Here is a 259,244-nt window from a genome sequence, read left to right as displayed (position 1 = left end):
GATGAAAAGGGGCGCATTGTCCACTGCCTGTGCCCAGAAGCAAGCCCAGGAACACCAAAACCATTCTTGACAAATGCTTATGTAACTTTTTTTTACATTTCACAGTAAGAGATTTATCCACACAGTCCAGTCCCCCCCCCCCCGGTGGTTTTCCTAGTGCCTAATTATTATTGCACTAGTAGGAAAACCTTCCTTCTGTTTCTTGGGATGCTACAACAATCCAATTAAACAGACTGAGTCAGCCAGTGATCTGATTCCAGTGTTGCCCTTTCTCAATTCACATCTTTGGATCACTCCACCTTAATGACTGAGAGTGTGCCACAGTCTTGTTTTATCCAGTCACTATGCTCCTGAGTTGAAGGGACATTTTAGCCTGTGCTGTTCCTTGATAAAATAGGGAATTTTCCCCCTCATGTTCCTCCCACCTTCAGTCAGGTCTCACATGTCACTGGACTCTTGTATTGGTGCGATTGCAACAAACTAAGTGTTATGTACTGAGTTGAATAGGATCCAAAATGCAGCAGTCTGATTGGTCCTAGAACAATGCAGCAGTATGATTGGTCCGCAGGAGCCACCTAATCCAGCTCCAGGTGGAAGTGAATCCACAACCTGATTGGCCTACAGGAGAATCCCGGAATTAGCCAATCATGTGCAGCCCATTGTGTAGATAATGTATATAAAGCAGATATTTTGAGGAAACATTCATTCCTCCTCACCACTATGAGCTGAATAAAGAGCATGAAATCCACTCTATACTCCGAGTATATTTCACTAAGGCAACTAGGGGCAGAAGCATAGCTCAGTAGCAGAGCAGCTGGTTTACATGCAGAAGGTGCCAGGTTCAATCCCTGGCATTTCCAGGGTACAGCTGGGAGGGACATCTGCCTGAAATCCTGCTTTGCTTACTGCTGCCAGTAGGCAAACAGAATACTGGGCTAGATGGACCAATGGTCTGACTCGGTATACAGTCACTTTCCCTGTTCCTAATGACAAAAAATATGAAAGGGTGGACTCCACACTTTGAGTAGATAGCGAATGGTCCAAATGCAAGAAGGGATGGATGCTCCACTACCTCTCTCTCTCTCTCTCTCTCTCTCTCTCTCTCTCGCTGTTTATCATTTTGTTTTTATATTTTCTTTTTCCCAAAACTTATTTATACTTTTCAAGTTTATACATTTCACTAATTTTATACATTTCACTAATTTTATACATTTCACTAATTTTACAATCATTTTAATATTTCAAAACTTGAGTTCCTTCCCCCTCTTTCTGCGGTTCCTTAAATTGATCTGCATTAAAAACCCTCTGCATATCCAGATTAACTTAATTTGTTCATTTATTCATCTTCTTTCAATATATACTCTTATAAAACTGCAGGTTATTACAATAATCCTGTCAATGTTCTTATCTGTTTAAAATTTATCTGTAAATATTAAATAAACCATTTCCATTCTTTTATTAAAAAGTTTGTTATCTCGATTTCTTACTCTTCTGGCAAGTTTCGCCATTTCTGCGTATTCCATAGGTTTTTGTATCCATTCCACTACCTCTCATGGTGCAAAGAGAGGAGAATGAGGGGTCAACCCCCTTGCAGGCAGGATGAAAAGTACAACTGGGAACTGAAGGATCCAATATGCAGTGTAAAGTGGTTTTCTAATGGGGCAGAATTAGAGCTGAGTGGTGCACATGATTGGGCACTGAGCCGAGGGGGCACCATCTGAAAGCCCAATAAGCGAGGCCCTGGGCTTTTGGAAAGAGGCATGAGGCTATAACAGGGTCCTAGAGTCCTCCCACCTCCTTCCCAAAGCCTACTTGGTGCTTTCTGAGGGTTTGGGAAGGAGACAGAAGGGCTCTGGGCCCTTGCACTTCCTTCCCAAAACTTACCCACCTTCAGAAAGGTTGTGTGAGGACTGGGGCGGAGGGGAAGGGACACACCAAATTTTGGGCTCACACAGGGCACCATAGTACCCAAGTCCGCCACTGTTTCTATCAAGGATGGACAAGGCAACCATGGTTTAAAAACAGGTGACAACCACCATTTGCACCATGGGCTGTGCGTGGGTCAATAGCATATGGTGACAAAATAGATGATGACAAAAATGACCACCTGGAAGACCTCTAAGCATAAAAATGGGAAGAAAGCAGGCACATGAGAAAGGCAAACTGTTAGCTCCACTCGTCTGACATGTTGTTTTTAAGCATAAAATCAGCAAAGCCTGAAGCTTTAATGCTCTGAATTAGTTTTGTTATATTTTATTAACCTTTCCACAGCTGGCACACTTGAAAACCCTCTTTCATCACATGCTTAGCAGACGTTCAAGTGCAGCTGAGAGCCGAGCCAAACTTCTGTCTGCTGGACTCACTGTCAGTGCGCCATGGCTTCCCTGCTAACCTCCTGTCCTCTCAGATGCAGCCGGTGGAATACAGCAAAGTTGAGAGAAGGGAAATCCCTTTCAGGACACTCAGACCAGTTACTCCAGGGAAGCCTGCCACAAGCCACCAAAGGCAATATCTTCATTTTGCCAGTTAGGGTCAGTTTTATTTTCTGCCTCATCATATATCAATGATTATCTAGACGTCAGTTAGATTTTTGTCTTTACCCAAACCCATTGGCTTAGCCCACATTTACATGTGAGTTTTTGGGCATGAAGAGGTAGAAAGTTATTGTTTTTAAGTTTTGGACTATATGATACTTCATCAAATATTTGCTTTACTCCAAAACACAAGTGTACCACTTATTGATAATGTGGGGACAGCAGGTATTTAACCCATCTGATTCTCTCTTGCAGATGCTCTCCAGAAATTGATCTGACATGTGGGTCCCAGAGCTCAGTGGGGGGAAACTGTGGGGAGGATCAAAGTGTGTGTGTTGGAGGAAGGACAAAATGGCAGCAGGTGAAGCATTAAGTACTGATTCTCTACAGCAAATGCCTCCTTGTCACCTTACCTTTACCTATACATGTAACCAGACTGTATACTCATTGAACATTACATGTGCATAACTGTACAAATAGCTCGGCTATTTGCACAAACAGATACGCAGATTGCACACTCAATGAAAGTAATGTGCAAATAATATCCCTAACGTGGGGCAAGACACCCCATTTTTTGCTTTGTGTGCAATGCGTAGCTCTGGCCCATCTGCTCAGGAATCTATGTACTGGAGGCAAGATGAGATGGCCAGTGGGTTTTGGTCTAGAATAAAGTATGGGAGGGTTGCATATCGACAGCATGAAATCACCAGAACTCACTGACAGCTGCCAGTAAGGTGACAGCTGGCTGGCATAGCCATGGAAATGGGGAGCAAGGAAGGGAAAATTCATACAAGACCTTGTGGAAGTGCAACAGGTCACAGGCATTTTGGAAAAAGAAGAGCAGCTAGGAACAAATGCTTCAGGATCTGGTCTGGCAGACCTTTGAATTTTTTACTTTGACTCAAGGACAGTCTTGACAACCTAGAAGTTAGATTCCTGTACTGTATTACCCTTAGTGACTGTCTAGAAGTTGCAGCTAGTAGAGAATGTGGCGGCCCCATTTCTGATATGAGTGGGCCACCAAACTACTACTTTACTCCAGCATGCTTATCATTTTTGGGGTGTAAGTCATGTTTCAACCTGTAAAGTCATAAGTGCTGGGTAATAATAGCAAATGCTTATGAAATGAAAATTGTAATTGAGTGTTTTCTTCTGTTTGTCCTGCATTGGGTTCTGTTTTGTTTGTTACTGAAACAACACAAAACAGCTACAAGAGCATAGATTCAGTCCCAAATTTGAGCAGACGTATCAAGGCACTTTCTTAAACCAGCTTTCATTATTTAGTTATATACACTCAAGCATAAAACTACTGTTTGAGTTATGCTATTGGAGGGTAAAGTGAAATGTTCTATTTATTAAGGGTTCACAAGAGAAACTCACTAGCTCCTATCTATGAACCCCTGCCCTCCAAATCCTATCACCCCTCCTGACAGCATGGTTAGCTTCGGGCCTGTGTGTCAGCATGGTGGCAGCATTAACATGAGCAGGAGGGATGGCAGCAGATTTCACTGTTGGAATCCAACAGCTCAATGCATCTGATTGGAGTCTTACAAGAAAATGAATACACACAGGCCAACGTTGTATAAAAATGCTAGTCATGTAATGTCATTGACTCATGGAGAAAGAGAAATATTTGATTGCAACTAAGATCACTTCCAAACCATTGTTATTTTTGGATGGGAATCAGTCACATGCCAGTAAATTCAGGTTGTGCAATGAAAGTTGGTTTAGAGGCCTTGAGCAGAAATACTACAGTCATACCTTGGTTTTTTAAAAGCTTAGATCCCGAGTGGTTTGGCTCCTGAACGCCGCAAACCCAGAAGTGACTGTTCCAGTTTGTGAACTATTTTTGGAAGCCAGACGTCCGACGGGGCTTCCACAGCTTCTGATTGGCTGCAGCCAATCAGAAGCCACACTTTGGTTCCTGAATGTTTTGGAAGTCGAACGGACTTCTGGAAGGGATTCTGTTTGACTTCTAAGGTACAACTGTATTTCCTCACTCCCAAAATCAGACTTTTTCTGATATGGAACTTCACTGGGAAATTGCACTGGAAAGTATGGCATAGAACTTAGTTGATCTGACATCGTCGAACCTCCTTGCAAGCAAATCAAAGTGAATGTTCCATAAACAGCCATTGTCACCTAACTTCCCAGCAAACAAATCAAAATGAAGGCTCAGTAAACAGGTCACTGGGAAGTGACCTAAATAACTGAATTTCTAGTGGAAAGCGGCCGCTAGCATTGACCCGCAAATGATTGCCTGAGTGTGTGCTTCAGACTTCACACACTGCTCTATAATAGACAAGTTCTCATGTTTGTGAAAGAGCATCTCTCCCCCCACCCCCATGCAATGCTCTGTGAGCAGGAGATACCTTTGGATCTCACCCACTATCCTTTCGAAAATTTGCCTGTGTGCACTGGACCTCAGCTCCGTCTCCCTGAGAAACATACAGCTGCCAGTGCCCCAAGATCAGTTTTCAACATGTTACTTTATCCTCACTTGGAGAAAAAAACATGCAAGACAAAGTACGGGGGACAAATAGTTGCGATTTTGAAAAATTTCCAAGCTAGACTAAAGTATGCCTCATTGCATGCGTGTTCAGCATTAGGGAAAAAATAAATGTGCTGTTTTCAAATTTTTTGCTTCAGGGTCAGCCAATATCAGTCTACCATGTAACAGCTTTGGGGGGGGGGGGAGCTTCGCTTAATGATAGCACTGCCAGAGTAAACAGTGCCTCAAACCAGGGAAATCTAAAGCACATGCGTTATTGTCAGGTTTGGCTTTGCTAGTTTTGCTAATCAAAACAGCAGCTTTGCTTTTAAGAGCTATTTCTGTTAAGGCTGCTAGCAGTTTATCAGGACAGGAGTGGGCAGGAATGTGTATTAAGGTTTTGATCCATGCATTGTAGAGAAACTGAGAGGTCAGATTCAATTCTTTTAAAAGAAAAGGTGCCCCATGCCATTCTAAGCTACAGTACTGTGGATTATGCTTTCTGCACAAATTTATTTTTATTATTGAGCTGTCTACTAAGGTAGCTTAGCGCAGCAACAAATACTACTTGACGGGTTCAAAATTTCCTCATGAACAGTGAATATAAAGAGGTTACCAGGAAGTTAGCCTACAGTACAAGGGCAGAAGAAGAGAGGGGGGGGAATTGCTCCTGTCCTGGTTTGTTTTCCTGAGCAAATGCAGCTCAAACTTGAGAGCATGTGCCAATTACATTCTAAGAAACAAATGGCAGAACTTACAAAATGCTGATAGATTAACGGCCGTCTGAATCTGAGGCCCAGGCCAAATGCCTCCGCACCTTGGATCTGAACAGCCTTGATCAGAGTTGCCCTCCATTTGGGATGTTATGGTTGTACAGATTGCAGCAGCATTATTATTGCAGAAGGCTATGCATTAAGCTGGCAAGCTTCAGCCTCGCAGGAACTAGTTGCAAGTTACTGCATAGACTCTTGGGGCAGGGGATCTGCCCTGTTCCGTTCCCTCCTCCCCTCTCCCAATTAATCTCCATCTCCAGGGCTTGGTGGTATATGGGAGGCAGAGGAAGAATCACTAGGGGGTTCCCCCGTGACATCACCAGGGGCCACCTCTAGGTCTCAGGCTTGGGCCCTGATATCACAGGGTCTGGTATGCTCCTGACCTGGCAACCCTAATGGGGGACTATTCTTAAATGGGAACCAGAGCACATATTTATTGGAGTTTCTGTGATTCAGTCTCCCTTTCCCTGGCAACCGGAGTTCTCATTGCTGCCTGACAACCGATGAGGAGTTTCAAAGGAGGTTTCTTATGCAGTGAAAGATGTGCATAGAACAAAAAAGTGAGAAGCCCTGAGGCAGAAACACACACACACACACACACACACACACACACACACACTTGTGCATGCTGAACAGAACTCCCTGTCTCACGGCTTTTTTGCTTTATGCTGAAATCTGGCGTCTAAGGATTACATTTACAGGAAATGTTTTCATTTTACAATATTTGGCTTTCCCCCCCTCAGAAAATAAAATATGGTTCCTTTAATGTTGGGGGAGCTCTTGGCAGTTGAATAAATAGCTGTGTTTTAGTATCTTATCCAAATCCACTGCAAGCAAAGGAAAGATTCCTATGGTTGACATTAATAGGATCTGGATTAGGGTTCTCGTTTCATAACATTTTGCAAGGTATGATTCAGTCCCGTCACACAGTGCTATTTTGTATCCGTTCTGTGCGAGCTATTTAAATTAAGCCTTTTTAAAAGGACATTCCCATAGCCTCAAATATTTTAAACTGCAACATGTCAACACTATTCCTAACAGTGCTCTTAGAGTGAATCTTATTCGCTATATATCAGTGAGAACTGGAAAAACAATTGAAGGAAATTCAGGGGTTGAGATCCGAAGATCTACCTTAGACAAGTCCAAAATCTTGTTTTGAACAGCAGGCTCCAATGTCACATTGAAAGCTACTTTTGAAAGCCCCTCTACTTAAAAAGGGATGGGATCTGGAAGCCCCAAGCCCAATTTGGTGTGTGAAGCTCGTTCTATGGTTCTTTGCATCACAGCCACTGAAAGAAATTAGAATAAATCTGCACTTGACCACTAAAATGACACTGTAAGTGACTTGGCAGGGTTGTTGTGAGTATAAAGACGGTATAATTTTAAGACAAATTAAAAGCTAGTACAAAAAATAGAATGGAGCAGGGGGTGGTTCAGGTGAGAACTTGGGGTGCAGAGCCTATGTGAAGTATGGGAACATGAATTGCACCTTCCTGAACACCCCACCCAGCCAAGCCTGTCCCAGCTGACAGCCACACATTGGATCTGCCAAGGACCTATATGTAAAGGTCAGAGTTTGCAGGCCTGAACATCCCAACTGTGTCCCAGATTCTTTTTTTTTTTTTTTTAAGGCTGCTGCTGCTGCTGCTGCTGTTCATGCTTCCAATTCAAAATCAGGGGCAACAAGGCTTATCATTTTTTATTACTATTTGCTTATCAGTATTACACACACATTTCTCCAAGCAGCTCAAGGTGGTCCATGGAGGCACAGGTCAATTCTGTGTCCAGGGCTGCTGTCTACCAGCTGTCTCGCCTGAGTGGCACATGCTCTGGTTATCTCCCACTTGGACTACTGCAGTGTGTTCTATGTGGGGCTACCTTTGAAGGCAATTTAGAAACTTCAGTTAATCCAGATTGCAGACAGGTGACTGGGAGAGGCTGCTGGTGCCATATAGCACCAGCCCTAAAAGACCTACATTGGCTCCCGGTATGTTTCCGAGCACAATTCAAAGTGTTGGTGTTGACCTTTAAAGCTCTAAATGGCTTTGGCCCTGTATACTTCAAGGACTGTCTCCACCCTCATCATCCAGCCTAGACACTGAGGTCCAGCTCCGAGGGCCTTCTGGTGGTTCCCTCACTGTGAGAAGTGAAACTACAGGGAACCAGGCAGAGAACCCACCCTGTAGAATGCCCCCCGAATCAGATGGGTGGGGTATAAGGAATGAATTAATTGTGATGATGATGATGATGTAGAAGTGAATAAGCTGGAGGGGGCAGGATCTTTTCAATGGGCCTAGAAGTATATGGAGGCCCCTGTTAACAGTTCTATGTGGTGCTTTTAAGACTAAACAATTGAGGCTGCAATCCTATAAACACTTATCAGGGACAATCCCCCATTAATGCAGGTTTATTGTGGCATGAACCCACACCAGGCCGTACAAGGTTAAAGAGCCTTTGTTAAATTAGGTGCATAAATATTTGCACAACTGCAATGTGTCCATATTACCATTGCAAGGGAGGAGGATGGGGAGGAAACCAGAAAAACTTTGCCCTGCCTGTGGCCCCACCTTTGGTCCTCCTTGGTCACCAAGCCTCCCTACCAGTTTCAAAGACCTCTTGCCATCAAGGCCTGTTGAATACTACTACAAGTAGGATATAATAACCTTTCCATTTTTCTCACTTTGAATGTCACGTTCCCCAAATAAATAAATAATCCACATAAACATTTTCAACTAAACAGCGCAAATGTTGTGCAGCAAGATAGCCACAGATTTTCTGTCCATGCAACTGTCCTCCTCTCAACAAGATCCACTTCAAAAGTTCTCAACCACATCTGAAAGACCCCTTTTGTTTACAATATTTGCAGCTCAGCTGAATTCCACATGAGAATTAAACAACCTCTTCTAATCATGCATTTCTGGCTAAGATTAAAGATGTACTAGATACAGATGACTCAAATTGACTAGTATTCCAGGAATGAATTGTTACCCTCTCTAGTTTAACTATATAAATATAGCCGAGAACAATCCTGCACATAGGGGCCAGTGAGTTCCAAGAAGGCATTTGCTTAGCTGAGCCATATGTCATTTGTGGGCAAAGTAATTGAGTGGGTTGTAGTGGAGTTGCTCCAGGATTTACTGGGTTGCATTGATTATCTATGCAGGGTGGGAAATCTGCCAAGTCTTGAAGGGATCATAATGCTCCTAAAGGAATAAATGCACAGTATAAGGGTGTTCCAGATTGTATTATTTAGTATTTATTTGGGGAAAATAGACACCCCCACCTCCAAAATGTCAAGGCAGCTTACAAAAGAATGCTATAGCAGTAGTAAGGAACACCACACTCACTCTGCATGGTAAGCCTTATGTAGTTGTTCCGCCTTGATCCCAGTTTTGCGACCATCGTCCATGACATGGTAAGCTCCTTTCAGGACTTCTGTTATGTGATTCATGTGGGGCTGTAACTCAGGAGAATTCAGAAGCTGTAACTGAGGAGAATACAGTAGAATTCCACATGTCTTTTCTGGAGTAGGTCACAGACCCCCTGTCATATGTTAGGGATTGCTTCCTCCTAGATTTAATTATTCTCATCATTTATACTTGCTGATGTTTCCTTGGGCTGTGCCTCATCCAGTCCTTACTCTCACCCAGTCTGAGGAACCATAGGGCAGGACTTTCTTGGTGGTAGCATCTCCTTATGGAACTCCCTGCCTAGAGAGAGCCCTTTGGCCCCTTCCATTGCTCTGTTTTGCTATCTACCTAAGGCCTTTTATTTCACAAGGCATTTCCCTCCAGGCAATTGTTTGGGGAAGGTGCCTGGTAGTTGCTTTTAGCTATGCTTTCTTAAACAATATACTCATGGTTTTTTGCTGGGGTATTAGTTCTGGCTGCTGGGGTATTGGTGCTGGCTGCTTTTATTTGATTCTACTTGGGAGGTTTAATTGTTGAATTTCACTGTTGTTTTTATCAATCAATTCTATGCTCTGTACCTCTATAGAAAGCTAACCGACAAATGCTTATGTTCGTGAATGACTGGAGCTAGCAAGGAAAAGCCAGCAACCCCCAACCAACTAAAAGTTCATTGGAGTTCAAAGGTTCATTAAAAGTTCAAGGGAGACAGCAGATTTGCATACAGTAACTTGTATATATAGGTGCAAAGGTAAAAATAATTGATATAATATATAGAGAAATATTTCTTACTGACAGACAGTGTTGTGTAGTGGCTAGAGTGTCAGACTAGGACCTGGGAGACCAGGCTTCAAATCCCCACTCAGCCATAAAGCTCACTGGGTGACCTTGGGCCAATCAGTGCCTCTTAGCCTCACCTGCTCTCAGAGTTGTTGTAGAAATTAAATGAGGAAAGGGAGAAGGGGGCAAATACATGCAAATACACACACTTTATTCCATGGGCAAAAGCCCTGATATAGACAGATGGACCATTTTGTGTCCCTGTGTTTTATTCTTGGGAATTGGTTCCTGACTACGACATGTAAATGCACAGTGCAACCCCAGAGCCTTTGCTGTGCTGTTGGAAATGCTAAGTACAGACCAAAATAGAAAGATCTGGAAAGCCCACACACACAGAGCCCAAAACTGAATCCATTGTGGTATCTTTCCTTTCCCCTTCAGGAACATTCTGTTTACCCTGCAACTGAGTCAAGTCCTAAATTATAAACAGCTATGTCACTGAGCAAAACTCCCTCATGCGACATTTTCCCAAAAATACTGTATCACTGGATGCAACAATGTACTTTCTGCAGGGTCAAGAGCTTCCTCAGCCTTGTTTTAAAGGCTTCACACTGATCATTCACTACCAGTAAGAGTTACTCCAAGCCAGTTTTCCAAGATAAGGTTAGCATGTATTCATAGGGTATTCTGAAATCTCTTGATTGAGGAGAAGATGAGGGTTCAGCTTGGACCAGACAAGATCTGGTGCTTATTGCCATCTCTTCTGCTAGAAAGTCACCCCGTATTTTGCAAAGCTACATAAGCAAAGCTCTCGAGAAACAAGCCTGAACTAGCACATACCAGCCTCAAATGTCGTAATTAAATCAAATGCTTAATAAAGCAGCTGCACTTTTTGAAATTTTCTTCCAAGGCCGTTGTCATTATCGCCTGGGGCCACAGAAAAAGGCATGATAAGCATATGGTGGAGTGAAGAATCTCCAGGACGATCCCACAGGCCAAATGAAAGTGTACTTAAGGACAAACACTGCCTGCCACCAGCTGCTAACTATTTGCCAAGCCAATACTGCATTTCACCCAGTGCAGGGTAGGACAATTAAATTAATACTGTTCCTATTGCATGGTAAAGGGTTGGCCAACTAACAGCTTGTTTTTGTCCCTTTCATAGACCTTTGATTTGCAGATGCGTTTCATGGCATAGAGCAAAACATTATACCTACTAATTGCTGTTAAAGACCTACTGTTAAAGGGGACTGCTCAAAAACTAACTTTTGGCATACAATTTGTAATAAACAATATTTCTGACCATCAGATGAGGGAGGGTATCGGTCATCTCCTATCCATAGGAAAATGGCATTCCTTTCTTTCCAAATTTCTTTGCAAGATTCCCTTTGATAGTTTCAGTGAGATCAGACTACACGTCCTCATCCCAGCCTTATCTTCCCCTCCTTTCTTCACACACCATAACTGTGTCATGTCTTATAATAACACAAAACGCTGTAAGATGCAAACCCACAGAAGTTCCAAAAAGGCACAGAATGCTGAGTGCAGAATTCAGTTTCCTAAGAATCTCAGCTTCTTTATAAAAAAGAACAACAACAAAACTAAACTAAAAGGTTCTAGCCCTCATGGCATGTTTGAAACACTGGTGACATCTCAAAGCCAGACAAGCTGCTGTATAAGATTTGCCAGAGATCTGCAAAATCCCTTCTCTTCCTCTCAACAAGCAGGAGCATGGTAGTTTTTAAAAAAAACTGCAGAATAAATTACACGTCTTAAGTGGTGCAATTTTGCTTAAGTTTGCATATGTATTATATAAGTTGAGACATTCAGCATTTGTTGTAAAACAATTTACCATGGTGTGTTGTTGTTTAGTCGTTTAGTCGTGTCCGATTCTTCGTGACCCCATGGACCAGAGCACACCAGGCACTCCTGTCTTGGTGTAGCAACACTTTATTTTTTAGCACAGTTTGTTCTGGTCATAGTGAATTTGGCTCATGAAAGTAGCATCAGATTTCCCTGCTGTGCACAACTGTAGGTGCCCCTCATAATTTCACAGTGCCACAACCATGCTGACACCCAGTTCTGTACACACATTTGCTGATGTAGCAGATGCACACGTTGGGCCTGCAGAGCCCTTATCCACACTAAAGCAAGCTGGGTCTGCTTTGCTGCAAAAGGCTTGAAGAGCAGAGCCCGAGGGCTGTATTTTTCAAATAACAAGAGCTACAAAATGCACAACCACAAAACAGAGTTAACAACAGGTGCAAGTATTTAAGGTTTCAGCAGCAATCAAACTGCAGCTGTTAATCTGTGTCTGGAATACAGCTGTATTCTTCGGAGGGTGAGAGCTGTACCCTCAGAAAGAGATGGCACCCTTTTAAAAATGTGAGTGTTCATAATCAAATGGAGCCTATATATAAAATTGGTATTTGGAAAAGCTATCCAGAAATCTAACAGGAACAGATGCACTCCGGGGATTATTTTCATATCCCTCTGTCACTTCCTGGCACAAAGATTCTGTTTGACACATACTCAATGTCCATACAAGTCCTACTGTTGAATATAAGAGGTGCACAAATTGCTGTTTTCCTGGACCCGGGATTGTCTCCAGCAGCCAGAGTTAAAGCCCTTCTGCTCATTAGGCAATGCTGAGTGTGTTTATTTTGCTTTGGTTCCGGCATTCCAAGCAATTCTCTGTTACATACCAAAGTGGAGGAGAGACTTGTATTTTTCTGGGTCATGGCATTTTCTCATCACCGATGGCAAAGATCTAGTCGTCTCTTGGATAACGTTTTCCCCCTGCAGTTCCTTCATTAATGGCTGCTGTTTGTATTGAAAAATATGTGCTGTCTTTTTAATATATAAAATATTGGCTCTCTCAATCTAGAGAAGAATTTGGCTTCTTTGTAACCTGTGGGCCTTTTCCCACTATAATATCTTTTAAAAATATATACATATAGCAGTGCAAATAGTGTGATAAGTTTGGTGGGCAGGACTCCCCACCCCCAAATCTCTACATTAGGGTAAGAATTTAAACAAACTCAAATTCATGAATTTAGCAAGGGCTGGAAATAACACCATCTAGCTTCTTCATGAGGCCTGCCTAGTGTCCTTGAAGACACAAAAGGTATATAATGGCTTGGTTTGTTTTATAATGGGAGCCCTCAACCAAGCAGAAGACGATGCTGGCATGGAGGGGGAGGCTGCCATAGTAACAGAGGGAATGATGTCACCACAGGAAAAAGGTGTCCCTTTAAAACTGAGGTTTTTGATAAGGGCTTTTGTGAGGGAGAAAGGGTGGGCCAAGTAGAACTCCATGCATACTGGCTGGGAGAAGCTGCACTGAGAGGCTGGAAGCCATGACTTGGGACCCAAGCTTGCTGAAGCAATGAAAGGAGCAACAAGAGAAACTCTGGGGATGTACTGTTCTGAACTCCCTCCAACCAAACCCAGTTTGTAAAACAAACAATATTTCTTAAAGACACTAGGTCTGGGGTTGCAGTATGGTTGGAATCTCCCAGACATTGCTGGGGTTAGGCGTTCAGAAATAGTGTCCAGGTGGAAATTGTTCAAAGCTCCTGGAAAATCTGGATGTATGGCAACCCATGTCGGAAGTGTAGTTTCTTTTAAAATAGCTCAAAAACCTCTCCTTTTTTTGAGTGCTTTTGTGTTTGCATTTTCACTTTTTGAATATGGCAACCCTACACTAGTCTCTGTTGTGCCTCATTCCAAAGAAACACAAAACCTGGTTAAGTGCCAAGACCCCTGAAATTTTGCTACAGCTCGCCAGAGATTGGGGTGGCCTATAGCAGTAGTTTTCCCTAGCAGGGAAACATTGTCAACTATTGTTTGACCATTGTTACAAACTGGATACAGTGGTACCTTGGGTTACATACGCTTCAGGTTACATACGCTTCAGGTTACAGACTCCGCTAACCCAGAAATAGTGCTTCAGGTTAAGAACTTTGCTTCAGGATGAGAACAGAAATCGTGCTCCGGTGGCGCGGCGGCAGCAGGAGGCCCCATTAGCTAAAGTGGTGCTTCAGGTTAAGAACAGTTTCAGGTTAAGTACGGACTTCCGGAACAAATTAAGTACTTCACCCGAGGTACCACTGTATAACAAAGCAGGAAATAGTTTTCTTCTACCAATGACAACTTTCCGTATTGATGAATACAGGCCCACATAGAAGTCAGGGCCCATTGTTTCCCATGGAACAAAATTAATTGCCATTTTCTCCAAACAAAACAAGTTCTAACAAGATTTGTGGTACAAAGTAAGTTTCTGTTTAATGGAAACCTCAAATTTTAGTTTGTGGCAGGTAATGGTTTTGCCCAGCACAAACCAAGAACGGAATTCAACTTTCGGGCTTTCACAGAACTCACTTTGTGCAACAGTGGGTGTTGTTTGGTTACTGTACAGCAGGCCTCAGGTTATCAAACCAGTAGTTCTGCCATTCATTTTTCAGCTTGCCTCTTGCATGTATATTTTTGCGGTCAAATCCATTAGTAAGCTTTAGCGATAAACACCTGGACTCTATCAAAAACAAAGAGAGTCTTATTCCGTATGCGCAGCTAGCCGGGCGAACATACCAAGGAAAAAAGCAACTGCATAATACAGAACTTGAACAGGGATATGTTTTTTATGATGTGCCAGCATAAGGGAGATCAAAGACTAAAGCCAAATAAATAGCAACTGGGTACCAGCAAAGGAAATATGGTTAAATCTTAAAGTAATCAGAAACAAATCCCGAGACTGCCAGCCCTTCTGTATTCAAAACATGCCTTTTTGTCCCCTTCACTAATACCCCGCTATTAGCAAGAATTGGTAATGTGACTTTTAATAACTTGCAAACAGATTTAATAACTTGCAAGTATTATTATTATTTAGACATTAGGGCACACTAAAACAATGATCATCGCTTTGGTTTTAACACCCTTGCATCCAACACCGCTTTAGGCTGTTAAGACCACATGTGCCCCTTCGTTGATTTTTCCGCGAGTACCTGATGGAATTTGCCAGCTCAGGTTTAACCATTTATTTGGCTGACTCCTCCTTATCTGAAACATCTCGCAACAAACTGGAACAATCTGTCTGGCATCTGCTGATTGGCAGAGCAAATTTTTCCAGGTGGTACAACCAGACGCCCAGAATTACATGCCAACCCTATTTTGTCAGGAAATGTGATCAAAGGGGAAAGGCCCACATGACTAATGTTCAGTGTCATGTTTAGTACCTGCAATGTATCTACATAAACAGTTTTCAATGACTACTAGTAGTGAAAAATGTTCGGGAGAAAGATACAAGTGAGAGAAGTGAGCTGACAGGCCGAGGCCTGAGGGCAAAAGAGGTCCATCTGTACTTGATTTGCCAGGGATTTGCAATTGTGAAACTTTAACTCTGCAGATGATATATAAGATTACGCTGACTTCAACCAGTTTATGCAAATAATGTTCAGGCTACATAAGACAGTTTTGGTATGCTTGAGGAGCGGGTAAGTTCATAAACTAATTTTTACACAATTAGAACATCTGGCAAAGGACTGCTGTGGTTTATTGAAATATAAATTCTATTAATTGCAAGGCTGCAGGTGTGTAAAGCATTCCAGACATGGGGGCACAAATCCATGTGGAAAGTGCCTCTTCTGTATTCTCCTATACAAATCTATGCTCCACGAAAATGGCTTAGTTTTGAGCAGGGCAGCTCTGAACTTCAACAAACAAGGGAGCAGAAATATTCACTAGGAGATGCAGAGATATCCTATCACAGAACTGAAATGGCAAGTCTGTTTATGCAGTTGTGCTAGATAAATTTATAAGGGGCTGTGTGTCACAGACAATAGACAGTTTCAAACTGTTGCTCTTTCCCAGCAGTGTTCAAATCCACGTTGCACAATTAAAGTTGATACAAAGCTCTTGTGCAACAAATTCACTTTTTAAAAAATCAGATGATAAGGAAAGGTGACAGTTAAACAAACTGAAAAGCGTGAGATAACGCTTGATCCGATGTCATCTAACCTTCCCACAAACAAATCAGGGTGAATGCTCAGTAAGTAGCAGACGTTGTCTAACATCACCACAAAATTCATGCGAAACCAAGTGGGTCGTTGGGAAGCAACCATTTACACTCACTTCAAATGTAATTGTCATTATTATCACAACTCAGAGAAGTCACCGGCGTTGAAGTAAATGTGTGTTCATACATGTTCGTGCACATATTTGTCTCCAAGCTAAGAGAAACCAGAGTCCAGGGCTATGTGGACCAGTGAAGATCAGAAGATGGGAATAGCCTGCTATTCAGGCCAAAGATGCATCGAGTTCAGCATTTCTGTTCTCCTAATGGCTAACTGATACACATGTCAAGCTCTCAAGCAGCACTCTCCCCAAGCTGCAGTTTCCAGCCAGTGATGAATATTGTGCAACCAATGACATGCATGCCTTGTATTCTTTGTTTAAAGCAGGCATAGGCATACTCGGCCCTCCAGATGTTTTGGGACTACAACTCCCATGATTCCTAGCTAACAGGCCCAGTGGTCAGGGATGATGGGAATTGTTGTCCCAAAACATCTGGAGGGCCGAGTTTGCCTATGCCTGATTTAAAGTTTATTGTTTGGGGGGGGGGGAAAGGCTTCAATAAAAGTTATTTCTTTTTTTAAAAAATACATAGACCCAGATATGTAGGAATAGAGGGAAATGCATATGGCATGTTCCCCCCCCCCCCAAGGTTTGTTGCTGTTGTTTGATACTGATGATACTAGTGGCAACAGCACCAACTATGCAGATAGTTTTGCTACCATTGTGCATCCACAATGTCCCAGGGTATTATAGTATTCCAGGGCATTGTTGGGGGGGATAAGGCAGCCACCATAGATAAGATATAATAAAATAGAATAAAAATGTTGGAAGATAATCTGAGGAAATAATCTGAGGAAAATGGGCATCATGCCCATTTTTGTGGGGGGGGGGTGTTAGGAAGATGAAAAATCTTATGCATTTTCCTCAGAAAAAAATCTCCTCTGAGAAATTTTGTTTTAGCTCTGGTAGGAATAAGACCAATCTATTGAATAGGGGGGTGCATTCTGTCCATGTACAAAAACTCCCCCATCTATTTTAATTTTTCATGAACCAGGCTGAGCCCTACACTTTGAAAACACTTCTGGGGAGCCATGGCAAACCAGTTTAAGCCTTGCAAACCTGTAAGGCAGAACTTTCCAAACTTTTCAAGTTGGTGACACACTTTTTGGACATGCATCATTTCACGACACAGTAATTCAGTTTTCCTAGCAAACTGGAGGTTAAATAACCCTTTCCAGCCCCAGGAGGAGCAAGGGAGCATTCGTGCGACACACCTACACACTGCAGCCGACACACTAATGTGTCACGACACACAGTTTGGAAGGCATCTGCTGCAAGGGGAGATTTCAAAGAAGTCTATAAATGTCAATTTAAATCAGCAAGGAGAACAAATATTCCATTTGAAAAATCAGAACTATGATTTTCTGTTACAGTAACTAATAGTCATTAGTGGATTTGGGAATCTAATTTGCAGCTGTTTCTTATTCTACTTGCCTTTTTTAAAAAAATAAAAAATAGAGGGCTCCATAACATTTTCTTGCAAGCACTAAGCACTTGCAAGCTAATATCTTGGAGAGTTAGTTGGCCTGAGTATAATCACAAGTTACACAGGAGCAGAGACTGACATTTGTCAAATATGACTGAAAGTCTGTAATATTATCTTTCTGGTAGTTTGAAATACCTTAAGTACCTCATGATTAATTTATAACTTGATAAACCATTCTTAATTCCTCTCCATTATTTTATGAACTACGGCTAGCTGAAAGAATGTCCAAGTGCAGGCCAACAGCTAAGTGAGGAAAGTTTTCACCCAAATTAATCACTATTAAGGAGTTGAAATTATTCCACTCTGAGATTTTATCTAAGTAGGGGAGAAATGATTGCACCAAATTTGCAAAACGAAACAGGATCGGCAATGGAGCTAGGAATTTTGCTTTCTTTTCACGCTCCTTAATAACTTTATCAGCTATTAGTAACCTTTACAGCAAGTATATTTTGACTTGATTTCTAGGTGTACCTCAATCTATATTCATACAGACCTATTACTAATGCTGTGCAGCATTAAATTAGTGTCCACATAATGCAAGTATTTAAAAAAAGCTCACAGAAGAACCTGAGTGGGTAGATTCAACTAACCCAACATGCTAGCGGAAGCCTTAACAAGGAGTCCCACTAATGCCACAGGGCTCCCCCTGTCCCCTTGTGCACTCCGCAGGCTTCCCTCCATCAGGGGCAGAGCAAGGGGGTGTGGTAGGGGCAGGTCTCCCCAGGTGTCACCACTGAGGGGTATGCCAAGTGGTACTCACCGCGGGGCCTGCAGTGTGCCTGAGCCACGCATCTTTCCTGGGAGTGACACGGTGGCTTGGGCACCCGCAGGCTCTGCGCTGCCCCAAACGGTCCGCCCATCGCCTCCCCCTCAGCTGTAGGGCGGCTAAGTGGGAGGGAGCAGGCAGACTCCGGAGGCCCTGCAGAGCGTCCTGTCCCAGGGCAGCTGGCCCCGCCCCTAGAATCATAGAATCATAGAATCATAGAGTTGGAAGAGACCACAAGGGCCATCGAGTCCAACCCCCTGCCAAGCAGGAAACACCATCAGAGCACTCCTGACATATTGTCAAGCCTCTGCTTGAAGACCTCCAAAGAAGGAGACTCCACCACACTCCTTGGCAGCAAATTCCACTGTCGAACAGCTCTTACTGTCAGGAAGTTCTTCCTAATGTTTAGGTGGAATCTTCTTTCTTGTAGTTTGGATCCATTGCTCCGTGTCCGCTTCTCTGGAGCAGCAGAAAACAACCTTTCTCCCTCCTCTATGTGACATCCTTTTATATATTTGAACATGGCTATCATATCACTCCTTAACCTCCTCTTCTCCCTGGACGTGCACTTTCCCAGTCGCCCAATCGGCTTGCTCCGCCACTGCCCTCTGGAGGGTTAGGAGAATTCCCCAGGGCAGCACAGGGACAGGGGTGGAATTCTTGTGCTGATGGAACCATCAGAAGAGCACAGTATTGAACTCTTCCCTATATATGGACAAGACCAGGATGGGCACAGGGAGAAATAAGGAATGGCAAATGTATGGAGAGGAAAAGGTAGTGTGGCAGTGCAAGTACAATGAAGGTGCAGTAGTTCAGGAAATAACTGAGGAAATCTTAACTGAGCTTACTTATGATAAAGGAGTGTGTGTGACATCATAGGCATCTAGCACAATGCACATGCAATGTTGCATTGTCTGGAGGATGCCAAACACTTTGGAGAAGCCGGCCACTGGAGCTGTGACATCATGTGTGCATGATGCATGCTGGCCCCCCTCAACACTGAGGGGATCCAACTACCTTCCAACAAATATTGAGGGCGCCAAAGACACCTCAGCCCCCAGAGTTGATGCACCTGTATTAATAATAATAATAATAATAATAATAATAATAATAATACTTTATTATTTATACCCTGTCCATATTGCTGGGTTTCCCCAGCCATGCTGGGCAGCTTCCAACTAATATTAAAAATACAGTAAATCATCAAACATTAAAAAACTTCCCTAAATAGGGCTGCCTTCAGATGTCTTCTAAAGGCCAGGTGGTTGTTTATTTTCTTGACATCTGATGGGAGGCCATTCCACACGGTGGGTGCCACTACTGAGAAGGCCCTCTGCCTGGTTCCCTGTAACCTCATTTCTCGCAGTGAGGGAACCGCCAGAAGGCCCTCGGAGCTGGACCTCAGTGTCTGGGCTGAATGATGGGGGTGGAGACGCTCCTTCAGGTATACAGGACTGAGGCTGTTTAGGGCTTTAAAGGTCAGCACCAACACTTTGACTTGTGCTCAGAAACGTACTGGGAGCCAATGTAGGCCTTACAGGACCAGTGTTATATGGTGTTGGCAGCCAATCCCAGTCACCCGTCTAGCTGCTGCATTCTGGACTAGTTGAGGTTTCCGGGTCACCTTCAAAGGTAGCTCCACATAGAGCGCATTGCAGTAGCCCAAGCGGGAGATAACCAGAGCATGCACCACTCTAGCAAGACAGTCCGCTAGAGACAGTCCAGTATTGTATGCTACAATATAGCAATGAAGTGCTTAGAGACATGGTTGGCTGGCAGCCTGCCAGCCCTTGAGCACTACAGAAGACAAAGAAGGAAACTTGCAGGAAGGTCCTTAGACCTTCTGCTACTATAAGCCCTGAACAGCACTTCAGGACTCCTCCTATCCCAGGTTGGCTGGAGGCCTGACCAGAAGCTGCCCTACTAGAGGCTGGGAGGCAACATTATTGCTTTAGGTCCCCATTTATATTCTTATATTAAAGAGCTCTGAAAAATTCTTGTGTTTTTCAATGAGGATTGTTAGGGAACTGCAACTGCCCTGTGCTGATGATCTGCTCTCCTCTTTCCTGCAGCTCAGATTTACTATTGAAACTGGACCTTCCTCTGACAGCTAGACAGCCACCACAACTGCAGATGTCTTGCCATATTGATGGATTGGGTCTGGGAAGGTGAACAAGAATCTTTTTGGATGCCAGGCAACACCAGGCTAAAATCTGCAGACACTGCTAGACAGAAAGGTTTCAAAGCTCCAGAGTAACCAAGTCTTTTTAACAATGCTTGTTGCAAGAAATGTGTTAACAAGTCTATGTATGTCAGGACTAACGTAATGATTTTTAAGTTGACATTGCTAAAAAAACAACAACCCTATGCATCCAGTTCTAAAGTATGCTAGACTAAAACCATTCTTCTAAAAGTCAGAATGCTAAAGAATATTGATGCAAAGCAGGCACAGATACTATTCTGGGAGGACAACTGGTGTAGTCTATCACAGCTTCATCAGTCCAGCATTAATGACAGACATTTAAAAAATACTGAAAATTTGCCTGCAGCAAACTACAAATAGCAGTAAAGGGACTAAATGGCAGCACTCTAAAAAGTGCTTTGGAATTGTTTACCTACACTTGACAGTAGAATTGCACAAGCCATTTGGACTCAAAAGGCTCCACAGTTCCCTCTAGTAGGTACAACCACAGCCATTGTCTGCTATTGCCCAAAGACAGTATTGCCCTATTGTATACCTTCCAACATTTCTCCGATGAAAATAGGGATGTCCCATGTTGGGATTTCATTCCTTCCCACTGCTGATGTGTGAGTGTTTTCATCATATGTCTGTGTTGATGTTCCACAGGAACATGACTGTTGGAGTCATGAGAACGGAAGTTCAGTTACACTGAAATTTTGAGCATAAGCCTAATTCTCTCATCCCATTCCACTATTTATAAATTTACTATTTATATGTCATGTGATCAATTGTGCAGGGTGGGGTTTACCTGCACCCCCCAATATTTTACTCAAATTGGCACCCTGTATTGGATGATGCCCACAATATATCACCTGCCTATAACTGGAACACTTTTGGAACTGTTTATAAATGATTTATTTTTAGAACATGAAAAGATGGGTACATATCCACACATCTGTTCATAAAATATAAGGTGCAAATTTATCCCTAGGAAACTGGCCAGACCAAGGTGTTCATGTGGTGCAGTCAATTTCTCCATTGCCACGGGGAAGTGGTTGCAATTAGGGGACCAGAGCAAACAGAATTTTTCCCCTCTAGCAAGACTTGTCCCTTCCTTTGTATAGCCATGAAGCTGCCAATTCTGAAACAGAGCTGGTGCAACAGCAGCACTTAGAAGGAACTCACTGTCATTACTTAGAAGAAATAATAGTAATTCTATATGAAGGTCGGAGAGTCTAGTGGTCCTAAATTTGCTATGCCGATGGAAATACTCGACGGAGCACACCAACTGCCACGCCAGCATAACATTAAAAAATCTGGACAGATGGTATAAGCATCGGGTGCCAAAGTCCATAAAGTAAGAAACTTTTCTGGATTTATAGCCCAGTTGATGTAGTTTGGTGACATGCAGAGAGACTTTATTTCTATGTTTGATGGGATTTCTTAACCAGAACCACTGCAAGAAATGGAAGATGGTTTGGCCATCAGCTAATCTTGGCAAGTTCTTTGCCATGGTCAGACAGTAAGAGAAACATGAAAAAGTGACCAAAGGGAAAGACGGGAAGAATCTTTCCTTTTTGTATGTGAAAGGTAACAGTGGCCTACTTAGAGCATCCCTTTTCCTTTATGCCCGTCATTATACTTCAGAACAAAGAATCCTTCAGTGTCCATCTGGTCATGTCCTTGTCAAGTTAATGTGCTCTAAGAGCCCGAATTGAGAAATCCTTCAGTGTTATTCTGTGTTTATCCATATACAAATACCGACCGACTGACTGACAGACAGAACAATCTATGACATTAATGCTTGACAAGAGCTTCAAAATCAAATGCCACAGACAGGTCCTTACCTCCCAAGCAACTTACAATCTGAAGCCAAAAGTGAAGGAAGACAGCAGAGGAATGGGAAGGCAATAGAAAGGTAATTAGGGGGTTAATGCACCTTGATTCTAGCTAAGGATGATGGGTAAGGGGTTATTGCAAAGGCCTCATGAAAAAGCATGAGGAGACTACAAGTAGAAGTAGTTTCCTCACTTCAGTCACCCTTGAAGTCACAGAGGACTGTGGGGTGAGGCGGGGGTTGAGCTTGTAATTTCCAGTGTGCAATAACACCTGATCTGAATCATTCAGATGTCCCTAAAGAAGTGGTTCTCAGATTGAGCTCCAGGCATAGCATGCAGGAAAGAAAAACACTCGTTTTGTTTATAAGTTTTTAAAAAACTTTATAGGTACACTCAATCTAGTAAGAGAATGCCAATTCACACAAACAATTTAGGGAGCATATCAAAGCTGTCTTTATACGATATAATGACACTCCTATAAAAAAAAAATCCTTGCGTAACCGACTATGTTCTTAAACAGGGCATAAACAAACTCATATTATTTTATGTGCTGAAACAGACCTGGAGCCCAGTTACAATGGAGACATTTTGTCCATGCACAAATCTTTCTCAGGGATTTTAGTGGGCTCTTGGTGGGTGGGTGAGAGAGCCATATATACAAGTTGGGATAAGGTTCAATCCCGTATAAACAGCAACATTCTCCTTAAAGCAATTTCAGATTTGTCCAGGTCCTTTTGGCTGATAAGCCATGCAGAGTTTGGTAAAGCTGAAAAACAGATGAAGTTGTAAAACAAAATAAAGAAAGAGAAGATCCAATTAGTGATAGTAGCTCTTCGAAAAGAAAGAAAGAAATTTCAGTATTGTGCCAGATATGGGAACCACATTTAGAAAGAAGAATTAGGCAGCTCCCATATAGTCATGCCACAGTCTTGGTTGGATCAATCCTTGATAGCGCTGTGCTTTCATGGTGCAAGTCTACTTGCTAAAGGCCTGTGCAACTGACATTTGTGGCTGTTTTCTGTTTGATGCCTTACTTCCATCCAAAGGCAACAGCCAAAAGAAAAGTTTAATATGTCCAGATAAACCTGCACAAACAGATTGTTCAGCAAGCCAGAACCTTATTGCACAGGCGGGTGTCCTAGCCAATTTAGTTATATGCCTCTTGTTGATTTCTCTCCCTTCCAGCACCTACTGCCAGTAAAGGATTACTGCAATAGCAATTTGTTTCAGCTTTATTCTGTCAGATCAGCTGCTGAGAACTTCAGAGACCACCCTAATCTGGTGAAGAAAATGAAGCTGTCCGATGACAGAAGAGCTGTTTATTATTTTTCTAAAACATTTCATTGCTTGCTTGGAGGGGGGGCATATAGTTGATACGATTCCATTCCAACTCTTCGTAATTTAAAGTATTGTACACAAACTCTGGAGGTCTCATGCTGAAAATATTTCAGTCTGACCGACTAAGATAAAAGGCAATTATAAGTACTAATTGAATTTACTATGCCTGTAATGAAAGGCAATATTTGGTTTCTCTTTACTGAGCACCAAGGAACTGACTTAATGATGGAACTGGCTATGAAACGAAGAGGGGATTTATTCTTTTCTTTAAAAAAAGAGGGGAAGAACAGCTTGAGTTTAGATTTCCCGGTTATGGTGTTAACTCCTCTGTTGGTCTAGAGGGAGAGGACTTGGGAAGAAGCAGCTACAGAAGGTCAGCAGAGAAAAAAGGCTACTGTATCATGAAACCCAGAATGTATACAGAAGTGATATACATTTACAAGGAAGTAAAAGGCCTGAAAAATGCTTAAGGACTGCAGAAACAAACTGGATGATTGTGCCATAAGATGAGGGTTGGCAATGAGTGTCATAGCAACACTTTCCATCTGGCAGAAAAATGACATTGATATACGATGCAATGAGAAGTGATTTTCAAATGAATATCCAGCCCAAATTCTCTGAGACCTAACCGTGGAGGCTGCTACACTATGGCTACTCCTAAGGCTGATGTCAGGCATTTTATTTTATTTTTCGGGAGGGGAATGCCCCCCAATCTCAAAGCCACACATATTTTTATAGCTGTGTTTGAATTCAGAGATGCTCTGGAAACATTTTGGTCAACCTATTTTTCTCTAGCCAATCAGGTTCCTGTAATATTCAGCCAATCCTCTTCTGAAAGTATAGCTAGAGCAGAGAAGTCCCTTCCATGTGCCTCTGGGCAGAAAAACCATGTGCCTGACATTTGAAATGTAGGTGGACGGACTCTTCTGCAGCCCATGCTGGGAAGGCTCCTTCTCCATCTGTTGTTTGAACGGCCTCCTTCAGAAGGTTGTAGACTCTCCTTCGTTGGAGGTCTTTAAGCAGAGATTGGATGGCCATCTGTCATGGATGCTCTAGTTGAGATTCCTGCATTGCAAGGGGTTGGACTAGATGACTCTCAAGGTCCCTTCCAACTCTATGATTCTTATTTGACTTAAGCATGTTGGTTATATGAGGCTGGTTAACCTTCAGAATGCTTAAATCTCTCTTAAAAACTAATGTTTTCTCTGAGGCCTTTGGGTCTGATTAGCTAGTTTTATTATACCCAGTGTAATGGTTTATGAATTGTGCATTTTAAACTATTGATGGTGCTTTATAAATCAATATCAACATCATCATATATGGACAGAAAAAAGAGATTCAATGCAAGAGGACCCAATTATGATTTTCAGAGAAGATTGACTCCACATATCTTATTTAGAAATAAAGGCATACCACATGACACAAGTTTCTGAATTCATGGATTGTTTACACCTACGTAAAAAACTGGAGACAAACACAAAACTTTTAAAATGTGAGTAAAATTTGCTTCCAGTTGCATGCAGTTTTATCCCCCCCCCCAAAAAAAATTGTCTGTTGGTTGGAATACTTTATTCTTTTAACTGAAGAAAAAGTGTTCTGGATAATAAATAAAATGATTAATATTTATTATGAGACTGTAAAAGTGTGAGCATCTTTCTGTAATATCTATTTTTTACTGAATAATTTGCTATACATGTCCTATTGCAATTTAAACAGCAAGGTTAAAAGCTGAAGCCCTACAAAGTCAATCTGTTACCAGTGACTCCTAGTTTGCCTATTAAAACTGTATTTTCCCATTTCATTTAAAACAGGGAGCTATGGTTACCACCTTCAGTACTAACCAGGCTTTTAAACCAACTCCAAACGATGGTTTAAGATCCTGGTTTATCTGAAAACTAGTAAACATAAGTTTTCCAGTTTGGACAAAACAGGAAACTCTGGTTAATTGAAGACTTTCATATTGCTTTCAGGCATACCAAAATGAGAAGAGGGCAGTGACTGCAAGCAAAGGCACAAAGCTGATTCATATCTCAGATTATTAAGACAGTTATTAACATAGCAATTCCCACCACCACATGGTAGAGTCACATGATCACCAATGTGCATCTCTCAGATATAAAATGTGTTGTAGAATTCTGCAAACCTTTAAAGAGAGTAAGAAGAGGATGAAAGCAAGAGCAAAGCAAGAAAAAGAAAAGAAGAACATATTGTCATGATCATATCATTAAAAACTGAAACTTCTTCATATACATGTTTTCTTACAGGCTTTTTTCTTTTACTAATGCAAATGAATATGTTGGACAGTATAAATGAGAGTGCGAATACTATTAAGAAAGCAATGCATAACTTGAAGCTGAACAAAAAAATAAATTATATTTGTTGCACTTGGTTTGAAAGCCAAATTTTGGATTAAGCTTCCATTTATTGGTGATTCTGGGAAAAGGTTTCAGTATAATCCCCAGTTAATGAAACCTTTGCTAGTGAATTTCCTTTGTCAACACTGCATTTAATGTGAAAAGTACTTATACCTGCTAGATCATCAAAACCTGCAAAGTTAATAGACTCAACTGGAATGTAAAAAACAGGGAGGATTTTCATAAAACTTTAATAAAAGCTTTTGGCCCTGAATGCTGTGAGGCGATTCCTTTCAAAACAATTCTGTTCTTACCATTCTCTAGTTTCCAAATTCTTTCCTGCCCTGAAAAACTGACAGACAGCTATGCCGAACACACACACACGAAAAAGTATGTATTGAAAATACTCAAGCTGAAAAAAATAAAAGTAAATTCCCTACAAGCAGAGCAAAGCAAGCCATGAACTCTAGATCCCTGTAATATTTTGCAACAGTTCTTGCTAGATCACAGGCATCCATTCAACATTTTCTGCATAAAAAAACAATAACCTTGGACATCGTTGGCAAAATATGACCTTCTGATGATAACTTTGTTATTTAAATGTCAAAATTCTCACACAAGAATTTGTAGACGGAGGCTGATAAAATTAATTGAAAGAAAAAAAGGTCTAATCTTTTTTAAAATCCAGAAAATCCAGACCATTCTGCCATAGAGAAAGGCACAGGTGTGGACTGCACCCAATGGAGCGTGAATAAGGTATTTTAAGCAAATCCAACTTTAATGAATTGATAAGCAGATCGTGTTTTCCTTACACGTTTATTTTGCTTGCTGAAACTGAACGGTCTTAGAGGGTGAGGAAACTTGCTAGGGTACTCCCTTTGGGGACATAATGGGCAGCTATATATCCTTTCCTTGGCTCCAGGTTCCTTTGCATAATAACCGAGATACACACCCTCTTGCTGAACTTCAGGCACATGACTTAAGACTTTCTAGTTCCAGCAAACATTTTTAGGTAGTATTCAGTTTAATAATACATTTTAATTATTTTTTATTGCGTTTGATTTTTTTAATCCTTGTATTGCCCAGTTTTCTGTGGGTTGTTTTTATGTACAGTGGTACCTCGGGATGCGAACGGGATCCGTTCCGGAGCCCCGTTAGCATCCCGAATGGAATGCAAGACGCGGCGGTGTGTCTGTGCGTGCACGGGTCGTGTTTCGCAACTTCCGCGCATGCGCGTGACGTCATTTTGAGCGTCTGCGCATGTGTGGGTAACAAAACCCAGAAGTAACGTGCTCCATTACTTCAGGGTTGTCATGGAGCGCAACTCGAACATGCTCAACCTGAAGCACATTCAACTCGAGGTATGACTATATACCACTTAATGTATTAAACAGTATATAAATTTTTGAATGGTGAACTTGCTGCAAATTTCATGGAGGCAGCTAGCACACAGAGAGAAGCTTTCCTTGTACAATCAGCCTTATTTCTGTTTTTGCCAACTCTTCCCTCCACTTCTCCACACATTTTTTTTTTAGCTGAACCTGCAAGCATGTGTTTAATGAATGTGCAGTGCTATTTATCTAGAAAAAGAGCTGCTGGAACTCACCATGAACACCTCCCTTGTTCTCTTAGAATAGCAATGGTGCCCACCTGAGAGGAGGGAAAGCCCTAAATAGATGGGTACCAGGTTTGGCCTTAAGTACCATTGAACATCTGAGTAATCAAGCCCAGGATCAAGCAGCTGGTCTCATAGTGAATGAACTCTTGATTCACACATCCACTGTGAACTAGGAATGCATCTCCATTTGGTAAAACAAATATTTATAACATGTTCTAATATGTGACAGGTATAACAATCATCATATGGAAGCACATGCCAAAGAATGTTACCTTGGGACCAATCAGATGTTACTTCCTTAACCTGGTTTAAGGAAGTGATTCTTGGGCTTGCACACATCCATTTCCTGCCTGGCCTCCTCCTCCTCCTCCTCCTCCTCCTCCTCCTCACAAATAATGTAGAATCTGACCTGGTGAACTACTGCATACAACTTGTAGTTCAGGTCGCTCAGGTATGCTGGTTAATCGTAGCAAGAAGCTTCAGGTTTGGACATCCATTTCCATTGCCCAGAGTCCTTGCTACAGCCCAAACACACATCTGGAGAACCTCAAGCTGCACTGTCTCTATCTGGAGATTTAGTAGTTTGGCATCTCTGCTGCATGTGTGGATAAGGCCTATTAGCCATGCCTATCCATTAAATTGGCCCTGTCTCTCCTAACCTCAAAGGTGTGTCTATCCCTTCTGCCAACTGAAGAGATCTTCACATGCCATTTTCAGCCTTCTTGCTCTCTCTGTGTGTATCTGTCTGTGCTTGTTCCCAACACTGAAGCACATGGGAAACAGAACTAGAGAAGGAGTCTGTAATAAAAGGTAGGCTTACGCAGATAGGCTGAGTCACTTCTCATGGGCCCTAGCTAAAGCAAATGAACCAATACCATGGATGCAATAGAGAGGGAGTGGAAACCTGCCCCTCATCTCCAAAATTGCCAAGGGATCTGTTCCCAACCTACTGTATAAGGATGTACAAATCTGTCGATTTCAGTTTCACTCAGTTTCTCATTTCCCCTCCAGTCTTAAATTCATTTCTCCACATTTCCACATCAGTATGTGATTCTCTTTTTTTTTTTAAGCCTCCAGAAATTAATGAACAATTTGGTGCAAATTTCCCCAATATATACAATTTGTGTATGCAATTTTCCTTAATATGCATATTTTTGTAAGCAATTTCTCCTAACATAAACATTGCAAAATTCAGAGAAGTGCAATTTTCAAAGCATGATTGTGTTTTTGGTTGTGTGCTGCACTGTGTTGCTTTTTCAAAAATGCCAATGAGGCAGGCTTGCCTTTGAATATAAACTGAATTCAAGTTATCCCCCAACCCTGCTATCAAGCTCCTGCATGAATCTAGTCCAGGTTACAGCCACTTCATGAAAGGCACGTGCAAAACGATGGCCTAGTCTCAATGAGAATTTCACAGGTTGAATGTGGAGATAAATTCATCACTATGTCTGCTGGTTACTTCTAACCTCGCGACAGGGCAAAAAGGCATCAAGAATATCATGCTTACTTTTTAATCCCTTTGGGTAAGGTATTGTTCATCAACAAGCTTTGGTCTTAAAACATGACCAACACTGGGAGAGGCAAATGGATGCCTTTATTTAATTAGTCATTTTGCAACTTTTAAAGGACAAGTGCCAGTGATAAATATAACTTGCTGCAGTCGGGAGGTGTGTGTGATCTCAAGTACGATACCCAAGAAGGTTAGATGTGTTCACTAATAAGTGCTGAGGGAATAAGCTTTTCTAAAAGGAACCTAATTTGTCAAAGTGAGAAACTAGACCAACTTCCTTTCCATGAAAAGGAGAAAAAGACTCGCCAGAGCCCTTTTCTCCCAATATGTAACTAGTCTGTCATCACTTGACTTAAATCTTAGAAGTCAGAATGGTCTGTTACGTGTCAGAGGAGTTTATACAATCAGATTTTAGTCCTTGGTGCACCTAACTGAAATGCTGAAACAAATCATAATGATTTTTAAAACTACCTTCCTGTATTTTGAGGCCTTCTTTCTAACTTAATTAGAACCATAGACTCCCCCCCCCCATTTTTGTTTTTTATATTTCCCTCCTGTGATTTAATAAAGTCTTTAAATCATTGTTTAAATGATGCTGGTGTTTGGTACCTCAATACATTTTATCACACCATTAGGGCAGACGACTCCTCTCTGACCGAAGAAGGCACTTAGCTTGGACCTTGGAAAAACACACGAAGGAGGACTTCCCCACATGCAATATCTTCTGGGTGGGGTGGAGCCCTGCTTTACTTCTAGGAGAGAAATGGCTTATCTGGGAACCAACAATGGGTACATGTTTCTATCCTCATTTGCCAAACCAAAGTCATATTCCCTGGCTTCTGCTCAAACCCCAGACCACTACCAGCTCCCCATTCCCCATACTTCAAGTCCTCTAGAGAAAGGGAAAACTGTAACCATTCTTTGGTAGTTGGTCAGGGCACCATATACAGCAGAGGTGGGCAACCAGTGTGGCCAGTGCCAGATTTACATGTAAGCTAAACAAGCTACAGCTTAGGGCCCCACTCTTTTGGGGGGCCCCCCAAAAAATAAAGGGAAAAAACCCACCTGGGTGTACATTTCCAAAATATAAGATAAAAAACAAATAAAATAAAACCTACATACAGCAACAGTGTCTTGTGTTGTGTAGGCTCCTATGCGGTAAGTCATGGGCCCCCAATCATTTTACGTTAGAGCTTAATAATTATTTCACAATTGTATTTCAGTTCAACAAGTACTTTGATAAAAATACATATTTTGTTATGTGCAAATGGCTTTAGATACCTATTAGGTCCATAAATTACCACATAGCATATATTCAACAACAAAAAACAGCGACAATTTTTTGTTGACAAAGGACAGCTTGACATATAAAGGGCCCCATTACCTTCAGTAGCTTAGGGCCTCATCAAACCTTAATCTGGCCCTGAGTGCGGCTCTCTAGAGACTCCAACTCCTATCAGCCCCATCTGCAATGGCCAGAGTCAGGATTGTTGAGAATTGTAGTCCAGCAACATCTGGAGAACAACAGATTCTTCATCCCTGATATAGAGGCTTTAATCATTAACTAGTATGAGACACCTAGAGGTCTATGCATATGATACTGGGCACAGATGTATTTCCATCCTCATTTGCATGCAAACAGAAGCCTATGGGGAGCATTTCAAATGCAGTCTCCATTTCTTGTGAACTGGCTTTCAATCCTGCTCCTAGAATATCTTACTCCTATTGTCTTAGGGGGACTTGGGTGGCACTGTGGGTTAAACTACAGAGCCTAGGGCTTGCCGATCAGAAGGTCAGCGGTTCAAATCCCCGTGACGGAGTGAGCTCCCATTGCTCGGTCCCTGCTCCTGCCAACCTAGCAATTCAATAGCACATCAAAGTGCAAGTAGATAAATAGGTGCCGCTCCGGCGGGAAAGTAAACTGCGTTTCCATGTGCTGCTCTGGTTTGCCAGAAGCGGCTTAGTTATGCTGGCCACATGACCCAGAAGCTGTATGCCGGCTCCCTCAGCCTATAGAGCGAGATGAGCGCCGCAACCCCAGAGTCGTCCGTGACTGGACCTAATGGTCAGGGGTCCCTTTACCTTTACCTATTGTCTTAGGACAATGATTAAATAATAGGAAAGAGGAGAATGAATGCAAAATTTATATAAACTAGTGCCAGGGTGGGGGGGATGTGTGAATGCACCAAGAATCCCTTTGCCATTTATTACATAAAAGACATACCAGAATATGCAAGTGTTTTTCATTCCCTGTATTTTTATCAGGTGCCTGTCCTGCAGAAATTAAATGCAAAAGTTAAATCACAGCCTATTTAGGAGACCTCTACAAAATACCACCTCATGAATCTCGGCTCTCCTTGGTTCACACTGCAAGGCTGCCAAGGTCACAGGAATAAAAGAGCTTTGACATGTCACAAAATCCCATGCCTAGTTGGCAGCTATTTGCCAGAGGAAGGCCCAGATATGAAATAATGAAAACAATGGATGGAAAAGATTTACGAGGTTATTTTGTTCCTCGCCATGCCAGCTTATGATTGTTTCCCACTGTACTATATTCTGCATTATTAAGTGACTAGTTTTAAATGTTTCTACAGGGGCCATTCCACAGGCCAGGACGAAAGAAGCCTAAGAGCTTTCTGCAGAAAAACTTACATTCTCTGTGTGTGATCGGCATCACACAGTAGCATCATTTGCAGTAACATTTAAATTCATTCATATTGTAGCATTAAACAAGATCGTTCCCATCCTCACTACGCTTTTGTTTTGATGGAAGAGAGGCAACTACAGACCAAAAAGTACATATACACAGTAAAAAAGAAAAAAGAAAGAAAGAAAAAATTCAAAATTGTGCCTCTAAGCAGATATATTTGTGTCATGTGGAAGATATAAGGGTTTCATAAACAGAGGTTTTAGATTATGCTCTTACGGAGAAGGAAAGTTTTCTTTAGTTGTGACTGAATAGGTTTTAATTGCTAGGAGAACAAATAAATATGCACTCTTGCTTAGGAAATGCATGATTTACGTAGTAAATTTGCTTAAATAATTACTTAAGTCAGTCTTCTTTTCTGGATGAATTAAACCATCCCATTCTGGTGGCATCCTCAGATTTGGACATGTGGTGCTACCCTGTGTATCTTGGAGGCAGCTGGTGCTGTATGAATGGTGTGGGGGTTTTTGTATAAACAGACAGCTGCCCAGTGGGGAGGGCTATGCTTGTAAATGAAGTAGGCAGCTGATGGGGGGCTAAGAAAGGACTGCCTATATAAATTAACACAAACAAATACTTTGCAAACCAGGGTTCTCTCTTGTCCTTTTGGGGGTCGAGGTGATGAATCTCCTTTTGGGGGATAATAAGTGCAAGGCATCCCTAGGGTCCCCCATCCCCACCCCCACCATAATTTGAACACTGGCAAGGGTCATTTATTGGCATTTTTTAAAAACTCAGTGATGGGAGGGGCTCAGCACTCTCACACATAAAATCGGGTCCTATGCTCAAAATTGTTTTCCCCCTTCAGAAGTTGCTGCATTGTGTAGTTTTTCTTAATGGCTTTCAGGGGTTTGTTACATGCCTTGGGCATATGAAGGTCTTCAGGTCTACTTTCGCCATTCTGGTCTCATGGAAGTAGATTCCAGGGCCTCAGTGAAGCAAGAATCACAAATGTATACGCCAGTTCAATCCTCCGTCACATTTCCTACTCCACATTTCCACTCTTAATCTATAATGTCACTACCTTTTCTCCAGACAAAGGGCACTTTCAGATTGTTGCTATCTTAAGGTGGGATTGAACCACACTTTGGCAAATTCAGTGCTGCGCTATTATAGTAACAAACCCACTTCCCCCAAGGGACAGACTTTCTGTGATAATGAGAATATTGAGGAAAGTGTGGCATAACGCAAGGTTTGGTGCAACATCATCTAACCTCCCCCCAAACAATTAAGAGTGAAAGCTCCTTAACAGCCAACATCATCTAACCTCCCTGCAAACAAATTGGTACAAATGTTCGATAAACAGGTTGCCTGGAAATGCCCCAAAATTCTACAGCTTTAATGGTTTCAAGACTGGCAAGCATTCAGCAGGCGCAATATTTCCTAGCACGGGGATGTGGTGATGGAACGAGCTACACCTGTTGAATTTATGCCAGTCACACAGCTGTTAAAGGCCTAAACTGGAGTCTTTGGAAGAAGTGTAAATTCATTAGTCCACAATATTTTAAGCCCAGCAGCAAGTGGGCCAATCTGGCTGCTAAAAAAGAAAGGATGAGAAAGACCACACAATGCAGCACAAGGTGGGAAGGATCAGGAAAGAAAGGGAAGTGAGGAAGTGAAGGAAAAAACAGCGGCTGCCTGGTTCCCTTCTCAACATCAGCAGTGTGCCATGACAGACAGACAGTCAGTCAGTTCCTCCAGCTACACCCTGTGCAGAAAGCCAAGTACAGCAAGCGTGCCTTGGAACATGACAGGAATGTCCTTGACGAAATTCTGCTGAAGCTGAGAGAAATCTAAAATACCCTCGATAGATTGGCTCTATTCTGGGCTTCTGGGCGTGAGTTCATCAAGGTGCTGAGGGAGAGAGAACAATGTGCCCTAGAAGCTTCCATCTGACATGAATCCCCCTCAAAAATTCCCTGCAAACCGTTGAGTGCTATGCTTCTTTTATTAGTACAATGACCTGATTAGAGGACTTTTGCATCTACCAAGCCAACAGAGCGGGGCGGGGGAAGAGCGACAGCAAAAGTGCATTTAGGTTCCAATAATGGATAAATGAGCGCTGACGGTAACAGATCCTGGTGAAGATGACATTCAGGCTTTGGAAGCTAAAAGAGGGCAATAAGCACATCTGATGTTGAGTTGCCCAAACAACATCAGCCATGAAAGGTTGCCCTCAAAGTCCCTATAGGTCAAGTGAAGGGAGACTTCTTTATATTCTGCTCAGGTAAAAAGCTCTTTTTTTCTTTCTTTTTACTAATTTTGGTTACAAAGCATCTGTTTTCCAATTGCTACTTTTACCTTTTGCTCAGTGAATTTGCCAGCAGGTTTCCCTTTTTCTCTGATATTGAGGCTGGGGCCTGTGCAGCAGCAGAGAATAGACTGACCTAGCTGAGCTCCGCCTGGATCAAGTTGCCCACTCACACATCGTCAAAAAAAGGGCAGGTGGGTGGAAGGGCATTCTGTTAGCCGCTTTGAGACTCCTTCAGGTAGTGATAAAGCGAGATATCAAATCCAAACTCCTCTTCTTCTTCTTCTTCATGCGCGCACATGCACAAACAAAAGAGGAGAAACACATTCCTTCAAAATGTGCATATATGAATTTATAGCTATAGATGTGACTTGAGAAATCGTTCCTGTAATTTAAACAGAAGTAAAATACCTCACACCACAGTGGGGAAGACTGTAACCTGTGTGCATGCTCAGGCTGCTGCCCAGAAGCTAAGCGAAGATGGGAAATTTGCCACTGTGGTGCATGCTCCTGCAACCTTGCAGCTGGATTGTTGTAATGCATGCTGTATGGAGCTTCCCTTAAAGATGGTCCAGAAGTGATCAAACGCTGCTGCCAGAGTGCTGCCCGGTCCTTTAACATGCAGTCATATTACACCCATTGTGTGGGATCTCCACCAGCTGCCTGCCTATATGTTACCAGGCTGAATTTAAGACATTAGTGTTGATCTTTATGGCCATAAATGACCCAGGGCTCAGGTGCTTTTCAAAGTACTTCCTCCTATATCTTAAACCTATGGTCAGCGAAGAAGGTCATTCTCTTTTGTGGCATCCCTGACTGTGGAATTCTCCTCCCTCAGCCTTCTGCCCTGAGGCACAAATGGCAACATCTTTTCTGGCATTGCACTGCCAAGTTAAAACAGACCTATTTCCTCCAGGATTTTGGAGGAAATTGGTTGTGACTGTCCAAGGTTTCAAGTTTATTTTATGCTGCTCTTTTGAGTGATGACTGGTATTAATGACGACCATTTCTTTATGCTATATGGTGTTTTATATATAATGCTTCGAAACTGCCCTGTGGTCATTTTGTCTAATGAAGAGTTGCCTAGGAATCTTCTCAGATGCTCTCCCTTCTTATGGTTCTGTATATTTAAACTGGGCAGTCCAAAAAAGGGCACCTTTATGAACTGAGTACTGCTTTACAAATAGATAACAGTTGTCTTGGTAAAATAGGAGACCCCTCTGTACCAATTCATAAACATTTGGGTATGTTGGTTAATGGGTTACTTGCTATTTAATAAACTTTGTTGAAGTTTCTTTAACGTCCTAGCATGGAAATTGAAAAATGGCTCATCAAACCCTTTGGCTTATTTGAACGGGGTCTGCGCTAGATTCCATTCCATGTTTACAGCTGGCAAAAAAACTGAGTTACCCACACATTATTATTTTAGTTTAAATGAACAGGAAGGCTTGACCAAAATTGATGACCCAAAGTAGGTGTCACCGCTGTAACTGTACGGTATACAGTACTGTATTCTAAACTCCAATTTATTAGCTTGTCAGAGACTTCAGTTATATTCATCAAGTGGAGCTTTACATAAAGCATTCCTCCCCTTAATTGGAACCATGCAGACACAGTTTGGTCCACATCCATATTCCTGCTCAAGTAAAAAGGGCACTTTGTTACCAATTCAGCATACTTTATGGTTAAATTATATTTTGCTAGCAATTACAATTAAGTATTAAGTTCACAGTTAACAGAAAAACTTGTAATTGGACGGAAATAGTTTCTACTTCTAAGAACATCCTGCAGTGAGAACTAACAATTTCATCTTAATAATGAAATAAACTGTCCAGAAGCTGAACACTCCCCAAATTTTTAGTTGCAGCAGCGGAAGGGCAAAGATCAGGAAGCTTATTTAACCTTCTCACCTGCTACTTTGAGCACCGTTGAGAGCCGCACACTGAATTACAGCATCAGCAAAAAGTACAAGGCAGAAGAACTAGGGAGTTTAGTAAAGTGGCATGAATGATAAGGAGGTAATTCAAAATGGGCTCATCACACGACGTCTTCAGTAGGGAGCGAAGGTCAATCTGAAACAAACGCTGAGCTAAAAAACTGCAACGCAAAACCATTGGGGGGGGTATCCAATGGTGTGTTCATAGAGTTTCACTCATGCCCTGTTCTGGGGGAGGGTCCTCTTATCCTCTGGAACAGAGTCTGAGGTGTGTGGGGAGGAGCTGGATTAGAAATTTCCATTGTGCAGCCCAGTGAATTTTAAGCTTGAATTTGGAATTTCACATTACCAGGGTCATATTATTCAGTATTTTGCTTTGATTCAGCAAAGGCATTCTGTGCGCAGGAAATTTTGGGTGCAAACCGTGCACAGAATAAGGGTGCATGTAGTGTTCAAAACTTCACGCATCACCTAGAAGTGTGCACACATTTCTAAGCATACGCTTGGCATTATCGGCACTGAGGGTGGGAAGGTGTTTGAACACAGAGTCGCATATCATAATTCTGCTTCCACCTTTTGCCTCTTATCATAGTAAGTGTGCATTAAAGCTAACAGTTTCAGGTTGTGTTGAAGTTAAATATTCAGTGTTTTAAAAATTTTGGATTTAAACTTTTGCTAAAGTGGCATGTACACCAGCATACAAATTATGGTTCCAGAATTCAGTGTTTGTTAGCAATATTTTAATGTCCAAACAAAAAACATGGCTCTCTCTCTCAAAAAATAATAATAATAATCCAAACACTTAAATGAAGCAATTCTGAATTCGGAAAATCCATACGTTTTTAAATGCTGCTGAGTATCTTTCAACTGCATTGTGCTGAAGTTTTAAAGGAGCACATTATGGAAGTGTCAAAAGATTAGGTAATGCTGGTCAGTTATACTCTTGACAGATTTCATCCACCTTGTTGGTAAAAACTTGGTGGCTAAAGAGTAAAGATGTTTTTCTACTCCTTGAAAGAGTGTTTACAGCAGTGGTGCTTATTTTATAATCTATGGAGTTTAATCTTACCTGCCACAAGCAAAAAAGATTGGTGATGTTAATTCGCAATGATTGAAACAACATTCCGGGTTAATTATATCAATGGAACTTCTATTCAATCTGTTTTTATTTTGCTTTTTTACTCCTCACAGCTGATTTCTCCCTTCTATTCTCCCATCTTTCTTAGGGCTAAACTAGAAAACACATTCAATGTGTACATTTACTTTTAAAATAACAGCTGTGGAGGTCCCCTCCCCCAAATCCAGATCATGACTATGACACACAGGAGTTATACCATTCAACTCTGTGATGCAATCCTGGTGGAAGTGTCAGATGCTCTTAGCAGCTGGGAGCTTACTTTCATCAGGACTGTAGTGATGGAGAATCCCAAGTGCCATGATTCCAATCTGCACCTTGACATTTGGCCTACAACACATTTGCCACAAAGCATGCCCATCTGCCCTACACTGGCATCATGTGTGGGGCAGGTAGAAAAGTGACTCCCCAGAAGTGGCAAATCCTGCTTGTTGCCATTTTATGCAGAGGTTCCCAAGCTCCCAAAAGCCAGCTGGGGTGGGGCGGAGCCAAAAAGATTTCCTAGTTAATGTTAATTATAATTGTTTAATTCGCTCTGAAATGGAGAATGCCTGAATGTTCTCTCAAACCTTTATTGGCATATATACAAGATTCCAGTAGGGTTCAGTACAATAAAATTGCTTATTAAAATCCTGCATCTGACACTTAAGTTAACATTCACTAATCCTCATTGTGTGTTGCAGAAACCTGGCTACTAATTCCATCTTACCCTCGTCTAATGTAAACATAAAGAAGGCTATCTTACATTTGTCTGAATTCTACTCCCGACTAACAATCGATTAATAAACTTAGAAAGAATGGTCTAATATCATGGGCAGTGCAAAAGCACATGCACAACCAGGAGTGCCCACTTGAATAAAATATGGGGGGCGCAAGTAAACCTCACCCCACATAATCACAAGACATGGCACACACACACCATTTGAATGGCAATGCTCACCAACTTGGGGAGGGGCAGCCTCCTCAAATATTTTATTGGGGAAAGTTGGCTCCTATGTGCACGACTGATTCTATTTGATTCCTTCTACAGAGGCATAGTCATTCTATAAGTCTTATTTTCTGGACTCTCGCCTGTAGTATTTTGAAGGGAATTGCTTTTGGTCTTTTGTTTTCAGGCTGCATGGGAGAAGGATCTGAAAATGACTCACTCCAGGAGAACACATCCTCAGGCTGTAATGGAGGCTGGAACTGGGGAAAGACAGAGATTTGATCTCAGTCTTGTTTAAAGTTATTTTTAATATGCTGAGCCTGTGTTGGACATGCACATGAGCTTATGGAACTGTTTGGATGTACCATTTACTGTTTTTTGTTCTGTTTCGAAGAAAGTTCTGCAAACTAAGCTTTGACTAAAACTTATGGGTCTGCACAATGATTTATTGCAATAGGAGTCAGTTTGGGGTCATTCAGCTGCTTCATGCTGCACAATATTGATATGTGCAATACTTAAGCCCCCAGTTGTTTTGTCTACTGAGAGTGAATTTGCAAAAGAAAAGGGAAATCATTATGATTTTTTTTAATTGGTTAAGAAAGAAAGCCAAAACATTGACAGGATTTTTAAAAAATGCAAAGGGGGGGGGGTACATTCTGGGATTTGGTAGCATAGCCTCAGTGTGGACCATGACATAATTGAATCTTTTCTTTCAAAACTATTGAATGAATGGTAGAAGATTGTGGTACTGAGGGGTATTACAGTGGTACCTCGGGTTAAGAACTTAATTTGTTCTGGAAGTCTGTTCTTAACCTGAAACTGTTCTTAACCTGAAGCACCACTTTAGCTTATGGGGCCTCCTGCTGCCACCGCACCACTGGAGCACAATTTCTGTTCTCATCCTGAAGCAAAGTTCTTAACCTGGGGTAATATTTCTGGGTTAGCGGAGTCTGTAACCTGAAGCGTATGTAACCTGAAGCGTATGTAACCCGAGGTACCACTGTACAAGTTTGTATCAAAATGGCTCCTAGGCTCTGCCAGTGTGTGATGAATGCCTTGTAAAATGTGTGGAAATGTAGGATCAGTTCTCTTGACAAAATACTGTTTGTGCAAAAGCAACAACCTGCCTAAACAATCTGATCTGCCATCTTTTACTATTTTAAGAAATAATACAGTATGAAAGTACAATGGATCTTGAGTAAAACAAGGCCTTCATTCAATTAGACTCATTGTCATGATGAGCCAAATGCATGGTAAGACTATAGTCATTCTGCTAAACTGAAAAATACTATTTTCTTTACAACACCCGTATTCATTCAACCTTCATCTGTAAAACCAAATCTACATTTTACAATTCACTGTCAAATCCAATCTGCTCTTTAAACAATTCTGGTTAAGAAATGTTTTCTTCTGTATATTTTTAATAGAACATTATCTTTGTTGTGTATTATAGCAAATAAGGTATAACTAAACAGCACATTAAAAACTGTAACTCCAGCAGAGGTTTGTTGACATTGATAACTCACTCAGGTTTCTCTTGCGGGGCCAGGATCATTAGAGTAGCTCAGTAGAATTCTGCTATTCAAGTCTGGTTTTTCATGTGGTTGTGGGCACTGAGGTGAGTTTTAAACATAATTTGGAAATCCTAGCCACAGTTCTGAACACTGAAAACACAGCTTATATTTTCTCATTATGCATACAATTTTGATATACTTTTTTAGCTTATGTATTTTCTTAGGGCATGATCCAGCCAAAGTTAAACACTTTGAAGTGCTGCGAGTTGTATCCAGCTACTGTTCATAAACGGCCTAGAATTAGGGGTGAGCAATGGGTTGGCCAAGTTTGCTGAAGATACTAAATTGTTCACACTTGTTAAAACAAAAAATATAATAATAATAATAATAATAATAATAATAATAATAGATAAGATATTTTGAAGAGCTCCAAAAGGACCTCTCAATAAAAATAAGGTGCTCCATCAAACTAAATTAGGAATCCAGAGTCACTTTACTTTTTAAAAGAATCTATAAGATAGCAAACCAATATATTGTTCAAAGCAAGAGGGTACCATACAATTAACTTTATCTGCAATGCACCAAATGTCTATATTCCATTTTTTGACGCAACAAATATTTAAAAGCTAGCAGAACAACTGCTGAACCAATGTACAACACGTTGATCGCGATCTACTGGTTTATCCCTGCAAGGTTTTGGTAGATCACGGTCAATCGCTGGCCCCCTTCCGGCCCCACCCCCTGCGCCGGCCTCTACTTTTACAGAAGGGAAGCCGGAGTTTAGAAACAGAGGCTGTTATATGGCCAGCGATCGTAAGGTTAGTGCCAGATTTTAATTTTGAAAGTAGATTGCAGTCTCTTGGGAGTTAGCCACCCCTGGTTTAGACCACACATGTAGAAAGGTATAGAAAAAGGACCTTTCTATATACCATATTAACCCTGACTCATCCCCAGTTTTTTTTACTTAGCTATCTTTAGTCTAACACTGGAATCTCATCACAGTTTTCAAATGTCACCTATCTTCCAGCTGTTCTTGCCCATTTATTTACATCCATTCATGCAGACTAAGTGTCTACTTAAAAATATAAACTTTCCACTCAACTAGGCTATTGTTTTAAATTCTGGATTCTTGGCAGGGTATGATTAAACTATCCACCTGATGTAGCTATTTATTTTCTCTGAGTTGAATTATGGTTTGAAATATAATCGGGAAAAGGTGCTTAACTTTTCTTATTCAAGAGTTTCTGCAAGTAGCTGAGTGGGGCTAAATACAGTTAAGTTGTGCTTGGAGAGTTCCACATCCAATTATAAAGAGGGGGAGTGTACATTTTGAAATGGTTGTCTTCCTCTAAGAAGTTTCATGGTGTGCAGAACCCCACTGAAAACAAGACTTATACATGGACCGGCTGTTCATGCCAGGAAAACAGGGGAAAGAATAATGTCAACAGTACTTGGAATATGCAGAGAGTATAGTATCCAAAGTATTAAACTAGTTCCAGCGGACCTTAGAGCTGTTTTCCCTCTTCAAACCGTAGTCCCATCACTGTGCCACATGACACACTGCTTTTGAAACTATGCAGAATTTTAGGAACAGTTTGTGATTAGGCATGGGATTCAGTTGCCCAAAGGGTGATGGGAAATAAATCCCATTGGGCCATGGCAAGATCCCATGCAGCTCTTTGGATCTCACTCATCTTCATAACCACCCTGTGAGACAAGTCATTACTGCTCCTATTTTTTTTTCAGATGGAAAACTGTCTAAAAGACACACCCTTGCCATCCAAGAGGCCCAAAGCTGAGCTGAAATTTGCACCCATGTTTGCCAGATCCAAGTTCAAATACATGAAGTATTAGGACAAACTGGCTTCCAGTAAGGTAGCATGCCTTTATAGTCTTGGCCACTCAAGCTTTTGAGGATTAGTTACACTAAATAAGCAACCTTTTAAAAAGCCCAAGATCACTATTAAGGGTAGATCTGTATGAAAAAGGTTTTTCCCACAGTAATTTTAAACTTTTCTTGCAATTATCATGCAATGGGAATCAACTTCCATGTTTCAATGCAAAATGGACACCAAAGCCAACACTTGCTAGATTTCCACTCATCTCCCAGTGAACATTTTCTATACTGTCCATCAGTTATCTTAACATTCACACCCTTCCATTCAGACAGTTAAAAGCTCATTTTCCCCCAAACAACTCAGGTAAATTTGACTGTTAAAGTAGGACAACTGTAAAAATCAACACAGGGAAAACAGTAACTTGCCTGAATCCACATAAACTCAGGACCACTTTTCACATGTTGCATTTCCTCCAGATAAGATTTCCACTTACAAGACATTTATCTGGCAAATACATGTATGCTTACTTTGCTGTACACATGGCAAGATCTCTGAATTATGGAGGACTCCCATGACATATCTATGTATGTATCTTGAAAAATACATGATACTGCACATGCCTTTTTCTATACGAAAGCACTATCTGTGTAGAATCTGCAAAGATGGAGCTACAACAAAAGAGTCAGCACCTTTGACAATTTTAATGTTCCACATAATGCTGCTTAGACTTCCAGTCACTTTACTGACTAGACTCATTTTTTCTTACTTTTGGTAGCACTGGGTTTTATTCTGCTTCCCCATCATTAATAAATTGGTTAGCTAAGTGCTGTTGAAGGAATCTCATTTGCTTTTAGATGGAAACACACAGCTTTAGGTTGTTGTTTTTCATAGCCCTGGTAGAATTTCATTGCTGGCAATTAGAAAGAGAAAAGCAGTATTTAAAAGGAGACAATTTGGTCAGGGATCAATGAAAAATAATTTAGAATTTCACAGTGCTGTTTGAAAGCATCACACATGTAATTATGTTGGACTTTTGTGGAAGTTCCACCATAAACATGCAAAAACCCAGGACAAAGCTTTCGATGAGATTTAACTATTCTGCATTTTAAAATATGCACTACCATCCAACCACCCAACTTTAAGGTAGTTCTAACTTAAGGGTAGTAGTAATAATGAAAAAAGATATTTTGGTTAAAGGCAGTGGGATATGCAGTGTTCTTTTGGAGCAGCAAGTTGTACACATGGCAAATAACTCTCTTAGAATGTGTACTGCTGGCAGCAGCAAGACGACAGAAACTTACTGGCACTCCTAAAGCCCCCCACAGAAATGCTATGTCAAAAGTGGAAAGCAACAGAAAGGCAAAATAAACTTACTTTTCCAAAAAGAATAATATGTATTTATTTTCCTTTCCAGTGAAAGACTTCAGTTTTTATAGTAGAGTGAACCTGCCTGCTCATAAAATTGTGGCCAGCTCTGAGCATATCACACTAGAAGGCACCATTCAAAGTGCTGCTAGCATTGACCTATCAAGCCCTAAACTATTCAAGGCTTGGGCAACTGAAGAACTGCCAGACCAGTATGAACTTGCCATGCTACGAAGATCTTAATTGGAGGTCCAGATCAAGGTACCAACACATGGAATATACAGGTTACTTTTAACAAAGTGATCCTGCTAGTGCAAAGACCTCTGCCTGCACAATGGGACTTCTTCTCCCTGTGTGCCTCCTACATCTGCTCCAGAGGGGTGGAGGAGGAGGAGGGACAGGAAGTCTTTGTGTAGGTGGAAATCCTTGTACTAATGGGACAACTTCATTGTACAGCCCTACGTGTTCAAATTACAGCAACAAAAGACAGATCCTTCTTGCATGTAGCGCCTTTCACAATAGCCTTTAAGTGCCAGTAACACTGCTATTGGTTCAAGATATTTAAGGACTCTAGTGTGCTGTTTTTATTGCTGCTTTAGTTTTATTGGGTCTATTTCACTTATGGATTGCTTACATTTTGTTGCAAGCTATCCTGGAAACAACTGTTGAGAGTACATATGTATTTATTTTAAAATATTTATATGCCACTCTTTATCCGAGTAATACCACAGTGGTTCATAAAATGCAAACAAAATGACAAAAACACACACGAAGAGCCCTGCTGGACCAGGCCAAAGGCCCATCTAGTCCAAAACTACATTCTCACAGTGGCCAGTGGTGGACTTTGGGCTCAAATTTCAGTGGTGCCCTGTGCAACACTAAAATTTGTCCCCTCTCCTCTTGTGCTCCATTCTTCAGCATTGTTGTAGCCCCCTGCAGCACAGCACCCAGTAACACCGCACCGGTCACGCCATCCAAAAACAGGCTCTGGCAGCACTCTCCCCACTTATGATTCCCAGCAACTGGGATTCAGAAGAATACTGCCTCCCAAAGCGAATGCAGAAGCTAGCCATTATGACTAGTAGCCATTGATAGCCTTATCTTCCATAAATAGGCTTAATTCTCTTTCAAAGCCATCCATATTATAATACTAATGTCATTATATAAACCTGCCTACTTCAGCCAGCAATGAATTTTATTATTATTATTATTATTATTATTATTATTATTATACCTCCCTATACCCGGGAATCTCAGGGCGGTTCATAATGAAATCAAGATATAAAACCACAAAATACATAATAACAATAAAAACAACAATCTAATAGCCCCCCCCCAAAAAAAACATTTTAAAAGGGCATAGGATGTCAATAAGATCAACCAAAGGCCTGGTTAAAAAGGAACGGTTTTTTGCCTGGCACCTAAATGTGTATAATGAAGGTGCCAGGTAAACTTGCCTGGGGAGAGCATTCCACAGACAGGGAGCCACTGCAGAGAAGGCCCACCCACCTGTGCAACCATGCAGGTTCTCTTAAGGCTTTTAATGATACATATATACATACAGCCCTACCTTTTAAAGGCACAGGAGTTCTGTTCCACAACAACTATAATACCTGTACTTAGTGAGCAATTCTGAAATGGATGCTTGGGTCTCTCAAGTGTGCCCAAGCTATGCCTAAGTTTTTGGGCTAGCATTTACTTAAATTATAAATTTCATCTGTATCCAAACTGCATTTGCAATGGCATTTTCAAACCAACTGCAAAGAGTATGGCACTGACTAATAAAGCTTAGCTGCTGATACCTTCCTTCAGAAAAATACGCAATAGGTGCTTCAAAGGTTTTTCTTCTTATTGTTACTTTCTACAACATTAAAAGGAACCTGTCCCAGCTGTGAACAGAATTATAGGCTCGCTCAGTAAGGAAAGGAAGAACAATATTTAAATCTGCTGGGTCTTGCAGTCTCTTTGCATCCTTCCCCAATCCCCAACTCTCCACCCTTTCCCATGTGCCACTAGAAGCATGCAGAGAACTATTTATGAGCTCTTGTGCAAATTCTTCAACTGATAAATTTAATTTCACATTCCCCAGCTTAAGCAAAAAATAAAATATTGCATGCCCCTTACACATGTGGAGATAATATTACACACAGAAAAAATAAATCCAGCAAGCTGTACATTATGAATGTAACCACAAGCTTTTAAGGGGGAATGTTCTAAATACATTGCACTGTGTGTATTGCAATATTATTGAAGTGCCATAATGTATCAAGACAGTCGAGTGGAGAAAAGAACTTTTACATTGTTGACCTTACCTCAAAACACAGGCAGTGCTGTTTTTTCAAGAGGAGCTCTAAAAGCTCAAAATTTAGCTTTGACAGTCTTACACACACACACACACACACACACACACACACACCCCGATTTCCCTGGATATAAACTATAGTAAACATTTAATGTTTAAGCAAAGAGCTGTGCAACCCAGACTGAAAAATGCTTCTCACTTTAGTTACATAGTCAATGCATATTCCATCGCACATGTCTGTCCACACACATACACACAAATACGATTCTTGAATTCTGAAAGCTCATTTCTGACCCTCTTGCAGCAGTCTGCGCCTTCCATTTTCCGTAGTGTTTAACAATTAATTTTTGTATCTATAGGTTATGTAGCAACCAAGAAGCAACAAAGACTTCACTCCTGTATGCACTTTCCTGGAAGGAAACTCCACCGAACTCTCTGGTACTTACGTGTGAGTAGACACGTGTGCGGTTGCATGATAAATTGCATTATTGCCCAGAGTTATCACAACAATATTACTGGTGGAGTCTAGAACCCGTGAGACTCAAATACACTGAGATCACAAATATGTAAAGATCACATCATTTTTACTCCTAATTGCTCCATCCAGAATAAATAAGCGTCTCCTGGCTGTGTATTCAAGGGAAATTTAAAACCACTATTCTACACAGCAACACAAGTCAAGAAAGTAGCTCCCATAGTGCTGGTCTGCAGGCTGAATTAGTGGCTTCTTAGTGCTGGAGCTCAGCTCTCAATACAAAACTGAGCTGGGTCTACTTCTTTACAACTAATTCTTCTTCTTCTTCTTTTTGTAATACAGAGTTCAGCAAACCTCAGAATGGATCACTGTGGTCTGCAAAACTAATGCAGTGGAAAACTATATAAAAAATGTAGCAATATTTTAATACAGATGCCATGCGCTCTCAGAATACAATAGTCCCAATGTGCTCCAGAGAGCGAAAGGAGCGTATATTTTAACAACACCCAGGACAAAAGCTGACAGCTTACTGTTCCAGTTTCTCTAAAGACAGGTGTTTATTGGGGGATCAGGGGTCCGCACGAATACATTATAATTTTTGGCAGCAGCAGCCACTTGGATTAGTTGATATCAAAAGACCAACCTGTATTCCCCCCTCCGTTTACTTCAATAAGTTTAAAGCAAAAACAAAAAAATCAAAACACCTTGACAGTAACCTGTTTGCAAATTACGGATGGAAGCCCCCCTAGGCTTAGGGATGGATGGCTGTAAAGATCTTTCTTCCTCAGTCCTGATTCCACCACTGCCATCACCAGCCCCTCAGTGTTACAAAACATACAGTAGGTAGAAAGAAAGGAGACAGAAGCTGCTGCTTTAAAAGCACCTTTCTAAAGTTCTGTTTAAAAAACAAAACACATCTGAATATTTTTGCCAGGGAATGGGCCCCAACGTTGGAAAATGCACAGTCAAACTGCACCGTGTTCAGTGGCACTAAACAAAATCGTTTCACATTTGTTTCCTATGTACTCAACTTGAAGAAATCACAGCAACACCTGCTGCTAAAACTCCACCAGCAATCAGCACGGGCTCCCCGACTGCTTTTGGAATGCACTTGCTGCTTCTGATCTGCAGCAACACTGCCACCTTCTGTTTCAGCCAATTTTAGGAACTCACGATCCTTTCTCATATACTGGAGCGTTCCTGGTGGTAACACTGTCGTATTACTATTACAGAATATACTGTAGTATATTACAGAATATACTACAGAATATACTTTCTCATATACTGGAGCGTTCCTGGTGGTAACACTGTCGTATTATTATTACAGAATATACTACAGGGTGCGCCTTCCCATAGAAAGTAATGCAAAATGGATTCATCTGTTCCAGACTTTTAAAAACAACCCCTAAAATAGCAATTTAACATGAATTTTACTATCTGACGAGACCAGTGATCCTTAAAGTGAAAGCAATAATCAATGTACTGTACTATAAAATAAATAAGACAGTATTGTAGATGATAATGTTTTTTTTTCTCACAATGATAGTCATTGTTTGAATGGGTTTTTTTAATCCATTTCTGCAGTCACATAGTCAATCAATCAGTATCTAAAGTGGGTTCCACACAGTCACAAAAACAAATTAACCAGAAAAGCTTCAAAAACGCAAAATAAATAGCAAAAACAAAAGCGCCAAACTTAATCCATTCCAGAAGTCTGTTTGACTTCCGAAATGTTCGAAAACCAAAGAGCAGCTTCTGATTGGTGCAGGTGCCCTGGAAACAATAGTCGACAACCGCATCGGACGTTTGGCTTCCAAAAAACGTTCAAAAACCGGAACAGTTACTTTTGAGTTTTTGGCGTTTGAGAACCAAGGCATTTGAGAACCAAGGTCCCACTTGCAAAGGTTATGGAAAAGAAAGGATCAGATTGAAAATACTGGTCAGGCCTGAAAACTTCACGTTTTGCTCCCCTCTTAACAGAGCAAACCAATTCCTTTTCACGATGCCGGGGGTTGCTTCCACGTGACCTCTTAAATGACCATTCATGTGGATTTGTTTGTATGTGGGTTAGATGACCTCCCCGATAATGCCAAGTTTGCAGGTTTCTTTTTTTAAAAAAATAATTTTTATTCATTTTGCAAACAATTTTATACAGTCAACACATTATTTAACACTCATTCTTCAGTTTTCGACTTCCCTCAGTTTCTCTGTCAATCTTTTGTAAAATTTCTATTTGTTAACGCATTTCTAAACATAATATTGCCTTTTAGAACTCCTTTTCCTCTTACTCTCTTTTTTGCACTATTTCTTACTATCTCACAGAGTCTCTTCAAAACCAACAAGCGTTGTCTGTACATCACATATGTTTTTCAGATATTCTGTAAATCTCCCCCAGTCCTCGATAAACTTTTGGTCTTTCTGATATCGAATCTTCCCAGTCAATTTATCCAATTCTGCATATTCAGTCAATTTCCTTCTCCATTCTTCCACTGTTGGAATTTCTTCCTGCTTCCATCTTTGGGCCAGAAGTATCCTTGCAGCAGTCACTCCGTATTGAAAACAGTTTACAGTCTCTCTTATTAATTTCGTTTCCTACCATTCCTAATAGGAAGGCCTCTGGTTTTTCCACAAACGTATATTTTAACATCTTTTTCAATTCATTGTATATCATTTCCCAGAAGCCTTTCACCCTTTTACACTCCCACCACATATGATAGAAAGTACCTTCTTTTTCATTACATTTCCAACACTTATTGCATGTTTTGTACATTTTAGCCAGTTTAACTGGCGTTATATACCATCTGTAAACCGTTTTCATTACATTTTCTTTCAACTCAGTACATGCCGTAAATTTTAACCTTTCATTCCATAATTTCATCCAGTCGTCATATTGTATATTATAACCAAAATCTCTTGCCCAATGTATCATTACTGATTTTACCTCTTCATCTTTTGTATGCCACTCCAGCAACATTTTATACATTTTGGACAGATTTTTATACTCATTATTCAATACCTTCGCTTGAAATTTTGATTCTTTGCCTTCATACCCACACATTTTACAATCTTTTTTAAACATTTCATTAATCTGATAGTAATGTAACCAGTCATAAACAGATTCTTTCACCTCTTCATAAGTTTTCATTTTCCATTTCCCCCCCTCTCTTATTACCAATTCTCCATATGTTATCCACCTCCCCCTCATATTGATTTTTTTCACGCTCATCACTTCTAATGGTGAAATCCAGCGGGGGAGTCTAGGTTCCAACTAATTTTTGTACCTCTCCCACACCTCTATCAATGATCTTCGAAAGATATGGTTTTCAAAACCTTTGTGAATTTTTTTCTTTTCATACCATAGATATGCATGCCAACCAAATCTGTTATCAAATCCTTCTAAATCTAACAACTCTCCATTCTCTAATTTAATCCATTCCTTTATCCAATAAGTTTGCAGGTTTCATCCCCGTAGGAGACAGCTGCATTGCAGGGGGGTTGGACTAGATGATTATCAGGGTCCCTTCCAACTCTATGATTCTATGACCTTGCTTGCTATCTCACTTTCCTGTGTCTTTTCCCACCGCTGCCCTTATCGCAAAAAGCCCCCATCTTTGGGGAAAGTGGGCTTGTCGTGCAAAACCTCCCCAACTGAGTGTAATTGTGCAACCAATGGCTTCAAGTTACAAGAAATGAGATTCCAATGAAACATCAGGAAGAACTTTCAGATGGTAAAGGCAAAAAGAAAGATGGTCAGAGCTGTTTGACAGTGAAGCAGACTCCCTCAGGAGATGGACACTCTCCCATTGGAGGTTTTTAAGAGGTGGTTGAATGGCCATTTGTCATGAACCAGGGCGCCATCTTGAAGAAAATATTGGGTAGGAAGGTCAGACAAGGAGAGTGATATGGGAGAGAGGTTGGGGACAGGGAAGAAGGAAGAAGTACAGCTGAAAAGAATTTGGTAAAGCTCTAGACAATAAATCTCAGGGCATTCTGAGGGGTGCCATTCTTGGATCAGCAGAATCTCAAGCCATTGTCCCTCCTGACCCACCCATGTATTGGGCCTGAAACTATGCCAGTACTGGAGTTCCACTGTTTATTTCCCTCCCATTGTGATCAACCACTTTGGGAAGGGGGAAAACAGGAAGAGGAAGAACTAAAAATCACCCTCACCTTCCATCCTGGTCACAGTGAGCAAACAGGATTTTGAATGTAGCACAGCAATTGCCACAGATTCAAGCCCCCTGCTCCCCGCTGAGAGGATTGTGGCATTAGAAATTTAGGTTTTACCCCAAAATGTTTTCCACACACAAAAATGTCAACCTGAATGCATTTGTTTCCGTATGAATTCCCCACCCCCCACACTGAATAAATGTGCCCCTCACCCCTCAGCGGTCCTCCAGTATATTTATTAATCAACTGTGTAAATCTGCAGTCTAAAATTCCACAAGTCAGATCTGTTGCTACTGTAATGCCATTAACTTGAGCGTAACTACAGAATGGATTAATTGTTCCAGAATACTTACCAGCAGATACTGTGCTTGCTGACCCGGTGAACTCATACATATACACACATATAATTTTTAGAGACAGCACACATCAAAATCAGAACAAGGTTGTAATTTTGCATTAACGTTGATGTTAACATTTACTTTCTCCATTATGGAATACAGTATTTATTATTTTTATATCTCCCCTTCACACATAATAATCTCATATGTCAGCAAGATGAAATATCATAAAACCTTTTTAAAGAATGTTTGTATAATAAGCCAACCAGGTATAAGTAAGATTTTTATAACAGTTTATAAATTTTAAAGCATGCAGTGAGGTTAAGTAAAGGGGAAACTGGGATAGTTACAGAAGGGGGGGGGCGGGAGCTGTGTTATACAATCCCACATTGTTTGTGTGTCTCATGGCAAAACTATTTAAATACTTGCACTTTGTGTAAAAATAATGTCCTGATTTAGGTAACCTTTTGCTAGCCTCAAGGGTCCAAAATCAATTTTAAAATTATTTTTGTTACATCTTTTAAAATGTAGACTTGAAGTTTTATAACATAGCTTTTCTGGGAGTGGAAAAAAGCAGGTATGGTTCTTAATGCCTGAAAAGGAATCTGAAAAAGCAACAAAGACCCTACCTTCCAGAACGGCATAGATGTTCACTGAAAGTAGCAATAACCAACTTCCCACCACCCTAATGGTCTATATCTCAGTGTGGTTCTGTTTCTACACTATCGAGCAAGGAAACTAGCCATTGCACAACACAGGAGGCAAGCAGGAATACATGCCTGGCAATACCATTGTCTGGTCTTCAGTTCCACCAGCTTCAGTGTGTGTTGTTGCTACTACAAGAAATTGGCCATCTATGATCAGTAGAGGATTTCAACCTGCTTTCCATTATCTGAGCTGTGTGACTGCTACCACCTCTATTATAGTTGCTCTCAGGGTACTCTGGCAATGTGTAAAAACTCCACTATATGCATCTGGCAAGCAATTTGGTTGTGTGCCCACACAACTTGGAGGTCTAATCAAGGAACCCACTCTAATTGTGTGCAAGTTTTGCCTCTTAACAGAATGACAGCAACCTGTCATGACTAGTCTCACCAGATATACTGTAAAAATCTAGTCACCGCTAGACGAGTCCAAGATTTTTAATCGGAAACTTGCAGACAAGGTTGTTACTTGAAATGAATCAATGCTGGAAGAAATCAGAAATTCAACCACTGTTCCAGCTTCTCTATTTTTTATAAATATTTCAAGTAACAAAACATACCCATACAAGGAATACAGAGCTTACAAGTGGTCCAGAAAAGAAAGGAAAATATCAACTGATGGTTGTAATTTTAAACGTTCCAAGAGAGGCAATCAAATTTCAGTTTTATGCTAATGATGTTGGCATGTTTGAAACATATGGCAAATGAGACAGGTCGCAAACGTCTGAGCCAGAAGAATGAAGATGAAGCTAATTGGCTCTTCTCTGAAAGCACCAAGACATCATGAAATTTGGACAAGTCCTGAATTATATTTCTCCTTACAAAGCTTTAGTGCAATCTTAAGGTTTTGCTTTGGGGTAACCTACATTTTGATTTTGAATGAATGTGTGCATGACTTGCAAAAGTGTGCAAGTAAAACAAGCAAAATGTTTTCAAAATGTTTTGTAAGGTATGAGGGGTGCTAGAAAATGGTAATGTTCAATGTTTCCCCTTAACTTGCAAACAGGGGATCTTGAAGCAACATTTTAAAACTACTTCTAGTAAAAACATTAGTTCACATAAACTTCCATACCTGCTATTTGCGTTTTGTTTGTTGCTTTCTATTAAAATATATGGGCCATTCTGTTGCTCATCCATCCGTTTGGAGCTTCCTGCAGTCTGCTTGCGTTTTCACCACCCTGAATAACTGGGTGCCATTCACTAACTTGACCAATCCATTCTTCAATGAATTTAATCAAATACCAGCATGCGCATTTGAAAAACACCCAACAGGTGCAGATGGCCCGATAGATGCTCCATAGACCACTGACAACCATTTGGTAATTAGCAGCTAAAAGCAACCTACTGTGGTCTGAACCACAAGCTTGGCAGTTTGAACAGCTCCCTTTGCTGTTCCCAGTTCCTGCCAACCTAGCAGTTCGAAAGCATGCCAGTGCAAGTAAATAGGTACCGCTGCAACAGTAAGGCAAAGGGTGTTTTGTTGCGCTAAAAGTGGTTTCATCATGTTGGCCCCATGAAAGTTGTCTGTAGACAAACACCGGCTCCCTCAGCCTGAAATGAGATGAGCACCATACCCCTGTCATCTTTGACTTAACCGTCCAGGGGTCCTTTACCTTTACTGTGCAAAGCACTTGAGTGCACTTTTAGTACCAGATTGTGTATTCCTTCATTGGCAAGGATATAGTGTAGCTTAAAAGGAATCACTGGAACCAGCAACCAAGTGCTTACCCAGTCTACTGATTTCTTGCTGACAGTCCCTGATCCTTTGCCACTGGAGCAACTGCAAAATTTATCAGTGAATTATATTGGGAAATCCTAATGTGAAATGAAAAGATCTGTCTGCATGATAGATTTTGAAGTTATTCATGCAGACATTCAGCTCTCATGGAATACTGGCAACTTGAACTCCCGTTTCAGTACAATTTGCATAAGGGACAAAACGCAAACACTAGTCACCCAGTTTCAAAATGCCAAGCAAGAAGCCACGTCGAGAGAAATCTTGGCAAGAACTAAGCAGGAATATTAAAATCTTTCTGCTGACCAGTCGCATTACTGCAAAGTGATACTGAGTGTTCACAACACCTTGGTAACACCCTAATTTTGTGTGCTATGGGAAAACGTGAGATATGGATACCCAGGTAGTTGCTGACACCACAGTAGAAAAAGCTGGGAGCAGCTAAAATGGTGCCGTCATTTGGAGCAATGAGCACGGATCCTAGGCATGCTGTTTCTGCGTTTTTCTGAAATGACATCAGAGACCATTTTGTGCTTCAGCACAAACCCAAGTTTAATGTCTCTCTCAGCACATGTAAAAAAGCACCACACTGTGCTCTGTACTTGACATACCTGTTCTCTTGCATCACTTTTAAAAAATCCTTTATTTTCTGTACATTCATCTAGACTCTGGCCCATTAAACCTATAGCCTCAGTACATTTGTTCTTTCTTGCAAAGACTCTTATAAGAACCTTAACAGACTATGCTTGCAGTCCTATTCATAATTATCTGGGAATACCACCATTAAACCCAAACACTGTTGAACTCAGTGGAGCTTGTTTCTCAGCAAAGTGCATGGAAATGCAGTGTTGTGTGGCAGCCCCCTTAAAACAGGCTCCCAGCCCGACTCTGATTGGCTGAGCACACTGCCTGCCCCTACCAGAGGGTCCAATGTGACCAGAGGTGGGCGGTGCCAACCATCCCCTGAAAGATGGCAGCACCTGCACTTTTTCCATCTTAAATTGGTATCCCAGCTAAGACCCAAAGCCAATAACCTGGCTTTAGTCCAGAAAATTCCATTACTGAGCAATATGGCAGCGACCTTGTTGCACTGGTTTGCTCCTTGACTGGGTTTTCATTAGCACACGTTCTACCTATACACCCCAGCATTGCATGGGACTTCCATATCAAAAAGGAAAACAAGGCTCTCTAAAGTGCCTACTTAATGGAGGGTGGTTTCAAAGAGTGTTCAAACCAGCTGTCTCAAACATGTCTGAAAGTAGAGACTGCATTATGTATAATCTGATTCAAGTTGCTTCCTGTATGGTTTTCTCAATAAACTTATTGAGATTGACATGATTACATACATACAAAACTGTCCTGGAAGGAAATGGGAGTAATCTATCTGTAGCCCCTCTACATAATTAAAGTCCAGAATGAACAACTAGTTCCTTTTGAAAAAAAAAATGGTTATCTATCTCAAGACCAGCAAAACACAAACACTGTCAGGCGCAAATATATTTTATTGGTTCATTTCTTGCACTTGAAGTACTCTTCGATGACATCTTTGGCCTGAGATTCCTTGCCATAGTCCTACAATAAGACAATAAGCCAAATGTCAGAGCCCATTTTGGGGTACTAAAAACAGGGTATTCAGTAAAATAAAGTCAACCCATATTTAAAAACCAAAATGTAGCCATTTATTGGGACCTCAATGACGACCTAGTCTTCAAGGCTCGTACCCTGGCTTTATTATTGCCAGCAATAGTTTGCATTTCTGCAGAACACTTGAAAGTTAAGCAGATTTTATCCAGCTGGCAGTGCTGCCCATTAAACAAGAAAGGGAACAAATAATCAGTTTGTGCACCATTACAGAACAATCATTTAAAATGTTTTACTTATGAGAAATATGAGGTGCTCGGTTTAAATTTGGCAAGTATTTAGATTAAAAGAGCAACAAAATATCACTTAACTGTATGGGTAGGGAAATTGTATCTCTTTCAATATTCCCACATGCAGAAAGTCCCCTCTAACCCCAATTTCTCATTCACCCACCACAGGCGCCAACCAAAAATTTATTTCTCTTCAAATTTATTTCTCTGCAAAGCAGCAAGTGGTGTGCTTCTTTGCTGTTAACTGTTATGCTGATAATAGTTAAGACATTCAGGTCTGGATTAATCAAGCTCAAGAGCTGCAATCTGAGACCAAAATGTAGGCAACAGTATGTAAAGGCACAATAAAACACTTAGCAAATAAAACTACTCTAAAATATGTACCCATTTTTTTTAAAGAGCACTTTCATCAACTTACTTTGACAACGACACAACTGCAGCCCACAACTTTACGGGGTTTTCCTTCTCTGTCGATCTTGCAGAGACCTACCCATTCACCCAGCTTCTTGTTGTCATCAACCTGTCAAAGATTTTTATATTCCTTTGGTACTGCCTTCAAAATAAGATGGTAAGCACAGAAAGCAAGCAAGCAAGCAAGCAAGCAAGCTGTACACTCAGAAATAAAGGGTAACATTAGTGGTTGTTCTCCTCACAAGTCTCAGTAGAGGGAGCCAAGTTATCATCACTGTACAGCGTGAACAGTACTTAAAAAGTCAAGCATCTAGATCAGGCATAGGCAAACTTGGCCCTCCAGATGTTTTGGGACTACAACTCCCATCATCCCTAGCTAACAGGACCAGTGGTCAGGGATAGTGGGAGTTGTAGTCCCAAAACATCTGGAGGTCCGAGTTTGCCTATGCCTGATCTAGATGCTACATTCAGTAGAAAATATTTTACAGAACAAGCAAAACAGCTTTTGCATTCAATTATTAATCTAAAAGATGTACATAATCATTACCTTTATCAGGTTGATTTGATGTTCAGCACAAAGTGCTTCAACCAGTTTGACATACATGGGCTCATCACAATTGGATGCGAGAACACAAAGGTGGGCTTGGCGTCTAAAACAATAGACCATTATTAGTTACACAGTGGACTACAGCAAAGATCCAATTCCATGTTGCTCTTCTGTTCACCCAGAGAGGCCAAATTCCACTGACTCCCCACCTGCAGTTTCCCCAAACCATTCCCATTCGTCCACAAATCAATAGGACATTATCTGGGCAAGTATAACAGGAAATCTCTTTTTGTGTGTTCTTTTCAAGTCACATGAGGGAAACTGGGATCAATATCATGGATCATAAACAGTATTTTTGTTTTCTTTTTAGACTTTGAAGTTAGTACCAAAGAACGGCACAACCAGTATACTAGTGAATTTCATACCACTGCTGCAATTTAAATGTAGCTTAAAGTACCAGATGCCCCGTCAGTAACAATTTAGTCCAGGTTTTTAAATGTGTTTTATTTACCTAGTTACGAGTCATGTTAACACAACCAATTAGAATTTTTCAAACTACACTGGGTGCTTTTACCATATTACTCCCACCACCATGACCTTACTAGACTATTTGTAGCTCCTACTCTTAAGACCAATCTATATGTACAGGTTTGTCAGACTATTATTCTCACTCATAGTAAGAGTGAAGGGGTATCCGACTTTTTAAGAGAGTCATCATTCAAAACCTGTAGCTCTCATCTCAAACTGTTGAACACTTTTGTCCTGCAAGCCATAGAAGTTCTTTCTCTAGCAGTCTTTCACTAATTTGTGAAGATGTTTTTATTCTAGCAGGCTGTTACCTGCTAAATATATGCTGTTTTAATTAAGTTTTATTTGTGGTCTCTGCCATGGTTGTATTTTAATCATTTTTACAGGACAGAAGGAATTTTTACTATTGTAAGCTACCCTGAGCAACTTTCTTTTCACTCTTATAGGAAATGCCCGACCAAACTCCAACATGGAGGCACACATACTAGTTAACATCCAGCACTTACTTGTCTAAGGCTTTGGCAGCTTCACGAATTCCACGGGCTAAGCCATCGTGGATAAGTGCGGTCTTCAGCACTTCTTGAAGGGCGGTGTTGACATCCATTACACCTCCAGCAGCAATGCTAGCAAACGAAAAATCACAGAAGAACATGAACTTGCTTTATCTCACCAACATTCAACTAGGTCCCTTTTGCTGTTAACAGTGGCCAGCCAGATATTTTTGAACATTTAAATCAACATCTGGAATTGGACATACATTGTACCCAAACACTGATTCATTCAACTGCTACAGCAAAAAGATTTTTTTTGCACAAATCTGAACAAAAGGTCATGGCTTAATTTGTTAAATGCATGTATTTCTTAACAGAGCCTAGAGCAGCAAATGTCTAATAATTAAACAATACAATTAGAACTTCTAAAAACAACTTACTTATAACAGTGGCCTTTTTTGAATTCTAGTTCCTCCTGGCTACTCCAAAATATCATTTTCATTGACAATTTGGGTTTTAGGATGGCAGGCAATACCAGTGTCTTCTTATGTATATTAAAACTACTGAGAATTTCAAAAGACTACTTCTGGGTATCTTTTTAAAACAAAAAGCAACAGCAGCTTATACCTTTCCTTATAGGGGAGGTCTGCCCTTGTTGATCTTAATTGCACTTTCCTGAATATTTTTGAATTCTATGATCTCATGAGAAAGAGCTACCAGAACTGTATGAAATATTCTACATATGGCCACAATGTGTATTTTTGTTTCCCAGAAGCTACTAAAATTGAATTTCCTACATTACTGACAACTTTTAAATGAAGGTTTGGTAACACAGAATATTAAGTTTGCACACCACCTTGTTTAGTAAGCAACACTACCAGACTAATAAAATCTGTTTAAATTGTGTATGCACTATTTAAAATTAATGTGCCATGGAGTTTTTGTTACTTGCAAGCTTGCTAACCTCACTGATCAGCAGCTTATGAAGCACAATGCTGATTTTAAGCTGATCAAGGCCATAAAAAGAATGAGGTCTATATGAATGGAGATAATAAGTATTGTTTCGTAAGTTACAATTCCAACTCTTCCACTCTGCATGCTGCAACCCATGAAGCTGTTGACTACAGCAAAATCAGCACCCTGATCATTTAATATGTGGGAGAAAGAGCAGTAAGCCAAACACTGGAGATATATCACTAGTAGCAGTGGTTTGGGATGGGATTGTAAGGAGCTTATCAACACAGCCAATTACAACTCAGAACACTAATAAACATTCTGGGATAAACTTCTACAGACTTTAGTGCAGCTTTAGCCTTAAAACAAAGAGGCAATGAAAAAGACACGGAGTAACATCAAACCGTAACACTCCTAGGCTGCCATAGGGCTATGTTTTAAGGATAAAATAAGGAGGGTCACTTTGGAGGATCAATGCTGTAATAATGGCAATAGCAGTGAAGTCGACACGGGACAGGACGCTTTTTGAGTCTCTGCAGAGCAGGCTAAAAACCCCTCTGAAATTTGCCAGGACCATCTGCTGCTCCGCTGGGATCCCACGATAAATCAAATTAATGTTTACAGACGCCCAGTTTCCCATCATCCTCCCCACCGCACACTGGCGTCCAGGGGGGGGGGGGAAAACCCGCTCCCTTCACCGCATGGAGACTCCGGATTCGGGGGGGGGGGAGGAATAGGGTGCGGGCGGGCGGGCGCGCACAGGTGTCCGCAAGGAAGAGGAAAGAACTGTTAACTTTCTTCCTGCAAACTTTCAGGCCCTCCCGCAACACCGACCGAGTGGCCTATTTTGCACTGTAGCGCCATGTTCCGGTTATCTGAAAGCGGCCGGAGGGGGGCGGGAAGAGGAGAAAGGCTCTGCGGGGCCTTCGCTAAGCACGTGGTTCAAGCGGCCGCGAGGAGAGAAACTTGGGCCCAGCCACGTGCAGCCAGAAGGCGAAGTCCCCGCGCGGGGCCCGGAAATCGGGGAAGAGAAGCAAGGAAGCTTCCAGGGGGTCTCGCCCCGCCCCGGCCCCGTCTGCTCGCACTTACCCTTCCTCGGCCATGGTTGGTGGTGACTCTCCCGCCCGGGGGGTGGCTGAAAGAAAAGAAGGGAGCCTGTTAAACGGGGAGCGGCAGAAAACGAGAGGGAGCGAACAGCAAAGAGAGTCGTCTTTCTTCTCTCTCCCTAAAAACAAGGAGAAACAAGGGGGGGCGAGAGAGAGAGCGAGAGACCCGACACCCACCTCACAGCTTCCACGAACCGATGGTGAAAAGGAAGGGGCGGAGCAGCCCGCCCGCCTATTTAAGGCCGCGAGGACCCCCCTCTCCTTCCCCGCGCAGCCGCACGCGCGCCTGCAGTTTTAGGCGTCCTACCATTTCGCCTGCTCGGAGGCGAAAAACAAACGGAGGTTAAAGCCGGTAGTTGCCGGTAGTTCCTTAGGAAACCTTGCGGTTTGAGCTGAGCGAATCATCAGTTTGCCCTTATATAGAGGAGCGCCCTGGTCCTATAAATGCACACGGGGGTGCCCATTATATTGCCCGGCTGGCGGCAGCGGCTGCGCGCGCTGCCCCGAGGGACTGAGTCCTCCAGCTTCCCTGTTGTCCTGCGCAAACACGCAGCGCTCCTCACACTTGCAGGGCGAGACTTCTTGGCGGATACTGCGCGGAGAGGAGGAGGCTGCCTAATTCTCCACGCTGGATAGCCAAAAACACACACACACACAAAAAGCACCGAATCATTCAAAAGGCACCGGCGGGAAAGTCGGCGGGCGGCCCAGGCTGCAGCAAAGCACAACCCGAAAGAGCATAACTTCTCTCGAGCAGTCCCTCCGAGGCCTCCCTGTTGCCGGAGCCGGAGCCTTTCCTTATCGCCCCTCCGAGAGCGCTCCGGCTGCCGAAAGGCGAAAGCGCCTTCCTCGCAGCTGGCGACCCTCCACTTGCCATGTGGGGCGCTGAGGCGTGGGAATGCGGAGCAGGGCTGCTAAACCTGCCCGCCTTCGAGGCTCCTTCTTGCGGGTTGCTGCTCTTCTTTCTGCTCCGGAGGAGATTAGGGTCTCTGCGGAGACGCCCCTCCAGGGTCGCCCTCCTCCTCGCCAAGAGTCGCTTTTATTGTGGATCTTTCGGTGTCTCTTAGGCAGATGAAGCCGGTGTAGGAACGGATGAGTCCCGAGATAATGGCAAAAAATACGCCCCACTTTTCCTTGAAGCACCAGCTGGGGATTGGCCGGAAAGGGCAGGAGGGGCTCGGATTGTAAAGATGGACCTTTGCCAAATACCGTATTTTTATACCAGTGGTTTGCTGGGAGAAGTTTTTGAGGTTTTTTGTTTTTTAAAAAAGCGCAGACAAAACCTTAACTTGAATGGTGTAGTCATAAGTTGGCCACATCACTGCCACACATGGTAGCTTTGGCACTTCCTAAAGGCTGCTTGGGGCGTTTGTGGAATGCCCTTCTGCGCAGAATCCAGAACGAATGCATTTGCTGGACTAAGATTTAGATTATCTAAGTAGCAAAAGTAGACTGCATCATGTCCTCAAAAACGCTGTGCTCAGCAGAGATGGCAGGATCCGGTGCAACACACAAGAAACAATGTGTGTGTGCTGTACATTGTGCTAGAAAGACGGAAACATTTGAGTACACTCTGCATATGAATTAGGAAGGTTTTGGTTTTTTGTATTCTTAAAACCCTCTGAGTGACAAGTTCATTTGTTATCAAGAAGTATATCCTGCCTTTCTAAAAGATAGTCAAGACGACTTACAACATACCAGCAAGGAAAGTGTAGTCAATGGTAATTATGCAATAGGCAGTTATAATTCACAAAACAGTTGTTGGTAACACAGGCATCCCGGTACAGTATTGGTAAACCATTGAACACATATACCATGCAAATCATTCTTTGTATTGCTTTGTATTAAGTCATCTTGAGTAAGGAGGACAGAGGAGCATTAATTTCAATGGAATTTGCTTTAAGTTAGCGTGTTCAGGATTTCAGGCAGCTCATATCTCCTGATCCATCATGTAATGATTTGGGGGCAGATGTCCAGCCAGCAGAATGAGTAGGACTCTCCCCAAATGGGGCTGGCTTACCACACTCTGGAACACACATGGCCACCTAAAGGGGTGACCCTCTGGAAGGCATGGTTGTCAAACAATAGACATACTTAACTAACTGACCAATCACGTCAATTCTGCCCCACCCCCACAAAAATCCTGGCTACGCCCATGCTGGAAGGTCAATAAATGCAGAGTCTAAAATTACCAAATTGCTTCTGGTAACAAGTTATTAAAAAAAATGATGATTCTATCCTCATTCCAAAGATGCCCAAGCTGGCTAACAAACAGTAATACACACAGAATAAAAACAAACCTAATCCCTACAAACTCCCAATGCACACTGACCTTAACAAGTTATCAATAACTAACAATTCTGCCTTTGATTATAAAGTCAGTGATACAGAATAAGCAATTAACTATTTCTGATCTGACCTTGCAGTTTTGAATTTCTGCTTCTGCCATTATGTTAATGAGGCACAGCATTACTTGGAATACTATTGGCCATATTTTGCTTTAGAGAGAAAACTAAGAGAGAGTTAATACCCTTGATAACCTCTGAATCTCCACCAAGTGTCTTCATTGCTTTATTTCTTCTAACATCTTTGGCTTTTTTTCTTCTTGTTGTCTATCTGTGATGGAAAACGGACATACTTGGAATATTGCTGTTCTCTACTGAAAAGCTGAATCTTTTAATTTGTTTCATGTTTGAAGGAGGTGGGGTGGTGAAGTTATACCAGACACAATTACAACTGCTCAAAAAGAAATGAGATGCTTGAAAAGAAGTGGGAGAGTATCCCTCCCCATGAACCTGGTGCATCAGATATTAGTTTAAAGGCCTGCCACTCACTTTGAAGTAAGGAATTTTGATAACAGGGCTTTGGAATATAAACAGCCCAGTTACAGGGTTGGGAATTTTAAAACCAAGAAATTAATCCTACAAAGATACATTTAAAAGAAACCCACACACTTTATTCCACTGTGAGTAAATTGTACACATATATAACTGCAGAAGTAAGCCAATCATTCTAGGCCTGAAAATTTAAATACATTGTGTGTGTGTGTGTGTGTGTGTGAAGTCCTAGGTGCCACTCCTAAGCAGCAGTGTGGTGGAACAATACCACTTACATCACAGCAAAGGTCATTGATGTCAACTCTTGGTGCAATAGTCTGTGTGCCAAATAAATGAGTTTTTGTTAGAGAGACAGAAAAACACACACTAATGAGGCTGAAACATGCATAGCTAAGTCTTAAGCTAACACATTTATTCTGGAAAATCCCAGAATTATTTTAGTGGGACCAACCAAAATATCACAAAATAGTGAGCAAACTCTGAAGTGAGCAAACTTTTTATAAGGCTGGATGTTTTGTAAAGCGGGTGGGGAAGCTGCCTTGATTCCGAAGCCAAATTGGCCGCATTGATCAAAAGTTCATTTTGCCATATAGTCTTAGAGGTGTGTTGCCATCATGAAATGAAAAACACAGCACTTAGCTACAGCACCTAGCACTGCTCCTACATTTATGGAAGAGGAAACAAAATTCCTTGAGGAAGTGGGTTCAAGGCTGGACTCGGCACCATTTGGTTAGAATTACAATGGCAATCAGAGAGCATGTGCATTGCACTTTTGAGAATACAAATGTTTGAACTGCTCCTGGGCTGAAACCACAGAGAGGTGGGTTGCCCACATTTCCGTATGAGTGCTCCATCCTAGGAAGTTTTCCACAATACAGTTCAGACATTTGCTGGAGATGCTTCACATATAGAAGAAATGAGGTCTGTTTTAGCTTTCTTCTTATTCTGTGGCCCATCCCCTCACCCCCTGCCCAGAGACATGCAAAAATAGCCATTGAAATACATTGGCTCCTTCCAGAGGAGGGCATCACATTTCTGAATGGCCATTGAAACCAGAGATGAGCTGCTTACATCACTGTCGCGAACGGGTCAGTTGCACCTTGGGAGTTGTAGACACCCACGTACCTGGGAGTAAGATACATCGACTTCAATGGGTCTCACTTCGAAATCAGGCATGCTTGCAGTCGCAGCCAAGTTAGTCCCAGTGAAATAGCTCCACCAGATTTTCAGCAAGACTGCTTACGGATGTCTTAAGTCATAAAAAACGAAAAAAACCCTCTTTTCAGCCGCAGGGTCACTTCTAAAACTCCCAGCGGCCTCAGGATATAAGACTAACAGTACCAGAGGAGGAAGTTTTACGCCTTTAAAAAGCCCCCACCCCGAGGAAAGATTGCGGGATGAGGCAACTTCCGAGCGCAGCTTTCAACTAACCGAAGTGAAGCCTGCCGGGATCCGGAGCGGGATCAGAGTTCGGCGCCGGTTTGCTTCCGAAGCTGTTTCCCCGCTGCCGCCCGGCAAAACCGTTCTGCCGAGTGGATGCCCCGGGCTTGAACCTACTGGGTCGCAGCAGCTGAAGTCGTTGCCCCTCCTTGCTGGGAAGATCCGGTTGTTACTTGTGGAAACCCGGGGAGCCATCGCGCTTTTCTCGCGGGGGGAGAAAGTTGCCTGAAGCTACAGCATCCAGCCTTTTCTTCCCTTTTCCTTATTTTACAATGGGCAGCCCCGAAGCGACGGGCGAGCTTCCAGGTGGGTGTAAAAATGTTCGGAAATGCTGCTGTTCGATTAGCGTCGCTTCGAGAGGTCTCTTTCCCTCTCCCCGCGCTCTCTATCTCCAAATCCCCGGGCGGGATTGAATCCTAATAGCGAGTTGTCCTACTACACACTTACTCAGAAATGTATCCCACTGGTTTTAGAGTTTACTCACAAGTAAGGGTGATAGGGTCGCAGCTCACATGCAAATAGCTATGCTTTAGCAGCCTTTTGCTGTACTACACTCCAAACAAGGTAATCAAAACAAAAATAACAAGGTAAATTGGCTATAATCCCAACAATTAATCCGTGTTTTTTTAAATTGTGGAGTTATATACAATGACGGGGCAGTTTTATTCTGGTAAATATACGTTGCTAGAGAGCTAATTACTTTGTGCCAGGCTTCCTTTCAACATCTCATTAATTTGACTTTTTGCCTTTTTACCTAACTATATACAGTTACATAGGAGTAAGTCTCATTTGACTCATTGGGGTTTACTTCTGAGTAGACGTACATAGCACTAGGCTGTTACTTTCCCCCACCTGAGCCAACTCCTTCCAATTTTATTCCCCAAGAAGTGAATAAAAGGGGGTGGTCTTAAGTTTTCAGTGTGTAAAGATAGCTGAATAGTAGAAATGACATGAGTCTTCCTGAAAAAAAGATTGAATCACAGTAGGACACACCCACTGACACTGCAATTGCATGTGGGCTTATCTTACATTAGAACATGAAGGTAACAAGGTACAGCTATTTTAGACCCCTGTACTGCTAGCCTGCACATGTTGCTTATTTCATTGTACTATTAGACTTAGGTGTGGTCCTTTCTCAATGGAGCTCAGGGTGGTTCTTTCATACATTATCCACACAACCAAACCGGAAAAGTAGGTTATGGAATAAACCAGTGTGTGTGGCTAAACAAAGGTCAAACCCAGGTTTTGTCTCTTCATTTCTCCCCACTCTCAAATATTAATCTGCTTTCTGCAATAGCATTGTACTATAAATATTGCAAGAAATGGTCTTTTGAATGGAAGAGTTTACTAATTTGGACAAAATGCATGTATAGAAATGCATTCTCCTTTCCAATGTCAAACTTAAAGCTAATACCTCAAGGATAATCTCCAGCTCACCATGTTTGTTAAGAAATATCTCTATGACTTGAGTTTCAAAAGCTCTTAGCAAATTAAGCATGTGGATCTTGATTATACCAGAAGACTTTCTCAGGCTAGAACAAAAATGCAACCTAATATGTACTTTACAACTTAATAAGTTTCTTATTTCTACCCCTTTAGCGCAAGTTTTTTTAGAGTGTTGGCCCAGATTACTGGACTCTGCGGGGTGCAAGTGGATCAAAGGGAATTGCATTGGACTCTTGAAAAATCTGAACTTTCTATATTTCTAATTTAACCTGTGAAAACTGTACATGTATTTGTTTCTACTTTTAAAGTCGTATGCTATCTTGCTTTTTACGTTCTAAGAAATATATTGTTTTCCTTCTAAGACAATGACATACCACAGGTGGCAACTGAAGAATCCCGAAGGCTCTCTAAAGAACAGATATTTATACTGGTAGCTACAGCATCTATCAACTTCAGTTCAATGATTTGCTACTCAATCCTCGGACCGTTTTTCCCAGTAGAGGTAAATGGATATACAACTTGGCAATCCAATGCTTACATCATTACAACTTTTTAAATGAAGACTTTGATAGAATTGCCTGATGACACTTTGTCCAGCAACATGTCTAACAAAAGTCTCGTTTCCCACCGTCTTTTAAAAATCAGCATTTTCCTTGCAATTTTCCATTGAATTGCAAATAAGGAAAAGTGAGGGAGGAAACACTATATAATTAGAATCATAAAAAGCAAAGGTGGAATACAAGGAGGGTTGTGAGGAAGAGAAGGTTAGAGAGGAAAGTGCGCTGTGGTGTTTGATGTAAAGAAAACCCAACATATAAACTGCAAAATGTTGCTGGTGAATCCAATTTCTCTACCCATAATTTTTTTAAATCTTCTATTTGGGAAGTGTCTGAAGGCACTTTTTGCCATTTGTTCTCATGGATTATTATCCACCATGAAGGGTTGTGAACTCTCTAGACCAGGGTTGGGGATCTTGTGGCCCTCCAAATGTTGTCATCTGAGTTCCTGACCATTGGCCGTGCTCTCTGGGGCTGATGTGAGTTGGGAGTCCAAGAACTTCCAGAGGCCTGCAGATTTCCCATCCTTGCTCTGCTAGACCTTTTCCCAGAGACCTGTCCCACCAACAACTTTCTACCATGGTAGGAAATATTTAGATTTCTACTTTTCGTGTAGGTGCATTCGTACACCCCTGTGTATAAAATGCAGTGTGGGAAGCAGCTTTGAACCCATGCATAGCAAATGCCATATAAGCCGATATGGGGCATGTGGTGTGGTGTTTTATTTTCTTTCCATGACTAGGTTTCTCTTCTTCAGAAAATAAAACACCTTGGCTAAGTGCCTGGTAGATTGCAGGTCTGTTACAAAGTTCTGCTCATGTGAATTTTGCTTTCTCTCCCCTCTCCCCATTCATTTGGTGCAGAGATTCATAGATCCACAACCACAGGGTTGTTCAGCAGCAAGCCAGCTGTTCTGCTACAGTGTTTCTTTGGACTCCATGTCAATATTAAGGGAGACTTGAGAGACTTCTGAACTGGAATTCCAATGTCCACCAGCAATGTTTTGTAACAATTAAGCCATTTCATTGCTGGTATTTCTGGCTTGACGTAGATATTTTTTGTTCCAAGTCATTTAAAAAAAAAAGGTTTAAAAATACATTGAATTTTGCATAGCTCACTATTTGTATATTACACTTTACAACACATTTAAAGCATTTTATTTGCATCTGTGTAGCTGAGTCCTCCTTTTTTCTTGTTTAAGGCAGAAAAGAAAGGTGCTAGTAACACTGTAGTTGGACTCATTTTTGGATGCTTTGCATTATTCAACTTCTTGACTTCTTTGATCATGGGAAAGTATGTAAGTATGTTTGACAATTTCCATAATGTAAGCTTTGAATATCCTCAGAAGAGCAATATCATTTTCATTTGACTATCTTAAACTCCTGCCTGTGTACATCCTTACTAAGGTGTTCTAACACATCTAGAAAATCTCAAGCTTCCTAAATGAATTGCCATAAATTAAAGGGAAGGGTTTTCCATGCTTATGGAGTCATTACTTTGAATATCTTTCAGTATGTCCTGTACCCTTTGCAAACAGGTAGACTCATTTGAAAGGTCCTCTCAGCAGATCCCAGAATGTGATGAGACAGGAGGTCTGTAAAATTCATACCACCCAATGAATCCAGGTCACTATAGCCTAATACCCATTATCCTGAATTGTACAGACAATGAAGAGACATGTGGCTTGAAGCAATGTGCTCCCATTGAGCTTCATCCACCATCTGCTATACCAGTGCTTGGAGGTGGTGATGGGCTTAATGCAGGACAATAAATGGAAAGTGGATCCTAAGACGACACAGGTGTTATGTGTGGTGAGATCTTGAGTGCAGGAGGTATAATGGCAACTTGTTCTGGGCAGGGTTGTAGTTACCTGGACGGAATAGATCTATACCTTGGGAGGATCCAACATGGTCACTGGAGGCTCAGGTAGCCTTGGTGGCTAGGAGTGCCTTTTTCCATCTGTGGCAGGTTCACCCCCCTGTGACCCCCTCTTGGACAGATGACTTGACCTTTGTATTTGGACTACTGCAGTGGATTTATTAGCTAATGGTAGTGCTGTGGTGCAGCATGAAAAGTAGCAGCAGCAAAGAGTGTTGTAACAGTTAATTGCATCTGTTGCTGTTGTGAAAGTAGGTTAATTCACTTATCCATTTAGAATATTTTTAGGTGTGATAATGAGCTGGATGTAAATCTGTAGAGTGGGGAGACATTAAGCTCACAGATTTTTAATTTTATTTTCATAAAAAACTGAAGGAAGAACAGTAAATTTGAGTACTAAAACTTCTATAAAACTTGCAGAAGCACTATAACTTTATTGTTCTGTAATTTGCAGCTTGTACAGATTGGTGCAAAGTTTATGTTTGTTGCTGGAATGTTCATCTCGGGAGTTGCCACAATTCTCTTCGGGTGAGTGTGTGTTGGGATTATGATGCATTTAAAAAAATAAAAATAAATATTATTAAAAGTACTTTATACGAGACTTCAGCTCAGTAAGCTAGGGCCTAAGCCATTGCTGTTCTCCTGGACCTCATATATTTGGCAGGATATAGCCTCTGTTATTATTTTTTATATTTTTGGCCATTATTGGAACTCCATTTTTAAATTTTCCATGCTTTAAGAAATATAAATCTATACATCATTTGTATGATCCAAAAGATTACTTCAATGCTTTGCCCAAAGCTGCTCCTAACCCTTACATGCAAAAGGACACAGGCTGAAGATGTGGATATGGAATACTCTTGCCCCCAGAGTTCAGCTGAAACTGCAGGATGTTCCTAAGTCTCTGATGTCACAAGTCTGATCAGTAGGAAACTGGGATGGCTTTACTTTGTTATGTTTATGTACTGTACCATTGGCTTGTAAGTGTGCATAGTTAGGGTTTTCTAGAGTACAGCAGTATTGTTGAAGACAAATTGGTAAAAAACCTCCCTTGAAATAATTGTTCCAAGCTTGTAGATGGCCTGGACTGGAAGAGAGTTTCTATAACATGGATTTTCTTGTTTCAGGGGGATTCCCCTTGAAAAAAGGGTTCATTAATTATTATTTTTTAAAGAATCATTTATTTAAAAATGATATTTTTGGCCAAAGGTCAGTTGTGTGCCCCCCCCCTGCAAGCCTCAAAGTATATAATTAGGTGCGTTCTCACATGAGGTGTTTAAAGAGCCTGCCTTTAAGAAAGGAACCTGCAAAGAAGTGCTGTTAAAAGGGAACATGGTATAGACTAGAGATATGGAAGACCCAGAAAAAAATTGGAAAAATTGGGGGAACACATGCCCCCCCCCAATCCTGGCCTTCACATTGCTAGTGCAAGTGTTATGGTTGGCAATGTTCATTTGCACTTCAGTTAAAGGAATCCATGTTTAGATGAACTGTCACAGGTATGGGAAATGCAAATAGTGGGTCCCAGCAGAAGTCTTGAAATTTGTCTATCAAATTCAAAAGGCAGTAAAAGAAAAACAACAACAACCTCTTGGGCAATATAGCTGTCCACAGTGTTGCTATAGTCGAAAGGCCGGCCACCTACTTAATGGGCGAACTTTCTGTACATTTCCCCCAAAAGGAAACTAAGCTAAGGTTAGGCGTGGGATCGTGATGGAAATACTTACTTGGGAAACACACTGTGTCTGGATGGCATTGAGTTAATGTGGAATAGTACTTGGCCCCCTTCTCATTTAATTGTTCAAAACAAGAGGGCAGAGGGTTTTCTTATTCTTAGTACTGCTACTTCTGCAACACAGAGATAAACACTATCTGTAGCAATGCAGGTGTCTCTGGCTGTTCGAAAGCAGCAGTACCTTGAGTGAAGTAGTAGTTGAACAAAACGGATAAGGGGGGAAGTATAGGGCTTGTGATTTGAGTGCCAAGGAGTTGTCAATTTCAATTGCTTTTGGCCATTCTACACATTTTTTGCTGAGTAACTTCAGACTGCCTGAATGTTTCTTGACTGTGCTCTTCTGCCTATACATTGATCTGCCTGTAGAGCAAGGCACATACTTACTCTTAATGTAAAGACTACAAACTGCAGGATTGCTTCCTTTCACATGACTGTGTCTTGGGGGTGGGGGAGGAACAGAAAGAAGGATCATATTAAGTGGGGCTACAGCAACAAAGCAAAATTTAGATTCCCCCCCCTCAGCACTGAACTCAAAGTTGAAATGGACTATAATCTTAAGAGTAGCATTTCTTTACACTGGAAGAAACCTTTTCCACGCACGTCTGGTAAATATGTATTTCTTTAAATTGTAAACCTAATGTCACTTGCCAGATGAGCAGCTTTTCGGAGTGCTACCGATGCGTATCTTATTTTGGTTTCCTTAAGATGGTTATGGGTCTGTTTGTTGATGCCTGATGTCTTGTCCAAAGCAGCTCCTAACTTATGAACCTTTGCTTAATTGCAGTGCTTTTCTCAGATATCTTTTATGGATTCACTGCAGACGACAACTTTGCCAGGCAAATTTGACCTAATACTTGCCATAAGGTGCAGCCTGTGCTACTTACACAAGAGGGCCTTGGCGACATGTCTGTTATACAAGAGCACTGTACTAGATGTTTATGCATAAGAGACCGAGGAGCTGCATTAACTTTTCTTTTGATTTTAGGATGTTGGACAGAGCACCCGATGGGCCGACATTCATAGGGTTGTGTTTTGCAGTTCGAGCCATGGACGCGATTGGTTTTGCCGCAGCCATAACAGCCTCGTTTTCTATTCTAGCAAAGGCTTTCCCCAACAACATTGCTACCGTTATGGTATGTATGAAGCCAGTAGCTGATTTTGAGTAATCACAGTTAATATGTAATGTGGCATGATACTGCTTTAAATGTGTGGCAGCATTCTCTGCAGGGTTCTAGGCAGGAGTCTTTTCCATCCCTGTCTGAAGAGACAAAAGGGGGAGAAGGGTTGAACCTGTGACCTTTTGGCTGTAAAACAGAAGTTCTAACCCTTCAGATGCTCTTGGGACCTCTTGGGACTAGGAGACCTGCATCACACAAATAACATCTTGGGTGTCGTCTCAATACACTGAAATTAACTTGGGAAAGTTTCATTTGGTAAGGGATGTTAAGATCGTGATGTTTTAATTTTGCATGACAATCACAAGGAACTAAACTACAAAGGCAGGTCTGTGTTGTTGCTTTAAGAGCTGACCTTTTAGCTGAATGCTGATAGCACCAAACCAGAAAAAATCATGACTAGATGATAGTATATAATAGCTTTCACTACACCATGTAAGCTTAGCTTTAGTATCCTTGGACCAATATTGTTGTTCTCTCCACCCCTTTTTACTTTAAGAAAACAAGCTTGTGCTTTACCCTTGTGGCATTGGGGTAAAGATTTATTTTTTAAAAAAAAGAGATTAAAGGTTTATATTTACTCAAATGCTCCATAAGTCAAGGGAATAGTTAATGCATTCATAGAAGCAAAACTCAGCACTTCATTGATGCTAATGAAATTTATACTTCTCACTAATTCTGTCCTGCTGCACCAACTAGGCCACCTGATCTGATGCCATTGTTGTCCTTTCTTTCTTTTTTTAAGGGCAGCCTTGAAATTTTTACTGGACTGGGACTAGTGCTGGGCCCGCCTCTCGGTGGCTTTTTGTACCAGTCTTTTGGCTATGAAGTCCCTTTCATCGTACTTGGGTGCCTAGTGCTGATCCTGGTACCACTGAACATGTTCCTCTTACCAAAATATGGTAAGTGGTGTCTTTATTGCCTTTCGGTTCGAATTGGGTTGGAACTTCCCTATTCTCCACTGTGAAGATTGTCTCTTGGAGCCTGTTTTTCCACACATTAATGTAGGAAACTTTCCTCTCACCTGTGGTAATACTGGTGACGGTAATAGCTGTGCCCAGTCTATCTCGCCATGCAGACTGTCTCACCAGAGTGGTGCATGCTCTAGTTATCTCCCGCTTAGACTACTGCAATGAGCTCTATGTGGGGCTACCTTTGAAGGTGACCCGGAAACTGCAATTAATCCAGAATGCGACAGCTAGACTAGACTGGGAGCGGCCGCTGGTACCACATAACACCGGTTCTGAGAGATCTGCATTGGCTCCCAGTACGTTTCCAAGCACAATTCAAAGTGTTGGTACTGACCTTTAAAGCCCTAAATGGCCTCGTTCCTGTATACCTGAAGGAGCGTCTCCACCCCCATCATTCAGTCCGGACACTGAGATCCAGCGCCAAGGGCCTTCTGGCGGTTCCCTCATTGCGAGAAGTGAGGTTACAGGGAACCAGACAGAGGGCCTTCTCAGTAGTGGCGCCCACCCTGTGGAACACCCTCCCTTCAGATGTGAAGGAAATAAGCAGCTATCCTATCTTTAAAAGACATCTGAAGGCAGCCCTGTTTGGGGAAGTTTTTAATATTTAATGCTGTACTGTTTTTAACACTTGATTGGGAGCTGCCCAGAGTGGCTGGGGAAACTCAGCCAGATGGGCGGGGTATAAATAATAAATTATTATTATTATTATTATTATTATTTATTATACAGAGCCCTTGTATTATAATAATAAAATAAATAAAATAATAACAATAACAAGAATATACCATTCTTCATCAAAACATCACAGTATAAAAAACAAAATACATAACATAATAGCAGAGAAAAAAACCCCAAAACATGCATACTCAGGAGGGTTTTTCCAGTCTATCTTGAATGCTAGCTTTGCTTTATTTCCCCTACCAAAGGACAGGACTGGAAAGGAGGAGATGCAGCTGATTTGGGAAGCATAGTAAAAAGTCCCTTTGGGTGTTGCAGGTAGTGGCTTTCTGTGTGTTTCTCTGATACTTTTGAAGTGCCTTAAAGCTGGAGATGAAATTGATGCAGGTTTTTGTAGCATTTTGAAAGCCTGAGAAACCTGTTTGGCCCAAGTCAAGATATTGGCAATTTTGTTTTCAATTCTTTTCCCTAATGATCGCAATTGTGGAATTTGCCCTTTTCACTGCAGCCGTACATTAGCTCTGTTTTCATTGAACTAGCCATCATAACCCCAAGATTGCTTTCCTAGTAATCACTTCCACCTCAGAGATCCTTGATATATATGTATGAAGTTAGGATATTTTTTGCCCAAACGTGCCCCAGTATGCTCTTGTTTGCATTGAGCTAGCATTCTAATGTTCATTCCCCAAGTGCGAAGAGATCCTTTAGGAGCTCTTTGCTATTCCATTAAGTTGGTGTCGTCAATGAACTTGGCTGTCACAGTATTCACTTCCTTCCTCTAGTCTAGATCATTTATGAGCAATATAAAAAATAGTGGTGCCTATTGATCAGGTGGGGGTGGAGGGGTAGGACGCACTGTTCACTCTTTGTTGCAAGAACTTTCCACTCCATTTATTCCTACTTTCTGCTTCCTGGTCTCTTAATCAGTTAGGGATCAATAAGAGAATCTCTGTGCTTTTCCCATGACTGCTAACTTTGCTCAGGAGTCTTGTTTTCCTTTGTCTTCCTCTGTTTTCCCAGTGTCAACTTTAAAAATAATAATTATTTTATCATTTTTTCGATACAAACAACAACCACAAAAGACACATACAACAAAAACCATAATAACAATAGTAACACAATTTGACAATTCAGATTTGAATACACTGATATACCTATGACTACACCTTTTTAAACAATATTTTCCCACCTCTCTTTCCTCCCCCTACTTCCCACCACTATTCCCAGTGTCAACTTTAAAGATTGTATGCTGCTTTGGGGCAGGGCCCTATCCCAGTCTGTAACATGACATTCACACCGAGTGTGATTAAAATAAATAACCTGCCCAAAATGTCACTCTTTGTCTTGTTACAGATTCCACTCCTGGCAAAGATTCATTCTGGAAGCTTGTTGTTCTTCCAAAAGTTATTTTCCTCTGTTTAACTATGTTCACACTGAGTGGATGCTTGAGCTTTCTGGATCCTACCATGTCACTATTTGTCTTGAAAAAGGTAGGTGCAATGGGGGGAAAAGCCTTTCATACAAATGCTTCATCTAAAATTATCAAAATCAACTGAAATTATATAAGATTATCAATTTTGCGAGGGTCTTGGTGGGAATTTCATAAGGGTCAGTCGCAAGAGGTGTCCTAATGGCAGTTGCGGTCTTGTAGCTTTAAGGCCAGATGAAGTAGTGGGGTGGGAAATTCAGTGCTGCAGGTGGAGCTCAGCCAGGTGAGCAGATGACAAGCTCTTCCTCTCTATAACTGCAAAGTGGAGCCAAGTTAATTGAGTCAGTGGACATTCCTAGCATTCATAATGCTAAAGCCTAAGTGAAATAAACACGAATGCAATTTTCTGTTGCATCCTAGGCAGATAACAACCCTTAATAATTTTTGTTTGGTTTTATTTTTGTTTTTAAAGTACTAGGTTTAAAATAAATAAATCTGTTACTCATAACAAAGTTGTGCTTTGTGTTCCAGTATAATTTGTTTGATTTCAGACATAAGGAATATCTGAACGGTGTACAGAAATAAAATGTGAAACATCATGCTAATGATAAAAGAGTCTTAAAACTAAAGAACAAGATTCTTTAAATGCAGAGATTAAATAGGCTAATCTTGGAGTAAACTAAAAGTATTCAGCAAACACTGAAAATATTAAACTTTTGGGGCTTGTTTCACTTCTAAATAAGAGCCCATTTCTCGACCAGTGCATTTTTTCATTTTGTCCAATTTTGTTGAGGTTTTTTCCCATTTGGAAGAAAATGGGGGGGGGGAACCTGCCCCCCATTTTCCTGGTCTTTTCCCAGGCATTCCCATCTCTAGTTGAGTTTATTTTTTTAAAAAGTTGCAAGTTTTTCTTTTTAAAAAATGCAGAAATGTTGCCTTTTCATTTTTATGTTTGTTTGTGTGTGTGTATAAATTGCATAAGAATATATTGCTTGTAAATCTAACTTTGCCCTGCTGCAACAATGAGCTTTATTGAGGGTCAGATGCTATTTTTATGAAATACCAAAAAATCTGCTTTCTTTTTCTAGTTCAAATTGCCTGCTGGTTATGTGGGATTGGTCTTCTTGGGGCTAGCACTCTCTTATTCCTTATCTTCACCATTGCTTGGTTTTCTCAGTGATAAATTCCCGGTGAGTTCAAAATCCTGCTGTGATTCTACATTATAGAGTGATTAAAGTTCAGTAGGCTTCATAATTAGAAATTCCTGTTCTGAAGTCAAAACACAACCAATCCCACAGGCCTCACTGTGGGTAAAAACAGTGGTGCCTGGCACCCATTTCAGCCAAGCCATATCCCACTGCCCATTATGTAAGATTTTGGTGGTTGTTCTAGGTCCTGGAATCTCCGCAAAATGAAGGTGCCCCCTTTAGACAAATGAACAAGGAAAACTTTAAATTAATGTGTAAAAGCTGCAGTGACAATAGAAAGCTGGAAAACCAACGGTTTTGAAATGACTCCATCAATCCCAAAGACTGTCTCAAAGTATGAGGCTGGATGCTGGTTTTGTTTGTTTATCACAGCCTGTCCTGAATGTCACTGTTCTGCCTTAGAAAATATGAAGTGACACTTATAAAGTACATAATTTTTCCTCCTGTCAGTTGAATTAATTCAAATGTAGTTATTTTGACAAAATTCAAGTCTTTCACTTCTGTTTCTTGCAGTACTTAAGGAAGTGGCTAATGATTTTTGGAGGCATACTGACAGCATTATGCTACTTTATGTTAGGACCAGCTCCCATCTTGCACATCGAAAGGTAATGCACACTTGATGAATGTCTCTGGCACTGGCAGTCTGCCCGTGTTCTGAAGCTTTCACACTTATTCACAAATCAGTAAGCAGGGCAGTGTATGTTCTGCCCTCAAATATTCATATTTTGTACCCAAAAGTTGTTGAATTCTAACATCACATACAACCTTACAACCTTATTCAGCCTGTACACAGCCTGCTGTTTATTCCGCCAAGAAAAGGGTGTGTACTATTGAGCTTTTGATATTCCTTCCCCCTTACTTTTAACTTGAAATGTTTAGAAGCATGCACTCCCTTTTTGAAAGAAAAATGAAGACATTTACTTCCATCTCATTTGTGTCTAAGGAGCTTGGGAGATAGTGTAAATGGGGGTTATCCCAGCAGTTAATGCTACAGATTCAAGCTTGGCCTTCCCAATTCATGCCCAGAGTGCCCTGACAAACAATATTTTCTCATTCTGTGGGAGGTAAATTTGAGGTCCTTTCCTTGAGCTAGTTATGGAGGTGACATAACAGCATCTTGTATGCTCTTAGGCAAGTTGTCATGCCGCACATTGCCTCTCAACTCCTCATGGCAAACATAATCTCTGAACCACATTTGGGAAGCTGTTAGAATACAGTGGTGCCTCGCAAGACGAAAAGAATCCATTCTGGGAGTCTCTTCGTCTAGCGGTTTTTTCGTCTTGCGAAGCAAGCCCATTGACGGATTAGCGGATTAGCGCTTTTAGCGGCTTTTAGCGGCTTTTAGCGGCTTTTAGCGGCTTTTAGCGGCTTTTAGCGGCTTTTAGCGGCTTTTAGCAGCTTATCAGCTTATCGGATAAGCAGATAAGCGGCTTAGCGACTTAGAAAAAGAGGGGGGAAAGGAAAAAAACAACCCAGGAACTCGCAAGACATTTTCGTCTTGCGAAGCAAGCCCATAGCAGATTCGTTTTGCGAGGCACCTCCAAAACGGAAAACTCTTTCGTCTAGCGAGTTTTCCGTCTTGCGAGGCATTCGTCTTGCGGGGCACCACTGTATATTATTACTAATACTACTATGGGGGGGAGGGACTCCTATAAAAGAAATGTTGTTACGAATGCTAAAAAAAGTTAATATATGAATTAAAGGTATAATGAAGTGTGTGTTTGCTTATTGTTTTATTTATTAAATATGTATCCAGTACCTTCCTCCAAATGAGGAATGTTGCATCATTTCCTCAACTTATTTTAGGATTTTGATTTCCCTCCCCCAGCAAACTCTGGCTCTTTGTTCTAATGTTGGTCCTGATGGGTTTTTCCCTTGGAATGAGCGGTATCCCGATATTCCCTGAAATGCTCAATCATGCATAGTAAGTTATCGTCTCTCCATACACTTTGGAAAAAAAAATGTTATTTGACAGCTCATTGCAAGCGAATTGGAATAGGGTTCCCTTGTTCTGTAGTGAATTCCTTTGATGATTATAGATCTGTGCCAGGATACTTTATATTGAGAGGCAGAGAGTCTGTTCCTCCCAGATGTTGTTGGACTCCCAGCCAATATGACCCACAGTTCAGAGATGATAGGAGTTGCAGCCCAGTAACATCCAAATGACCACAGGTTCTTCACCCCATTTCATATGCAAAGCTAAGACAACATATGAATTAAGATGATGGCAGTGCTTTTATTTTTTAGAAGAATGGCCTCCCTCCCTGAGCTAATGAACCCTTTCCCCAGTGCGAGTACCACTGGAGTACCAGTGTGGTACCTTTCACTTGCCACAACCACGTCTCACTACAGAATGAGATGTTTCATGGACGTAGAGAAGATTTTGAAGAGACAGTACTTCATTCCTTTATTCTTCCTGCAGGAAAGATTGCATCTGTCTTTGAAAGACGAGGCAGGTCTGTTTTGGATGCTGCTACTTTGTGATTCTATGACTTGTCTTCCAAGCTGCAGAGCTCCAAAACTTGCATTTCAAAATAAAAAGTTGGTACCTTTGGAAATGATCTGTTTGTTTGCCTTTCGTCCTGCAGTGAGAACGGCTTTGAGGAAGGATTAAGCTTGTTAGGCCTGGTATCTGGACTCTTCAGCGCAGTATGGTCACTTGGGTATGTAGAAGGTCATGGATTGCCTATCATTTGCACGCCCATGTCCTCCTCTCTTCTCCGTGTGTTGATACTTACAGAGCCAAAGCAACCCTCCTCACTCACAGGAGGAGAGGTCTCAGTAGGTTTGGAGGTGGGGGGTGAGTACAAAACATGAGTTTACGTGGGTTACATAAATAAGAGTTCCATTGGAGAAAACCCCAAAAATATTCATTGTGTAAGAATGTGTGTGCTGTGTGCAGGGCCGGATTTAGGTTTGATAAGGCCCCAAGCTACTGAAGGTCCAGCTGTCCTTTGTCAACAACAAATTGTCGCCATTTTTTGTGTTGAATATATGCTATATATACCCATTACTTACACAAAACACTGTTGCTGTGTGTAGGTTTTATTTTATTTTATTTGTTTCTTATCTTCTATTTTGGAAATGTACATCCAATTTTCCTTCCCCCTGTTTAAATGTTTTGGGTGCCCCAGGAGAGTGGGGCCCTAAGCTATAGCTTGTTTAGCTTCTGCGTAAATCCAGCACTGGCTGTGTTATAGTGACAATGGGGAAGAAACTAGAGGGGAAATCATACAAGTAAAAAAAAAGGGCCCTTTCAGACTCCTAGCACACATTTCTAAGCCTCTGTTCGAATAATTCAAAAGACCTTTTTGTTTCTAGAAATAGATACTGGACTTGATCCAACTGACCACGAGCACAGCTCAGGACTCAGAACTGTTTTGACCAAGGGGAGGGGCAGAAGGGAGGCATGCCCAGGTCACCCATTCTTATAGTTGTTTGATTAGGGGCACGCCCTGTGATGCCCTTTGGGGGCTGGTTTGAACCCATGCATTTCTAGACTCTGTGGCGGCATTAGGTGTTCTAGGACACACCCACAACCTAAATTTAAAGCGCAAAGCTTTCCCACCCCAAAGAATCTTGGAAAGCGGTAGTTTGTTAAGGTTGTTGGGAATTATAGCTCTATAAGGGGGAAACAGCAGCTCTGAGGATTATTTGGGAGAAGCCATAGCTATTCGATTGGTAAAAATGTGCTTTAAATATACCAAAATTGTGGAAACCTTTTGGGAAAAGTGTATTACTGAGGTTTGATGGCTCATAATGCCACTTTTTTGGAGTAATACCGTAAAATTATTCAATGGAAAGATAATTTAATGAAGAATGCCGTGCAACAAAGTTTGTTCAATTTTCTGTATTCTATCAAAAGAAAAGGGAAGCACAACTTGCTTAGGTTGATATGCAGTAATTTCCCCTCATTTGAATGTAGCCAATGAGCATGAGTGTTTAGAGAGCCAATCGGGTGTTATGAGCCTTCGAACCTCGGAAATACACTTTTTCCAAAAGGTTTCCACAGTTTTGGCTACTAGTGTGTGGTGTGGATGTGAACCTAGGTAAAATAATTTATCTGGATCCAGAGGTGATTGGTGACATGGAGCAGAGAATAAGGGCGGGAAGGGTACCAGTTCAGAAGACTGGAAAAATTTATTGGAAATCTAGGTTTCAATCCATGATAAGTTAATTGCACTTTGTGAAAAGTTACTCTTGACTAAGTGAAGTCCCTTTGAGAACTAAGTGTGACTAATGTAATAATAGTTTATAAACTCAACACGTTTTGAGCTGTCAACATGTTTTTTTAGGGGCACTAACTATGCAAACCAGTCTTTTATAATATCTTGGGCTAGTCACACCTTTCTGGTCTCTTGTCTTGCAGAGCATAGTAAGCAGCTGCTGCTCTGGCAGGGGGCAGAATTACCCAGGATCCTTCCAGTGGCCCATACTGGGGGGGAGGAGGGATGTTTTCGTTTAGCTTTTCTTAAGAAGTGGTGCAAATTCTTCAAAGCACCTTGAATCATAACCCAGGATGCAAAGTCTGTGCAAGCTGCATTGGTCATTATTTCTCAGATTTACGTTAAATGTGTGTTTCGCTTCCTTCTCCTAGGTCTTTTGTAGGTCCAACATTAGGTGGATTTCTAAACGACAAGCTGGGTTTTGAATGGGCTGCAGCCATACAGGGTGGATTTGCGCTGATAAGTGTATGTAAACCAGTGTTTTCTTGATATGAGTTTTTATTACGTTTGTCTCTGAAAGTGTGGCACATTGCAAATATACTATTTGTTTTCTCTTCAGGGGTTAGCTCTTGCAATATATTATATCTACGAGGCCTTGCACAGAAGAAGGTACTGTGACTACTTTTTTTATTTTAAAAAATGAATTAAAGGGGGAAATGACTATTTTCATTTAAATGTACAAATAAGCATTTGAGCAAATTGTTAAGTTTTTCCTGCTTTACTTCTGGATTATTCAGCTCGATGCAAACTAAAAATTATTTATTTATACTTATAGCCCACCTTTCCCCCCCAAGAAGCTCAAGGTAGCATACAAAGCCCCTTCCCATTTTATCCTCACGACAACTCTGTGAGGTAGGTTGGGCTGAGAGAGAGCACTGCTGCCCCAGAGTTGCCCAGGGAGCTTCATGGCTGAGTGGGGACAATATTTTTAACAGGAAAAAGAGAACCAGCAGTAGAAAGACACAATAAGTCAGAAGCCAGACTACAAATGATTTCAAAGGCCTGGGTGAATTAAAAAAAGGCACCCTCTATGAAGAAGGAACCGAGCGAGCCTCTGTGAGGAGACTATTCCACAACTGGGATACTCCCCTCACTGCTATGTTTTCTATCAAAATACAGCTGCTGGGGGTGGGGGAAGCTGATCAGGATAGGGGTCGTGGCATAATCTTGATGAAATATTTCATCTAAAGCTGCTATTTCTCACAAGAGGGAAGTTCCCAACAGCAACTTCAAGGCAGCTTCAGGGAGAGAGATTTTTCCTGGGACTGAGGCATTGGCTGGTTTAGCTCTGGCACTTAGCCATATTAGCTGTGGCAACTTGTTTTGATTCCCCCCTCATTCAAGTCCAAATATTGCTGTGTTGTGGTGGTGAGTGAAACCGTGTGTGTCATCACAGCCACTAAGACTAAATCATGGTTTGCAAAAGAAAGAGGAAGGAAGATTGTGAAACCGCACCGAAGCAACACAAATCCATTTGCAGCTCTATAGCCTTCTTCCCTTTTAATAGGCAATTTTTTGTGGGCATTTTTAAAATTTATTTTGCCTTTCTGTTTTAATATTACTGTGGATGCTGAGAACATTCCAAACCTTGTCTTTCTTCTTTTGCACAGATCCCGTCCCCAAAATCTTCCAGGCACAGAGGAAGAAAGGGCTCATCTTCTGCCAAGTGCAACGTAACTGGAAGCCTTCCTTGCTGCCAGTTTAAAGCTACTTTTGTACGGATAATTTAGGAGCTTGATACACAGGCAAGAAGCAAGCAAGCAATTGAAGGTGGCCACCTTTGCCTCATGCCACATGGTGGGCTGTAGGTTCTTGACCGCTGTACTGTGGCATTCTGTTTCTAGAGGGAATGCCTGTGTTTTTGGACAGTCGTGTGATAGACCTCTTTGGGCTGGTTCTACATGAGAGCAGCAAGGTTGTCTGGCGGGCAAAAGTACTTTGCACAATGTGAAAATAATATATTCCACTATGTGAAATATGTTCCGTAATGCTCTACTTTTGTACTCTAATATCACCGATGGTCAGCACTCAATAAACTTAGTTTCTTCGAAAGTGTGTGAGATGTTCTAGGGCATTTTGCTAATATTTTTTTTAAAGATTAATATTCTTAGAAACTTTTAAAGGTATATTGTGACCTAAAACTTTTGTCTGCCTGCTAATTTAAAATAAAGAACACTAAAAGCTGTTTTATGTGTACTTTTTTCTGAATGTGGAAAATTACTGATTGTCTGAGAAATTGATTCGTGTCCAGCAAAATTGTCCTGTTGATGCAAAACCTTTTGCTTGTGCAACTGAACTTCCATTCCCTTTTCTCTTTCTCCACACACCCCAGTTCTCTACTGTTCTGGTGGCTCACTGTAGCCCCCCTGAGCAGATTGGTGGGGTGATTTAGAGAGAGGTGAATGGAAGGAGAAGTCATTCTACAAGTGGAAGCCCTTGTGCAAACAGGGCAGTGTCCTTAGATGCCCTCACCATGCCCCAGCTGCTTGTATTGCATGCACAGTCTAATCCCAGAGAATTGTTTTGCATTCCAGTGTGTGTGCTCAGCTCCAGTAAATGTGGACTTTCCCATTACCTTCAATAAAAGAGACAAGCACATTCCTTTTGCAAGGTGTAGAGCTGCCCTCTTCATTTGAAAAACATTGCTTCCTGTTTTGTTAATTATAATAATTTAATAATAATTTATTATTTATACCCTGCCCATCTGGCGGGGTTTCCCCAGCCACTCTGGGCGGCTTCCAATAAAAAGATTTAGAATACATTAAAACATTATTTATTCATTGCACTTATATCCCACCGTTTCCTCCAAGGAGCTCAAGGTATACGTGGTTCTCCACCTCCTCATTTAATCCCTTCAACAACCCTGTGAGGTAGGTTAGGTTGAGAGAACATGACTGGCCCAAGACCACCCAGTGAGCTTCATGGCTCACTGGGGATTTGAACCTGTCTCCAAGATTCTCGTCTGACACGGATCCAGCAGACATTATACAAGAAAGAGGTCTTGGAGGAAATATGCATGTGGGTACCTTGCAAATAAAAATCTAATTCAATGTAGCCATAAAGTTGTCTGGCTTCTGTTGAAGGTAGATCTATGACTCCTGTTAGCAGGCAGAATTGCCCTTCTACAAGTGGATGGTGGGGCTCTGCCAAGATGGCATTAAGCTTTGAGTTTCCCTAAATATATTAGTTCTCTATTTAATAAGATGTTGTTGAAGCTTATCGGAACATAAGACGATGCTTTCTGCTGAGACACACACCACTGGTCCCTTAAGGGATTGTGTACACACGGGATTTTCAGTAGCTCAGCAAGATGTTTCCAATTCCCAACTGTTAGCACTGGCAGCAACCAAACAGATGTTCCTACCTAAACGTAGCCTGCTGAAATGACAGCGAAGCAAGAGAGGATTTCTGTGCAAAAGGACAGGCTCTGCTCTTGTCTTGAAAAGTTCCTTGGCTCCAAACGTATTCAGAGGCACACTGGGTATTTGTTTAAAAGCACTTTTGAACTGTTTAAGAATGCATACAAAGCTATACAAAAAATGCCCCATAAAAACAAAGGGTGGGATTCAACTAAATGAGTCTCATCTACACAAGTCCTTCACAAGAACTGGCACAATGGGGCTTCTAACCTTTCCAGTGTGAGAGCCAGTGTGGTGTAGTGGTTAAGAGCGGTAGACTCGTAATCTGGTGAACTGGGTTCACGTCTCCGCTCCTCCACATGCAGCTGCTGGGTGACCTTGGGCTAGTCACACTTCTCTGAAGTCTCTCAGCCCCACTCACCTCACAGAGTGTTTGTTGTGGGGGAGGAAGGGAAAGGAGAATGTTAGCCGCTTTGAGACTCCTTCGGGTAGTGATAAAGCGGGATATCAAATCCAAACTCTTCTTCTTCTCTTCTTCCTCCCTCCTGCATGCCACCTTAAATTACCTTGGCGGAAGGGGTCAGGAAACAGCATTGGGGGTGTGTGTGTGTGGAAGGGGAGACTGTTCCATCTGGCAAGCCAAAATACAGTGGAAAGATTGCCTTAGAAGAAGATGGAATAAAATAATGATTTATCGATAGAAATTCAAACTGTGTGTGTTGGGCTGCTAGCTCTGGAAGGTAGATCTTCCTGGGCCTCTACTTCAAATAACAAAATACATAAAGTAGATTTGGCAAGCCTGCCCAGCCTCAGTCTACACTGGCTGTCAATGGCTCTGTTGCATTTCAGATACGATTCTCAAATCTGCCTCAATATGCCAGGGATCAATCTGGAGCCCCCAAAGCAAGTTCTCCATCACTAAGCTACGGTCCCATCCCCTAGGCACAGAGGAAGATCTCTGGTCACCTGCAGGTCGCATAGGAAGCCACCAGCACGTGATTTCAAAAGATGGCAACAGAGCTTTCCCCCCCATGAAGCATCATCATCATCATCATCATCACCTAGCAAATCATCCATCATGGTGATGACTGGGTGGGAGGGAAGGACCAGATGTTGCAGTTGTCCTTAAGGAGGACTGGCCACCAACTTTTGGGAGCTGTGAGCAAGTTTGAGGTACAGTACTTCAATAACTGAAGTATAACGATAACTGAAGTATAACACGGGACAAAGGAAGCAATGTTGCCACAGAAACTCTGCCCCATGTTCTTGTTGATCTCTGCATCTGGGATTCAAGACATTACCAGGATCCCACGAAAGTCTTACTGAGTGATTCTGCAGGAAAAACCTGCTGTGACTGCTCTGACTTTCAAAGTACAGTGGTACCTTGGGTTAAGTACTTAATTCGTTCCAGAGTTCCGTTCTTAACCTGAAACTGTTCTTAACCTGAAGCACCACTTTAGCTAATGGGGCCTCCTGCTGCTGCTGCATCGCCGGGGTACGATTTCTGTTCTTATCCTGAAACAAAGTCTGTAACCTGAAGCGTATGTAACCTGAAGCGTATGTAACCCGAGGTACCACTGTAGTCTATTCGCTTTTTTAGGATGAATCTTCGAAGCACGAATTTCAAGTTCTTTGCCTGTTCTGATGCACCTTCTCCAGCCCTCTGCATGAACTCACCAGCTTTAGATTGGCAGCGCTTGCTTTTAGGTCAACAAACACCATTGTTAGAAGAACCTGCTTTCCTGCCTTGCGCAAGACTTTAATCCAAGGTTAATTCAGTTTGCTGGGTTTGGCAATCCGCGTTTCACAATTTTACCTCTGCATAACTGGAGCTTCAGGGACTTCTTTAAAAACCAGGTGACCTCCTAGTCTTTCTCATTTTGAGCAGCAGACGGGCAGATTCCACCAGCATGGCGATCTTCCAGCTTCACATTTGTGCTCCGTTTCTGATGGGAATGATTCTCCCTTCTTCTGCCTTAGAGGATACCTTCATTGCCGCTGTCTATGAGCATGCTGTGATACTGACAGGAGACACTCCGAGAAACGTCTCAAGAGCAGAAGCCTTGGAGCTGATGAACAGAAATCTAGACATCTTAGAAGGAGCCATCAAAACAGCTGCCCAGCAGGTACTACTGCATACCAGTTAGAGCAGATCAGCAGCAGCAACATCAGGGACTAGTAAACCTTTGGTCCTCCAGATGTTTCTGGACTGCAACTCCCATCATCCCTGGCCACTGCCCATGATGCTGTCTGGGGCCAATGGGAGTTGGAGCCGAACAGTATCTGATGAGCCACAGATTCCCCCACTCTGAGTTGGATAGCAACCTTTTGATGGCAGTATTTGTCCTGGGGTTAATATGTCTGAACTGATGTCTTTTTGCAGGGCGCCCACATCATTGTGACACCTGAGGATGCCCTTTATGGCTGGGTCTTCACCCGAGAAACTCTATATCCTTATCTGGAGTATATACCAGATCCGCAAGTAGACTGGATTCCATGCAATGAGCCAAAAAGGTATTTTCTTGCCTATTTCATGTTATTCCTTAAGATAAAAACAGAAGCAGCTCCGGGGTGTAGCTTCAAAATCAGAAAATATGACTCAGAGTCTTCTTTACAAACACACCTTCATTTGTTGTGGTGAAGTAATAGTGGAGTTCCCTGGTGCTTTTCAGGATACGTGCAGAATGGCAATTCCAGTACAATGTGGCATTTGTTCCCTTTTTTGGTTGGTTAAGAAATCCTGCCTAACACTATTGACCTGTTTAACCTAGAGAAGAGGAACTTAAGGGAGACATGGGAACAGTCAGTCCTCAAATATCTGAAGGGCTCTCTGTTACTCCAGAGTAGGACTAGAACTAATGGTTGGAAATGGCAAGGGAATAGATTTCAGTTAAAGAAAACTTCCTTACAGTAAGCTGTTTGGCAGTAGCACAAAGGGCTTAAGGAGGTGATGAGGAAGTTAAGCAGAGGCTTACGCAGAGGCATGCTGTCATCAGGCAAGTCCCAGCAAAGGAAGAATGGATACAAAAACTTATGGAATATGAAGAAATGGTGAAACTTACTGGAAGAATAAGAAATCAAGATAAACTTTTTATAAGAGAATGGAAATGGTTTATTGAATATTTACAGATAAATTGTAAACAGATTAAAAAAAACTGGCAGGATTATTGTAATAACCTGCAGCTACATAAGAGTATATATATATAAAGAAAATAAATAAATGAGCAAGTTAAGTTAATTTGGATATGCAGAAGATATTAAAAATAAATTTAAGGAACCACAGAAAGAGGGGGAAGGAAATCAAGTTTTAAAATGACTATAAAATCAGTGAAATGTATATATCTGAAAAGTATAATTTTTTTTTTAAGGAATGCTGTTCTCAGGCAAGGGGGTGGGCTGGGTGGCTTCTTGGATCCCTTCCAACTCTATGATTCTATGTTTGCATGCTTTTATTTATTTAACAAAACTTATTTATACTGCTGGATTGTAAAAAGCCTCTAAACAGTTTACAAAGAGATAAGATGAAACATTGCAGATTATAGATTTTAAACAGTTTTTAACAGGTTTTTTCAAAATATATGAACAATGATTAGAATCAACAAAAGCTAAACACACACGTAACATTTACATTAAACAAAAGTATAGTAAACAGGTGCCAGAAAGAGTACAGGGACAGTGTCTGCCTGAAGTCAATTGGTATGGGATTCCAAATGAGAAGATAAAAACCAGTTTGAAAATTCATAGCATTCTGTATGCCTGGATAGGCTTTCTGAATTAAAATATATATTAAGCAGGCAGCAAAAAGTACAGTGATGACACCTGCCTAAAAGATTTATTGCTTATACATGACAAAATGAGTATAATGTACATGCAACAGTGCAAGTTCCGCAAGTAAAGCAGTTGTCTGGGCAGATACAAGGTAGGGTAATCCTGCAAATAAACTGATTCCAAGCTGTTATGGATTTTATATGCCAATAGTGACACTTTGAATTTGGCCTGGTGACAAATGGGCAACCGGGGCAGAGATGTTCTGTGCTGACATGGCTTCACTCTCGCCAGGAACCGTGCTGAGCCATTTTGCACTAGCTGCACTTTCCGAATCAAGCACAAGGGAAGCCCGACACGGAGTGGATTCCTATAATCCAGTCTTGAAGTCAGCAGTGTCTGAGCTTCCGTGACCACGCTCTCCAGTTCAGGAACAATTGCAGATGATGCAACAATCACAGCTGATAAAAGCTCTTTCTAGCCACTGAGGTTACCTGGGCCTCCAGCGACAGAGCTGGACCCAGAAACACCCTCACACTCATGCTCTTGTTGAGAGTACTAAAATAAAGGAACTCTCTTAGGATTGTTCTCTTGCATTTTATTTGAGCGGTGTTGCAATTCACAAATTTCGATAGTAACCTAATTGGGGCAGCCGCCACTTAAAAGGAATTCTCAGTGAAAGCTGGAGATGCATCCATCTACCTACAAGAATCCATGTCATTTGATTTAAAAAAATACTTACCAGATCCTGTTAAAGCTGGGATCTGGTTCCTAGGGATAGTGATCAAAAAGCAGACTACACCTAACCATGAACCTAGTAAATTTGCTTCTAAGTAAACACATTTAGGAGCAGATATCAGATTACCTACAACGGGCAAACAAAACAAAACCCAAAATTCTAGACTTCTTTAAGTATTGTACGTGATTCAATTTAGAAGTACTGTAATGAATCTGTTTGCTCAATTGTCTGCCACAAGGTGGCAGCAAAGGAGCGCCTTTTCCACATGTCCTGTGAGATTTTCCTTAGTCATTCCCTGCTTAGCGGATCTCGGTCCTCTATAAAAGAGAAATTCAGTCATGTGCTGATTCACTCCTAGTGAATTATTTAGCAATAATACTAAACAGAAAAACAAAACTGTCATTGTATAAATGGCCTGATTCATGTTTGCCAAATAAACTTTGCAGGAAGTATTTCTTTTAACAAATTTAGTTGGTTAAAAATAGCATGTTGAAACAGTTTTCCTTTTTAAAAAGAACAGTTTAGAATGCAGTCCTGTGCACCCTTACTTGGGAGTAAATGCTGCAAACTCAGTGAGACTTACCTCTGTGTAGGCAAGCATAGGACTGCATTACCTGAAACTTATAATTTAAACTAAGTTGCATTAGTGCAAAATTACATGTAAATGTTTAATCATTTGCTGATAAATGCCTCAAAAGTACTTGGCAGATGGCTTAAATTATATTGGTCAACTGGGTTTTAGCAGCCTGTTGGCAAGATTATAGACAGTGGTCTAGTAACAGGTAACAATGCTAGTAAGATGCAAAGGTTGCTCCTGATTTCAAAAAACTGTTCTTTGCTCAGGGTGCTACATTGGAAGACCCATACAGAAATAAATTAAAGAGGACAGATTATGCATGATCACAGAATTACCTTGAGGACAGGTGTAGAAAGGACACCATGGATCTTCTGAGCCAAACCTGAAGCATTTTAAGAGCATTATTAAAAAAATACCATTCAACTGCCTTAAAACAATAATATGCATTGTAAAAATTATTAGTGGAGAGACAAAGCTTCTCCTCGTAAAATAAGTTGCTATATTTCCCAGGTCTTCTCTGCTTACATCATTCATTCTCATAGTATAGTCCTTCTATAAATTAAGATAATGAATTAATTAGCATGATGAGCATGAAGGAAGCTGATAAGCCCAGACTTGCAAGTTGAACAGAAGAGAGTATTTGTACTGGATAATCCAGGCTGTTCTTGATAAGACTTCTGCTGGTGCCCAGTTACATCCATATGCTTAGCACCAGAGCTGTCGGTTCAATCACAGTCTGCACTGTACTCCGTGACTCATTTTACTCTCTCTGCACTTATATTACCAACGTGTCCTGCCTACACTGCCCACATGCTACAGAAGGTGGATAGATCATATGGGAAGGTTATACTTGCATATGAATACAGTCATACCTTGGATCTTGAATGCCTTGACTCCCGAACAAATCGGCTCCCAAACGATTGAAACCCGGAAGTGAGTGTTCTGGTTTTGGAATGATTTTTGGAAGCCAAACATCTGATGGGGCTTCCACGGCTTCCGATTGGCTGCAGGAGCTTCCTGCAGCCAATCAGAAGCCATGCTTTGGTTTTTGAACTTTTTGGAAGTCGAACAGACTTCTGGAACGGAGTCTGTTCAACTTCCAAGGTACAACTATATGGGCATAGGCATCACTTTACACCAAGGAGACTACATGCAGTGGAAGAACATGCACAGGCCTCAATCTTGGGCCTGTGCTGCATTCAAATTAGAGCCAGTGTGAACCAAGTCAGAGACAACTTGCTTGGTTTTTTAAAAATCTTATACCTGTCCTTGCCACTGTAATATAAACAGAAATGTGACACCGTTTTATTGCTGCTTTAAGATATCCTTGATCTTTTTTCTGGTCACTTCAAGATCTTTTCCCACTCACTCCATCACCATCCCTGGACAAGATCTTTCCAAAGCAACATTTCCCAATCTGGTGCCCTCCAGATGTTTTGGACTACAACTCCCATCAGCCACTGCTGGTATGGCTGGTCATTTCGAGGGCAGCAGGTTGGAGGAGGCTGATCTCAATCCATGAATATTTATTGGACCAACTTCTTTTTTTCTGTCCCCAGACCTGAAACCGTGTGTTCTTATTTTAATCTGCCACATTCTGAACTGATAGGGTTCACAAATGATCAGAATTAAATTGGTCTCTCCCCATTTTAATAGACTTTGTATCGATGATTGACTTCTTCTTTCAACATTAGGTTTGGGTCGAATCCAATACAGGGAAGACTCAGCTGCATAGCAAAGGAGAACTCCATCTATGTGGTTGCCAACATGGGGGACAAGAAGCCATGCAACCGCAGTGACCCCCAGTGCCCGAGTGACGGTCGCTATCAGTACAATACAAACGTTGTTTACGATACAGAAGGGAAATTTGTGGCACGTTACCACAAGGTAAGCGCTCTTCTCTGTTTTGGTTCAGATGTTGCTGGACTCCATCAGGCCCAGTCAGTTTGGCCAATGGTCAGAGACGATGGGACTTTGTGCTCCGGGGGGCCGCAGGTTCTCCATTTGCTATAGAAAGCACAGTAATGCACCCTAGAGTAGACACCAGGTATAGGCAAACTCGGCCCTCCAGATATTTTGGGACTACAACTCCCATCATCCCTGACCACTGGTCCTGTTAGCTAGCAATAATGGGAGCTGTAGTCCCAAAACATCTGGAGGGCCGAGTTTGCCTATGCCTGGTCTACACAAAACAGATAGTAATGCAAATTAATATACGTAGCTCAATTTGAATTAGAAGAAAAGGGAGCTCCCATTTCTCCCATCCAAATAAGAGATAGTTATGCACTCATATGGAGCAGGCAGAGAAGCTGCACCAGTATTCATGGATGTGTCTCATTGAAAGAGAAATCACAATATTTGAGATGTGTGCTGTAAGGACTTTACTTGTAGATGGTTTTCACAAGATAATCCAGGTCTTGTAACTGTGCTGAAAAACAGAGGCAACACCACCAACTTCTAGGAGAATAACTGTAGGTCAGTAGTAGACTATCCTCTTTGCACGCAGAAGGTCCCAGTTTCAGTCCTGGCATCTTCAGGTAGAGCTGGGAATGTCTTCTACCTGAAATCCTGGAAAGCCACTGCCAGTCAGTGAAGACAAGAGTAGGCAACACAGTGCCCTCCAGAAAGTAGCAGACAGCATCTTCTATCATCCTTGACATTGTCCTGGCTGGCTGGGGCTGGTGGCCTTTTGGAGGGCATTGTGTTTCCCTGGTCTAGACAATATTGAGCTAAATGGACCAATGGTCTGACTCAGTGTAAGACAGCTTCTTATGTTCCTAATACTATTTTTCCTGTCTCCAATAATATCTGTATATATTTTCTGTCTTATAAACAGTACAACCTTTTCGCTTCTGAAGTATACTTTAATTACGCCAAGGACCCACAGTTTGTCACCCTCAACACCTCCTTTGGGAAGCTTGGCCTTATGACTTGTGCCGACGTTCTTAATTATCGTGAACCTGCCGTCTCGCTGGTGGAGAAGTACAAGGTGGACACCATCCTCTTCCCAACTGCTTGGCAGAATGGCCTGCCGCTCTTGTCTGCTGTTGAGTTCTACTCAGCCTGGGCAATGGGGATGCGTGTCAACTTCCTTGCTGCTAATATAAACAAGCCCAGCTTGGACATTACTGGTAAAGTGCTACCTTGAATAATTTCTGTGTAGACATAGATCTGGCAATTTGAGTGTGGGAAAGAACACAGAGGAGGGAAAGGATTAACCTATTAATTGCTATTTTAAAAAATGTGATTTCCTTCAGAGATCAGCCTTATAAAATAATGATGGCAAACTGTGGCCCTCCAGATGTTGCTGGACTATAGCTCCCATTGGCCATGGTGCCTGGGGCTGATGGGAGTTGGAGTCCACTAGCGTCTGCTACCAGTGCTAAAGTCACAGTTATGAACTCTCTACCTGCCTCTTTCAAGACGGGCGATGAGCGCACAATGACATTCTGCAGGCAACACATTATCTGCGTTAATACATTATTTGTCTTCACATGCCCAGTGCTGACCCAATACTTTTTGCAGCTTGAGGCAAATGACAAAACGGTATGGACCAATTCCACATACAGAAGCAGTTGGACTTTACTTCAGCACTGGGAAAGGGACAGCATCCTCCGTTGTTTGTGTGTGTGTTTGCTTAATGCATTTATATCCCACCTTTCCCCGTATTTAGCTCAAGGTGGTGTGCATGATTCTCTCTCTCTCCTCATTTAAGCCCCTCAACAACCCCATGAAGTAGGTTCTTCTGAGAGGGAGTGACTGGCCCAAGGTCACCCAGTGAGCTTTATGGCTGAGTGGGGATTTGAACCCTGGTACCCCAGATCCTAGTCCGACACTCTCACCACGACACCCCACGGGCTTTGAGGGTAACATGCTAACTTAAGGGGTTGCGCACAGCTCTATTCTAAGTAGAAGAGAACATCTGGGGACTAAGGCCAGTTCCCAGGATCTGTTGCCTACCTTGCTTTGTCTAATAAGATGCATTCCCTGCTGAAGCTATTTGTGTGGGGGACCTTTGGCTTTCCAGATGTTGCAGAACTACACATCCCATCATCCCTGGCCATTGGCTGTGCTTGCTGGGACTCATGGGAACTGTAGTTCAGCAATTAGCTACACCTGCTCTGGTCACTTCCCACCATTTGCCCTATGCATTAGCTTCTAGCCCCAAATCAGTGAATTGAGATTCTGCTCTACTTCCCTTTAGTACTTACTTCCCGTTAGTACTCCATTCATTTGGGTAAAGGAATGGAATAGTAAAACTTATGCCTCACCCCAGTGTCTTTTGCCATCCACAGGGAGTGGTATCTTTACACCTGAAGGAGCCAAGGTGTATCGCTTTGATATGAAAACGCAGACTGGAAAACTCCTGGTTGCGGAAATCAATGCTCGCCCCCGTCTTTCCCCCACATACCCTCCTGCTGTCAACTGGAGCTTATATGCTTCAAATATCAAGCATTTCCCCACAAGCCCAGTATTTACTGCAAGCTTCTATTTTGATAATTTCACCTTCACTGAACTCTCTCGAGAAGCTGGAAACCATACCGTCTGCCAAAGGGGCCTCTGCTGCCACTTGAGCTACAAGATGGCAGAGAAGCAAGAGGATGAGGTTTACGCATTCGGCGCCTTTGATGGGCTTCATGTGATCGAAGGGGAATATTATTTGCAGGTAAAGGGTTTTGTGAGGTAGGATGAGCAGGCCATGTGGAAGGGAAAGGCCCTACCAGTGGGACCGGGGGAGAATGTGGCTCAGTCCTCATTTAAAGGCAAACCTACCCATCTCGGAGCAATATGTGAACCAAAACACAGCCATCATTTTAAATGGCACGTTCCTGAATTTTGCACTTCACTTCTCCAGCCAAGTAATATGTCCAGCCAAGAGGAATATATTCCGGTAATATGTGCATAAAATGCAAATATGAGTGAAAACAACATACAGAAACGCATTATATTAGAGGGGGGAAATCTATATATTGGGCCAAATAGCATGTTTAAAATTAGTGTATTAAAATGCTGGTGAATTTTCTTGTGAACTGAATTTAAGACTGGAAAAACGAGAAACCGAGAGAAAAAGAAACTGATAGCATTTCCCATCCCTACCTACCAACAATGTCTAGGATACATGTGTTTCAGAGCCTTTGAGGAAACCAGAAGCTGTACTCTCCAGAAGCTTTTCTAAAAGCCTGTAAGAATCATTAGAGGGATTACTACTGAAGAAAAGAACAATCCCTATAAGACACCTCCCTTCTTTAGAGCACAGCTACTGCTTAGAGCCGAGATGGCTGTAGTTGTTGGACTCTTGTTCCTATCATCTCTTATCATTGGCCTCACTGTCTGGGGCTGATAAGAGCTGAAATCCAACAAATCTGGAGGGCCACAGATTCCGCACCCCTGATATAGGGGGTGGGGATTGTATATTACATTCGTAGCATGATTTGAAAAATTTAGTAGGATTCTGGGAAAAATAAGTCTGCTGAAGTCATTGATGATGGTAGTCCCTTTACTTAACACAGTGCCACCATGTGGCTTCCTGCTTAACTTCATATTCTGTCTTGGGTTTGTTTGCTTTTTATTGCAAGTGTCATGTAAATGCTAAGGACTCACAGTATTGCATAGAGTTTTTTGAAGGATGCACACAAAAGCACAAAGCATTTTATTTTATTTTTTACAGAAAAGGCCTCAGAATTCTCTGTTGATTCAAAAGCAATCCTTGTTTGTTGGTCCTCATAAGGGAAACAGAAAGAAAGACACCCCCCCCCCAATCCAATAACCCCAATACTGTATTGCAAAAAGAATACTTGTTTATTTCTTCCAAATATTCTAGAGTTGTCTCAAAATAATCAGAGAAAGCAATCTACTTCTTCAGGCTTAGTATTGTGCGGTGTTAGCATTGGTTTGTGTACTGTTTTGAATCACAGAAGCATCCTGTGTAGCCCACTTACATGGGAAGTATCTTCCTCCATCCCATAAACACAAGGCTCTTTGAATGGCTTAGTTCCACAAAATAACCTTTCCCACAACCCTCTCTTTCCATAGATATGCACACTACTGAAATGTAAGAGCACAGACTTGAAATCATGCGGGGAGCCAGTTAATACAGCTCATACAAGATTTGACTCCTTCACCCTCAGCGGCACCTTTAACACAAGCTACGTGTTTCCAGAAGTCTTGCTCACTGAGACTCAGCTGACCACTGGAGAATTTCAGGTAAGGGCCAAAGTGGCTTCCAACTTCTGCAAAAGCAGCGACCCAAGCCATTTCTTAGATTAAAACAGCTCCTCCTCTCCATCTCTCAAGATAGTTGTGCTCCTAATCATTCAATAGTCGCAGCTTTGTTTCTACCTAGCACTGAACTTTTTGAACAGCTCTCCCTGCTATGTGTGTGTGAATTTGAAGAAGAAGAAGACGACTTTGGATTTGATATCTCAAAGCGGCTAACATTCTCCTTTCCCTTCCTCCCCCACAACAAACACTCTGTGAGGTGAGTGGGGCTGAGAGACTTCAGAGAAGTGTGACTGGCCCAAGGTCACCCAGCAGCTGCATGTGGAGGAGCGGAGACTCAAACCCGGTTCCCCAGATTACGAGACTACCGCTCTCAACCACTACACCACAATTTGGTCTCTCTCATCTTGCTTGTAGCAGAGTAGGGTAGTGAACTTGTGGCCCTCCAGATGGGAATGAAAGCCCGGCAGCATCTGAAGCACAGGGGTGGAGCTTGGTCACATGCCACCCTGTGCAAGGCCATTTGATGCCCTCCCTCCAGCTTACACCGGGCATTGGGAAAGAAGTGTGGGGTTCTGGAAGGGTCTTAGAGCCTCCCCACCTCTTTTCCAAAGCCTGGCAAGCACTTGCCCAGCTTTGGGAAGGAGGACTCTAGGACCCTGGCAGAGCCCTCACACCTGCTTCCCAAAGCTTAGCAAGTGCCCTAAATCTGCCTCTGTGAAGGGCCCCAGGTTCTCCAGCCCTGGCCTACAGTATTCAGCAAAGAAAGGCAGGCTGAGGCCTAGTCTACCCACTTTCCTTGCTTGCTCATTGACAAACAGTCCAACATGGAAGCTGCTGTTATGCATGTCAGTCAGTAATTCTAAATGTATTTTGGGTGCAGGCACATGACTCTCACGGAAAACTCTACAACTTAAAAAGAATTGCATTACTTTTCACCATAGTGGGGAAGACTGCGGCCAGGTGACTGGCTGGCTCAGTCTGCTGTCTAGGTGACAGGTGTTGGTGGACAGCTATAAGGGCCCTGCTCTCCCTTCTTTATTTTTAAACTGGACTTGGACTGGGCAAGGATGCCTTCAAACAGGAGGACGTCTTGTGTAAAGAAGGATGCAAGGCCACCCTGTTTCAGAGAACAAGAAAAAAACGGTTGATTGCAAGCACCTGTAACTCTCCAGTAATAAATGTTTGTCTGTATTTTCCTATGTATTCTAAGCCAAACATGTTTCCCAGTGTATAACTTTTTGCCTGCCCTTTCCATTCTCCCAGGTATTGACTGATGGACGTTTGACAAGCAATGGCCTATCAAAGCCAGTCCTGTCTGTGGCTCTTTTTGGAAGGTGGTATGAAAGGGACCCGCCACATCCAGAGGGTGCTCCTTCATAAGACTCATCCAATCACGATCATGTCTCTTTTCCTGAATTTTGTGGGTGCTTGTACAACAAAGGCGGATTGAACAGGATCAGTGTGTTCTGCTGCAAGCCAAACCAAATAGCTTGTTTTAGGAGCAGTTATCAGCCACAAAGAGGAGATGAACACACCATCTAGCTACATGGCAGTTTCCCATTGCTTTAAACAGGAGCATGGGGCATACAGTGAAGAAGGACTTTGGCTTTAGACTTTATTAATATTTGTGTTCCTCCTCTTGGTTGTACCCAAGAGAAATCTGCTACTAGGGCAAATACATACTATAATTCAGGGTGGGGAACCAGTGGCTCTCCAGAGGTTGTTGAACTCCAACTCCCATCATTCCTGACCTCAAGCCACACTGGCTGGGGAGGTTGATGGGAACTGGAATCCAGCAGCATTCAGTGGGCCACAGGTACCCTCCTCCCTGCTGTAAGAATTCAGACGACTAAATTGTCGTCTATCAGAAAGAAATAAACATTTCATTGCTTTTCCTGAAACCTGTACCCTGCTCAATAGGGCCAATATTTGATAAAAGGTTTGTTGTCTGGTTCATTCTGAGAAAGCACCCAAAATGAACCTTTATTGTTTGTGGGTGAGTGGTCAGTCTTGCCCACACTTCATGAAGATACTAGGCACCCAAGGCCCTCTGTAGGTCCAGGACTGAAATTTGTGAGTTTGTAATTGTAACTTCAATACATAACAGTAATCTTCCTGCTGCCCAAATCATATGTCAGATTCCAAAATGGAGTCAAACTCAAACTCAGTCCCCAAAAGGATTCTGGGAAAGATGTGCTGCATGTGTTCTGATCCAGTTTCTTGTTCCTTACCTGGGTCTCCAGCTGCATTGTTCAGAGACTTATGCATACACTTGGGGAGGAATTCAACTAACCAGTCCTCCTGCTAGCAGGAGCCCACAAAATGGCTTCTATTGTGCAATATGGCTTTCTTCCTTCTCCCCCATGTATGCCCCCATGCTTTCCAAATTGGCTCTGTGGGGTCAAGAGAAGCCCCCAAATAGTGCACAGAGGAAGGAGAGGGGAGATTGTTATATCAGCCAAGCAAGAATACTTGCACCGACTAAGTGCTGTGTTAAATTTCTCCCATGGTTTCTTAACTCATGGAAACTTGCAATTAAGTTGCTGAACCTTGTTTTTCATTTCAGGCTTAATCAGTTAGATGTGCAATTTACTTCTGGTTGTTAGATGTCTCTGTGAATACTCAGTTTGAGTGGAAAGGCGACTCACTTACTTTGTAATGAATAAAATGTTTTGAATTGTCGTTTTTATGTTTACATTGCTTTTGCCCTTAAAATAAATATCATGCTTTAGTAAAGTAATTCCCCTTGGTTTATTTTGACATATATGCACTCTGGTCCAAAACACCATTTTGTTATAAGTTGCTACACTGTACTGTGGTAAGTAAATCTTAAAAGAGAGAAGAATGGTGAGCCTGAAAAAAATAGCCTATAAATTAGACTGAGAGGTAGTGACTGGCCCAAGGTCACCCAGTGAGCTTCATGGTTGACAAGGGATTTGAACCCCAGTGTCGCAAGCTAACCCACCATACTGGTCCATTGATCTTTCTTTTATTTATTTAGTACTGTTTTCTTCAAGGAAGTTGGCAGTATTATATATTTACTTACTTGTTCGTTTGTTTTGTTAAATTGATGTGAGAAACTTTGGGACTGCTACCCGTAAAACAGGTGTTCTGAGTCTCTGACCTATGAATCATCCATTGGATACACGTTGGCTGTGTGAGGACATACTAAGCTAAGAAATGGGAGGTATTCAACTAAGTTTTACTAAAGGAGACTTGTTGAAATTTAATGGACCTAACTTAGCTATGTTCATTAATTTCTGTGGGTCTATTCTGAGTGAAACCCAATAGCTATAGAAATATGAATAATCACTCTAGATGTTACCATTTTAATTTTAAACAGCTTTAGATTTAGCTGAAAACCACAATCTTGGCAAGAGATTGAAAACTATTGGCTGACAGGACTGTGACATCATTGCTTAGATTCCACAGCCACTGCAGATCAGTTTGTAGACTATTCCATTTGGAGTTTCTCTTTATAGCCTCGGTCCAGTATACCTGAAGGAGCGTCTCCCCCCTCATCATTCTGCCTGGACACAGAGGTCCAGCGCTGAGGGCCTTCTGGTGGTTCCCTCACTGTGAGAAGAGAAGTTACAGGGAACCAGGCAGAGGGCCTTCTCAGAGGTAATGCCCTACCTGTGGAATGCCCTCCCATCAGATGTCAAGGAGTTTAAGAACTACACAACTTTTAGATGACATCTGAAGGCAGCCCTGTATCAAGAAGTTTTTAACGTTTGACGTTTTATTATGTTTTTATATTCTGCTAAAAGCCGCCCAGAGAGGCTGGGGAAACCTAGGCAGATGGGCAGGGTATAAATACTACTACTACGACTATTATTATTATTATTATTATTATTATTACTACTACTACTACTACTACTTTCATTGATATCTCTGCTGTCAGCTGTCAGGTCCCATAATCCTGTCACAGTCCATTATAAGGGAGGAAGTTGAGGCATCTACTTTTCCAGCTACAGTTACTGAGCTGAACTTTCACTTCTCTCCCCTTTCCTAATCAATCTGTTGCCACTTTTTATCAGATGCAAAAATCTCGCCTTGAGGCAGCAGACCATCTGGGGATGAGAGGCTCCACTGTTAGAGACATTACTCTTTTGAATAACTGTTGCTGGAAACAGCAGGATGGGAGAGTGTTGGCGTCCTTGCAGTCTTGCTACATGCATCTGGTTGACTACTCCAACAAGAAGCTGGCCTAAAGGAGCCAAATGCCCTGATCTAGCAGGCTCTGAAAGCATTCTGGGAAAGAGAATATGAAATCTGAGTGAAAGGATAGTCAATGGAAGGTGTATAGCATTTCATGTTGGGTGGGGGACCCCTGGGCTGGGTGGGGTGAAATGAGATGAGAGCAAAGAGGGAAGGACTGTCTAAATGGGGGGGGGGGGAGTAGGGAGAGGATTAAATCTCCTTCCACTATCTTGCTAAAAACTAGTGGGTGGGAGGGGAGAAATTCCTCTCTCAGGGCACTTCAGTTAGGGCTCCAAAACGGTACCAACTAGGCTTAGGACAGTGCTTTAATTTAGATGCTGATTTCCCATCCCAGCAAAAGAAAGGTGATGATGATTAACTTTCTATATGCCCCTTTATCCGAGGAGCACAGGGCAGTTTACCATTTAAAAATACAAAAATGAATAACATAGTAACAAACAATGTACCCTCCTCCAGTTTAAAAGGCCACAGATTGTTTAATTAGTCAAAGACCTTGGAGAAGATGAATGTTTTTCCTTGGTGCCTAGTGTCATCTACCCTGTAGGCTCTTCGGTCACAGAAAGGGGCTGTGGCAGAGCACAAACTTTTCACTCAGAAGGTCACAGGTTCAATTCTCAGCAATTTCAAGCAGGGCTGGGACTGACTCCTGCCGGAAACCCAGGAGAGCCACACCACTATGGTGTAGAGTAGACCAAGTGTTGTTGAACTACAACTCCCATCAGCCCCTGCAAGCATGGGCAATAGCCAGGAGTAATGGGACTTGTAATTCAGCAATATCTGGAGGCCCAAAAGTTCCCTCAGTAAACAATACAGAGAAGAGGAATGGAAGAAGCAAAAGTCCTTAATTATGTGTGCCATTTTGTCATATTTCCTTGCCATGTTTTTCTCCCTCCCCTCAATACTACCTATTGAGGCACTACCACTCCCCCACCCACCCATGTCTGTTGGATCCTTCCCCATCCAAACAAACACCTCAGAACCTGAACCCACTTCAGTTTCTTCGTTTTCATTCCAGAGACATACTACTACCAACAAGTCCATGTAGCCTACATTACATTCCCCACAGGGAAATTAGACTCCCCACTCTCAGTGGGAAGTCTAGTCAATTAGCTATTTTGTTCATTCACTCTCCCTGGGTGCCTAACAACTAACATCTCAGTTAAAATCAGGCAGAATCTTATGCCCACACCAAAGGGACAACCCATTATGACCACCCCTTCTTATTATTTATTTAATTTCCTTACTGCCCTATACCCAAAGGTCTCAGGGCGGTTCTAGCTAATTGTCCAAGCAGAATCTCAAGGCAGCCTTCAGACTTCTTCAAGGCCCTGCCAGAAACTAGAGCAGTGGGTGGCACACAAGCCCAGGAATCAGGGCAGGTGGGCAGCTTAGGTGGAAACGGCTTGCCTTGCTGCAGCTGGACAATCTTTGAGACCTCTTGAAATGCTTGGCTTGACCTTGCTCCTGTTCAAGATAATTGCCATTTAAGTCTCTCTGTTGTTGAATATCAGCTATTGAAGAAACACTTTCTATGGCTGCCAATGTGCATTTCTCATGTACTAATTATATGGTACAATGACATTTCTGAAATTCTTTTACAATTGTGACAGAAATAATGGGGGTGTAAGAGAGGCATATCATTAACTAGCCGGAAAGCTTGAATAGAGAACAACTTTTATGTTGTTGGTGCACAAATAAACAATTAAACAGCAGTTTCAAAATAAATAAATACACATTTGATGTGTGAAAAAGAATCCAACTCTGAATTTTGTTGTCATTTGCTGCAGTAACTGCTGAGTAACATTTAAAGCCTTCATTCTTAAGAGATAGGGTGTGTACTAAATTTGCTTATCTTTCTGGTAGATAAAGTGCGCAATCAGCATTTAACCATCTGAGGGTTGATTGCGTATTTCTAATCCATCTGATTGGAGCAGGAACCAGCAAGCCACTCCAGTATCCCTGCCAAGAAAACTCCATGGACAAAGACAACAGGCATATAGTGCCTGGCAATGCTCTGGTCCATTGAGTCATGAAGAGTCGGACACGACTAAACGACTGAACAACAACAACAATCCACCTGATGTCTGTATATTCTCTCACCTGCAGGTTTGGAGAGTTGCTGATTGATTGTGTGATTTGATCAGCACTTGAATGATCAATACTTTTAACCTCCGACAGCAGTGGCGTAGCGTGGGTTGTCAGCACCCGGGGCAAGGCAAGTAATTCGCGCCCCCTAACCTAAGGGGGCAGAGAGCTGCGAGTGCGAGCGCCCCCCCCAGACGTTGCGCCCGGTGCGGCTGGCCCCCCCTGCACCCCCCACGCTACGCCACTGTCCGACAGCCTGTAATATCTTCAGTAAAAAGAAAGAACCCAGATGGTGCTGGATAAATGGAAAGGGGGGGGGGGGGACTCCTGAAATTCATAGGTATTAACCCTATAAGTAAGGTAAAGGTATTTTTTCTATGGGGTTTTTCTGAGGTTGTTTTAATTAGACCTTTCTTGTAGCAATCTACAGGAGAGGAAAAACACAGGAAAGACTCTAAAAGGAAGTGAAAACGGTATTTTTTGCTATGGAATATTTCAAGGATCACTTTGTTAGAATAGCAGCTAGCAGCTAGAGGGTTAATCCCAGCTTCCTTATATAAGCAGCACCTTGGTTGCTGCTGTGTCAGGTTACATACATTTGCTCTGACAGCTTTCATATGGACTACTTAAACATTGGAAACTGTTTAAGCTGTTTCTTCATATAGCACATTCAGGTAAAGTTAATATTTTTAATGTCTTAGATTATTTTTCATAGAACCATAAAATAAGGAATGTAGGAAAGAGTATTTAAGATTATAACAGGAGGTTACCATTTTTAAGAAAACCTGTTTTTCAGAGTCTCTAGTTATTACAGAAGCATGTTTAGAGGAAAGTGTCGAATATACTTGTTGCTGTTCTTAAAGAGAAATGAGGCTAAAAGCACAACACTATGTAGAAGAAAGCCCCTGTGTACAGATTTTCCTTCCTTTAAAAAAGAACAAAATTTATAAACTGCTTGATTCATCTAAGCAGTTTTCAGAAAGTACCTCCTTCCATATTTCCATTTCGGACTAAAACAAAGGGGCGATTTATGGTGCATAAAAAGGTTTAAAAGTATAACTGTCAATTTCTTTAATGCTGATCTTGTGAAATAACTGTCCAGAGTCCAGAAAGAAGTAACTGGCCAGAGTCCAGAAAGGGATGAAATAATCCACATGATAGTCATGTGATACAAGTCAGCTGATACAAGTGTGGACTTTGCCATCCCTTTTCCTCTCTTTTCTTAGCCTTATTGGGACTTTTTTCCTCTTTGCAGCAGACGAGCCCAGCAATGATTTCTTTCCCATCCCCATGGCATGTTTTTGTTTATCTCCTCCTGGTGGACCCAGGGGCCTCGGCCATGGACAAATACATTGCAGCAGTATACGAGCACTCAGTCGTACTGGCAAAGCCCACCCCAAAGCCTGTTTCTTCTGAAGAGGCATTAAAACTGATGAACAAGAACATGGACGTCTTGGAAGAGGCCATCAAATTGGCCGCAAAGCAGGTACTATTTGATAAAGTGCCTTGGTTTATCCTGTGGTGGAGAGATCATCAGCATTGTTTCTTTTGACAGGGTGCACACATCATTGTGACTCCTGAAGATGCCATATATGGTTTCAGATTCACAAGAGAAACACTTTATCCCTACCTTGAAAATATTCCTGATCCGCAGGTCGACTGGATTCCATGTACGGACCCAAAAAGGTGTGTTCGGATTTTGTTGGTTTCATATGCAGTCTTAAAAAACAAAATGAAAAAACACCCTATAAAGGCACTTAAGTATGGTGGCTTCTTCCATCCTTGTGGTCAGTGTTATAATGTATGTACAGCTTCAAATAAAGGTGTTTTGGAGAAAGAGAGGTTTCTCCAAAGCACCTGGTAACTGCTGGGAAGTCACATTTATGGACTGCACAATCTAGATGGCTGATTATCGGCAGGCAGAGGATCAAAATCAGGACTCCAAAAACCCTGTACAGTAGATTAGACTGGGAAATGGTGACTGTTCCAAGCTTAGCCCATAAGCTATGTCACTAAACAAGTAAGTCCTGAAAGACCTACATTGGCTCCTGGTGAATTTCCAAGCACAATTCGAAGTGTTGGTGCTGACCTTTATTTTATTTATTTTAAATTTTTTTTTTAATTCAAAATTAAAACAAAACATATTATCCAAAAATATATCATCCTTCCCCCCCCCCATTTTTCCTCCCTCCCCCACCCCCCCACAACCCTCCCACCCCCCGACTTCCCTCAGTTCCAGTCTTTGGTTTCTCTGAGACTGCTGTTTTCTGCATGTTACAAAGTTGTATAGATCCTCAAAGTATTTAGCTGATCACTATCAATAAAAAGTTTGTGAATGTTTATTCAAAACCTGTCAAGGAGTTCAGTTCACTTTGTTGCGTCTTCAAATACTTTGTAAAGGGTTCCCATTCATCTTTAAAGTCACAGTTATCCTTGTCCCATAGCTTATATGTCAGTTTTGCCAGTTCTGCATAGTCCTATTACGTTTTCAAGCACAATTCAAAGTGTTGGTGCTGACCTTTAAAGCCCTAAACAGCCTCAGCCCCGTATACCTGAAGGAGCGTCTCCACCCCCATCATTCAGCCTGGACACTGAGGTCCAGTGCCGAAGGCCTTCTGGTGGTTCCCTGCCTGCGAGAAGTGAAACTACAGGGAACCAGGCAGAAGGCCTTCTCAGTAGTGGCGCCCGCCCTATGGAATGCCCTCCCATCAGATGTCAAGGAAATAAACAACTATCTGACTTTTAGAAAACATCTGAAGGAAGCCCTGTTTAGGGAAGTTTTTAATGTTTGATGTTTTATCATGTTTTTAATATTCTGTTGGGAGCCACCCAGAGTGGCTGGGGAAACCCTAACTCTCCCCTAACACCTCATACACCCAAACATACACGCTTTACAAATAATATAGCAACATTTACTTCTTGGCTGTGGAAAACCTACAGCTTCAATCCCAGCTTCCAACTGCACACTTCTCAGGGCCAGAAAACGCAAGTGACAGAACAAAAGAGAGGGCGCTTTCATTTAAAAAAACATTTTGTGATGGATATCATAAGCAGCTGAGCAGGAAATGAGTTGAAAAATAAATATTTTGTGTGGGAAGGCTTTTAGGGGAAGCTATGTTCACTTAGGCAGGAATGTACTAACTGGCATAAAAGATAGCGAGAAAGATTGCACTTGGAGGCTGTGAAGGAAACTAACTGGGAAGAGTACCACTTCCCTGCTTCCTGTGTATTTTTTTTATTAATAAATACTTTAGAAAAGTTAGTTGGTTGTGGAATGTAATTGTACAGTATTTGGCTTCATAATGTCAGAATGTTGGGTTTAAAAAATAAAATAAAATAAACTAGCTTCTGAAACCATCCACAGTGACATGTGATGCTTGAGATGAGCTATTTATTTATTTTTATATCACATAACCCTGAATGGGTGGTTATGCTACATAAATGCAGAACAGAATGGGAAACTTAACAGACAGATTTTGCTTATAATGCAAAGTGCTGGCAGGGTGATGGTGGAAGGAATTTGGAGTGGAGAAGGAGGTTAAGCTCCACCACCCCACTCCACCCCAGTTCTCAGCCACCCACTGCGGAATCAACTTTGTAAGAAGAGGGAAAAAGCTGGGGTGCTGCAGTTATATATGTTGATGTGCAACATGTTGTTTTGTCCCATTTGCTTGAACCTTTTTTTAAAAAATATTTTATTAAGGATTTTCTTGTTTTACAGAAGTGTAGTGCCTCGTATTTTTTTTTCCATGTAACATTTTTACAAATCCGTTTCATTTGTTGAGGCATTAGGGGGAGAAGAAAAAAGAAAGAAAAAAGAAAGGGGGGGGTGGAGAGAGGGAAGATGGATGGGGGTGGGGTCGGGTGGCGGTGTTTCTATTATGTTTAATGTATGTAGAGTTTGGTGTCAGCGTTGCTTGTGTTGTTCACTTGTGTTCCTTTGGTGGTGAGAGAGGTTGTTGCTTGAACCTTTTGAGGGTTATATTAAATGCTACATAGAAGGTAAGGATGCTGCGATGCCTTTAAGGAAGAACAGCAACAAGAAGTTGCCAGCTTGGATACAGGAGCAGTGTTGGGAGGGTCCACTTAATTCCCTACCTCCCCCAAGCTATTTTTCTAACCACAGGGTGAATGCTACTGGGACAGACAACTCCCCATTTGCACGTGTTCAAAGCACATGCATCAACTGATGCACATGGTATTTTTGACATGGGAAGGGGGCAGTGTGGGATAGGGCAGAAAGGGGTAAGCTGGTTTTATGCACGTCTCACCAATGCGTGTGGCACCTCAGAATGCAATCCCTGTGTAAATTGTTGCCTGTACACATATCTTTTACCCACAGATAGAAAAATAACAGCTCAGATAAGGTAATTTTGAATGGATAAATGGCTGGAGCGAAAGGGTCAAACATCCCCATTTCTCTGACGTCCTCCAGTGGCTGCGTTTCATTTTGAAAAAATTGGGCGACATTTATCTCTATGTAAGGTCTAGTGTGGCCCAGATTATGTTTTCTACCTTCTGTCTATTTAGGGCCCCTCCAGATGGGTATTCTGCAACATGTCACTGATGCAGTAATACTTCATTAGTGGTGGGTTAGGGGATGACCCTCACATTGTTTCGCTTTATTAGCTGTTCTGCAGTGCTTCCTTTAGAGCCAGGGCTTTTTCGGCTGTGGCTCTGATCTGGTGGAACACTCTGTCACAAGAGACTAGGGCCCTGCGGGACTTGACATCTTTCCGCAGGGCCTGCAAGACAGAGCTGTTCCACCAGGCCTTTGGCCAGGGCACAGCCTGACTCCCTCCTTCAGCAACCTTCACAGAATCTCTAGCCCGATTGGTTGCCATCAGTTTGATTTGAATTAATTTTATAATGAATGATTTTAGAGTGTTGTGTTGTGTTGTACTGTTGTACTGTTTTATTGTTCTTAGCCACCCTGAGCCCGGCTTCGGCTGGGGAGGGCGGGATATAAATAAAATGTATTATTATTATTATTATTATTATTATTATTATTATTATTCCTCGATGTCACTGCTTTAGTGCTGTTGGGGGGGGGCACCCTTGCACGATGATGCAACAAAAGTGGGACCAAAACAAAAACACAAAAACTGGAACATTTGTGTAGATGGATGTGGGATTTCAGTTAGAAGCTATGGGACGTCTAAACAGCCCTGAAACTTTTGCAGGTTTAAACAATATTGAAAGCAGGATGGCATATAACTGCCCTGATGTCATCCTTAGCACAAATCATCCTTGTGTAATAAAATGGAAATCTGAAGGGGCCCTTTATTTCCTACAATCTGGCGGAACATGGGGCTGCTCTGCTATGAATGTTAGCATGTTGCCTCTCTGTTCAGGAGATTCAACTAGGTGGTCTACCAACGGATCTCTCTTCCTCTGAGTCCTTCTTTTCTCTGCTTTTCTGTGCTTAGATTTGGACCTGCCCCAGTGCAAGAAAGGTTGAGTTGCCTGGCAAGGCACAACTCTATCTATCTGGTTGCCAACATGGGAGATAAGAAACCATGTAATCACACAGACGCCAAATGCCCTAATGATGGTCACTATCAGTACAACACCAATATTGTCATGGACTCGAATGGAAAACTCGTGGCACGTTACCACAAGGTACCGGTAATTCATTTTTACAAACTGGGTATCATTGGCCCCCACCCATCCCCCAGTTATAATATTGTATAGGATGGAATTGTTTTATGAAGTGGGAAGAAAAGGCAAGAGAATGTAGGATGCATGCCACATTTTGCTGTCTATTGAAGATGTCTTCTGCTGCTGTTTTATTCTGTTCATTTTATGGGCCATTGTATTCCTTTTACTGTACACAACCTATTATTCATTTTCCTGTTTTTCTGTTATGGGTTATTCTCCTGTGATTTTGCAAGTCATTTAGAGGCTCCCTTGTGGGAAGCAACTAATACATTGAATACATAATAATGATCCTATTTTTATTAACAATTTATGCACAGACTACACAATAGTATAAGAACACACTGATGGCATTGGCATAGAAAGAACAACCCCGAAAGGTGGTTCAATTGAAACAAAAATAAAACCTTTTAAAAAAAGTTTTAAAAAGAATGTTCTTTAGCTTTTTTAAAAATAAAATAAAATATGCTTTTCAGGTTTATACATTTCACTAATTTTAATTTCATTTTAACATTTCAAAATTTGACTTCCTTCCCTCTCTTTCTGCGGTTCCTTATATTGATTTTTTATGTCTTCTGCATATCCAAATTAACTTAATTTGCTCATTTATCCATCTACTTTAAATATATACTCTTATAAAACTGCAGGTTATTACAACAATCCTGCCAGTGTGTTTACCTGTTCACAATTTAGCTGTCAATTTTCAATATGCCATTTCCATTCTTTTATAAAAAGTTTATTATCTTGATTTCTTATTCTTCCGGTAAGTTTGCCATTTCTGCCTATTCCATAAGTTTTGGTATCCATTCTTCCTTATTTAGCTTTTCATTAATTTAAATGAAAATTAAATAACTTGCAGTACACTTTGTAGGTCACTTTTAAGTACAATAGTTTCTTTTTAATATACCCAAGTACCTTAATGGTGTGTGGGTGGTGGTTGTTTTTTTTTTTTTTAAAAAAAGGTGTTATCTTTCCACAGTTCAATCTCTTTATGTCGGAACGCCAGTTTGATTCCCCCCCAGAGCCTGAATTGGTGACCTTCAATACTGCCTTTGGGAAATTTGGTCTTTTCACCTGCTTTGATATTCTGTTCCATGACCCTGCGGTGACCCTGGTGAGCAAGCTGCAGGTGGACACCATCCTCTTCCCAACAGCTTGGATGAACGTTCTCCCACATCTGACTGCTGTTGAATTCCATTCAGCATGGGCTATGGGCATGCGTGTCAATGTCCTGGCATCTAATACCCATAGGCCTATCTTGAAAATGACAGGTAATATACAGTTTTCAATAAGATTATGTATAACTAGTTATGCACTAGTTGGCTGGCCTCTCCCTTCTTAGGACCCCTCCAGATGGATGTCTTTGTTTTTGTTTTTTTGAGGGTGCATTCTGCAAGGTCACACTGATGCAATAATAAAGCATTCATGGTGGAGTTTTACTGGGCTGTCCAGAAATCATTCTGCTTTATTAGATGGTGCTTCCCCAATGTTACTGCATCACTTGCACTGTAGCATAACAAAAGGGGGACAAAAAAATAAACTGGAACTTTTGTGGCATAAACAGTTGCAGGATTTCAGCAGGGCATGCACTGATTGGAAATGAAGTAGATGCCAAGAGTGCTTTTAATGTATTTTTAATCTTTTGTTGGAAGCCGCCCAGAGTGGCTGGGGAAACCCAGCCAGATGGGTGGGGTATAAATAATAAATTATTATTAATAATAATATTATTCCATTATCATGATACCACTGAGAACACAAATCATTATGAATACACAATAAAAAGAACAACTGGAGGTGCGCTTAGTATGCCCGTTCCAAAATTAGGTTTGGAAAAGTTCATAGGACTTCTGAGTTGTGATCATGGCAGACTGGCTGTATTTGGCTCTCTTTTAAACAAAGGCAGACAATTTTTGCCTCTGATTTGGCCTTTAGTTGCTATAAAGAGCCTCTGGGCCCGAGCTGTAGCAGAACTTCTGCTTGATCAGGTTGTCAGCGATGCCAACTGGAGGCTTTAATTTTTGTTTCTTCACTGGGCTGAGTCTGGACCAAGAAATCTGTTTCATCCTAAGTCTGGGAAGAAGGATATTCGTCTCAGTGTTCCCCCTGCCTGACAAAGTGATAATCATCACACCCAGATCGAAAGGAGTACAGCATGTGGGTTTTGGGTATGCGAGACTATGTGTTGGTCAACTTAAATGGGTGTTGTCTGTGGTTATGGCAGGACGGGCAATATGAAGCAGCTGCTTCTGTCTTTCTGTTTTGTGTCATTCTTAGGCAGCGGCATCTATGCACCGGATGGATCCCGAGCATATCATTATGATGCAGAATCAGAGAAGGGGCATCTTCTGGTTGCAGAGCTCGATTCCCATCCTTCTCTTTCTCCTACCCATCCTGCCCCAGTGAACTGGAGCTCGTATGCCACAACTATCAAACCGGTCCCCAAAGACGGTGATTTCACAGGATTGATTTTCTTTGATGAATACGCTTTCTCTGAACTCGCCAAAGAAGCTGGCAATCTTACCGTCTGCCAGGGAGCTCTCTGCTGCCATTTGAGCTACAAAATGACAGAAAAGCAAGAAAATGAAGTTTATGTGCTAGGTGCATTTGACGGCCTTCATGAGGTCGAAGGAAATTACTACTTACAGGTCTCTTTTTATCTTCTTCTTATGAGGGAAGATGGGATCTCATTTTTATTCATCATCGGAGAGAGGGGAGAGAGGAGGAAGTTCTAGATATATTGCCGTATATTGCCATAGAAACATAGGTCGTGATCTGGCTCAAGTTAAGCACTTTTAATATAATGTCCTACAAATTTCAGCTGGAGAGTTGAATTTAATTTTCCAGTTTAAATTACTGGAATTCCATTGCTTCCCAAGACGGAGGACAACAACAACACAACAAAAATATGTGCTTCCTTCTTGGCTGGCTCGTGCCCAAAATAAAGGAAAGAAGAAAACCTAATTCCAAAGTCTTAGTAACTTGGTTGTAGCTAGGTGAACTTGGAACAAAGTTCTGATGAGTTCAGTGAGGCTTACTCCAAAGTTAGTGTGCACAGGGCTGCAGTCTAAATATGGCCTTCTAGCCCCATGAAACGCTGTCACTGATAATTAAGACTGTGATTTTATATGGTATGTTTAGTTATTTAGTTTTGAAGTAAAGAGATATGCACCTGTTTCATAATTTTGGAGACCAATGTGCCTATAGTTGTGTGTGGAAGTACACTGGAAACTAGGTGAGGGCTGTCAAATGTAAGAAATCAATGTTGGCTTTTTGACTTCTTACATTTGACATTTGTAGGATGTTCTTGTTGCAGCTAATACCATCAAGGAAACTTCTTGAATCAACTGAGTGAGCAGTTGGGCGGGTTATTTATTTATTTATTTATTTATTTATTTATTTTTATTCAATTTATAGCCTGCCCTCCCTCCCAAAGGAGTCCAGGGCAGCAAACCACAATTGATTATAAAGCATATTTAAAAACAATTCCAACACAGATATGGACTGGGAAAGATCTCTACTTAAAATGCTTGTTGGAGGAAGGTAGTCTTCCATTGGTGCCAAAAAGACAACAGAGATGGAGCCTGTCTAATCTTGAAGGGGAGAGGATTCCAAATTATTAAGTGCAAGAATACTAAAGGCCTGAGTCCTACATGGTGCAGAATGGACTTCCTGATAAGATGGTATCTGCAGGAGCCCCCCCCCCAAAAAGTGCGGTGATCACCTGGGTATATAAAGGGTTTATAGCTCATATAATACTGTATTAGTACTGCAACAGTTCTTATTGTTCTTATACTGTAACCAACTTGGTTGTATTTTAAATCAGAGCCATGGTTGTGATGGTACAGCAGCAGTAAAATTTATATTTATTCTGAGTGCTCTCCCAATACATTGCTCTTCTTCCTTTTAGATATGTACATTGCTGAAGTGTGCAAGCACAGACCTACAGACCTGTGGCCAGCCTGTGACAACTGCTCATACCCGCTTTGATTTCTTTTCTCTCAGTGGCACATTTAGCACTAACTATGTCTTCCCAGAAGTCCTGCTCAGTGGAGTTCAGTTGGTGCCTGGAGAATTTCAGGTAGGGCGGTGTTTTCTGGCTGAGATGGAAAAAGCCTGTGGCTGTATGGTATCAGAATGGAAACAAATTCCTTTAAGGACGTTATCATAAACAAAGTTCAGGTGGCTCAGTAGCCTTTTCAGGACAAGAGTGGGCTTCTGAAAGAAATCATGCTACCTCTGTCGTGCCTTCAGCTGTACAGGGAAATCTATGGGGGCCGCACAGACTGTTGAATACGGCCTTGGTTATTAGGCCAGGAAAGTTACTAGCATGGATTATTATTTTTTACTGGCCTACTAAAAATTGTCTTCTACCAATTGGCTTGGTAGAGGAGAAACAGATCTCGCCATCCCTTCTATGATAATTCACTTTTCTGAATGGATTTCTACATATATTTGCCTATATAGTTCCAAAGGGAAGTGCAAAGGGAAGCATCAGAACAAACAGAATTTCCTTCTCTTCCCCTCCAGCAGACACCCTGCACCATCTCCAAATCCAGTGCTTCTTTCTGGGGGGGACGCAGGGGTATGCATACCCCTGAACAGTTTGTGAATCTTTGTACTTTTGTCCATTTACTGTATTTATTTTTCCCGATTTGAACTATGAAATGGTGATTTATTTATTTTTTGTGAAAATGAGAGTACCCCTACTAAACATTTTTTTTAAGAAAAAAAGCGCTGCCCAAATCTGATCTGGAGGGTTGGGAAAAACCTTCAGAACAGATTTAAGAGGGACACGTGTGCAGAAGGAGGGATGGGGGGAGAATGTTCCATTGTGCGAGGGAAATTATTGTTCTAACAGAATGTTCACTTTAGTGCTATGTTGCATAAAACCTATAATATTGATATTGTGTGCAACTATTACTTTGTAACTGTTCCCTCCTCTTTTTGTTCTCAACTAGGTTTTGAGTGATGGACAGCTGGTTACTCAGAATGGTACATCGAAGCCAGTCTTAACGGTGACACTTTGGGGCAGGTGGTATGAGAAGGATCCTCCACATCCCTACATACTCAGTGAGGTTCTTTGAGATGTTCTGAGCTGGACAGTTCACAACTGTGAAAGAACGCAAATTGCTTTTTGTTGACTCTGACATGACTGGGCTGCTACAGCTTGCTGTGATGGTCACATAGATTCTTTTGCTTAGTTGTTGACCGTCAAATCCCAAAGAACACAAATTCCTCGAAGATTGCATTAATAAAGGCCAAAGAATTAATTTTAGCTACTCATCTTTTATTCTTCTTCAAACAGGAACACTTTCTGAGTTTCCATTTTCTTATTTCTGAAATTCCCTGGGGTCCTCAGTTGTTCACTTCTATCACAGAACTAGGCTGCTGCATATTATGTGCATCATGAATATTCTGGGAGAAAAAATAGCTCCAGTGACAATCTTATTTTGATGACGTTAAGGTGATGCTGCACTTCACAGCTGCAACAGGGCATGGACTACTGCGAAAATGGCTTTATACACCATGTAGTTAAAGTTCATGATTTCCCTCCAAGAGGTCTGGGTGTTGTATACTTTAAGCGTGTTAAGGGTGCTGGGAAATATAGCTTTGTGGTGGGCAAACTACAGTTCCCAGAATTCTGTGAGAAAAGTCATGTGCTTTAAACATACAGTGTATACACAGGATTTGCTATATAACTGGCACTCTTGTTTTCCTCAAAATGGAGGATAGATTTTAAACTGAAAGTCAGAAGAGAAATGTCATGATAGGCAGCAGAACATGCTAAGAATCCTCCTGTGATCAGGATTCCTGTCTTATCAGAGTTCTCCAGTTGCAATGAGGATTTTACACTCTTAACATGGAAAGGAATGATATAGCTTGCACACAGAGGGACATTGCAAGTGTCCCACCCCAACCCCACACTTACCCTATAGGTGTTTGCCTCAAATGTTTCACGCGGGCTAGTATCTTGCTAGAAAACAGTGGGTGGCATCCAGTGTCACGTGATCAGGCTTCCTCTTCCTTTCGTCTCCCCTCCCCTCCTCTCAGATTTGCTCCAGAGGTTCTGGAGCAGATCTGAGATGTGTGTAAAGATTTGGGGGAAGTCTGAACCACTTGTGCATAGATACTGTGGGTCACAATCCGATGCCCTATGTGCCTTTCAAGTCAGCAGTGACATGATGATGAGGCTGCCTTCACACCACCCACTTCCGTCTATAAAATGGCTGCAAAAAATCTTCCAAAAAAGGAAGTATTGAAATATTATTGAATCATTTTATCTGGTCACCCTGATGCTGCAAAAAGGACTCAACACGTACACAGGAAGGAGAAAGCCTGACTTATTTTAAGAATATTTGCTCTCTGAATGGTTTGCGTATCAAATGAAAGTGTCAACATCAAATGCTATCTATATATCCCCTATCACTGCTCCAAAAGGAGTTCCATATGGTGTCACAATGAATTATGAATGCAAGGATAAGTTACTATAGCTCTTCCCCGGCTGGAACAAATTGCTTTCTTCTTGTCAATATCTTCCCTTAACAACCTTTTGGTGTTGCTGGGGTAAACAAGAAGCACCTGCTTCTGCTTCAGGGACGGCAGCGCTCTCAAAATCTTAATCCTTCGATGCTGAAATGAATGTCAAACTATATTAGCACTGCAAAGTGCAGCTCATCGTGTTAAGTGTCGTTTGGCCTGGAAAGGTTTGGGCATCAAAACACAACAACGATGAAATGCTTTTTAATTGCTTGCACAGCATTGCAAAACAAGTAACATTTTCAAGCTGGTAATATTTAAAGGCTAGTCTGCCCTGTGCTTGTAAAAGAGTTAATTAACTTTCTCGACAAGGGTGGTTCATGAGTCAGAGTAACTACTGCAGAAGGACTTAAAATGAGCAATGAGAAGCTGAGAGAGAAAGATTGAATTCCATGGGCTCTTACACGGTTTAAATGGGCTATACAGTGGTACCTCTGGTTACATAGGCTTCAGGTTACACACTCTGCTAACCCAGAAATAGTGCTTCAGGTTAAGAACTCTGCTTCAGGATGAGAACAGAAATCATGCTCCGGTGGCGCAGCAGCAGCAGGAGGCCCCATTAGCTTAAGTGGTGCTTCAGGTTAAGAACAGTTTCAGGTTAAGTACGGACCTCCAGAACGAATTAAGTACTTAACCTGAGGTACCACTGTACCCTTTTTGAGATCAAATCGGAAAGTTCACTGCTACTGATGGGTTCACCTGCAATGGTGGTGTCAGGGGCTGGACTGAGGAGGAATGGTGGGGGACGCCACCCCTTCTCCTGAATCTTCCTGACCACAGGAGGACAGTACAGTATAGATTTAGAACAGTGGTTTGCAGAGGGGCATAGTTCAGAGGCTGCAAAGGGCAGAAGCTGGGAAATATTGGAAGAGGAATAGCAGGAAGAAGAAGAAGCACCAGGGAAGAGACAGCTGACAGACTCGGTGTCCTTGAAAAGCATTCCTGACCCCCTCCCCCTCCCAGGACCAGGCGGGCATTGCAGGTAGTAGAACAAAGAGCTCAGAGGCAGAAAGCTCAGATTAGCCCATGCAGGGGTGATGCAGAATAGGGATGATGTAGGGGAGTGGGACTTGGAGCAATGCCATCATGGCATAGAGACTACATCCCTTTCTCTCTCTCTGTGAATACTGAACAAATTACATGGTAAGGCCTCTTCACATTATCTGCTTTCTTTTGGCTGCCCCCGGGGGAGGGATAGTATTCCCTGAGCCTTGACAGGTGGTGGGACTGTTGAGATGGCTCACCTTTGGTAAGTGATGAAATCAATTTATTTGCAGGATAGCCCTACCTCAAATGTGCCCACACAACTGCTTCAATCTGCAGATCTGGCACTGTTACAGGTGCCACATAATACTTGTTCCATGTCTGTAATAAATTGATATTTTAGTGCCATATCACCCACGCTTCGGAACACCCAGCCAATTGGCATCAATGAGGTGTCTTCACTTGCTAAAAACATTTAGGCAAGCCTTTCCAGGCATGCAGAATGTTAGCATTCAAAATTCATGCTTTTCCAAATGTTGTGATGCAGTTCTCCAAACAACGTTTACAAAAATGCATATGTTACAGGGAAGTGTGCATAAAAATGAAGTTATGGGTGAAAATAACATATGGAAGTTAATTCTCTGGGACAAATTGCTTGCAAAAAATGTGTGCATTAGTCAAAACCGCATCCAAAAATGTTTTAAGAATTTGCAAAGGCTGAACAATTTTCATGGCTTTTTAAAATAGAATAATTGCTGCAGGAATGTGAAGAACTGAATTTCAGATGGGAAAAATGAGAAACTGAGACACTGAAATTGACAGATCCATCTTTACTGTTAATCCCCCGGCAGATGAACAGTGTGGTTTTTGTGGAACCTCACCAGCTGAAGACTCCTAGCACTGGACTTAGCACAGCATACATCCCCCCCCCCCGAAAAAAAACCCTTTGTTTGTGAAATCATCACAGGGGCCTTATCTGCTGGTAGTCTTGGGCTTGCCACACGATGGGGTGGGCTCCTGCCAACCTAGAGTTTAAAAGCACACCAGTGCAAGTGGATAAATAGGTACTGCTGTGGTGGGAAGGTAAACAGCATTTCCGTGCACTCTGGCTTCTGTCATGGTGTTCCGTTGCATCAGAAGCGGTTTCGTCATGCTGGCCACATGACCCGGAAAGCTGTTTGTGGACAAACTCCAGCTCCCTTGGCCTGAAAAACAAGATGAGTGTCGCAACCCCATAGTTGCCTTTGACTGGACTTAACCGTCCAGGGGTCCTTTACCTTTTCACCTCAGGCCTAATTGCCCATTCAGAAGGGAAGACAGAAAGAAGACAGGAATAATTATTTTGGTGATGGGACATAAGTTAAAGTGCTACGTAGACATTTTGGGCATTTCTGTAATTTTACCCCTAATTTCCTGACTCTCTGAGACAGGGAGTAAGTCTGCAATCCTATAACCATTTATGTGAGAGTAAGTCCCATATAGACATGCATAGAGTTGCACTGTGACTTCCTTTTTTGCCATTGGGAAAAGTAGACTTGGAGGATGAGTGGGAGTCAGAATCAATTGGGACTTGGAGCATTGCAGAGGGATTGTGCTGGGCCTTCAGGAGAATGTGGAGCCGGAGTAACGATTTGAGGAAGGAAATTACATGTCTTAGCAATGAGAGAGTGAATGGCTTTGGCAGCAGGGAATGAGGTGGAAGCGAAAGGACAATGATGTGGTAATGAAGGTCCAAAGAGAAGGTGGCAGAAGAAAGCAAGGTGGAAAACAATCACAACATGAACTGGAGGATAGGTTGGAAGGGGCAGAATTTTGCAACAGGAGAAATGCCATGGCTGAGCTTTTTGTTTTTGTTTTAAAGAGGGGCAGGGAGTAATGAAGCATAAACAGGGGTGTGAAATTTTGGTTTGGGAGACCAATAGTCAGAAGTATTTTTAAAAAGATAATGGAGACTGAAAGGCAGACATTCTCCACCCTCATCCTTCTATCACGGAAGGAGTCTCCATCCCCATCGTTCAGCCCGGACACTGAGGTCCAGCTCTGAGGGCCTTCTGGCGGTTCCCTCACTGTGAGGAGTGAAGTTGCAGGGAACCAGGCAGAGGGCCTTCTCAGTAGTGGCGCCCATCCTGTGGAACACCCTCCTATCAGATGTCAAAGAAATAAACAACTAGCTGATTTTTAGAAGACATCTTAAGGCAATCCTGTTTAGGAAAGTTTTTAATGTTTGAGATGAGGAAGTGTTTTTAATATTCTGTTGGGAGCCGCCCAGTGTGGCTGGGGCAACCCAGCCAGATGGGTGGGATATAAATAAATTATTATTATTATTATTATAGCACAAAAGCAAAGGTAACCATGTCCAGTAATCTAAACTGGAGATGAGGAAGTGGCATCCAGGTTAGCTGACATTGGAGCTATGGATGCAGTCGGCATTTAGTTATAGGCTGAACAGAGCTTCCTCAAATGACCACTGGTATTTTCCAGAATTGGCACTTTCCACAACTGGTGCTTTCTGTGGTTTCACAGGTGGGTTGATAGTAATGCTGCTGTGCTTGAAACACACTCACATTTTGCTGTCCAGGAAAACTATAAAAAACACACACAACCAAACCAGTTCTGTAGGTTTTCCATGTGATTAATATTTAGCTAGGGAAAGGTAAACTGTGGGACAACTCGAAAAATAAAGGGTGTTAAAAAGTTTTACACTGAATTTTAATGTAATGAAAAAGTAGATTTCCAAGATGATGCTGACAACTTTTCTTGCTTTGTTATCAGCTGATATAATAACATGTGGAACACAGGTAAATTAAGTTGTTATAACTATTATCAATGTAATATGTGTCTATGTCATGTTCAGGTAGAAGAAATGTACATTAAGTTGTCATAACTGTTTAGCATGCTATATATATTCATTTCATAATATAAGCCCTTTGCCCTTCCCTGCACTGCAAATCCGTGGCAGGAAATATTTTTCATCTGCTTATCTTGTTTGAATATTTAATGTCTGCGTCATCATGTGGGTTGAGACTTTGCATTAGGCTGTGAACGAAAGTCAGACTTGAATGGACACAGCTTCATCAACTTGGATTTGCATGAACTGATAAGCCAAGAATAAGGCTTGCATCTGTGGCGATTTGGACCTTTGATGGTGGATTGATGCTAGAGATCCTTGCACCCTTGGAGTCTATTTTTCTTTGAGGTGAGTTTAACTTATTATTTGAGGATTCTGGTGGAGATTTTGTGAAGAGGTTGGGCTAAAGACAGTAAAGTGTTTCCTCCTCCTTCAAGTATTCTGCCCTGGTTAGCAGAAACTACAGGAGAGGAGGGGGAAATCTAAAAACCCTGTCCAGTACAGTAGCTGGACAAACTTTGAATTAAAGCACAGTGCTCTTCTCAAGAATGCTGAGAATATACACTGAACTCTTTGCCTTCTTTTGGGAAGATTTCCTATAGCCAGAAGACTCTGAATCCACACACAAGATTTTGGATGTTTTTAAAAAACAAAATAGGAACTAAATCTCTTTCTCTCATCATTTCAATGTTATGCATATTTATCGCAAATATAAGATGCTAGTTATAGTTGGCAACTCACTAAAGTGACATTTAGTCAATGGGCATCTTGTTTTTAATTGTTTTATTTTAGTTGGAATAAAAGTTATGTTTAAATTATGCCTGAAAATATTGCAGTAGAAGTGAGATACTCTGAACTGTCTGGGTTTCTTTGTTTGTTTAGCATATAAATCTTTGCATTAAATAAAGTATCTCCGTTTTGAAATCATTATGCTGCTTATATTTGAAGACACATAACAGTTTCCCTTGTGTAGGAAATGCTGAAAGACAATGTATTATTTGGAAAGCATGTGAAACATGGCTAGTCTGAAGGGATATACATAAATTGTTTCCTGCGATGACCTCAGAATTACAATATTTTCATCTGAGATAGCCCTGATTAAAAACAAGTTAACTAGACATTAAAAGAAAACCACCTTTTGCAGTGGGTGGATTGATCACATGAGATGAAGTGCATATCATAAAATGCCAGTTGCCCTAACACAGAGCGCTCCTTTACCAAGAAAATTGTTCCCTTGTGTATTGCATGTTTAAATATATTTTCATGCTAAATAAAAGATGCTTCAGTGCATACTTCTATTTTCACAAGCACTCCTGTTTCTGAGAACTCCTGAGATGAGGAAAAATTGCTTGTAGCCTGTGCTTTCCATGGGAATAAATGAGGAGCCAGTACTCATGTTTTGATCAACATGCTGTGGGTGCCAGCACACAGTGGTTGCCATAGGTAGCAAAAAAAAAAGAGGAAATGGTATTCTGTACTGGTGAGTATGGTAATAAAAAGCACTGCTTATAACTATGGTTGCAGTTCCAACCGTGTCTACTCAGTAAGTCCCATTGAATTCAGTGGGGCCTACCCCCAGGAAGGTGGGGTTACAATTCCAGCCTAAGAAACCTGACTGTGGGGGAAGTTCCAGTCATTTATCCCAATTCCACCTCCCCACACATTACTTCATCTGTGCCCCACTTTCCCATCTGCCCCTGAGCTGTTGCCACAGGCTAAAAGCATGAGATAGGGCCAGGCCTGCTTCTGCTCTTCCAAACTTTGAGGAGGAAAGAGGTACAGAATGTTTTCCTGTTCTAACCCAGGAACTGTGATTGGGTGGTGCTGTTTAGTTGTCTTCCCTTCCACCAACAGAACTGAATTCGTATTCAGAATTCGTATTCGTATCACAGAATAGGGTTTTCTCATGGGTCTCCTAAGAATGTGCTTCTGAAAACTGGGGGGCCCTTGGAAAAGGGTGCAGTGTGGAGGGCCGCAGGGGGGGGAGGGGGACCACAGAAGTTTCCCCATTGTATGAATGGGACAGAAATTACACGCTGAAATTATCCAATGATTTGCTAGTCCAGCATGCTTTTCTTCTTCTTGTGTCACAAGATGGATCAATAGATTCCACTTTTACAATGCTGATCTATTTCCTCACCTACTGGAGTTCCTTATTCCCCATAAGCACCGGGTACTTTCTTAGTGCATGTTTCAATCTACATTTATTAAAGTAATGTGAAATATTTTCATTAGCCATGCAAAATCTCACGCTGTGCTTCTAACATTCTGCCTTTCCAAATTCTTTACAGAACTAAGAGTCAGAAAAACTAAAGTTTTTGGGGGGTCTCTCTCTCTCCTTTAAAGAAACTCCATGGGAAATATAGGCACACTCAATTCCAAGCTGTTTACATTCCTAAACAGTAGCACTCACTTTTCTGGGACTAAAAACAGTAGCACTCACTTTTCTGGGACTATAAGCAGTAGCACTCACTTTTCTGGGATTATAAACAAAGCAAATGCAACATGTGAACAACTCGGGTGAAATCTAAGAATGAACATCCACTTTATGTTTGAAACCAAGGGAAGATGATGAGGAAAAAGCATTTTTTGGCTTGGCTCCTGCATCCTGTTATAGGCTTGCTTGCAGAGCTTAGGAAAGAGGCTTACACATTCCATTTACGCAACATCCGCAATGAAACTGTTAATGAGGGGCAACAGCAAACCCAGCCGATGAGTATTGAGGACTGTAGCCCAAGTGGGGCCACTGAGTAACAGGAGAGGTATCAACATGTTCAGGGGAGCCCTGAAGTTTGCAGAAGTAGGAGTAGTTCTTGGGACAGGGGACCTAAGGCATGGCACCTCTCTCTCGTGAGTGGGGGGGGGGGACGCAACCCATTGAAATCTGAGCACATTTAGAGGCCACAGAATCTTAAGTGTATATTGGGAGAAGGGCAGGAAATGGGGAAGTGGAATGCAGTATCCCCAAAGAGCTGGAATGGGGAGCATTTAGTTGGCTTTAAAAAAGGATTAGACAAATTCACGGAGTACAAAGCTATCAATGACTACAGGCTGTGATGACTATATTCTACCTTCACTATTGGAGACATTATGGCTCTGGATACCAGTTGCTTGGAATCACAGCTGGAGAAAGTGTCTGCTTTCTATAGGTATCTATCTATCTATCATCTATCTATCTATCTATCTATCTATCTATCTATCTATCTTCTATCTATCTATCTATCTATCTATCATCTATATATTTAAAATTGTATACCGCCCCTCATCCATAGATCTCAGGGCAGTTCACAACATTACAATATAAAAAACACAAAATACATAATAAAAATAAGAACAAAAACACACACTAATAATTCCCCCTCTGACTGATGTCAATCAGTGGTTAGCCAATGTGAGAAGGGGATGCTTCATCCTCTAGGGCACGTTCTATGTTCTTATGTTCATTCTGCACAGCAACATTTTGCTAGATATATAATATACAGTGGTACCTTGGTTTACAAACAGTCCTGTTTACTAACTATTCGGTTTATGAACTCCGCAGAACTGGAAGTAGTGTCCTGGTTTGCGAACTTTACCTCGGTCTAAGAATGGAAGCTGAACAGTGGAAGGGCATGGGCGGCGGGAGGCCTCATTAGGGAAAGCGTGCTTCGGTTTAAGAACAGACTTCCGGAACGGATTTAGTTTGTAAACAGAGGTATCACTGTATAGTTATATTGCTTTTTTGTAGAATCTGTTTTAAAAGAACAGGGATTATATCCAAGATGTTTATAGCAACGCACTGCTGGGGGGCAGGGGCGGGAAGCCTTGCCGTTTTCACTGTAGAGCAAGCAATTAGTATTGTTCACCCATAGCTCTTAATATGTCTTGTAATATGTGCTTACCGTACACAGCAATTGTGTATCTAGTAGTTCTGCTTTTTCAGACAAATATTAGCAGATAGATCTGCTGGATTACGCCTGTTTGCTCAACAAAGTAAGCAGAACTCAGCCAACGAGTGTTGGTTTCTGTACACAGTGACCCCTTTGAAAAAGAAGCACAAAACAGAGCTCCGTTTGTGCCTTTTCTTCCCTTTGTAGAGGCTTGCGCAAAAGGTTGACTGCATGCGCTGTGCTGCGTGGCTCCTTTTGTTCCTAATGTGCCTATAATGTTTAATTAAATAGTAGTAAGGATTTGCCTTTCCAGTGAGTGGAGTGGAAAAAGTTTATAGAACCATTTGCTTGGTCCTCTCTCTCTCTTAGCAGCTGCTTCCTGGACATACTGGCTTTTAATAATGTACTCCATTCTGACTTCTAGAGGGCTTAAGAACAAGCATTGTGATGGGGTTTGTAAACGGGACTTGTACCTTTTAGGAAGAGTTTACAAGCTGAGTGGCTTCTCATCTAAAGATGTCTTGCAAGATGAAGAAAGCCCACTTCAAAGAAATGGGAAACTGAGGCTATGGCAGAGACCCCACATTTTAACAGAGAAGGTAGAAATTGGAGATTGTTTAAAAGCCTACTTTTGCCATTCTACAGCATCTTCCTCTTACTGTATAATGAAAAGACTTCCAAGATGGACTATGTTAAAGGATTTATTTTTTTTGGGGGGGGGGGAGAAAGAGCAAAACATATTCTCTTCCAGAAAATATCTCTCTTATTCAAGACACAGAGAAAGAGGCAGTTTCAAAAGCTGACTTGGTGGATGATATCTAGCTAAGGCAGCCCTATATCAGGAAGTTGTCATTAAAGGCAGCAACTGTTTTAGGTGCATCTGATATGTGTGCGACCATGCACATGCGCATCTTGCTGAACCTGTAAGTGACCCAAATACACACAAAAAGGGGGAGAATGGGGCAGGCCAGGGGCAGAATGGGGTGTTTGCAGGCTTTTTCAATGGTGTTTCAAATATACGCGATTCCACCTAAATGTGTGGTATCTGGGAACGTAACCCCCATATAAATTAGAAGCTGCCATCATCATCATCATCATCATCATCATCGCTGCAATCCAGTTCTTGCCCCTTGCCTTGGCAGGGCTTTATGGAGTGGCTGGACCACCTCTTAGCGCATCCACAGTCCTACCACACACTGCAACTGGAGCGGAAGTTAGGACAGGAAGATAGCTGGCTGTGCAAGCCTAGAAAGGTATGATGGCAGTGAGATCTGAAGGGGACCCAGCCTAGAGATGGGGGAGAAATTTGATTCAGTTGGCATTTAAATGCAAGTCTATCAAATCCGCAGTTTTCAAAGCTGTATGAGAACCAAAACGCAGTCTTCCTTTGAAATTCGCACGTCTCTGAATTTTGCAATGCAATTCTCCAACCAAACAATGCTTACAAAAAATATTAGGGGAAAGTGTGAACATATTTGTGAAAACAACATACAAAAATGCATCGTAGGAGGGGAAATTGCTTGCAAATTAGTCAAGGCTGCATACAAAATGCTTTACTCGAAGAAATTCATTCTAAAACGCTGGTGGGTTTTGATGAGGATTTGAAAAATAAAGAAATCTCAGATTTGCTGCAGAAATGTGGAGAATGAAATTTAAGCATGGAAAATGAGAAACGGAAAGAACTGAAAAGGGCAGCTCCTTCTGTCCCCTGGTCCAAAAGTTCCTGGGCCAACTCATCCCCTACCCACCTTCGTCACATCCCATTGGGGACTTTCTGTTGGCTACTGGTAGCGAGGATCTTACGAGGGCTGCTCTACCACCTGCACATTTGACAGATGAAAGATGGAGTGCAGGGACATAGTGTCACTTGTCACAGCCATAGAGCTGGGCAAACAAGTAACACAAGCACAAGGGGTTTGGATTGCTCTGTTAGCCCTACTCAGAATAGACCCATTGAGTAGAGGCTTCTGAGTTGAATATCGGACTTCTGAGTAAACATGCTTAGAACTTGGCTGTAAGATATGTAGGGCCCAAAGCCATTTGGGGTTTATAGGTTAAATCCAGTAGCTTGAATTTGATTGGAAAGCAAGAGGACCTGGAGCCTATTGTTGCAACACAGATTTTATTCTCTGGGAAACTGGGTGCCAACCTCACTGCTCTCCCCATTGCTTTAGTTACAAGGCAAACCACTCTGTGCCGCACCACCTGTTAAGTTTCTGACAGCTCCTAGCATTAATATGGCATGTTCCCTTGCCATTTTTTTGTGGCACTTGTAAACTAGATGCAGATATAGCTTCTGTTTAACCTTTAATGTCTGCTACTTTTAAAAAAGGTTATTTAAAAAGAAAAAAAGTTTAAAGGATATTGTCAGGGAACTGCCATCGGAAGGAAGGGAGGTGGAAGGGCTCACACAGGTGGGGAGAGACTCAGCAGCTGAAGAGGGAACCAGTAGGGGGAGAGAGCTGAGCTGAGGGAAAGTGAGCAGGAGGGATGGCTCCGAGACACTTCCAGCGAGGGCAGTGGGGAGGTTTCAGGACCTCCCGTAGGGACACCCACTCCTCGCCGGAAACTGTCACGCAGAGAGTCCAGAAGACGTGTTTCCGTTAAGGAGCTTTTATGTTGGAAGCGATTCCGAAAGCAACCACTGTCGGAATCTGCCAGCGACTGAGGGAGCCATGTTTCAGGGGCTCCGTTACAGACAGAGGTTTGCAAACTTGATCAAACTCTGAGGGACTTGGATTTTACGCACAAGCAGCTCATCGTCCCATCACAGCATTCTGACAGTCTCTGTGAGCAGTTTGTGCAGGAGAAGGCATCATGAGCAACCCAGCCGGAACCGGAGAAGCAGGAGCTGGAGCGGGTCCAAGCCTGGAAGAAAGGTACCGGCCGTTGGAGATCCAGTTAGCGCTGCAGACGGCGAGGCTCGAGGAGAGGAGGGCTCAAGATGCAGAGAAGGGGAAAACCGCCCCGCTCGCCAGAAAGTTGCCAGGATTGGTGCAGAAGTTTGGGGGGGAGCCCAAGGACTATCATGCCTTTAGGACAGAGATGCAATATGCCCTTAACCTGCAGTTTGATGACTTTCCCGACGAGGAATCGCGGGTGGCTTTTGTGATTGGGCATCTCGAAAAGGGGGCGAAAGACTGGGTGAGGCCCCTGATGGCAACAAACAATGACATCCTGAAGGACACGAGGAAGTTTTTTCGTGCCATGGATTTGATGTATTCCAGCGATATTGAGCAGGGAGTGGTACACAGACAGTTAATGGCGTGCAAACAGGGGAGCCGATCTGTTCGTGAGTACTGGACTGAGTTTACCATGTTGATCCATAAATTGGGGTGGGATTTATCGGCGGAACCCATTCAAATGCTCTTTGAAGAAGGGCTTGCTTCGGCGGTAAAGGATGAACTTTCCCGGGCGCCCAGGGCGGAGTCTATGGACCAGCTGACCAAATCAGCGCTGACCATAGGAGCGCGCCAAGAGGCGAGAGCCTTGGAGAGGCGGGAAGGGAAGGGGGAACGTTGGAGGGAGCTTCGCATTCCAGAGATTCCAGAGCCACCGTTCCCGCCGGGAGAGCCGATGGAAATTGGAACAGCACACGCGCGCGCAATTTCAAAGCCCAGTGAAGAGCGGAAGAAGGAGGGGAAGGGCGCCAAGAAATGTTATCTCTGCCAACAGCCAGGTCATTTTGCCAGAGTCTGCCCCCAAAGAAAGGAATGGCAAGGAATGGCAGGAGCTGTTGGGGAGAGGGAGGAAAAGGTACCGGAGCAAGTAAAAGCCAACGCCTGGCTGCCACCGTCGGGGCACAGCAGCCAGGCCAAAGAGCAGTGAAAGTGCCCACGCCGGAACCTCCAAAACCCGCCCTAGTGATAGAGGTGTTCCTAGAGCTGCCTAACGGACACCCACTAAAGATAAAGGCGCTATTGGACTCAGGCAGCTCCTGCAATTTCATGAGTAAGGAGTTTGCTGCTGAGCACCAGATACAGACTATCCCTTTAAGTAACCCTTTGCAGGTGACCACGATCGATGGAAGGGAGCTGCTGGGAGGAGAAGTCAGCCAGCAGACCGTCCCAATGATAATGAGGGTAGCAAGACACACTGAGCTAATAGCGTTTAATGTGGCTACCTTGGGAGGAGCTCCCATTATTTTGGGGATGAGCTGGCTAGCGTTACATGATCCGCTAGTGGGCTGGCATCAGAGAGTGGTCTCCTTTGGGTCAGCGCATTGTTTAGAACACTGCAAGGAGCGGGAGGCTCAAGGAGGGGCCAGAGCCACTCTAGCAGGGACAGAAGTAACGGAGAAGGGGAAGGTTCCCCAACAGTACGCCGACCTGAGCAACGTTTTCAGCGAGAGGGAGGCAGACAAACTACCCCCACACAGACCCTTTGACTGTCAAATCAATTTCCTACCTGGGGCACAGCTCCCTGTAGGCAAGCTGTATGCCATGTCAGACAGAGAGATGCAGGAGCTAAGGGAGTTCATTGACAAGAACCTGAAGAGAGGGTTCATCAGAGAGTCCAGGGCGGTGGGGGGCAGCCCAGTGTTTTTTGTGGACAAAAAAAACACGGACAAACCCAGGCTTGTAGTGGACTTCAGGGCCTTGAATGCAGTGTCAGAACCAGTGACTTTCCCGATGCCCAGAATTGATGACATTTTGACAAGGGTCAGGCAGGGAAAGATTTTTACTAAACTGGACCTGAGGGGGGCGTACAACCTGATACGAATAAGGAAGGGGGATGAATGGAAAACCACCATGTTCACCCCTTTGGGGGCATTTGAATATTTAGTTATGCCCTTCGGCCTACAAGCGGGCTCCGCGTGCTTTCAATCGTTTATGAACCACGTCCTGGGGCCTTTGCTTTACAAGAATTGTGTGGCCTTCTTAGATGACGTGTTAGTATATTCAGAGACTGAGGAGCAGCATGTAAAAGACGTCAGGGAAGTGTTGGGCAGACTGCAAGCCAATCAGCTGTGGGTGAAACTAGAGAAGTGTCAGTTTCATGCCAAGGAGGTGGAATTCCTGGGGTACCGCTTGTCGGACAAGGGATTGGCTATGGATCCTGGCAAGGTCCAAGCGGTACTGGAATGGAAAACACCGAAAACAAGGAAGGATGTGCAAAGATTCCTTGGATTTGGAAACTTCTATCGGAAGTTCATCAGAAATTTTGCCCACTTGACGGCTCCCATTACGGACTGTCTCAGCAGTAAGAGGAAATTCGTTTGGACGGCGGAGGCGGAGCGAGCTTTTGAGGAACTGAAAAGGGCGTTTGCTTCGGAAGAACAGCTCTTGCATGTGGATTTACAAAAACCGATGCGAGTGGAGACGGACGCATCAGACCGGGCTGTGGGGGCGGTGCTTCTGCAGCCTGGGGGGAAGGAGAAGTCGGAGTGGAGACCGTGTGCCTTTTTTTCGCGAAAGCTGAACAAATCTGAGAGGAACTACACGGTGTATGACCGAGAGCTACTAGCTATTCATGAAGCGTTCAGGAGATGGAGGCATTTATTAATTGGGGCACAACATAAGGTGCAAGTGTGCACGGACCACAAGAACTTAGAGTATTGGAGAACGGCACGAGTGCTCAACCAACGGCAAGTGAGATGGGCCCAGGAGTTCTCCAAATTCCACTTTGAAATTTGTTATGTGCCAGGTCCAGAAAATGTTAGGGCGGACGCTCTCTCACGCAAACCTGAATATTTGGAAGGGGAGGGGGCACCAGAAGAGAGACATGTCATCCCAGAGGACCGCTGGGTGTGTGGGGCGGCATTGGTGGGGCAAAGAGAACTGGTAGAGGAAACAGAGAATGATGAATATGCCCAGAATAAGCTCAGAGGTCTTAGGGGTGAGGGAGAGGAACCAGGGGGTTTCGAGGAAAGAAATGGAGCGTTGTATTACAAAGGGGCACTGTATATCCCCGAAGGGGACTTAAGGGGGAGGGTACTCAAGCAGTTGCACGACAGCCCCACGGCGGGGCATTTTGGACAACACAAAACCATGTGGTTGGTCACCAGGGAATTTTGGTGGCCTAAGGTGAGGGAAGATGTACGGGAATATGTAAGAGGGTGTGAGCAATGCCAGCGAGCCAAAGGGGAGAGGCGGGCACCGGCAGGGCTATTAGAACCCTTACCAACCCCAGAACGACCTTGGGAGGCAGTGTCAATAGATTTTATGACTGATCTGCCAAAGTCCAAGGGGAAAACAGCCATCATGGTGGTGGTAGACCTACTAACAAAGATGTGCCATTTTGTAGCCTGCTCGCATGCAGTCACGGCGGAAGAGACAGCGAAGTTATTTGTAGAACACATTGTTAGGTTGCACGGGGTGCCATTGAGGGTGGTCTCAGACAGGGGAAAACAATTTACTTCCAGGTTCTGGAGGAAGCTCATGAGCTTACTGCAGGTGGAGGTCAACTTTTCGACTGCCCGGCACCCTGAAACCAACGGGCAGGCGGAAAGAGCAAATGGTGTCCTCCAGCAATACCTGAGGTGTTATGTCAATGACAGAGAGAATGACTGGGTAGAGAAGTTGGCGCTGGCGGAATTTGCCTACAACAATGCAGAGAATGTGTCCACAGGGATGAGCCCCTTCTTGGCTAATTATGGGTGTCATCCCAGGGCATTCCCAGGGGGAGGAGGGGAGAGATGGAGCGTCCCGGCAGCCGAGCATTTTGTAGAAGAAATGGAAGCAATCCATCGTCAGCTCCAACTCAACTTAGAAAGGGCGAAGGAAGAATACAAGAGGCAGGCAGACAAGAACCGAAGGGAAGGTGAAACCATAAGGGTGGGAGATCGGGTGTGGCTGTCAACCCAAGGGTTGCCGTTCAAAGGAGGTTGCAAGAAATTAAGACCCAGGAGGTTGGGTCCATTTGAGGTCATTCAACAAGTCAACCCAGTGGCTTTCAGGCTCCGGTTACCCAACCACATGAAACTGCATCCAGTATTTCACAGGTCGTTACTGTCACCGTATGAGGGGGGACGGGAAGGGATGTCCACTCGGGGACCGGTCATAGAAGAAAGGGAATGCAGCAGCCATGTGGCAGAAATCCTCGACGCCAGGTGGAAGGGGGATCAGGTGGAGTATTTGGTAGCGTGGGAAGGAGAACCGGAGTCAGAAAACACTTGGGTAATGGCAGAAGATATCAATGACGAGGTATTGATAGAAACGTTCCATCAAAGGTTCCCAAGGAAACCTCAGCCTGTGGAGAGGTTCCGGAGGGAATACTTTGGCACCACCGATGAAGAGGAGGAGTTGGAAGGATTTACGGATTCGGAAGGGGAAGGGGAGATGGACTCTGAGGAGGAGGAGTACTTCGAGACCCGGAACCGCAACAGGTGGAGAGAAGTGTTCGAGACATCGGAAGATGAAGGAAGTTCCTTCCGGGGTTTTGCCTCCTCACCGCCCATAGAGGAGGGGGCGGGAGGGGGTGAAGGGGGCCCTGGAGGGGAGGTGGATGTCAGGGAACTGCCATCGGAAGGAAGGGAGGTGGAAGGGCTCACACAGGTGGGGAGAGACTCAGCAGCTGAAGAGGGAACCAGTAGGGGGAGAGGAGCTGAGCTGAGGGAAAGTGAGCAGGAGGGATGGCTCCGAGACACTTCCAGCGAGGGCAGTGGGGAGGTTTCAGGACCTCCCGTAGGGACACCCACTCCTCGCCGGAAACTGTCACGCAGAGAGTCCAGAAGACGTGTTTCCGTTAAGGAGCTTTTATGTTGGAAGCGATTCCGAAAGCAACCACTGTCGGAATCTGCCAGCGACTGAGGGAGCCATGTTTCAGGGGCTCCGTTACAGACAGAGGTTTGCAAACTTGATCAAACTCTGAGGGACTTGGATTTTACGCACAAGCAGCTCATCGTCCCATCACAGATATGATTTACAGTTTCCTTTAATTGCCAACCCTAGTTTGTCAAACGCTGAGAAAATAGTTCACTAAAAAAGGAATTGTCCCAAATTAAACATTGTTGCATTTGAATGGCATGACGTTCCATGGAAAGTTCAAGACTAGCACAAAAATTATGATGGGATGCTCTAGGGCTAAAAATCTTTGCTAATGTTAGAGAAATACCTCGGCTAAATACATCAACTAATAGGTCTTACCTAAGCAAAGTGAGACATTTACAGGCAACCCCATTTTGCGTGTGTTCAAAGCATGCACAAACATGCAGAAGCGAGTCATTTTTGGACCTGGAAGAGGGTGGTACAGGGGTGGGGCAGAGGTGTAATGGGGCATAACAGGGCTGGGTGGGCATATGCGTGTTCCATCAACACATTTGATGGCCAGAAATGCACCAAAATGTTGCCATTATGGGTTCCTACTGAACGTATTCCCAGCCACTCCATTCTATCCTTGTGGGTCCCCCAGGTAGCATTTTTTGCCTACTGAGGATGCTCAATCCATTCTGGAATTTTTTTTGGGGGGGGGGTCTCATTCACAGAGGTTTTTTCATCCTCTGAAAATCATGCTTGAAACCTCTCTCTTGTGTGTGGATGATACTGTTTGGGCTACATAAGGATTGGCACTTTACCCTTGAACTACATAAATAAAAAGAAATATTGACTTGTTAATACAAGAAAAGCTGACATAATTTGCAACTTGTCTAGTAAAATGAAGTCTCTCTAAGGTATTTGTTTAAGCAACAACACATTGTTCCATATATGTATAATATATACCATAATAAATTGTCATAAACTTACACTTACCCTCTCACAATTCTGAAGGCAGTCCTGTTTAGTGAAGTTTTTAATTTTTGATGTTTTATCATGTTTTTAATATTCTGTTGGGAGCCACCCAGAGTAGCTGGGGAAACCCAGCCAGATGGGCAGGGTATAAATAAATAAACAACAACAATTATTATTAAGCATGGATTTGTGGAGAGATGAGAAACAAAGGTGTGGGTTTGCAATAGGTTTTTCCAGAGAGCTACATCCCAAGAAGTGTCAGGTGGTAGATTAGCACCACAAATTTCCACCTCCAAAAGTGGTCTACATATTCCTCTTCCACATATCCCTTACCTCTCAGCTTTCTGATACTACATCTCTTGCCTTCTCAGTAAAAATGTTCCAGAGGAGATGGTAGGCACAGAATGATGAAGTGGAATATTCTTATAAAGATTTCTTTGATTGATTGATTGATTGATTGAAGACCAAATGATGAATCAACTAACAGCCTCAGTACTCTGCAACCAGATGAATGTCACTGTTTTGTATTTCCAATCACTGTTATTGCGTTGCTTATTAGAAATTGCCTAATTGCACATTTTCTGCTGCAATGTCTTATGGTGATCTTTTTATTTCTAAAATGCCCTTGTACTGTATACCATATTTGTGTGAGTTGGTTTTGGGACTAATATTTGCTCAGTTGATAATGCTTTGATTCTGCATTTTCTCCCTTATAGGGACAATGCCACTGGCCCTGCATTGAGTAATCTCTGGGTCTGAGTAATCCTGGGTTAGGTAAAGGGATCCCTGACCATTAGGTCCAGTCGTGGCCGACTCTGGGGCTGTGGCGTTCATCTTGCTTTATTGGCGCATGCGTGTGATGTCATTTTGAGCGTCTACGCATGCGCGAGCAGTGAAACCTGGAAGTAACGTACTCCGTTACTTCCATGTTACCGCGGAGCGCAATTAAAATGCGCTCAACCCGAACCACATTCAACTCGAGGTATGACTGTACTTGCACTTTGACGTGCTTTTGAATTGCTAGGTTGGCAGGAGCAGGGACCGAACAACGGGAGCTCACCCCGTCGCGGGGATTCAAACCGCCAACCTTCTGATCGGCAAGTTTAACCCACAGCGTCACCTGCGTCCCTGGGTTAGATTGGACATTAGGCACTAAATAGGACCCCAGCCTAGATGATGTTGTGGATGAGATCACTGCTAATAAGTCTAATAAAGCTGGGAGCCTAAATCTGAGTTCCCCTGCCAGGAACTCTACAGAACAATATTTAGATCTGTGCTAGATATGCATTTATATAATCTACAGCCCATTTAAATGGAATGTCGCTTTCTCTTAGCTAAAGTGCTTTTCTTAATTTATTTGTTTGCATTATTTTATTATTCCCCTGCTCCATTCAACGAAACTGACAGATAGTGATGTGAATTATTATTTCTTAATGCAGTTATTTCTATAACTGATAAATGTTAAGAATTGTCCAATTAGCTCAGACTTGATTAGCTAGTTCTTAAAACAGAGCCATTTGTCATTATTAGGTGGAAAGGAGACTGGAGACAATTACTCACAAGGAAACTAAAATGAGGAAATGTAAAATATTAAATTAATCAGGATGGAGGATCTGCTAAATAGGAAACAAGCCGCCCTGCTCAGCTGCCTGCTGAACTGTGGTCTGATTCTTGAATAGCCACAAGTGTTACACTTTCCCATGTGCAGCACTTGGGAGGAGCTCCTCTGAGTAAAAGTAATGACATGAAAGCAGGCCTTCAGAAGACTATGGTCCAACTGAAGAGTATTCATTTGCTGTCAGGTGCTGGGCAGAGGAGAAATGGTGGAGACCGCCTCCCCAGCCTGACCCTTCCAGAGAAGAGGAAGGCAGTATAGATTTACAACAGGGGTTTGAGGGAGGTCACAGCTCAGAGGCAGATGAGGGGGAAAGTTGGGAAATAATGGGAGAGGAGGAGGAGGAGGAGGAGGAGGAGGAGGAAGCAGCAGGAGGGCAACAGCTGACAGACACGGTGTCTTTAGAAAACATTCCAGACCCTCCATCTCCCAGAATCCGGCGAGCCTTGAAAGTAGGAGAGCAAAGAGCTCAAAGACAGAGGACACGTAGCAGCACCCATGGAAGAGACGATGAAAATGACAAATGAGGAAGTGGGAGAAACAAGGGGTAGAGATTCACTCGGGACAATGCCAATATCAAGTAAATATCAAATAAAAATAGGATGATAAGAAACATCCCCTTGTCTTGTACGTTCCTGGGCAACCAGCCTGGAGTTGCTGGCAGCAGCCTGACATTTGCTCTGCATCATACCACTTGAGTGTGACATAGTAAATTGCAACAATATTGACCCAACAAATTAATTTAAGCTGCAATGGTGAATCTAGGCATCCTTAAAGATTTATCTCCCCTCCCTTCTTAAATATTTTGGCCTAAGGTAGACTTCTCTAACAAAGTGCTCTCCAAATGTTGTTAGAACTCTAATGCTCAGCCCCAGCCAGGAAGGTCAGGATGAAGAGAGTTGTGTTGTAAAACATCTAAAGGACATCAGGTTGGGGGTGGCTTAAAGAGAGACCAATGGCTTTGGCAAAAAATCAGATGGAGACCCTTCACTCCAAAACATTTCATGGCTTCTTGTGTTCTAGAATCCATCATTTAACATAATTTATCATGATCTCATTCACGATGAAGAGAACACAGAGGAGAATTTCTTAGAAATGAATCAGCAAAACAGCCCACAAAAAGTCAAGGAAACCAGACTGAAAGGGAGCAGATGAACCTTTGGATGAGTAGCACCTTCACGATACTAAATCTTCTGTCACATCAGTGGGAAAGTTTAAGTCCAGCTGTTTTCATCTAGGCTGGGTCCAGAATCATAGCTCATACATCATTCCATGCTGCACCGCAGTAAAGATGGAAACTAAGGATTTGGACCTGTCATGTAAAATATTCACTGTCTGGAAAAAGCATTTCAATCACTTGGGGGTTTGGGTGGGGAAACTCTCTTAAGAGTAACGTAGAAAATCTCATGGGCTAAATGCCCAGAAAGAGATTCTCAAGGGAACCATTTGCTAGGCTAGAAGAGTGTATTGGTGTGTTTCCAAAATGATGTATTTCTTTATCTATTTATCTATTTATTGATATCCTCATTTCAACTGAGTTTTTATCATGCCAGGAACAAGACATTTCCACATCCTGACAGTCTAATCCTTTTTTTGCTTTTTGCCACTATCCTCTGTAGAGCTGCAAGCAGAGTATTGTATGCAGCAGCTAAAGTGTCACCCTGTGCAAGGCAAGTGGAACAGACTTTCATCCCTCCCCTCCATAGCGAAACAACTCCATAGCAAACAACTGTGTTGGCACTAAGAAGAATGGGAAGCCTGGGAGAGGGGAGAATACCAAAGAGTTTTACGTGCTGAGTATGCAGTACTGTCTAGGCCAGCTCCTGCTGCATCACAGTCATTTCTTGGTAACTGCAGTGATGTAATCAGTACTATTGAATGATTAATTATTTGGCTGGAACGTGTCCTGCCCCCCCCCCTTTTAATCATGCTGCTCAACTCATTTGGGTAAATAGGCAAAGTCCATTTGTATTAAGGAACTGGTTTGTAGACTGGATTGCCAGTGTTCCATTTCTGATTGAAAAGCCGCATCCCCTTCCTCCTCCTCATGATTGTTTTATTTTTTACTGGAAAGCCCACTGGCAAATATTGTGATAACCTTAAAAGTCCATTATTGACAGTGTGAAGTCTTCCTGCATCATGATTTTCCTCTGTATGTTATTTACACTTTGGGTCTTTAAAAGCTGAATATGTCAGTCTAAAGATTGCTAACACCTTGAAAGGGCTCAAAGACTTATGTCACGATTGCACAACTGACATAAGGTGTGGAAACTTTTTCCCCTTGACGGCCATATTCTGATGGGGAAAGTTGCCGCAGTGTCGCTTACACATATGTGGTGAGAGGAGCCAACTCCCCACACCATTTGTGTGCCCAGACATACAAGCACACACCCACACACCAAAGTGCATTCACACAATCACACAACCTCAATGAAATCCACCCCCCCACACACACATAACATTCACACAATTGCAAACTCTTAACACAGAAGAAAATAAAACTCACACGTTTTGTCTCAGGCCTAAAATAAATATTCATGTTGTAATTTTCTCTCTTGGCAGGAAGCCCTCTTCTTCTGGATGGTAACAATAAATAGATCCTGTTTTGACCATAAAAGAAGAACTGCACACACCACAATCAGACTGGGCCTAATATGTGCTTTCAGGAATCTGAGTCTTTAGGAAGGATGCAGTTGTGTTGTGAACACATAAATGGCTCCTGCATAAAGAGCAGCTGGTCAATCAGCATTCGTATTTCCATGTATATCTTCATGGTGTGTGTGATCCTGGCTACCCTAGCTGGCAATTTGACTGTGATCATCTCAATATCGCACTTCAAGCAGCTCCACACCCCAACCAATTTCTTAATCCTCTCAATGGCCACAGTGGACCTTCTCCTTGGTTTCCTTGTCATGCCTTATAGCATGGTGAGGTCGGTTGAGAACTGCTGGTATTTCGGAGAATTCTTCTGCAAAATCCACACCAGCATCGATATCACTCTGAGTACAGCCTCCATCTTCCACCTCTCTTTTATCTCCATTGACCGCTACTACGCCGTGTGTGACCCACTGCGATACAAAGCAAAGATCAGCACAGGGGTCGTATTGATCATGATCTTTGTAAGTTGGGTCTTCCCTGCTACATTTGGCTTTGGGATGGTCTTTTTGAAGTTAAACATGATTGGAGCAGAAGAGACCTTCTATAAGCTGATCTATTGCGTGGGAGGCTGCTTTGTCTTCTTCAATGAAACGTCAGGAGTGGTGGCCTCCGTGGTTTCTTTTTACATCCCTGGATTTGTCATGTTATGTGTCTATGGGAAGATATACACTATAGCCAAAAGGCAAGCCAGGTCCATTAAGGCTGCTGCAAACCAAATACAGATCAGATTTGAGCATCACATTTCACACAGCAGAGAACGAAAAGCAGCCAAGACTTTAGGCACTGTGGTCGGGGTCTTCCTCATCTGCTGGTTCCCATTCTTTTTCTGCACGGCAACAGACCCCTTTATGAATTATGCAATACCTCCCATTCTCATTGATGCCCTGGTTTGGTTTGGTTACTTGAACTCCACCTTCAACCCAATTGTTTATGCGTATTTTTACCTGTGGTTTCGAAGGGCCTTGAAGATGATTGTACTGGGGAAGATTTTTCAGCAAGATTCATCCAGGACTCAGCTCTTTATGGAGTGAAGCACGTCGAGCTTTGAGAGCATATTCTTCAGTATTTTACCAGGCACTGTCCATTTTGAAGCAGAAGGTCAAAGTGAAAAAGCATGTGCGATGCTTCAGTGCAGTTGCTCCAGCAGCCCCATCATGGCCCAGAAACAGGGTGCAGACCAATAACCAACCAAGAGAGAAGTATGGGTGCCAATGGGCCATAACTTATTGGCAAACAGACATAGGCGGAGCAAGCATGCATTGGGTGACAATCTGTTGACATCAAAGACTTTCAACCTGTAAGCCAACCTTCATTGGCTGGGGCATCCATTTGGTGGGTTTTCCAGCTCTGAGAGACCAGTGTGGTACAAAACCAAGCATCTGAGACCACTGGTAGCTTGAGATGGCTGCTCAGCAGCCCAGCCCCCTGGACCTTGAGCTGGGAACTGCTCACCTTTCAGGTCCCCTAAAGGGAATCCCCTTTATCCACCCAGCCTACCCAATTCTGTTTCTGCCAAGTCGCAACAAAGAAGAAGGAACACATAACAGAACTCTTGCTACCCACCTAGAGAAAGACTAAGGACCAGTTGAGATTGAGTGTGAAATTTTGAAGTTTTGTCTACTCATGGAAAAGGAGGAAGGAGGCAGAGTGAGATGGTAGCTGGTCCTTTGAAAGGTTCATGCAACCCCACAACTCTAGAAGATCCCACTAGAAGATCCCTGATATTGCAAAAGCCCCCTCCTTCTTCCTTTGCCATGGCAGCCCTCCCAACCATCCTGGCAGCTCTCATGAGTTCACTGGGCCAAGGGTTGTAGCTGTCAAACTGATCAGCAAGCAGGTCACAACATTTTTATTGTTACTTTGGATTTGGGAAGGATTTGGAGTTTGTTACTGCTATGAGTTTGGGGAGGACAAAATAGGCTGTATGCAAGATCCTTCAAAACCCTGGTTTCAGTAAATGTTAAAATATAAGCCAGGCTAGCTTCCTGTGTTGAGGTGGTAGCCTGGGTGATGGGCTGTTAAGAGAACAAAGGGCTCTGTGCGAGACAGAGAATAGGTAGCCCCCCCTCCCCAGACAAAACCAAGTTTGGAGGAGAGAGTTAGCAGTGATATGGCCTAGAAGGAAAGTAGCAAGCTGGGGAGAAAGGGAGAGCAACGTTTGATTTCTGTTTGACTCCAAGGCTGTGGCTATGAGAGAAACAAGATGCTTTTGGGGTGTTAATGCTGTGAACATCTCCATCGGACGTTCAGGTTGTATATATGTTTAATATAAACCATATATCATAAAGACGCCCCAGTCTCTGCCATGCCTCATTTCCAAAAGGAAACACGAACCCTGGAACTGCTGGAATGTTGCACTGCTCAGAGACTGGGGTGACGTGCAACATTATTTTAAGAAACAGAAAGTGGGATTAATGGCTATGTACTTCTTTCCCGCTCTTTCTCTTTACATTATCACTAATGAAATGGCCCTTGTTTTGATGGGAAAGGGATTGTGAAGGAAAGAGCTGCATATTGCAGAGATGCTTGGGGTTGGGTCAGGCTATGAGGGCACTGGAACAGTGCCTTCAAATGCAGTGCTCCACTTAACATTTTCTATACACATGGGTTTTTTTTGTTGTTGTTTCTTAAACCTGTGCAGTTACCAGATTTGTCCAGTATGTGATGTTATACAAAAGATGACAATAAAGCACATTTGTAAACCTTGATTTAATTCTCCTTGATTAGGTTTCTAAATCACTTATCGTATGACTGAAAATTTTACTACTTATTTAAAGTTCATATCTTACTTTTCTTCATACAATGTCAGGGCAATTTACAGCAATGAACACATCAGACAACTGGTAACAGTAAAACATGATAACTCAGTAAAATGAGACAAAACACCTCGCATTTGTCAATATGTCACTGGCAGTTCAATATTTCTTTTACTACATTTTAAATTCCTTCCTAACAAATAGATCAAAGGTTGACCTTGTATCCATCAGCATGATTATTTAAGTATGTGACCTAACTCAGAAATAACTTCTTCCTCTTGTGTGTGATTAGGCAAAGTTTCCCCAAGAGTCTCCCTGCCTTTTGTTTTCAAAGTATAATGTCCCATCAGAGACAACCATGTTTTTGCAAAAGTCTTGCAGTATATGGCTTCATTAGCACCTAATCAGTGCTGTTGTGTAGCTGTCCTCACTAAAACTGAGAAATGCATCAGAGATGTGTTAATGAGGTCTCTTGGTTTCTGTTCAGATCCAGTCGTATAGCAAATGAGAAGCAAATGAGGGAAATGTGTTGCGCTTTTGTCTGATCCCATTTTGGATGGAAATTAACCTGTGAGCAGGTAAACAAATATGCCTTCAAAGCATCATTAGCCTTATTAGAATTTGAGACATGGGTGATCAGCACATCTAATTGCTCATCTAACTGAACAGGTCCCAGAGGCCAACTCCCTTTACCTTTTGTTTTAAATAGGTACTTTGTGGGTCATCTTTTTCTCTTTCATGAGAACTAAAAAGATCATGAAGACTGATAGTATGAAAGCATTTGCTTAGCGAATTACTACTGGTGAACCAGTTCAAGTAAATCAAGCAATTCGCTAGTGAATTAGAAATTCAAAGAGACAGTTGTGTCTAATCACAACTACCCCCTTTAATTTTTTTTCAATATAGCCACCGCCTCTTCTCATAATGGGGGACCACTTTCTCTTCTACTCTCCCTACTACACACCCATTGTTTTTCCTCCTCTCTGGCTTTTCCTTCTAGCCTTCTACTCTTCCCTATGGGCTGCTCTCTGAGAGTCAAAGTAGTCATGATGATGAATATTGGAAACTGCAATGAAAAAGCAAATGTAGGGACCCCCACTTTTTTATATGGGAAGAGAAGCCACAACCCTTTCCTTACCTGCCAAGGTCCTCAAAGAAAATTGTTTTCTCTGTTCAGGGTATTTCAGGTAATAATTCTGAAAATTCAATTTTCCACTGGCCTTTTCCTGCTCATCACTGTCATGCCCTGGCCAAGGATGATCTGGAGCCCCCAGAAAGCAGCTGAGTAGGAGCCAGGACCCTTGTGGGAGACTAGCAGGGACCACTCTCAGCAGAAAGCAAGATCAGTGTCTGAAGCAGAAGGCAGAACCACCATCAAGTCCCTGCAAATGACAGCACCTCTAGAGGCAGGCCAAGATAGTCACAGTTAGGAAGAGTGCTTGGTTGCAGAAGAGGATTCCTTGTGAGGAGGGTCCTTTTCATGAGGAGGACTCTATGGAAACCTCTAAAGGGCTTCAGCTGGGCCCATGGTGAGGTTCTGGTAGCTCTGGCCTAAAAGCCTCAATGTGAGGCTGAGAGAGCTACTGGAACAACATCTTGCTGCCAGCACTGTGTTCTGCTTGCCTGGACCTTGGTTTTCCCCTCAACTTGCATTTCCCCCGAGTCCCTACTTGACCTAAACCTCCCACAAACTGGCCCTCAACTTGCCTCTTGAACCCCTGTTAGAACCACTTGGGCCTTGGGTTGGCTTTGGACTTCGCTGCTCTCTGTGCCTATGATAGCCTTCGTTATATGGAAGGTTATCTGGGATCCTGCTAGGATAGGAAACTCGCTTCCAGGGAAGTTCCTTTCTCCATTCCTTCCCCCTGCCCTCACAGCTCTCGTGGAGATGTAGGCTATGGTTGGAATGTACATAGATGAACCTCAGACTTGTTCACCGACCCCCACCCACTCTGGTATGGTAGTGGGGAGGAGACGGGAAGCTTTTACTTCTAACTAGTTCAGCATCAATCCAGACAAGCAGTGGTTAATCTTAGATATAGTGTATTTGAAGCCAGCTTCAAATAATGGCTTATGAAGCTGTTGTATTTTTAATATGATATCAAGATTAACCACAGCTTACGCTTACGATGTTTCAATAAAATGTGGTTAATTAAAAATGGACTCAATTGCCACATCAGAGGAGGAGAGAAGGAATGGAAGCTCAGCTGACAAACTCAGACCTTGCTTAGGCTTGTTCACATAATTGCATCACCATAGCTCAGCCATGGACAGTAGAGGGGTCAATCTCTCTATGTGTCTGTCGCAGTAGAGCTTAAACCACCATGCTGCTGCTTCCTTCTTCCTGTCTGGCAACTGGATGTGTGTTCCACATTTAAAATGGAATGTATCACATTGGTACCAATGGGAGCTTTTGTCCCAGGGTTAATAGCATTTTGGGGGAGATGGGATTTTCCTTTGGACAGCTCCCTACACACCCATGTTGGTTTTAGAAAGTTTTTAAGCATGCATGTTCATTGCTAGAATGCAGTTTAGGTCACATGATCTCATCGGTCTTTGGAGGATCAATCTTTTTATAATGTATTTGGGCAGACCTATACATAGTATGGGATGTGGGTGGCGCTGTGGGTTAAACCACAGAGCCTACGACTTGCTGATCAGAAGATCTGAGGTTCGAATCCCTGCGACGGGGTGAGCTCCCGTTGCTCGGTCCCTGCTCCTGCCAACCTAGCAGTTCGAAAGCACGTCAAAGTGCAAGTATAAGATAAATAGGTACCGCTCTGGCGGTAGGGTAAATGGTGTTTCCGTGCGCTGCTCTGGTTCGCCAGAAGCGGCTTAGTCATGTTGGCCACATGACCCGGAAGCTGTACACCAGCTCCCTCGGCCAGTAAAGTGAGATGAGCGCCGCAACCCCAGAGTCGGCCATGACTGGACCTAATGGTCAGGGGTCCCCTTTACCTTTATACATAGTATATATTTCTATGCATGTGTATGTATTTATTTTTTAGGATATTTAGGGATCACCCTTCGTCCAAAGGAGCTTAGGGTGAAATACAACAAGCACAAAAGCAAAATACAGCAAACATTAATAAAAGAATGTAGAAACTAATTTTTAAAAAGAAAATCATGAAAACAAGGAGTTTCACATTAAGAATTAAACAGCTCATTTTATTATCATTTTCAAATCACATTCAAGTCACCTTTTATTTGATCATAAAGTCTGCTAGCTGCTGGAGAGTATGTGTGATCCTGAGAGGATCCAACCTTTCTGGAGATTTGACCTCACACTTGTAGTTAACCCCACCTCCTAACTAAACTTCATCTTTTCTTGTGCTTCATATTCTCTTGAGTTCTGGCTGCCGCGTCATAAAAGCACAGCAGCTTTATAATCCCAGTTTATTTTAAAACAGGATATCAGAAAGGACTGAGCCTTCCAGACGTCTCATTCAAATTTAATATTTAAATGGTGGTGTGTAAGCGGACTCAGGTAGGAGAAAAAAGAAGGATGTAAATGTATTAAATGCTATTTTGACTTTTTGTGTACCCATCTCAAGGGCTAGGAGAAAGAGGTCCACAGTTTTGGTTTTCATTTTTAAAGAGGTCCACTGTTGTGGGGGAAGATCAGACCTCCTCTTCCTCTTCCACGAGGCCAGTGTCTGTCTGATGTTGAGGCACGTTAGGGTTGTTCTGGGAGAGGTTGTAGAGCCACAGTCCTCCTGTTTGCTTGACATGTTCCCAGAACAGGAGGCAGATTATATGAGCCCCAGATCCCAGTGAAGCAGAACAGGAAAGAAGAAAAAGGGACCAAGCAGCCCTCCATCTTCTCTGGCTGCTGACATGAGCTCAATAGGGCATAGGAAAAGGTAGTTTGCCTGCCTTCGGTTCTCCCATTCCTCCCCCTTTTGATTTTGTCTGCCTCCACAAAGCCATCTTACAACATAGGGGAGTTATTCACATTTGCCAAATGGGGCAGATTAGTCACAGGATAGCCTGACAAACTGATCCACAAATTGGTTAACATGGCTTACTTAGGAGTACTAAGCCAATTACCGATAATAGGATTTAAGAGTCAATCCCATCAGTTACTGCACCAGTAAAGAGGAGTTCAAGATTGGCAAAAATCTTGGCCACTTTGCTTCATGACTTCTGGTTTTGTAACAGACTTTCCCATGGATTCAGGATGAATGAAACAATTAAGCTGTGGCATACACTGGCACACTGCCATGGCAAAGACACTGTTCTGTGGACCAAACTAGATGTGCTCTTACTAAGCAGCAGACGGCCATTTATCTTGTTTTTCCTTAACTAAATACAGGCGATGGGGAACCTGATTCTCACTATGAAGGCAACATGCAGAGGGCAGGGAAGCTTATCTGTTGACTCTCCCATTGCACAGAGAACAGAGATTGGCACCCCAGATGCACTAGATGCCCATTCTTAAGCAGCCTTTAAAAAAAACATGGGATGAGGTAGTGAAGAGTTGAGCCTCATCTCCTTGTGTGCTACCTCTGCAATAAGAAACAAGATCCTCCTTGTTTGTTCAGGAGAAACAAGATACGGAGAGGCCAGCGACATATCAAGTGTGGGGTAACTTGCATGTCATTCTCAGAGGCCATCAGTCAACACAATCAGCTACAATAGGTCAGACAGATTTATGGTATAGCCTCTGGACAGATTATAGGAGAGCTGCAAAACAGCATGTGTCCATTTCTGCATTAAATATTCCAGATTCCTATTTTCAGATGAAGAATGGTGGTTTTTCTTAACTCCTCTGTGGCTGCCATTGATTGCTCTGGCTTTGGAAATGGAAGCTGCCTTGAAAATCTCAGGTCAGCAAGTGTTCGAGGAGCCATGTACATATTCCTGAGTGGACTCATTGTTGTCACTATCTTTGGGAATTTGGCAATCATCGTTTCCATTTCGCATTTCAAGCAGCTGCACTCCCCAACTAATTTCCTCATCCTTTCCATGGCAGTCACTGACTTCCTGCTCGGCTTTCTCGTTATGCCCTACAGCATGATCCGATCCGTAGAGAACTGCTGGTACTTTGGGATCACCTTCTGCAAAATCCACTACAGCTTTGACCTGATGCTCTGCTTGGTTTCCATTTTCCACCTCTGCTCCATTGCTGTCGATCGCTTCTATGCCATCTGTTACCCTCTTCACTATTCATTGAAAATGACTATCCCTACAGTCAGGCAATTGATTGTTGTTTGTTGGTCAGTGCCAGCTTCTTTTGCCTTCGGGGTGGTTTTCTCTGAAGCATATGCCTCTGGTATCAAAGACTATGAGCTTTTAGTTGCATGTTCTAGTTCTTGCCCGGTGATGTTTAATAAACTGTGGGGTGTAGTTCTGTTCTCATTTGGCTTCTTCATCCCTGGCTCTGTGATGATAGGAATTTATGCAAAAATCTTCCAAGTGTCCAAAAAGCACCTGAGAGTCATGAAGAGCAGATCTGAAAATGTGGGTGAGGAAAAACACAACCAGGTTTCTAAGAGTAAGGACCGGAAAGCGGCTAAGACCTTGAGTATTGTGATGGGGGTTTTTCTCTTGTGTTGGCTTCCATGTTTCTTCACCATTTTAATCGACCCTTTTATAGGGTTTTCCACTCCTGAAGTATTATTTGATGCCTTAACTTGGTTTGCCTACATCAACTCCATCTGCAATCCATTAATATATGGTTTTTTTTATCCATGGTTTCAAAAAGCACTTAGGTACATCCTCATAGGAAATATCTTCCACTCACAGTCCTGCACTGCTAAGCTGTTCCTTGAAAATCAATAAATTTACATGTGTTCAAGTGAGGCATTCAGTGGTTTCTCTCACATAACATGTATGTTTAAATAAATTCAAAGTATGTACCAGAAGAACTGGAGGTGTGTTGTACCTTGGAACTGTGAATCTATCTCATAGATATTGGAATGTAGTTAAGCTTTGAATTTCACACTTACCTGAATTTTGTACTGTTTGCATGTGCTTTCTTTTGCACACACACATGGTCTGAAGTGCTTTAACTCATAGAAAGAAAAGAAATCTGTCCAGATCAGTGTTGATGTCATGCGTTTAATAATAGAATGAAGAATGAAACTATCCTTCTGGGGAAGGATATCTACGATAAAGATGAGCGTGCTGCCAAAGATGTTATTTTTATTTCAGACTATACCCATTATAAAGGGTATAGGAATTTTTAAAGAATGGCAAAGAGTGATTTCAAGGTATATCTGGCAGGGGAAGAAGCCAAGAATAAAATTTAAGTTATTGACAGATGTAAAAGAAAGAGGTGGCTTCGCCCTGCCAGATTTGAAATTATATCATGAAGCGGCTTGCCTATGTTGGTTAAAAGAATGGATAAAATTAGAAAATAAGGAATTATTAGATCTCGAAAGTTTTGATAACAGATTTGGTTGGCACGCGTATTTATGGTGTGATAAGAAAAAAGTTCATACGGGCTTTGGAAACCACATCTTCAAGAGTTCTTTAATAGAAGTATGGGATAGATACAAAAATATATTGGAGCCAAAAGTCCCACATTGGTTGTCTCCGCTGGAGGTAATAAATGTTAAGAAAATTAATATGAGAGGTAAATGGAGTACATATGGTGAATTGGTAATTAAAGAAGGAGTCAAATGGAAATTGAAACCATTTGAACAAGTTAAAGATCATGTATATGATTGGCTGCATTATTTTCAGGTAAATGAAATGTTTAAAAAAGATCTGAAAGAAAAGGGATATATAGAAAAAGAATCTAAATTCCAAACAGACATAATAAACAATGAATATAAAACTCTGTCAAAAATGTATAAGATATTGTTGGAATGGTATACGAAAGATGAAGAGGTTAAATCGGTAATGATACAGTGGGCAAAAGATTTTGGGTACAATATTCAATTTGATGAATGGGAAAAACTGTGGAAAGAGAATATAAAATTTACTGCATGTATGACACTGAAAGAGAATGTTATGAAAATGTTCTACAGATGGTACATCACACCTGTAAAGTTAGCAAAGATGTATAAAATGTGTAACAAATGTTGGAAATGTAAAGAAAAAGAAGGGACGTTTTTTCATGTGTGGTGGGAATGTAAGAAAGTGAAAAGCTTTTGGGAAATGATCTATAATGAAATGAAGAAAATGTTGAGATATACCTTTGTAAAAAAACCGGAAGCTTTTCTGTTAGGGATTGTAGGGAAGGATATAAGAAGAAAAGACAATAAACTCTTCCAATATGCAGTAACGGCAGCCAGAATCTTGTTGGCCCAGAAATGGAAACAAGAGGAAATACCGACGATAGAAGAATGGAGACTGAAATTGACAGACTATGCGGAATTGGATAAATTAACTGGGAAAATCAGATATACTAAAGACCAAAAGTTCATCGAAGACTGGGGAAAGTTTGTAGACTATCTGAAAAATACATGTGGCATGAACACAACGCTAGTGGGATTTCAAGAGGCACTGTAAAAATAGAGAAGTATTGCTTATATGGAATAGTGGAGAAGGGAAGTATAATGGCAATACGAAAGAAGGGAATGTGTAACAAAAGTTATAAATACGGATGATTGTCAGAGACGCTGAAGGAAGTTCAAAAAAGAGACAATTGGATGTATTTTGGATAAAAATGTATAATTATATGGAAAATTAATAAAATTTATTATAAAAAAATAAATAACAAAACCCAGGACATAGTGCTTACAGAATGCACACAAATGTATAGTGTATCTGCAGCCATGATACCAGTGGGGGGAAATCCTTTACACACAAGGAAAAGTCGTCAACTCTGGACTTCTTAGGAAAACTTTTAACACACTTTTAAATGTATTTTAAATACATTTAAATCATATTTATTTCTTTACAATTATATAGAGAGACTGAAATAAAATATCATGGTGTCAAACAAGGAAAATGTCAAGAAGCATATCCTATAAAAACAATGAAGATTGGCCCATTGTATATCAGTCTATGTATTTTAGCATATCCATTTCATTTGCAAGTATCTTTATTCATATTCCAGTGGTAGAAGCACTCCTTTTAGTCGGATGGTCATGGTCCCTCATAGGGAACCTTTGGGTGGGGGAACACACACTGGGGGGGGGGCAGAGGCAAAAAGAGGGTTGAGCAGCAGATGTAGCTGATGTTTCAGCCATGCAGAAACCAGAGGCGTCTATTTACACCCATAGGCTACATACATCCCCCCCCCCCCATCCAGGCAAGCAAGAACCATTCTCACCATTCAAGGACACATTCCAGCTAAGCTAAAGCCCTTGAAGAGAATGCAGAGCAGGCCTGGAGAGGACATGGCCTGGCACAGGGTGAAGTTCTGAGGGCCAGACAGAGAGGATTGAAGGGCCTCTTTCAGCCTCCAGGGCCTCACTCCTGCCATATATCCTTGAAGTCAACAAGGTTTTGCTGTAACTTAACTTGAGCTGAGACTCTCACTCTGTCTTGAACATACTAAGCTGGACCAATTATTCCTTAACTTTACATCATTGTACAATATGTCCAGGAAAACCTGGACATGTCCTCTTTGGGGGGGGGGGGCAACATGCCCATCTAGGTGGATTTTTTACATTTTAAAGGAAATGTCTGGGTTTGGGGGGCTTGGGGGGTTGGGCTGCTCTGCACGCTGTGGCTGCTACCAGCCTGAGTCAGCCCCAGATGCCTCTTTCCCTGGCTTGGGCTGGCAGCAGCTCAGGCTGTCATATTTTTTGCTCTTCAAGATATGGCAACCCTATTACAAATAACACATTACAAAGAACAAGAAGCAGAGATCATAAAAGAGCCCAAGGAATACGACTGAAATAATAGTTCAGGTTTGACACTTCCCAAGTGACACACACTTTTTTTGTCAGAAGCAAAGAGCTGAGAAGTAAGTGCCCCCAAGGGGAAGCCCAGTATATTAATGTCTCCCAAGCAGCTTTTGCATCCCCTATGAATATTCTTCAGAAAAGTCAAAAGCTATTTTAGGTATACCTGTAAACACCTGTATGAAACTTCTCTTCTGACACCATATCTTGGGCTATGCTCATACTTGCTTATTTGCGGGAATGTTGCTTTTATTAGGGTTGTCAGGTCAGCAGTACCCCAGATCCTGGGATTTTGAGGCCTAAACCTGAGGTCTAGAGGCATGCCACAGTGATGTCATGATGATGGGCCCTGGTGATGTCATTAAGCATGACACATTAAGTAATAACCATAGCGCAGAACCTGAAAAGGAAGATGGCCTTGCAACCTATGTTTGTTGTGAATTGCTCTTGTGAACAACTGGTGGTAATGATGCAAAGCCAGTCAGTACTGTATATATTTTTACTTTCCTTCTGACCTCCCTATTTACACACCCTGATCACCAACCCTTATACCATTATACACTTTTTTTACTTTTTAAGGTGACTCTTTAAGACACGCTTGCTTGTTCAGAAAACAACACCACCACATTTAGGAGTTCATAGGAGCACATTGTATTAACATCAGCATACAAAATCAGCTGTGGTGCAGGTCTTCCTGTCTGGCATATAAATCAGTCTCACAGAAGTGGGGAGCAATCTGGTGGGAGTGGGAGCACTAGCACAAAGCAGGTTAACTTCCCCAGCCTCTGATTGGAACAGAAACACACTGAAACAATATATTCCCAAAGCTCAGTGTTTAAGACACAGGATGTGCCAGGAGTTGTAGTCCACCAAAGCAAAAATGGCAAATGTCACAGCAAAAACAGACCTTCACAAACTTTAGACACAATTTATTCACCAACCTCTGTGTTTAAGACATGTGGGGGAGAGGAGCCCCCCCCCCAAAAAAGCACTGGGCTGTAGAAACACATTTTGTGAATTAAAATAGCTTCAGGCTCTGGGGAGGGTCTCCTCATGAGCCAGGAGGAGTCTCCAGGCAGCTCCCAATATATGTGATTTCAGTTACATGTGCGGAGGCCCAGAATGTAACCCAGGCATAAATTGGGAGTTGCCTGTACAAACGAATTAACAAAAAAACCCCTTAACATTCAAGAAAAATAATAAAGAATGGCCTATTGACTTTCAGTCTCTCTGTGTTTGCATATTCATTCTATCTGCAATTATCTCTCTCCATACTCCAGGAGTGGAAAACCCCTTTTCAGCCAGATGAGCAATTTCCCTCATGCAGAACCTTCTGGGGCCCACATATCACTGGACAAAAAGCAGATGGAGCAACAGGTGCCACTCTTGCCTTAGTACAGTAGGTAACAGTCCAGCCTTGCCAAAGCCAGGGGTTTCTACACCCACCCATATTCCACATATGCATTTCTCCAATGGGGCAAGTGAGAGGCATGATCATGATTCAAGGACACCTTCCAGCCAGGCAAAAACACTTGAGGAGGATGAAGAGCAGGGCTGGTGAGGGTGAGACCTGGGGACAGTTCTGAGGGCCAAGCAGAGAGGACTGGAAGACCTCCTTCATAAGCCAAGGTCTGATGTTCCCCACCTCTGCCAAACACCCTTGAAATCAACAAAGGTTTTGCTGTAACTTGATGGAAGCTGAGACTGTCATTCTCTCTTGAACACGCTAGGCTGCAGTAATTCTTTCTGAACTTTGTGTAATTGTAAAAGAAGCTCATGGGCTTTACTTACACGTACCTAGAATAACAAGGAGAGCTCACAAAAAAAGCCCAGGGGGTACAGCTGAAATAATTGTTCAGGTCTGACACTTCCAACACCTTTTGTCGGAAGTAAACAGCTCAGAAGAGACCACAAAAGTAAGTAAGTGCCCTCAGGGGAGATGCACAATACACTGATGTCTCACAAGCAAGTTCTACATCACCAGTGAATATTATTTAGAAACGTCTGTATGACTAAACTGGGAACTTTTCTTTTGACAGCAATTTTTGAACTGGGGCTATGCCCATAATTGTTTATTTATTGGAATTTCATTTTGCCATTTGCAGTCATCCATAGAAAGCACACCAGCCTTGTCTTCTGCCTCAGAGAATGGCTGTAGCTCAGTGGAAGAGGTTCTGCTTTGCATACATAAGGTCCCAGGTTCAATCCCCATAATATCCAGGTAGGGCTTGGAAAGGCTCCTGCCCAAAACGCAAGAGAGCTGCTGCCACTCCTTGCAGACAATATGGAAGTATATGCACCAATTCAATTCGATGTAGGATAAGATAGCTTCCTATGTTTGCATGTTCAGACCCAGAGACTTCCCCCCTAAATAAACACACATTTGACTCAAATTTTAGTTTTGGTTTTTGGCAGAATTTAGGCCACAACTTTATTGATTACAGAAAAGTGAGTGGTTGCATAGGCTCTGGTTCGACTAGCTCCCTACACCCTTCCAGGTAGCGCTGACCCAGAGCTCCATCATAGGTCAGCCAAGGGTAAACACCTGAGGTAGGTGAAAAGCCCAGGAACAGACTATGTTCACTCTCCAGATGCTCCCCTGGCCTCCCCTCTCGGGGGTTGACCAAACCAAGTTGAGTCCCTGGATTCCTTTAACAGAATACCCTTCAGATAGGGATGGTGAGACCGTTCTCCCATCCCTATCACCTGAACCAGTGCCTATCCGTAACCTTGCAAGTTATGACGATTTGCTACACGGCAGGCAAAACCCAAATGGCAACAGCCAATCAGCCAAGTGGGGAAAATTCCCATCGTGCCCCTGTCCCAATGACAGACGACGCATGATGGCATATCAAGGTCAATCTCAAAATGCCCTAAATATAGGGAGAGGTGGGCGGGTGTTCCGATGCACAAGCCGAAAGAGGAAGCTCTGGGTATATATGCCCTGGTGCATAGGTATATATAGGTCCCTCGATCCATTTAGACTGCACCCCATTGGCCAGATTCAACCCAGCAACGAGGGACCTACCAATCGGGTGTTGTAGCTGTCCAATATACCTACCCACAACCAGGAGGTCAGTCTCCAGGTCTCACCGCAACATGTGCCCTCTTTTAGGAAGGACACGCTTTATCCTGCATGACCAAAGACATTAGGGTAGTCCTTGACGTCAACAGGCCAGCCTATTCAACACTCAATGCAGTTTCTAGAGCATTCAGTCTTTTAGCACCAGCGGTCTGATTTACGAAGCCCCGGTCCCAATCCTGGAGAGGAGTCTTAGGTCTTAGGTGCTCTAACTCTATTCATCTCTACCTTAGATTTGTCTGTAGCAAATCACAGAAATCTGGTGGGTAGTTGAGCTGGCCACTGACAGAGACAGGATGTCCTGATCCTAGGCAGAAACATCAGGACTGTGTTGGGAATCAGGCAGTTGTTCCCATTCTCTTTCTGGCCCATAATAATCTTGTCATACCTATGATGTTTCCTTGAGCAGCACATTGGACAGGGGGTGATTGTGTGGTTGACCCTAAAGTGAGACTCTAAGCCTTCACAAAGTATATAGTAAAACAGTACTGTACAAAGAAAATGCTGTTTGGGTTGGCTCACTTGCTAACAAACAACTGTTGTTATACTGCTGCTTTTAAAACACTTTTTGCAAGCACCCAAAATATCATTATAGTCTTTTCTCATCATTCTACTGTCCTGTCAAGACCTGAGCAAGTTCTGTACCTCCCATATTTTTTCCCCTCTATCACTGCTGCATCCCACCCATCCACCAAAAAGCCCAAGCAGATTACATGGACTGCTCTCATTTCATCAACACAACAATACTTTGAGGTTAGGCTGAGAGACAATCAGTGCTTTCCAACTTTAGATATGCTCAGAGTTTAGTCATTAATTTCAATGGGTCTGCACTGAAGACAGTTGATACAACCCAACAACATGTCTAAAGAATAATAACATTGCCTGCCCTCATTGCATATTGTCACCCAAGCTTGCAATATTTGGTTGATAAGGTAAAACATATATACAAAGCTTCCAGTGAAGGAATGTGTAAGTAATATGGATGAGAATGAGAAATGTCTCACAAGAAAATGCAGCTCATGCTAAAGAAAGTAGAATTGCAGCTTAATTGAAGAGGTAGGAATGACGAGCGGGACCTTATCTGGGACTTAGATGAGAGGGAACAGGCCAAATCTGTGGGAAAAACAGTGGACAGTTAGAGGAACATTATTATGGGCAGGACATGTATAGGCAATCAGTGACCCTGCTGTTAAGATTAAACAGGCAAGTGAGTAATGAGCATGGAGGTCTGTACATCACATGGCATTTGACAGCCAGCAACATTGCTGTTGCTGAAGACACATGTGCCTTGCTGACCACACCTTCAGTTACACTGTTCATTAGAAAGAACTGGATTATATAAGGCATTGACTGACTTCAGACTTCCCAGCTGAAGAGAAACTCTGGAAGTTAAGGCGGTGGGCAACAGCAGGTAATCCTTACTGTACTTTGTTCTATTTCAACCCAGCTACAAGAAATTGAATTTTTATTTTCATGTATATGATCCAAGTCTTTATACTAAATACACGTACATTTCAGTTACTTTTTTAAAAAAAGTTTCAGATAAACTACTGAACTACTTTGTCTTAATTCCGGCTTTAAAGAATGTAACAAATTCAAATCATCCAGACTAATTGTTGGAGACTTCCAAAAACACAAAGACACACACACACACCCCTTAGAAATTTACTTCAGTACTGTCCTTTATCCTGGTTTATTTGCTTTGTAAAAGAGAAGCTTGATATTTAAACTGTGATACTAGACCATAAAAATCAATAAATGTTGACTATTTGTTTTTAATCTTTTGGTTGTGAGATTTTCAGTCCTGTAATTCTGTTTATATTTCTGCAGTAACTGGAAATGAAGAAACACCCTTTTTTAAAAACCTGAAACTTATTTTTTTGGAAATTGTGAGAAATAAAGTTCCCACCACCACCATTACATAAACATTTATTTTGTTCTCCTCTTCATCTACATAACCAATTTTTCATTTTTAAAAACAGATTTATAAAAATACAAAATAGAATCATAACCAAGCAAAGATTGAAGATTTTAAAAATACACTGTTGTGCACACAGTGCAATATTCCCATATGCACATACAGTATTCTAAACAAAAATGTAGATTTACTGAAGTTGCCCAAATCACCCTTTTCCAACACTGAGCCATGCTGTCACTTACTCGGGGGTAAGTCCCATTGAAAGTACGAGGACTTTCCTCTGAGTGAACAAACAGAAGATAAAACTGTAAATTATGTAACAAGTCAATTTTTAAGTTCACCCTAACAACCCTGTTTCCTGTATAGACTTATGACTTCTAGGAGAAGGTGGCCGGGTCAACCCTGCTAGATGGGCAGGGTTTAAACAATAAAATTATTATTATTATCAGAGGTGAGACAAAGGGAACATGCTCTTCTAATGTCTGTATCTATAGCTATCTGACTATCTACCTCTCTACTGGGAGGGGGGCATATTTAGGATACCCCAGAAATGCACTTTGTCCCTTTGGAGAGTTGTTGTTGCATTTTTTAAATTTACAATGTTTTATGCAACATTTTAAAGTCTTCTCAGTATTGAAATATTGCCCCACCACCACATTAGTCCTGTAAACCCTGAAGAATGCTGTGATCGCTGTTACAGAGCAAGCATGTGGTTGCACCTCTAGAATGGGTGCAGCCAAAAACAAAATCCTCCTACACCAGGCATCCTTATGATCATAATAATGTGTCATGGCATTCAGGCGAAACAAAAAACAAACAAAACAGAACTAGTGAGCACTCACAGTTGAAGTCCCCATCTAAAACCTCCTAATTTCACATTAATTTCCCTGTAACACTTCACTGTACTTAAATCAGGGTGATTTAAAAATGAGAAGGTGGATTTTGTCCATTCTTTGTCCACTTAAAAGTGGAAAGGGGATTTTAGTCTGCTTTCGTGATCATGAATACAGTATAGAACTAGAGGAGGAGGCTATTACAGATTAATGAATCAACAGGAAAAGGATGTGATTTTGTGTATGTATGAAACTAGTGGGGTTACACCAGTTTGACTGATCACCTAGTTTTGTAATAATATTCTTTGAGCTAGACAGACTGTCTCCTAAGGATTCTTTGCACAAATATTACACTGTGCTTCATAATTACCAGACAAAGTTCAAGGTTTTAGTATCAACAAATAATGCCCTATTAGAGACAAGGGAGAAATTTGATTCAGTTCACATTTAATGGTGAACCTACTAAATTCACCTTCCAAAATGATTTTTTAAAAAATACAGCCATCTTTCTACATTTGCACTTCTCCAAATTCTGTAGTACATTCTCCAGCCATGTAACATGAATAAAAGTAGGGCTATAAAAATGCAGATATTAGTGAAAATAGCATACAGAGGTGCACTTAGTTAGGGGAAATTGTTTTGCAAAAATGTATATATGGCACTCAAATGCTGTTGAATATTCATGAGAACATCACAAGAAAAAAATCACAAACCAATGTGGAAATATGGAAAACTGAACTTAAAGATCAGGAAAATGAAAGAAACTGAAATGGAGATAGCTCCTTTAGAGCTAGGCACCAGGTAACTTGAAAGACTGACTTTCCCCTTATATACCTAGTAGGTCACTGCTGCTGTCTTCAGGAGAGTATCTACTCCAAGTCCCTTAAATATTACTATTTATATTTTTCAGAGACAGTTGGAAGGCATTTTTGTTTCAACCAGCTTTTCCAGCTGGGTAAAAAGATGTTTATTCTGTATTTCAAAGTGTCATCTTTTGTGCCTTAAAAAAGGAGAGAGAGCCAATGTTAGTTGTTTGCTTGGTGTGTTTGTAAATCACCTTGAGACTCACGTGGGAGGTGATTCATAAATTAATGAACTCGGTCATATAATAAAATAAGTAGCTAAGTATTTATGCCCACCCTCCCCCGATACAGAAGAAAGATTGCCAGAGCCAAAACAGCTGAGAGGGGCAGAGAGAAGTGGTGGAGAAGAATGAGCTCTGCTGTGGAAGCTGCCCCAGCCCCGCTTTGCTTTAAGATCAATGGCTCCTGCTACCGAACCCTCCATCCCTTTGGGGTCCAGCTAACCATCTACGTGGTCTGTGCCCTGGGCATGCTACTTACAGTCCTGGGGAACCTGCTGGTGATTATTTCCATCTTCCACTTCAAAATCCTTCACACCCCCACCAATTTCTTGCTGCTCTCCCTGGCGCTGGCAGACCTCCTGCTAGGCTTAACAGTCCTTCCCTTCAGCACAATCCGCTCGGTGGAGAGCTGCTGGTACTTCGGGGATGCCTTCTGCCGTTTCCACACCTTCCTGGACACTGTCTTCTGCTTGGCCTCCATTTTCCACCTCTGCTTTATCTCCATCGACCGCCACTGTGCCATCTGCGACCCTCTGCGCTACACCACCAAGTTCACCGTGAGGGTCGCTGGCATCTACGTCATGGTCGGGTGGGGAGTCCCTGTGCTTTACACGTCCATCTTCCTCTATAGCAAAAGAGTTGAGGAAAGTTTAGGCCAGTTCTTGCAGGACATGCCTTGCGTTGGGAGCTGCCAGCTGCTGTTCAACAAACTCTGGGGCTGGATAAACTTCCCGCTCTTCTTCTTCCCCTGCCTCATCATGGTAGGGCTGTATGTCAAGATATTTATCGTGGCAACCAGGCAAGCCAAGCAGATAAACAGTGTCAATCAGAGAGCCGGGTCCATGCGTCGGTCAGGAGCGACAAGGCGAGAAATGAAGGCAGCGAAAACACTGGGAATCGCTGTTGGCATCTACCTCTTATGCTGGTTGCCATTTACAGTGGACACGATGGTAGACAGCCTTCTCGATTTCATTACCCCACCTGTTGTGTTTGATGTTCTCATTTGGTTTGCTTACTTTAATTCAGCCTGCAACCCTTTGATTTATGTGTTTTCCTACCACTGGTTCAGGAAAGCTGTAAAGCTTGTTTTATCCCGTCAGATCTTCTATACAAGAACGTCTACTGTGGACTTGTACCAGGAGGAATAACCCAAAGGCAACAGAGGTGCTAACTTACTACATGGCTGGATACCACCCAAAGATGGAGGGGTCAGGAGATCTGGGGCCTAGCACAAAAGGCTTGGGATTCAGATCTCCTGGACCATCCCATGGACCAATGCCCATGGCTGAAGTAATTTTGGTCACAACCACACCATACATTTAAACAACTCTTATGCTGCTTTAAACATCATGGCTTCCCCAAAAGGATTTTGCAAACATTAGTTTGTAAAGGTTGTTGACCCCACAGAACTACAATTCCCAGCACGCTTAACAAACTACAGCCCACAGGATTCTCCATGACTGCTAAATTGGTATAAGAGTGTTGTAAACGTATGGTGGCCATAGAGTGAGAAAAATGTGAAATTAAACGAAACCCTGTAAGCAAAAGATATGGCGAGGAAAGGGACTCATTTATTGCTTTATTAATACAGTATGTATGTATGTATGTATGTATGTATGTATGTATTACCATAAGAGTAATTCATTTTAGTAATGGATTGAAGTGCTACCAAATGAAGAGAAAGTTACCTGAACACAGTAGCAGTTAATAGTACAGAAGCCGAAATAGGACTGAAAGCCCAAATGGATTTAATCAGTACAGTAATCACCTTGATTTTTGGCTGATCATTCAGTAGAAGCCTACTTTCAGGGTACGTTTTATTCAGTTTGCTCTTTGAAACGATATTGGTGCATTATTGTAACAAAGAATGATGAATAAAATATAAAACTGATTTCAATTGTAAAAGTTTGCTTTCTTTTTAAGTCACCTCACACTTTTGTCAATATTTGTCAATATTTCTCAAGTTGTTGACAATATTTGGGAAATATGCAAATATATTTAATGGTCAATCGATCGATCAATCAAGATGATTAATGGACTAAAATTCTTTGCCTGGCTGAGAATATTTCTTGCAACAAGCGCTTTCTATCTTCTCTTTCCCTCCCCTCCTCTCTTTTGGAAGGTTTTGCTCCAGCAGGATGCATCAGCAGTTTCTTCTGTGAATGATGACATCTGTGATTTTTCCACAAAGCCTCTCAATAATTATCACAACTTATTTCATAAGAACGATTATTTCCATTTTTATTTGATTGCTCTTCTGTTTGCATATATTGAGCAAATGTGACTCTCTTTGTGGAAATAGATTGTCCTCTGGCCTTCTGATCTGAAGAAATATTTAAATAGCAGAAGCATATTTTCAGCTTCAGCTATAATTATAGCAGCAGCCAAATCTGCCCACCTATCTCCTGGCAGCCCTGCTCTCCTGGGCCCTTGCCTTGCCTTGACTGACCTTGGGGAGGGGAGAATGGAAACCAGCTGTGGACACTTTGAAACACGTGGCCCATAGACCGTAACGGGTGCGGGGTTGCACTCAAGTTTTCAGTAGTATGTTTCTGAGCACAATTCAAAGGGTTGGTGCTGACCTTTAAAGCCCTAAACGGCCTCGACCCAGTATACCTGAAGGAGCGTCTCCATCCCCATTGTTTGGCCCGGACACTGAGGTACAGCGCCGAGGGCCTTCTGGCGGTTCCCTCACTGCGAGAAACGAAGTTACAGGGAACCAGGCAGAGGGCCTTCTCGGTGGTGGTGCCTGCCCTGTGGAATGCCCTCCCATCAGATGACAAGGAAATAAACAACTATCTGACTTTTAGAAGACATCTGAAGGCAGCCCTGTTTAGGGAAGTTTTTAATGTTTGATGTTTTATCGTGTTTTTAATATTCTGTTGGGAGCTGCCCAGAGTGACTGGGGAAACCCAGCCAGATAGGTGGGGTATTAATAATAATGATGATGATGATGATGATGATGATGATAATAATAGGTTTGGAGTTTGAGGTTTGTTTGTTTGTTTGTTTATTAACTTTCCTTCCAACTCCCTTCTCTATCTTGGGTTGTTCTTTCCCCTGCTTCTGCTCCCTCATCTCTTTTTCTCCTCTACCTTCCCTGCTTTCCATGCTGCTTGTTTTTGAAGGCATGGAGGTTATAGTAGATGGTCTAATGGGTGGCTGGTTAGGATTTTTAAGTGATCAGTTAGGATTTTTTAAATGTTATATCCAGTGCTATTTTTCTAAAAAAAAAAAAAATGTTTAGGGGTACTCTCATTTTGACTCAACAAAATCACCATTTTATAGTTCAAATTGGGAAAAATACATACAATAAATGGACAAAAGTACAAAGAACATGCATTACCTCCACACATTCCACACTGCTTCACACACAGGCGATTCACCGTGCTATAGAAGAAATTATTTTTTTAAAAAATATTAGTTTCTTCTTCTGTTAGATTCACAAAATGTTTAGGGGTATGCATATACCTACATTCCCCCAGAAAAAAGCACTGATTATAGCTTCCCAATAGGTTAAAATGTTAGCAGATTTAAAAGTAAATTCAGCAGTATAAGTTATGTTGAGATGAAGTGAGATAGAGGGGATATGGATTGACTAGAATATGCAGTAGTAATAGAGTTTTGGAGGAAACCATGGAAGGCGGGAAGGGAAGTCAAGGTTTAATGCATTGTTAATGTGGAAGAAGAAGAAGAAGAAGAGTTTGGATTTGATATCCCGCCTTTCACTCCCTTTAAGGAGTCTCAAAGTGGCTAACAATCTCCTTTCCCTTCCTCCCCCACAACAAACACTTTGTGAGGTGAGTGGGGCTGAGAGACTTCAAAGAAGTGTGACTAGCCCAAGGTCACCCAGCAGCTGCATGTGGAGGAGCGGGGAATCGAACCCGGTTCCCCAGATTACGAGACTACCGCTCGTAACCACTACACCACACTGGCTGGAGAAATTGTAGTGATGAAAATTATAAATAAAATTTACCTTAAAAAAAGAAATAAGAATACATCTTTCCATGTTGGTTTATAACCTCTGATTTTAAACTTCTTTATGCGTTTTTATTATATATTTTTATTTTATAGTGGTATATAAATATTTTTATAAATAAATAAATAAATAAATAAATAAATAAATAAATAAGCAAGCTTGGCTCTTGGGAGTCCTCAGCCAGGGCCCTCAGAAGCCCTACAACGTGCCATTTTGTGTGGTTTTATTTTTGGTCCAACTAGACTGTATCCTTGAACTGTGGTTCCTCTTCCTTGCCAGGCTGAAGAGATGTGTGCGTGTGCGTCTGCATATAGAAATCTCTGATCTTTGTGTGGCTGGAGTGTAGCCTACTATACAAAAGAAAAAGTCCTATCTGTTGCTTCATCCCTGTGCAACTCACTTTGCAAATGTTTAACCTACCGGTAAAAGAATAAACCCACAAACTAAAAGACATACCGGTAATATGTGCATTGAAGTTGAAAACAAATAGAATATGTGACCAGATGCTTATATACCTAGCTATGAAAGGAGCCTTATACTATGTTTGGATCCATGATATTTGGCTCCCACATGTGGCTGATTCAGAAGTTGCACATGATATGTGCTTTTATACCACCTGCAATGTGGTGCCAACTGCCCCTGTATAGACTCACTTAGATCATCTGGGGAAATTCTATTCATGGTACTGCAACCTTCAGAATACCATACAGTGGTGACCTCAAAGCAGGCATTTCCTGCTTATGCCCCTGTGCTATGAAATGCACTTTCATCTGCCATATGAAGCAGAAACCATCAGTTGCTTCAGATGTCTTGTAAAGAGATACCTTTTTGTCCAGGCTTTCCCTGACCCATAAAATTGGGTCCTGTTTTTAATTCATTTGAATTCCCTGAATTCTTGTCTTTATTTGTTGTATATGCTTTCATACTACTGTTTTACTGATTGAACACTGGTTAGAGATGTTAAAATATTAAGGGCAGTTATTTATTTTTTTATTACTTAGTCAGCGTTTTATGGGCAATTGGTTTGAAAATTGAAGACAGGAGAGAAACCTACCAAGTTGCAGCAAAATAGGTCCAGAGGGTTTTGTGGTAGGTCAATTTAAAGTTGATTTTGGAGTGAGAAAAACAGTGAGCCCCTCCGGATTGGTGGTTTTTTTTTGCAGGTGTATCCTGAAACGTGTTCTTGATACAATAGTATATTAAAAAGTAAAGGGACCCCTGACCATTAGGTCCAGTCGTGGACAACTCTGGGGTTGCGGCGCTTATCTCGCTTTATTGGCCGAGGGAGCCAGCGTACAGCTTCCAGGTCATGTGGCCAGCATGACTAAGCCGCTTCTGGCGAAGCAGAGCAGCACACGGAAACACTGTTTACCTTCCCGCCAGAGCGGTACCTATTTATCTACTTGCACTTTGACGTGCTTTCGAACTGCTAGGTTGGCAGGAGCAGGGACCGAGCAACGGGAGCTCAAACCGTCGTGGGGATCTGAACCACCAACCTTCTGATTGGCAAGCCCTAGGCTCTGTGGTTTAACCCACAATGCCACCCGCATCCCTTACAATTGCATATTAGTGGTGGATTTATTTTTACTTTAGTTTATTCTGCAGTGCTCCCCCAAGGCTTCCACAATCTTCCTGCCCAGAAGGGCAGCAGAAGTGGGAGGCGATGGGAGGAGGACCCAATCATTTGTGGTATAAAAGAAATACTGCTTTAAGCAGGAAGTTATGGAATTTGCACTGATTGGAAATGAATCAGTGTGACTGCCCTAAAGCGTCTGCAGGTGCAAACAGTATTGAAAGTAGGATTACGTATGACTGTCCCGATAGCGTCATGAGCAGAAATAATCCCTAAAAAGGACATCTGGCGGGATCCTAAAAAGAATTTGCTTTCTGGGTAAAACTCATTTCCTCTCTTTACAAACTAGACTTGTGAAGGATCTTCTCCACCCTGGCATCTTCCTTAGAGGCATTCAGTTTTGCTCTTGCAATGCTAGTCCCTATCCCAAAGCACTGGGATTGGAGAACACTGCTTAAATCATCCTCTCTTGATTACAAGCTAGACCCATCAGTCATAAAGGACCACTTCATCTGTACCTGATCCCCACTCTGTTATTTGCTCCGCCTTCCTCCATCATCAAACTCTGGTATTATGTCATGATGGCAAACTTAGGTATTGTGAGAGCCAGTGTGGTGTAGTGGTTAAGAGCTGTGGACTCGTAATCTGGGGAACCAGGTTCGCGTCTCCGCTCCTCCACATGCAGCTGCTGGGTGACCTTGGGCCAGCCACACTTCTTTGAAGTCTCTCAGCCCCACTCACCTCACAGAGTGTTTGTTGTGGGGGAGGAAGGGAAAGGAGAATGTTAGCCGCTTTGAGACTCCTTCGGGTAGTGATAAAGCGGGATATCAAATCCAAACTCTTCTTCTTCTTCTTCTTGTGATGTCTGGATTCCCAATGTGCCACAGAGGGTTTCAGAGGTCCCTGCTTCCTCATGCCCATCTAGCAGAGGCCCTGTTTCGCCTGAGGCCATACCCTCCAACATGTTGAGTCCCAAAACTGGGATACACGTTTTCCCATCCGTGCTCTTGTATGAATCACATGGCCTATGCAAGATCACAGAGCCTAAAAGAAGCACTTTTGGGGTGCCATGCTCTCACAGTGCCCAAAAATGTGTGTTTGGGGGCACTGCACAAGATCATGCCCCCCAAAGGTGCTTTTAGAGGGCCGAGATTTTGACTGGAAATTGTGAGAGATAATGGCACCCAAAATGGCCGCCATGTTCTCACAGGAAAAAATGGGATGTCTCCTTTTTCCCCCCAGGACACTTGTGTGGTATGTGAGGCATCTCACTTTGGCTTGGGATGTGTCTAAATCTGTGGCCGGTGGCAGAAGTCAGTGAGGCTGTCGGTATTCGGCAAGAGAGTCTGGCAATGCTGGACATAGCTCCTGAAAACCACAAGCAGGTAGCTAATATTTATCACAAAGCAAGACAACTATTATATTATACCTTGGACACTTGTTGTTTTTTTTTTTTTTAGGATTGAGACTCCAACTACACCTCTCGTTCATCTTGGAGTGGGGCTCTACTTCTTCCAAGCCTTACTGTCAATCCCAGGATATGGTCTGAGTTCACATGATGCAACTTGCTGAAGACTAGGCTAAAACTAGGTCTGATCAGGGTTTGGATGGGGGAACACCAAGAACCCCATTTATACTGTGAGCTCTGTGATAAATTTAGTGACTAAATGAAATGCCAGGATCCTTACTAGACTCTCTTCCTTCAAATGGTCACCCCTATATTTCAAAATAATTGGTACAACCTTGTTTTCATGATTTCCTCATGCTTAGTAGGAAATGTTATTAAAATTGCCCTTCAAAACGAAGTACTGAAATATGGATTACATATGACTGTGGAATTAACTAGAAGGGTACAGTATTCATCTTGTCATTGAAATAATATAAAGCAAGTAGAAATAAGAATTGTGGTCTTCAGCAAATTGGTGAGAAATGTTATTAATATGCTGATTAGCATAGATGTATGATTATATGGTTGTAACCTGCCCAGGGCCACTGTGATGAACAGTGAGCAAAATAATAATAATAAATAAACATAAAATTTTATTTTTTTTAAAAAAGATGCAACAATTTATGTTAACCCCAATTTACACCATAATAAGGTGATTCAAAGGTACACTATACACCTGCCTACATCTCCCTTCTCTACTTCGATTCTTCTTATGGTTCAGTGCAGCAGCAATGGCAAAGCTGCTCTCAGAAGTCTGTTGTGATGCTGTCGCTTGCATCACCACATGTGGTGGTCAAGCAAACTGCAGCATGACAACACCCTTATCTTCTTATTATATGTATTACTTGGCACTGCCCTCGGTGTGCACCATCAGTTTTTTGTTGAATATTTATTATAGTATATATTCGGCTCCACAGTGTATGCATGGCACTCCACAGAGTACCAGAGAGCAGGCCCCTGCCCCAGGGAGCTTACAATACAAAATTCCACACAGAAAACTGCATACAGAAAATCAAATGTAGAATATCAATTATACACTAAAAATAATACAGTTAAAGTGGCAGTTTAATCATACAAGATGAGCAGTGAACAATAAATAATTAATTCTGAAAAGCTTTGGGTATTTTATTTTATTTTTTATTGTATGAGTGCATCTGAAAGAATGGGTATCAAGAGCATTCATCTTTTCTAATGGTAAAAAATTTACATTAAAGGGGCCACAGCACAAGAAGTCAAGGTGTATAGTAGAAACTCTGGGCACGCCCCCCCCCCCCGGCCTTTCTGCCAGGGAATTTAGTGACAGTTGCTGTTTTACATGCTTAGATGCAGGCTGATGCAAAAGCAAACAAGCAGACAGATCAGTTTACTTATTTAAAAGCATTTATAAACTTCCATTTTAAAAAATCTCTGTGTTGTGTGCAACACACAATCGAAACAAAAATGCAGCCCGAAACCGATCAGACAGCAGTATAAAAACATGTAAAAGCAAATAAAACAAAACCCCAGGGGATTCCAGCCCATCAAACAGAGTCCAATCTTACGGGGCCAGGGCAAAAAGAGAAGTCTTTTCCAAGACGTAAATTACAAGAAGACACGGAGCTAAACACCAGCATCTCCATATACTTGCTGGGTGTTAATTTAAAAACAACAACAACAACAAAAACCTAGATGTTCCACACAGAAAACTGAGGCTGCACATTTCATAAAGCGAAAAGGGGGCGGAGCCTGGCGGCCTCGCCCCGCCCCTTCCCGGGAGCCGCTCCGTCTGCTGCAGCAACGGGGCGGGGCTCCCGGGGCGGGGCCGCCTCCCGCGGGTCAGCTGAGCGGGCAGGGCGACCAAGTCCGGGAGCGGGGCAAGGCAGGCTGCCCTCTTCGCCCCGCGGGGACGCGCCGACAGGCCACACAAGAGGCGGGTAAGGAGCGCCGGGAGTCCCCGGGCTGGGGGGGCGCGCGTCGAAGGGCGTCTCTTGCTCGCTCGCTCGCTCGCTGCAGCCGCTCGGCTTGCGTGACGGGGCTCAGGTGGGCGCCGCCCTGTCGCAGAGCAGCTGCCCTCCCCTTAGCTCGGACGGGAAGGGGCGCCCCGTCGAACTCGGGCGGCCAGGCGGCTTCATAGTGGAGCGGGCGAGCGGAGGGCTGGCTGGCTGGGCTGGCTGGCTGGCAGTTCCGCATTCCTATAGCCCCTCGCCTTCCCCGCCCCGCGGCTCAGCCTTCCCCGCCTCGGAGGACGGCTCTCTCCGCACGACGGCCTTCCTTCTCCGGCCGTCTGCCTGCCTGCCTCCGCGGCTCCTCGGGAGTCTCCGCCAACCCGGTCGAGCCGCTCGCCTTGTTTTTCCGGAACTGATTTTCCCTGCTTTCGGGAAGTCATTATGTGGGCGGGGGAAGAGGAAGGGCTGCCCCCCCCCGAGATACGTGTGTGTGTGTGACACACGCGTGTGCGTGGGAATGAGCTCGCTCTGCGTGTGCGCGCGCTCCAGGCGCTGATGGGCAAGAGAAACCAGCGTTCTTTTCTGGCTCCCTGGAGCTGCTCCTCCTCCTCCCTCCTCTGGCTGGAGGAGCCCATCATGTGATAGCGATAAGGAATCACAGGGTTTCTTTCAATGGGGGCCTTCGGAGAGATAGTATTAGGCACGCACCGATGTGTGGATGGGCATGTTGCGGACACCCGAGGCCGCGTAATGCGTGGCAGTTCCTGCGGCGACACATTTCCTGGAGTAGACCTGCTAAGGAAGCCACATAGGCTTTAAACAGCAGCTCTTAATGCTTCTCTGGCAGCAATCTCTTGCGATTTGGAGGAATATAGTTCAGGGCTGTATACGCACAATACATTTAACGCCCATGGCTTCCCTTAAAGAATCCTTTGGAACTTTAGTTTTCCTCTATGGAGCTACAAGTCCCAGCAGCCTTAAACGGCAGTTCCCATGATTCTTTGGAAGAAGGCGTGTGCTTTAAATATATGTTGTGTACTCTGCCCAGGCAGTTGCTCCTGCTTTTTTCTGGCTTCCTGTCCCTGCCTTCTGCCTTATCCCTCGCCAGTGGGCAGCAGCGACTGCTGCATGTCACTGAAGATGCAGTACTGGGTGGAGAGATGAAAGGGATGAAGGGCTAAATGAAAATACCATTCTTGTGGTTAACCATGCCTATTGAATGCAATATCAGCTGTGCATCTCTCCCCCCCCCCCGCCCGCCCCTCTGCTGTAGGAGACAAGTGGCAGGGTGGGGAGGGTTTTAGTGAGTAAAGGATGGATGGCAGAAAGTTAGCCAGTCCCTTCTCCTCTTGTTCCTCTGTTCAAACTTGCAGCATCCTGAAGCTGCTTTTGTTTTAATAAGACAAAATACACTGGGGTGGAGAATTTCCTCTGGAGGCTTCCTCATTTTATGAAGATGTGGTGAGAAGTGTTTGAAGCTGTGGCGTGAGTTCTTGCAGTTTTTGAATGCTTGCAGAAGGGTAGTGACAAGTTGCTTGAAAAACTGGTATGCATCAAACTGCCACTGTCAATGCAGTCTCCCTTCCTAATAAATAATACAGGGTGGTTTTTAAATCGTTTATGGATTGAAACTAAATCTCATTTGGGAACTATGAAGCCAAATGTTGGAAGAGTCAGGACAGATAACTACTTATTCATTCTGTACATAGTCAAACTATGGAACTCTCTCCTATCACTGGTCAGTGATGGCCACCAACATAAAGGTAAAGGGACCCCTGACCATTAGGTCCAGTCGTGGCCGACTCTGGGGTTGCAGCACGCATCTCGCTTTATTGGCCGAGGGAGTTGGTGTACAGCTTCCGGGTCATGTGGCCAGCATGACTAAGCCGCTTCTGGAGAACCAGAGCAGCGCACGGAAACGCCGTTTACCTTCCTGCCAGAGCGGTACCTTTTTATCTACTTGCACTTTGACGTGCTTTCGAACTGCTAGGTTGGCAGGAGCAGGCACCAAGCAACGGGAGCTCACCCCGTTGTGGGGATTCGAACCGCCAACCTTCTGATCGGCAAATCCTAGGCTTTGTAGTTTAACCCACAGCGCCACCCTCATCCCCTTGGCCACCAACATAGATGGCTTTAAAAGAGGATTTGACAAATTCACGGGGGAGGGGGCTATCAATGGCTCTTAGCCATGATGGCTGTGTTCTGCCTCCACAGTTTGTGGCAGCAGTGTTTCTGAATACCAGTTGTTGGAAACCACAGGAAGGGAGAGTGTCATTGTGCTTGAATTCTGCTTGCGGGTTTCCCAGAGACATCTGGCCAGCCACTGTGAGAGCATGATGCTGGACTAGATGGGCCTTTGGCCTGATCCAGCAGGCTCTTCTTGTGTTCTTTAACTACTTAGCAAGTAACCTCACAGAATCAGTTGGAAGGGACCAGGAGGACCACTGAGTCCAGCCCCCTACAATGCAGGAATATTTCACCCAACGTAGGGGTCGACCCACAACCCTGAGATTAGGTCTCATGCTCTACTGACTGAGCTATCCTTGTTATCTCAAGAATGTAAAACAGATGAGGTATTGCTGACCGTGAGTCTATATCTTCAGTAGGGTCTGAAACAACAAATGTTATAATTCAGTTAAAGACACTTCTTTTTCTTAAAGAAGGACAAAAGAAGGATGAAAATTGCCTATGTAACACTCTTATGTCTTCCAAGGTATCTTGTGAATGATCTTAAAACTTGGATTGCATACATCTATAAAACATCCCAGGATCTGTCTAGTATGATGAACTGTTCTAAAATAAAACTGGGCTTGTTGTACTTTTGGATTGAACTGATGGTGTGAACATCTTTGAGAAAGCCTTTTAAGTGGCTGAGTTTACCAATCTATTATTTTTCTTAGACTGCAGTTATATGAAAGAAAGAGCCTAAATCTAGTACTGCAACTATTTAATTGCTTTTAAATTCTCTGGCTCCTTGGAAGTCATCTTTGAAAGTCCTATCAATTATGCTTTGAATCTAGTGGGGTGTGTATCTTACCATTGATGGTACCTTACGGGTGCAGAGAATCCTGGGATGTTGTGCTCTGACCATGGGGTTCCCAGTAAGAGAGGCATTAACCACTGTGACCTTGTAGAGCATGGGTCGGCAAACTAAGGCCCGCAGGTTGGATCAGGCCCAATTGCCCTCTGGATCCGGCCCGCGGACGGTCCTGGAATCGCTGCTTGGATCGGCGTGATCGTTCGGGCTGCGCCATATTTATTTATTTATTGCAATTTTTTGGGTGCGCCATCCCCCCCCCCAAACACACACATACACTGCAGTGGCGCTGCCTCCCTCCCACCTCCCTCCTCCTGGCTTCTCCCTGCCATGCAGAGGAAGGGAGCTGGGCTTTGAGCAGCCAGCCAATCCGAAGCCTTGCCGCCCATGCGCTGGCATCTCCATCCATGGCCGCTCTGTGATGGCAGCATTGCGGGGCTTCAGCTGGAGCTTGGCACGCCTGGCGTCCAGGAAAGCTGGCCCAGAAAGGAGAGGCACCGCCACCAGTGCCGGCTCCCAACCGCAGGCAGAGCGGCAGAGGAGGTAGGAAAGCAGTGGGAGGGGAGGGGCTGGGGGAGAGAGAAAAGCCCCCCTCCATCGTGTGTGTGCGCATGCGTGCACGCAGTCCAGCCGATGACAAGGTCTGAGGGGTGGTGAACCGGCCCCCTCCTAAAAAAGGTTGCTGTCCCCTGTTGTAGAGGAATAACTGTCCCTACCCTCTATTCCAAGTGTGTTTCTGTAGGATGCTCCACCCTACTGCTTAGGGTTGCTAATCGCTACTACTTTTGCAAAACAATCTCAAAAGTTGGGCAACAGAGTATCTTAATCTCCCACACCCGCGTAGATATACTCCAGCAAGTTTCTTTTCACAGGATAGTTAGGTGCACCACCCAGTCATGCTAGTAACCATAAATCTCAGTGCAAGACTGTGGGACACTTCAGGCACCTTAAAGTCAAATTGAAGAGGAAGTACCACCAGGTGTGTGAGAGAGGTGATGTTGCAGTAAAAGGAACTGAAAGAGGAGTTAAAAATAGAATTGAGCTCTACATCTTGAAAGTTGTCCCATTGGAAACCATTGGTATTGCCCTGAACATGGTCCTAAGCCTGGACTCCTGCTGGACTGGGCTGCCTTTCCACAGGGATGGATTTAGGGCAGTGCAACCAGTTCTGCTACACTGGACACCAAGCCTAGGGGGTGCCACAGGGCGCTGCAACTATGATGTAGTGAACTGAGAAGAATGGAAGATACTGAATTTTGGCCTCACACAGGGAGTCGCTGAAATTTGAAAGACCACAGCCCACTTCTGCTCTCTGTACCTGGCTTGATGATTCCAGACTATTCCTGTTTGTCTCCTGATCTTCTTGGAATTCTTCCCAAGCTTGCTCTTCATTATCGTTACGTATTTGTACCTGCTTTTCAGCAACAAGTCCTCAAAGTGGTTTACGAATTACTGGTGGAGACCATTTTAGGCATGTCCAGTGGATGCCTGATTGCTGATGTGTGGGTCCTTTTGGATCCGGAAGAAGGCGGAATGGGGGCAGGCTGGAACAGGGCAGGGTTGGGCACGCACAAGGAGTGGGAATGGAACCCCTGCGCAAAATGGTGGTGGCCTATACAAGGTGGCTGACAGACGTGTTCTCAGTAAAATTGTTTATGATCTCAGCCAGGGTGGGTTTTTATGTATAGATCTTCTACCCTAGAGCAGATGATCACACTTCCATGCCCTATAATTCAGTGGCCCCTTTACACATTACAAGCAGTGTGGAGAGGTACTGTAGCTATCCTGCTTGCCTCAGGATCATGTAGTACATTGCTCTCATGTTTGAGCACTGATTGAGCACTGAAGCTTATGTGCACAAACCTCTACAGGAGCTTAAACCCTGCACTCTCAGCTCTCGCAGAAGCTAAGGCCCATAGATATCTACAAATATAGACTTTCCTCCTCATTGCATGGGAGAGTGCATACCTTTCATGCAAAAGATCCCAAATTAAGTCCCTAGCATCTCCACATAAAATCCTAGTTTGAAACCCTGGAAGACGCTCAGTGTAGACTGAGTTAGATGAACTAACAGTTTGATTCTTCGTAAGGCAGATTCCTGTGTCTCTACAGAAATAGCACCATTTCTGATCTACTATAGTCGTATCTTGGTTCACAAACGCTTTCCGAGTCAAACATTTTGCCTCCCAAACGCCAGAAACCTGGAAGTGAGTGTTCTGGTTTGTGAACATTCTTTGGAACCCGAGCATCCAGTGCGGCTTCTGAGGCTTCCAATTGGCTGCAAGAGCTTCCTGCAACCAACCGGAAGCTGTGCCTTGGTTTCCGAACGTTTTGGAAGTCAAACAGACTTCCAGAATGGATTCCGCTCGACTTCTGATGTACCACTGTACTTCCATGTGTTTTAAAGAGATTTGTGATTTGATGTACTCTCACGCCCTTTACAGCTAACGGGGAGTACATGTTTTTTGTGCCTGTGTATCAGTACCAGAATGCAACACAGCAATTTTTGCATGACCGTGTGGGCCACTTCGCACCTCCAGTCCTCCTGCTGCTGCACCGCCATGAGCTAAGCAGTGGTTTGGCTGCGTGTGTTGTCCAAATCCTAGACGTTCATGGTTTGTCTGCAGGAGACAAACCATAAGTTCAGGTTCGGACATCGCACTAAGCCAAACCATGGTTTAACTCATACCATCAGGAGGACCAGTTCAGGAGTGCAGCATCCATGATCTTCTCTGTGAAAACCTTCACTTGTGCACATTCATGCTAAGCCATGGTTTGGCTTACCATTACGTGCAAACCAGTTTTGTGCATGAGAAGCTGGTTTGGCAGTTAACTGTGTCCTTATCGTGGAGCTGTTTATATGAGAAAGTAATTGCTATTTCATGCAACGTAGCAGAGAGTAGTTTCGAAGTAACTGTCTTTTATATACTTTCATACAACGTAGCAAAAAGCTATTTCAAAATAACAGTTTGTGTTAAAACACTGGGATATCTTTATGTTGAGAGAACATTTAAATGTTGGTCAGGACTCAGGAGGCTTTGTGAGAATTCCTGGTGTAACAGTGGGAAAACGTGAGCAGAGGAAGTTCAGTCTTATTGTTATGATCTGCATTTATTTGTATGCTGCCTATGCTCTCATGACACAAAATCATAGAATTGTGAAAAAGTTACATAATTCACTAAGTTACAAAATATAACAAGTAGTTAAACAACAAGTTAATGAAAACATCTCATAAAATGTACTATGAAATTAAATTCCCTTATAATATGTTATAAGATCTAGCAATATTCCAATAACATTAAAAAAATAATAGCTCACCTCCAAAACGAATGTCCTGCTGTTCCTCCAAGGGACCTGGAAAACCATCCAAATGATTCTATGAACATGGTCTACAATCCAAACAGCTTGCACTGTCATCTGCTTAGCTTCACATAAGTTTTAGCCCTGCAACATCTGGAGGGCCACAATTCCCCATCCCTGACCTGTGTCTTCAGGCTATTCTCTCTCAAACTGTTCCTGCATCTAGAGCTTGTGTGCATCTCTGCACAGCTCCTATTACAAGATGGAGGTGGTAGTGTAGTGAAATAGATGGTCCATGGGGCTCCTCTCGCTGCTTACGCTGGCTCTTTCTGTAATGTCTGAGGCTGCTCATAAAATGAAAGGCATTGTCACCTTCATTGCTGTGCTTTAACAAAAAGTAATCCATTGCTCTTCAGGGCTTTGAAGGCAACCTCACTCCTCGCAAAGCCCTTGGTCCTAGATACAGGTGCCAGAACTTTTTGAGCTTTTTAAAGGGGATATCTCCCCTGAAAAAGCTTCTATTCTTACGCCGCCACTACCCACAGCCTCTGTAATGCCATGCTGCCATGCCATCAGGCTGAAATGCTAAAGAGGTGCTAGCACTCACCAAAGAGGTGCCAGAACCCAGTTCCAGTAAGTTCCGGCTGAAAAAAGCCCTGCCTAGAATTATATGGGGGAAAGAACTATACTGCCATGTGATTTGGGGATGGAGGAGCTGGCTAATGGGTGAGTGTTTATTGAAATCACATTTCAACCCAGGAGTGTGAGAAGATGCCCATTATTCCTCCTCCACACAGAGCTGATTCACAGCCCCTATTTTTACTCCCTTTTTTTCTTCATGGAGTTTAAAGGACAGAATATGCTTCCCACTTTTATTATTTTCACAACAATCCCATGAGATCAGCGAAGGATGGTTACTGCTCATAATTATCCAGCAAACTTCATGGCCAAACTTCCCCAGCTCAAGTTGATAATTTTATCCACTCATAGGGAATTAACACAATAGTCTATAGAGTGTCTGTCTTGATTCGTATAAGCTGCAAGCAAGTTTGTCTGGATGTGGAAACTGGCATTCTCTGTGTTGACATCCTTCCAAAGTCGCCTCTTTTCTTCTCTACTTCCCCTTATGTATCACCATTACTGGCCTACAGTGTAGTTATAAACAGAGTTAGCCAGATGTCTTAATTGTGCTATAAACCTCTTCTTTACTGCACTTTTGGATTTCCTTCCTAGCCTTTCAAAATCTAACTCACTCTGCAGATCATTCAAAGGAAATAGGAGGTACCATAGGAAGGGTGATTAAAAAGGGTGATTAAAGTTTTACTTGAACATTTGAGTTTTTATGATGCATTTCCCTATTATGTGTAACGTCTTAAAAAAGATATTCTCCTTATATTTTCAGGTGGCATTATTGGTGAATCTTTTGTTTATGACCTAGTGTGCATCGTCCCAATCGGCCATGGCGTACAATGCAGGCATCGCTGGGGACCCTAACCAGTTAGCACAACGCATCACTTCCAATATCCAGAAAATCACACAATGCAGTAAGTTCCTTAAAGCTATTCCTATTTACAAATGTTCCTGTCCCTATATCTTTTATTTTTGTCATGACAGGTTTAGGAGCTTTGGGTGGAATCCAGTGTTTTCCAAGCAGACTTCTGTTTCTCCCTCTCTTCCTCCTAGCCTCTGCCCAGAGGACCACCCAATACTTCGGACCAGATTTTGGGTGGAGGGGCGGTAGCATGGAGGAGACAGAGAAAGTCTCATAGTACAAGCAGTCATCTGTTCCACTGGCAGATAGGCACAGTATATTGCCCTTTATTGACGAGATCCTTAACATCTCAAAGGTTTGTGCCAATATTAGTTTTATGTCAGTTTTTAAAATTCTGGACTTTGTTAGCAAAACCTTCAGCAGTTCTGCAACTATACTTCAATATCTGGTTTCAGGACCTAGTCATGAATTACACACCTTAACTATCTTATCTGAAGTCTGTTGTGCATGTTCTGGGTGGTGAAGGATTGAATTCAGAATGGCCCAGTACTAGGAAAAGGCAGCACAGAATTGAATGGTGTGGAAAGGTGTGTCTAAAAACAATGTACCCAAATGGTCTTCAAAAATCCTCTGTAAATATTGCCTGCTATGAGAGTACTTTGGTCATAAGGCTATGTTTTGAAGAAAAACTGTTATTGCTGGTTTGCATAAATATGTTGGTAAGATTCCCCCCTCTGCCATATTAAACTGTTGTAGAAAAGAAGAAATTGGAAGAGAGTACTGTGGCACCTTAAAATACATCTTAATGTCACATAGATTTTCATGGACTGAAGTCCACTGGGCCAGATGAATGTGGAGGAAAATTCATCCCTTGGAGAATGGTGGTAGAGATCATCAGTGACGCACCATTTGCATGTACATATTGTACTTCTGTTGTTGTTGTTGTTGTTGTTGTTGTTGTTGTTGTTGTTGTTTGCTAAACAAGTTTAGCTTTGGGATGATCTTATCAATGCATACCAACTGATTATTCTTCAGCTGTGAGCAGGTGTCTTGAATCCTCATTAAATTCCATACTGTAATTATTGTTGTGACCTTGTTAAATATATGTGCAGCAAGCTCCAATGAAGCATGATGAAGAGGGCACTTTCTGGTTGCCGTGCCCTTGCTTCTCCTTTAAACGATTAGGAGCTGTATCTGCTGACTTATCTCTTCCTTTCTCCTCCCTTACTTTCATCAGGCATCCTTTGTACTGGGCCACTTATATTTACTCATACCGCTGTAAAAGATTCACAACGTCATAATCCTTGTCTTTCACAACACACAGCCTTCTGTAGAACTGTGTGTCGAGCCACACCTTCAGAAACAGTAGCTAGTAAAAGCCCTTCTATATGCGTTCAGATGTTCTTCCATCTGAAAATCCTTTCGATAAAAAGCTAGCATGCTGGGAAAAATGGTAGGCCTGAGGCTTTCTCCCTCACGTGCTAATTTTGGATAGGCAGAGTGTTATTGATGTGGGAAGCATTCAGTCTTCGCCACCAAGTCATGGTAAGAAATCTAATTCCAAAGAACAGTTTCAGACTCTTTCTGAATGTGTGGGTTGCCTCCTTCCCTTTCTCATATGCCTTTTCCTCAGGGGTGGGGAACCATTATATTTATCAAGGGCTTAATTATTTATTTGATTGATTGATTGATTGATTTATATATTGCCCTTCATCATAAGATCTCAGGGCGGTTCACAGAATAAAATGCCAGATAAAAACATGAATGTAAGGAAAACAAAACAGCAAAACAATACCCCCCCCTTATACTTATACTACTACTACTACTACTACTAATAATAATAATAATAATAATTTATTATTTATTATTTATACCCCGCCCCTCTGGCTGGGTTTCCCCAGCCACTCTGGGCAGCTCCCAACAGAATATTAAAAATACAATAAAACATCAGTCATTAAAAACTTCCCCGAACAGGGCTGCCTTCAGATGTCTTCTAAAAGTCAGATAGTTGTTTATTTCCTTGACATCTGATGGGAGGGCGTTCCACAGGGTGGGTGCCACTACTGAGAAGGCCCTCTGCCCTTCTCACAGAGACATTTAAAAGGCTGTAGAATATTAATCAGCCCAAGGCCTGGTTCAAGGGCAACATTTTTGCCTCTTCTGTAATGAAGACGCCAGGCGAGTCTCTCAGGGGAAAGGCATTCCACAAACAGGGAGCCACTACAGAGAACATCCATTCTCAGGATCTCACATGGAGGAGGCACATGAAGAGAGGCCTCAGAGTTCAGGACGGTTTATATGGGGAGAGGCTATATTCTCTCGGGGGTAATGTGCTACTGGGGGGGGTTGTATTATGGTGGGTGGGACCACCCGCTTTTCTTTTCCTGGCTCTCATTCTGCCACGCCACCTTCTCAGTGCTGCTGGGGAAGAGACATGAAGACAGCTTGAGGGCAATAGGTTTCCCACTCAGGCTTTGCTTAAATGACTAGTGGCTGCTGCTACATTTGTGTTCTCTCTGGCACATACAAGCTTCTTCTACCAGTTTGACTCATCTTGCTTTATGTGGCAATGCCCAGCCCCTTGGGAGGTTCCCCACTTGTGTGTGATGAAATGCTGAAAGGGAAGGGAAACCACATGGGAAAGAAAGACTCTTGTGCACTTATGGTTGGGCTGGCAGGGCAGATGCTGTAGAACTGGTAAAGATGAAAAAGAGAATTGAGCACTAAAAGAGCTAGGGGTGGGAGCATGATGCTGCTTGGAGCTGCTTCAGAACGTTGGCAATTGATGAAATGTGCATATTACTTCATTATAAGAACTGAAACAGCCGGTTAGAGGGTGCCCCAAGTTTTAAACACTGAGATGCTTAATACTAAAATAAAATCTTGAAATGGGAGCAGGCTTCAGAGGGGAGATCCCTGAGTTGGAAATGAAAGGGAGTGAAGAGCTTGTCATCCATTTCTTTCTCTGCAAAATTGGTAGAAAGCATGGAAATTGCAAAGCTCGCAGTGGGAGTACTTCTCTCAATAATTTCTCTTTGGGGTTGTCTCAGTTCATAGGGTCCTGTGCTGATCTAGAGACAGAATTGCCAAATAGTGCTTCTTCCTGATTTCCTACCCCTTTTCCGCTTCAGGACTCTGGTATCGCCAAAGTCCTTGAATTGAAAGACGGTGAATGAATGACTGCTAGAAAGTGGGAGGCTCCTTAAACTCTGTCAACATCACAATCTATTTAACCTTGGTAGCCTAATCTGTTAACTTCTGAAGCATTTTGGTTGGAGCTAAATTCACATTGGAATGCTGTGTGGGTCAAGGGAGGAGAAAATAAATTACTAGTACTAGGAATTTGCTGTCAGAAAAATCAGCCCACATGGATGATGTAATCACTGCTCTAGCACCCAGACTAGATTATTACGAAGGTTTTACCTTAATGACTAAACAAGACAAACAAGTTATAATGGTGTAACTTGTTTCTCTTTAATTGGACAATTGCTTTGTGCAGGTGATACGTCAGGCCTATGCGATGTGTAAGGAGTTCATTATAATGCAAGTTTTATTTTCAGGTAGCGAATGCAAAGTTCTTGTGCTTTGGGTATATAATTCAGTTCTTATTTAATGCAGTTCTTATTGAATGCATTTTGTATCATTAACCAGAACTAGAACTGCTTAGCTTTTGCAAATAGGCTGCATGATGTGCTATGAGGCTAAACCCTGGAGTTTCTGGTTGTAATTTAGCATAATAAACGCTCCAAATTATGAGGTAAAGGCGGACACTTTTTCTTTGAACCTGCTATGTTGATTGCAAAACTGGGGTGGTTATCTTATTTAAGGTGACTTTTGTGCAGTGATTTGAAAGAATAATAAAGCACCTACATTTGACTGTAGTCAAAAACTTCCTGTATACCATTTTTCTCCTCCCATTCCACCTAATGTAGGTTGAATCGTACAATAGAGCAGTGTCCTTCAATCTCAGGTCCCCAGATGTTGTTGGATTGTGACTTCCATCATCCATAACTATTAGCTACTAAGGTGACTGGGGATGATGGGAGTTGTAGTCCAACAACAGTTGAATTTATTTATATACTGAATCTATTTATTGAATTTATGTCTTGCCCTTCCTGTAGAAGAAGCCCACTCCCAAAGAATGCTGCAATAAAGGGCAATTCCTTCTCTAGCTGATTCCCGTTCACTTCACTGAAGATTCTTCTCTGTGGAGCTCGATTAAATTGTAAAAATAAATCTGAATTGTAGGACCATTTTCAGCCAGAAAATAATACATAAATCTGGTAGAACAGGAAAACCCTCTATGCAAGGAAGGGTTTGATAACTATCTCCTATGTCCTAGGTGACTGACAGACATATATGTGGGCAGCTGGGCTAGAGGGGGAAAATGTGGGTTAGTAACTCAGATAACTGATGGATATCTGCTTGTCTAGAGGGCACTTTTGCCTCCACCCGCCCCAAGTTGGCTTCAGCACTCTGTGCTAAACTGGTAGGAGGAAATACAGAAGGAAAGAAAAGAGAGCAGTTGGAATGGAGGAGGAACATGCTGAGAGAGGCTGTTGACGACTGCTCTCCATGGCTGAGATCAACAGGGACATAGTTGGGCCCTGTCAGAGAAAAAACATGTGCTTGCTGTTTAGAAGAAGTCTATGGTTTCAAATTGAAACTAGAAGGCACAGCCCCACTTTTGCAAGCTGTTGACATTTAGCGGAGGAGAAAGAGAAGGTCCAGAACCTGTTTGTACTAACATATATATTTATTTTTAATGAAATGAGGTCAAGAGAAAGGAAAATGCAAAACAAGTGCATTGGTAAGCCCTGCCACATGTGTGTAGTCATAAAGGCCTGCTCTTTATAGAGCACCGCTGAAAAACTTTAGCAACTTGTTGCACAATGCATCCTGCAGAGGGCAGTATTGGGTAACTTTTCTAAGCTAAACTTTGCAAGAATCCTAGGTGCTAAAATTCAAGCATAAAGAAAACGATAAGATGTAAGAACATGATAGCTCATTGGCTTTAAAATGATCTTTCCAATTAAACTTCGGTTGTCTAAAGTCTTAATTAACTTGGTCTGCCCTAACTAATTTTTAAGTTATGTTGTTGCTGTTTGATCAATTTAGGACATGAACAAAGAGAGTATTGTAGCTATGAAAGTACTGTAGAATTGTAGAGTTGGAAGGGACCCTGAGGATCATCTAGTCCAACCCCCTGCAATGCAGGAATATGCAGCTGTCCAAACGGGGATGGAACCTGCAACCTTGGCGTTATCAGCACCATGCTCTAACCAACTGAGCTATCCAGGCTGATCAGATGGAATCTCTTCCTTTTGGATTTACCTAGTATTTGATTATGAAAATGACTTGGTATTCCGTTTCAGTCCGTGAACTTGGTGTTTTGCGTTAACATGGTAGCGACCCTCTAGCATAGATGTGCAAGGGGTTACATAGGCAAGAGTTGATAGGATCATCTGCTCTATGTGGCGTTCAGGGCACTCACTCTGCATCCTGTGTGCTAAATGCAAGGGGTTCCCTGTAAGCCTTTAGCACCTACAATATACAGTGGTACCTCTGGTTAAGTACTTAATTCATTCCACAGGTCCGTTCTTAACCTGAAACTGTTCTTAACCTGAAGCACCACTTTAACTAATGGGGCTCCTGCTGCTGCCGCGCCGCCGGAGCATGATTTCTGTTCTCATCCTGAAGCAAAGTTCTTAATCTGAAGCACTATTTCTGGGTTAGCGGAGTCTGTAACCTGAAGCGTATGTAACCTGAAGCATATGTAACCTGAGGTACCACTGTAGAAGATCCACAGCGACAAACACTTTCCTGTTAGTGAATTAGGATGCTTTATGTCAGTTCAAGATGGCCAGCAGGTGGCATTTATTCATAACATGTGCAGGTGAGCTGTATCCCTATTCTAACCACATTTCTTTGTAACTAGGATTCATTCTGCACATCTCAAAGGGCTTTGCACTTGTGCCTTGTGGAACAGTAAATGGCTCCTAAAAGTCAGCGACTTTATGAATGGATATCATGGCCACTGAGTGCGTGATTTCCTCAGCCTGACTTCCAACTTGCTGTACTAATAATGGCTGAGACATGGGAAACGTAGGTTCAAATCCTGCTCAACTGTTCATATGCTGTATGGTTGAATGAGGGTAGTGAGATAGTACTGTTCTCAACTTTGGCTCCACATACTGAATGAGTGTGTGGCTCACAACCCATGGGCTCCACCCCTGACACCTGTATGTCTGGAACATAGGGGGTTGCTTTGTTGAAAGTCAGACCATTTGTCCATCTAGTCATATTGTTGATATGACTAGCAATGACTCTCCAGGGTTTTAGGAAGAGGACTGGAAAGACTTGGGGGGTTTTTTTTGGGGGGGGGGAAATCCAAAGGGCACCCAGGATATTACAGGGCCCACTAGCTTATCTTCCCCTCTGAGTGAATTGATTTGACGCATTCTTTCAAAGATAACATTTATCAAGCATATAGGTGGACAAGAATTAACGTAGTATCTGCAGAGGCAACTTCTGTCTCAGTAGCCTCTAGGAGCTATTTGCCTCCACAAGCAAGTAGATGGGGATGATCAGGTAGTCACTAGTTAATATTGATAAGCTTAGAAATCGCAGGCTAAGAGGAGAAATAACCTTATGAATCAGTAACTAGCTAAAGAACAGCCAGCAGAGAGTAGGAATAAGCAAATGTAAGAAGTGGGCTGCCTCCAAGGATTTATATTGGTTGCCAGGGCTTTTAATTCATTGGTAAATAATCTGAAATTAGGGGTGAGCAGCGAGGTAACCAAGTTTACTGATGACACCAATTTATTTAAGATGGTAAAATAAAATAAAACAGTGATATTGAAGAGCTCCAAAGAAAGATCTCTCCAAATTGGGGCATCAACATTAAAATGGCAAATGCAGCAAGTATAAAGAGATGTGCATTGGGGCAAAAATAATAATAATCTCAACTTCAAATATATGCTGATGGAGTCTGAGCTGGTGGTTACTGACCAAGAAAGGGATCAGGAAAGGGATTGTGATTGTGGTGGATGGTTCAGTGAAGAAGGTGAATTCCTTTTGGGGAAATCATTAGGAAGGGAATTGAAAATGAAGCAGCCAATATAATATTGCTTTTTATGCACATGATGCAGCTACACTTGAAATAGTTTTGGTCACCACACCTAAAGGATATTGTAGAGCTGGAAAAGCTGCAGAAAAGGGCAAGCAAAATGACCAAGGGGTGTAGTTAAATTATAGAATTCACTGCTACAAGATGTGAAGATGATTCCCAACTTGAATGACTTTTAAAAAGGGATTAGACAAATTCACGTGGGATATTATCAATGCATGTAGTCATAGTGACAATATATTAACTCCAATGGGATGTGGGTGGTGCTGTGGTCTAAACCACTGAGCCTCTTGGGCTTGCTGATCAGAAGGTTGGTGATTTGCATCCCCACGACGGGGTGAGCTTCCGTTGCTCTGTCCCAGCTCCTGCCAACCTAGCTGTATGAAAGCATACCAGTGCAAGTAGATAAATAGGTACCACTGCGGCGGAAATGTGAATGGTGTTTCAGTGCGCTCTGGTTTCCATCATGGTGTTCCGTTCCGCCAGAAGTGGTTTAGCCATGCTGGCCACATGACCTGGTAAGCTGTCTGTGGACAAACACTGGCTCCCTCGGCCTGAAAGTAAGATGAGCACTGCAACCCCTTAGTCGCCTTTGACTGGACTTAACTGTCCAGGGGTCCTTTACCTTTACCTATATGACCTCCAGTATTGAAGGCAATATGCTTCTGAATACAAGTTGCTGGAAATCAAGTTCTCTTGCACATATATCCTGCTTTTAGGGTTCCCATAGGCATTTTGTTGTGGAAGAGCATGTTGGACTAGACAGGACGGACAAAAGGTGCGTTGGGGCTCTTGAAATGTTTTAAGTTTAAAAACATGATTTGAAAGGCTTTCGTTTTCAGCAGTTCAGCTGTAACATGATCTTTTTTGTGTACGTGTATGTATAGCTTTGCTTTTGAAAACTTCGCTGAATTTGACCTACCACAGCTCTGTCAACTGGTATATGTTTCTGAATTGTCAATTAGAGATGCATGAAATTGTGGTGGAAATGTATCATTTACAAAAACCCTCTTCCTCTTTTTGCAAACAGCTGCAGAAATACAAAGAGTACTGAATCAACTTGGAACGCCACAAGACACGCATGAATTGCGGCAACAGCTGTAAGCGCTTCATGAGATGACCTTCATTTAACTGCATTGTAGATAGCCTCTCAATATGTGTTCCTGTCTTACCCAAGTGCTCTGAGTCTTTGAAACATTTGAGAACAGAAAAGGAGTGTGGGGATAAACCAACATCTTATCTGTATGTTGACTTGTTAATCCTCCAAGTTGCATTGTTGGCACTATTAAGCACCCAGATGGTGTTGGAAGCAAGAATGTACAGAGCCAACAAAGCCCACTGAGGTTCTTTTAAAAGTTCAAACCACTTTCATGTTTGCTACTTCCGGCATTTTGGAAATGACTCTTAGGCTTTTGACAACAGTTTCAGCAAGTTAGGTTTTGTTAAGTGATGCAAAAGTACAGTATAGTATAGCATGAAATCAAAAGAAGGAATGTATTCCAAAATAACTGCGAAGGAGAGAGAGAGAGAGAGAGAGAAAGAAAGAAAGAAAGAAAGAAAGAAAGAAAGAAAGAAAGAAATTAGGAATGCATTGTTTCTACAGTGTGATGTTGGCAAGTGTCACTCATGCACCAGAAGGTTATGTAGATTATCAAATGTAATATTTAGATTAGCCTGAAGCCACATGATTATAGATGTATACAGTCCTGTGCCTACAGGTTTTTATTGGTGGTTTCTACAGATCTTAGTTGTTAGTATCGTTTGTGCCCCTGCTCATTAGTGAGAAAATTGCTGCAAATAATAATAGAATCTCCTGAAAGAGGGGTGTTGGGCATATACATGGACACTAAAAGAGCTAGCTTTGCAGTTAATATCACTGGGCACGCTAACTTACGCCTACCAACTTCCACTTGGGCCTGATTGCCAGTACTTTGTCCAGATTTAACTGGTAGATCAGGGTGCCTTGTGTTTTTTAAAACAAGAAGAGTTTACTGCAACTTGTTCTCTAGCTAGCCTTTTTCTTCAATAGACACAGGAGCTGTTGATTAAGGAATGCTTACAGTAATCAAGTACATCATGTTGCTACTCAAATCATGGTTCTACATTAGAATATGTTCTTTTCCTTAGAATTAACTTGTGACCATAATTCCGGGGGGGGGGGGGGAGAGAATTTTACTCTTATCCTTTTCCAAAAAAGAATATGTAAGCCTCCCCCTGAACATGATGTTAGTCATAATTTAAAATGTTTTCTCTCTTTCCCCTTCCCATATTAACTATTTACATTTTAAAATACCGAATCTACTTTTCATGGCCCATCTATCAACTTGTCAGACAATGCAATCTTTATCATTTAAGTATTCATTTAAAAAAAAGAAAAAAGATTTAAAGCAAAGTTTGGTCCACTACTTCTCAATTCTTCATTCTTGGTTTCTACAGAAGTGGAACCAGCAGTTATTTTGCAAATATTAAATAATATATGTGCCTTGCCTGAAGGTTTATTTCTAAAGATATTCAGCAATGGAGTAAAAACGTTGGTTAAGTAATCCAGTCACTCAGCTATAACTTTCTATTTTAGGCAGCAGAAGCAGCAGTATACAAACCAACTTGCCAAAGAGACAGACAAATACATTAAGGAGTTTGGATCTCTGCCTTCAATAAGCGAGCAGGTATAAAAATGTGTTTTTGTTTTTTTAAAAAAACCCTAAAACTGCCTTTTTCATTTCTGCCATGTGTGTTTGAAAACATTTTACTCCTGAGGCATATCAAGCAAAATACATTAATGGAACTTGGTTTGTAGTATAATTAAGAGGCCAAGTATTTTTTGAACTACTAGGATTATAGGATTTACTTTGGTACAGGCACTTGGATTATGATCATTTTAATCATTTTGACTGCAATCCTGTGCACAGTTAGGCTGCTTAAATCCTATTGACTTTAGTGGGGTTTAAGCAGTCTAAATATGTGCAGAACTTGGACATTTTTGTCTTAACTGTGAGTGTGCTTGTATGGTATTATATGGGGAAATGAAATTAACATTCATTTCAGGGCAATTGTCTTTCATTCTTATGAACAGCCATTCTGACAAATAGCTTATTATTTTCTCATTATTCCATCAAAAAGAGTACAGGTCTGCCTGTGTTTGGCTTTGAGGAAGGAATAAAAGCAGAGGAAATTCAGCACTACTTCATTGGTGGGGAACCTGTAGCCCTCCAGATATTGTTGGAATACCACGGACATTATCCCTGAATGTTGGCCATGCTGGCTGAGGCTGTTGGGAATTGGAGTCCAACAATATCCAGAGAGCTGCAGGTTCCCACTTGCTCAAAATATGTGCAATTATATAGCGTTCTCCTTCAGCTTCTTCTATATCGTGTTAAAAATTGAGGCGTCGTCATGTTAACTCCGGGGGAAATTATTTTGCCAGTCATCTCACCATTGTCATACTGGTGGCATTTTTATGTTACAGGACACACAGCACAAAATTTCTCTCATAGAGTAGTGCTTAGGTGGGGCACCACTGGTTTAAATGACTGCCTCTCTTGCCTCTTTGTCAGAAGCTAGAACCCAGCATGGACTAGGGGATAGCTATGGGGTGCCAATTTTGAACTGTTGCTTAGCGATGAAGCCCTTTACACTATCGTTAATGCATATTAATTGCAGATCTTTACTGTGGGTCCCATTCGGGGAAGGGGTGTACATGTGATCCTGCTATGGCATGGCGCTACTTACAATTGCTGTACTTGTCCACCTATCTGTGCAAGTGCTGGACTTTCACTGCGATCCATTCCAAAGCCTTGATGTGCAAGGCTTTGGTGTCATAAAAAGCACCATTCAGTGGCCAGAGGCTTTGCAATAATAAAATGCCCTTCCACAACTTAGATAAATGTGTGTTCATCACACTGTATAGTTGAAAAGAGAGCGGGGATGCATTGATGTGTAGAATACTTTTGTCCATATTGCCCCTGACCTTACTTGTCTGCCTTAATGAAATGTGCAGTCATATATGCTGCTTCTGTTCAGCAGCTTGTAGAAAACTCCTGCCCTGAATAATAAACAGATGACCAACTCTGGGCCAGTTAAATAACAACTGTACATTAAATTTATCTCATTTTATCACGTATGTAATATATATTACATTTTGCCCCTTAGCGTCAGAGAAAAATACAGAAGGACCGACTTGTGAATGAGTTCACTACAGCACTGACGAATTTCCAGAGGGTCCAAAGACAAGCTGCTGAGAAAGAGAGAGAATTTGTAGCCAGAGTGCGAGCCAGCTCTAGGGTATCAGTAAGTATATAGTGATGTATGTGTGATGTTTCCATTTACAGTTGTACCTTGGAAGCCGAACGCCTTGGCTCCTGAACAAATCGGCTCCTGAACGATCAAAACCCGGAAGTTAGTGTTCTGGTTTTTGAACAATTTTCAGAAGCCAAACGTCCGGTGCAGCTTCCGCAGCTTCTGATTGGCTGCAAGAAGCTCCTGCAGCCAATCAGAAGCCACACTTGGGTTTTTGAACGGTTCCGGGAATCGAACGGACTCCCGGAACACATTCTGTTCAAAAACCAAGGTACCTCTGTTTAAATCTGTTTCAGTGTTTTAACTTTTGCATGTTTTAAAGTAGGTTTGTAAATCTTTATTGGTTATACTGTTTTACCTTTTATAAACCGCTTTGAGGGTTTTCTTTACAATCACGTGGTACATAAATTTTAAAAAATACAAAATAAACAAATTACATAGAATAATGGAGGAATCAGGGTAGAATTCATCATTTATCTACTCTAATACTACTTTAGCAGTTATCTCCATATTAGGCTGCATGGTGAAATGTGTGTTTCACATGCAGTCAGTTGCTAAGCTCCATTTTTGAATGAATGACAAGCTCTTGAATTTCACCTGCAACAAAAAGTTGTGGCTTTTTAAATTGTTATTATTAAAGCACCAGATAATCTCCTAGGGCTGCAAGCAAGGGTGGAGCTTTTTGGTCGGGGTGGAATAGAACACGGGAAGCTTTCATGTGGTCAGAGTTGGGTTTGAATACAATAGCATGCAGGACCCAGAAGACCCTGTCAGCATGCCTGATTTTGTCAGCATGTGGCTTTGCGGGCAATTGCCTGGGGAACATGGTGTGGTTTCTCATGCTTGTTGATCTGAAGCTGAGTGATATTTACGTGAGTAGGAATTACCATGTGATACTCCACATAATTGCAAACAGGTCTCAGCTAGTAGCATCTACGGCAGTAGAAACTAGCATAAAGGTGAAATAAGCTTTTGCAAGAATTGACACCCAAGGCTGGATCTAGAAGCGTTTCAGTTTAAAGCATTGTAAGTTTAAACAGGGAAAACAGGTAGAGAAAAACGGGGCTTCACATCGCCATCTGGTGGCACAATGTTATATCACGCATACAACACATATAAATCACTTTTTCTTTACAGTGGTGCCTCGCAAGACGAAATTAATCCGTTCCACGAGTATCTTCGTCTAGCGGTTTTTTCGTCTTGCGAAGCAACCCTATTAGCAGCTTAGCGGATTAGCGCTATTAGCGGTTTAGCGGCTATTAAAGGCTTAGCGGCTTAGCTGCTAAAAGGCTATTAAAGGCTTAGCGTCTTAGAAAAAGGGGGGGGGGAGCGGAAAAAAATCTCAAGACTCACAAGACATTTTCGTCTTGTGAAGCAAGCCCATAGGGAAATTCGTCCTGCGAAGCGCATTGAAAAACGGAAAACCCTTTCGTCTAGCGGGTTTTCCGTCTTGCGAGGCATTCGTCTTGCGGGGCACCACTGTACCTGTCTAGCTGAGTCCTAAGATCAGTGCTTTTTTCGGGGGGGGCAGACGCAGGGGTGCGCATACCCCTAAACATTTTGTAAATCTAAGTTTGGCCTCATTGAGGGGCAGCATTTCAATATGAGTAGGAAAATGAGAGTACCCCTAAACATTATTTTTTTAAGAAAAAAAGCACTGCCTAAGAGAACATAAATTCATCCATCTTATTCTATCATGGCTGCTCTACTTTGTGCATTAAATATTCCATAACTGTTGGGTATGGTGGGTATGCAGATCTAGCAGGGCCCAGACTACCCTAATGTGAGCAAGAAGTTAAGGTGGTTGTAAGAAGTGTTATGACACTGAAGTGGTCTTGCTTCTTTTCTGTTTTTCCTTTTTTTTTTTTTTGTGGGGGGAGACGTTGACTTGGATCCTAAGATGAGTTAAGTTAAAGAAGTTCACAGAAGGAAGTCATTTTTTCCCCTAGTGTAGAAACTTACACCTGCAATTGCATTACTTTTCCCCCTTCAGGGAGTGCTAAGGATATAACACAAATTAAATTGGGCTGATCCAACTTTTCCTTTTTCCTTATACCTTCTTTTTTGTGGATGTGTCATATTGAAGCAGATGTAATTCCATGCCTCAGAATAAGTTGTTTTTCCATCTCTTAACTTTGCAGGGTGGTGCCCCAGAGGAAAGCTACAAAGAAGGAACACTTGTGTCCTGGGACAGGTAGGAAGTGCTGTAAAACCTGACATTGTTTCATTTATTGAATTAAGTAAACTAGGTAAAAAAACTTTGTGCACACATAATATTGCTATAAATTCTAAAATCACTTACAAGTAGGCAATAAAACCTGTTGAAGTTTTTTTTTATGAGGTGTCATAAATGTGGTGCTTTCATTGCCAAAGTGAGATGTGATCTTAATCCTGCATTGTTCTGTTAGAAAAACTTAACAGTTTTTATATGTATTTTCTCTTAAGAGCTTCCATTAATGACTTTCACTCGGTGGGTACTGTGTGTGGTATTCAAATAGGTCCCAAAATCTGGTTGCCAGTGGCAGCTAGCAATCAACGTTCCTGTGTAAAGTATATTAATAATCTGCTTGGATATCCTGTGTGCTTTAACTTATAGCCAGCCTCAGACCCAAGTACTAGAAGAAGAAATCACAGAAGATGACCTTCGTCTTATTGAGGAGAGAGAGTCTGCCATCAGGCAGCTTGAGGTGAGCAGAGGGCAAAGTTTAGAAATGCACTGAGATCAAGAGCGGAATTTTCTTTCCTTAATTTGACAGTCTATTTTAAAAAATTTCTCTTGTGGTATTGGTTCTCACTACCCCAGTATTTGTTGCCCTTAAGTCTTGTGCTTCCATGTCATTGATTATTGAATGTCAGTTTCTAAAACCAAAGAAAAGGTCTTATCCTGCACCACCTAGTGAACCATGCTCACCAAAGTACATCTATATTTCAGAATTTTAATTCCTAAACTATAAATGGAGTGAACAGTGTCTAAGTAAAGATAACGAATTTTTTTGCTAAATGGCACAGTCTAGGCCCACTTGATCCTATTGATTTCATTGGAGGAATTACACCTCTGATTTATCTAGCTAAAACAGGGAGACTAGATTGTACCTTTAAAAAGACATGGATTGCACAGAGTTGAACACTTTGGTGTCTCGTTAACACAAAGCTATCTGGACTGGAACTGATTGTGGTTATACCCTAATTAATTAGCTAAAACATTCCATATGCAAACACGTGACATCCAATTTGTTTTCCAGATATGTTAAAGGTAGCATGGTGAATTTGTGTGTGCTGCTTGCTGTTTTGTGGTTTTGTAGTCCAACCATCTCTTTCCCCCGACCATTTGTCCTGTCACTTTTTCCATTTTTTCCTACACGTTGCTGGGAGTGAATTTCTGCAGTTGTGCTAAGTGCTATTGGAGATGTATAAACATGAACATCTTCTGTGTTTACAGGCAGACATTTTGGATATTAATGAAATATTTAAAGATCTGGGGATGATGATTCATGAACAAGGAGATGTGATAGGTAAGCATAACATTTGGGCACAGTAGCTGGATTCAGTTAGCGTCTAGAAATCTCCCAGTAATTTGATAAAAGCTAGAGTTAGCTGTTTCCCAATCATCTGGTTAGGCAAAATTTGGCCTGTGAAGAATCTAAATATGCCCATGCGCCTTCTGGATTTCATTAACTGACATGTAGCTGCCTTATATTTCAGGCTAAAAGAGATACAATATGAAATGTGCTCAAGGGGCTGTTCTGTTTTGTTGTGGGGAAAGTGTACTTCAGCTTGGTTTCTTGTATTACAACTTACATGGTTCTTGACAGCTTTTCAGATTTCAAAGGAGCTGTGCCCTCCTAGGATTAAATTCAGAGCATGTTCAGAATGAAGAGTTGACAGAAAAAGCATTATGCATAAGAAAAATCTATGTTTTAAGTATACATTTTATAGACCTATACATTAAGCTCAGGAAGGAGCTGGACTTTTAAACAGATTTTGTTTAAAAAAAGAAAAACTGTGCCTGCATACAGAGTGGGTGAGCAATGCCACCACAGTGGCCTTAGTTGCAGTCATTTTTGTCCAGGATGCAGTCTGTTTCCACAAGTTGGTTATGATCATACCTTGGGGAAATAGCTTACGTTTTCCTTCTCTGCATGTGTAACCGAAGCCTATTAGTTGGGGTGAAAAATCCTAAGCACATTTAGTAGGAGTGGAATCACACCTTTTAAAAAAATAAGTGGGAGGACAGTGGAGGGCTGCCATTAAAAATGATGATCCTGTATTGAGTCCCACCCCCTGCCGCTACTTAAAGTTACCCACTGTATGTGTAGTTCAACTTGTCTCATGTCCCAGTATCAGTACAATATGTATGTCCCTGCCAATGGCTCATCTTTGACTACTGCCAGCAGGAGCAAATAATGCACATTGTAATGATCTCAGGTGGAGGCTCAGGCAATTCCGTACTCCCGTGTTGGAAGCAAGTGCAAGGCAGGTCAAAGGACTGCGGGGCCTGCCCCTTGCTGCCCACACATGTAGCAGCCTCCCGCCATAACTGCCTGTGGTATGTGAATCAGTCAGTTGGATCACCATAACCCTTCTCATGCTAGCCAGACACCCAAGTTGCAGGGGTGCGATGTCAATGGGTTGGTATTGTCGGGAGGGTGTATGTGTTAAGCTGAATGAGCCACCATCCGCCCCGTGTCCTTTGTTACCTGTAGTTTTTTCCTGGTTTGTTTCAGCTGAACGTTCTTGCAAATAAGTGTGCTTAGGATTGCCGCCTCTTTCCTGTGTCATAGTCAAGTAACAGGACTAAAGATGTAAGGTTCCAGAGCAATCTCTGTTACTGAGAATTTCACTCTGCCTTCAGATTAAAGTCTCTGTGTTTTATTTTTCTCCTCAAAGACAGCATAGAAGCCAATGTAGAAACAGCTGAAGTCCATGTCCAGCAAGCAAATCAGCAGTTGTCCAGAGCAGCAGACTACCAGGTAAATATGAGCAGAAGCAGCTAGATTATGTTGGGAATTTTCCATCCTTTGATTAAAAAATTGAAGCTTAATTCTCAGACTTACTAAGAGGCTAGCAATGTGAGGTACAGGTGACTCACTCTCCTCTAGGCCATATTTTTAATGATCGTTTTTAATGCTCTGCTTTTCCAACAAAAAATCAGAGCAGTTTACAATCGTATTAAAAAAAACACATACTAAACATTCCATTTGTAATAAGGGAGGCAGGATGAGTTAAAGCACAAATACACACCACTCAAAATCATGCATGGACAGGAATATCTTTGTACGGTTCCTGAATGCTGACCTAGAAGGCAACAAGCAGACCTCTTGGTTCCACAGGATGGGTTGCAGATGTGTGGTGCTGAAACAGAAAAGGACCCATCTTTCAACCTCCAAGGCACATTGCTCCATCGTCTTCAAAGACAGATGGGTGCCAGCAACAATTTAATCACCAGCTGCCTTATCTGAAAACAGTGGAGGGATCCAGAGAAGGACTTCCAGTGCAGATATGACAAGGGAATTATATGAGAAGGTGGTCCTTCAGATGCTTTGAGGCATGGCCATCTTGGGTTTTAAATCAAAACCATCACTTTGAATTACACTCACACACCAGAAGCCTTGCCAGCTCCTTTTGGACAGGCAGAAAGCCTTTGAAGGCAGCTCCATGTAGAGTGCACTACATTAAACCATGCCATGACCAGAAGATGGATAACTGTAGCAAGCAGTTTGTTGCAACTTTTCATGGATAGCTAAGTTGGGGAAATGCAGTTTGATCCACAGGTGCCACTTGGGCCTTCGAGGATAAGGCCCAATCTAAAAGCAGTCTCAAGCAGCAAGCCTGATAATGTAGTACAGTATTGGGGAACATTTCTCAGGCTGAGGACTGCATTCCATCATGGTCAAAGCTCAGGGGATGCAGCAAAAGCAAAAAGTGGGTGGGAACAGAGACCAAAGTGGCTAGAGCAACAAATGCGACTTTTACCTTTGTACAGTAAGAGTCGTGTGTTGCAATCGTAAGAAGGTCAAGAGATCTCTACACACACAAAACCATCCTCTCTCCAGGCAAGCAAGAACTATGATCCCAGTTCAAGGATACATTTCAGCCATGCAAAAGCCCTTAAGGAAGGGGAAGCCCAGGACTGCTGACAGCCCTGAGGCACAGATTGAAAACATTTGTTAACCGTAATGACCATGAACCTATTTAATACACTGCACTGAAATGGAAAGCAAGTGGCCTTGAAGAGGTGTGCTCTCATTTTTATTGGACAGACTGTCCCATCACATGTATAGTATTTATAAAAACTAACTTTAGCACAGTTGTGAATGTTACACTCATCAAACCTACTTAGTTCTGATTCCCCAGTAGTAAGATTATTCTTTTTATGAGCAGAATAAGTCATGTGTAATCTAAAAAGTTGTTGAGAGATTTAAGTACCACAAATTTTAATAAGTTTCCCTATGAGTTGGGGTATTTCAGGTTTTAAAAGCAAACTATTCAGTGCCTATAACTTAGTCTTTTCTGTAAATCTAAACAGTGACTAAGGCTGCAATTCTAACCCAATTTGCCTAACAGTAAATTGCATTGAATTCTGTAGGACTTATTTCTGAGTAGACACGGTTAGGATTGCATGGTTGCTATCTGGAAATCGCCAGAGACCTCTAACTTGCAAGTTCTCAACTTGCACTCTGTCTCTCAACGAAACATGTGAACTGTCTCAGTTTTGGGTTCTGTAGAGTTTTGCTAATGTTGAGTTTTCTATGTGGAGGGAATTTGCTTCAAATGGAAGAGCAATATTCAAACCATGGGTATCCCCACCTGAAGTCTGAAAGGTTTAAACACAATTTTCCATGCCACTGGTGAGAACTGGATCGTAGATCATCTGACGATGGAACACTTTGAACCGTTCAGTTCAGGATTTTCTATGCTGACAATCTCCTCTTTTGCTTCTCCACAGCGCAAGTCCCGCAAGAAATTGTGTATCCTCATTCTTGTGCTTGTTGCAGGAGCAACTATCCTTGGCCTCATCATCTGGGGAGCAACAAAATGATGTGCTAAATTACGTAGTAGAGTTTCCAGTCATGTCTCATTGTGAAGCTGTTCAGTAAATGATGTGCCCATCTTTATCACTTCTGCTTTGTCACAAGATGCATTTTTAATCCACGAGTGCTTCCCCCTCAGCTTGTGTAGTACGATTAATTTGAATTCATCGCGGCAATGTAACTTGCCAATACTCGATCAAGGTATAGGCAACTTCTTATATGGTGCTTACTACTCTTCTCTTTACCTCCAGGTGTGGATCTGTTCATCAAGTAGGCCAGGCTTTCTCTCTCTCTCTCTCTCTCTCTCTCTCTCTCTCACACACACACACACACACAGAGAGAGAGAGAGAGAGAGAGAGAGAGAGAGTTGTCTTGCAAGGTCATTCAGCTGAACCCTTTAGAGGCATCATAGAGGGGCTTGTGAGCAGGATGCAAATTGTCAAACACACTGTTTGATATGTCAGCTTAACCCCCAACTTTATAGGGCCAAGTTAATTTATTGCAACAATTAATTCATCAATCACTTTCAATGACTGTTACTATTAACCTGTATCTCTGGACTAAGTGAAACATTTCTCATTTCTGAGATCTCTCTCTCTCTCTCTCTCTCTCTCTCTCTCTCTCACACACACACACACACACACACACACACACACACACAAACAAACATGGTCCCAAGGATTTCTTTCCATAAACTAGTGGAAATCTCTGTCCACTGACTGACTCTCTGCACAGTTCAAATCTGGGTTACTGGAGGTTGGAGCCTTGCTTCTGTTGTTATCTTTCTGACTTAATCTTTCTGAAACTTTTTTGGATTAAATGTGCAGTTTCTGTTTTACAAAAGAACGGTATATTTCTCTTCATATTTTGATATTAAAAACCTGATACTGGGTATCAGCAAACTTGGCAAAGGCTAATCTAGCAAAAAGGGTTTGATAATGATAGGCTGTGTGTTTGTACTTATCTTTAAAAGATAAGTCTTTGGAATACATTTAAAAATTAGCTAAGATTTGCACCTTAATTTATGTACTTGTTAGGTATTTGAAGTTTAAACTATACGGGCGAAATTAATATGTATAGTGGCTTAGCTTCAAACTTGGCTCTCTGATTTGAATCTCCAATAATGTACACATTCCTAACTAGAAAACTGTTTTTAGTTGGTTTGTGACTCAAGGCAACACAGCTGGATTGGGGCAGTGGGGGATTCACAATCATGGATTTGTATACTTGTGAACATCTGGACAAGATCCCCCACAGGACCAAAGCAGCTGAGAAGAAGGAAGCCATTTGGATTGGGAATACAGCATGGGGACAGGATCAACCATGTCCCATTTCATGGCCCCAATCTGAAGGGAAAAGGGTTTGCCTCTGCATTTACCCTTTAAAAACAACATCAGGTGATCTGGTGATGGATAACCTCACTATCTTTACTACTTTGGTCTTCATATTCCTGTATATGATGGTGACTAGTGAAAATTCTGAGTTGTGTACTGCTTGAATTCAGGGCTCTCAGGCCAATATAAACATCAAACCTGGTGTTTCTGTTTTTAACAAAGTGATTGATCCCTCATTGTATTAGTAAGTACTAGGAGTCCAGAACAGAGTTTGGAAAGTTTTGACTTCCAGATGATTAAGCGGAATTTAATTCTCTCAAGTCCTGAGGTTTTTTTTATTAAAAAAACAACAACTTGATTATTATTATTTTTGGTTCCATTTTGTAGTAACATATATTGGAAAAGTTATTCATTGTTATCTGCGAACTAATCAGGTTATTTTTTAATATATTATTGAAGTAATTAAAATGTATTGCACAAATATTATCTCTAGCTTATACATCTTTTGTATGCAGTTTGATAGAGAAGCAATGTTTACATGAGAAGCTCTGAGACTTGTGATTTGGGGAAAACTGAAAGTATCTACAATCTAAATTTGGATTGCACCATCTAAATAAAGGCAATTTTGAAAGTGAATGCTTTGCAGGTAGTCCTTTGCCATTTAGGTAAAGGTAAAAGGTAAAGGACCCCTGGATGGTTAAGTCCAATCAGAGGCAACTATGGGGTGTGGTGCTTATCTCGCTTTCAGGCTGAGGGAGCTGGTGTTTGTCCCCAGACAGTTTTCTGGGTCATGTGTCCAGCATGATTAAACCACCTCTGGCGCACAGAGGACCATGACAAGTGCTAGAGCGCACGGAAATGCCATTTACCTTCCCGCCACAGCAGTACCTATTTATCTACTTGCACTGGTGTGCTTTCGAACTACTAGGTTGGCAGAAGCTGGGACAGCACAGGAGCCCACCCTGTTGTGTGGATTCAAACCTCCAACCTTCCGATCAGCAAGCCCAAGAGGTTCAGTGGTTTAGACCACAGCGACACCTGCATCCCTTCCTTTGCCAATTGCCTTCTGTTCATACAGATTACCAATGAGAAAAAAATCTCAGCATTTTGAAAGGAAGCAACATTAGGCTGGAACATAATCCAGGAAAAGCAATACACAGCACTAACATTTCCAGCTATATATAAATTAATAAGAGCGTTACAGTGCTAATTAGAAACATGTTTTAAAAATGCTGTAAGCTACAAGATGATTTGCAATTTCCTTAGTAGCTTGTAGGCAAAGAGCAATGTTTAGTAGCTAAAAAAACCTATTGTTTGGATGAATCCTTGTCCATCTCAGAAGTAATGGGAATCCAAAAGGCAGCTCAACTGTTCTGTCCATCAATTCAGCCTATCTGATTCAGAATAAGCACATTTTTAAAAAGATGCTAGTACAAGTAGCTTTTGATGAACTAAGCTAATGAACAACCTAATGGACATGAAAGTAAACACTCCTCCTGGTTGCTAGTCAGCCTGAACTGGATTTCTCCTAAACCCCATATCTGATCATTGGTATATTATTCAGGTGAGCAAAAGGTTGGCCATATAGTTTTCAATGGGAGAGATGCACCATTCTGCTCCTCAGATCCTATCACTTGTTGGGGCACTGTCTATGGCCAAAGGAAAGGGGTTCAGGAATGAAAAAAACTCAGTCCTAATGAGTAAGAAACCTTTCCATAAATGTCCTCTTAATATATGTGCAATGAGGTATTTTTGTTCCCACAACTGGAGAAATTGCTCTAGAATTTTGCAGTTCAGCCTTTCTTATTTACAAGAATAACGTATAAATGCCCACTAGTTTTTTTATGCCAAAGTGGCTGAACTAAACATGTTCCCTTTCAGCCATTTTTGAGGGTTATAGCATGGGGTGAGAGGTGGGGTGCCAAATGCTCTTGTTGCCTGGATTCTTCAGCGTTCAATTTGCCAACAACACACTTGGAAAGCTGTAAGCTTTTTTGGAACTTCGTAATATGTGGGTTTGCTCTGATGGTATCCCATTCCTTGCGATAAATACTCCCTTCTCCACATATGGAAAAGTGGCCTAACCTTGAGGAAGCATGCATTTCACACAGCTCTTTCAGTGACCTGTGCAGTTGAAGGAGAAACGTCAGAATGATGCATTGCAACGTGAACCGGAGGGTTGTTACAACCTGGTTTTGCCATCATTGGGGCTTCCCTTGGGGAAGTGATGTTTGCACACCTTTCATTAATTTATTACCCCAAAAGTAATGTGTGCATATGTTTATGTAGATCTTCCTCCACAGTACAGAAGGGATAAAGGAATGCATGCTGCACAAGAGAATGTGGCTCTTTATACCTGCATCGTATTTATGAAGCTATTTAAACCCTAGCCACCTAATCATATGTTGTGGTATCATTTAAATGTACCTTCCAAAAGGCTCCTGTTTTCTTGTTGTTACTTCTAAACCATTTCTCAGTATCTCCCTTTCCTTTGCACGCACATGAAAAGTGGATATCAAAATTGCCTCTTATCCCCAGACTTGTTTTGGCTTCTGTTTCATTGCCAGCTTCATTAGTAGGCAAGACTTGTTTTGACTAGTTTAAGAGAGTTTGTGTTGTACATATTTTGGGTTTAAGGGATTTCTTTTTTAAAGCACCATTTTAATTCCAGGACAGCAACAGCAAAACCTCAGACATTGCAATTTAATTCCTTAAGAGGAATTTGTACCAATTTGCTTTAGATATTTAAACCCAATATCAAACACCTGGGATTTAATGTCAGAAGGTGGGGTTGGACATGTCACTTAGCCACAAGTACCTATTTAGAATGAAATAAAAGACTTGGCTGAAAAATGTCTACATTCTATTTTAGACTCTGAAAAGTACTAGCCTTGTAAATATTCCCTGGGTAACCTGTAGCCGCAAGAAACCTCCAATGGTAAATACTTTCATGTTTGCTAGGAGATGAAGCTATAATGTATAAACTAGTTTAAAGAGACATAGTGGCATCTATTGCACCTGATGACCTATTACAGAGATGGGAAACCTGCAGCCCTCCAGATGACGATGGACCACAGCTCCCATCATCCCTGACCATTGGCCATGTCAGCTAAGTTTGATGAGAGTTAGGAGTCCAACTGTCTGGAGGACCACAAGTTCCCCATCCTTGTCCTAAAGACCTGAGTTGCTATCAAAGAGTGAACCACACATGCAGCTGGCAGCTCAGAGGGAGGGAGAAGTGGAACACACCAAGACTTTCTTACAAGAGTAAAGGCTGAAGCAGAAATGTTTCAAGCAAATCTGCAAATGCAGGGCTCACTCATGCGCTCACAAAAATGTCATTTTATGGTGTATTATTATTGTCCATCAAATCACAAGTATAGGAAGTGATCCCAAAGCTGTACACTTCAAAGTGAAATTAAGCAATATACCAGTTGACAAAAGAGACAGAAGTATTCCAACATTTGGCTTCAGTTCACAGTCCTTTAGAGGCAGAGATTAGGACTGAAGATTTGAAGCATATCAGCAACACACCCCTATAACATATCAGACAGGTGCTACCCCTATTATCTTTTTGGCACCTGTTGAAGATTTTCCTTTCCCAACTAGCCTTTTAAGTGGAAGATTTTATCCTAGCCTGGGCCTGTACTGGACTTGGAAATTGTCTTTTAGATATGTTGGGACGTGGTCTAAACCACTGAACCTCTTGGGCTTGCAGATTACAAGGTCAGCAGTTTGAATCCACATGACGGGGTGAGCTCCTGTTGCTTTGTCCCAGATCCTGCCAACCTAGGAGTTTGAAAGCTTTCCAGCATGAGTAGATAAATAGGTAATGCTGTGGCAGGAAGGTAAACAGCATTTTTGTGCGCTCGGGCACTCGTCACGCTGTTCCATGCACCAGAAACAGTTTAGACATGTTGGCCACATGTTTCCCTGTCTGTGGACAAATGCTGGCTCCCTTGGTCTGAAAGTGGAGATGAGCGCTGCACCCCATAGTTGAATTCGACTGCACTTAACTGTCTAGGGGTCCTTTACCTTTTACCGTACTGTTGATTTTTTTATTGTTAAATAGCTTCAGGATGTTTCACAGGGAGCAATTAAATAAATGAATAAAATTAGCTGGATAGCTAAATTCTGGATACTCTTCCTAGGAGATTCCTAGCTGCTAAGTCAAAAAGACATCAATTATGGAAATGTCTGTAAAACCAGGAGTCACAGGACCCTGGCAAGCATGTCACTAGTGCAGCATGCATCTTCTCTGTGTTTATGGACCTCATACAGGATTACAAACTCCTCATGCTTGCTTTTAACAAGTGAAGAACTTCTGCTGGACATCTATGTGTTGTCAATGTTCTGTTAAAAAGCTTTAACAGAACTTCTCTAAACTAATCTGGACATTACACAGCAGATGCCATAACATTTTCTAGTAGTAATAGTAGTAGTAGTAGTAGTAGTAGTAGTAGTATGCAGTCATGGGATACTCCAAATGTGACTAAAGAAATAGTGGTGAGAGGGACCACTAAGATGCCCTCAGCAACTGATTACAATCCCATGATCTTTTTTTCAAATGAAAAAAAAACACAACAGAAGGCTGTTCCATACACCTACAGTATCATTTAACTGTAGCCCTCAAAATACTAAAAAAATATGTGCAATTATGTTTTGGCTGCAGGTCTTCAAAAGAGCTCACTTAACCTAAAGAGAATATCGCAGAAGCTGCCTTAGGGCATAATAAACATATATTTTAAAACACCACCGTTAATAGGCATGATAAATTGCTGTTGAAAAACAGGAGGCCCTCCTTTTCCCCAGGCTGTGAAGAGCTTTACTGTTTTTCTCATCAGTTCTATGAATGAGGGCCAAACTGGATGTTGTACCACCAAGTCCATGGTCCTGAGATTTGCTGAGATAGTGGAGAATGGTATGAGCAAGGGGTGAATGCTTACAGTATCAGAGAGGGTCAGTGGATAGGAAAGAAGAGTGCTAAAAACATGTTTTTAGAATTCCCCGCCCTCAACACATATAGTTTTATTGCTTCCAATATATAATAACACTTACAAAAAAGAGAAAAAGATATGAAAACAAAACCCCAATTTACCCCCTCCAGGCCATATCAATCTAGTTGCCAGTGTGGTGTAGTGGTTAAGAGTGGTAGTCTCGTAATCTGGGGAACCGGGTTCGCGTCTCTGCTCCTCCACATGCAGCTGCTGGGTGACCTTGGGCCAGTCACACTTCTTTGAAGTCTCTCAGCCCCACTCACCTCACAGAGTGTTTGTTGTGGGGGAGGAAGGGAAAGGAGGATGTTAGCCGCTTTGAGACTCCTTAAAGGGAGTGAAAGGCGGGATATAAAATCCAAACTCTTCTTCTTCTTCTCTAGTTAAGTTTGCCAAAGGCTAGTCAGTGTTTTGGGGTCTTTAGAATTCGGTGTGAGAGAAAAAATATTGCTGGGGTGATTTGGAGCTAAGAAATGGCAGCCAGAGGAGATACTGGGTTTTGCCTCTGATGTGTAGCATCATCACCTAACCATAGTTTCCAAGTCTACTGGTGAATTGCATATCCCCATCATAACTCCTCACTTTTTCCAGAACCTACTCCCTTCCAGGACTAGAATTCATACATTAAATTCAGTGAGAAGCTCCTCCCTAATGCAAGAAAGCTTCCCTCACCCCCCTTCCTTTACGTCTTCTGACATCCTGACAGTGCGATTCAATACATGTTCATTTACAAATACCGGTAAACTCCGCTGAGTTAAATGGGATTTATTTATGCCATAAGTTTGTATTGCATTTGGCTTGAATACAGCTTCATTTCTTCTGCCTACTACCTATGCTGTGTGTCTCTCCTATGTGTGAACTCCCTAGAGAAGCTAAGAAAGGATCTCTTTAAAACACAACTTTCCACAATCGTATCAAAGCGAGAACATTTTGCTTCAAAACGCCCCATATTTGAAGCTGATTGCAGTTTTTAGATTAAAGCAGTCCAGTGCCGGGATGCTTTAAAGCAAATGCTGTTTTGGAAAGATGAGGTTCTTTCCCAGCACTTGAAAGGGATCTTGACATAAGGGAACATCTGTACATATCTCTCTGTGTGTGTACGCTTTACTGTTATGACGGATATACATACCAAAAGAAGGGGCAAAAGGCACAATTGTGACAGGAACAGACGGCACAGTCAGTTACCTCTCCCTGACCTTTTCTTTTTTCCCACAATTTAAGTTGGGGTGGTGGTGGGGGTAAAGGGAATATCTCTGAAGGGCTCAAATCTAATTGCCTCTCCAAGGAAAGAGTGGATCTTGTTTCAGCCTTGGAACTCCCTCTCACTGCATCCATCCACTCCCACACGGTCTCCAGTATAGATGCTGCCTTTACCTGCAAAGCATTTATTTGTAGCTTTAAAAGATATTTTGCAGGATTTATTAAAATTTATTATTATTATTATTTGGCCTCAATGGAGATATGGAATGGAGACAGCCATTCATCAAAGGAAACTAAATCCCATGTGCGCATTCTTCAGTTGAAAGTTCATAATACAATCCAATGCTTTCTTTAATTTTCTTCTGAAAACGGGGGGGGGGGGGGGCCTTCTCTCCCTCTCCCCCTCCCATTAGAATTTATCCTCATTTCCCTATTTTCTCTCTCTTCCTGTTCATTCTCAAAAGATATTCAGGATTTGACTGTATTTTCATTCTTTTACATTTTTAATACCTCCCACAAAGCACCTTGCCTTATTATGATAAATGTCTTTTTCAGTAATGTTCTTCTAGCCTCACTAAATAAGCACAGCTTGCCATAAATTCGTTTTATTGGTTTTGTGAAAGATTTTGAAATGGGAGCATATTTAAACACACATTTTTTTACCTGCATTCTGAAGTTGTATAATGCCATGGTGCTACTCTATGTGTCCTGCTGATAATTTTTAAATGCCACTTAGACCTGTTCCCCCCTGCTATGGATTTCAGCAGCAGGCAGAGGTCTTGGTTCAAGTGTTAATGTGAACTTATCTAATTTGCACTTGCTGAAACAATAGATGAGCAAGAACACAGCTATTTTTTTGAAACCTGCTCTTCTCCAAATTCTGTTTCTTCAACAAACTATATTAGTGAAAAATATTATACTAGGAAAATTGCTAAGATATGGTGAGCCACTGTCCCTGTAGTAGGATAAAACCATCACATTTATATTGCACACAGATGTGGGTTCAGCCTGTATAGAAATCCTGCTATTAATTAAGATTTCATCTCATATATATATATATATATATATATATATAAGTTTCAAGGTCTCATAACTGTGAAACACTGAATTGGGACTGTAAGGAGCTTTCAGCTGCTGATATGTGCACTTTTGGTATTTTGTTTCCTTCTTCATGGCACAGTTTTGATCATCTGTGAATTCCCTTCCTTTTAAATTTCACTGTTTTCCCATTGGGACACAGTACCTAAGGTGGTAGTGGTGACACTGAGTTAAATACATTATCACTTCTATATCTTCTGAATAGTGAACATTTCTGCTATGCCTGCTACAGTTACTTCCCCACTTCACACACACACACACACACACACACACACACACACACATGAGCTATCACAGAGCTGGTGATTAGTGCTTTGAATTAGAACGCCAGTCATCTACAACTCACATATTCAGGAGTAATATGAATGTAGCCAATGTGGTGGCCTCCAGATGTTATCTAGCTCCCACCAGACCAGCCAGCACAGCCAGTGATCAGGCATTATGGGATCTGGTGTTCCACAATATCAATGGAACATTAAACTGCGCACCCCTCTTCTAGCAGAACTACGGTAGATACCAAGCACTATTGTACCAAAACAAGAGGCAGTAAGGCTTCCATCCTATGCACACTTTTAATCTTATTTTATAAGAGTATTTTTGACCCACCAACCCCATTCAAATAAATAAGATGAAGAATCCCATGGTGACATACAATCAAATCACTCAAATATCATAAGATGCAGAGTACTTTAAAGGCAGTCAGCCTCACTGGAACACTGCTTGCATAGAATGGTGGCTAGATGTTCCCTTGGTGGCAAAACTCTATGCTTTGCACCAAAATCTTAAGATGAGATTTCAGCCTCTCGTTGACAAATTCAGTTCCTAACTTTAAAAGGCATCTGTCTCCCTGTTGTCTCCATTTTCAGTGAATTCCTAGTTCCAGAATTCCTGAGCATGTCACCCTTTACACTTCATGATGAGGACAAAAAGAGCATTATCTGTAACAGCGGCAGTCAAGGTTTATAGATGCTGAGTTCATCACATTGCTGTTCAACATATGTTAAAGTGGATGTGCCTCCTGAATTGCAAAGGGATGGGTCAGTTAGATTCATCTTCATCCACTATAACTCTGCTAATCACCCATACTTCCTCCCTCCTTCCTTCCCATTGCAGTTAAGTTAGCACCAAAATGTTTTTTTTCCCCAACCAGGGCAAGAAAACATGCCATAGGCTTTCTTCTGGCAGCTTTGAAAGGACATGCCATTGTCTTCAACTGAAGCAGACTAGCGATAAACCTAATGTTGAAATATCTTGGAAAATTTTATGACAGAATAATTACATGTTTGTCTTCACAATCTGTCAGCAAGATGGCATCTGTCAGTGCTGTCTCTGGGCTGCAGTATTTATGCAGCTGTCTTCTATACATTACATATTTTTATTAACCATTTTAGCATTTAAAAAACCAACAGGATTCTCACAGTGTACCTAAATGATATAAATTCCATAGGATGTATAAGATCCTTTGATTTTGTGACATGATTTACGCACACCACTTCTCCACAGTTATGCTACTTAACCTACAAAATCCAGCATCCCTGAAAGCTTTGGGGTTTGAGGCTTTTATTAGTTCCTTTTCCTGGGGTGGTGGGAATTATATCTGTCTCTGGGTGTTAAAGATTGGATGCTGTTGCATTTTTTGTGAGTCATGCCCATCTGGAATGCGAACAGGGCTTTTTCCAACCGGAACTCAGTTCCAGCATCTCTCAGGTGGACACCATTGCCATTATAAGAGAACAAGGAAGTGTTCATGGTGAGTTCTGGCATCCCTTTTCCAAACCTATCCATTCTTAAGGAAATCAGCCCTGAGTGCTCACTGGAAGGACAGATCGTGAAGCTGAGGCTCCAATACTTTGGCCACCTCATGAGAAGAGAAGACTCCCTGGAAAAGCCCCTGATGTTGGGAAAGATGGAGGGCACAAGGAGAAGGGGACGACAGAGGACGAGATGGTTGGACAGTGTTTTCGAAGCTACCAGCATGAGTTTGACCAAACTGCAGGAGGCAGTGGAAGACAGGAGTGCCTGGCGTGCTCTGGTCCATGGGGTCACGAAGAGTCGGACACGACTAAACAACTAAACAACAACAAGAGTTGGAAGGGACCCTGAGGCTTATGTAGTCCAACCCCCCTGCAATACAGGAATATCCAGCTGCCCCATGCGAGGATTGAACCTGCAACCTCGGTGTTATCAGCAGCAGCACACTCTATCCAAGAAGAAACTTTACATTCGCATGCACTACATTTCATTTATTTTATTTCCACATATGTTACAGTTAGTTACTTTGGATGCATGATGCATGTAGAATTACTTTTACAGAATTAAGACTTTTTATGTCCCCTGCCTTTCTGGAAGGCCATGATAAAAAAAAAAGTTACCCTTAGAACAGAGTTTCTGTGTGTTTTGTAAAATGGTTATAGAGGATGTTGTTCACTCCATTATGCAGTGCCCTCCATATAAACATCCTTATGAAAAATATCTGAGTATAGCTGGGGGGGGGATGCTAAATCAAGTGAGTTTGTGTGCTTTTTGCTGTTGGACAAGAAACATTATGTTACTTTGCATGTTTCTCTATTTGCGCTAGCTGCCAGAAAATTAAGAGCCCAATTTGTGGCTCGACTCTGAATGTCTTTTATCTTTGTAATGGCTCATAGCTAAACAAATAAAATTGTTACTACTACTGCAGTTTAACACTTTTATGGTAGTAGAGCAGCTCAAAATCTCCAGCTTTTTGTTATCCCCAGAGAGCATTTTAATGCTTTTTGAGAGCAGTGTGCAACCCTGGGCTTTAGTCCAATAAAGTTTTGAAGCAGATGTGTAGGTGTTCTTCTGCATGAGACCCTGGCTACTGATTTCCCCACCCTGCTCCAGCATTTGCAGTTTTCTCTGGCTCCGGCCAAAGCTTTTATTTATTATTATTATTAGTTTACCACCATGAGTTTAAACCTTCATGATCTTGAATATGATCTTCACTTGTATATGTGACAGCTACAGCCTAACCCACAATGCAAGGCTGCTTCAAAACAGCTAGTAGACTTTTGACAGCTGCTAGGAACCTGTTTGAAATTGCTGACTCCTTGCTTACCATGACCTGTGTTGGTTTTTGGTTTTGGTTAAAGAAAATATATATAGATATAAAAGGAGAATTCCCTGGATGTTTGGAGCAAGTTCTCTTGGGTGAGAGCACCCCAGTAGAAGGGTGAAGGGTGGAAATATAGGTTGTTAAGCTTTTAAAATATCTAAACCACTGAGCCTAGGGCTTGCCAATCAGAAGGTCAGGGGTTCAAATCCCCACGACAGGGTGAGCTCCCATTGCTTGGTCCCTGCTCCTGCCAACCTAGCAGTTCAAAAGCACGTCAAAATGCAAGTAGATAAATAGGTACCACTCTGGTGGGAAGGTAAACAGCGTTTACATGCACTGCTCTGGTTTTGCCAGAAGCAGCTTAGTCATGCTGGCCACATGACCCGGAAAAACTGTCTGCAGACAAACGTCGGCTCCCTGGGCCAGTAAAGTGAGATGAGTGCCGCAACCCCAGAATCGTTCGCAACTGGACTTAATTGTCAGGGGTCCTTTAACTTTACCTTTTTTTATGTTGCTTCCCAAGTTCACCTCTTATCTTAACATAGAAAGAGACCACACGTTTGGTAAGTTAAAAATGATTCACTTACAAAGTCTTCAAACGTCAGATTCTTGTGCTTTTCAACATGGTAGTCAGGACACATAGACAGTATAACTTAGGTTCCAAAGTGGTGAGAGTTTCTAAATTATTGGTTAGAAACAAAGACAGCTCACTGAAGACACACAGTCTAAGCTTGGAGAATCTAGTTTAGACATGCTTACTGGTAGGGTTCACATGGCAGAATGGGAAGAACAAAGGCTTGATAACCCTCCCTCCCAAGATAAGGGGGAGTGATCTAGCTAAGCCTGGCAGGACAGCTTGTTCTGTGGTGTTAACCCCTTCATGCATTAATTTGTCTTAAGCATGTTTGTTATATGAGGCTATTAATCCACAAGCTGGTCACTCACACATGTTTCAGTGCTCAAGATCAGACTTATTGAATGCATTTCCAGGCCATTCCAGTTCACATGTCATGTTAAGGCTCTTTCTCTCATCCTCACTGGTATGGAAACAATTCCCTGACTTAATGTTATTTCTGTACCAGAAATTGTGGTATTTCTTGCTCCAACAAATCATGGTCAGTAAACCAATAAACCTTGGCTACAGACTGTGGGGTTTTGGGGAATGAAATAAATTGTGATCCTTGGTTCAGATGTAACACTAAGCCAGGGACGGGGACTAGTTTCTTCCAACGCAAGTGGGGACAAGCAAAGTGGTCAGGATTGAAACATTTGTGATGCTCAAATGAGACCACTGTAGGCTAGTACCAGTGAGCTAAAACTACAACTGTATTCATGGTGGCACTTGAATGTCTCTTCACAAGCCAATGCAGGCAGCAGTTTCAAGTGGGGAGTTAAAAACCTGGTGGAGCCAGCTTGTGCAAACAACTTCTGATTTATACAAGCAATTTCATAAATCATAGTGTCATAGAACTGTAGAGTTAGGAGGGACTCAAGGTTCATTTAGTCCAACTCCTGGCAATTCAGGAATCACAGCCAACTGAATATTAACATTCCTTTCTTCCACTGCAGGCAAAGGGCACATCCCAGGTCTTCCTTGAGGGTGCTTGTGGCATTTGCCCTCCTAGGTGTGTGACATCATTCTGGGTTCATAGGGAAAGGGTTAACTAATTGTAAAATGACTAAGCAATGTGAACCCAGGGGGCAGCGTTAACTGTGTATAAGGTTTAAGCACAGAGGTTTTTTGGAGGGGAGAGAGTTAGAGTTAGGGTGGTTGAGAAGACAGTCTGGAGTTAGAAGAGAGAGATAAGATAAGTCTGTGGGTTGGGGTGGGGTGAGAGAGTGAGAGAATTTGTTAAGAGGAGTCAAATGATTCAGCAGAGGAAACACAGCCCAGAATAACTAAGGCTAGTTTAGATGTATTCAAGTCTCCAGGACCAGATGAACTGCATCCAAGAGTATTAAAAGAACTGGCAGATGTGATCTCAGAACCACTGGCAGTCATCTTTGAGAATTCCTGGAGAACAGGCGAAGTCCCGGCAGACTGGAGGAGGGCAAATGTTGTCCCTATTTTCAAAAAGGGGAAAAGAGAGGACCCAAACAATTACTGCCCAGTCAGTCTGACATCAATACCAGGGAAGATTCTGGAGCAGATCATTAAGCAAACAGTCTGTGAGCACCTAGAAAGGAATGCTGTGATCACCAATAGTCAGCATGGATTTCTGAAAAATAAGTCATGTCAGACTAACCTGATATTCTTGTAAAGAAGCTGGTAAAATGCGGTCTTGACTATGCTACCACTCAGTGGATTTGTAACTGGCTGACTGACCGAACCCAAAGGGTGCTCATCAATGGTTCCTCTTCATCCTGGAGAAGAGTGACTAGTGGGGTGCCACAGGGTTCTGTCTTGGGCCCGGTCTTATTCAACATCTTTATCAACGACTTGGATGATGGACTCAAGGGCATCCTGATCAAATTTGCAGATGACACCAAACTGGGAGGGGTGGCTAACACCCCAGAGGACAGGATCACACTTCAAAACGACCTTGACAGATTAGAGAACTGGGCAAAAACAAACAAGATGAATTTTAACAGGGAGAAATGTAAAGTATTACACTTGGGCAAAAAAAATGAGAGGCACAAATACAAGATGGGTGACACCTGGCTTTGAGAGCAGTACATGTGAAAAGGATCTAGGAGTCTTGGTTGACCACAAACTTGACATGAGCCAACAGTGTGACACGGCAGCTAAAAAAGCCAATGCAATTCTGGGCTGCATCAATAGGAGTATAGCATCTAGATCAAGGGAAGTAATAGTGCCACTGTATTCTGCTCTGGTCAGACCTCACCTGGAGTACTGTGTCCAGTTCTGGGCACCACAGTTCAAGAAGGACACTGACAAACTGGAACGTGTCCAGAGGAGGGCAACCAAAATGGTCAAAGGCCTGGAAACGATGCCTTATGAGGAACGGCTAAGGGAGCTGGGCATGTTTAGCCTGGAGAAGAGGAGGTTAAGGGGTGATATGATAGCCATGTTCAAATATATAAAAGGATGTCACATAGAGGAGGGAGAAAGGTTGTTTTCTGCTGCTCCAGAGAAGCGGACACGGAGCAATGGATCCAAACTACAAGAAAGAAGATTCCACCTAAACATTAGGAAGAACTTCCTGACAGTAAGAGCTGTTCGACAGTGGAATTTGCTGCCAAGGAGTGTGGTGGAGTCTCCTTCTTTGGAGGTCTTTAAGCAGAGGCTTGACAACCATATGTCAGGAGTGCTCTGATGGTGTTTCCTGCTTGGCAGGGGGTTGGACTCGATGGCCCTTGTGGTCTCTTCCAACTCTATGATTCTATTCTATGATTCTATGAGTCAGTCAAACAGTTGAGATAATCAGTCAGAAGGTATTAGGAAGGTATAGGCCAGTAAAGAAACTAAAGTGAAGGTACTGACAGGAATATTATCGGAGAAACCATAAACTTGTTAATGTTTGTAAAATAAACTTTTTTTTTTGGTTCACTTTTAACAACTGTCTGGACTCAGTGTTTCACCAGAGAGTAACTGGTTGGTGGCAGCGGGGAAGCGAGCACAGTGGTGGCACAGAGATCAATAGACCGTTAAACGTCCTAGGACCCTGTGTGATCACCACAGTGCTTCATCCCTCAGGAGAGAATTTTAGATAGCAGAGAGGGCTTCAGTGAGGAGAAAGAAGCATGAAAACCTGCTGCCATGATGGATTCAACACAACAGTTCTCTACAATTGTTAATTAAATAAAAACAGTTACTTAAATTAACTAAATGAATGAAGTTTGTTGTTATGCATTTATTCATCAGTGATTCTATTTTTGACATATGAAGACCACTGAGCTCTCTCTGCAAATGCATGGGCAGCCTCTGTGCTAATAGCTTATTGCCATGATCAAAGTACCATGGCTTACCCTAATTATGTACTTAACATTTTCTTCAATTTTCATGTTTTGTTTTTAAATCTCATATTAGAAATCCTTTACCTACCTATCACGAAAATAGTTTTCTTTTACTCAAGCTTATACAGCATAACACATTTGCAACTGCTGTATGAGAACTAAATTTGGCAGTGTTTTTTTTAATCACTTGGCTGTGGAAAACTTCCAGGAACATTTTAATTTAGATTTAATTGTTGATATCAAGATGGGGGAAAATTAGGCTTCCCATTCAGATTCTAGCTTTGGGCTTTGCTAAAAGGCAGGGCTTGACTTCCTCTGCTTTCCATTAGGAGGATTTGAGCAGGACAAAAATAGGAATCACAATTAATGCAAAGAAGATTAAGTTCCTGGGCTCATATCTTGTAAAGAATATCCCACAAAGGCTATTGGGGGTTATTATGGTCCCATGTGCTGAGAATTCCCAAGACTACCATTTGACTCAGGTCAAATGAGATGTTTCAAGGCAGATGAAGTATACATCTCCTGACATTTTTTAAACTTAATGTGTGGCCTAAGGATGCTGCAAGTTTGAGCAGAGGAACAGTGAAAAGAGGAGATACTTAACCCTTTCCCCTCCAGTCTTGCCATTTAAAATTCTGTGCAATGTGGTTAAAAATGTTCCTCCTGATGATGCAAACAAATTCCTCTGAATTTGTGTCTCCTTTTTAGCAGAAGGATGGCCAGAGGAGAAAGGGCTAAGCAGCCAATTCCTCTGCTCAGACTTGCAGACTCCCATAGCTTTCCTTCATCAAAAAGTTGTAGAATTGTGTGTACATGTATTGTCTAGTCCAGGTTTCCCAAACTTGTATCTCCAGCTGGTTTTGGACTACACTTCCCATCATCCCTGACCACTGGTCCTGTTAGCTAAGGATGATGGGAGTTGTAGTCAAACAACAGCTGAATACAAGTTTTGGAAACTCTAGTCTACACCAGTCTTTCCCCAAATTGGTGTCCTCCAGATGCTGTTGGAGTCTTAAAACCCACTAGCCTTTTTTAACGGGTTCCCCACCTCTGCCAACTCACAGACCACATCTGTTTCCATTGAATGAACATAAAAACCATGGATCTGGTAACTGCCAGTGCTGCAAAAACATGGATCTGAGGTATAGATCCTTATTTATCTTTTTTACCAAGAAATCCCCTCAAAACCACCATCTAATCATTGGTGACTCTTGTATCCCCCAAAAAGTTGGCAGCATCTGCTTTAACCTTTTAAGCTTCTATTGAGTTTGATGAGTAATTGTTATTTTGTGTCAACTGATTTGCTCAAATTTTATTTTTATTTTAAAATAGAGCTTGTACTAAAAACTATTGCTGACCTTTTGTGATGCCCACACAGTTGAAACCTCTAAGTTTTGATTATTGATTATTTAATTTCTATACTGATTAATACATTAAAAAACTGTAAGTACTGTACAAAAAACTAAAGCAGCAACTTAAGCAAAATATTACAAAAATGCAGTTACATAAAAAGTTACATTAATGCAAAGTTACACACACACACACACACACACACACACACACACATCTCAGCTCACCCACAAAAGCCTCACAATTAGAAGAGTTCCTTCAAACAGCGGGCATCACTCTAGTCTCTCACTCTAGACTTGCTTTTTATGGGCAGGCCCAAGGTGGATGCTACTTCCTCAGGTTGTCCACAGTTGTGCTGCCCACTCAGCTGAACTCTCCACACCTAGTTCCAGGTACAGTAGGTTTGCTGAGTTTCCCGGTGGGTCCAGATAAAAATCCCCTATCCGCTCCCAGTGCTTTCTTCACCCTCTGTCCTCTACTCCCCCCCCCTCCCCGCTTTTGGCATATATAAGATGTTCAAAATATTTATCCCAGGAAGAAACAAATGCAGAGCTGGGTATTTTCTGTCACATCCACACCCTAATCCCTTTTTATTTTCTATAATCACTGTTATTAAAGGGGTGAGTACAGCTGACTCATAGATTTGAACCAAGAGCTATACTGAACATTTACAAAGTCTTTGTGTCATAAAGACATTTGAAGATATTCTTCACCTTGTAGGATCAAGACTGTACTAATATTTTACAATTCCCCTTTAATGCTTTACATCTCAGTTCTATACCCACTCTAAGGCTGCATTCAGATGGCACTTTGTTTCTTCTTCCCAACATTTCTTTCCTTGCTAATTTTTGCATTTTATGTGCTCTTTCACACAGAAATTGTGATTTTAGTTGCAGCTAATATTTGCTGGGTTATGGTCCATTATTTGCTGTTGCTGATTTCAGCGTGCACAGTATTTATTATTGAATTATTAAAAGCATTGATACCCCACTTTCTGTTTTTCTTTTTAAATATATACTCAAGTTGGTTTAGCACACTGGAAATAAAATTGATCAACCAGAAATAAATGTGCTAAAACTAAACCATTAAAATATACAGGGACAGCAAACGAAAATTTAAAAAATGTCCAGGGAGTACAAAAACAATCCATACTCTATAGTCAAAATGCCTTTCAAAATCAAAAAGGTCCTCCTTAGATGGCAAAAAACTATAATTTACAAAATTAGTTGCATAATTGACATGACTTACATTCCTAAAACCATTTAACATTGATCAATCATCACGGCTCCACAGATCCTCTTGAACTGTGGTCCATTCTCTTTTCTTAACAGACTTTCCTATTTCTCAATCAGCAAATCAAAACTTTTTTTAAAATTCTGGAGGTTGAGTGCCAATGGTAGTGTAATATTTTTCCTTTGTGGAAGAGAGCTTGGCTTATTAATGGATCATTGAGAATGTAAAGGCAGTGCTTTGCAAATTTGCTAAATGTATGGGTTTCATTCCTTCTTCTAAAACTAATGCAAAGTTGAATTTAACTAGCAGTGAGCCAGCTCAGATGAACCTTAATTCAGATACACAGGACTTTAATTCATTTCTGTTTCTTAAAAATTAAGCCCTATGGGATTGCTTGGATCTCTACTAGCCTAATCCATAGCACACTTACATCAAAGCACTTGGATTAAAAACTGATTTTCAGCCATTTCACATGACCATATATATGGTTTGCTAGGAACATGGTTTGATCTGTGCAGAGTTCTTTGTATGGTTGATGAAGCTAGCAGATTGATTCCCTGCATGTCCAGCTTACCAGCTTACATGTTTTGCCATTTGGCAAGACTGCTGAAGAGATCCTGAAATTTTGCAGTAGACAGGCAGGTGGGCAATGTTAAGTCTTACACTAGAAACCTGGTACATAATAATTCCTATCCCCTTTGAAAACTAAATTTCCTTCCAGAATTATGTTATGGTGAACTTTCGAAAATGTTTCATGTTTTGCACACACAACTGAAAAATCATAGTGTGGAAGAGCCCCACAAAGGTGCTCAGAGGAAGGTGAGAAAGAACCTATGTGCACATACAAACTATGTGCATAGGCTTTGTCTGAGCAACTGCAGACCCTATTTGAGCATCCGTAATCACATGGACTACAGTTTGACAAGTTGAATGTGCATAGGCTCCTTCAGACCTTCACTAGAACATACATATGGGGCAGCAGGAGGGGCAACAACCACAGTCATGTTTCCTGCTCAACAAGCACTATCATTTGAATAGGTGGAAGGATCTATGAATGGATGGGGAACCTGTGGTCATCCAATGTTGTTAGACTCCAACTCCTATCAGATTTAGCCAACATGGCCAATGGTCAACCGAGCAGTGGTCCAACAACACCCCGAGAGTCACAAGTTCCATATCCCTGTGCTAGAATGAAAGGAAACATAATGCCTCATGAATGAAGAGCAGCCTTTAGCATGCTTTTTGAACCCATTATATAAACATAGGAATAAGCTCTTTTGAAGCTGGCAACACCAGGCTGATCCTTGCTTGTGGTTTCTTGATAAATGTTGTTTTTTTAAAAATAAATGGTCTTACTGTCTGAGTCAACATGGGTGTGTTAGATGATTGGCTGCAACAGTGCTTCACAAGATCATTGGAAAACAGGCTCTTTAGAAAACAGCTACTGCCAAGAAGGTGCTGCAATGTTCTGGGTAATCTCTAAAAGAATGTGACCCCCAGCAATATGCTCTGACTGGAAAGAAGGATCCCTGCAGGGAGTTCCAGGTTTTGTGTGCTGAAGCTCAGATGATTAGAAAAGGTACCACCAAAGCCAAGAAGGTGCCAACATGGTTCACAAGCAGAGTCAAGGAGACTGTTAGAAGCAAGAAGGCTTCTTTCAGAAAACAAGTCTTGTCCAAACAAAGAGAACAAAAAGGAACACAAACTTTGGCAAAGAAATGCAAGCTGGCAATAGCGAGCAAAAGGAAAAGAAAAGAAAGAATATGAGGAGCAAATTGCTAAAAAATATTTAAACCAACAATCATTTTTAAAAAATGCATTAGAAACAGGAAGCTGACTAAGGAAGCAATTGGACCTTTGGATGACATGGGAGTGAAAAGTGTGCTAAAGCAGTAAAAGGAAGCTGAATGAATTCTTTGTCCTCACTGCAGAAGATGTGCTTCAACTAACTTTCTCAGGAAGGGAATGCAAGGAAGTGAGGCAAATAGTTTGGAGAAGAGATAAAATTCTCCACCAGGGGTTGGGAACCTTTCCTGCCCAGTAGGCCAGATCTTTATCTCCGCGCTCCTGGCATGACAAATCTCACAGGAGGACAGGGCTACTCACCTGTGGGTCACATGATGTCATAGGGACATCATGTGATACTGTGCTTTGAAGCCCCAGTTGACAGCACTTCAAATCACAGTACAGGGACGTCTGTGGGCAGAATTCCTACACTGCAGAGGATTGGACTAGATGACCCTTAGGGTTTCTGCCAACTCTACAGTTCTATGATTCTTGCACTATCCATGCTCTAGCTGTTGTCCAGTCTGCTTCTTTGTCTGGAGCTACCTAGAATACCAAATGGCAACATCAGCTCCACAGTGATGAAAAGGCGCCCATGAGAAATCATGTTGATAGCCCAAATAATTTTACCATTTCATTGTGAAAGTAGGGTGAATCGCCAAAGCATTCAGAAATTCATTGGTTTCCATATTCTCACATTTTACATTTGTATAACAATACGTTGACCATTATAAGCATTCATAATATCTCAAGAATCCATAGCAATGTACTGTTGCCCTAGTAGATCCCAACAGCAATTGTTATGATAGAAATTAAGATAAAAATTGGTAATTTACAGAAGATACTTGGTGGCTCTTGAAATGTACCAGTGAACTGCATAAATGAATGAGTCACATTTCAACATTTACCCCAGCTCCAATGAAAATATTGCCATCTACCCTAAGGTGGTAGCTCTTTGTTAGGGCAAATTGCTTGGCATTGAGATTCACTGTTAAATAATCAGAGATATTTATGTCACAAGGTTTGTTTTGGGAAAGTACAAACTAGCTATGGTGAATCTTGTCCTTTAATACTAAATGATGGAAATGAGGACAGAACTTCGTAATTTACTGGCAATGCTCAGTTGACCTTGAGATTTTCTGTAAATGTCAGAGTTTTCTAACATTTCCCACTGGCCTCCTAAAAGCTTATTGATAAAGGTCAGCACTAAACAAGTTCTATTTACCATCACATTTACATTGCCTTCATTAAGACAGTTATTAAATTTGCAATTCTGTCACTCAAGCTTAAATTTATCAACCAAAACTGGTCATCTTCTCCTACTCCTAAGTTTCACCCGACAAGCACTCAGAGCTGTGGTGAAAGACAGAAGGTAGGAAATGTAATTAATTTGGTGACTAGAACTCACGGCCCAGCTTTGGATGCTATGTGGATGACACTTAGCAAGAGATTCAGTCCCAGTTTTATTTCCCTACATTTAAGCAAGAGGGATAATAACGATAAGCTATTTTCAGATGATCAGTGTGAGCTAAATGAACGCATCTGGCAGCAGGGAGCAGGGCTGTGGTGGCAGGTCCCACACCCCACTCTATGTGCATTCATCAGACTGTGAAAACAGACACAAGGCATGTGGAAACTTAAAAGCACAGGCTCTGTATTTGCAACCCGGACCTACAAAAAGCCCTGAAAGAGTACCCTAGATTGATTATCTGAAAAAGATATAATCTTGGAGAAATCAGAACAACAGTTATAGGAACTGTGATTACTGAGAATTAATGCACTCAGTAGATCCTTCTATAATCCAGGCTTCATTTTAAAACCCTCGGATATCCATTCAGTATATCCTCTTACAGCCTCAAGTCAGTTTAACCTTGTAACTCAGTGTAAAGTGCACTCCCAAAGTTATGTACTGCTGATACTAGCAGCAATCCAATTTGGACTTTTGTGTGTGTGTAGTTTACCCCTCTTCACTAGCTTGAAATGGCCCTTCTCCACTTTTATCCAAAGGTCTTTTACCTCTTCTCTGGATATAGTCCTGTACGGCTTGCTAAACTTCCAAACAAATTAGCACACAGGCCACTGATGGATATATGAGTTTTAAACTAGGGACATAAGTGTGTGGAAAAGCCTGATAGCTTGGAGGCAATGCTCTTTGAAGGCTCAGGGGACATTCAAGCTTTGGAGACATTTTCAGAATATCTGCCCCATTGAACCATGCGCCATGGAGGAAGGTGTTTGAGATGAAGATGTGAACGTCTAAAGCAGGAACTATTTCAGCTGGAAATTTCTACATGGCACAGCTTTAAAGGAAGGTTTCAAAAAGTGAGCTTAAAAGACTAAGTGGAAACATGTGATCTCATCCCTTAATTTAGCAGTGTGGTGTAAGAAGCTCTGTTTGTGTACCACACACTTGGCATGAACCCCCACCTACCACCAGCCACTTCTAAAAGCTGGCCTCTTTCCTTCGTTATAGTACTTTTTTAAATAACGGTTTCCATCTCCTTAATTCTATGATGACATCATTTTATCTACAAACTAAAGTGTGAAAAGTGTACATTGTGGTTGAAATAAATGGTAATTCTCCCTTTTACTTTCATACAGGGTGGCATCCTTTTGCTACCCCCTTTCTTGTGGATTAGATCCCATTCTCTACATGCTATCCTAAAGCCTACATACACAAACAGAAAGAAAATATATAAAAATGTGCTTCACAATGGGACATAATTCCAGAAGACATTGGCTATGTACACATTAGCAGCTTAAAATGCAGTGAGGTCATTCTCCTCTCTGCCCCATTCCATTTTTAAATTGCTGTTCATACTAGACAGACGCTGGAGAGGTCTTCATCCAATGAGCTTTAGCTGTTTGGTTTCCCCATGCCTGCGACCCGACTAAACTCCTCTTCTATGAAGCGGTCATCTGAGCATGCACAAAGGTTTTCTGAAATGTTCACACCTCAGCTCAACTCTCACACCTCAGCTTAAGCTCACAAGTCAGACAGAAGCTGATTTGCAGGCAATCACATCAAACCTCTGTATTTCTTGAGAAATTTCAGGATATATATGGGTTGTGGCCAATGTCATGTGTACTCTGTTTCAAACACCAGCAGTGGGAGTGCACTGGAGCTGGAGTAAATGGCAATGTACACACAGCCATTGCAGGGATCAGCCAAAGTGTGAGCTTTTTGGAAAGTCTGGCATTCTTCTGCTTTCTCTAAACGATGTGTGGTTTGTTTTTGTTTATTGATATTTTTAAAAAGTGACCGTAATATATCAAGCCTTTCAGAATGCTTTCCATTTACCATAAGTAGTCCTCTTTGCTGTGTGTGGAAAGTTAGGTTCGTACAGACACCAGCTTCTTCCACAACTGAGTTTGCACTAAAATGCTGTTAACTGTATCTGGATGAATATCCCATCTGTTCACAGTTGTTAACAATTAGAATCCCAAATTAGTCCATAACCATGCACAGAAAAGGTGATTAAAAACCTACCCTTCCCCAGCCTTACTCCAAACATGACAAGGTCGTTATCAAACAACAACAACAACAACAATTTATTTATATCCCACCCATCTGACGGGGTTGCCTCAGCCATTCTGGTTATTAATGGTTATTAAACAGGAGCTAAGCTGGTTATGTTTTTGATGTGTTTTTTTATTTAAAACTTTTGGAATGTAGTTTTCACTATGTGATTGTTGATAATCCCAATCCTACTGACTACATTATACACTAGGTCTTGTCCAGGCTGCAGCTTGGATTATTTTTTTCATATCACTTTTCTTCCACCACAGAACCCAAGGCAACAAGCATATGGTTCCCAGGTCTGTTTCGCTTCAGCAAGGGTCTCATTTCCCTTCATTCCATACCTATGTCTGGGTTCAATGCTGTGGTGCCAAGCTGCCTGAATGCCACTGTGGGGATGGGACAACTGACTGAAAAAGATGTAAATCACTGCGGAGGTTTTGTTTTAAAGACACTCTTTCAGACCACCAGTCACAGGGCCTGCTAAGAAAGGATCAGCCGGGATAGCTCAGTTGGTTAGAGCATAGTGCTGAAAATGCCAAGGTTGCAGGTTCAATGCCCGTATGGGACAGCTGCATATTCCTGCATTGCAGGGGGTTGGTCTAGATCAGGGCTTCCCAAACTTGGGTCCCCAGCTGTTTTTTGGACTATAATTCCCATCATCTCTGACTGCTGGTCCTGCTAGCTAGCGATGTTGGGAGTTGCAGTCCAAAAACAGCTGGAGACCCAAGTTTGGGAAACCCTGCTCTAGTCTCGATGATCCTCAGGGTCCCTTCCAGCTCTACAGTTCTATGATTCAGTTCAGGGCAGCGGGGCCAAAGTGCAGTGCAGCCAAAGCAGCACATCTGACACCTGAAAGGCGCCACCTGTGGAAACCACTTAGAGGTCGCGCAGCAGCAGCACCTCTGGTGGAGCAAACGCACTGCAACACAACATGTTGTCTCTGCCACCTGGACTAGAGGGGTGCAGAACCAGGCTGTGTCCTGGCACTGCCATGCTGAGGCTTACAGGCTCCAGAAGTCAGGATTCCAAGGCGCACGAGCAAGGCAAGAGGTCCATAAGCAAATGGAAGCTGCGAAGATGTCCCAACAAGTGACATTCCCTTCCTCCCAAGTTTTCAAAGATAAGGCAGGGCAAACTCTGCCATAAGACTGTCTTGTCCTGTGCGTCTGCCACAGGTACACATGTCTGCTCTGTCTGCTCTTATTGTGCCTGGTGGGGATGGAGAGAACTGGCAAATCTACTTCCCTCTCTCTGGCATCTAGAGCCAAAAGTGGAGGACCAACAGGTTGACTCCATTACCTTTTGCAGGACCAGGCTGTGTCCTGGCCCCACCCTGCTGAGGCTTACAGGTGTTGGATGTACTGCCTGTTATCTACCTGGTACCTGAGAAACCCTCCGCCTGGCAGGGCGCGCGTCGCTCCCCTCCTTCCCTCCCGCGTCCACGAGGCACGTGCCACCTCTCTTCCCCGCTCCGCCTCTCAGCGCCAGGACTCTGAAGAGGAGCACGTGTCAAAGGCTTCTCCTGTTGAACTTCTGCCTGTCTGACGAGAGAGGAGGGGGCTCCTCGTTGCCCAGCCGCGAGCTTCTGCCCCCTCAGGACCTTCGCTTCGCCGCCCCCCGGCTCTCCTCAGGGCTCCTCACGCAGGTCGCGCTCTCCTCCTCCTTCTCCCGCGCTTTCCTCAGCCCTCGAGGCCCGCTGACTCCGCGGGGGCGGGGTGACGCCGGGCGCCCGCCCCGTCCAATGAGCAGGCGCGGCGCCTGGCGGAGGCGCCAGGAGGCTGCCTCGGCCAGCTCAGTCCCCACAGCTTAGCGGTCGGCTGAGGTGCGCGCCTGGCGCGGGTTCAGCGGGCGACGAGGATGCGCCGCTGGCCGCTGCTGCTGCTGCTCTTGTGGGGGCTGCCCGCCGTGCCCGGGCGCCACTACCCGCACAGCGCCGTGCTGGACGGGCCGTCCCGCTACCGGCTCTCGTGGGCTGCGCAGGGCAGCTCCATCGCTTTCCGCCTGGAGGTGCGCGCGGCGGGCTACGTGGGCTTCGGCTTCTCGCCCACGGGAGGCATGGCTTCGGCGGACATCGTGCTGGGCGGGTTGGACGCGGGGAAGCCCTACCTGCAGGTGAGGCGGACGGGCGCCTTGGACAGCGCTGGGGGGGGGGGCGGGCAGAGTACGATCTGATCAGGGGCGGGGGTCTGGCTCACAAGTGCATTGGGGGGAGGGAAGGAGAAGAAGGGCTGGCTCCCCCTTCCAGGACCACGGATCCAAGCTCCTTAGGGGTCCAGGCTCCAGCTGCTCAGTGGAATGGGCAGCCGTGCACTCTGTGCATGCTCAGAGCACGAGGGTCCATTATAAAGCGGCTGGTGCAGTGAAGGGCAACAATGGGACAGCCACCAAATCGCGACCGTTTGGGGCAAGGGGCAAAATGGGATCTCATGCTTGCTTCTCCTGAATAGTCATTTAGTATGCCGTTACTACTATTATCATTTTCGATTTATATACCGTTCTTCATCAAAAGAACTCGGGGCGGTTCACAAAAAACAAACCTGGTGTCAAGGGATAGGTTTCGAGAAACCTCCTTAAGCGTTTTCCGTGAACTTGCTGGGTTGTAAAAAGAATTAATATGAGGAAACATTCAAACATGTATTGGAGTTATTCTGGCATGTGTGGGGCGTGTGTTTTTATGGGGAGGGTGTGTGCCAGCAATCCTATGCGAGACAGAGAGTAGAAGAAGACTTTAAAAGAGTTTTTTTAAAATTTGACCTATTTTATGAATAGCCTTATCTCCCAAGGTTAGAAGCCTAGTGCTGAAGCTGGTTCTGAATTTGACAGGTTTGAGAGTTAATCCCTGGGCAAGACTTGGGTCCATCTAAGACCCTTCTAAGGTGAGCAGATGAGTGACCAGATGGGTAGCATGCTCATTGGAGGAAAAGGCAATGACATACAAGTAATTTTCTGCCTTTCATCTGTCTGTTTCTCATCTGGCATTGACAGAGCATTCATAGTATGTAAATCTGTGTTCAGGTGAGTTTAAGGTGAGTGTGCTTAGGATTGCAGCCCTAATTTTTAGCATTGTTAATGATGACAAGCCCCAATGTTCATGTGACTGTGTTCACACTTCATGTGCACAGATTCAGGAATTAATATTATTAGTAATAGAACGTTGAATATTTGTCCCCTTGTAGGGATGGGAGAATCTGGAGATTTTTGTTTCTCCTCGGTTTCTCATTTTTTCATTCTCTTCAGTTCAGCAGATTTCTACATCAGTTTGCAGTTACATAAAAGAACAAACCTTGACAAGCAGGACTTCTGCAAAGGGAGGTTTTGTGTCACACACCTTTTGGAATTCTTTTAGTGTGTCCACATGTATTCAGTTGAGGGAGATCTGGTTGACATTATATACTTAGACTTCCAAAATGCTTTTGATAAAGTTCCTCACAAAAGGCTCATGAGTAAACTTAGCAGCCAGCCACATTGTAGGAACACAGGAAACTGCTTTATATCATCTAGCACAGATTAGTGACAATATAAAGGTTCGATTACCACAAAGTAGGCATTTATCTTTTTTCTTTAGTATTTACTTATGTTTATATAAGTAAACATAAGTGGATTATTATGTTTGCAGCATATTGGTGCACACAATATGGTGCTTTACATGGCTTTATTTTTTTATTTTTTTAAAAAGGCCCTACTCCCAAGAAACTTGCAATTCATGTGCTCCATTAGATAAAACTGCTTTGCTTCCATCAAGGAAAATATAGATCAACATCTAGCTGATCGATCTGTGAAAGTTCATAGTGGAAGATCTGAACAGTGGAACTGAAGTGTTTTTACATAGTATTTATAAGAAAAACACACATATATACACAAACAAGCCAGAGCTTTCTTTTTTCCCAGACTTTTAAAAATTTAAAATGCCCCACCAGGAATTGATTTCCCATATCCCCACCCAAAAAAAAAAGAAAAATTTGCCAAGTACTAGAGATCAGGAAAACTTTTAAATAAAAAACATAAATAATTTTCTCTCTCTGTGCCTTTTGATGTTACCTGGGGCTTTTGCTTCAGTATCTGGTATGATGAAACAGAACTTGAAAGATGCTTCTACTAACTCCTTGTAAATAGATCAATCAGGTTGAAGGGTGCAATTATGTTATGGAGACAAAAAGGAACTTTACAAAGGGTCCACACATTCTTTCAAAAACTGTGGTTGAGTGGAGAGGGAGCCTGGAATGATGCATTAGTGGCCGAGCATTCCAGGAGCTCAGAGATTAGAGTGGGAACCCAGCTCTAACTATTTGGAAAGTGCAAGACTTGTGTCTAAATAAGAGTGGTCTCTCAAGCATGCTTAATAGCTGTTCTATGAGGGGTGGGAAAAGAGTGAGAGTTGAGCTAAGGTGGCGGGGGAGGGGGGAGAGAAAGAGAAAGAGAAAGAGAGAGAGCACTCACTACAGACACATTTGTAGGCCAATGGTAGCAAAGTAGCTGCAGAGGGGTGGAGCTATTATTATGAATACATTTAAGCATGGAAAAAGCACATGTACCTCAGTGCAGTGAAGCGAAGATACTTGATTGGTGCTGCCTCAGAGAAATTGCTCAGTCTGTCTGCACTTGTAGTTATATTGCCACTGCAATAGTGCCAAAGTGGGTTTCTTGGCGGATTACTTGCCATGAGAGTGCCCAAGGCAGCTCTAATATTTGCATCTAGCTTTTTGAAAGACCCTCTCTTTTTTGCTCATGAATTGACACAGCTTGCATTTTCTTGCCTCCTCCGTGGTCTCCGCCCCTATCTGGAATTGTGCGTCCCCACCCGCAGCCTGCAGTAGCTGTGACATCCATTTTTGCAGAGGGTAATCCTTCTTTATGAATGCTTGTTTTGTGCAAGTTCTACAGAACGTTGCATTGCAAACCCTTCTGTTGAATTCTTGCACAAAAATAGCCCTTACTTGAGGCATAAATCCTTTTGTGAATAGCTCTTCATTAATACTTGATAGCACTGTGTTCATTATAACCCTTGCTTGTTAGCTGAAACCCATAACGAAGAATATTTGTTTTATCAAATACAATCAGTTTTGAGATGTTACAGAGGAACAATCAGAATAGATTTTGAAAAGCGAGAAAACGGTGAACGGAACCATATTCTTCTTTTAAATGCACTCATGCCAACATAAACAAAGAAATGCTAAGAAAACAAACAGAAAAGCAGTAAGGGGAGATATGTCAGTGTGACACACACTTTATATGTCAGCTGGTGTTTGGCTGGAGGCATTTCAGTACGAAGCCTCCCTGTATTGACTTAACTATGGGGTGAGTTTGTAGTGTAAGAGCATTCACACTTGAGAAACCAGAACAAAACAAAGTAGTTGGCATCTTGCTCCATATTTACTGGCCTTCCACACAGCAGACCTGCTTCTTCTCAACATGTGTTTAAATCGGCATTAATTCAACAACCATTTTGAAGAAGTGTGAGTACAGATAGAGGTTTTCCACACGGCTGAAACAAATTGTGAAGAAAGGACACAATTTCTGAAGTTGTATTCTTTTACCATGAGGTGTAGAAACAAGTGTTATTTTTAAGATAAAATCCCTCACAGACACCCCCCTCTTCTCAGCTTTTCCACAGATATACAAAATACCTATAGCCCTGGTTGGGACCCTCTGCTATAATTAATCAAGCCCGGCAGGGGAAACCCAGCCAGAGGGGCAGGGTGTGGTCTCTGTTGTGTTAGGTTGTAAACCTGCATAATTCCCCAAAGCCAGGTTAAATGATAATAAAGGACTTGTCAGCCTGCCAATTCTAAATGGTTCCCCACCTAAAAATGCTTGAAGCAATTCTTTTTTTGGTTCTTTATTACATTTGAATCCTTCCAGTGAATCTCAGACTGACATTTTACCCTCACAACAAGTTAAGCTGAGAGCTTAACTTGTGCCAAATGTGAATGTGGACCTGGCACACTAGTCACTGTACTAGTCTGACTTGAGTGGTACAGAATGAAAACTCTCATCCATAATTTGCATTCACGTGGAACAAAATTTACATCTCACAAGCATAATGGCCCATATGCCCTGGTAGAATTGCATAATCAGGCTATCAAATAATCTTGTGACCCTTTGTGTCGGAGTGCCCCAGTGTAGTTGAACATATTATTCTCACTTCCTTTACTAATGGAAGGAGGCAACATATATTGCAGGTTGTCAAGTAGTTGGAGGGTATCTTCTCCATAAAAACACCTGTTCAAGGATAGAATGACAGCTGTGATTCCTCCCCCCGCCCAAGGTTCCTTGTGCAGCTCTGCTTACATTCTTCAAGGATAAAACAGGGCTTATTTACATATTTTTACTACATCCATAAGAAAGTACTCTCCTTGCCATTTTGTATAGCACTAATCAGAAACCATATCAACTGCAAATCCCTTTTGAGAGAGCGAGAGCAGGGTCAACAGCATGTGAGGAGCAATTCATCATCAATGCCTTCATCTGTAGGAAATTATATACCTCATCTTTTATGATCCGTAAAATCAACTTACCATGTGTTGCTTCAATTTCTAAATTACTTCCAGTGCATGAAAGACATCTAATTGTTTGACTACACCCACAAGCCAATAATTGCTTACGGTAGTTTTCTTAAAAAAAAAAAAAAGTGCTGATTTTAGGCAGTATCGTTACTTCAAAACATGCTAAACTTTGTCATTATGTAGTCTACATCCAGGATGAACAGCACATCACATGTGGTCAGTGGGGATCTAAAGCTCTCTTTACACAATGTTTTGAGCTGACATGGTTCTTGCCATTGACAGGGTAGCATCTATTACTTCAGAATAAGGAAGATGTCTCTGTTCATGCTCATAGTGGTACAAGCTCAGCGGCAAGCACAAGTCCCAGAAGTCAGGATTCTAAGGTTCATGAGCAAGGCAAGAGGTCCATAAGCAAATAGAAGCTACGAAGATGTCCCAACAATTGACATTCCCCTCCTGCGAAGTTTTCAAAGATAAGGCAGGGCAAACTCTGTCATAAGACTGTCTTGTCCTCGACTTCCGGGGTGGCGCCATCGGTAATGGCGGATTCCCTCTGACTCGGAGAGGACTGGCTCTGCGGAAATCGGGTCTGTACCGCTACGGCGAAGTGGGGACCCTCTAAAAATCACAGGCGGGTGAAGCCTGTGACCGTGGGACTCGGCGGGCACCCTTTGCGCGCCCCCAATTTGCAAAGGAGCCCGATTACGGGTTCTGGAGTGAAGCGGGGAAGCGGCGCGGTGCTGTGAGTCAACTGCTTCTTCCGTGGAGCGAAGCCGCACAGCCGTTACTGGAGAGCGTTACCTTTTTCCTGTGACAATTTGGCTACAAAACAACGATCCGTGAGTAGGTTAATTTGGGAATTAAAGGAGAACAAAGAATAAAGAAGTAATTTGATACCGAAGCGGAGAGGCACAAACAGGAAGTCTGCCTTCCGTTCTTTGTAAATAGAGTAAAGCAATGAACTGGCAAGCTAAAACCTTGAAAGACGTTTGAAAAGGACTATAATTCTATCATCAAAACAAGCGATTTCCCCCCTTGTTTGCAGGAAAGGAGGGGGGAAAGGTGTGAACTGTATTTCCCTGCAAAAAGAGAGAAAAGGAAGCTAAAATTCACCGCTTAAACCCTAGGAACGGGCTGCCAATGAACAATAAGAATGCCGTACTGTGAAATGCGCTATTGGTGAAAGTACTTTTTGACAGCTAACTCTGCAAGTGAGATACAAGTGGGATACAATATCTTTGGCTGGCTTCTCCTGGTTTCAAAGTAACTGGAAAATAACTGAAAATTGAAACTGTCGTCTATTTTGTGAACTGAGGCGATTAAAAGAAAAAAGGTTATTTATTTTAAGGTAACAACTTTGGACTGCTACTGTGTCCCCCTAGAGGAAGTTTGAAACTGTTACAACAATAACTGGGCCAGGGGAATTTTCCACTTCAAAACAAATTCTGGTCGTGGGATTGACCTTGGGCCTTATCTAGAGTGTTATGGCAAATGGAAAAGAGAAAATAGATTTGCTTCAGGAAAAAACAACGAGGTCTGGTAGATCATTTCGCCCAGACATTGGGCTGCAGCGAAGAGCATCAACATCTGGCCCTTCTGGCTTACCTACAGGGGCTGCATTGGTACAATCTAAACCCAAAGGAATGGCATCCGAAGATGCTTTAGCTCAGGCACTAGGTAAAATTAATGAATCTCTGGAAAAAATAAGTAAACAAGTAGCTGAAGCATCAGTTAAAATTGATCAAAATACCACAAGTATTAACAATTTGGGACAGAAGGTAAATACTAACACAGAAACCATTGAGAAATTGCTACAGGAATCTACTTCGACCCGAAAGACAGCTGAAGAAGCAAAGGAAATAGCAGTTGCTGTAGAAGAGAAGATACCGCCGATACACAAGCAACTTGAAGACCACAGGTTAATACTGTCCATGATTGAATTGAAGGAGAAACAAACGAATTTGAGGATCAGGGCCGTACCTGAACTTGAGAAAGACAATTTGACTGACTTCCTTACCCAGGAATTTGCAGACTTTTTGAAGCCAGACTCGGAGAAGGACAACTTTAAGATAGTGAGCGCTTTCAGGCTTGGAAGAGGAGGGAAGAAGAACAGGGTGAGAGACTGTTTGATCACCCTCCGAACAAAAGAGGAGAGAGACAAAATCTTGAGTCTGCACTTCAAGAAGACTTTGGAAATACATCAGTCAAAGGTGGAGATATTTAAGGACATTCCGAAATATCTTTTGGACATTAGATCCAATTATAGAGATTTGGTTGCCCTGCTGAGAAGCAACAAAATTATCTTTAGGTGGGAATTCCCCCAAGGCCTTTCCTTTAGTTTCAAAGGAAGAAAGATAAAAATAAGATCAGAGGACGACAAAGAAAGATTTCTGAGAGACCACGGAGAAGACCTGCAGAAAGAAGCTGGAGAAGAGTCAAGAATACTAGAAAGAGGAACTTTAGACATATCAAGACTACCTTTTGAATTAAAAGACCACCTGGAGAAGGAGATACCACCGACAGAACAGGAACAGGCACTTGGTGCAGTTGGAGGAGAAGTAAAGTAACTACATCATGGCTCTGCAACTATTAAGTTGGAATTGTAATGGTCTCAACTCCCCTCAGAAAAGGAAATCTGTGTTTCATTTATTAATGAACATGTACCAAGGTTACATAGGAAAGTATTGATTAACAAAAGACTGGGCCAGGAATTTATTTCTTCGGATAAAGTTAAAAAAAGAGGAGTAGTGATTTATGCAAAGGAGAGACTATTACCGAAATTTATCTTTAAAGATGATCAAGGAAGATTTGTGGCAATTGAAATTCAAATACAAGGAGGGGAATTCTTAATAGTAGGAGTTTATGCACCAAATGAGGGGAAATCTGAATTCTTTAAAAAGTTGCATGAGACCTTGATGGACTATTTGGACTATTTGGACTATAATGTAATTTTGATGGGAGATATGAATGGAGTGGTATCTACACATATGGACAAGGCACAAAGACAGGTAGTCACTAAGGTTGGTAGACAGACAACTTGGACTTAGTTGATATCTGGAGAACAAAGAATCCCCTGGCCAGAGAGGGAACCTTCTTTTCTGAAGCCAAACTGACATGGACAAGAATTGACCAAATATGGTTAACTAGAGGAATGGCACCAAAGACAAGAAAAGCGGAAATCTGCCCAAAAATCTGCTCCGACCATAATGCTGTTAAGATGGAGATGAAACTAACACCAACTGGCTCCTTCAGATGGAGGATGAATGACACCTTATTTAGAGATGAAGAAGTCATTAAGAAGGCCAAAAAAACCTTGAGAGACTATTTTGAGATAAATATGAGCACCAATGTGGAAAAAAGAGTAATCTGGGACGCAAGCAAAGCTGTTATGAGAGGGTTCTTGATACAACAGAATGCATTAAAGAAGAGAATCCAAAATGAGAAGAAGGATAAAATATTGGAGAAAATAAAGGAAAGAGAAAAGAAATTGAGAGCAAAACCAAAGTCGCAAGAGATTTTGAGAGAAATAAAGTTATATCAAGTACAATACATGAAAATGATGAATCAGGAGATAGAATGGAAAATTAAACAAATGAGACAAAAGACATTTGAGTCGGCTAATAAATGTGGGAAATTGTTGGCTTGGCAAATGAAAAAACGACAAAAACTAAATACTGTCACAAATTTAGAAGTGGAAGGAAGGAATATACAGAACCCAGTTGAGATTAGAAATTGTTTCCAGAGGTATTTTAAACAACTATATACACAAGGGCCACAGAAAGAAATTGATGTTGACCGATTTTTGAAAACAAATGGATTACAAAAAATCTCTCAAGAAAATAAATTAATGCTGAACTATAAAATAACTGAACAGGAGGTAGAAGGTGCCATTCAGAATATGCAACTAGGTAAATCTCCAGGACCGGATGGACTGACTTCTAGATACTACAGATCCTTGAAGGAATGGTTAGTACAACCTTTAAAGGAAGTCTGTAATGAAATAATGGGTGGGAAAAGGGCACCAGAGTCATGGAAAGAAGCGTATATTACACTTGTACCGAAAATAGAGACTGAAAAGACCCAACTTAAGAACTACCGCCCCATATCACTGCTCAATGTGGATTACAAAATCTTTGCAGACATTTTGGCTAAAAGACTAAAAAGAGTCCTAATGGAAGAGATACATAAAGATCAAGCAGGCTTTCTCCCAGGTAGACATTTGTCTGACAATGTGAGAAACATAATCAATATTTTAGAAAAACTACAAGTGAATATAAATACCAAGGCAGTTTTGATATTTGTGGACGCGGAGAAAGCCTTTGACAATGTTTCTTGGAGTTTCATGAAGAAGAACCTACAGGGGATGGGGGTAGGCCAAGGTTTTGAAAACGGTATAAGTGCAATTTACTCAGAACAAAAGGCTAAATTAATTGTAAATAACGTGGTGACGGAGGAATTTAAGAAAGAAAAAGGGACACGACAAGGTTGCCCAGTCTCCCCATTGCTATTTATATCGGTCCTGGAGGTCCTGCTGAATATGATTAAGAAGGGACCAGTTGGTTAAAGGTATACAAGTCGGAGCTAAACAGTACAAACTGAGAGCATTTGCAGATGACTTAGTATTGACATTGCAGGAGCCAGAATCTAGTACTAAAAGGGTTTTGGAACTGATTCAAGAATTTGGTCAGGTTGCAGGATTTAAATTGAATAAGTTAAAAACAAAGGTCTTAGAGAAAAACTTAACTGTGATTGAGAAAGAGAGGTTTCAGAATGAGACAGGTTTAACAGTGGTTAAGAAAGTGAAATACCTGGGGATTAACATGACAGCAAAAAATGGGAATCTATTTAAAGACAATTATGAGAAATGCTGGGCTGAAGTGAAAAAAGACTTAGAAATTTGGTCAAATTTGAAGCTTTCACTGCTAGGCTGTATTGCTGCGATAAAAATGAATGCATTGCCTAGAATGTTGTTTTTGTTTTGGACAAAATGGATTGCTTCAAGAAGTGGCAGAGAGATATTTCTAGATTTGTCTGGCAGGGCAAGAAGCCTAGAATAAAATTTAAAATACTAATGGATGCAAAGGAAAGAGGTGGATTTGCCCTGCCAGACCTTAAACTTTATTATGAATCAGCAGCTTTTTGCTGGCTGAAAGAATGGCTGCTTCTTGAAAACAGACATTTTGGACTTAGAAGGTTTTGACAATGTATTTGGATGGCATGCATATTTGTGGTATGATAAGGTCAAAGCACATAAAGCATTTAAAAATCATATTGTCAGGAAAGCATTGTTTAATGTCTGGATAAGATATAAAGACCTACTGGAAAATAAAACCCCAAGGTGGCTGTCACCGATGGAAGCGAAAGCTCTGAAAAAGCTCAATATGGAGGCCAAATGGCCGAAATATTGGGAAATTCTGGAACAAGAGGGAGACAGATTGAAACTGCAGAGTTTTGAAAAACTAAAAAATAAAGTGCGAGATTGGCTTCATTATTATCAGATAATGGAGGCATATAATTTGGACAAGAAAATTGGCTTCCAGGTGGAAAAATCAAAATTAGAAACAGAACTGTTAGAACCCAAAACTAAGATTTTGTCAAAGATGTATAACTTGCTGTTGAAATGGAATACTCAGGATGAAACGGTGAAATCTGCTATGATTAAATGGGCACAGGATGTTGGACATAACATAATGATGGCTGACTGGGAACAGTTATGGACCACAGGTATGAAGTTTACGGCATGCAATGCCTTAAGAGAGAATATTATGAAAATGATATACAGGTGGTACATGACCCCAGTCAAGCTTGCAGAAATCTACCATTTGCCCGATAATAAATGTTGGAAATGTAAGGAAACTGAAGGTACATTCTTTCACCTTTGGTGGACGTGCCTAAGGATTAAGGCTTTCTGGGAGATGATATATAATGAATTGAAAAAGGTATTTAAATATACCTTCTTGAAGAAACCAGAGGCCTTTCTCCTGGGCCTAGTTGGCCAATCGGTGTTAAAGAAGGACAGAACTTTTTTTTATGTATGCCACAACAGCAGCAAGAATACTCATTGCAAAGTATTGGAAGACACAAGATCTACCCACTCTGGAAGAATGGCAGATGAAGGTGATGGACTATATGGAACTGGCGGAAATGACTGGCAGAATCCGAGACCAGGGACAAGAGTCGGTGGAAGAAGATTGGAAGAAATTTAAAGACTATTTACAGAAATATTGCAAAATTAACGAATGCTAGAATGATGTTGGATTGAAGTTAAGTGGTTTCTAGCTGTAATGGTATAAAATAATATGAAAGAATTGGATTTTTAACAGGTAAAAATTTAATGCTATAATATATTAAGATTAAGGATCAGGATAAAATAAGGAGGGAAAGGAATTGCTGAACTAATAAATTGAACTGGAATACAAGAAAGGGAGGTATGAGGAGGTCCGGGAAACAAGTAAATGAAAGATAAGTGACAAAAAGATGTAATTGTTTTTAACTGTTTTTTATTTTTTATTTTTCCTTTTTTCTTTTTCATTATGTAATATTGTGAAAACTTTAATAAATATTTATATAAAAAAAAGAAGATTGGAAGAAATTTAAAGACTATTTATAGAAATATTGCAAAATTAATGAATGTTAGAATGATGTCAGAATGAAATTAAGTGGTCTTAGCAGCAATGTTACAGAGGTGTATGCACAAATGGATTGTTAACAGATGAGAATCTAAAGTTATAATATGTTAAGTTAAAGGATTAAGATAAAAACAAAGAGGGAAAGGAATTGCTGAATTAACTAATAGAACTGGAATACAAAAAAGGGAGGTGTGAGGAAGTCAGGGAAGTAAGGAAATGAAATGTAAGTTATGGAAAGATCGATGTGTTTTTTTATTAAGTGTTTTTTGTATTTTGTAATTTTTTCTTTTTTATTTCTTTTCTTTTTTCTTTTCTGTTTATCTATGTAATCTTTTCTTTGAAACTTTAATAAATATCATTTAAAAAAAATAAAAAATAAAAAGTTCTTAACAGAAAAAAAAGACTGTCTTGTCCTGTGTGTCTGCCACAGGTACTCATGTCTGCTCTGTCTGGGGGGTGCATCTGATCTTACCTACAAAGGTGGTGCCTGGTCCACAATTGGGGGGATGGAAAGAACTAGCAAATCTACTTCCCCCTCTCTGGCCTCTAGAGCCAAAAGTGGAGGACCTCCTTCCTCCATCTCTGGGTGCCAACCTTCCAGCCCCCACCCCCACCCCACCCATCTTCCTATCCTTCCTGGGGTTGCCAAGCCACATCCTGATGGAGTCAAGGAGTCATTATCATAGTTCTTCTCATATATCTTTGCCAATGTGGTTAGGGCAGACTACATTTATATACAGTGTTGACGGTTGCCACTGTGATGCAGAGCCACACAGTGCCACATCATAGGCGGAGAATAACTCCTTACACAAAGCTGCTATGATGATCATGATAATAGAGTAATTCAAGGTAGCATGTAAACTCAGAATATTTTGCCTCATAGGAGGTACGGGAGGCAGGCGAGTGAACTGACTGAATGTCAATATCTTTGTTGATCTGTTACATGAGTTATCTTTTGTGGACTGGAAATGTTTGTCCACTAATATATACTGGTTTTCTTGGAGATGCATACCTTGGCTTATCCACCCAAATTGTTTGTGTTTAGTTTCTGTTCATTTATTTGGTCTGTTGTCTGCCCCACCCCTTTTCTTTTACATGTATCTCTAATAAAATTCTTTTTTAAGAAGAAAGAACTGCTGGAAAAATGCGTCCGAAAGCATAGTAGCTACAGCTTACTCAACACCTCATTTTGGAGTGTGGTCCTGGCCAACTCACTCTGAGAAAAATAGAAAACAAATGCACAAATGCCCCCACAAGCTAAGAAGAGAAAATTAGATGACATTACTGTCCTGGTCTCTAAGTCTATGGAAGTTTTTTGTGAATTAGCATCAGAGAATTTTAAGTCAGTCACAGGACTTATGGTGACCTAGAGAGGAGTCAGAAAGCCAGCTGCACATTATGACAAAGAATTCAGAGGTGAAGAGGTTAATGACACTATAATGCAGCTTATGCATTATATCATATGTCTGCTAACATTGAGAAGTAGGATAATCTTCCCTCAGAAAAACATTAAAATATTCCTGTGGGTTGGCACATACAAAGTGTACAGCAATATCATATTCCTATTTAATATTTCTCTGTCTGTCTGTCTGTCTGTCTGTCTGTCTGTCTCTCTCTCTCTCTCTCTCTCTCTCTCACACACACACAATAACTTGGTTATGAATAACTTCCTTCCATATGTAGACTAGGAAGTAGGTTCCAAGGAAATAGAAAGAACTAAGAACATAGGTTTAGGATTGGGGTATTAGATTGTTCATTAATGCAGACACTTTATTCCTAGATTTTAAAACATGAAACAAAAGAGGGCTTTGAAATAGATACACTTTAACAACAAACTTTTAAAAGTTAGTTTATACATTCTATGAATGTAAAGCAAAACCATAATGGATACACTTCTAACCCACAAGTGCAATGCAAAGAAGTATCATCTGTACAATATGTTTCACATGGATCTTTTAATGTAACTATTTTGATTACAGTGTATTTCATGTTTTCATGGCAGCGGCGTAGCGTGGGTTGTCAGCACCCGGGGCAAGGCAAGTAATTTGCGCCCCCTAACCTGGGGCAAGGCAAGTAATTTGCGCCCCCTAACCCCTAACCTGCCGCCGCTGCCAGCTTCTTCTTGCTGCTGCCTGGTCTGGTCTGGTGTGGTTCTCTCCCGCGCTCAGCGCTGCGCTGGGCGGCCGCTGCACTGTCCCTCCCCCAGATAGTCCCTCGCTCTCTCTCCGCACCGCACGCCTGGCACCCACCCCCTCCACAGTGGGCGGCGACCCAGTGGCTTGGATCAGATTCGCACAGCCAGCACTGCAGTGAGAGAGAGTGAGTGAGCCAGGTAGGGGCAGAGAGCTGCGAGTGCGAGCGCCCCCCCCAGATGTTGCGCCCGGTGCGGCCGGCCCCCCCTGCACCCCCCACGCTACGCCACTGTTTCATGGTGACAATGTTGGGAAATTTGCTTTGTTTTCTTTTTCTGCTCTTTCCTTCCCTCTTTTGTAAGGTGCGCAGATGAAAATATATGCATACAGTTATAAAATATATTCTGGTGGCTAAATTCTGATGTTTTCCTGTTTGCTAATATAACATACTTTCTTAGAAAATTACAACTTATCCTTTTACACTTCTTTCCCAGAAAACTCAGAAGGTTGTTGAGTTCAGATTATTTAAAGCAAAACAAAAAAAGTAACAGCAGGATAATGTTCTGGTTTCTTTCTTCAACAGGATTATTTTACAAATGCAGACAGAACATTGAAAAAGGACTCTCAGCAGGACTACCATCTGGAGTATGCCATGGAAAATAGTACCCATACGATACTAGCTTTCAGCCGGCAACTTCACACGTGTGACCCCAATGACAAGAGTATAACAGTAAGTAGTTGATAATCAATCTGACTCAGAGAGAGGGGAGTAAGACTTAAATCATGAATGAAGAGATAAAACAGTCTGCCAAAAAAAATCAAGCCATTTGTGAGCTTCACATTCTTGGATCAATTAGCTATTATGCTGTGCTAGGGTTGCCATATTTCAAAATGTGAAAATCCGGACAGAAAAGTTGTTGAGCTTTTTTTTTCTCACTGAAAAGCTCTATGCCTAATAGAAGTTTGTTTAATTACAGATTCTGGTGGCAGCACCTGAATAATTAACTCATCAGAATACAGTGGTACCTCGGGTTACAAACACCTCAGGTTACAAACACTTTGGGTTACAGATTCCGCTAACCCAGAAGTAGTACCTCGGGTAAAGAACTTTACCTCAGGATGAGAACAGAAATCGTGCACCGGCAGCGCGGACGCAGCGGGAGACCCCATTAGCTAAAGTGGTACCTCAGGTTAAGAATGGTTTCAGCTTAAAAACGGACCTTCGGAACGGTTTAAGTACGTAACCAGAGGTACCACTGTATCTCAATTCCACAAGGAGGCATTGCCTGAAGTACAGAACAGTTTAGGATAGGTGAAATGAGTGTTCTTGGATTTTTAAAATTTAAAATATTTATAGACTGCTTTTTTGATCATATATAGGCTGTATAAAAAGCAGACAAAACTATTTTAAACAGCAAATTTAAACAAAAAATGAAGTGCAGAGTGATAGAACTACAAAAAAGACTAAAATGCAGCTATCAATCCCTTACTTAAGAATCTTTCTGGGCTATCTCTCACCAACCCTAGCCAGGTGGCAGGGACTGACGAGAGTTGTAGTCTAAAATATATGAAGGGTATCATTAGGAAAGGCTGTTATAGGTGGGCAGATTCATCTGGTAAGCCGCCATGATCAGCTGAGACATCTTCTTGCATACTTAATCAGTAAAGTTTTTCTTTTTCCTTTCTAGGAAAGCACAGTGAGGGTGATATGGGCATACCATGACAAAGACTTTAGAGAAGGAGTTCAAAATTACCATGGTTCAAATCGAGGGACAAAGAGTCTTCGTTTATTGAACCCAGAGAAGACTGCTATTATCGCTCCCTCCTTGCCGTATTTTGACTTGACAAACCAAGGCGTAAGTTTCTTTGGGTTTTGCTTTTATTAAGGATCAGGGTAAGATGGGTGGAACTGTTAGCTACCTGTACAGGGAGCAGAAATCAGATACTTTTATATTATATTTGCCTTTCCTTTTCCTTTTATTAAGATAGGTGCCTATACCAGACAAAGATACAACATATTGGTGCCAAATGTTCAAGATACCTACACTACATGAAAAGCATCATGTGATACAGGTATGCCATCAAGATACATATATGTATGTATTTACAAGATAGCACTTTTTGCTAAGGCTTTCTTTTTTGTACACACATTTTAAAAACAGTGAAGATCCTTGAAATGTAGGATCATATTTTCAGCATCTAAAAATCTGAACTGCTGCATTAACTTTAGTTCTGTTTTATGTCCTGCCATGGTTATGTTGATTTACTGTAGAGAAGTTTAAGAAAAAAGGGGCTTTGGTTGGTCATCCATGCATGGGGGGGGGGGGGAGAATTACTATCAACCCCTAAATGGTTTCCCCTAATTTGGATAGAAACATGATTATTTGAAAGTTCCCTTGAAATGGGATTTGATTTAGAGTACTGAAATGTATTTTAAATGTATTTTAAATCTTTGTTGGAAGCTATCCGGAGTGGCTGGAAAAACCCAGCCAGATGGGCGGGGTATAAATAATAAATGATGATGATGATACAGCTCCCGCTGCCACCCCCCAAATAAAAGCCATTTTGGTTAAGTTTAAGAAATACTGTTTTTGAACATCAGCTGTTTTATTGCTGCTGGATATACTTGTGCTTCTTCAGTCGATACGATGGAATTCCAAGACTTGCTGTGCTGGTTCATTAATGTTCAGGATCTCATGTGCCAACATTTATGACTGTTTAGCATGATACAAACATGCTGCAGCAAATGTACAGGATCTAGACAGGTAGTTTGGTGTACAGTAAGTCTGCAATGTACACATATTTTATTTGGGTGCATTCAGGTTTATGTGCTTAGCATAACAATTTTACATAATTAAAAAGAGTATTGAAAGGAGGCAGGCATCCAGGGGAAAAGACTTTGGCAATCCCACCTGCCATGGAACCCAATGTGTTTTGACTATATGCGATTTTGGCTTTAGGCATGATTCCCAGAACATAACCCCCATGTAAATTGCGGGCTTACTGTAATCTCTGAATCACATTGTGCAAAGATGGCTTTATGTAACTCTACAGTTTTTGTGAGGAGTGGTGGGTTTACCAAAGAAGTTATAAGATTACAGAAAGACTTGCTTCTTATTCTGAACTTCTTAATCTGCTACTTTTATCTTGAAAGTAAATGCCTATCCAGCTAAATATGTTACATAAATCAAAAAGTTCACATGAGTTACGAAATTTTACAAATCTTGAGACCCAAAATATATGCAGTTTTCTTAAGGAAGCTAACAACACTTATTTATGCCTGCAAACATGTCTTGTGGCTAGATGTGCACTTGCATCATGCTTTAGTTTGCTTAAGTTGCAGGACTCCATAGATGCCAGAGGCACAATTCCATGCATTTGATGTTTGCCTATATATAGTACTAATGTCCTGAGTGTTCTAAAATAAAATAAAAAACCCAGCCTATGCATTATGTATACCACTCAAGGCTTTCTTAAATACTAGCTCCCATGTAATGAAAATTAAGATTCTCAAGTCCTTCACTAAAACTATTAAATAGCTACTATCGAAAATATTGTGTGTGCCTCTCTTATTGTTTTCTTGGGTATCTGTTTTATTTAAATGAATATATGTAGATTACAAATTGTATACTTTTTATAGATATTGAAGAAGGGAGTATCCTCTGTTAGACAGAAGTCTAAGGGGGGACGACTATTGTTTTGTCCTTCATATGCCAACTGAAGATGGTATAAGGGGCTCTTATATGGCAGGCACAAATAGCTTTTGTGATGGAGGAAGATTTTTTATTTCTCCGTTCTTAGATACAGACTTCATTTTGATCCTGGTACCTAGATAATAAACAGATACCAGGAGTATATGTTAACAAGGACACACATTTTTAATATGTAACCACAAATTATGAAGTACCACAGTTTCACATTTAGTTCACATGATGAAAGTATTAAGACGCAGCTGAATGAGTTGGAAACTGTTTCTCCTGTATATTTCAACACCTGTTCAGTCTCAAGTTAGCGGGTGGGGGGAAGAATGGGTAGAACTAGCCCACCTTCCAATCTGCCATGCTGCTGGTGGGGGAATTCTGGCACCAGCACATGAGCCCTGGCAGCAAGAAGTGTGCCCTATACACTTTCCCCAATGGCACGTGGATTGGAAGCTACCACTAGTGGTATCCCTGTGGGCAGAAGTCCATGGAAAAAGCCTGAAACAGGGTGTTTTGGGAATTGATTGGCACAGTATGATTCCAGTGATGGGGCTGTGGATACAGCTGTGACCTACTGTGTTTCATCAATGCCAGACACTTCCAGACAGAGGTTCTGATTGCTATGTAAGATCACTGTAGTTGATAATTTAGGTAGATTCCACTTCATCCAAGTTGCAAACCTCTCCAGAACCTGGCTAGGTAGAAGGGGTAGGGGAGATAATTTGAGATGCTGCTCAGAAACACAATTCAGTTTTATGGCCAGTAACTACAACCAGCTGTCATGGCTAAAAAAGTTGACCTCCTAAGTTCAAAAAAAAAAAATTCAAAAAAGTTCAAAAAACTACAACCGGTCTTTCACCAAGTTTACATCATTTACTGTAATCTGTACCCACCTAGTTTTGGCAACTTTCTTAAATCAACAGATGTCATAAGTGGCCTTTGACTTGTGTGCTTGACCTTTTAACCATCCTAACTGCAACTTCTAGATGAGGGTCTGGACATAGTAGGTGTTCTTCATAATTTCCAAAGGAATCATTTCTTTATTTCAACCTTCCATTTTGCACCCCTTCTAACCCGATTTAACCCCATCAACATTATCCTGCAGCAGGAGGCTATGTATGTAAGGACATAGATGACTATCACAAGCACATGTGATACTACTGGCAACCTATTGGGCCAGTCACTTGGGCTAGTCACTGTCTCTCAGTCCAGTCTGCCCTACAGGACTGTTGTGAAAATAAAATGGGAAGAGGAAAAACCATGTATACCACCTTGAGCTCCAGGAAGGAAACATGGGGTATAAATGTAATAAATAAATCCCAGTTAGGACTGGGGGAAATCCCTGTTTGAAGCTCTGAGAAGCCACATTCATTTAGTATTGAGAAGTGGTCTGACATGGTATATGACAGCTTTGTATGCTGGTAGGCTATCCAACTGTTCAAAGAAGCCGTGTTCGTGAATGACACCAAATTATTTGGGGGTTTGTGCTAAAAGCTCCAAAAGGATCTCCTTAAACTGGCTGAAAGGCAACAGAATGGCAAAAGAGAGTCAGTGTAAATTCTTTTGTTCCAGATTAGCAGTAAAGCATATAAAAACAGTGTGAAAATGAGTAGCAAATGTATTGATGGGTGGCAAGAGAAGCAGATAGACCTGTTCTGTTGCATTTTTATTTGTTTTTGTATTTACTCTTGACCTGTTCTATTGTATTTTTTATCTGTTTTTATGTTTGTTGTAAACTGCTCCCAAAACCTCCTCATTGGGCTGCATATAAATACTTTTAAATAGAGACAGGCAGGCAGGCAGTGCAAAATTCTGTGCCTCTGACAGGGGCCAAGAACAAGTTGCCAAAATATTTTATCTGCCCTGGAACAGGCTAGCAGATGCTACTTAAACATAATTTTTAGATTCATAGTAGAGTCTCATTAAAAAGAGACTCTCAAAAATCTTGTTACCATGGGTAACTAGGCTTTTTGACACAGGAACGTATTAGTAATGCCAAATCCAACAGCGTGCAAAACACAAAGGGGCTCCAGTTTGAGAGCATGATTGATCGGAAGCCAAAGGGGCAGCCACAGCATTTGATACTTAATGGGAGCACTGTTTCTTATCTTGAATGATAGACAGTACCTACTTATTATTCTATGGCCTGCCTTGCATCTTGCTTGATGCAAATGGCATCACTTTTTTTTCCTGAAAAGGACCCCCCCCCCAAAAAAAAAGTGATGTGAAGTTTTGCATTCTAAGCATTTGCTACCTGTTCAAAGCTCTCACGGCTCCATAAAATCAAGTTGTCTGTAAAATGTTCAGCTGAATATCACAAATCTTTCTTATTTGTTTATGGGTCCTTTGATCTGATGGATTTTCTCTTTGTTGCAAGCTTGGCTATGCCTTTTAAACTTCCAAGATTATTTATTTATTTTGACTTACAACCCACTTTATCCTCAAAGGCTCAAAGTAACTAAGAACACTGAAGATGATCAACAGCTGAAGGTTCTAAAAACATTTAAAAAGATTATGCTCAAGGTGGATTCTGATTCTTTCACAATAAATTTATAGGGTGATATCTAAGTCAGGCTAGACCCACTGAAATAAATTAATTCCAGTAACTTAAGTCCATTGAGTTGAATGAGCATTGTGACCCTATGACAGATGTGAGGTGTAGGGGTCTGAGAAGTGGCCCAGAACCCAGGCAGCTGATATGATGGCCTCCAGTCCAGGGGCAGGGATGACAATCAATCAACCAATCTATCATTTTATTTGTATGTCACCATTCCAAAGTTAAAACCATGCTCAAGGTGGCTTACAACGTACTTTTAAGATTACTTACCTACAAGCATAGAAAAAGTAGTCATAAACAATCAACAAAGCATCAAAAAAGTGCACAACCAAATTGAACAATTTCCACATAAATAATAAAATCATAATAAAGATGCAAAAATAGCATTAACAGCAGCAACAGAACCTCACAACAGCACCCTCCCAGACCAGATGGGAAAAGGCGTGCAAGGCAGGGAGCAGGTCTTGCAGGTTGCAGAGCCAAGATGGTGTCTGGCCTTTTCAGCAGCCTCAGCAGTCCAGACCCAACATCTCCTAGGATCACTGGCAGTGTGAAGATCTGCTAGAGGATCCTGCTGCAGGACCCTCTAGAAGACCTCAGGATCTAGTGGGCAAGGCAGAACACTTTCATATGACTTAATTACATTCCTACTTTCAGTTGACCAAATCTTCCAAATCATTTTTGAGAGATGAGATTAGTGTTGAGTGAGTATCATTGTATCACTTGCCCAAATTTTGGACGAATAGTTGTTAAAAGTACATACGCATGCACACAGCTTACAGCTGCAACTTCAAAAGAAGAAAAGCAAACAAAAGGGGGGGGGGAGAGAGAGATGGGAAATTATAATAAGCAAAGTTCCATGTCTTTCTGATGTCACCCTGGAAAAGGGTCTGGCTTCCATGTGTACGTTCAGCCATCTGAAGTTTTCTTTTTTGTCGTTTAATGACAAATTCCTGATTTTATCTTTGTTTGCATCCTGCGCTTGTAATCCTTTCTAAATCTGATACCCATCCCAGCTGACATTTTAAATGCTACATTAAATGTTTTTAAATCCTATTCAGTATGCCCTATTAGTATTTAGTAACACAGAATATATGGAACGCTGTGACATTCACCCTGTTTCTGCCATTATTTTGTATGTATGCTTCACAGAAGGTACAACAAAGTACTTCCAAAGCTATTATAAAGCATAGATGGAATGTTTATTTTGCTTAGACAGAAGCAGTTGTTAAATAGCTAGAGGCTTGTCCACACTTCTGCTTTGCCCTGGGAAATCCCAATCTTTGCTGCCGAATTGGAGAAAACATTAATCAGGTTTTCTGCAGATTGACATTTGCTCCAATTCAGCACTAAAGAGCCAGTGTGGTGTAGTGGTTAAGAGCGGTAGTCTCGTATTCTGGGGAACCGGGTTCGCGTCTCCGCTCCTCCACATGCAGCTGCTGGGTGACCTTGGACCAGTCACACTTCTCTGAAGTCTCTCAGCCCCACTCACCTCACAGAGTGTTTGTTGTGGGGGAGGAAGAGAAAGGAGAATGTTAGCCACTTTGAGACTCATTTAAGGGAGTGAAAGGCGGGATATCAAATCCAAACTCCTCCTCTTCTTCTTCTAAAGAGCAGGTTTTCTCAGGAAAAACTCTTGTACTCATGCTTTCTTGGCATGGGACAACTGGGACGAGCCCTGGGTGAGTGACGGCAGAAGGAAGCAACCAGGCTTCTTTTTTTCTAATGTGGTAATCACAAAACAATCTGGAAGTTAAAAATTGCATTTGATTTAGATTCCTACTACACATACTTAAGTCCAGCACTGATTTATTTTGAAATATATCCTATATATCCTTTGTGCCTGCTCCTTTTCAGCCCTACCTATGTTGGAAGCGTGACATCAGTTGGGCCAGGGCCAAGGAGGTTTCCTCAGAGTGGCGGAGGCATCCAATGTCTGATCTTCCTCTCTGATTAGACCTCTTTCTCCATTCTTGTACAGGGAAATTTCATGCTTCCTGTGAGCCCTGGGAAATCCCACCAAGGACCATTGGATTGTAAGGTTAATTAGTTAAATATAATATGACAATAGGATATATAGAAAGAGGAAGAGGGAGAGAGAGATTAAACCAGTTTTGGAATCTGTCTAATGCTGAATAACAGTTCAAACCAATCTCTCCCTAGAAAGCTTGTCATGCAAAACAAATAACTAGACATCTGGCTGTTTTCTTGTATCTCATTTTGCAGTTATGTAAAGGACTGTAATTTTGATGAACTGGCCAGCCACAAAGAACATTGTTTCTCTTTACTGCCAGTAAGCAGTGTTTATTTCAACCCAAAAGGAACAATTTCTGGTAAAATGTTGCATAAATGTGCCTTTGGGAAAGTCTCTGACATGTTATTTCACAATCTCTTTGAAGATGGAAAGACAAAATAGTTGTGGCACATACATTATTTTGTTCTGAGAATTGTATTGATTTATAACAGTGTGCGGCATAGAGCCCTACTAATACTTATGCTTTATATTGGTTTTAAATATGGGGGGGGCATCAAAAGACAAATTTTACCAATGGGGAGCACATAAGCATAATGATGAAAATGTGCACCTGAAGCCCCACTGGCTACACACACACACACACACACACACACACACACACACGGGTATCTTAAAAGATGGCCCCTGGTCCCCAATGAAATATATTTTGTTCTTTTCATATGGATGCTCCTATAGTTTTGCCCCCCCCCCCAGTGCCTTAAGCATCCACCCAGATGCTCTCCCATTGATACACAATGCCTTAAGCATCCACCCAGATGCTCTCCCATTGATACAGATATGACTGTGTGGCTGCAGTATGCATAAAAGAACCTAATCAGAACTAGTATCACACATAATTTTGAGATGTCTTATAGGGAAGAATATTTTTTAAAATGTGTTTTTCATTCTTTGACTCCTTTAAATTCATACTAATTGCATTTTGATAGTAACTGTTTGAGGGTCTCAGCATCAAGTCTCTAGCATCAGGGAATGTCAGGGAGACAAACAACATTGCCTGTGATCAGAGTTATAGGTGACATTACAGTATTTCTTGCCAACGTGTTCATGGAACTTGAACTTGACAGCTGCTTTTTTATTTTGCAATTTTAGCAACGTATAGAATTCAAAAAGTATTTTGGGGGAAGCAAGGGAGTAAGTGTAATCTTGCAGGTAATTGCAGAGGAAAAAATATTCGTTCTAAATACAAACACAAATATTTCATGATATATAAAATCAATCAACACATAGGAAATACGTTGCAGCTTAGAAATACTGTATATTTACTCTCAAAAGGGGCACAGCCCTCTGCAGCTGGCTATATTGCTTAGCCATTTAGTTTATCACCCAAGCCTCCTCTTGTGAAATATAATTAACAATAAGACTAACTACATATCCATGATGTCATTATTCCTTCCCAATCTCAAAACAGCATACATTAAGCTTGCAAATTACATGGGGGTTAGGTTCCAGGGATTGCCAAAATCTCATATAGTCAAAAACCATTGGATTCAGTGGCAGGTGAGATTGCAAAAGGCATTTTCCCCAGAAGCCACCTTCTTTGCAGCCCTTTAAAAATAAAAATAAAAAAATTGCCACATGCATACAGCTGAATGTGGCCAAGTTAAATGTGTGTAAGATGTGAGCTTACTGTACTGTATAATTATTGGAACAGAACTGTTAGGAATAATTTTGTAAATAGAAGAACAAACTAGGGAGTTTCATCACAATTTCTTCTCCTTGAAATCCTAGATTAGTTTTCATCATATGTTTTGTCAATTATGGAGAACCTAAGGAGTCTGTCTGTCTTACTTTCCTTCCAACTTAAAAGACATTTTCTTGTAGTTTGCGGTTGTTATAATTTGTTACTGTTATTACCAAAGCCACTTCATATACCAGGCTGTCTGGAAATCTAGTACTCACAGTGGAGTACTAGATTTATAAAAGCTTCTAAACCTCTTCCTTCTTCCAGTTATTGATTTTCTTGTCAACTTGTCTACACCACATATGCAAAGGTACTGTAAGTACAAGGAATTTAGGTGGTTTCTCCCAGAAAAAACAAGTTAATACACCCAATGTCTTAACTACTTCTGGTTAAAATGAAAACATCAAGAAGGCAAACACATACTCCAAAGCATTTCAGAGAGTGCAGAATCCTAGCATTACTCCAACTCTTACAGATGTCAGCAGCAAGGTGTATAATATTTGACCAGCTTGTTTAAAGTTAAGAAAAAATGCAAGAGAATATTTTTAAACTACGCACTAGTAGGTAAAATGCACATGCCCCTGGCTGTGCACTCATAATATAAATAACCCAAGATGTGCCTAGGAAGATGAAGAGACAGAAAGGAGCTGACTCCTCTGTTCTCAGTGATGGGGGTCACGATGTTAGGGTTGTCAAATGGCAACTTTCGATTTCAAATATTCCTCTGGCTGGGGGGACCTTGGGATGTGTAGAGGAAAAAGCCCAGTGGACTCTGCAAAGGCAAAGAATAGAGTTAATGGCAAAATAGATTTGTTCCTGAGGCTTTGTGGGCAGAATTGTGGACTAAGCCTGTATCTGAGTTTTAGTAGGGCATATAAGAGTCGTGGAAGGTAGTAGCTGTGTAAGCAATCTCCACAGCTGCCCCTGTACCATCTCTTACTTTTACTTTGGTAGCTAAGGAAAGTATGGCATTGCACCTGAGGATACTGGGGTGGAAAGGGAAGAATTTGTTTGGCTTCTATGAGAACAGGATGCTGGACTAGATAGGCCATTGGCCTGATCCAGCAAGCTCTTATTATGTTCTTACCCAGTGCCGGATTTACATATAAGCTAAACAAGCTACAGCTTTGGGCCCCACTCTCTTGGGGGCCCCCAAAAAAATTAAAGGGAAAAAAACCCCTGGATGTACATTTCCAAAATATAAGATAAAAAACAAATAAAATGAAACCTCCATACAGCAACAGTGGCAAATGGCTTTAGATACCTATTAGGTCCAGAAATTACCATATAGCATATATTTAACACAAAAAACCAGTTACAATTTGTTGTTGACAAAGGACAGCTGGACATATAAAGGGCCCCATTACCTTCAGTAGCTTAGGGCCTCATCAAACCTAAATCCGACCCTGTTCTTCCCTATCTTTAGCTCTGTCTAGCTCTTTCACTCCTCAATACAGACTGAGTTGCCCTGTCCTTGGAATAGGTACAAATGCCTCTCTTGTTATATTCAAGCCTTCCCTATAGACACATCCACAAGCGTGTACACTCAAACCACTTGTCATTGCCACATTTAATTGCTGCTGATATTTTTCTGGCCCAGGGCTCATTATGCCTCTTTCTTTCCATGGGAGAAGTGCAGTAACAGCAATTGGTCTTTGACACATTCTTATTCTGCAGCAGGTGTTGACATGTACTGGAAGTGCTCAAGTGCTCAACATGGCAATGGGTCTGTGTGCAAAGAGCATCAGTGAGATACTCTTGATACCACAGCTGTGGAGTAAGCATTGGGAGGAAGCTGTTCCCCAGCATACTAGCTCTGTGATAGCAATAGCCACGCAGATAACAGAAATGTAGAAGGGCTGCTTGCATCCTGTCTCCTCACCCACTTCAGTGCTGCTCTTGAGTGTACTTTGAATATATAAAGACAAAAGTGCTGTATCAGTCAGAATTGGATACTTCTCGTGGATGATAGCCCTGTAAAGCTCTTACAGTACATTTCATAAAACACAACATATAACCATCAGATATTTAAAAGGTTCTGTAGAAGAAAATGTATGCATGTCTCCGTACCCTAAGATAAAGGTCTCATTTTATTATGTCCTGAAATTCTCACCCTTGTCATCTTAAGCTTGAAAGGATTTTATTTTTTGGGTAACTGCCATATCTTTTAATGGGTAATGAAAAATATATTTACAATATATATTTGCATGCATTTTTACACAAGTCAGATAAATAAGGGGTTATTTCCAACCTCTTGTCCAGCTGTAAAGACAGTGATTTGTCACCTTATATAATTATTATCAAATTAATGTGCTGATGCTTCTCATGAATGTTCTCTCTCTCTCTCTCTCTCTCTCTGTGTGTGTGTGTGTGTGTGTGAGAGAGAGAGAGAGAGAGAGAGAGAGAGAGAGAGAGACAGAGACAGAGACAGAGACTACAAAGCCTCCTGCAAAATGTCTGGCAAAGGTAGAAGGGCGTTATACATAAACTGTTTACCTTTTGGAAGATTCTCTTTTTCAATAGAAAGGGAACTGAACAAAAGAATGCTTGTTTGAATTGATGTTTCGGAAACTGACAGTGAAAGGATTGCCAACTTTGGTGATGACCCATTGCTTTGAAGGAGAGGTTGTTGTTGTTGCTTTAAGTTCTGAGTAGAAGAACAGCAGGTGTCGGTGGCCTTTGGAGGTAGGTGGGTGTATCACACGTTTGGGCAAGTACTCCGTTATTTCAAGCAGAGATCAATAGAACATCCTCCTAGCCTTTTTGCTGGTTCCCGTCTTATTTTATTTGTATCAAAAGTAGGTGGATTTTGTCCTCATTGTTACGCTGTAGCATTCAGTTTAAAAAAACAGTCATTGGTTTTAGGGCAATGTGACTGCGGCTTTCATTTATGCTTCTACTCTTCCCTTTTCTGATAGCTCAGAAACTAGTTGTAGTGTGAGCACCTGCCCTTTTTACATGGGGGCATGTAAGATGGTGGAAACTACATCAATATGAGATACAACCCTGCATCTTTACTGTACTTACTTTGAAATGATCAGTGTGTGAAAACTAGTTGTAGTTTTATTTCGCTTCTGTGGTACCATGATAGCTCCTACAGGGCAGAATAAAGCAGCGAGGAGGCCTTACTCAAAGTCCTCCCCAGTTTAACTATGAATCAAGGTCCTGCTCTTGTTCACCACTATGTTGTTGCTGTTATGTTGTATTATAACATAATTATATTATTGAGAAGTATATGCTTTGCTGTGCCATATCACACTCCCCAGCCATCCATTTTACATGTATCCACAGACTCTCTTCATTTTTTGCAGGGGGTTGGACTAGATGATCCTCAGGGTCCCTTCCAACTCTACAATTCTATGATTCTATTATTCTTTTCCCATGCTTGCAGAATGGAAGCATGCATATCTAGGATGTCTTCAGGATTGGAGAAGAGAACATTCTGGTTAGATGGGTTGGCCTTAGCTAACAAACAGGGATGGAACCTGAAAAGTAATTCATGCAAACTGTGTAATCTACCATTGAGTTATGATCCCTCCCAATGTGTCAGGCACATTAATAATCTGCAAACCAAACACCAAGTCAGGGCACAAAACCACCCATGTGTTTTCCAGGGACATTTACATGTCTGCCATAATCCTTCCAGCTATAATCTGTACCATAGTATCTCATAGTAGCTCCACCAACATAAGTTCAGTGCATCCTTTTAATGAATAACACCATTAAAAGATGTGTAATTTTTCACAAAATGATTTAAACATTTTCATTATATCAGTAATATATAATTGTAATTGTAGCTATTTAGACTGGGGCCTGCTTCTTCAAATGCTGTTAACATTTGCTAAGATAAAACAGTATTAAATTCATTGACTTTTATTACATTAACAGGTTGAACCATTGATACAGAAGGGCCATGAAAATTTGGTTCATCACATTCTACTCTATCAATGTAGCAGCAGTCTGAATGATAGTGTACTGGACTATGGTCATGAGTGCTATCACCCAAACATGCCGGATTCATTCCTCACCTGTGAAACAGTCATTTTTGCCTGGGCCATTGGAGGAGAGGTAAGATATATGGTTTTTGTAACTTATTTTACTAATAGACACTATGGGAAGAATTCACCTAATGAACTCTGGCAGCAGAAGTCCATTGAAATCAGTAGGACTTAAATTAGCCATGATTGATATACATTCTCTAACTTGTTGCCTGTATTGAACATGATGAAATCTAAAGCCCAGCTGCCGGAGTCTTATTGAGCCAAAAATTGTTACATGGAACAAATTGAACTTGGTCTCAATATGGTTAAATACCATCAACATTAAATCTAGCTGTTGAGCACATTTCTGTATTCTGAGAATTTTTCCAAGGTAAACAAGAGACAACAATGAATAATTTTAAAATTATATGTCATTACTCAGAATAATATGATTCCTGTGGTATAAACCTGTATAAACTCAGCCTAGATTATGAAAAAAATGATCCAATATTGGGAAATTCCAGTTGGAAAATCTGAGGGTATAGGGCAGTATGCAAATTTTACTACTACTACTACTACTAATAATAATAATAATAACAGTTTGGGGTGGGATGAGATCAAGCAATTTAATCCAGATGAGGGAAGAACTATGGCCTGAGAAATCTGCTGATTTGGATGGAGAATTGCATCTGAGTGTAGATGGGGTTGTGCTTCCACAAAAGCGCAAGGTATGCACAGGTAACATCTGTGTGGGCCGAGGGGCATTTTGCCATCTTACGCTGGTTCAGCAGCTGCACCCCTATCTAGAGAAAGCTCACTTATTCTCAACAACAAATATTTTGGTTATGCTCAGGCTAGATTACTGTATTATGCTGTACATGAACTGTCCTTGAAGATAGTTCAGAAACTGCATATGGTGCAGAAGCTTATAGGCTTGGGGCAGCTAGCTGTTCAGATCATATCCAACTTATGTTTTGGTTACATTGGCTGCCTAGTCTTTTCTAGGCAGCTCAATTCAAGGTGCCTGAACATTTGGATCAGGCTCTGAGGTCCTCCTTTCTAGTCTACCAGTAAGTAGTTAGATTAGCAGAGAGCAAGGACAGGGCCTTCTCAATTGGAGCTCTCTCCTTAGTGGAATATATGTGACTTGATCATTGCTGGTGTTTTTATGAAAACTGAGAAGTGTTTTTACCATAGTCTGCATTTTTTAATTGATTAATGTGATGTGCTTGAAGAATTTTAGCTGTTGGTTTTTTAAAAAAAATTAAAATTACATTGTTCTTTAAAATGCATTGAAATCTTTGTATGCATTGAGAGGCAGGCTATAAATCTATGAATTTGGAATACAATACACTGATCCTAGGCTTGTTCCTATAGTGTATAATAGTGATATACGGTGGTACCTCAGGTTAAGTACTTAATTCGTTCTGGAGGTCCGTACTTAACCTGAAACTGTTCTTAACCTGAAGCACCACTTTAGCTAATGGGGCCTCCTGCTGCTGCCGTGCCACCAAAGCACAATTTCCGTTCTCATCCTGAAGCAAAGTTCTTAACCTGAAGCACTGTTTGTGGGTTAGCAGAGTCTGTAACCTGAAGCATATGTAACCCGAAGCGCATGTAACATGAGGTACCACTGTACCTTCATTACACTTTGTCCAACAACAGATAAGGAAAGGAGGTAAACAAGGTCCAAGTATCAGTGCCAGTTTTCCCCTTTGGTAGAATGATGGGAGCAAATGTATGTATAGTAAAGAAATACGAAATATACACAAAATGTACACAAAACCCCCAAATTATTGCATGTTTACATGCAGACATAGATAGATTTAGTAACAGCAATTTCTGGTAAGTGTCAGTCCTAAGGGATCTGCCATTTTCTCTAATTGACATATGAGGTTGAAATACATTCCAAACTAAATTATTAGAACTTTTGGTAGAACCTGGTTAATTGCGTTTGCATGTTTCAAATTCTAGGGCTTTACATATCCTCCTCATGTTGGCTTATCTATCGGGACAGCATCAGATCCTCAGTATGTGCTTATGGAAGTCCATTACGACAACCCATCATATATGGAGGGTATGTTTCTTAACTACTTTTTAACTTTCTAAATTAGTAAAATATGCCAAATGCATAGGCTTCCTAGCCTGCTCATCCCAGTAAATGAAACAGCTGACAGGGAATGAAATCCCACTTTTTCTTAAAGTGTCAGTGCTGATGATAATCTTCTTTGTGAACATCCTGGGCTTGCCCTAGCACTTGCTCATATTCATGTGGAGAATGTTTGAAATACTGTACATGGAAGCACAGGTTGACATATGCTTTAGTACAAAGTATATGCTGTACTTCCAAGTACAGTATTTATGTGAAATTGCAGCTCTTCTTTTTGGAGCTATTACGTATGGTCAATAGAGCTATTGTGGTCAATTCTGCAATACAGCGTAGTCAGGTATACATATATATCTGATTCACATGGTGCTTCATCTGTGCACAGATGTTGATAAGTTCAAGCCTGAAGGTATCTACACATAGGGCACTTGACGGTATTTAAACTAGCTAGTGTAACAATTTTTGCACTGCACAACTTAATCTGAATTTCCAAAGGATAAACTTTTTCACACAAAAATTGGGGAAACATGCACATCTTTTAGTTCTCAATCTCTTAAAGATGTGATGGGTGGTAATATTTTTGCATGGCATCAAAGTCATTTTGACTTTTTACAGATCAACGTTTGAATGAGATTTTGAAGCTGTACTGTTTTAGTTATCAACATATTGTGGGGGGGAAATAATACAATTGTTTATTTATTGCATCAGTCACCCAAACAAGGCAGCCTCTAGGTGACTTATAGCCAAATTTGGAAGCTTTTCAAGTTCCATCAATTTTTGTAAATGTTGATTTACAGAAATTCTGGCACATAGGCTGACTGCCTCTGACCATGTGCTGAGTAGTTTTCCTTTCCAAAACAAATGCTTCCTCACATGTCTGGGTGTGTTGTGCAACTAGGTTTTCCACACTTCCAACTTGACCCGCCTATCTAGGGTAACAAGGACCTTGCAGATACTATCTTGATACTACGAGGAGCTACTTGACTGAGGAGGCAGGGACTTGGGATTCACTCCTAGACTGGCTGTCTGGCTGACTCTCTTGCACAGTGGCTGTGAGAGATTAGCTCCACTCAAAACAGCTCGTAGCATGTTAAAAGACAAGAAGAATCCAAACAACAATTAGCCACTTAAAAACTTTAAAGTCTTAGATTTTAAAAGATTCATATTAATGTGAAAGGGCTGTCTGGACCAGTAAAGATAAGATATTTCATAAGAGAATCTGTGATAAGACATGCAGTGATGCTGATAGCCAACTACACTTTACTGTCTGTCCTGTCATATTACGAAAGTGGAAAAACACTGCAGAGATTTGTTGAAATCAGCTCACCATAGACAAAATGATTGCTTCTGTCTCCTAGCGTTGCTGATTTGTTAATTTTGTTATTCCTTTAAAATCACAATTGTATTGGACAGTCCCCCCCTTTTTTTATATAGATATAGTTAATCAAAGGCTGCTAATATTGAAAGAAGTGGGACCTGGGTTCCAGCCCTAACTTTTACTGAGTACAGCAAATTAAACAATAGCTTAACAGAAAACAAACCCCCTCACCTATGGTCCTGTGTATCAGGGAAAAGGTAAACTTCACTCATGATGGATCTACGTTTATTTAAGCATAATTATAAGATTCCCAAACTAGACTCAGATCAAAATGATGGCACAGGCAAACTTCTGTACGCTTAGAATTTAGGACCAGGATGCCTTAACTGGCACATTATTATCATTAAATTAAACATGTTCAGCCAAATAATTTCTTTTTAGGACCAGAACTGTTCTTACAATCCTTTTACATACCAATCAAGTCCTGATTCCTCCACTCAGGAAAGAAAATATTTGTTTTGGCAAGCTATCTTTTTTTTAAAAAAAAGTACGTTAGTGTTGCTATTTTTAAACAATTGGGATTCAAAAGGTTTTGTTGATCTGCCAGAAATCACCCCAAGATCCTGACTTACCTTTGTCCACCACTGTTATATGTGCTGTTATATATATGTTGTATATAAGAAGGAATAAATAAAATTTAAAAAACATCACAAAATGGAGAGAACATGGGACAGAAAAGAATTGCTCATGATCAGTCTTACCAAATACTATCAGATAAATATCCCTGACAGCACTCCAGATCATTACAGAAGGATCCATTCCTCCACCCCCTTGATGTATACTGCATCTTAAGTGCTTGTCAGTTCAGATGTGCTTCCTTGGTGCGGGTGGTGGAGAGAGACACTTAGATGATACCCCACAACAACGGAGTGATAACTATGTGTTTATTGTGCTAGAGTGGCTATTTGGAAAGGCCTTACAAGGAACACAGATGCGCACATTTTTTTTTGTACAGGTCAGAAAAGTACAGAAGTCAGCCTGCTCTAATTAGCCACTTTCTTGTGACAATACCTTATTTACAGCTTTCCCACTTTTTGTGACCCCCCTTGACCGGTCTTAAGCACAACTTCTCCCTTGTGTTACTTTCTTGCATAAACTTGACAAGTGGGTCCCAAAGCGACTTAAACCCCGCCCCCCCATAGGATACTTTATGTTGATTTATGGCTGCTTCTGACAATTGCTCTTTTGTTCTCAGGAATGATAGATAACTCTGGGCTGAGGCTGTTTTATACCCCAGATTTAAGGAGCTACGATGCTGGAGTTATTGAAGCAGGTCTCTGGGTCAGCCTCTTCCACAACATCCCACCGGGCATGCCAGAATTCACATCAGAGGGTCACTGCACTTTGGAATGCCTAGAGGAAGTATGTCTCCTGCCTTGCTCATTTCATTGTGATTCTTCGCATTATCTGAAAATAGCACATTTGAATTGCTTTCTTCTGAAGGAACTAGTGGATCTGATACAGTCATTACTATACAGACATTTGCAGTACAGTAGGTCCAGGATCAAAAGATGGTTTGTGTGCACCTGAGACAGAACTGCACGTGTAGCTCAGCCTTTTAACTTCATTTTTCTCTGCTGAAAAACCCTTTTCACTGTAATTAAAATTGACCTGTCTCTTCAACAGTTGTAATGAGGAAGCAAAAAGTCAAACACTCCTGAATCCAATTTAACTCCTGGGCACATATACCATTCCTTTGGATCCCTGACAGCAGCATGCAAGTTGTTAAATGAAATCAAATGAAAATAGAACAGGAAATAGTGAAAGAAATACTTGATCTTTATTTTTCTTTTCCTGCTGATCTTTACAGAATGTGCTTTAAAACTGACCTACAGTTAATAACTCTGACTTTCATTCTGTAGTGCTTTGTTACCAGTTTTCTGGCAGCTGGGCAAATATATTCTGTTCAAAATATTGACAGTGCTTTGCTGTTTTCTTGGGGAATGAACAATGCTGTTTAAAATACTGAATAATATTGTGTTTGGAAACTCATGGAGGGAGGGAATAGATTGGTCTGGAAGGGCTGTTAAGGAGATGGGATGTGAGAACTTACAAAACAGGAATAGTTGAGGTGATTAAAGACTGAGTTTGCTTAATTTTCTAGCTCCCAAAACTCCCCCTCCCCACCTTGCAAACGTCTGAGTGTTTTAAGGAAAGCAAAAGCAGCTTGAAAGTCTATTCTGCTGGTCAGCCATCATAGGACAGTGACTAAGTTGACAACTTGAATTACTGCTCTATAAATCTACACATGCTTCCATGGTTTTTGCTGTTAGGTTTTTTAAAGGATTCTTTCTGTTTCCCTTTTGTAAGCCTGTCTATGCCTTAAAACTATTATTTTGAAGAGGAATAAATTCTTATGTGTGCAGGAATTATTTTAACATTCTGTCTACAGTGTGTGTGTGTGTGTGTGTGTGTGTGTGTGTGGTGAGGGAGGGGATAATGGCTTTTGTAAGCATATTACAATGCAGTCTATATGCTCTTCTAATACTGAATGTCCTCTCACCCTCTGTGGTAATCTGATAAGTTTCACTGGTCCTTTTCAGGCCCTGGATGCTGAGAGGCCAAGTGGAATTAATGTGTTTGCAGTGCTCCTCCATGCACACCTTGCTGGTAGAGGTATAAGGATGCGTCATTTCCGCAAGGGTGACGAGCAAGAACTTCTGGCCTATGATGATGAGTTTGACTTCAACTTCCAGGAGTTTCAGTATCTGAAAGAAGAAAGGACCATCTTGCCAGTAGGAATCAATGCTTCTTTCATTTAATAATACTTTTGCCATTTTGCCATTTCTCCAAGCTGAACTGTCCCTCATTTTCCCCCCTCAACAGCATGGGCCAAAAGTTCATATTTGACATTGCAAAACACACATTTTGTTCCATGCAGGGATGGGGCAAGGGAAAGAGAAGCTTCCATTTGGAGTAGAAAAATGACAGATTAAGCGCCCCTCCTCCTCACTTCTCTCCCCAGTCATGGCCCCACCCCAAATCAGCATGTCTTGTTAAAGAAGGGTAATTAGGCTACAATTACATACATTTGCACGTCTTGTGCTGTGGCTTATCAGTAAAAGTTATTACTTCATATTCCAATGAACCTAATGTTTACTTGCATGAATCATTTTCGAGCTCTTTTTTTCCCCAATTCCTAATTCTCTGTTCACAGCCTTTCATTCTAAACTGATGTTCTGTTTAAGATAAGCTTTTCCTTTGGGCTGTTGCTGTTTTTGTTACTGATAAGAACTTTGGGTTGCCATAAGAGTTAAATATTAGTTGCAGAAACTTGAGACTGAAAGGCTCCTCACCATATAAATCTGTCAGCATTTGTCAGTTGCAGCCTGTCTGATAGACCTCAGGGCTCTGAGGATGGCTAGTCATGACAAATACTGTTATGCATTTGCAAACATGGAAAATTTGCTGCCTGTAGCAACTTTATTATTGTGGGGAGATCAAATATTACTTCAAATAGTCAACTTGCTTCTAAGCTCCCAAATAGACTACTAAATAACAAAAGAGATATCAAGAGAGAGAGAGATGCATGCAGTGGCATATAGATGACCCTAGTGTCATTGATTGAGATGTGTTGTCATTATTGTCCCCAATAATAACAGTATTAAGATTCATAAACATGACCACTGGGCATGTGCTGGCCACTTTATAATCCTCCAAAAGTTATCTGCCTGCTTTGGGCAGGTGTTTTGTTCTGCTACTACAGTATTAAGCTTTCCCCACACTATTGCAAATGAATATTTAGAAGTATCTGCAGTGACCTACAAAATGTTTAATCCTTTGTGTGGTGGTGACTGGACTGGCTGTACGCAAGTACATTCGAATGAGCTCTCAGCCACATATGCCTCACAGGCCCACTTAACATATGCATTTGATGTCCCAGTTTCTATCTTTCTCAGGCCATGGTGTGCTTCCACAGTAATGTATAAGAGGGGGCCTATCATTCATTGGATGCCACTGAGAACAGAATACATCCATATGAGAGGCGCACCTCATCCCTATCCCTAACCCAGTTGTGCCTCATTTGCCCCCAGTCAGATTGCAGGAACGTAGCAGACTTACTGGTTCCAAGGCGCAGCCTGCTGTGTTCCCAACACAATCCCTTGCATGTATATTTAGATATAACTTCCATTGAGTTTTTTGACTGTTACTCCCAAGAAAGTGTGCAGCTGAGCAGGCCAATCCTTTCCATGTTTACACAGAAGTAAGTTATGTTGGGTCCCATGGGACCAAAACCCAAGGAAGTATACCTGAAGCTCGCTTGCTGACACTGGGTCAGTCACTATCTCTCAGGATTATTGTGAAGACCTTGGTGTGGGTGTGCAGGGAAGAGTTGAACTTGGCTGTTCAGGAACGCTTTTCCAAAGATGCCACTTTGCTACATTGCTTGTAAGCAAGGTGCATGCAGTGACTTGCCCTTGATCAGAGAAAAAAATATTTTATTCTTACCTATGAATGTCCTTTCTGAAAATAGTATCACAGGTCTTGCTTTTCTGGCTGACTAAAGTGGCCCTGAACAATTAAATTTAGCAGGGCAGAGTATTTTGCCTTTTCTGTCTTCATTAGGGGCAACTACTTTCTAGAGTTTTACATGAACCTGCTGGTGAAGTTACAAACTAAAAGTGTTGCTTCCTCCTGGCCTAAATAATTCATTTCTGCCCATGATCCAGTGAGAGAGATTTGCCACTCCACTCTGCTTCTCATTGGCTGGGATGGCTCTATGGGTCTACTATCTTCCTAACCAAATCCCAAATATTCGTAGCAACAAAACCTTTCTTTCTATGGTCTTTGCTGCTTCTGTTTTGGTAATGAAGAAAAGAAACTATGCTATAAGAGAGAATGCTGTAATTCGGCAGTGAAATGCATTGCTGCTATTTGACCACAAATCCAGAAAAAGGTGTGATTTTTGTGATTGTGTTGCTTGTAGATTTTGGTTCTAAGAAACAGTGAAAACTGGAATCTGTGTTACAATGTATTTTACAGTTCCTTTTAACAAATTAATTGTTACATACACTTTTACTGATAAATATAAATGCCACGTGGCACAAAGTAAAATTTCAGCCTACCCTCTACATTTTCAAAAAACAAAATATTAAAACTCAAATTCTCAAAACTGTTAAGATATTTTAAAACAGTCACCAAAAAAATGTCTTAAACATTATCATTTGTAACAGTGTTTGCCTTAAATGTTGTGTTTCAGGGAGATAATCTGGTCACCGAATGTCATTACAGTACCCTAAATCGATCACATATGACTTGGGTAAGAAACTTTATGACATGGCAGAATGAAAATGTCTTCAGATAAAAATGTTGCAGGAAGTGTTGTTTTGAGGCATTTAGGTACTCTTGGCAGATAGCTGCAAGGCTGCTAGAGCTTTGCTGTAGATGATCTATTAAACTTATAAAGCAGATTTACTTCTGATGCCAGAGAAATTGCATCTGGCCCTCTTTGCTGCCTATAATTTTAGTGTACCATAATAGACCCAATCTAATATTCAAGAACGATGCTTTATATATTACAATGACCTCATTGCCATTGGTGATTCTTTACATATTTTGGACATAAGACTCACCTGCGTGGGTCATTTTTAATGGCAGTTACACAGCAAATAAGATATTAACCTCCCTTTAGCATACTTTTTGGTTAGCTTGTATGTACCATATTAAGGCTCTGTTATTTACTTGTGGGTTTGGGGCCACAAAATCCAACTTTTACTTTGACGGTACAGAGAACAAGGTTATTTGGGCAGTGGGCTTTGCCACTGCCCTGTGTCCTATATCCTTAACTGCTACTCCTTTTTCTTGCCATCCTTTTAGTGTTTTACGTACATAGTGGCAGCAGCAGCAACCATGATGGATATACAGAGGTAACACCAGAGGGCAGTAGTAGTCAGGTTTGGGAACAAGCAGAGAAGCTTAGATTCTAGGACTGAATTGTCTGTCAACACTACCTTTCTGAAATTTGCACGCACAGTCCTAGTTCAGAAAAAAACGACACAGCAGGAAGGCTTCTAGAAGAAAGATTTTCTTTATTTTTTTAAACCTTTTGCAGTTGTCTGGCAGCACCTGTTATGAATAATCCATCTACTGTTTTACTTCAGCTGCAGTAAGAAAAGAATAAAAGTTTTGCAGTCAGCAAGCAAATTAACAATGGCTTGGATGCCATTCATACAGTTTATAGCTTTATTTGTTGCTCTTGCTTTGGACATGATCTGCATTTTCTTATGATTATTGATAATGTTTAGGAAACATTCTTCATAAAGCCTCAACAAAGGTATCAAGTGATCTGAAAAAAATCCTGGAAAAAAGTGTGTATTGTTGATTTGTTCACATTTTTAGGGTGGTCTTAGCACCAGAAATGAAATGTGCCTATCCTACCTTCTGTATTATCCAAGAATAAATCTTACCCGATGTGCAAGTATCCCAGACATAATGGAACAACTTCAGTTTATTGGAGTTAAAGAAATATACAGACCAGTGAGGTAAGCAAGGTGGTTTCATAGGCTGAGGTGGTGCAAAACTATATATCGCATTTGATATATCACTCATTGGAGAGAAGGCAGTCCTTAAGATATGCAATACTTAACATAATCAATGTATTAAAATTTGGAGGTGTGGGCAAGATGCACCATGCTTCACATGCTCTAGAGCAGTGGTTTTCAACCAGTATGCCATGGCACCTTGAGGTGCCTTGAAGGATAGCCAGGGGTGCCGTGAGCAACAGTGGCCTCTGTCCCTCTTTCCTTCGCTCCCTCTTCTGATGTTCTCTCATGTCTCTGCCTCCCAAAGGCTTGTGCAGCTGTTTGTTGCATCAGCCCTGGTGCCTCTGAGGCTAGCCAGAGATGCTGGTTGTCAGGAGCTGAGGCGGCCTCAGAGTAAGCGTGCAAGCAGGCAAGGGAGCCCAGCCAGCTAGACCACCAGCTGTTGGGAATGGACAGGCAAGTGGGAGGCCGGGCAGACAGGTGGTGCACTAGCTTTTCTTGTGCTTGCTGTGTGCAAGGACCGCCTGGGAGCTGAGTGCCCAGTGCTAAAAGGTAGCCTTTTCACCATGCAGGCCCAGCAGCGCCTGCTGCCTCCCAAGGTTAGGTGGTAGCCTCACATTCACCTTTGGCCAGTCTCCATTGGGCCACCAAGGCTCGGGACATCCTCTTCCCAGGCCCCTGTGGGGCAGGGGGACAGCTCAGAGACCAGGAGTGGCAACAGCGACTGCCCAGAGGACTCCCAAGTAGAGGGGAGAGGAGAGAAAGTTGAAGGAACATTCTACAAGGGAGGGTGTTCAAAAAAGAGTGAGAGGCTGCTAGTTCTGTAGGTAAGGGGTGATATAACCGGGCTCCTGAGCCCCACAGGGGTGATGCAGAAAGAATGTAGTTGGTCAAGGGAGCCATGGACTCAAAAAGGTTGAAAACCTCTGATCTATAGGGTTCCCTCTTCCATAGGTTGGACAGGGACTCATGTGCAGGCTTCCTGGTTAAGGGATGCATTTCCTGCATAAAAGTTGGCTCATTGGAACTTTTCATTATAAATATTGACAAGAATGGATGCATTAGTCATTCTGTTGTTGCTGGTATTAATACAGTAATACCACAGCAGATAAAAATATATTTTTCTTTCAGAGAGGCAGCATTCTAAATATTTGATACTATTATTGTAGTAATGGTGGGTTTTGTTTCATTTTGCTTTTAATTCAGGACTTGGCCATTCATTATCAAGAGTCCAAAACAATACAAAAACCTGTCTTTCATGGATGCAATGAACAAGTTTAAATGGTCCAAAGAACAGGGCCTTTCCTACAATGACTTTGTTCTTAGGTTACCAGTGAATGTAAGATGTACCAAGACTGACAATGCAGAGTGGACAGTAAGTGCAATCCTTAAAAAAACAAACCAAAAACTGCTTGAACTACTGGTAATCTGTATATTTTATTAATCTGTCGTGGTTGTAAGTTGGAAAGGGTGATTGGATTGCATCAGATATTTTAATTATTATTTATTTCATTTATGAATCATTTATTATGAGGAATGCCAAAGTGATTTACAATAAAATGGCATATATATATATATATATATATATATAACAGTTCTCTATATCAGGGATGTCCAACTTCCAAGAGACGGCGATCTACTCACACGATTAAAACCTGGCAGTGATCTACCCCTTTTCCTTGGGGTTCAGGTCAAAGTTCTTGAGATTTTTTTAGGGAAAATCCTCCCATTTGGGGGGGGGGGTTCAGGTCAAATTTGTTGAACTTTTTTTAGAGAAGATCCTCCCTTTTTTTAGGGGTTCAGGTCAATGTTGTTGAGCCTTTTTTAAGGGAGGTAATATTTGTTAATTTAGGGGCTTAGGTCAAATAGCTAAAAAAAAGGTGCTCACCAAGAGTTTGCTACTGAGACACTCAGCCTCGCAGTGAAAACTTCTCGCAAAGGTCTTCTGCTTCAGCGAGGGGGCAGGGACGGATGAAGGAGCCAGCAGTCTGCTGCTATCTATCAAAACATCCCAGGGATTGACCAGTCTATCCCGAACAACCTGTTGGACATCCCTGCTCTATATAAAATCTATTCATGCCCAGAACAGATACCAACCAGGATAAAGGCACCTGTCTGATATGCAGTGGGAGGGAGTTCCAAAGGGCAGATGCCACCATGCTAAATCACACCACAAATCATCATGAAGGAGGGGTTGTAACTCAGTAGTCAAAATGCATCCTTTAACAATGTAAGAATTGACTTGCCTGATCAAACCATCTAGTTCAGTTTTCTGTGGAACATATTGGACAATCATATCTGAGATTAATAAGGCAATATATGAATGAGCCATTTGAGTTTGCACCCAGCTCCATCACTCCTCTCTTTGCATGAGTGAGTGAACAAACCAGGAAGTCTTCCATTAACTATTCTTTCCCATTTCCTTCCAACTGGTTAATGGCATTAGAACAAGCCAGGATAGGAAGCTGTGGTTGAAGTCTGATTAATATCCTGATTTGTTTGAAAGCCGTTTACTATCATTTCCCAGTTCAGACAAAACAGGAAAGTATCATTAATGAAAGGCTTGCTTGCTTTCCTGTCAGATGGTGTGAAGACTGAAGCAAAAGGTGCTTTAAAAGGGCTCACTTATATCTTGGCTGAATATACTGATTCGGTGTATGAATGGTCTTGGGGATTTGCAAAGTACTTTAGTAACCACAAATTCTATAAAGGAGGGATAATGCAAAGTCTTATCAAGACACCTAATACTCTCAGCAGCTAGAAGGTAGCAAGAATTTAGATAATAGATATTAAGGGCATTAAGAAAGTAACTAGCTGTTGATTACGGCCATCGGGTTTAGTTGGGATGAATAAATCTGTGTAAATAAGTGTAAATGCTTAATAATAATAAAAAATTGCCAGAGTATTCTCTGTTGTTGGTACTGGTGCTTACTTAGATCAGGATTTCCCAAACTTGGCCCTCCAGCTGTTTTTGGACTACAATGCCCATCATCCCTAGCAGGACCAGTGGTTAGGGATGATGGGAACTGTACTCCAAAAACAGCTGAAGTTTGGATCTGCACCCTGACTTAAACTATAATACATAAATAATATAGATAAGGCACAGATGTCAGCTAAATTCTTTATAGAGCCCAGTAGTATATGCAGCTTATAATTTTATTTCATTTTAAATTTCAGATACAAGGAATGATAACTTCACCACCTCAAATAGAAAGACCATACAGGACAGAACCAATTGTCTGTAGTTCAACTTCCTGCTTAAACTGCAATCTGTTTTTAACTCTATTGATTGTTCTGTACACTGCTGCAAGAAAGAGTGGGCCTTTTGTATAATAACTCTGATTGTACTCACTTTCATTTTTTTGTGCCATGCAAGTCCTGAAATGTTTGCACTGTTGCTCTTGTAGATTTATTTTTTTACATATTAATAAACTAAATTCATTTCAAAATAGTGTTCACCTCATTTGAAAGGGGGGGGGGATATTTCTTTTTTGCAATCTAAATTGATTGGTATTGTTTCATTTTATTCATCCTGGCACATCACACCATGAGAAAAGCTGCTCTGTATTTGGATACCATTGTAATAAACTAAACTTTATCTATGTAACCTTAATAATCATGAAGTTTGTTGAATTATTTCACCTCTACTCTTGATAAATGTAAGTTAAAAAGGTGATTGGCTGTAGAGCTGGATCTTGCCAGTGCCATATTAGTTCTGCAAACTTTTTTACTCCTTCAACAAAAGCCATAAAAGTGTTGTAAATCACAAACATGAATGAAGCAGAATCACAGAAGTCTGTTTCTGTGATACTGGCTGGTTATTATCCATAGAAGAGGTCCTGTGTCTGTGTGTGCGGAAAAACCTTCACTCAGATTAGCAATTTACCCTGATATTCTGGTCTGCCATTCAAGTGTACGGTCATAATGTGTGACTTTATGCATTAAAAATTGCCAGCTTACTTGACATGATAAATACTATTTGCTTCATTTGGCCATAAATGGAAATGCTATTTTAGACAACTTTTATAAATGTTTACGTGGAAGGAATCCCATTGATCTGAGGTAAATGTACTTCCCAGTAAACATGCTTAGCAGATTGCAGCCATTCAAACAAATGTTCTCACTTCACTTTTCCAATGGTTTTGGAGAAATTTACAGTTTAGATACCTTACCTTTGATTTCCTGTTTACTTTTCACTGCTAGCCATATGAGAAAAAGCTTCTACGCTTTCTGAACAGCTATGCAAATGGTTACAAAGTAGGTACAAGTAGGTGTGTTTTACCAAATATGGCCTTTCATTGCTTGGTAAATGTGTGTTTATGGCAGAAGGCCTTTGTTGACTTGGTTTGGAATAAATATAACAAAGCCCTATTCCTTTTTCATGAGCAGTCAACCTAACAGAATATGAACAAATGCAACTTTGTTGTTACCAACCATTCTGTTTTGGTTCTGAGATAATGGAAAGCCATTCAGGCAAAAGGCATTTAGAAGATAAAACTCCTCACGTTGATAGCAAGCAGCACTGGATCGTTTATGCTTTGACGGCATCAGGCTTTTTTAAGATCACACCTGGCAAAGAAATAGAAGTCTGATTCAGCAATATATGCAAACATGCGCAAAAGGACATTTCTAACAAAACAAAATGGAAGCAAATGTGTAAATACTAAATTCCCAGCAATGGAAGGAAAGAGCTGGAAATCAGGATACAGACTGCCAAAAATCGAAACCCAGGTGGAAACGGAATATGTTGGACCTAAATGCAACAGTGAGAACAAAAAGGTAAGAACTCGTCGCCTGACATCCTTTGACCTTGCACACTTGTACAAAAACAGGCAGTAAAGTATAACGTCTGTCAATTGCTTGTTCAGTTGTCTATTGGCTTGTACAGTTTTGGCTCCTGCCAACCTAGCAGTTCGAAAGCAGGTCAAAGTGCAAGTAGATAAATAGGTACCGCTCCGGCGGGAAGGTAAATGGCGTTTCCGTGCGCTGCTCTGGTTTGTCAGAAGCGGCTTAGTCATGCTGGCCACATGACCCGGAAGCTGTACGCCGGCTCCCTCGGCCAATAAAGCGAGATGAGCACCGCAACCCCAGTCGGCCACGACTGGACCTAATGGTCAGGGGTCCCTTTACCTTTACCCTACAGTTTTGGCATACTAAATCTACATCCCTTTACAATAGCTGTGAGTAATAAACATTGGTAAGTACAGTTCAGAAACAGTGCCTATGGGAAAGGAGCATAATGGAACATGTTTGTGTATGATTATCATAGATGGACTTTTGTTTCTCCACACACACACCGGCACTGAACTCTCCTATAGAAACAGCACAGAGGATGAGGCACTAGAGACCTCACCTGAATGTTAATGTCACACCCATATTGGAGTAACTGTTAGGCCACGGTAGCAGCCCCAGAGCAGTGCACAGCAGAGGAGAGAGAGGAGATCCTTCCATCAGACAAACAGAAATGCTTTCAGTGACAGAGCAATCTTATTACGGTTATGTTGAATTCCTCCCAGAGCTCTGTCCCACTTAATTCAAGCACAGATTTGAAGCAGATAAGAGTTGTGTACAGTCATACCTTGGTTTTTGAACAGCTTAGTTCTCAAACGTTTCAGCTCCTGAACGCTGCAAACCCAGAAGTGACTGCTCTGGTTATTTTGGGAAGCTGAACATCTGACAGGGCTTCCAATTGGCTGCAGAAGTTTCCAAACATTTTGGAAGTCGAACGGACTTCCGGAACGGATTCCGTTCGACTTCCAAGGTACGACTGCGTTTTACAGTTAACTTTAGTGTGCACTTTCATTCCTCACTTTTCTCAATCCAGAAAACAAAACTGGCACAAGGGTTTCGATCAGAGGAAATATTAATGCAAAAGAAATGCAAAGATGTAATCTTGCATCATGGGACGGGGAATGCCACCTTCAATTTCCTTAAAACTTGTTTATCCCTGGCCCATGCTGGGTCAGCTAGTATGATACCACAGAAACAAACAAATCGGTCCTTGGAGAGAGGCTGAGATATCTGATGAATACAGTCATGATATGGGGCTGATGTTGTCTGCTTTTTTAGAGCCTTTCAGCATGTCCTTAAATCTTGTCAGAATCTCAGCAGATGTGAACTTAAAATAATTCATTCTTTTCTTTCTTTAGGTTCATGGTTGCTTTTCCTACTTGTGGGGAGATATTTCAAGGTATGGCTGTGATGTGATAATACAACATTAGATGCTTGTTGGGATGAAAAAAAGGGGCTTCCTTTTCATCATGTTTATATACTAGAACTCCTTACCTGGGAGGTTTTTTTTTAATCCCCAGTCTCCTTGCTGATTGGCCAAGATATTTATATTCTGACAGGCATTTGACCTGCAATGTTAACTTGTTAATGTACAAGTTTCCAAAAGATACATAAAAAGAAATATTGGTCCTTCAGTCCATAATAAAAATAAAATAAAATGTCCTTTTCCATTATTATTTGCAATTTCAGCTAAATTTTATAATGTTCCCAACAGTAAATGGATTGATATCCTGTATTTAGTTACTGGTGTAATAAATAAACAAGACTCCACTTCTCAATAAATGGATTGTGATGCTTTTTCCTCTCACATTCTAACCACATTTAACAACTTACATATCTGAACTATGTCCCCTGGTTTCAATAACCAATCGTCCAATGTAGGAGGGTTAGGCTTTTTCCAGTTGGGACTGATTACCATCCACACACTTCTCTGTAAGTGAATAACCATCTCTCTGGCTTCTATGTGAACCATATAATAAACATAATGAAACTGGGTAACCAAAGGATTCCTAGGAAAAGCATATTCTGTGAATTATTCAATTTCATGAATTGCCATAAGCCAAAAGGACCATATATTCTTGACAGGACTAGACCAAATGATTTACATCTCCAACTGTGTTTGTTAGAGCCATTATAAATACTGTATGATTATCCCTTTGAGGAGTTAAGCACCAATGAAAAAGCAGCTTGTACACGTTTTCTTTCAGACTTATACTTACCAGGTTTGGCACATATTTCCACAAATCATTACAGTTATTCATTTGAAATTTCAAAGCTCAGGCCTTTCACCCATCTTGTAATGTTACATATAATGAAGAAGAAAAGACTCTTCAAGATCATTTTGTCCAAGTTTAGTTGAATTTAAGCCTTTGACAATAACCCTTGAGATTAATTTCCTCTTTGTATTACTCCGCACTGCTTACATTTTGTCAGGATTCAAAAGCTTTATCAGATTCCTGTCTGTATTTATTTATGCTATACATAATCCTGAGGGCAGTGTTAACATTGGCAAGAATTAGGTCAAATGCCATTTGTGCTTTTAAATTGGAATTTCTTAACATTTGTGTTCTAAAGCTACTTCTCATGAGCCTGACACTGCAGTGATGGTGGGATTTTGATTGTGTGATTATATTCAGTAGCAGAGCACATGATAGGAAAGCAATCACTTTAGATATTTTTAATATTCCCCCACCCTTAAAAATGGATGTAACGGTTCAACTGGCTGGTGGTGTAACGTCAGATACAAAATCAAGTCACAAATACAAGAGTCCAAATAATATGAGTATAGCTATTCTTCTGGACCAGCAAGTTACTTTTGGCTGAGTCGCCAGGGACAGAATCGGGGAAGGAGGAAGCATACAGGTGCCACCTGCTCTGAAAGTTTGTTTAGCAACCAGGCATTTTCAGGGAAGTAATGCCGGATAGTCTTTCTTTCTGTTGGTTTTACAGATTGAATGCAGTTTCATCATTTTAGATTTGTATTTTGTATTTTCTTTGTATTTCTCTTATGTGCATGTTAGCATGAGGAACAGAATCACATCCTTTGGCCCCCCCTCTGTTTAAATTTGCAGCGATGTCTGAAAGTGCATGGATATAACTGATGTTGCTAGTTTAGTTGAAAGTAGCTCTGTACCACTTTCTTTTGCTGCAACTGTTAAAATAAACACAGTTCACAGACAGCTAACTCAGAAGCAGCTTTGTCATAATCGAGATGTGTATTCAATCCGTTGCTATTTAACTTGCTATTATGTTGTTCTATTATTTCCCAGTGGTTATTATAGTAACCAGCCATTACAGCCACCAGATCTACAGATATAGAAACATTTATTGACTCATGAAAATGATCAGTTTTGCTTTCAACAGTGTTTCTTTTGGCTGCATTTATGCTCCCCTTCCCCCTGTTTCTAATGTCACTAGGCTTTGAATAATCTCTTGCTAAGGGAATCTTGTGATTCCACATTGTTTCCATATATAAATTACTCCAGTTCCAGGAAGAAAATTTCAGTATACCAAGACTGTAGAAAATCTCCACCGGTCATTCAGGATTTGGTATGGGGGGCGGCATTCTAAGGTGTTTTTTGAGAGCAGTATGACACCAGGGAGCAGGTAGCGCTATGGTCTAAACAACTGAGCCTCTTGGGCTGGCCAATCGGAAGGTTGGCAGTTCGAATCCCCACGACAGAGTGAGCTCCCGTTGCTCTGTCCCAGCTCCTGCCAACCTAGCAATTCGAAAGCATACCAGTGCAAGTAGATAAATAGGTACTGCTGTGGCGGGAAGATAAATGGGGTTTCCATGCGCTCTGGCTTCTGTTGTGCCAGAAGCAGTTTAGTCATGCTGGCCACATGACTTGGAAAGCTTTCTGTGGGCAAATGCCCTGTCCCTTGGCCTGAAGCAAGATGAGCACCGTACCCCATAGTCGCCTTTGACTACTGGACTTAACTGTCCGGAGGTCCTTTACCTTTTACCTTACCTTATGACACCAGGAATCTATTTCATGGGTGATGTTCTTCTTGGCAGGGATGGGAAAACAAGACCTGTTGTGTGACCCCCCCCCACCTCATTTTATGGAGCTGCTAATACCACTGAGCCTCCCAGCTGAACTACATCTTACAATACAGCTGTGTGTAGCATTAGCTTGGCAGTTATTTTTCTTGTTTCAAAGCACTCGTGGTAAAGGGGAAGCAGTAGGAGAGGGGTGCTTAATCCTCCACGTGCTGTTTTCTATGGAAAGAGAGAGAGAGAGAGAGAGAGAGAGAGAGAGAGAGAGAGAACACTCTTACTGTATCCAGGGTTTCTGGCCTGTCTTTACCTTAGAGATATAGGGCTGAAATTCAGGGAACAGGTTGGGAAAAGGGATTCAGAGGCAAAGGGGCCAAACATCTACATCACTTTTCCACACTGCAGAGCTGGCAATAGAGGTTGGTATCACTGCGCATTTCCTAAAGCCCACCTCAGCAGGGATCTCCATGGCTGACCACCAGAGCCCCTTGGAGCTTAGCATTGCTTCTTGCTCACTCTGACTGGCCCCAGAAGGACAGCACCAAGAGGCAACAAACATATGAAGAGGTCTTCAGATCACAATTGCATAACAGGGCAACTTGTGGTGTCCCAGTGATGCAGCCCTTCTGGTCCTCTGGTTTATTCACTTATTTGGCAACTGCAATTAGTGTGGTATCATTAAGAGGCCTCTCAACACTTAATACTCTTAAACAAAACAAAACAAAACAAAACTTTTCAGGGAGTATAACTGTTGTGAAGCATGAGAACTGCACTATTGCAGGATATTATTTAAAACTCTTCAAAAACCACTTTTCCAGCTGCAGTGTACATTAATGCTCCCCCTGCCCTTTTTCTCGTGAATACAAGCCCTCCATCTTACATATACATGCCTCATTTATTTTGGTCAATTTGCCAGTTTGCCATTTGACCTTGATGGATGTCTGTAGCAGCAGCTCTCACAGACTTAAAGTGCTACGGAGCATCGGGTGAGCGAGCAGAACAAGCAGCCTTTGTCTGAAACAGCACACTTATTTCTGTCACAAACAGTCTGCCGGAGATATTTTTGTGAAGCAGCGTGACATAATCTGTCTCTGCTGCACTTAGGCTGTCGAAACCAGAACTACCATTGTGGCTGCCTCTGAATGGAAAGGCAAATCTGTTAATTGGCTTAGTGGGTTGAAAAAAGAGAAACAATCCCTCACATCTCTAAGTTCCATTTCCTGATAGTGATCATTTGGTGGTTCTGGAGACATTGGAGCTATCAATAAAGTGTTGCAAGGAATTCTTCCTGAGGGGTTAGTGGGAAGAAGTGAAATGGTTCTGAAGAAAAGTTTTTTCTTCAGAAACAGGAAATAGCTTAGTCTGTGAAAATTATGTAATTTGTGTGAGTGTTTATGGAAAACGAGGTCTGCTGACAAGCTACAAATGTCACAATGGTATGCCATATTTCTGTATGGTACAGTATTGAATTCCAGAAAAGGGAAGGTTTATGATACAGCTTGTTTCTGACAATGTGACATCTGTGCAGAGCTGAGAAGAATGACAGTGGTGTCCTGTGTGTGGAATTTTTTGATACAATCCGCTAACTGATGAAGCATGTAACTGAATAGTCTACTAGAAATAAGAATTGATACACACATGGTAGATAGATGATAGATGATGATGATAGATAGATAGATGATAGATAGATAGATAGATAGATAGATAGATAGATGATAGATAGATAGATGATAGATAGATAGATAGATAGATAGATAGATAGATAGATGATAGATAGATAGATAGATAGATAGATGATAGATTCAATCTATCTATCAGTGGTTTTACTAGTCTACTAGTCTACTAGTTTACTAGTCTACTAGAAATAAGAATTGATACACACATGGTAGATAGATGATAGATGATGATGATGATAGATAGATAGATAGATGATAGATAGATGATAGATAGATAGATAGATAGATAGATAGATAGATAGATGATAGATAGATAGATAGATAGATAGATAGATAGATGATAGATTCAATCTATCTATCAGTGGTTTTAAACCAGTGTGTCGTGGCACCCTGGGGTGCCTTGAATGATGGACCAGGGTACTGAGAGCAACACTGGCCTCTGTCCCTCTTTCCTTCCCTCTCTCCTCTGATGCCTTCTCATGTCTCTCCCT

At 41.8% G+C, this 259,244-nt stretch overlaps 9 protein-coding genes across 16 annotated transcripts; 8 read left to right on the top strand and 1 right to left on the bottom strand.

Annotated features, from left to right (window-relative positions):
• Positions 1-54,089: 54,089 nt before the first annotated feature.
• RPS12 (ribosomal protein S12) lies at positions 54,090-58,801 on the bottom strand. Its single transcript, XM_080999795.1, has 6 exons — positions 58,693-58,801; positions 58,499-58,544; positions 56,471-56,587; positions 55,437-55,539; positions 54,897-54,998; positions 54,090-54,179 (listed from the first exon to the last, which is right to left on the bottom strand). Exons 2-6 carry the CDS (start codon positions 58,510-58,512, stop codon positions 54,117-54,119), a joined length of 399 nt encoding a protein of 132 aa, XP_080855921.1. The 5' UTR covers positions 58,513-58,544; positions 58,693-58,801; the 3' UTR covers positions 54,090-54,116.
• A 3,658-nt stretch (positions 58,802-62,459) lies between these two features.
• Positions 62,460-80,280, top strand: SLC18B1 (solute carrier family 18 member B1). Of its 3 annotated transcripts, XM_080999706.1 has the most exons (14): positions 62,460-63,098; positions 64,601-64,740; positions 65,997-66,092; positions 67,128-67,201; positions 69,394-69,541; positions 70,329-70,485; positions 72,586-72,722; positions 73,750-73,851; positions 74,383-74,474; positions 75,698-75,793; positions 76,458-76,532; positions 78,467-78,560; positions 78,655-78,704; positions 79,706-80,280. In XM_080999706.1, the coding sequence occupies exons 1-14, from the start codon at positions 63,065-63,067 to the stop codon at positions 79,770-79,772; spliced, it is 1,362 nt and encodes a 453-aa protein (XP_080855832.1). In that variant the 5' UTR covers positions 62,460-63,064; the 3' UTR covers positions 79,773-80,280. The 3 variants fall into 3 exon arrangements, with proteins under 3 accessions (XP_080855832.1, XP_080855834.1, XP_080855833.1); XM_080999708.1 differs by lacking the exon at positions 78,655-78,704; XM_080999707.1 differs by lacking the exon at positions 62,460-63,098 and having other exon boundaries at positions 64,614-64,740; positions 66,001-66,092.
• A 3,043-nt stretch (positions 80,281-83,323) lies between these two features.
• LOC308473341 (pantetheinase-like) lies at positions 83,324-95,497 on the top strand. Its single transcript, XM_080998757.1, has 7 exons — positions 83,324-83,580; positions 83,838-83,968; positions 88,230-88,422; positions 89,372-89,666; positions 90,831-91,201; positions 92,569-92,739; positions 94,021-95,497. The coding sequence occupies exons 1-7, from the start codon at positions 83,365-83,367 to the stop codon at positions 94,135-94,137; spliced, it is 1,494 nt and encodes a 497-aa protein (XP_080854883.1). The 5' UTR covers positions 83,324-83,364; the 3' UTR covers positions 94,138-95,497.
• Positions 95,498-98,962: 3,465 nt separating this feature from the next.
• Positions 98,963-109,999, top strand: VNN1 (vanin 1). Of its 2 annotated transcripts, none has more exons than XM_080998756.1 (8): positions 98,963-99,087; positions 100,322-100,552; positions 100,622-100,752; positions 104,496-104,688; positions 105,704-105,995; positions 106,999-107,369; positions 108,632-108,802; positions 109,683-109,999. In XM_080998756.1, exons 2-8 carry the CDS (start codon positions 100,337-100,339, stop codon positions 109,806-109,808), a joined length of 1,500 nt encoding a protein of 499 aa, XP_080854882.1. In that variant the 5' UTR covers positions 98,963-99,087; positions 100,322-100,336; the 3' UTR covers positions 109,809-109,999. The 2 variants fall into 2 exon arrangements, with proteins under 2 accessions (XP_080854882.1, XP_080854881.1); XM_080998755.1 differs by lacking the exon at positions 98,963-99,087 and adding an exon at positions 99,654-99,740.
• A 5,310-nt stretch (positions 110,000-115,309) lies between these two features.
• Positions 115,310-134,589, top strand: LOC308472995 (trace amine-associated receptor 1-like). Of its 2 annotated transcripts, none has more exons than XM_080998251.1 (2): positions 115,310-115,441; positions 131,809-134,589. In XM_080998251.1, exon 2 carries the CDS (start codon positions 131,901-131,903, stop codon positions 132,933-132,935), a length of 1,035 nt encoding a protein of 344 aa, XP_080854377.1. In that variant the 5' UTR covers positions 115,310-115,441; positions 131,809-131,900; the 3' UTR covers positions 132,936-134,589. The 2 variants fall into 2 exon arrangements, with proteins under 2 accessions (XP_080854377.1, XP_080854378.1); XM_080998252.1 differs by lacking the exon at positions 115,310-115,441 and adding an exon at positions 130,967-131,093.
• Positions 115,353-140,444, top strand: TAAR2 (trace amine associated receptor 2; the record flags this gene model as incomplete). 3 transcript variants are annotated; one of them, XM_080998249.1, is made up of 4 exons in its annotated part: positions 115,353-115,441; positions 135,148-135,238; positions 138,071-138,147; positions 139,403-140,444. In XM_080998249.1, the coding sequence occupies exon 4, from the start codon at positions 139,410-139,412 to the stop codon at positions 140,442-140,444; it is 1,035 nt and encodes a 344-aa protein (XP_080854375.1). In that variant the 5' UTR covers positions 115,353-115,441; positions 135,148-135,238; positions 138,071-138,147; positions 139,403-139,409. The 3 variants fall into 3 exon arrangements, 2 of the variants coding, with proteins under 2 accessions (XP_080854375.1, XP_080854376.1); XR_013983860.1 differs by lacking the exon at positions 115,353-115,441 and having other exon boundaries at positions 135,160-135,238; positions 139,403-139,489; positions 139,636-139,669; XM_080998250.1 differs by lacking the exons at positions 115,353-115,441; positions 135,148-135,238 and adding an exon at positions 118,689-118,787.
• A 10,065-nt stretch (positions 140,445-150,509) lies between these two features.
• On the top strand, positions 150,510-151,529 carry LOC308472746 (trace amine-associated receptor 5-like; the record flags this gene model as incomplete). Its single annotated transcript, XM_080997837.1, has 1 exon — positions 150,510-151,529. The coding sequence occupies one exon, from the start codon at positions 150,510-150,512 to the stop codon at positions 151,527-151,529; it is 1,020 nt and encodes a 339-aa protein (XP_080853963.1).
• A 7,618-nt stretch (positions 151,530-159,147) lies between these two features.
• STX7 (syntaxin 7) lies at positions 159,148-187,560 on the top strand. Of its 2 annotated transcripts, none has more exons than XM_080999759.1 (10): positions 159,148-159,293; positions 167,045-167,186; positions 175,294-175,363; positions 176,839-176,929; positions 178,413-178,550; positions 180,701-180,753; positions 181,156-181,246; positions 181,999-182,071; positions 183,447-183,529; positions 185,506-187,560. In XM_080999759.1, exons 2-10 carry the CDS (start codon positions 167,102-167,104, stop codon positions 185,596-185,598), a joined length of 777 nt encoding a protein of 258 aa, XP_080855885.1. In that variant the 5' UTR covers positions 159,148-159,293; positions 167,045-167,101; the 3' UTR covers positions 185,599-187,560. The 2 variants fall into 2 exon arrangements, with proteins under 2 accessions (XP_080855885.1, XP_080855886.1); XM_080999760.1 differs by having other exon boundaries at positions 159,171-159,289.
• A 23,366-nt stretch (positions 187,561-210,926) lies between these two features.
• On the top strand, positions 210,927-251,735 carry MOXD1 (monooxygenase DBH like 1). The gene is made up of 12 exons (XM_080999667.1): positions 210,927-211,213; positions 224,949-225,095; positions 226,054-226,221; positions 226,355-226,438; positions 238,228-238,407; positions 240,294-240,396; positions 243,000-243,166; positions 244,348-244,539; positions 247,005-247,064; positions 248,144-248,286; positions 249,493-249,661; positions 251,464-251,735. Exons 1-12 carry the CDS (start codon positions 210,959-210,961, stop codon positions 251,617-251,619), a joined length of 1,824 nt encoding a protein of 607 aa, XP_080855793.1. The 5' UTR covers positions 210,927-210,958; the 3' UTR covers positions 251,620-251,735.
• Positions 251,736-259,244: the final 7,509 nt, after the last annotated feature.

The sequence above is a fragment of the Podarcis pityusensis genome, assembly GCF_964106645.2.
Source record: "Podarcis pityusensis genome assembly, chromosome: 3".
In the NCBI taxonomy this organism is placed as follows: Eukaryota; Metazoa; Chordata; class Lepidosauria; order Squamata; family Lacertidae; genus Podarcis; species Podarcis pityusensis.
Note: the sequence above shows the minus strand (reverse complement) of the source record. Positions and strands in the feature narration are given on the sequence as shown.

What these genes read in the sequence shown, in the direction of transcription:
- SLC18B1 (XM_080999708.1), top strand. Translation starts at nt 63,065, where the DNA reads ATGGGCAGCCCCGAAGCGACGGGCGAGCTTCCAG. An exon ending in GTTCCTCTTACCAAAATATG is followed by an intron (nt 70,486 to 72,585) that starts GTAAGTGGTGTC and finishes GTCTTGTTACAG; the next exon opens with ATTCCACTCCTGGCAAAGAT. An exon ending in CACTATTTGTCTTGAAAAAG is followed by an intron (nt 72,723 to 73,749) that starts GTAGGTGCAATG and finishes TTCTTTTTCTAG; the next exon opens with TTCAAATTGCCTGCTGGTTA.
- LOC308473341 (XM_080998757.1), top strand. Translation starts at nt 83,365, where the DNA reads ATGGCGATCTTCCAGCTTCACATTTGTGCTCCGTTTCTGATGGGAATG. An exon ending in TCAAAACAGCTGCCCAGCAG is followed by an intron (nt 83,581 to 83,837) that starts GTACTACTGCAT and finishes GTCTTTTTGCAG; the next exon opens with GGCGCCCACATCATTGTGAC. An exon ending in GCCCAGCTTGGACATTACTG is followed by an intron (nt 89,667 to 90,830) that starts GTAAAGTGCTAC and finishes TGCCATCCACAG; the next exon opens with GGAGTGGTATCTTTACACCT.
- MOXD1 (XM_080999667.1), top strand. Translation starts at nt 210,959, where the DNA reads ATGCGCCGCTGGCCGCTGCTGCTGCTGCTCTTGTGGGGGCTGCCCGCC. An exon ending in CCAATGACAAGAGTATAACA is followed by an intron (nt 225,096 to 226,053) that starts GTAAGTAGTTGA and finishes TTTCCTTTCTAG; the next exon opens with GAAAGCACAGTGAGGGTGAT. An exon ending in CTGACAATGCAGAGTGGACA is followed by an intron (nt 249,662 to 251,463) that starts GTAAGTGCAATC and finishes TTTAAATTTCAG; the next exon opens with ATACAAGGAATGATAACTTC.
- RPS12 (XM_080999795.1), bottom strand. An exon ending in GCTGCCAAAGCCTTAGACAA is followed by an intron (nt 55,540 to 56,470) that starts GTAAGTGCTGGA and finishes CTATTGTTTTAG; the next exon opens with ACGCCAAGCCCACCTTTGTG. An exon ending in ATCAAATCAACCTGATAAAG is followed by an intron (nt 54,999 to 55,436) that starts GTAATGATTATG and finishes AATCTTTGACAG; the next exon opens with GTTGATGACAACAAGAAGCT.
- LOC308472995 (XM_080998251.1), top strand. Translation starts at nt 131,901, where the DNA reads ATGTGCTTTCAGGAATCTGAGTCTTTAGGAAGGATGCAGTTGTGTTGT.
- VNN1 (XM_080998756.1), top strand. Translation starts at nt 100,337, where the DNA reads ATGATTTCTTTCCCATCCCCATGGCATGTTTTTGTTTATCTCCTCCTG. An exon ending in CCATGTACGGACCCAAAAAG is followed by an intron (nt 100,753 to 104,495) that starts GTGTGTTCGGAT and finishes TTCTGTGCTTAG; the next exon opens with ATTTGGACCTGCCCCAGTGC. An exon ending in TGGTGCCTGGAGAATTTCAG is followed by an intron (nt 108,803 to 109,682) that starts GTAGGGCGGTGT and finishes GTTCTCAACTAG; the next exon opens with GTTTTGAGTGATGGACAGCT.
- STX7 (XM_080999759.1), top strand. Translation starts at nt 167,102, where the DNA reads ATGGCGTACAATGCAGGCATCGCTGGGGACCCTAACCAGTTAGCACAA. An exon ending in CATGAATTGCGGCAACAGCT is followed by an intron (nt 175,364 to 176,838) that starts GTAAGCGCTTCA and finishes TTTCTATTTTAG; the next exon opens with GCAGCAGAAGCAGCAGTATA. An exon ending in GAGCCAGCTCTAGGGTATCA is followed by an intron (nt 178,551 to 180,700) that starts GTAAGTATATAG and finishes TTAACTTTGCAG; the next exon opens with GGTGGTGCCCCAGAGGAAAG.